Raw genomic sequence first — 288,358 nt, forward strand, 5'->3', positions numbered from 1 at the left:
CGACGGTATTCTCCGATTTCTCCCCCCGCGCGCGCGCAGCAGCGGCATCCCCGGCATCGTCCCCTTTCCCGCCCGGCGCGAGAACAAAAGGCCTCCGAGGTCCTCCTAGGATGCCGGCAATGCTGGCGCGGTAAACCGAGAGGTATCTTTGCGGCGCTGAGTTGTTCCTCTGCCGGGCCGGCCTCCCCAACCGAAGTCGATTTCTCTTCCCCGTCTTCTGCCACACATACATCACAGCAAGGAGGAAACGAAGCATTGTGCCGGCATTCGTCCCTTCAGATACAAGTTGTCCTCGATAAAATAGAGGAAATTGTAAAGTGGCTCTGTAAAAGATCACATTTCTAGCCTGTCCCGTAACAGGAGAAGCTGAACAGAGCATCAGAATGCATGGCTTTGTAGGCAGCTTACCAGCCATGTTCTACATGAAGCTGTGTGCTCTTCTCACTAAAGAAATAGGCATGGTCCAATCCTGCTGCTGTCGGCAGAGAATTGCTGCAGTGGCACCTCTTTAACAAGTGGCATAGGCAGGGGAAGCTGGCACATTAGGGCAAATGGGGCACTGCCCCACTGACTCAGCCAGCCCCCATCTGCCTGCCTTCATATATACTACATGTCCAGGGGGTGTTCTTGGCCATTCGCTTCCTTTTCCTTGGTCTCAGTTTTGCCCTCTTAGAACTCAGCAGGGAAGAGGATGGGGACAGAACTGTCTTTCATTGGCGCTGGCTCCCCCTCCCCCACTGTTGGTCTGCCTTCCTTCTGCCCTGCCAGCCCTTGGGTACCAGCCACCATTGCATAAAGCATCAAATTGCCAAGCAGCCTCCTCCATGAGAGGTCCGGAGGGTGGCAGCACGAGAATGGGCCTTTTCTGCAGTGGCTCCCCATTTGTGGAATGCTCTCCCCAGGGAGGTTCAGCTGAGGCCTTCATGATAGACCTTTAGGCACCAGGTGTAAACGTTCCTCTCCAACCCAGCCTCTAGATGATTGCCATCCAATGCTCTTCTAAGTGTATTGTGAGAGGGCGGAATTGTTGGTTTGTTGTTATTTTTACTAAGTATTTTGCTGTTTTTATATTGGAATTTTATGTTGTGAACTGCCCTGAGGGTGGTATACAAATATATCAAATAAATAATAATAATCTTGTGATCAGATTTTTCTTGTCTTACAGTTAAGTTGTGGGTAGACATAGCAGACGACGCAGCAATTTCTCCAAAGCAGCTCTTTATTTGTAAGCTGGAACAGAACTGAACAGCAAACAGTTCAGCCGGCCTGCTTTTATAGGCAGCCGGCTGTCAACATTGTAGCAACAACAACCCAGGGTTTCCCGCCTAAAGTAACTGACATGGACCTGAGTGAAAACTACATACACGATACTCCTTTTGGCCAGGGTGAGAACTTCAGTATATAACACGATTCAGCGGCAAGTAGATATTTGTGAGAAAGAGGCACGACAAAGTTGTTTCAGTATGTTAAGTTGCTGCTGAGTGACATTTGGTGTCCACACGTTCTCTGACTGGATTTGGCGGTTTACTTGCAGAGTTGCATCAGCAGAGGGAGGGCCCTGCCACTATGGATGCGATTGTACCTGTTCTAAAAGGGGCATCAAATGTGATAATAGCCAAAAACAACTGCTATCAGTCCCTGCTTTACAGAACACTGTGACATCAGAAACCTCTAAACCAATCCCTGCTGTCACCTCAAATCTATCAACATGCACAGCAACTGGTTCACTTCACATTATGGAAAAGGCCAAAGATTTCTAGATTTAACTACGGGGCGGCGGGGGCAGGGGTGGTCAAGAATGAATGTGTATATGCAGAGGAGAGCAACAAGAGATTCTCACCATTTAACTGGCATTTGAGCAAATAATTTTGTACACTTTCTTAAACAGTGACAGTATGTCAGCCGGTTCCGGATAGGTTGGAGGCCTGCCCTGGTTTGAAAACAAAATAGAAACAAGAAGAATAAATACATAACTGAATTTTAAAAAGGACAGGAACCCCTTAAAAAATGCCTGCAGGATTGCAGTTTAATGGGCTTGTGTACGGTGTGCTCTGCTGGAGCAAATGAGGATTAGATCATAAGAATACTTTGAAGGTGTGATGGCTCGCGATGAATAAGAACTTTGGAAGTCATTAAAACTCATGAGGATGCAGTGTCTCCTTTTCTCCCCCCTCCTTCCCTTCGCAAATTAGTTCTGGAGAATCACCAGAATCATTCCATGCACACTTTTCTCCCATGCATTAATACTTAAGAAGACACCAGGTGCAGTTTCTGCCACTTCCCCGCTCCCCAAGCCAGTGGAAGGACTGCTGAAAGGAGCAGCTGTAATCTCTGAACAAAACTGCCCTTCTTTCCCAGTAGCACTTTATGCAACACAAAATTAAGGTCACATAAAGGACAAGCACAGGAGTATCCCTCCTTGGCGAACATTAGATTAAAATGAAAAGCAGTTCTCTCCCCCCGCGCTAAATAAATAAACAACCCCCTTTGCTTTGAAATTCCAATTTATTTATTTTTTGGTGAGGTTTGCAAATAAGAACCAGGGACAAGAGATTTATTTTAAAGGCAGCTCCATCCAAAGTCTCAGCACACACAGTTCGGATCTTTTTGATTTTCTTTTCCAAACACATGATTGGAAAAATCTAGATTTACCTACAGACCAACCAGGCATGTATCTTGGACTTCAGATTCTTAGGGGGCTTTAAAATATCTGGAGGAAAAAGAATTGAATTCTGTGCCGCCGCCACCCCAACCTTAGCCCAGGAATTTTCCAAAATAAGCAGGAAAAACCCTTGCTGGTACTTTATAGCAGCACCGAAATAATCCAAGCAAAATCAGGAAGTGGATCGTCTTAGGCATCCAAGCAGATCCCAGACTTAATGCACGAGCAAATTCTTGTTGCTTTGTCTTTATTTACATAATAATCCCATATATGCCCACTCAATCACTTCAATCTATGGAACAGGCACGGCTTAAGGTGCCACACAAGTGCTCATTTTGCATTTGTAAGAAAAATGTCTTTTAATGCAACAGCAGGCACACTTTGGAACTCCCTGCTTAGTGACATCAAGGGGCACCTCCAATGTACTCTTCTTGGCACCTGCTACAAACATTTTTGTTTAGGAAGGAATTATGTAATGCCTTGTGCTCTATACATTAAAAGCAGTACCGTACCACTTTAAACAGCCATGCCTGCCCCCCCAAGGAATCCTGGGAATTGTAGTTTGTTAAGGGTGCTGGGAATTCTAGCTATGTGGGGGTGTCCTAATGATTCTCAGGACCTTTAACAAACTATAGTTCTGGGGTGTGTTTTTTCTAGGCAGGGAGCCCCGACAAAGTAAATGTTAAAATAGTGTGGATGTAAGCAAAGCGCGTCTAGGCTTTCGCTGTCAACTCCCTGCACCCAAGTCGCAGAAGGGCCCTGTGTAGAAGGGATCCTGGTTACTGATATTGTTTGTTGTTCTTGTAAACTGACTTGGAAGAGTTTGTTTCCTGAAAGGCAAAATAAAACTAATTAACTTCCTCCATTGATTAAGCCTTAACCCTCTCCACCATCTAACTGCTTCCACTAATGAGCCAGCATCCAGCTCTTATTGCAGTCCAGCACAGATTAGCCAGTCTGCTTAAATTTCGTTAAAGTCAATCGAATTTGCAGCACAAACCCTGCTCGGCTCTGAGGTATATATCCTTTTGAGCGGAATGGGTCTTACTCCCAGGTAAGTGTGTGTTGGATTGCAGCCTTCAGCAATCTGAGTGTTGGATCAGAGCCACTGACCTGGCTTTATTCGCTCCAGACAGCAAACTTTCATTTCTTTTATTACCTTTTAAAAATATTTATGATAATAATAGTGCGATTTTGTATAGTTATACCAATCAAACATACTTCAACCAAGTCTTTATAAATATAATTCACTTTGATCAATTTACTACAAATTATGTAAAACAGCAATTATGTAAGACAGCAGTGTCTTTTCACTGCCCTTTCCGTATCTGTTGTCTCCAGTCAAAGACAACCTAAGCAAACATAATACATTACCACAGTCCTCCCATGCACCTAGCACATATTTAGGCAATTTATAATTGATGACAGTAGTCCTATAAGATAGACATCCCTCTGAGTAACTAATTCTAGGAGAGTTGTGTCGTTTCTATCCATTGTTCTTAATCAGTTATATAAATTGAAATATGCTGAATTTACTTAAATTTGTGCTTTGAAGGTACCTTGTAAATATATATGCAGTGGTACCTCGGGTTAAGTACTTAATTTGTTCCGGAAATCCGTACTTAACCTGAAACTGTTCTTAACCTGAAGCACCTAGCGGAAGAGCAACCACAGGAGAAGCTAGAAATCCTTCATTTTTTGCTGAGTGAAAATGTATTTATTTGAATGAGCCCTGACACGCAGAAAATAGCTTCCACTCCAGAGGCTCTGTCTGCGAGCGATAATTTTTTAAACATGATCTGAGACTATAGAAACACTTTGAGGCATCCATAAATTATGAATATATAAATATGCAGAAAGTGAGGAGGAGGTATTTCTCAAATTAGACTGCCAGCTCAGTTTTATGGCATCCTATTTTTGCCTTGCTAGTAGCCAAATCTGAGACCCCAGCGGCATAAATAGTGCGAAGGAATCTGCAACCTACTTTTTCCTCTTGTCTCCCCGTGCCTCTCTATTATTACCTGGAGCAGAGATTCCCAAACTGTAGTTCATGGGCCACGAGTGGTCCATGAGCTTCAAGCTAGTGGTCTGTGGTTTGTCTTTGAAGAAGATGCTTTGCACTGTTTGTTGCTTCTCCCACGGCCAGCAAAGCAGCCAGCATTTCCCTTATCTCTTTCAAAGTCTTCTGCCCAGCCCTAGCCACAGAAGGGAGGGAGCCGGCATCCTCCTGGTGGCCCTTCCCACTCTTGTGCATGTGTGCCAAGGCCCAGAGCAAGCCAGACAAGTGAGAGCTTGGCAAACGCAATACAACTGAAGCACTAGGATACCACTTCAAACAGTCATGGCTCCCTCCCGAAGAATTATGGTAGTTTGTTGAGGGTGCTGAGAGTTGTTAAAGGTAAAGGGTAAAGGGACCCCTGACCATTAGGTCCAGTCACAGTGATCGACTGTGGGGTTGAGGCGCTCATCTCGCTTTATTGGCCGAGGGAGCCGGCGTACAGCTTCCGGGTCATGTGGCCAGCATGACTGAGCCGCTTCTGACGAACCAGAGCAGCGCACGGAAACACCGTTTACCTTCCCGCCAGAGCGGTACCTATTTATCTACTTGCACTTTGACATGTTTTTGAACTGCTAGGTTGGCAGGAGCAGGGACTGAACAACGGGAGCTGTGGTTTAGACCACAGAGTTGTTAGGCAACCCCTATTCCCCTCACAGAGCTGCAATTCTTAGGGTGTTTTAACAAACAATCCCTCTACCCAGGGAACTGTAGCTGGGGGGGGGGGGATAGGGGTCTCATAACAACTCTCAGCACCCTTAACAAGTGACAGCTCCCAGGATTCCTTGGAGGGGTGGAGGGAAAACCATGACTGTTTAAAGCAGGGGTCAGCAAACTTTTTCAGCAGGGGGCTGGTCCACTGTCCCTCAGACCTTGTGGGGGGGCCCGACTATGTTTTTGGGGAAAATATGAACAAATAACCCCACAAATAACCCAGAGATGCATTTTAAATCAAAGGACACATTCTACTCATGTAAAAACACACTGATTCCTGGACCGTCCGTGGGCTGGATTTAGAAGGCGATAGGGCCAGATCCGGCCCCTGGGCCTTAGTTTGCCTACCCATGGTTTAAAGTGACATCATAGTGCAGGCTTCCTCAAACTTGGCCAGATGTTTTGAGACTACAATTCCCATCATCCTTGACAACTGGTCCTGCTAGCTGGGGATCATGGGAGTTGTAGGCCAAAAACAGCTGGAGGGCCGAGTTTGAGGAAGCCTGTCATAGTGCTTTAAATGTATGTTGTGTGTGTGGACATCCCCTGCTTACACCCTCCTTCCCCCACTGTTTTCCAGTTTTTAATTCCCCTTGAAGCAGAAGTCTCCTTTCTTCTTCGACAGCCTTGGGCAGTGTCAATATTTGTGGTATTGCTGAGAGACACCAGGTAGCGAGGGGTAAAACAGCATCTAGCCCAGCGCATTACAATTGCCACAACAGGCGGGGGGAATCATTAAGTGTTCTGCCAAGACCCTCAGGGCTTTTCAAGTGGTCCATGGTGGTGGGGCAAGGAGTGAGTTTGGGAACCCCTGACCTAGAGATCCATGCTCACAGATGCATTTTTGACAGGTGGCATTTCATTGAACAGAAGCAGCGTATTCATAGCACGGCTGAACAGTCTGGGGTCGCTGCTGCTTTGGATTCCACTTTCCCCGGCTGTTTTCAGGCCCACAGAATGCCATGAATAGAAGGTCTTCAAGACTTCACACCAGGCAGAGTGGTCTTTCTTTGGAGCAGTCGAGAACTCGCCTTTTATCTCCCCTTTCAGACATTTTTGCTGGTGCTCACTTGCATTGTTGGCTGCTCCCAAAATTACTCTGAGAATGTGACCGGCGGAGGCCCTGGCCGCAGCAATTATTAAACACCAAGGTCAGACAGGAATACATGGGGCAGCTGTCGCAATGCTGCAGCAGCAGCATGCTGGTCTCGGGTTGCAGTCTGGGAATTCTGTTACATTGAATCTCTGGTTTCCTATGTGTTTATAGGAATGTGAGGCATCTTGTTTTGGGGAGAAGAATCCACCTTCCATTCTACAGCTAGGCTGGGGAACCTCAGGCTCAAGGGACAAGTGCAGCCCCTCCAGGCCTTTCTATCCAGCCTTCCTGAGTCTCCCCAGGGTCAGACTCCCTCCTTAGCCACACGCACCACCCCAGGCCATGCCACTCACTTGCCTGGATTTGCATCCTTCCTGAGTGTTTTTGCCCGACTGGAATGTGTCTTCAAACACTGATAAGGCTTCTTGCTTGGCTGGATGGAAGAGAGAGGAGAGTGTGTTAGTGTGTGCAGAACTAGTCTAATATTTACATTTGTTGCTCTACCTACCTCTGCCTCTGACCTTGTCTGTGGGGTCCCTGGAAGGCTCCCCAGAGGGAAATGCAACTCCTGGGTTTAGAAAACGTGTGTTTTTGAAAGCTGCTGTTTTGCAGTGACTAAAGTGTTGGTTTTCGGATCCAGGAAATCCACGTGAACGCTCTGCTTTGTAAAAATACAAAGATCAATAAATTATATAATTTTTTATATTATATATATATATATATATATATGCTTTCGTAGATTTTCACGGGTACAGGAATGCAGGTTTTGGTGTCCTCGGGTGTCTTCCCGTGTAAAAGTTGGGGTGTCTAGGCGACGTTTCCAGTTGGAAAACCAAGGGATCTATGAAATACCCTGCAAAGTCTGCCCAGCCACGTACATTGGACAAACAAACAGACGAATAAATGCACGTATCGCAGAACACAAGAATGCCGTCAAAAAAGAAGAAAAAACTTCCTCTCTTTTCCAACACATGAAAGAAACAGGACACGAAATTAATTTTGCAGATTCCAAATTGCTCTTTAACACGGAACATCACCACAAGAGAATAATCATGGAAGCCATCGAGATAGAGAAACACCCTCACAACATGAACAAGCGTGACGACACATCCCGCTTGCCAGACATCTGGAAATTAGCCCTCCCCACAAAAACTGACACCAGATCCAGAGGCACACAGAACGCCAACACCAATCAACCACACCAGACCCAAACCCAGACCCTCTCCACAGATGAATTACTGACACCATCCAGTAGCCAATCCATGGTGGCACCTCCGGATGCTGCACCCCCCTGCAATCCCTACACAGATCTGGCTGACACAAGCCACAAAACCACAGCTCGCCCCTATACACGAAGCCAAGCCAAAGCACAACTAAGTGCAATACAGCCATCTTCTCAGGAAAACTCTTCACAAAGTTCAAGAGGTCAAGACACAAAGACTTTAGCAACTAATCCACACCTAATGACCCACCTAAGTGGTACTCAGGATATCACTCAAGAAATCACTCAAGGTATCTCTCAAGTAATTAAGGAACAAAAGAAGAAAAGGCACACTAGCCTGGGAACTTCCTCTCTGCCCAGAACATTGGAGGCTAGACACCACACCCCCTCTACAGTATTTATAGGAACTCAAACATTGAGATCCCGCTCTGTTCCAGTAACAAGAAGCCGAAAGCACCAGCCTGAAGATGACGAGTGAGACCTCGTCGAAACGTCGCCTAGACACCCCAACTTTTACACGGGAAGACACCCGAGGACACCAAAACCTGCATTCCTGTACCCGTGAAAATCTACGAAAGCAAATATATATATATATATATATATTACACACACACACACACACACACACACATATATTTACACACCACTTTTCCTTGTAAAAGGGGAAAAAAGTGGTTTACAAAAGATAGACTGTAAAATCAAGAAAAATATCACAACCCTACTTTAAGAATACAGTTACTAATCTTTGCACCTATATATTTGGCTAGCTGTAAATGTTTTGCACTACATCTATATACTGTATATTCAGTAAACCTTGGGGAGTCTGTCTCTGTATTGGATTCATTGCTTTATATGCAATTCTTTTACTTACACACACACACACACACACACACACACCATTATTTATTATTTACACACACACAATTGTTTCTTTTTTTTATTCTACTGTGAAAACATGGTAAGCAGTTCATAAATGAAATACATTACCATTATATATAAATATAGATTTTTGTTTTAGCAGTAAACTATAGTGGCATAACATTTCTGTCCTATAACTTGCACCACTAGCAAATGCATATTGCATGAGTTGTGTTCAAAGCATAACATCATCATCTGATGCATTTTTTTCATCAAGGTGCCAATGGCTGAGCATTTCCGGGCATTGTATCATTGTAAGTATCTTCAGGAAGGAGGTACTAACCAGGGCTAGGATATGGAACTATTATTGGTGATTTTTGTCTCAATCATTGCTGATCTTGCTACTTCATCTGGACTGCTAACCAACAGCATGAGGATCAATGCTTGCCACTGGTGGCGTCAGGTAGCAGGCCAACTGTATTGTTTTCCAATGCATGTAAATGCAAACACACATACTGTACAATACAGTCAGCCAGCCAGTTTTATAGCACATAGCCAAAGGCTGCCGCAATGTACACAGAATCATTCAACGATTAAAAGAAAATATACTGGATTGATACAAAAAACTTAAAACATTTATATTATCAAGACATTACCTACTCTAAACAGAGCTATAAAAGTACCTTAATACAGTATACAAGTTAAGACATTAAACAATAAAATTTATAAGCTAAAATTATCACATGGCCACTAATATATATATATATAAATAATGTTAATGAATACTGTTCAATACATATGAATGTAAACAGCCCAGGACTGGCAAAGCTTCCTCCTGAATCCTGGGAGAGCAGCTGTCAATCACAGCAAATATGGGAACCCATAGTTTTAACATAAGGCTTCCTATGTCGTCCCCACCCCCCCTTCCTCAAGTATAGCTAAGTGCTGGGCCAAAATATTGAATGAAATCTATTATACTGCGGGTCAAAGGGAGCCAACAAACAGCCTTTATAAGGACTGGTTTGCATAACAAGGAGTGATGGATTAAATTGTGCAGAGTTGCCTCTAATCTAAGCACCAGGGAAAGCTCCCTAATCACAAGACACATTAGCCTCCTAAATGGCTCCCCAAGATAATGAGGCAAAAATCCATCACTTCTGTTACTGGATGTTAATGGATCACAAGGCTCAGCAGACACTGAGCTGCAAGAGCATGCTTTTCACTGGCATCATCATGAGCAAGATAACCTAGACGTGAAAGTCTTCATGGGCTCCCGCATACAGGCATGCAAAGTGCCACATAAACAGCCAGGGACCCTTGTTGCCCAGGATGGAGAGACCGAGGGAGCAGAAGTGAAAAGAGCAGCTAAACTGGCAAAGCAATCCACTCGCTTGACCCAGAAATATATATACTTCTTCATTCATCCCGTTGCTCAGAGTGGTTGCCTGGCAACAGCAGCAGCACCGCTATCCATGTGTGCATAGCTTATTTTGAGCATCTGCAGGCTGGCCTGCCCTGTAGAGAGGGCAGAGAGATCCATCTCTTCAAAATCAAATACAAAGTATGTGATCGCCCTCACATATAACAATCCCCCTGCCCATGCCCAAATATGTTGGTGAGAGGAGATGGATGTAATTATACGAAAAGGCCAAGGTAAATAGACTGAGCTATTTATTCCCTAACTCTTTGATTTCAGGTTACATTTTGTTTTATTTATTAAATTTGTATAATGCCCTCTACCCATACCTTTAATGGGATGCGGGGGGCGCTGTGGTCTAAACCACAGAGTCTAGAGCTTGCCGATCGGAAGGTCGGCGATTCGAATCCCCACGACAGGGTGAGCTCCCATTGTTTGGTCCCAGCTCCTGCCCACCTAGCAGTTTGAAAGTGCGTCAAAGTGCAAGTAGATAAATAGGTACCACTCTGGCAGAAAGGTAAATGGCATTTCCATGCACTGCTCTGGTTCGCCAGAAACGGCTTAGTCATGCTGGCCGCATGACCTGGAAGCTGTCTGCGGACAAACGCCAGCTCCTTTGGCCAGTACAGTGAGATGAGCACTGTAACCCCAGAGTCGTATGTGACTAGACCTAACGGTCAAGGGTACCTTTACCTTTACCCATAGATCTCAGGGCGGTCCAGACACTTTTTTCCCAAGTTTATATTCTTTTGCACATAATGGGAAATCTTATACAATGCTTCATATATGATTTGTGCCCTGAGAGCTTGACGCAATGTTTATTTTGTTAGATTTCTCACCATCCTCATTTCACCATAAGGTCTCAGAGTGGGTTGCCACAATAAAATATCCGATGATACAACAAATGCATGATTCCTGCACCGTAGGGGGTGGACTCGAAGATCCTTAGGGCCTCTTCCAACTCAAAAATGATTGTATAGAAAAGAGTAAAACAAAACAAAAAACAGTTCCCTATATAAAACAACTGCATGCATACACACCACACAGACATTTAAAAATGATTCCACTTAAAAGAATAGCTCCAATACAGATGCAGACTGGGATAATGATCTCCATTTAAGAGACCTGTTGAAAGGGGAAGGTTTTCAATAGGTTCTGAAAAGACGAGAGAAAGTTCTGCCTCATGTGGAACAGAGGCAAATTCTTCTATCAACCTGCCCATAGGATGAGATCAAGTTAGACTCTCCTTCAGGTAGCTCTGTCACCCTGGGAGGGTTGTAAGCTGAGGTGGGGGCAGAACCAATCCAGTTTAGGGGGCTGGGCATGTGTAGAATCACACTCGCCCATGGAAAATCCCTCCCTTGACCCAGAGCCATGGTGCATGTACTGCCCAGTTGCATTGCAGTGCAGGTTGCATTGAATAAAATATTTGGGGGGCCTGCATAATTGAATGCATTATGCAGTGCACACACGTCATTTGAAAGTTACTTCTCATCACCTTTTGGGGGGGACAGCATCCACAAACATTTTATTGGGGAGCTGGCTCCTATGTTGCAATGGTTCCATCGTATTTACTGGCTCACTAAAACAGTATTGGCAGGCTGCTGTTTGGACCTACCTGTTGGGTCCTACAAGGTTCCGTCTTGCTCCCCAAGGCATTCAACATCTATGTGAAACCACTGGGAGGCATCATCCTGGGATTAGGAGTGCAGTCCCACCAACAGGCAGGTGATACCCAGCTCTTGTTTCCCCATTCCATCTGAATCAGTGGAGGCTATACAAGTGCTGGAAAAGCATCTGGAATGAGCAATGGGCTGGATGAGAACCAATAAATGGACGCCGACTCCTTACAAAATGGAGGTACTATGGCTCAGCAGTTCCCCAAGTCTAGAAACTGTGGAAATTCCCAATCCTTATGGGGTAGCACTCATCCTGAAAGAGAAGGTCCATATCTTGAAGGTATTCCTTGATGCCGCTGGAGGGCTCATGTGGCTTCAGTGGTGAAGAATGCCTAGGCCCAGCTTTGGCTGGCTGCAGCTGAAATAGTTTGGCCTCTGTTACCCATGCACAGTTAGCCTCTAATACAGACTACTGCAATGCACTCTACATGGGGCTACCCTTGAGAATGGTTCAGACACTGCTGCCGATACAGAATGCCATTGCTCAGTTTTTGTGCCGAAGCAGGGAGAGGGGATCATGGCACCTCAGTCCTCAAAACACTGTACTAGCCGTCAGTGAGCTACTGGGGCCACTTCTGGAAAACTCTGTTTAGTTTAAACCAGGAGTGGGAAACTTGTGGGCCACGAGACGTTGCTGAATTACAAGCCCTATAATCCCTGTTGGCCTTCTTGAGAGATGCAGGCCAGTTAGTGTGGCCTGTGGTCAGGGATTATGGGAGTTGTAGTCCAACAATATTTGAAGGGTCACACGTTTCCCTCGCTTGATTTAAACCATGGTTTGTTCTAACGGGCCAGGATCAAATGGTAGTTTATGATCCTAGCATATCAATAAACTCAAATTTACAGCAACCTAATCCACACAGCAGATTATTCATGGTCCAGCTTTCCTCCTCTTCACTCGCAAACAGCTTTTAAAGCGTTCATAATTGTGTTCCTATCTTTTTCGTGTTTCAAAAAAACCCTCACCAGATTTCATTTATATTCCACATTTATACAACATTCCACATGAGGAGATGGAAGGGCGAAATTTGCATCCCATTATTGCCACAGCAGAAGACGTTACGATGAACAGGAGTGTGCATGAGTTTAAAAATAGATCGAAGCTTTAGTATGGTCTACCCATCACTTAAGGAAACAGATGATTAGCATCCTCTGCTGGATGGTGGAGGACAGTGCAGAATACTGAAGTGGAAATGTGCTTAACAAAGGGACATTGTGGTGTAGAATGTCAGAAACGCCAGTACTTCCATACCAACAAAATATGAACCTGGTGAATTTCTGCCTGTCACACAATGGTTAGATGTGATCAAGCACAATTCAGTTTCAAGATACAGGTTTTGCTGCCTTAAACTGAATTTAGCTTCACTTACTTAAGGCTTTCACACAAATGTCACAGAATTTAAAGGCATTTTAGACGTTTTGGCACTACAAGTACAAAGATAAATATGCAGAACACAAATTACGGCAAGAAAACTCACCTTAGAAATATATTGCAATTGAACTTTTAATAATCCAATTTGCGTTTAATAAAAAATAAAATAACAAAACCCCAGGCCACGTGGAACGTGTTCAGTAGTAGAGCCTATGTTTTGCATGCAGCAGCTCCCAGGCTCAAGGCCTTGTAGCTCCAGGCAGGGCTGGGAGAGAGCCCTGCCTTAAACCCTGAAGAGCTGCTGCCAGACCGTGTGGACACTACTGGGCTAGATGAACCAATGCCTCTGACTCTGTATAAGCAGCTTCCTGTGTTGCTTTCTATTGCAGAGCTTCAATGAGGGAGCTGGGTATGTTTCGCCTGGGCAAAAGAGGAGACCCAGAGGAGATAGGATAGCCATTTTCAAATATCCCAAGGGTTGTCACACAGAAGATGGAGCAAGCATGTGTTTTCCTGCTGCAGAGGCTAGGACCCAAACCAATGGATTCAAATTCCAAAAAAGGGTATTCCAACTAAACATCAAGAAGTACTTTCTGATGGCAACAGCTGTTTTGACAGTAGAATGAACTCCCTCAGAAGGTGCTGGACCCTCCTTCTCCGGAGGTTTTAAAGCTATCTGTCATGGATGCTTTAGCTGAGATTCCTGCATTGCAGTGGGTTGGATTAGATGACCCTCAGGGTCCCCTTCCAACTCAACAATTCTGTGATTCTTTGATTACACTCTTCCTGGAAACTGGGATCATATTTGCGGTCGGGGGATGGGGGCAGGGAGAAGAGCACCATGTGTTTCTTCCATGAGCCCCCAGGTCTGCTGCCATTCTCTTTATAAAGGCGGAAGACAGAGATTTGGGAAGCTGCCTCAGACACACAGGGAAAGAATGCCACACCAAAAGAGAGATAAGCTGGGGGCGAGGGGACTTGGGGGGGGGCAGGGGGCAGGAAAATAATGATAAAATATTGAAAAACCAAAGGTTTTAAGATTCAAAATGCCCACCATGTTTTGGTGCAATGCCATATTCAGGAGGACTAAAAGAGAGCTGTTCGACAGTGGAATTTGCTGCCAAGCAGGGTGGTGGAGTCTCCTTCTTTGGAGGTCTTTAAGCAGAGGCTTGACAACCATATGTCAGGAGTGCTCTGATGGTGTTTCCTGCTTGGCAGGGGGTTGGACTCGATAGCCCTTGTGGTCTTTTCCAACTCTATGATTCTATGATTTTATGAGATAAACGATACTTTCAAGATATTCACTATTAAAAGAAAAATACTCATTATACTGACCGATCTTAATAAACATGCAACATTAAGAACAGTCAAGTTTCTTTGCTTCCCCTGCAGAGGAGTCAGGATTGTAAAGGGCATATGACATTCTATTTCCCCCCTGGCCAAAGGAATATTGATTGTTGCTTGCTGCCTAATTGTTAATGTTCTTAATGAATTGGTTATAATGGCTGGCCGCTTTATTGCAATGGAACAGCTGACATTAAGAGGACAAGACAGATTCTAGTCTATGTGGTTCCTGCTAGCCTGCTAAAGGAGTCACCACACGTTCACCGGCTGATTATGTAGTACAGACATGGGAAACCTGCAGCCCCACAGATGAGGGATTTTAGTTTAGAGAAAAGGTGACTAAGGGGGAGACATGGTAAGGGTTGTGTAAAACTATTCATGGCCTCTAGGAAGCAAGCAGAGAGAGAGCAGAGAAAAATGGAAGCTGAATGTTGGAAGATTCGGGACAGACAGAAGAATATACTTCCTACAGTACAGCAGTGAAGCTGTGAAATTCACTTGATATGATGCAGTGATGGGCAACGACTTGGGCAGCTATAAAACAGCCATGGACCACTTCATGCAGAGTAAGTCTCTCAATGGCTACTAGCTAGGATGGCTATGTTCTGCCTCCACTGTCAAGAGTCAGTACGTATCTGAATCCTGTTTTTTGGAAACCACAAGTTGTGAGTGTGCTCTTGCACTCAGGTTACCCTCACAGGCTTCCTGTGGTCATCTGGCTGGGCTTTGTGAGAGGAAGATGCTGGGCTTGATAGGCTTTTGGTTTGATCTTATCTTCCCCAGGTAATATTGGCTACCACTTTACTGCCAGGGTCAAGCAAATGGAAGGTCAGTGAAAGGACTTTTTGTGTGTTTCAATTGGTTTTCCAATTGAGAGATGGGAAAAGCCTGAGCCTTATCACCCATGATCAGAGTTCAGAAGAGACAGCCTCCACCCACATATCCCTAATATTACTTGTATTAATTGTTGGTGCTTTGGGAGGCCCATTTTGACTATAAAAGGGAGAGGGGATAGAGTAAACTAAATATTAAAATTGAGAATCCCAGTGGATAAAGACAGACAGAATACATAAAAATCATTTATCATTCCTAACCAATCAATCACAACTGACTAGGACACCGAACAAATTAGGAAATGAGAAAACAAGGTATCACATATCAATTGCAACTTCTCTACGATCTCCAACATTTTCTGCTTCTCCTGCATCCTATCGGGCAGGACAGATATTACAAATGGTACCTAACACAGGCCCAAGCTTCATCACATGCTGTTTCCAAGACTTTTAGAGGAAACTAAAAGCAAGCCTAAGGCTGCAATCCTGTTCTCACTTACCTGGCCGTTAGTCCCATTAAACTCAATAAAACTTTCTCAGATGCGTATAGGATAGCGATCACACCCATGCCAGTTAAAAGACTAGCAGACGATGCAGTGACTTAAAACAGTTTAATGTAATTCCAAGACAAAGTGTGATTACATTTCTACACATATACAATATGCATATGTGAGTTTACAAATTCTGATTAATAACTCGTTTCACCTCAGAGACCGAAAAAATGATCAAAAAGAAACTGTGAATAACAAGCTATAACATAGTTCACCACAACAGGGGGCCCTTTCTCACCCTACAGTTAGTAATATTACAATTAAAATAACTATATTCTTCTATAATGCTTTTTTTCTGTTAAAATCATCTCATAAATTTACAATGCTATTATTAGTTTTCAAGTCTAATATAAATTCACTCCATTTTTCTACAACGAAAATGATTATTAATTAGAAGCACACAACGTCATGATGAGAAACACAAGCATTTTTTTTCTTTTTTTTAGTAGCAAGAACTTGATTGGTTAAGAATTAGTTTTCTTGTAAAACATTCTAAAGCCAAGTAAAATATCCATTCTTATAACATACCTATAATATGAGACTAAGGAATAGGTTACATATAGTTCTACAACACGTCAGTTTCTTTTCTGGTTTTTTTTTCCCCCAAAGACATTACCAGAAGAAAACAAAACAGAAAAATAACAAAAGTGGGAGGAAAGAAAGGAAACAAAGGGGACAATTCACAGAAAAGAAAAAGAAAAGAAAAGAAACAATACACAAGAAAATACGGTTGCACACAATAATTTTCACAAAGTTTTAACATGGATTAACACTCAATACAGAACCGTACAGTGAAAGAATACAACCAACCAGGGCTTTCATGGGTTTTTTGAACTGAGATGATACTGTATCTAGAAAAAAAGCAAAAGCCTTACATATATAAATCAGGTGGAAGGGTGGGGAGGTGTCTTTCTGCGTTGGAATATATTTCAATTATTTTGCCCCCCTCCTTAAAAAAAATTTTTTTCCATGTAGTATGTGTTTTTCATTCAATTCAAAGTAGACTGGGTTTACGCGAAATTAAGAGGCATAAAACATCCCTTCAACTATGGGTTAAAAGAGTCCATATATTCACAAATACCTTCCCCAATTTTTATTTTAACTACCACAAAAAGACTCTAACGGCCAATATATCCCCTTTCTTCCTCCCCTTTCTAATAAAGCTATTATTTCCCCCTCTTTTGAAAGAAAAAAGAAATACTGATTTTGGTATAGAATTTTCAGATTATACATTCCAATTCTGTCTGTGTAAAAATTTGGCACTGGGAAATGCCTAGCTTTATCTTTTTTTAACTTCGCTGGTAAAGCACAAGGGATGAGGAGGTGTTTTCTGCACCTCAGAGAGCCGTGCTGTGGAATAACCGAGGGAAATACCACCTCAGAAAGGGAAAAAAAATCCCAACATGTATAGAGGAATAGAGAGAAGCGCTGCCTGCAACCACCCCAAAGTGAAAGCAGGGAAGGCTGCATTTCCCTTTCTGAGGAGACGGCTATGTTAAAAACTCCTTTGTGCTTTACAGACTCCAAGCCCAGGGTTTGGAAAGACAATCTATAGCCCTTTCAGTGGGGTTATGGTGATATTTCCACGACTAGCGTTGATATAAAAGGGGAAATGAGTGGTTGCTAAGGGCGGTAAAAGAGTTATTTGTTGTTAACCGTGCCCAAGGGCTAGGGAATCCCAACCTCTTCCAGTTTTCTTGAGGCCTAAAATCCTAACAGGCTTCCCATTAGGCTTTCAAAATGGCGGCACAGCCCCATGCCAAGTTCACTTTGGTAATGTGAGCTATACTGTGGAAACCATGGCTTTAAATTGGCTGAAGGGGCCGGGGGGCTCCCCCTGAATCTAGTGGGAGCAGAGGTTTTAACAAGGACCTAAAAACAATCTGTTCCTCGCCTTTTCCTTGCAACTCCTTAATCTGCCAGTGCTGAACAAATGTTAGGAACTTTGCTGAGATTGTCAGCTCCACAATGAAGCCCAGCTGTTTGGATAAAGTCATTTTTGTGCCAGTTCCTGTAGATTTATTGTCTAAAAACACCTCTTTGCCCAGCAGAACGTTTCCATTCATTGGTTACTCGGACAGTAAGAGAAAGAAACCCTCACACGTCAAACAAACATAAGTACGACGAGAAAAATGAATGCAAAAGACCGTTTGCGTCCAAACACATAATTCGCGACAACTGGTAATATGAAAACAGAACAGCATCCGATAAACTGTCATTGGCTAATAGGCAAATTAAATTTACAAGGTACTGGTCAAGTTCTTCATATTTAGCTTAGGGGGTTCCAAGTGACAAATGAGATAGACTGCATGATTACAGAATTATACAGCACTGCCTGTCATTGTTTCTCAAAACAATCCAAGGATTTGTTCTCAGTACTTGAGGACTTAATCACAGGTTTCCCAGCTGTGAGACATGTGCATGGGTTGCTGGTAGCTAGTCCTGCATTTTAAGATTTCCATGGATACAGCTGCCAATTGATCAACCCTGGGGGCGTTGGGAGAGGCATACCAAGTGCAGGGCTTCCAAAAATTTTCAGGGACAGGTAAATGCCTAATGCACCTGTGATCCACGATTGCCATTTTTACAAGGTAATTCTAAGCAGACAGTTCTGCTTCCATGATTATGAAGCCGGCAAGCCTGCAGCATTACCCATCTGTGTGTTCACGAGCTCCAAGCCACTCGCTATACAATACGCCGCTTGCTTTGAATACTGGGTTCTCACAATGGTTATGTCTGTTCAGGTTAAGATTTCAGCGGTTTTAACCCCACGCTTTACTCAGAAGCAAGTCACAATGTGTTTGTTGGTAAGTGTGTTTAGGATGGAAGCCTAAAGGAAAGAGCTAGCTGGAAATTATTGTGCTTCCTGATTTGTCCCCAAGAGCTTCAATTATTATTTTCTTCCTTCTTAATTAAAAAAGAAATAGGTCATTTGTTGGGCTTTACTTGTTAATATGTACGGAGTGATTTGCTCCTCTTAACTTTGGAATTATCTGGTCTGACCTTCTACCTACTATGTTATATCTCAGAACAGAATGTACACATTGAAGACACAGTTCTACTTAAAAAAGAGAAAGAAAGCGCAAAAAATTAAAACGTTAAAGGGACAGCAGTGTTGAGATTCTGAAGGTATAATTAAAACAGAACATTTAGTTAGAAAGTACCAGTTTCAATGTAAACTATAAAACATCGTAACTATAAAATGCAACCAGAAAATGTTTAGTAGCCACAGTCGGTTGTTCAGTTCATATTGGTTTAAAATGTGTTTCATTACATATCTTCGAGAAGGTCGAAGCACTTTACAGTAGCAATGAACATATATAATTACATGTGCATTTCAATATCACAATTAATTAAAATACATAAAAGAGTAATTTAATCCTTGGTTTCATTGTTTTATTTTTAAAGAATCACTCAAAGCAACAATGACCAGGGTGGGCATTTTAATATATATATATATTTAATCCCAAATTCAAGCTGGCTACATGTTTGTTTTTATTTTTAAAGGCTAAAACCAAGATGAATGCCCACGTTTGAGGTAATTATTGCCATTAGGTCACAGTTTTTTTTGTAAGAGAAATATTTTAATCCTTCTTTATTTATAAAACAAAGTGTTGATCAAAATTCTGGAATCCTTGTTGAACCAACAGGGATCCAGAATCCTGATCAGGTGGGTTTGCTTCCAATGGAGTCAGTGAGCTCTAGAAAGTTAGAAACATCTAGAACACAGAGTCTACTCTAGAACCATAGCAAAGAAGCAAAAAGGAAAAATACAAAAGGTAGTGTTAAAAATAATAATAAAGATGGATGGCAAATGCATATATTTTCTAATAGAAATTCCAGACCAAAGTATTTCAAATTTCCTCAAAATGTACTGGCTTTTTAAAAAGTTCTGTTATTATTAGCTCTACCCCAGCACCTTTAGTTCTTAGCTTTGTCCTGAAAGTGAGACATTTCATTTGCTTTCAGCAGTGTTGCCCCACCTCTTTCATGACGGACGGACGGAAGGAAGGAAGGAAGGAAGGAAGGAAGGAAGGAAGGAAGGAGAGGCCTATGGGTACCATTCACAGAGATATTTGTGCGAACTGGCATGGAACTTCCCCTACAGCTGAAGAGTTAGACTAGAGATGCCACAATTTCTATCAGTGCAGTAAAAACATCACATTGGGGGGGGGGGATGCTTTTAGTATTGCCTTTCTTAGTTTAACTACATTAAGCAAAAGATTAATATACACCTTTTCTTTTCTTAATATGCACACAAAAGTCTGGTATAGCAGCACTGCTAAAACTGGAAGGACAATACTAACCCGTACATAAGAAACGAGAGTTTCACTCTTATTTGCTATATTCAGAAAAAACAACCTATCGGAGGCTCCTGACAACTTCTGCCCACTCAAAATGACACACTTGCTACATATATGTTTCCTTCTTTTTTCCGTTTTGTTTGTTTACATTCAGTGGTATTATTATTCTTCCGCTGGCCCAGCTTGGCAAATCCTGCAAAATACACAGGCACCTAACGCCCTGCAAATACATAAATATCCCTGTGTGGTTATTCCCCCACACCACTGAGTAAGAACAGGGGAAAGTATCTGCAGAAGCAAGCTAAATTCTTCAGCCGACTGATATGAATCCAACCCTTATGACGACAATGATTTAAAGAAAAGCTACAACACGACCCAGCCACCGAGTGCGAGGGTAGAACAGAGCAGCATACCCATAAGGGCCATTTCCCAATGATCTCTCACCGTGGCCCGGTACTAGAGCAGCAGAAATCAGCTTTGCCTGACGTGAAATATTGCATAAGTGACCTGGAACTCAACAACGCATTATATAATGTCACTATAGTACGGAGTTGGATGGGGGGGGTACCTTGCTCTATCTGATTGACACCTCTGGGTCAAGAAAGTCTTAGCTTATGCACCAGGTGTTTTATACAGTAAGGTAAGACAACAGTAAGACGATGAGAACTGGAAGTGTGGCTGAAGAGTGCCTAGTCCTCCCTTTCTCCCGCTGCAGGTGCAAAGACCAATAGTGTGTAGGAACCGAACAAAAACCAGACACAGGAAGGGGCAGAGAATGCCACCTGCCCCACGGCAGCATTTATGAACCTGGTGCCTTCGTGGTGACCCACAGCTCCTATCAGCCCCCAAATAGGGGGCATCTCTAGAGATGGATTATCTTTACCAGCACTGGCACAAAACTTCACCTAGTCACAGTAAGGTTTGCACAGCAGCAGCAAATAGGACCGAATTCTCCCAAGCAAACTTCTTCAAATGCAATATGTTAAAATGTTAAAAAGTGTGACAAACGTGGAAGAACAGAAAGAAAAAATGGCACTCCGTAGCATGTCTTGTCCGAAAAGTCACAACATGTGCCTGGGGAACTTTGAATGGGCAGAGACATACTCTAAGGTACATATTTATTCATTTTTTTCTTTGGTTAAAGAGAGGCATGGGTTTAAATTTTCCTTCAAGTTTGGTAAACCATAATTTATTTCAAGCCAAATTTTGAGGTATAGTCCCTTAAGAAAACAATGGATGGGAGACAGAAGCATTCCTTCACTGGCCTGTGAGCTAGTATGAAGGGGAGGGTGGGAAGATGAAACTATTAGTAATCATGTTAAGTACAGGGTCAAATTCACTGAAACTGGAAGAAGTTCAAAACAATGAGTAGACATGTACTGTATAGGATTGTGCTGTCAGCTGATAAAAGATTTAGGGAAGAAATTACCCAGGTCTCCAATGGCATTGCTTCCATTCATTAAGCAAGCAGTTCCTTCATTGCATACTGTCATTTGAAACAGTACAAACTGTTAAGAATTGCAAAATAAAAATAATCTGTGCCTCCTTCCTACGCGAGGAAACTGCTATGGGTAAAGGCTTATTATATCACTGTGTTAACATGAAAATGTACACTTTTAGAGGGCAGCAACCTACTCCATTTTACAGGCTGCTTCTTTCCAAAGTTCACACTACATTAAACCATTTCTTCTCTGAGGCGCTGCAATTTTACTATGCACTCCTATATACCCCTACACGGAAGAAAGCCCCATGGAGCTCAATGGGACTTTCTTCCACAGAAGTGTATCTAGGATTTCAGCCATGATTTCACCTAGATGCTAGTACTGTTACACCACTGTTATTAAACAGTCACTTCCTCTCATGGGTTTTAACCAGACGTCTTCATGGATCCACAACAAGCCTCCAAAGGACATGCCCCAAACAGCAATATTTCCTTCTCACTCCCTTCTTTCCAGTTGACTCCAGCAAACTAAATATAAAATAAAAATAAAAACACCAGCACCTTACTATGATTGTGTTTTGTTTTTTTAAAAAAAGGTTCAGAAAAACACTGTTTGCATCTCTGCCTGTAGAAGAAACTCACAGTTCTCCTTTAGTACTGCAAACGTCAATTTCATCTATGGATGCTTGATTTAGCTACTTTCTCGTTCACTCTGGCCTCTAAACTAATCCACCCTCTGACCAGGCTGAGATTTACAGTCAGTCCTTTTTCCAACCTAGCTTGAGAAAAACACACATCTGCACAGTCTATGAATTTGTCGCCGCTACATCCGAAGCACTTCAGTCTCCTGTTGTATAAAATCAGAACCATTTTATAGTGAAAAAGAGAGCTGCGTGCACAAATATCAAAAACAAAGCAAAATACACAACTAGAACATTTCAGTCTATGTAATTAAAACCAATCCTTTCTTGCCACAAACCAGTCAATCACTTGCATTCCTGATAAACCAATGGAGATGAATTAATCAAGTATGGCCTAATGGTGCTCTTGAAGAAGATGCTCTGCAAAAAACAACAACCCCATGTTGTAGAAGAGAATTAACATTCTCAGTTGAGTGTTAAAAAAGAGAATAGGATGGAGGTTCTTAAAAATATAAATACCATCTTTGTGTACAACTAGCAAAACTTTAAAACATCACAAGTATCAATAAGAATTAATTACGAACAGAAAGCATTAGGTCCTTAGGGAAGGAGGATATGCAGACTATTTTTGCCACACAATCAAGCTTTTAATCTTGAGCAATGATCAAGGACAGAACAGACAACCATACCTTAGACTCAGTTTCTGAGTTTTTCAGTTTTCAACACTCAACAGCTCCAGTCACCGAACCATGCACTTTCTTTAACTGGCACCATAAATATTATCACACTTGGGTGAAACTGCACAACCTCCTCACTGAATTTCTTAAAGTGGAAAACTTAACTACAAATACTCACACCTTCAGCTGATTACAGGACTGTAAAGCATTCTCTGAGTGGTGCAGCCAGAACAGGATTTTGGGGCAGAAGTCTAGGATCCCACTCACAGAATGTGCAGGAAGGCCCCCAAATGCAGCAAGCCGTATCACATTATGATCATACATTGGAAGTCGAACGGAATCTGTTCCAGAAGTCCGTTTGACTTCCAAAATGTTCAGAAACCAAAGCGTGGCTTCTGATTGGCTGCAGGAAGCTCCTACAGCCAATCGGAAGCCGCGCCGGATGTTTGGCTTCCAAAAATCGTTCAAAAACCAGAACACTCACTTCCAGGTTTCGATCGTTCAGGAGCCGATTTGTTTGGGAGCCAAGGCGTTTGAGATCCAAGGTATGACTGTATAAAATAAGCGACCTTAACACATGCTACCATCTCAAGACGAGGCCCCACAAGACCATTCAGAGCCAGCGCGTCTCATCACTTGAGGCAAAACAGGAACCGCTTGGGCTGCAGCTGTGCTGCCTGCCCTGCCTCTGGCAGAAGTAGTGGGCAGGCAAAGTGCCCACAGGGATGCCGCCTCAGGGGATTTTGCTGCCTGAGGCAGCTGCTTCACTCCACCTCATGGGTGGGTCGGGCTTGAGACCATTAAATCCAGAGTCTTAACATCCCCACCGCTTTCAACCTGGTAATAAAGCCTTGCTTATTAAGTTCTTTGATATCAGAGCAAAGCATCAGACATCAATTCCTATAAGGCAAGGTCAGTCTACATGATTCCAGTATCCTTCTTAAATCCAGTTCTGAAGCTAGAAGTAGATGTTTGGCTTGTGCCTAAAATAACACACTTCTGAAATAACATAAAGGTATCAGAAACTGCAATGGTATGCCATTGTTTAGCAGTCACAATATGGCACCGTTCAGACCTAATGGGGGGGGAAATGATTTCCTGCTATGTGAGTGAGGTGCAGCAAGCCTTGGGGTTACACACTCTCTCTCCTTCCCTTCTCCTCTCTCATGCACCAGAAAAGGAGATTTAGATACACGTTTCAGATTTTAACCTACCCACAGTTCCTTGCTGTGTTCAAACTCAGGGAACTGAAGCTTGCTTAAACTACAGTTAGTGAGAACAGGCCAAAATCAAACCATGATTTCAGATCCTGGCTTGTTCTCACTAACCAGAGTTTCAACAAACCACAGCTTCCAGAGTTCAGACATGATAGAGTTAGCTTAAAACAGGAATGCTTCTGAGCAACTCCTTGCTTGTGTGGAAAAAAACAGTGAGAAGGGGGAAACCTGAGAGCCCAGCACTTGCCACAGCTCATTCACTTAGCAGGAAACCATGGTTTCCTGTTACAACTCTATAATCCTGCTTCTTCCTTCATGTGATCTAGACTAGTTTCTCAACCAGTTTCCCTGTTCCTCCCTTTCCCTGCGAATCCTACATGTGTAACAAGCATTCTGATGCCACTGACACGGGGGGAAAAACCCTACTTAAATAACAACCAATCCCCTATTTAGAGAGAATAATAATAATAATAATAATAATAATAATAATAATAATAATACAAAGATGCGGGAATGCATGTGCAAGAGTAAAACAAGAGGAAAACATAATTATAACACATTAAAATTAATAACAATCATACAACAACAACATAAGAAAATTCTTCCTCTCAATGACACAAGCAGCATGAAGCTTCCACTCTAGATGTGATAGGCTAGGGAAGGAATGAAACGTGTTACACTGAGAAATTGGGGGAAATTATTTAATGGGATAGGAACTGGAAAGAGTTTTCTCCAGAATGTGAAAACGTAAGGTGCATGAACCAATGAAGGATCAGACTAGGATTTACATTATTACGTTTAGGGGGAGAAGGAAGAAAACAAGAAAACCAAATGGTGCTTGGTTTTAAAAGAGAAAAAAGAGGGTTGATTTGAGGGTTTTGCCGTAGGAAAACAACTGTGTCCAACCAAGTATTCATGGTGAGAGCTCTTCCTCACTCCCTCCAGGCAAAACACGAGTGCCCGCTTCAAGATATTACAACTGTGCTTGTCTTTCTTGCCAACTTACCTCTTGAGAAACCTTTTCGCCTTTACCACTTCTGGGATCCCTCCCTCTTCTCTCAGCTAACTGACCTGCCATATCCCAACATCTTACCATATTGCCTAAACACTCCTTTGTCTGAAGTCACAAATACAGCTGTAGCGGTACTGAGCAGCTATGCAGGCAGACAGGCCTCAGACCACCGATACAAGTACATCTCCACAGGGAACAAACGACGACGACAACAACAACAATAATAATACTAAGCACTGACACAGCAGAAGCACCCACTTGCATTGGTGTAGCGTTTTACGGTTTCCCTCTAACCTTCAAAACTTTGCTTCATGGTATGAAAGCTTCTCTTTGGAAATCTGTTTTGTTTTTGTTTGTTTTAAAAAAAGAGCGTTCAGATTATTTGGAGCTGAGGATACAGAGCCCAGATAGGAAACCTGAACAGTGATTAAAACAAAATATCCACTATACGAATGTGATTGGGGGGGGGGGGGAATGAAGAAAGCACCATGTGAGCCACGATGTGTTTCATCACTGTGTCTCCAAGTCAGGCTTAGCGCCAGCATTTCATGAGCAAAGGACCTTCGGAACACACTGCCTAGAAGTGACCAACCCCCTACGGCCGGGCATTGGGCTCAGGCCTTTTGCTAAAGTTGCGTAACCCAGTTCAAAGTAGCGCCATTGGCTTTGCCCAGCTGCCCAAGTGCCAGTGCAAGCACTTCTCCAGAAAAAGAGCAACTGCTGGAGCAAACCTGAGTCTGATGCTCTAGAAACAAGACCTCCCAATTCTCTTATTTCTTTTTCCCCCACTGAAAGCATTCAAGTGAATATATATATATATAGTCTGTCCCAGCTAATCACCTCCCCAGTCCAGACATAGGAATATAACATGAGGTACTACGTGTGTCTGATCCAAAGCAAGCCTGCTCTCACTCACCCACCCTCTTCTTCTTCTGTTTATGCTTTAGTAAGAATACTAAGCTGCAAAGAATTGCCCGGGTGGCAGAACTAAGCATCCTGACAGAAAGCTAAATCTGAAACTCCACCAACAAAACGGAACTACTTGGAAAGCTGCTTTCGGGCCTAAAAGCCAGTCTGGGTCCTTTCAAATTCCCATTTCCACTTTGCTCCAGTCAAATTCCACACCACCCCTCTCCCTCGACCTTTGCAACTTACCCAATAAAGATGAAAATAATAATAATAAGAAGAATAAAAAAAGTCTAGAAGAAGGAAAGCAACAATAAAGAACAGTCAAAAGAAGAAAAAAGAATTGAGATTAATTTCCAACCAGCCTCAGTCAGTTTCTAGGCGTACCAGTGGAAGTAAACCCTTAAAACTGCAACTGTAGTTTGGTAAGGCACTACAAGGGAATGATGTAAAACTAAGACTGTGACAGTTTGCAATGGCTGTGCTGAGGACCACACCACAAGAGAAGGCAGCATCAGTGCGCCCATGCGCACATTCACACATACACACACTCTCACACTCACACACACATATATACCTGGACAATCACATTTGTTACATGCCTATGTTATATCACTTTTTTGTGCAATCACATTGAGGAATAGTCTATTGGTATCATTGGAATTTAACACAAAGTAGAAAAAAGGGTGTTATGTGTCATATAGTGCTACATTCTACCAAGGTCAAGCTAGAACTACTCCTACACTAACAGCCCAATCCTAAACATTTGGGTTTGTGTTATATCTGCTCACAATACGGGACGGCAATGTCACGGCAACGTTAGCGTGGCACCATGCTATGTGGCGCTGTGATGGATTAGCTACCAAACACAGTCCCAACGTATGCATTTATCTGATGGAGCAGGGAACGTTAGGATTGGACTGCAAACGGTGAAGGGTTACCCAAAAGGAAAGAAAGAAAGAAAATATTCCAAAGTAAAGAAGATGAGATTCTATTGTACATTATTAAATACGCTTTTCTTTTAAGAACAACAATTCTCAGGGATTTATCCAGGGTGCTTAGAGTAAGAACAAATATCTCTGTTGCCCCTGATTTCACCCAATAGTGTTTTCTGCTTGGCATGTGTGTGTGGGTGGGTGTGTGGGTGGGTGTGTTTCTCTAACCTGCCCCTGCTGCCAAGCCTGAGAATGAGGGAGCTGGAACAGTCCAAGCACCCTTCATCCTATGCTCGCCCCCTCCCAACAGAAAACACATCACACTTTTCATTGTTCCTTTATTTTGGGTTACAGCAACCAGTGCAAATGACAAAAGTGATAACCCTTTTGAAATTCTGGATAAATCCCTAATTTGTATGCTTCTTGGTTTTAATTTAAAAAATATATATACCCAAACACCTATGAAACCTTGTATTAGGAGGTTCTGAACAGCAAATTCCTAAACGTAGTCAGATGAAAATAATCTGTAAAAGTTCTACTGGGGAAGTTATCCAAAAACGGGACCAGACAACGATGGCCCCTTCCACTTCTCCCACTACGTAGTTTGGTGCAGAATGTTTTATTTGTTTTTGTTTTTTGTTTTATCTTTTTTCTGTTCTTTTTCCTTTTTTAAATAAAAAGCGCAGGACTGGCATCGACTCAACTCTCCTTCCGCCTCCTCAAAGTCTCCTCTGTTCAAGTTCCGTTTGAGCCTCCCATTTCATTGTTTGCTCGCTTGCGGTGTCCTTCAGAACAAAAGCAGCCATGTTTCCCTCTCAGTGTGTGCCGCCGCCGTTTCCCCATTTGCCGCCCTCTCATTCCAGCGTTTTAGATGTAAGGGTACTGGTTGACCTTGGTTGGGCTCAAGGGGTATCCAGTGTAGACAGAGGCTGGAGACGCACTGATATAGGTCTGGTGGGCAAACTGAGCCTGATACTGACTTGGGTGGATGGTGGGCGATGGAAGGACGCGAGGGCCCATGCTGACGGGAACCTGGTGGACGATGCTGGCTGGGTATGTGGTGTGCTGGACAGCGTGGCGGGCCGACCCCTGGGAAGCCACCAAGTGGGCCACCGTCCCCGTCGAGCCCAGAGCCGCCGGCGCAGTGTATGTGTAGAGATGAGGCTGCGTGGGGAGGTGAGCAGCTGCAGCCGCGGCCAGGTGGGGGTGGACCGTACCGTGGCTGGGGCTGTTGTGTGGGAAGGAATAGGGTGCCTGAGCAATTGTCGGAGTGATGTAGGCTTGCTGCCGCCGGTGACTCCCTGTGCGATCCGTCGTGATGTGCTGCTGGGCCTGTTCAGAGAGGAGCGCCAACAAAACAAGGGTGAAGTTTTAATCGCCACTGTTCTCAAGCACAACAGCATCCTCTCGGGAGGCTTAAATCTCAACCTATTTTCTATCCCTTTCCATCATGCACAGTTTCTGGATTTCTGGCTTCTCTGATGGTTGCAATCTCTCTCTCCTCTGCCTGGCAAATTGCATTTCCTGCAATGCTGCAACCATCCACTGGTCCCACTCCTGCAAGGAATACCTGAAATACCTGTATGAGTGCTCAGTTCCTAGCTGGGATGCACGAGCACCCTGAAATTGTCTAAAGAGAGACCCCAGCATTCAAGATGGCAAGATGCTCTTCTTGCAAGGTGGACTGGCCACTGTCACTCTTGTCATTCTACCTGTGCCCCTTGCCAGCAGCCGGCAAGATTTCTGGGCCTCACCAATGGTTGCAGGCGCCCAAACTTGGCACTCACTTTCATGAACATCCTTTGAAAAGATATATTAGCTCTGTTCCCAACCTTACTTCCTAACTCTTGGGTAATCCAAAAGGCAGCAGCTTCAGGCTGAAGAACAAGAGAGGGGGAGAAGGAACACAAGGCTTTCCCACCTTGTCTGCTGAGAAACTCTCAAGTAGCAGTAGCAATTCTGTCGAGCTACCTGAACTGTTTCCCTCCCACCCAGTTGTTGTAATAGTCACTTTAATTACTAGTGGCTGGTTTCTTTCTTCCTCCACCCTCACCACCCTTTTTTCCCTTGCATGCCATGCCATGCCTTTTCAGAACGTAAGCCTGAGAGCAAGAAACATCTTCCTCCTGCTTTGTTGTTGTTTTTTTATGCCACTCTGGGAACACGTTCTTAGCTAAGGAACATGGTGAAAATGCTTCAATTTAATAAAGAATCCCTGCACTTGAAGCCAGATTAGTACAAAGAAATCTGCGAAAGCTGGTCTGAATGAAAATAGGCAGTCTCCTGTGGGTCGTGCCACTTCTTGGGCAGTCTTGGAAAGATTTTGCAGGAGCCTCCTGCCTGCCTGCCCTCTCTCCACTCTCCCTTTGCTTACCTGGCTGAGATTAAGAGGCTGCTGCTGCTGGAAGTGTGGTCCTGGCCGCTGCTGCCTATAGGCAATGGCTCCAGACGAGCTCCCTGAAGAGTGACCGCTGGTGGAGGTCACGATGCTGGAGGACTTCGACTTGTAGGAGGATGAGTGGTGACTGGTGGTGACTGCAGCAGGGGAAAGAGCGTGCATTTATGGTGTCATGCATGCCTAATAGTCATCAGAAGCCTTTAGCTTAAGGCCATTCAAGACCTGAAGAGCAACTCTCTCCCAAGGCCATGCGTGGTACCTGACACACTGAGCTGGTTCACACAACACACTAACCACGAGAGCATGCAAACTCCCGGAAAGGAGCCTGTAGCCCCTATGTTCCTCTCCAGGACTTTTTGCTGCTGCACGGTAGCAAGCTAAACCAAGGTTTGACTTACCACGCCGTGCCATCAGGAACTCATGGCTGAGACCTCTCCTCACTAAACATGAGCTGTAGCCAAGAACAAACGTTGGGTACAGCTTGTGGATTATACGGAGAGAACTTAAAACACTATGCATTGCTAAGCCAAACCACAGTTTAGCCTCTCGCATCTGCAAATAAGGAGAAGGGAGAAGCAAAGCGTTTGCGAGCTCCCTTCCGGGATGTCTGCGGTGGAGTCTGCTAGGCATGAAACAACTGATAGGGACTCACTCCCCCTCCACTCCCTCCACAAAGTCCCTTGGTCTGTGTAAAATGAATTATTTTTGTACCACGAAGATAGGAAACCTGTGGCCTCCCAGATGTTGTTGGACTCAAAGCCCAATCACCAATGACCATGGACCATGCCTGGGCTAATAAAAGTTGGAGTCAGTGCAAGACTGTTGGACATTGCTCTTGTTGGTTTTACAGACGGATTTAATGTACTGTTATTGTATCTTATTTTTACTTGTTTAGTATACCTCTGTGATATGTCTGAACGGAGAGTGATATATAAATTCTTTAAATTCTAAATAGTATTAGGAACATCAACAACATCTGAAGGACCGCAGGTTCCCTATCCCTGCTGTATGACATGAATGAAATGCAGCAAACCTGCTAATAATGGCCAAGCAGGGATTTGAAAGCATGGAAGACAGATCCTGAAGCAGAAGGGATTCTTCTCTAGGGTAATGGTTCACAACCGTTTTTCCCCCACTTGAAAACTGCTGAGGATCTTGGTGGAGCAATTAATGGTATTTCTGCCTGTTGCAACACTTCTAGTGTGCTGTGCTACATGCTGTATGATTTTAAATTGTATCATTCTTGCTTCTTTCATTGCAATGGAATTGAAATTGCAATGCAATAAAATATGACAGAAGGAATAAACGCAGCAATAAAAGGACACTTAAAAAGCAGTATGAATATTTAATCCAGTGGATTTACCATCTCCCGACTTCAACCGCAAATCCACAGACTCACTGTGGAACTGCTGAATGAAGTGGGAACTCCTATTCTAAGGCCTTTGCTTTACACTGAGAGATGTTGCCAACCTACCTGGTACCAAGTTATCACATTCAACTAACACCTCGCTGGCCTGCGTTTTCAGTGGCGGCACGATGATCGTCCGAGGATTGCCGTTGCAATGCGTTTCCGGCGCTCCCTTCGTGTCGTAGCTGTTTCCGTTGTTGTTCCCTCCTCGGTGCTGCACTGCATAGGGGCTGTTGTTGCCGGAGGAATCAGAGTAGGGGGAGTCATGCACAGTTACACAGCTGATGACATTTTTCCTTTGCTTAGACAGGGGGCTGCAAAACAAAACCAGGCCCTTCCCGCGTTAGGCTTCCGCTTGCGCCAGTGCATAAATGCAAACTCAGGCTGTCCTTTCAATGGCGGCACTTAGCATTTATTACATTCTCTTTATTTTGAAGACTTGTCTCTCTCTCTCTCACACACACACACACACACACACCAGCTTTTAACCTAAAGACTCTCAAAATGCAAATACATCTCAGAGCTGAGGTAATCAATGTGGTGCCCTCCAGATGCTGTTGGACTACAACTCCCATGATCCCACACTGACTGGGACTGATGGGAGTTGGAGGCCAACATCTGGAGGGCAGGACATTGGCTACCCCAAACTTAGACCAAATGTTGATTACAGGTAGGTGGCCGTGTTGGTCTGCTGTAGTCGAAACAAAATAAAAAAAATTCCTTCCAGAAGCACCTTAGAGACCAACTAAGTTTGTTATTGGTATGAGCTTTCGTGTGCATTTCAGTGTATCTGAAGAAGTGTGCATGCACACGAAAGCTCATACCAATAACAAACTTAGTTGGTCTCTAAGGTGCTTCTGGAACAAATGTTGATTGTTTAGTTGATTTAAATTGAGTGTGTCTGGATATGATGCATTATCCCCCATTTTCTGCTTCTACATTCACTGTCTTGCCCCTCTCCCTAGGTTAGTGTGAACTCAGAAAGGCTAAGCAGTTTTTCAAGCTAATCTGCCTGCAACGATGTGAAAGAAATTATGAGAAACTAGCATCAACCTTCCTTGTGTAGTGCTAGAAGTTTGTGACACAAAATGTATCGGCCTTTTTGGATTCACACTACTCTTTGTGCCAAATGACACTGAGAATTTCCCACAGAACACCTTCCACATTTCTACCTACTTTAGAGAGTAGGAAACTGCAGAAATTTGCTCAAACGGCTCATCTTCTGAAAGACACACACACACAAGCCCGACTACGGAAAACAGCAGCGATGTTTTGCCAATTGCATTACGTTGTTATAGCAACTGCAATTTTTGTAAAATGACGACAAGAAACAGATCGTGTATATAAAGAACTTGGCAATTAGGTATGTTGGCGGAAGCCATCTCACGGGGAGGCAAACACTGTAAAGAATCCAAATGGGGTTTTCCTGAAGCTTTTCAGTGCTAAATTTTCGTATTCCATCCATGCCTTTTGCTGCTGCTACTAAAAGGCTTAGTGTGATTATTTTTTTTAAAAAAAAGCTAGTTCAAGGGAAACAGCATTTTTGTCGAACTTTTTTTTAGTTGGTTGTTGCATTTATATTCTGCCTCTTTTTTTGCCAAGGCAGTTCACAATTAAAAATGTTAATGAGTAGCGCTAAATAACTTCAGGCTGACTTCAGGAGCTGATGGCAGCAATTCCGTAGCCTGGGCTTCCTGGCTTCTGCCTTCCCTCAGGGAACACAGGCCTTAAGTAGCCTCAGGGAAGGAGAGGGGGGTTTCTGCCTTCCCTCACGGCACCTAGGGCTTCCTTAATTAGCCCTAGGTAGCCCCAATAATTACCTCAGACCTTTGATGGTCCCTTCATGTGCTCCCCGGCCTGGGTTCCCTGGCACCTGTGTTTCCTCAGGACGCAGGGCTTGAGGAACCCCAAGGAAGGTGGGGTCACAGGGTAAATTGTAATTTTAAGTTGTTTAAAACTGTTTTTAACCATTGTGTTTTTATTGTTGTAACCTTTAGTGTTGGGACCTTAGGATGAAGGGTAGGGTAATAATAATAGTAACTGCAGTTCCCACATGGGTTGAGAGAATTGAGTACATTCAGGAATGTTAGAAGGATGTTGGAATGAAGTAATGTGGTATTAGCAGAAATGATACAAAAGATTAGGTAAAAATTGATTTTTTAACTGTTGAAAGATGAGAATGTAAAATTATACTATATTAGGATAAAAACCAAGCTGGAAAGGATTTGCTGGAATATTTAATTGAACTAGAATACAAAAAAGGGAGGTGTGAGGAGGTCAGGGAAATAAGTAAATGAAAGATAAGACATGGAAAGAGGGAAATGTTTTTAATTGCTTTTATTTTTCTGTATTTTATATTCTTTGTTTTTTCTTTTTTCTCATTTTTTCTTTCTCATTTTTGTAACTTTTTGAAACTTTAATAAATATTATTATTAAAAAAAAGAGAATTGAGTACAGAACCGCCACTCTCAGCGCTCCTGGGGTTCCACAGTAGAGGAACAGTAGTTAAAAATCAAAACATTGTCAACACCCTGGACACGTCCATCATCCCTAGCTACCAGAACCAGTGTTCAGAGATGATGGAAGTTGTTGTTCAAAAACAGCTCGAGACCCAAGTTGGGGAAAGCCTGTTCTAGAGGGAGCTGTTAGCTATTTGCAGCTGTCAGAAGTAACCCAAAGGCCCAAACCAACAGTCCACCCTGACAGAATAGATTTGCTTTCCCATGCCAGCCCCTTTCCTGAATTTGCAGAGATAAAACAACAGGACCTTTCTTGTGTTCCTTGTCTCTCATCCAACTTTGGGGAAGGAACCCTTGCAACCCTGCAAGGAACCTATTGAAGCTCTGTATATAAATGCCAAATTTATTCAAAGAGGTTTGGGCTCTGCGTTAGTGAGGCTGTAGTCTTGGGTGCTGTTGTTTTATAGGCTGTGTATATTGGTTAAAACTCTTAATTGAATTTTGTGGAATTCTAGATGGAATTCTATTTTTGCTTTAGTGTAATTTGATGCTTGTGTTCACTGCTTGGGGGGCGGGATCCTGGTTCGGGTTAATAAGCAGGGTAGAGATTTGTTATGTAAATAAACAAAAGTCAAGAATCGCCCTTCCACACATCTCCTGAAAGGGCAGGGAAGGCTCTATCCTTAACTGTGCTCACTCATCCATTCTAAGAGATAGTGAGAAAATTATCATTGAAGACCTTGCTATCCTTTTTATAAGACTGCTGTAATCCTCCACTTAACTTTTATATTTCGCTTTCTAAGTTAGGCTAAGCTTTCTCTTCTGAAGAAATAATATACAGTTTTCAAGCACAGCATACTGGTGAAAACCTCTGAACTGAAAGCCTAGTCACACATTAGGGATGTAGCGCTATGATAACATCACTTGAACAGCCAGCGCCTGTTGATTCCCGGGTCATTTATTTGGGCAAGAAATTGAACTATGCACTTGGCTATTTTTAAAAATTCATCTAATACAAATTCCACAGTATATATGATCATCAGTTTTACACACTTATCCATTGTCTCCACGAGGTGGCACTCTTTCATTACGTTACCCTCGAAGGCCCCTGGGTTTCTTATTGCATTCCTTGCTCTTGCTCATATCATGAGAATTGACAGCAAGTGTAAAACGCCTATTGATTTAAAAACTGTTACGCAAAATGCATGCATAAAAATAGCGGATCGAAATTCAACCTCTTCAGCACAATCCTATATGTTTAGTTTGGAGCAAGTTCCAATGTGTTCAATGGACCTATTCACAAGTAAGTGTACATATAAGCTGGCACACACTTAGCTGGGAATAAACTGTACTGGCTATAATGGGATTTACTTCAAATAAAGATGATTGGGTTGCACTGTTAACGAAGAAGTCTTAACCTTTTAAAAATGTTCCACGTATCTCATTCTTATGTCACAGTAAACCATGGTTTACCATGAACGTGCAGATAACTCTTGTTTTGCTCCTCCCTGAGTGCAAGTGGGAGCAACAAACCACCATCCCTCACTTACCATTTCATGCAAACTGGGGGTCATGGGTTAATTCACTTCAACAAAACCATGGCCCGAAGTCAAGGTTTGTTCTTGGCTTAACAACCATGGTTTGTCTGAGTGAAACAAACAATGACCTCCACTTCAGACATAACACTAAGCTAGGGATCACACTGGGGAGCAGCAAAGCAGGATCAATCTTCGCATTTACAGTAAAGCATTAAGTATGCTTTACCATAATTTGTGAACTGGGCTGTTTTCATTTACAGCTTGATTCTATGCCTGCTTGGATGGAAATGTGTCCCACTAAATTCAATGGGGCTTACTTCCTAATAAATAACACTTTAGGGTTGCCATCCAAGAAAACACTCTGCATTCAGAAAATCTTGGAATAGGACTAGATAATTGTTATTTCAATGTGAGAAATTCTTCCCATATTGCGTGGCATTTGTCTGCATCCTTATTTATAATAGATTGTTTTTGATATGGAACAAACGTAGCCATATGAGCACCATCATTATGAAACCCAAAATTAAGATTTTCCTGTCCCTGTAGCGATGTTTGGCATGCTTGACATTGTTGCAAGCCAGGGCCTAAAGGCCTGATCTGGATCCCATCTGGAGACTGAATTAATTTTCCAGGCACTCAAAGTATGCCTAGGATATTAATACAGTGACTTTGGGTTATTTCTGGAGCAAATTGGGGAGGGGGGTGGGGAGAGAAAGAACTAATCCCTAATTATCTCTGAATAGGTTTCACAGCCACCAAGCAGCACTGTGCATTGCCTCTATGCATACACAGCCTAACCTAAACTGTAGAGCCTTCAGAATGCTGACATAGCTAAATGTTTACTGAACATAAATAATTAGGGTTTCAGAGTGTTAGTTTTTCAGAATAATGAAACTTTCAGACTAATGGAACTTTCCATAACATGGCTGGCTGGTTGTTCATACATCATGATTCTGAGGCACCCCAAATGCATGAAACAGAGGACTATCTGTAACCAATTAGAGACACACACAAAAACCACAGCCTTATAAAATGCAATGCATCATTGCACTAATCCAGTGACTTGTGTGTGTTGTTATGAATATGAATTGGATGCATGAGAATTTCATCGAATCCAGGTCGGCCAATTGGTGTTAAAGAAGGATAGAACATTTTTTATGTATGCAACAACAGCAGCAAGAATACTTATTGCAAAGTATTGGAAGACTCAAGACCTACCCACTCTGGAAGAATGGCAGATGAAGGTAATAGACTATATGGGACTGGCAGAAATGACCGACAGAATCCGAGACCAGGGAAGAGAGACGGCGAAAGAAGATTGGAAGAAATTTAAGGACTATCTCAAGAAACATTGTAAAATTAATGAATGTTGAAACGATGTTGGTTTAGATACTAAGTGGTTACTAGCTGTAATGGGTATGAAAACGGAAAGAAAGGTAAAGATCTAAACAAGATTAAAGGAAAGGAAAGGATTTGCTGAACCTAGATTAGAAATTGGAATACAGAAAGGGAAGGTATTAGGAAGTCGGGGAAGTAAGGTTGTAGAAAATAAGGGAATGAATTTATGCTTGTTTTTTCGTATTGTTTATGTTCTCTATGTTGGTGTTTGTTGAGTTTGTTATGTTTTTATTGTTGATTTATTATATGTGTAACTTTAATAAAAAAATTTCAAAAAAAGAAGAAGAGAGAATTTCATCGAATCCAATTCCGCATTCGTTTGTTTATTAGTATTTCACATTTTATTTCATCCTTCCTCCATGAATCCCCCACCACGCTTACTCTCACAACAACCCTGTGAGGAAGGTTAGACTGAGAGACAGTCAGTTTTGAACTCAGGTCTTCTTGCTCCAAGTCCAAAATACATTAGCCACTACCCAACATTGACCGGAACACATAGAAAGAATAGATACTCAAGGTTGGCATGTTCCATTGAAATGAATGGGGAGGCAGTGTTGGATAGGGGAGCGCCTGTGTGCAGGGGAGTCCCAATGCCTGGAACAAGATCAAGACATTTAATCTCAACTCATTCTTTACAGACTTAATCTTGTCCACCAATTTCTACTGCATTTAGTGCCTTTTCCCATTTTGATATGAAAATGTGAATTTCTTCTCCCAGGAAGACCATCATGACAAGAGGGAAATTACCCTGGCCCCATCCAGCAGCCAGAGAAACTGCACCTCTTCCCACCTCACTGGGAAGTTATAAAGTCCTTGTAAACATGGGCATAGCCAAGGTGGGGCAGGGAAGGGCAGTTGGCCCCCTCAAAATCAATAAAAATCCATAGCTAACTGAGGTTCTGCCCCCTAACAAAAATCCTGACTAGGCCCATGCTTGTAAATGCCTGAGTTGGCTAAGAACTAGGTCTGACTTTCATTCTCCCCGTCTTCCCTCCTAATCCCTTTTCCTTTTGTGTCATGTCTTTTAGATGGTTAATCTGAGCATAGAGCCCATCTTATTGCTACTAACTGTAAGCAGATCTAGGAGCCTTTTTGGCTGAACAGTGGAGTGAAAAACCCCACACATTAAAGTAAAAAAAAAAATAGTTCTAGCATTTGACATGTTTCACTAGATGTATGGTTAACCTATGAAATGTGTTTTGTAAGGTATAGTAAAGAGCAGGAACATCATGGGCCTTTCACACCTAGCACACACCAGTAAATTTGTTCTGAGTCCAGCAGGAGCACTGTCTAACTATGAAAATTTCCACCTTTAAAACAATTTTAAGAGCTACAATTCTTAAAGAGTTCCCTGTGCAGAGTAACTGTTTGTTAAACCACTCTGCAAATTGTAGCTCTGGGGCTGCCTAAGAGCTCTCAGGACGCTCAAAGAACTACAGCTCCCAGAATTCTCTGGGAGAAGCCAGTTGAAAGCACTTTAAATGGCCATTTAAATTGATTCCAGTGTGTGATGTCAATGTAGCTATGGTCTGACGGACCAGAGTTCTAAACCTCTCGCTTCCTCTCTCTTGCACAGGCCCGCACATTCGGGTGCCCCCATGTGTGAGGACAATGTACCCACACTCCAGCAAACACGCCCTACGCCTCCTCACCTGGTGGGTGCGTGTTTCTGCTCCTCCTCCTCGTCCGTGTCACTGCTGATCGTGATAACGCTGACGGCGGGGCTGGGTGTGTCGGGGATGACAATCGTCTGCCGCTGCCGCTCCCGTGTGGTACTGGAAGCCCCATCACCCCACCCACAGGTGACAGAGGTGCTGCAGGCGGGGCTGTTGTGAACCATGGCGCAGCGAGGGGGGGTGTTCTCCTTTACTCGCTTAGACCGCTGTGGGGAGCTGATCGTCTGAGACGAGGACACCTCGAAGTTGGATATATTTCTGAAGAGAGACGAAGAGACATTTACATGCATACAGTTCTGCCGCTGCAACATCTTTTCTCCACTTCTAGGTTATGTACATTTCCTCACAGCACAGTTCCGTGCGTAAGAAACACAGAAATCTCTATATACAGAGTTAGGCCACTGGCTCACCCACCTCAGGTGAGGCAGTGGATGTGCTGGACTGTCATCTTGCCTGGATAATGGACTGGATGAGAGGCAGCAAACTGAAACTCAGTCCAGATAAGGCAGAGGCACTGTTCGTGGGTGGTTCCCTAAATCGGATGGATGGGAGGTCGCCTGCTCTTGATGGTGTTACACTCTCTCTGAAGGAGCGGGCAAGTAGCTTTGGACTTCTTCTGGATCCTTTGCTGTCACTTGAGGCTCAGGTGGCCTCAGTGGCATGAAGTCCCTTTCATCCACATCAGCTGGTGGCCCAGCTGTGCCTCTATCTGGACAGGGATAATCTAACTTTCTTCTGGGAACCTCTAGGTTACATTACTGCAATGCATTATATACATAGGGCTGCCTCTGAAGTTCGGAAGCTTCAGGTGGTGTAGAATTCAGCAGCCTGGTTGCTCACCAGGGCATGAGAGTTTGAGCATATTACGCCAACTCAAAGTGGTGGTTTTGACCAAAAAAATCCTAAAAGGGCTAAGGACTGCAATACCTCAAGGATCTCCTCTCTCGATATGAACCTACCGGCACCCCGAGATCATCCTCTGAGGCCCTTCTTCATGTGCCTCCTCCATGAGAGGTCTGGAAGATGGCAACAGGAGAACGGACCTCTTCTGCAGTGACTCCCCGCTTGTGGAATGCTCTCCCCAGGAAGTTTCAGCTGGCGCATTCCTTATACTTCTTTAGGTGCCAGGGGAAACATTTCTCTTAAACCAAGCATTTGGCTGATTAACATTCTACGGCTTTTTAAATGTGTTTGTGGGAGGGAAGTTACAGTGGTACCTCGGGTTACATACGCTTCAGGTTACAGACTCCACTAACCCAGAAATAGTACCTCGGGTTAAGAACTTTGCTTCAGGATGAGAACAGAGATCATGCGGCAGCGGCACAGCAGCAGCGGGAGGCCCCATTAGCTAAAGTGGTGCTTCAGGTTAAGAACAGTTTCAGGTTAAGAATGGACCTCCAGAACAAATTAAGCATGTAACCAGAGGTGCCACTGTATTGTTTTGTGTTTGTTTTATTATGTATTTTGTGTTCTCGTCTTGTATTTTTATGTTGCGAACCACCCTGTGATCTTCGGATGAAGGGGGGGTATATAAATTTAATAAATGATGATGATACTGGCAATTGCTCACAGTTGCATAGGCCAGAGATCCCAGGCATTACTGTTATTATTGTTGTTATTGGTCCCTCTAACAGCAAAACATTACAAGTGTTCAAAGCAAGTCAAGTTTTGGTTCCGGAGGAAACATTCTGCAGCCAGGCTTTGTTTGAATTTTCAGTTCGGTCTGAGAGTGAACAAAGGGAGTAGCTGGAATGTATCAAAGGGAGCGAATTATGGACATATCACACTGCACTGAGTCCTTTGCATAACAAATGACTGCACAGTAGCATTCATGGTGCTTGTTGAATACCAATGAGAAATATAGAGCATTCTTCTCTCAAAAGAAGCATATCACTCATTGGGTTACAATAATGCAAAGTGGAGGCCGCGGGAATCGCTCAGTCTGCAGGGGCCTGGTCTCCTCTCCCATTTCCCTGTGTAAACACTACAGATATGTAGGAAGGGGGGGTGTTTTGGTAGCCTGAAATGTGCTAGGAGAGCATGTTCCCCTTTTCATTAACTAACCAGGCCTTTGCAGCCTCTGCTCTCCATTTCACGTGGGCACAGAAGGCTGGAATGCACCCAAAGTAAACGAAGCAAGGGCAGCAGAGAAAGGAGAAGGATTTAAAGCAGCCGATTTGTACGGAGACAGGGACTGGCTGTAAATTCATGACAGGTCCTCTGGCCTTGGCCAGGGCAGAGAAGAAACGCACACTTCTGTGTTCTGCAAAGTGCAGATCCATTTCAACTCCTCTCTTTCCCATGCTATTAAGAGGGATTTTAGTGTTCATTAAAAGCAATGTTTTGACAGATACGTCGATTAAATTCCACCCACAAAAGAGGCACAGTGTAGTCATGCAAATGGTCCAAACATCTGCCATGACAATGTGCCTCAACACCCACTGGGGAGGAGTTTGATTCAGTCTTGGGAGTGGTTTTAATACGTGCCCAGACATTTCGCCCAGGCAGTTATATCTGCTGTGTCACAGGGCAGAACCTGGCTTGTGTTTTGCAGTGCAGAGAGCCAAACTAAGGGATCTGGCCAACTCTCTCATAATTTCTCCTTTTACGGATTTTGCATTTGTGGGAAATAACAACAGCCACCCTTCCAGTCTAAGGTATTACCCTTGCACCCAGCAGTCACTTGTTGCAAGCACAACCTAATGCATTAATTTAATGTTAAGTGTTTATAATCCACATTTCAACAAGGAGTTCCCAAAGCAATAAAATCATAAGCACTGTAAACAAGTACGTTAAAAGCACACAATCTATATAATAATCCAATAAATGCAACAGCAGAAATAAGATACAGGCTGCATTTGCACATAGCATTGATTATTAATAGTGGAGAATAATCACATCTCTGATGGTAACAAAACCTGAAGCAAGGTTCATTACTGGACCCCAGGGAACAGGCAGAGATATTTATTGATTGATTAAATATCCATTCCTACCCTTCCTCCCAAAGAAGCTATAGAACAAGGATGAGGAACCTGTGACTCTTCAGCTGTTGTTGGACAGCAACTCCCACCTTTTCCCTGGTCATTGGCCACGCTCGCTAGGAATGATGGGAATTACAGTTAGGCAACATCTGGAGGGCCAAAGGCTCCTCACACCTGGACTACAACCTCTATCATCCCTGGCCACTGGCTATGCTGGCTGGGAATACTAGAAGTTCCTCATCCCTGCTATAGACTGGGACAGAGGAAAAACTGACACCTTTCTCACTCATTCAGTCAAAAAACATAGGCCAACCATATAAAGATTCACATATACAATTCACTGGCAATCGTGATACAGTATTTCATCTATAATAGAAGTAGGCATAATTTTGAAGTTGAGGCAAGCCAGTCTTGATGCAGTGAGAGTGCAGTGCTTTCATATACTCATATTTTATTTTATCTTATTTTTTTAAAAATTAAGAGGTTCTCTCCAGCACAGGAGAGGGGGAGTGCACAGCAAAATGGTGTCATGCCACAAAGCAATCACAATAGGAATGGAATAGAAATGAACGATCTCATTTCCCCACATATAAGACTGAAGGTATCCAGGGGGTATTTCATAGTGTGGGTAATGGCTTCGGTTTGTTGGAATGTCACTAAAATCCCATCTTCTCAGAAGCCTATTCATAGTAGCAAGGTAAAGTAAAGGATCCCTGGATGGTTAAGTCCAGTCAAAGATGACTACAGGGTGCAGCGCTCATCTCGCTTTCAGGCTGAGGGAGCCGGCATTTGTCCACAGACAGCTTTCCGGGTCACGTGGCCAGCATGACTAAACCGTTTCTGGCACAAAGGGCCATTTACCTTCCTGCCGCAGTGGCATCTATTTATCTACTTGCACTGGCGTGCTTTCAAACTGCTAGGTTGGCAGAGGCTGGGACAGAGAACAGGATCCCATAGTGCGGATTCAAACTGCCAACCTTCCGATCAGCAAGTCCAAGAGTCTCAGTGGTTTAGACCACAGAGCCACCTGTGCTTCTAGTAGCATTTGAGTTTATATCCCCAGTTTAAACAAGGAGAGAAGGGAAAAGAAATAATTAGAGAGCATTAGCAGAATACCCTTGAAATTGCAAGATACTGGTAACTTCCAAGTGTCATTAATCTGCGGTAGTTTGTATAATCCATTGCCTCGTCTGCTTCTTATGAACGATACGATCATCTCAAACATAAGGCACAAGGCATCCTCTGCCATCACACTGTCTATATTTAACTTGATCTGCTCTCTGTGTGTCTATGTCTGTGTATATGTGTATATACACACATACGCACACTCATTCACTGAAGCAGAAATAACAGGCCTTTAAAAGTGGTTCAATATTCTCCTATTTTGCCAAGACATCACTTTAATGGGTTTAAACAGGTCCAATTGCATAGGCCTCTGTTGGAGTGGCTTTCAAACTTCCTCGTGGGAAACAGAGCAGAACCTTCTGCCGTGCATGTGGAGTATGCTAATACTTAATACTGAAGTCCCATCAGAGAAATTCTAAGCCAGAGGGAAGGAACTGCTGATGCACCATTTGCACTCTTGTCAGTCCCCTCTCCCTCTGTGGCCATTCCAAAAAAGGTGGCACATCAGAAACTGTAACTGGAGCAAGTGGGATCTGAAACAAAATACCTCAGGGCTCCTCTTTAGTGTTCTTCCCAGACACCACACCATCTTCCTCTGCACTCCATTCTCTTCTGCCTTGCCCCCATTTCCCTCTCCCCAACAACAGAGTCTAAGGATTCTGGGGCTACTGGCCATGCCTAGTCCATTGGGCTGCTTGGGTTTTGTTTTTTACACCCTGTTCAGCCCCCCCCCAATATTTTTCCTACATCTGCAAACCTTGAGGTCCTACTGGTTTTTAAAATTAAAAATATATATATTATTTTCTTGCAAATCCACAAATTTACTTTGCAGCCTTTGTCAATTCCCTCTCAGACCTACTGCTTCGTCCATAAATAAGAATTACAGCAGCCTAAAGGGTCATTCCAGGGCAGTGCCACCTCTTAATTTTATTTGTATACTGCCCTCCATCCACAGATTCCAGGTGCACAACATAAAAATGCAAGGTGAAAACACACACACACACACACACACACACACACACACACAAAAATACATAATGAAAACAAGAGCAAATCAGTAACGCCCACTCAACCCCGCTCCCACAGCACATTAATTTCCATGTTTTGATAAAGGCAGCCTGATGTGCAGCAGGGTGGTGTGTGGGGTGCCTTTACTGAGGTAAGAGGAAGCAGATGGATTTAGGAGGGTCAACAGCCCCATTCCTGATCTAGTCCAGGGAAAGGGAATATGTGTCCCTCCAGATGTTGCTGGACTCCAACCAATCCTGACCATTGATCATCCTGGCTGGAACTGATGGGAGTTAGGAGTCGCAGCAACATCTGGAGGGCCCCAGGTCTCCCACCCTGACCTAGTCTCTCACCTTAACCACAATACCTTCCTTGTCTCCCTCCTTTATATCATCCCCGCCCCCTTTCCGATGCATACCTTGCTGATGACTGGTGTTGTTTATTCTTCCGCGAGGAGGTGGTGCTGGTTGGCTGTTGCCTCATGACGTGAGCGACACCCACGTTTAAGGGCTGGGCTGCTGGAAGGGTGACGTGACTTGCTAAAAGTGCTGGCTGTTGCATGATGGGATTGTAGTGGCTTCCGTGAGCGTGTGTGCTCCTGCGAGAAAAGCGGAGAGAAAGGTGTTTTGTGCATTTTGAGAAGAATGCTCATGAATGAATGACAAACACAACAGCGCCCCAGAAAGCTCAATGTAGGGTATTTCAGTGCTGGCATCAGGTTTTTGTAGAAATACAGTCGTACCTTGGAAGTCGAATGGAATCTGTTCGGGAAGTCCATTTGACTTCCAAAACGTTAGGAAAGCAAAGCGCGGCTTGTGATTGGCTGCAGGAAGCTCTTGTAGCCAATCAGAAGATGTAGAAGCCCCGTCAGACATTCAGCTTCCAAAAATAGTTTGCAAACCAGAACATTCACTTCCGGGTTTGCGGCGTTCATGAGCCAAAACGCTCGACTTGCAAGGTGTTCAGGATCCAAGGTACAACTGTACTGACTTGACCAATGGCTCACATGAGGTTTAGCCACAGGCTAGTATTCTTTTCAGTAAGATGCACTGCTCAGTGCTGCAGGTAGGTAAGTTTAGATTTTAATCAGCCTTATGGGGAGCGAATTACGGGTTCTTTAGACGGCAACACGTTTTCTTTCACTTACTGCAACATGTGGCATGGCAGCCCTGCTGCATATGGGGCCCATCCTGCTCATTCTGCTGCGTGGGTCCCTGGACATCTCCCCCAAAGTTCTACCCCAGTAGCCCCACTGACACAGCCTCTTGCACTGCCATAGTTCCTTTGATGCGCATTCGCATTACAAGAGCAAGGACTATTTCTGACAATGGATAGAGCAGGGGGAAGACAGCAACGTGGGAGGGATATCGGGGAGGGGCGGAACTCCACCAGAATTCCATCTGCCTGCTGCAAGTTTCAAGCTTCCATTATTCGCCTCGGCACAAAGGCTTCAAAGAGGGCAATAAATAAGTATCAACTTCCATCCGCAATTCCATGGAAGCAGTTAGTGATCCAAGAACAAAACTGCAGAGAGCTTCTGCAGCGTGTGCCGACGTACAAAGGAGAGTCGTCCCTATACAGCTTTTAAGAAGCATTTAATGGGGGAAGCAAGCAAGAGGAAGCTCAAAGATCATAAAAGGGCTGCTGCCGGTTGCTCTTTCTGAGAAGTCATTTTGCTACAAGCACAGAGGCTGAGGAAGCACTCCTGGAGAAACGGTGGCTTTTATTAATGCCTTATTCTTAGCCTCTTGCAAAGATCAGTTGGGTGCCGGGTAGGAGAGGCAGTGCCAGCCATCTTAATGTTTTGTCTGCAAAACTATATTAAATGGTTTGTTTAATATAGTAATGCATCCCACAGTGTGTGACTTGTGAGAAATAACCTTTTCATTTCATTTCTTGTTCTTTTTTTAAGAGTTTATGTGCATGTTGACCCTAGCCCACGAGAGCTGATCATTTGCATCTAGTCCCATATTCAAGACTTGATCATTTGCATCTAGTCCCATATTCAAGGCTTGGCTTACAGCATCTTAAGGTAGCAGCAGGTTGAAGGCTGTTATGCACAAGCTTTTCAAGTAAGCACCACACACATTAGGTTGCTTACCTTCAGTGCTGCTGAAGCACTGCTTTTCTGCAGTTAGCTTGAAAGCGTAATTAAAATGGAAGTTCTGCTCAAGCTCTTAATATAGTACTATATTATCCAGTAGCTTCCTTGCCCATTACTAATATTCTCCTATTATGACTGTTCACAAGTTAAGTTCCACTCAGCAAAGATCCCCAGCAACATTAATTAAAAGCTTCCTCTTTGCAGGTCCTGCCTAACTTATGGCTACTTGCTGACTGCAGCTGGAGGATTTGTGATGAAGAACCTCTTGAACAGCCTAGCTTAACTGCCCCAGCGTCAGTTTCTGTACCCACATGAAGGATTACCAATTTCTTCTAATTGCTTTTTCTTTTTCTTAAACAATAAAATAGACTCATTCTCTTCACATTCCACCACTCCAACACTGTACTCTCCAATGAATTATGCCCAACATCTTAGCATTATTCCCAAAATATGGCAACACACTGGACATATGACTCTAGTTGTGGCATAGTCAATGTTGAGCAGAAGCGGGCAAGCAAAGCACTACTAAGTCTTTTAAGGCCTTGTGTGCCTTTAATTAAATGTTTTTGGTTTGTAGGTCTTGCCCAGGCAGGTTGGCGCCACACCTGTGTTATTGTTGCAAAAATATTTGTCAAAACTCTGGCCTAAAGAGATACAAGACACTCCTGAAAACTTTGCAATAAAACAAAACCAACAAGTTTGTCACTTGGTCGCTACATAAAAAGAGAGCAAACAATTTTTTGGGGAAAGGGCTAGTGTAGAATTAACTTTCATTCGGTTGCCTGGGACAAAAAGTAGGGAAGAAATCAGAAGAGTTCAAGGTAGTCATTCTTTTTGACCAGGGATGAGTTTTTCACACAAGGTTATGGTCTTCGGCCTAGAAGACCCTGGAGTGAATCTTGCAATTTTCAAAGCAGTTTTCTTTATGGGAAACAGCTTCTGCTGTTTATATTAAAAATGTTATACACACACAGTAGCAAAAGGTGGGGTGGTGGCACTTAGCCGACCTTCCTGCAGTGAAGTCAGTGTTGGTTATGAGGAGGGAGAGTGGTAGGGGAAAGTGGCAGGGAGGCTGACACTGTGCAAACACGCCAGCAAGAGCAACATACTGGCTCCTGCTGGTGTGTTTGCACAGTGCCAACGTCCCCACTGCATTGCCCCTCTCCCTCTCTGTAAGCAGCAGCGACTCCACTGTCAGGAAGTTGGATAAACCTCACCACATCCTGCCATTCACTACCGTGCATACGAAACAAGCACCCGGGAGTTATGTGCTTAGCTCATGGAGCCATTATGCAATGAAGATGGGATCACAGATACTGAGGCTCTCACAAAGCTGGTACCTTACAGACAGATACAAGTTTTCCTTCCTGTTTACCTCCAATCTGCCAGGGGCTGGGTCCCTGCCATGGTCTCCGGAATTACAGTTGCATGCTGGACTGAGGTGTGGGCGGCTACCCCAGTCAGCTGTTGCCAAGCTGGGGGGAGCAGGATCTGCTGAGTACCGCTAGGCCAGGCTTGCTGTAGAACAGAACGATCACAAAATTCAGTGCCAACCCGTACTTTTTAAAGAAGCATGTTACAAACTATACCGCACAGAACAGATTCAATATAAGTTGGCAGGGGGGAAAATCCCATGGAACTAATTCAAAGGCAACAAGCGTAGCTCAGTCAGTTTTGGACAAGGAAAAGAGCAGCATGCTATAAAGTCGAGAGGACGTCAACCCAACTTTAAACCAAGACAAAATTGCTGGTATTAAAAGCTTAAGTGCAAATGGACGTTTCTTATCTGTTGCAGTGGAAGCAGCATAATCCTAGGCAACAGGACTTACTCTCTTGTAGGGGCTGCAATGCTGAGCAGACTTACTTTGGAAGTAAGCTCTATTGAACCCAGTTAGCTTCTGAGTAACTATGCACAGCATCAGGCTGCAAGGGTGTTTCGGGCTGCGCTCTGACCTCAATGTCTGTGTTCAATGGAGCTTACATTTGGGAAAGTATATACTGGATTTCACATGCACACTTACTAGGGAATATGCTTCACTGAACCCAATAGGACTTACTCCCAGGTATGTGTGCACAAAATTGCAGCTATTCACCCTAGCAGGCTTGCACACTTTTACTCAGAAGTCCAAATGAGTTCAAAGGGAGCGAGATCAGCCCAATGGCCCATCTAGCCCAACACCCTGTTCACACAGTGGCACCGAGATGCCAGTGGGAAACCCTCAAGCACAATGGCACCCTCCCCTCCTGTGTTTTCCAGCAACTGGTATTCAGAAGTGTTTCTGCCTCTGACCGTGGATCACTCCTGAGTGGATCCTTCAAAGGATCAGACTCCCCCCCCCCCCACATCCTTTATTATTTTATTCACATAATATACATTCTTTACAACAAACAACTCCAAAATAAACAGACAACTCCAGAATAAAATCATATGTAACAAAACCATAAGTCTCATGTTTTCATTTACACTGATCTCCTCTCCGATACCTTTACTTGATATTTCTTGCTGCTTTCTGCTTTCCTTATAGAATCTTTATGAAAATTTAAATCTCTTAAATCCTATACCAATCTTTAAGAGTTTCAATTAATCCCTTCACCTCCCTCCCCCACAGCCCAGTACTTCCCTCCACTATTCACTTTATTTGTTATTCCATCCTTAATATATTATTGTCCTATCTCCTTGTGCCTTTTAAACTTTTGCATATTAATTTTTAAGCTCCAGCACCGACTTTTTTCATGTATTCCTTAACGCATTCCCACTCTTTATTAATTTTTTGATTAGAGTAGCCTCTAATTGGTGCTGTTAATTTTGCCATCTCTGTGAATTCAAGAAATTAGATTCTCCATTCTAATAATTCTGGTATTTTATCGGTTTTCCAATTTTTTGCCACAACGATTCTGGTTGCCACGGTTGCGTAAAGTAATACATTCCTTTTACATAGGATCAGACTCTTGAGTGGGATATTTGAGATGTTACTGTTTGACTTCACCCCCGGAAGGTGCACACTTCCATTTTCTCCCAAGCCGGATGAATGCCAACCAATCCCCATGTGCCATTTGACATCAGTGACTTTAAAAATGTCGTGGGGACTTTTGAAGTAATAGAGGCACTATATTATCAAGTAAGTGTTCGGATTGTGAAATGTTAGGTTCCACGAAGTCCTCTTTTCTTTTGGTATCTTCTAAAGTGGTGCTAGGCGGTGCCAAGGCCTGTTCTGTGTGAGCAGCCTCACTGCCATGTAAGCATAATTCTGCACAGACTGTCACCTAAGACATGCGCAAGTGTCATCTTGCTCAAATGACTCAATTTTGGAGTCATATTATATTTTACAAGTAGGTCACATTCAGATTCCCCCTGCATGACACGGCAGGGCAACTTAATCCCTTCTGAGAACAGATTTAAGAAATGCATGTGCTAAAAGATTTGCTTGCTCCTGGAAACCAAGGGTGGCAGCTTAATACCCACAGCTGTGAGCACTCAACACTCCGAAGGCCGAAATTCTGCACAAAAGCACTTTGGATTTTACTCTCAAAAATAATGAATAATTTGTTTCAGGCATTCAAGAATCGGGAGCAGGCTTTCTTCCTAGCCGTTTGCAAGGAAAAGGTTAACTGGGAGAATCCAGGCCACTGGTTTGACTGGGGCGCCATCCATTTCCATGGCTAAACACTCATTTTGTCCTCAGATAGCCAGATAAAGACTTGACCCTATGCATGCTTACTCGGGAATTAGCCCCACTGGGTTCGGCCTGATCCTACGCACACTGACCTGGGAGTCAGCTTCGCTTAAAGTCAGCAGGACTTGCTTCTGAGTGAATATGTAGAGCAGAGATTGGGAACATGTGCCCCTCTGGATGTTATTAGACTACAACTCCCATCAGCCCTGGCCCTTGAGTTTGCTGGCTTAGGCTGATGGGAGTGGGAGCTCAACAACATTTAGAGGGCCACACGGTCCTCACCCCTGGTGTATAGTCTGCATGGTTGCCTATGTGTTTCTATCCAACAGTCAGCCCTAACATTAGTACGGTGACCACCTCGGGTAGCTAACTCATGAAAGGGGAGAACATTGTTATTCATTTGTTTTTATTATTATGGTTTTACTGCCAGTGACTTTCTCTCTCAGGTACCAAAATAACGTGGCTGGTCTTGGGTACTAAGCACCCTCACAGGGAGGGGAGGCATTGCTTGCTCTGCCTCGGGCAGCAAAATGCCATTGTGGGCAGCATGGCAGGTGAGTCGCTGCTACTTACCAGAAGGGGTGAAGCAGCAGTGAGGTCTGCAACATTCAAACACACTGGCTGAATGAAGTCGGCACTGCTGCTGGTGTGTTTGCATTACTCTGCCCTCCCTACTACCTCATTCCTCCCCCACTTGTTAAGTAGCCATGATTCACCTGCTGGGAGGTCAGGTAAGTGCCTCTGCCTTACCATACCACCTGTGACTGGCAAAATGTATTGAGCTGGCATTAGTCTACATTCTCATGAAAAACCCTGATCTTGTGATCTGTGTGTGTGTGTGCGCGCGCGTGCGTGCGTGCGTGCATGCACACACACACACACTTCTCTTCCAATTGTTAAGGAAGAAATTCAGGTTCTCTAATGCAAAATCTGATTCCCCTCCCCACCAATAGGACAAGCCCTGACCAGGAATCATGGCGGTCCTACCTTAATAGGTCATATCTCTTTAAGAAACTGCAGCTATGCTTACAAAGAGTGCAACCAGAGCTGTCTCTCACCTGTACAGTCAGGCAAACTGATATAGTTGCCTCGTGTGGGTAAAAACAAATCCTAAAAGGTTGGATGTGATGACTGATTTTTCACCACCTGCTCCAGGAGTTGCATGCAGCACACTTCATCTGACTTGCATATCACATTTCCTGCAATCAACATCTCTGAAGATAATATACCAGCTTCAGCCCATCAGCCTTACCCTTCCAGTGATGTTGGACGTAAATATTTCACAGTATCGGGACCTTAAAGCAGGGTTGCTATTTCCCCCCTCCTGCCAAAAACTCAACAGGCACAGCTTTCTACCTACTGGGGACAGCTGCACCTTTTGAATTATTGTTTGTCATGAAGCTCTTAAATGCACAGCATCTCAAGCTAGGAAAGAAGGTGGCAACATAGAAATGTTCTTCAAAGAGGTCAGTTTCTAAATTGAGAGCTGTGAGGGCTTAAGCATCCATAGAAGTCACAGCCTGTGGGCCAGAAGCCCTTTTCCCAACTTGGTGCCCCTTCAGATATTTTGGGCAAAAATTCCCATCATTCCTGAACATTGGCCCATGCTGGCCAGGGCTGATGGAAGTTGAAGTCCAAAACACCTGGAAGGTACCAGGTTGAGGCTGGCTGTTACCTGATAGTTTCATGTGTTACGTGGAATTTATTCCTTTGACCCTCTATATTAATTGTTTATTGCCGTGATGTTTTGAAACTCTAGATCCTTGCTTGGGACTACCAGTTTCGTTTGAAAAGTTCAGCGTGGGGAACCTATGGCTCATCGGACGTTGCCGTACAACTACCCTTCTGTCACCTGTCACAATTAATCATGGGAGTGGCCCTTTATGAAAGTGCAGGATTAGTTTTTTAATTTTTTTGGGCTCCTGCAGAATGTAAAAATCCCAGGCTGTGCTCACACTTCAATCTGTAGCCACTGTTTAAGTGGTACAATGATTCTACGGACAGTCTCCACTGCTGCCTTAGCGTTCGGCTTAGCCCCGTGTTTTGAGTCTGTCTACTGGGATTGCCAGTTGTACTAAGGCCAACTGAGAAGTCTGGAATATGTTTGGGGTCTGAGTTTTGAAACTGTACACGCTCACAGCCAGACCATTTCACACGGTGCTTCGGTCCAAATATTTTACATATTTACGTTTGCAATATTCACTTACTTTCTTTTAGCTTGGGGAGGAACCAAACCCTCCTCCTTTTGAATTGCTCCCATTTATTTTATTTTTAAATGAGGTGGGTAGTTCTGTCTTTCCATCCTGCCGTCACCCCCCCTTCCCCTCGAGTGTACCACTTGGAAAAGGATGGCGCGCTTCTCATGGAGGTGGACTTCATTCATGTCAAAGAGGCAGCTGCTTAACAAAGACTCTTCATGGGAACAGGAGGCACCACTTAGTTAATGAAAAGGAAATCAGGCAAGCTTCAAGTTCTTTTCCATACTGCCTTTCCCAGATAAGCTGGGCTGGCAGCAGGCAAAAGGAAAAGGACTGAACTAACACTCGCTGGAATGCTATCCAGGCAAGGCAACGCTTTGGCAGGATTTTGGAGTCTGCTGATGCCTGAGAACGCTGGAATGCTCTGGCATAGACAACGACATTCGCTCTGACGCACTGATTCAAAGTGAATTAGTCTGGAATACAAGGGGGCTCATATAATGGGATGGTCAGAGCCCCCAAGGCTGCATATGCACGGCTACGTTTAAAGCACACGGCTTTCCCCAAAGAATCCTGGGAGCTATAGTTTGCTATGGCTGCTGGGAACTGTAGCTCTGTGAAAGGTAAACTATAATCCCTGGGATTCTTTAAATGTAAGGTGCGTATGCAGCCTAAGTGTCTGGCAGCACAGCCTAAGTGTTTGGCAGCTGTGGTCGAATGCCCTGCAGCCTGTATGGAGCTGCCTTATAAAGAGTCAGACCTTTGCTGCACCTGACCTAAAATGACCTCGGCTATATTCCTAGTGCACCATGTTCAGTGATGTCATTATTAATATTTAGACTTTATTTCCCTAACATAATGAAGAGAAGATGTAGAACAGATCGTTCATCCTCAATGTCTTTTTTTTTTTTTTGTCTTTGGGACAAGTGGATTTAAAAAAAACGGAGAGATAGCAAATTCTGTGAAACTGCATGGTGTTCTCAGGCGCCATTAGGCTGAGTTCATAGACCACTTAAAGAATATACAAATTTGTCAGCCCAAATTCATAGGAATCTAAATGAAACAAGGTCAAGAAATATCAATATATTATCAACATTTTAAAATCGGCAATCACCATGAGTAGGAATCATTAAATGTGAAAAAAAGGAATACCGTTGTGTTGTGGAATCATCTTATTAAATGCAGATGTTCCTCACTGTCAAGGAAGGGGCTCCCTGTATTTTCCTATGCCTTTTATTTTATGTCTCACACGCGTAAGTTTTTAATTAAAGTATTCACACTATACTTCGTAAACTTCTTCCCCACCCCTAGCCCTTTTTGGCCCTTTTCCAACCCCTGGGTTTTTATTCAACCTGATCCCAGGGGGTCAATAGTGACAGCTTTGGGGAATCTGCATTAGTGAGAGATTCTAGGGAATTAAAAGCTGGTGGGTAAAAAAACTGCAGCATCATGAACCCTTTAATAGTCAAAATCCAAATTAGCATCCACACACAAGCGGCACTCTCCTAATTAATAAACTGAAAAAATAGTTGCTCTCTGCATCCAATTCTTTGCATTATGACTGACAGCTTACAGTAAGAGCTGTTCGACAGTGGAATGGATTTCCTCGGAAGATGGTGGACTTTTCTTCCTTGGAGGTTTTTAAGCAGAGGTTGGGTGGTCATCTATCATGTACAATCTAGTTGAGATTCCTGCATTGCAGGAGGTCGGAACACATGACTCTCAGGGTCCCTTAAACAACTCTACGGTTCTATTCAAATTTACCTGTGCTAAAAGTCCTGGCTGGATCTGAAGGGGCTGAGCCCCAGGAGCCTGAGTGACGATTGGAACAGCGTTCTCCATCCGGACTGAATACCCAGCATGCTTTGAAGGGGACGTCTGTAACCCTGTGCAATGAAAAGATAAAAAGTGTTAGCCATCATCAGTTGCTTTTCTAGGAACAAGCACCTTAAACTCTCCTGCGCAACTCTCCTCTTTGGCCAGACGGACTTTCTGGTTGACAATCATGCCATTTTATCACATCAAAACCTGCCATTTGAACATGTCTCTTCTCACATTCCATGTGCTGGCCGAAGCGGATTACTCCTGGTTTAGGTGAATAAATTATCACTCAGAACCTTGGACCGGAACGATTCAATACAAGTAGAAATACAAAGCACATACAGAAGCACAGGTCAACGTAACGTGTTTCACTAAACACGCATACAATAAAAGAATTGGACTGTAAGGCTTCACCACCCGAACACAGGGCCCACAGACCCTCCACATAGATTAATATATGGGTGCTACAAATACAAGGGAGAAAAAGAATACCTCACTCACCCCACTAGGACTTTTTTTGAAGGCTGGCTCCGCTATTTCCAGCAGTACCTCAGGCAAATAATCATTAGAAAGGAAATTACTAGCTTTAGATTTCATAAAGCCTGAAACTGTAATTCTAGCATCATCACCACCACAGCTCAGATCTATCAATTTATTTCAGGAGAAATTTGATTTTCCACTAGCTAGCTTTTTCTTAGGCAGGAAGGAGTTTTTCCTTTGTATTATTCCACCTTATTGCTCTCCACAGAGTTCTCCGCAATGTCTGTACACGGTTATAATAATATGCCAACCTAGACTGGGCATTCAATTCCAGTTGTGGCCTAGCCAATGATAAGCAAAGCTGGACCCACTAGGCCAGTTTTTAGCATCTCTGAAAATCAGGCTCTACAATCCTGTGAATGCAGACTATACCTCAATCCAATAAAGGAGGCTCTTCAACCCAGATCCTTTTTTGTTTCCCTCACCATTTGAGGTGGGACAGACGGTTCCTGCTTGGTGGTGGCGCCGTTACTGTGGAATTCTCTCCCCAGGGAAACTTGCCTTGCGCCTGCCTTGACATCTTTTGGGAGTTCTTCTTTTCCTGGACTGCTTAAAATCCATTGTGAATTAATTTTATGCTGCTTTTACATCTGCAGACTCCTTTTATGCTACTTCTGCTGATTGTTTTAATGTTGCTGTTTTAATCTGCCTTCTTGTAATTTAATATATGCAGCAACACCTTTCATACACCGTACGCTCAAAAAAAAAAAAAAAAAAAAGAGTCATACCCAACCTTACAAAGGCTTAGTGGTTTTGACTTTTTGTAAGTCAGCCTGGGAAGCTGTTGGAGGGTGAGGTATAAATCCCTGTGAGAAATTAAATTAAATAAACAGAAATGAGGACCTGCCAACTCAGAGCAAATATGCTGCATTCGGAAGGCTGAAAAGAGCATACCGATAAGGATATAAGTGAGTCAAATGATATTGAAACACTTTGTGAGCATTCAAACTTTCTTGGTTGATCTTGAACCACCGGCAGTCGCTTTGCCCTTTCAAGTCAACACTGAAACCGCAATGACAGCAACAGAGGAAAGCCAGATGGTTGTGACGGTAACAGAGGAAAAGCCAAGTGATTCACTGAGCTTTCCATCACATACTGAAGAGGCCAGCTAGCTTCAGTGTAAATGTTAACACACAACCAGGCAGAACTACATGTTTTTTGGCTGGGGTGGAGAAGTGTGGTACCTAGTTGAACACCAGGGGCTGGGAACTTGTGGGCCAAGACTAACCCACGAAGGGGTCCAGTTTGACCTGCAAGGTCAGTTTACCCAAACCACAACCACCCGCAGACACCACTGTGTGCAGTTACCAAAAAGAGTGCTGCTGGAATCAGCAAGTCCACCTTTCTGTCTCCTCCCCAAAATCACCAAACACCCTTCTCCCTGCCCCAGTCTGGGACATATAACCCACACAGGGTTTTGCCACTTTTGAATGGACCCCTGGGAAGTGGGCATGGTGGCTTGACTTCAACAGAAACAAGCGGAAACAATTAAAACTTTAAAAAATCCAAAAACTGACAGGAAGAGAGTTTCAACCCCAAACAGCAACACCGGGACATAGAAGACGAAGGGCCTGGATATGAAAAAAACAACATCAAAACAAGGGAGAAGGAACAACAAAAAAGGAGGTGCGTTTCCATTCCCTTCTGAAAAAGAGAAGAAGTTCTGTGCCTGTGTTTTTTTATCTGCTTATGTTTTGTGTTGCTTTGAATGGTTGCTACTGTCCTTGAGCCATTGGGATGGGGTGGAGTAGAAATTAAGCGGAGTCAATACATCTATTTTTGTGCCACTTCCCAATAGCTTCCCAATACAGGCTGGCTGAATGCCACAGCTGAAAAAGAGACATCTCCGTCTCCGGAGGAAGCGCCGCCTGTTGCTACACACAAGGGGAGAAATTAAGACTCCAGCAGCCTGTCATCCTTTCTGCCGTCCTGCCTTTTGAGCTGAAGAAATAATTGAGGATAAAAATTTGCCCAAAATAGTCAAAATGCCCTTTGTAGCTTTTGTAAATAAGACTCAGGGGACTTTTCAGGATTTCACCCTCGAGCTCTTTTATGTTATTTTAACCCCGCATAAAAAGGATAAAACGTCTGCTGCACAGCAGTGCGCCGAGACATCAATATCTGCAAAGAACTTTAATATCTTTGGATAAAAATGAGACAGAGAGAGAGAGAGAGAGAGAGAGAGAGAGAGAGAGAGAGAGAGAGAGAAGGAGCCAGGTGGCAGCAGCGCAGGCTGCCAGAAGGCAGCAGAACCCAGATGTGTGCGAAGGCAGGGACAGCTCCTGGGTAGAAGAAATTGGTCTTTTCTTCAGTTTCCCTGTCCCAAATCCCACCAAGTAAACCCCCTCCCAAAAAACTGACCATGGCTGTAGTGCACTGCAACCCAACCCATGCACATCAACCTGCACCCTTGTTCAACACATGTGCCAAAGGTTAGGATCACATCACACAGCTGTGTATTGGGTGCAGCTATACTGATGGGTCAGGGGAATATTCCATCTTAGGCAAAGCTTTGATTTATTGAGTCGTGCTTTTCTAACCTGATGGCTTAGTCCTGGAACTTGCAGGGTTTCAACCCTGCCCAGATCTCATTCCTCAGGTGAGGGGCAAGAGGAGCAGTGTCCTCCAGAAGATCTCCACCCTGCCCATGTTCCGGAGGAGCCATCGAATCTGGACATCCCTTTTCCCAGGAGTAGCGGTCCCCTCACCGACTACCTAGGTCCCTGGACATTTCTCATCTGCACACCTATCCCACCCTTTCTCCCAGGAACACAGGAGCAGAAGATTCAGTGAGATAGGCACGGGCTTCAGAAGTGGCCAGTTAGCTGCCCATGAGGCTACTCAGCAGAGGAGGAAGCACATGAAAATACCTATTGGAATCAGGGCCTGACTGAAAGCCAGGAATAGTAGAGCTTCCAGCTCTTATGTAGGCCTCCAGTCTAAGCTCTCATCCAAGCTCCATCCTTCCTGACCCAAGGAAAGAGGCAGTTATTCTGCTTCTTTATGGGTCTGCCCAAAACACATGTGGTTTCCCCTAATGGGGGCAAATAATAGCTTAGCAGCAGCAGCAGCAGCACTATAAGCTTTTCTGAACCAATGCCCAGGCTGAATCTATGAAATTATCTGCAGGAGGATTATTTCTCAGTCGCGTTACTAGCCAGGAAAACGGAGTTAGTTAACACTCCAAGAGAGACTCATTTCAGACACCATACCTGTAAGGGCACCGAGCGGAACAGGTTGGCAATCAACCAAGCATTACTTTAACCCAAGCCTCATAGCACTCCAGCTACTAAACTACTGCAACATGCTCTGCGTGACTTTCACCAACGACATTTCGGAAGCTGCAAAGGGCCAAGGAAGTCTTGCTTTCTCATGCAGCTGCGTCACCAGGAACATATTTATGCTACCACTTCAGGAGATATGTTTTGTCTCCCACAGACTTCTTGAGTATTATTAAAATACAGTGGTACCTTGGTTCCTGAACGGCTTAGTTGTCAAACAAATCGGCTCCTGAATGCCACAAACCCGGAAGTGTTCTGGTTTGCGAACATTTTTCGGAAGCCAAACGTCTGCCGTGGCTTCCGCTTGAGTGCAGGAAGGTCCTGCAGCCAATCGGAAGCCAAGCCTTGGTTTTCGAACTGTTTCAGGAGTCGAACAGACTCCCAGGATGGATTAAGTTTGAGAACCAAGGTACCACTGTACTCAAATACTCCTCCGTGAAGCTCCAGTTCAGATTATACCAGGTCAGACTGGCTAATCTGTCTAGCCCAGGGGTCTGCAACCTTTAAGACAAAAAGAGCCACTTGGACCCATTTCCGAAGAAAAAAAACCTGGGAGCCACAAAACTGGGAAGGTGACGTCGGGACGGTGCGTGACTAACACACGCACCACCCCCATGCGACGTCACAGCCAGTACAGCACCCGCCACAATGCGCCTCCTCCCCTCGCTAGTATCCGCCCCGGAGCCGCGGCAAAGGTGTAAAACAGCCACATGCGGCTCCGGAGCCGCGGATTGCCGACCCCTGGCCTAGTCCAAGATCAACTACCCTGTTTGTCTGTGGCCCCTCAAGGTCTCAGGAAGAGCCTTTCCATCTTTTTACTGAAGCTCCTAAGGACTCAGCCTGGGCGGCCCTGAATGCAACACAGGTCCTCTTCTTCTGATTGGTGGCCCCTCTCTGGTTGATGCTGCCTCCACAGTCAGAGGCAGGGGTGCATCTGAACGCCACAGGAGAGGAGAGTGCTCTTGTCCGAGGGTTCTGCTTGTGGATTTCCCACGGGCATCTGGGTGGCTGGACTAGATGGGTCTTTGGTCTTGGCTAGCAGGTTCTTCTTAACTTCTACCTGGGTTTCGTTTCTCGTTTCTGCCTGCCAAGCATATCTCCTTTGTCAATGCTAGGAGCATCCCAGAGAAATGCACTGGCCCGATAAGCAGAAACGCTTCGAATGAGACAAGGGAATGGCAGGTTTGTAGCAGATAAGCAGCGTCTCTTACCTTGGAAGCCTGGAGGACACACGATGAGGGCTTGCTGGAAGGGGTCGGGGCGAGCACATATCTGCGCCGTCCCCGTCTGCAGGGGGACGCTCCTCTGGGCCACCGCGGCCATGGAGGCTGCCGAGGGCTGGTAGAGTGCAGATTGGTAGTTTAGTATGGAGACTTCAGGGTTGGCTAAGGAAATAGTGGCACTGGTGGTGGAGGTGGGAGCCAGGGTGGTGGCCTAAAGGAGTGGTGGGATTTAAAATGGAATAAAAACATAATATGAAGGAGATGGCAATGTTGGAAAAAAGATAATAATAATAATAATAATAATAATAATAATAATAATAATGGAAGGTAATATAAATAAGGCAAGACAACAAGTTGCAAAAAGGGAAGGCAAGCAACATAAAGAAGGGAAGCAGAAAGAGGGGAGGAGGGTATAAGTAAAAAGGTGGAAGCTAAGGATGAGTAAGGATGAAGACTTTTCTTTAGCCATTGCATGCACCACTGTTCTACTCATGATTGAGAAATGACCAGAATACAACAACAATGGCAACAACTGGGGAGCACTGAGCCTGCAGCCCCTCCCCCAAAAGCAGCCGGTAGCATCAAGGTCAGGAATGTGTCATTGCCAACATCCCCTGCAATGTGTGTGTGTATGTGTTTTGTGGGGGAAAGGAAGGATCTACCAGTCCAATTCAATATACGTCTACTCTGAAGAAAGTACCACTACGTTCATTAAGACTTCATCTCGCGTAATCGGGCAAAAGAATGCAGCCTGCATTTCTTGTGTGTCCGTATATGAGAAAGAATGCAGCAGGGTAAGTGCGCTGTTGTCATGCAGGCACAGAATGATGCATATACGTTTCTGCCTATGAAAAGGAAGACGGGGAAATATTTTTATGTGTTTAATTCCTTAATCCTATAATGTGTGTGAATGACTTGATCCGCAGTTGGTTGCTTGGCTCACTTTGATGAGTTACCTGCTCGGCACACCGGCTGTTTTCCGCTTTCTGAATGAGGCTTGTGGATTACATGACTCTGTAAGGGCCTTATATTAGGCGTGGGTGACAGCAGGATATTTGCAGGCATATGCAGTTACTAGATACTGGGAGAATTTTTGGTGTTTCTGCCCTCTGACACGTATGGCGCTGCCTGCGTATCAGATTTAAAAAAAAGATTTTTAAAATTATTTTTTCAAGAAAGACGTATTCTGTTCAAGAATTTGGATTCTTTAAAACCAAGAACGTCTGCTGAGGGTGAGTGGGAAGAAAACTATATATGCAAACCTATCTTGTCCCTCGAAAGGATATTTCCTTTTCCTCCACCTGTAGAGGTGGAATGACAAAGAAGGAAGTCTATCAGACTCTCCTCATGAAATTATGGACTGTTGAGGGCAGCTATGGAAGCTATGGAAGACTGAAATAATGGCCTTATAGTGAGTCAATTGATTGGTCTGTTTACTCTGACTGAGAGAAGCTCTCTTGGGCAGAGAGGGCTTTCTTTTAGGTAGAGCAGCCAGGAATTTATTGTGGGTCCCTTCGCTGACCTCTCGCCCATCCTATAAATTGCAAGTGCCTTTCTTTTGCACCAAATGCCAAAATCTTGTGATCACGCAGAGTGGGGAATATACAGATCCCTTTCCACTAATAAGAGTTAATGAAGAATCTGGTGAAGTCTTTGTGTGTGGAAAAGCTTCAAAGAGCACTGGCCAAGCCTGCATATACACACGCAAACACACACAGAGACTGCATTATGATGGTTCCCCTCACCTGGTTATGAACTGTATTGAGCTGGTTGTTGAAGGTCATGGTAAGGTTGGTTGATGTGCTTGGGGCCACGTGGGTGATGAATGGGGTCTTGCTCTGATTCACTGTGTCGTACATGTTCACCCGCCGCTTGCAAATCTCCATGTTCTGGAAACAGGACTTGACACTGTTTATGAGAAAGAAGGCATGAAGAAGCAAGAAAGCCAAAGGGATACTGCCCATTTCACCACCGATGTACATACACCAAACTTAAATTGTTTGGTAGACATGACTTCTTTCCAGGAAATAAGAGAACTGCTGGTCTGGCACAGGAGTGGCAAGAGGCAGCTAGTATTCTCAACCCTATCAAACTCGCCATGCTACAGTTCCTGGGATTGTTTGAGGGCAGCTATGGAAGCTACTGTTACAAAACAGAAACAAGGATGTAATGTTGGTATGTTCCAAGGCTCAAAAGCATCACCATGATCTGTACTATCAATGAAGCATCAGTTGCGAATCATAGCCTATTTTCTGTGCAGTTTACATTGTTGCTTGTTGTCCTTAATCCTTAAAACCACTCCAGCCCCGAAACCAAACCTCAGCAAGTTTAAATATTCTAGGAATGCCAGGAAGAGGAGAAGCCCCTGCACTGAAACACACTACAGAGAGCAGTTCCAAAGCTGAGTCCCTGCTACTAACGTGATCCCTGTATTAAGCAGACTCAATGGACACGCCTTACCATTTTCTGCCCCTTCATTTGTAAGGATCAAATAAAATAAAAAGGAATGCAACTTTACGACAGTTTGGATGTCCTGCATGAGCACATTCCCTTAGTCGTGCAAAGAAGCTCTACTACAAGAAATATATTCTCTGGGGTCAGTAAGTCCAGCTTCCTACTTTGTGGCAAAATTCCAGAGAGATCAATAACTCCTGACAAATGCTCGTTCAGACACCTCTTAGCGTGTAACTACAGGTTACTTGAAAACACCCAACTGCTGCTGAAAGCAAGAGTCCCGTGTCTTCTCGCCCTCCTGGCCTCTGTCATGCTTAATACAGCTTATCTTGTCTTGTGTTATAAAAATGGAACTCATAGCCAAATGACATGGGGCAAGGGCAAGCAAATGCAAAACATCATGACATCACAGCAGCAGGCAAGTTGCGCTTCACATTACAGAAGTGTGTTAATGAGGCTTGTGGCTGCCATTTTCAGAAGTGGTTTCCACCCTCAGGAAAGGAAGTGTTTCCATGACTTCCCTCAGCAACTTTGGCCACATTCACACCCTTCATTTAGAGTGCTATTAAACTACTTCAAACAGTCAACGGCTTCCCCGCAAAATATTCTGGGAAGTGCAATTTGTTAAGGGTGCTGAGAGTTGTTAGGAGATCCCTATATTTCCCTCAGAGAAGGACAATTCCCAGAGTTCCCTGTGAAGAGGGACTGATTGTTCAATAACTCTGAGAGTTGTAGCTCTTGGAAGGGGATAGGAGCCTCCTAACAACTATAAGCAGTCTTATAATGAACTACAACTCCCGGAATTATTTGGCGGAAGCCATGACTGTTAAAAAGGTTCACCTGGTGCATTAATTATACAACTTTAGGCACCAAGTGAAAACGTCCCTCTTCAACCAGGCCTTGGACTGATTAACATTGTACAGCCTTTTAAATGTGTCTGTAGGAAGGGGAGGTTTTTTGTGTGTTCTAACTATTAATTTGTGGTTTTATCCTGTATTTTCATGCTGTGAACCTCCCTGAGATCTTTGAATGAATTTATTAAGTTTATAAATTTAATACAAAATAATAATAAATAGATAAAATAAAAGTGGCACCATAGTGTTTTAAAAATGTATAGTGTGAATGTGGTCTTTCCTTTAAACAAAATTTAAAAATTAAATTAAATAATTTAATTTCTTGAATTACAAAAGTACATAGCGTATCTGTTTTTTTCCAGTAACAGAAACTTTTCTCTCACAGATTCTGGCAGTGAAACTTCTGATTTTGGAGTCCACTCACCTACCTTATCCTCCCGCAGAGTTATTGCATGAAAATTAATCCTACCACCTGCAAAAGGTAGGGAACAGGTGAACAAGCCACTAAAACATATTGCTCATTCCTGAATAATGTCTCACTGGCCCAGAGCTGCTAAAGCAACTCAGTTTAGGCCTTGTCAGGATCAGGAGATGGCAGCCACACTTATCAAAACATTCTTGCCATGATAATGGTTTTCCTGGCATCCGGGTTCTGTTGGTATTCACTCTGCTTGGCTGCGACTCAAATTCAAAGCACATTTGAGCAGACACTGCTCTGAGACTTGCAACCCAAAGTAGAGAGAAAGGAGCTTACTGGGTGCTATGGGGGAAGTCCAGCAAGTGCGTCATGGTGACAAATGGGTGGTTGAGGGTTTCGATTGGTGTTATCCTCTTATCCGCGTCTATCGTCAACATCTTCTTTAACAGATCTATGAACTCCCGCCGGTCTGCCTTTTCAACCAACATATCGCTGCCTTCCAAGTCTGTTGTCATATTCACCTGAAAGGAAAAAAACTGAATCAGTAGCAAAACTACATTTCTGGAAGTCCTGGGCCTAGAGAAATCACACCCAACCTGATGCCTACACATGTTTGGCAGGATCCGGCGAAGAGCCTACGAAAGATCAAAGATTCACAGAGTCCTCAACCGTGCAGGCAAAGCTAGCATGCAGACAGTCTCCCCTTGTGCAAGTTGCTTCACAGCAGGCATAGGCAAACTCGGCCCTCCTAATGTTTTGGGACTACGACTCCCATCATCCCTGACCACTGGTCCTGTTAGCTAGGGATGATGGGAGTTGTAATCCCAAAACATCTGGAGGGTTGATTTTGCCTATGCCTGCCCCAGAGGTTATGACAAATGCATGGAGGGCTCTTACATGTACTGCGATATACACACATAAGGCCCCTTCACATGGCACCAAAGGCATGGCCGAGGAATATGACCAGTGAGTGCAGCAGCAACAAATTGAGCAGACCCACAGGAGTGCCCCCCCCCATATTATTTAAGCATATAACACCAAAATTCTCCAATGGGAGTTTGCGCAAGAATGGAGAATACACTGTTATCCTGCGGTGGGTTATTTGGCTGGATATTACCCTGAATATTTCACCAGCATTCTTACCTGTGCCATATCATCCAAACAATTGAAAATATACTTTCTTGCTTCTTTTGACTTGATCCCCGTCTCTGCCTCATGATCATCCGGTGTCTGTTTAGAATCAAGAAAAAGTCAGTTACCTGCATCTGCTCTGAACTCTATTTAACCTTCATTGCTACTCCAGGTAGGCACCGCAAAACCTTCCACCCCTTTCGGCCGAGCTCCCAAGTAGCATTATTGGCTGTTTTACATATTGGACTGCATATTGGACTCACATGAAATTGCACAGGAATTGAAGTAAATCCATGAGTTTCGAGACCGCTGCTAAATTTTCATCAGATGTGAGCTGCAGACTCGGTAACACACGGTTGTAGAGGGAAATGGTGGCATCCTTCCCCTATTCAATGCTTGTGTAAAGCTTTTTTACATTTGTGGGGGGGCAGGGAACAATGTCATGCTACTAACAGAACGGATGCAAGGAATAGATGTTTGATCACTGTAGACTTGGCTTTGGTTTTTTGGGGGTTGCTCCCATACTCAACGGACGCGGGTGGCGCTGTGGGTTAAACCACAGAGCTAGGTCTTGCCAATCAGAAGGTCAGCGGTTCGAATCCCCGCGACGGGGTGAGCTCCCATTGCTCGGTCCCTGCTCCTGCCAACCTAGCAGTTCAAAAGCATGCCAGTGCAAGTAGATAAATAGGTACCGCTCCAGCAGGAAGGTAAACGGCGTTTCCGTGTGCTGCTCTGGTTCGCCAGAAGCAGCTTAGTCATGCTGGCCACATGACCCGGAAGCTGTATGCCGGCTCCCTCGGCAAATCAAGCAAGATGAGCGCCGCAACCCAGAGTCGGCCACGACTGGACCTAATGGTCAGCGGTCCCTTTACCTTTACCATACTCAACAAATGTCAACCACAGCCTTTCACCTCACTATATTTATATTTATTGTAAGAGCAATGTGGTGGTGTATAGAATTAGTTTCAGGATGTTTGGCCTGTGTTTGAAACAGGATGATGTATTAAAGGGGCTTTTGGTATGATCCGGCATGGATCTTCTGATGTTCTTATGCAAAGAGACAACATCCTCTCCCAAAACAATCCCAGCATGGAGATGAGGAGGAGTCCAGCCTACTTCACTGAGCCCTTTCTATGAATCTGCACACATTTGGAAGACCTGAGGCATTAATTTGCCAAGCCACCCAAAAGCCACATCACATTGTTGTAGCAACTGCCTATCAGTCCGCCTTAATGCCCACAGGCCTCAATAATGTTTCAGCATTATGAGATGCAGGCCCCAACGAAGGAAGCTGAGAAGCAACATCTTCACCTTTAGCCTCCACAGCGGATACGGCGAATCTGTATCTCTGTTGAAAAATCTTGTAGTCTTCGTCCCTGCGCTCAGTAAATACTCAGCTGGCAAGCCCTGCGTTTGCGAAATATATCGGATCTGTAAGAGAAGGATAAGAAAGAAGCCCAGATTTATCTTGCCGGGATCTGTAGTAGGTTGGGGGCTGGAATAGGGGAGGGGGGTCTTTAGGTATCTAAAGCAGCAGAAGAAATAATGGGAGGAAATGAGAGTGAGGGCATGGAAAGTTTGCCTCAAACCAAGGACTGAAAAGGAAGGCAAGAGCCCAAAAACTTTAACCATTAGTAATATTTATGATGTATTAAGAGGCTAAATAACTAGGTGCTATAAAATTATCTTTCCTTCTGCAGTTAAACTCCACCACACTCCTCCTTTAGCCTTTGAAGCCTGCGGACATACGTTGCTTTATCCATAAACTGCAAAGATAAAGGGAGAGCAGTGAAGGTATAAGAGTGTGTGTATGCCTTGCGGGCATGCTTTATTTGCCAAAGAGCCTTTTACAACTTTGGCTTTGATCCTCAAATGTTAATTTCAGGAGGACTTGTTTGAGCAAGATCCCATGAAGGCCGGGTTGCGTCCCCTCCGCCATCTTTTTCCGACTGAAAGAAGTTTAGGTCTGTATGTTCCATCCCACTAAACAGATCTCACCACGGACAACTGGTAGCCCCAGGGCACATCCTACATGAAGATGCACCCAACCACTTCAGTGGGGTTCAGATGAGAATCACAATGTGGATAGGAAGGCATAAGAATAATCGTCTACACTACTAGACAAAGAAGCTGAGGTCAAGTGCATCCTTTGGGTGCAGCGGGTCCCAGGAATAAATCCCTGGAGTCCCTGGTTTTAAGAAGAAGCAGACTGAGACTCTGGAGAGCTGCTGCCCGTCAAAGTGGACAGTACTGTGCTGGACCGATAATCCAACTTGGTACAAAGCACACCTTCCTAAGCACCCATTAGCTATATGAGCAGAAATCTGTTTCCATGGAAGGCTCTTCTTTGCTAGATTGGAGCATATTTGCTGAATTTGTGGTATGGCCATTAAAACTCTTCTGTCTGCTTGCCTCGTAATGGTTTTAAAACATGAACCTATTTTATACTGCGAATGTGTTCTATTTTCTTTTGACTGTTATTTGATTGGTTCTAATATTTTTAGAGCTGGTGCCAATTATCATAATACTGTCTACTGGTTTAAGCTGCCATTTTTGTTTTTTATATTATTATTTCATTATTGCCAAATGAACAAACAAACAAATTTCTTGAACAGAAGCAAGGAGGCGAACTGGGGCTTTGAACCAACCATCTTCCAAATGTCACCTCTAGAGAAAGTCTGAAAGACCGTGGCAGTGAAACTGGGAACTGGGAAAGGCAGCTCCAAATTTTGAAAAACTAGATTTTGCATCGACTTTTGTGCTGATTATAGTCGCAGATATTTGGCATTCAATGGATGGTTGAGTAAAAGGTAGGGTTGCCACCATTTTTTCTGGCCTTGCTCCTGTTTCTTTAAGCAGCAGCCCGATAAACAGAAAAATTAAGCAGGCAAAATGTTCTGCAGCATGGAGAGAAGCGATGTGCAAGGCTTTATCTGCTTAATGCCTTTGTGTCGTACCACTGCTAAAGGCACTGGAACAAAACAGGCGATAATGCCAGTAACAGGCTCACCAACTTTTTTTTCTGAGAAGCTCAACAGCTGCTTGACAATAAGCAAAGTTTGTGCAGGCAACGTTTTTCCCATCACTGTGCTACCTTCAGTGTTAAACCGAACGGTGGGCTCCTAGAAAACAACCTAGCCCAAGGATCTCCCTGCCCTTTGACTTAGGCCTCTGCTGCTGCCTCCCCTATGGCGATGATGCAAGAGGAGTGTTAACGTGAATGAGCGCTCACTTGCTTCTCAATCCTTAGTATGGGAATGGGGAACTTGCAGCCCTTCTGAGGTTCTTGGACTACAATTCCCATCATCCCTGACCGTACTGGTTGGGGTTGATGGAAGATGGAGTCAAGCCATGCCTGGAGGGCCACAGGTTCTCCACCTCTTAGAACATGTCTTCAGTGGCAACAAGAGGCAACTGATACTGCAATGTAGATAACAAATAAACCTGCATTGATACTTGCTGTTACAGTAGAGTAAGGATGCCTGCTTTGTTCACTGTTTGACCAGACACCCATCTACAGAGCTTCCTAGCCACTTGGAAGTAAGACTCTTGCTTGACAGATCACCTAGGCGGTCAGCCCTTAAAGGCACAGTACTACCAAAACACTACAGACGAACAATTAAAAAGTGGTCTCAGGAGTTAAAAGTACAGGTAAGGTCATTTCAAGATAGTAAGGAAGAGTGAAGAGGAAGGAGGGACATAAAGACACATGAAGATAGAAAAGGACTAGAGTCATACACAATCTTTGTCTTTATGGGAACTGCTGGTCCAAAACCGAGCTGGCTTTCCACTCTTAACTCCCAATGCAATAGATAAAGAGGTCTCACCACAGAGTTACAGAGGTCTCACCACAGGTACAGAGTGGCACTACTTGTTGAACTGGGGCCATGCGGCACCTTGGTGTTGCAGTGGGAGATAAGAGAATGTAGTCTGAAGTTACATGAAACCCCCACCTTGATGAAGGCAAGCTGGGCTGGGGCTGGTCAGTGACTGGGTGACCAGCAGGAAACCATATCTGGGCTGCCTTGGGTCCCACGATGGTGGAAAAGTGAGATATTATTGCCATAAAATACTGTAAACAGATCAAGCAATCCACACACCTTGTTCAACACACTCTGGCCAATGAAGAATCATGACCAATGGCAGCTCAGTTTCCCCCCTGAAACTCCAGATTGCGTGTCACTCTTGCCTCCCCCCCCCCAATTCCCTCCTCCCCTCAATCTCTATGGGAGGAAAGTACGCACCACTCTTGCCCAAGTAAATAAAAGAGGAAGCAATACCAACCTGGTCGTACTCTGAAGCTCCTGGATATAGCGGCCAGCCCAAGAAAAGCTCTGCAATTACACACCCCAGAGACCACATGTCAATTGCTTCACAGAAGGGTAAACCGAGGATGATTTCAGGGGCTCTGTGGAAGAACAACAGGAGAGAGAGAGCATTAGCTATTGCAAAACATAGCTGTTTCATTATGAGATGGACAGGGGTGAGGGACCTGTAACCTTCCAGACGTCGCTGGACTACAACTCCCATGATCCCTGACCATTGGTCATGCTGGTTGGGTCTGATGGGAGTTAAAGTCCAACCACATCGGACATCAAATACACTGTTTGTGTTCTACAGGCATCCTGCAATAGAAAAATAAGGCTTATATTGCAATCCTGCTAGTTACGCTTACTCAGAAGTAATCCCAACAGGACTGAATGACAAGTAAGTGCATGCAAGATTATGGCCTTAAAGCATTTATTGTGCAGATGACTATGGGTATAAGTAAAAGAAAATAAGGATGAAGAGTTCTCAAAGCGCCACCCTCCCCCCCTAAAAAAGTTTATTAGAATTGTTAATGCCTAGCAAGTTTCGGGAGGAAATTACTTCTTTGATGCAATTTTTAATGTTGCATCACTACACAAAAAAAGATAAAACTGAGACTTCTTCATTGGCCAAAAGGCACAGAGAACTTGTCCATAAAAAGGTGTTAACTTCTGATGCTAGAAACAGGACTATTATTATTACCTATTTCATTTCTATGCCACTTTATACTTTTAAGTTAAAAAATCTCAATGTGGTTTACAACCTACATTAAAACATCCAATAATACAACGATCCTGAATAAAACATTACTGAAAAAAAGTTAAATATAAAGTATACATTCAAAGCAACATAATTAACAGGAAATAAAAATACCGGTAGTATCTTAAAGGTTTCAAAAGGAAACATTACAAAGGAGGTCAAGTACAGAATGCACATTTAACACAGCAAAGTTCTAAAAAAAACCACCTCAAAACATTTCAAAAGAAAACATTCCTAAATTAAGTCAAAAATAAAATGTACATTTGAAACAGCATAATAAGCAAGAGCGTAGCCCTGAGCTGAAGCAACAACCCCTTTTAGAAACTGATAAATTACTGCACTTTTTGCCTTTGTCTGGCCTTTAAGATTTTCTCATAGAGGTGTTCTTTTAGTTTTGTTTTAGTGGCTGATATACAACTATTTATAATATTTGTTTCTGATTTGTATTATTGGAGATTACGTGTAAATGTTTTCTCTCCCTTGCTGCTGCCATTATTATTATTATTATTATTATTATTATTATTATTAGGGGAGGCTATTCTTCCTTTCCACTATATATGCAGCACTCAAGTTCGTTATTGTAAGCTGCTTTTAATACATTTTGGAAAAGCAGTGTAACTTTAGATTAATGACTACAGGCCAGTTCAGATATTTTCTTCCATCGTAAGAGCAGTCCCATTTTGTTTAACAGTGTAGGGTGAGATCTCCCAGATCTCAGCTGCAGCAGGATCCACAATCTGTAAATACTGGGGAGAGGTATGCATTTGCTCAATTTTCACTGCAGTATGCATAGTTAAATTCTTTATCTTTCAAACCCAGGAAGTCAGATTTCTTAAAAAACACACACACACACAACCCTGCAATCAGTAAGTTGACAAGAAGCTAGACCTTAGGAAAATCCCATGGGGGGGGGGGAAAGGTCAGCTCAGCTAGTCTCCAAGCCCATTCAAGCCTTTGACAGACAGCCAAGTGTTTCTATCCCCCCTCCGCCCCCATCCTGTCTAGAGTCCCTTTTACATTCCTTTGCGATGAATATTTAACCCGTTTTCACCAAAAAGGGAAAGTCTTGCTTGAAATTATTGAGACCCAGGTTCACATACATAGCAGCTTAACTGCTCTTCAGATTGTAACCATGTGCATGCAAAATATTTCAGAGATTCTGTATCTTTAATATTTGTGCAATAGACGGCATTTTGGCCGAAGCATGCAGGAGTGAGGAAAGCTGCACCTACCAAAATTATATCGCTAATATGTAAGCCCTGTCCTCCTTTACATCTGGTTGCTCTTAGCAAAAGCAATATGAATGCATTGGGATAGCTCAGCTGGTAGAGCATAAGACCTTTAATCTCAGGGTTGTGAGTTTGAGCCCTATGTTGGGTAAAAGATTCCTGCATTGCAGAAGTTGGACTGGATGAGCCTCAGGGGTCCCTTCCAACGTTACAATTCTATGATTTCATGACCTGCGACACGGTCAGCTACTGAGCCTAGGAACTATGGCTGTACTCAGGTGATCCTCCAAATTACTCTTTGAAAGATCCTGAAAAAGCACTGCTCATATTCTCCTCTCCTCCTCCTTTTCGGCACGGGGCTTAATTCATTGCATTCAGTTTTAATCAAACCACAGTTTGCTATCATCATGCCCCCAACAGGAAACTGTGGTTTGCCTGATTTTTCCATACCAGGATTTCAAACCACAATTTGATCTCGGTTTGCAATCTTAGTCTGGAGCGATCACTTGAACCACAGTTTGTTGGTTTGGTTGTATAACAAACTATGGTTTGAATTAAACAGGATGCAATGAATTCAGCCCTAGGCATGAGAGGAGAAGAGAAGGAGAAATGTGCAAACAAATCAAGTTTGGAGGATTTGCTGAAAGCAGTTCAAGGGATATTCTTTTTAGACACTAGTTAAGAGGAAAAAAGGGACGCGGGTGGCGCTGTGGGTTAAACCACAGAGCCTAGGACTTGTCAATCAGAAGGTCGGTGATTCGAATCCCTGTGATGGGGTGAGTTCCCGTTGCTCGGTCCCTGCTCCTGCCAACCTAGCAGTTCGAAAGCATGTCAAAGTGCAAGTAGATAAATAGGTACTGCTCTGGTGGGAAGGTAAACGGCATTTCCGTGCACTGCTCTGGTTCGCCAGAAGTGGCTTAGTCATGCTGGCCACATGACCCGGAAGCTGTACGCCAGCTCCCTCCGCCAATAAAGCGAGATGAGCGCCGCAACCACAGAGTCGGCCACGACTGGACCTAATGGTCAGGGGTCCCTTTACCTTTACCTTAAGAGGAATAAAAAAGAGCAGCTTTTCCTCACACCCTTGTAGGGAAATTTCATCATGGAAATGGACACTGTCTGCAGCCATGGGGCTGATGGTGAAAGGAAAAGGACAAGAGCAATTGGGTATATACAGAGTGAGTCTTTTAAAAGAGGCCCTGTGGAACATGTGTACTCTGTATCCATAGGGCCTCTTTTAAAGGACTCACCCTGTATATGCTCCATAGGGCTCCGTCCAGATGGGTTAATAAGGGCTTGGGTTGAGTTCCTCTTCTCTCTCCTGACCATCACCAAAAAAATCTGGTGCTGGACCTGCCTAAAGGCACCATTACTCTAGATCTTATACTGTATGTTTCTACCTGGAAGAACAGTTTTTCAGCTTTCCACTTTGGGTGGTTTGATGTATATACACAACCCCAACGGATAGGAGCGAGACCCTCTGTGAACTGCCTGGAAAACACATCCTTCTGATGTAAAATAATCAATACGAACATCCTGTAACTATCCACTTGATCACTGTTTGTATCTCAGAAGGGAATAGAGCAGCTTTCATGAACACAGCACAGCGTTCGCTTCAAAAGGATTCGCTCGCAATTTTTCCCAGCCCCTTTTCTGTGTGTGTGAAATTGCAGCTTGGCGCGCTTCTCAGCGCAAAGGAGGAGACTTTTCCCCACCCACTTACTGCTGAGTTATCAAGCTCATCTGACAGCTTATTTGACCGCACATGCTCAAGTGGTCTAAGCTAGTAACCAAATCTCTGCAACCAGCCTCTGGGAACACAGCTTGGGAGAAACTTGTTCTCCTGTCATATCAATGCAATTATGCAAAGCAAATTCCACAGTCTGGTATTCTACTGCATTTGGGAAAATACCCAGGCTCCCTATAAGCCTGGTCCTCTGGGTTGGAGCACTCCAAATCTGCACCATTTTTTAATGTTAGGATCAGTGCATTAGGCTTACACCAAGGGAAATGAGGCTTTGCTGTGATACCTATCTATGCTGTGCATGCCTTCTTCCACCCTAAACCTCTTGTCCTGAAAGGTGGGAGATCTTGTGCAGTGTCAACTCCTCCTTCGCTTTCTCCCTACACACACACACACACTACAGCAGGCAAGAATCATAGATCAGCATGTGTGAAAGCCAAGCTGTACAATCAGCAAACTTGTATGATCGTCCTTGATGTGCTAGTTTTATACATGCAGGGCAGCCGTTCCCAGCATGTATAAAATATGGGGAACCATTCAAACATTTGATCCACCAACTGAGGCCTGAAGTTCTGCAGTATGCTAACAGATATATGTTATGTCTCTGCTGATCATGCAACTCAGATCAAGCACGCAGATAGCGGGGATGCAAAAAGCTTCATTGCCATGCTTTTCAGAAGAAGGCTATTAGAAGAAGAGGAGGAGGAGGAGGAGTTTGGATTTGATATCCCGCTTTATGACTACCCAAAGGAGTCTCAAAGCGGCTAACATTCTCCTTTCCCTCCCCCCCCCCCCAACAAACACTCTGTGAGGTGAGTGGGGCTGAGAGACTTCAAAGAAGTGTGACTGGCCCAAGGTCACCCAGCAGTTGCATGTGGAGGAGCGGAGACGCAAATCCGGTTCACCAGATTACAAGTCCACCGCTCTTAACCACTACACCACACTACAAAACAGCTGATTATTTCTGGAACTCTCCTGTAATGTTGACCATTACTTACCACATTCCATGGCAATGAGTTCCAAACAGCAGGGTTGTGGTATATGGGAAATAAATGTTTCCTTTTGTTCATTATTGCCTTGCCGTATGCTGATTGCATTGCATGCTTTGTTCAGATCAAGTTATTATGTAAAACACTAAGGAGGTTTCCACTCTTGACACTAAAAGTGCTTTTTTTGTATTTTGCAGATCTGTAATGTGAATATTAAAACCTACACAGCTAGAATGTAGAATCAATTTCAAATGGTCCTCTTTCTTTTTATATCCCACGTTAGCAACATGCATATAAATAGCAGAAGAGAGGGTCAAAGGTGCTTTTAGTGTCATATGTGAAAATGCCATGCACAATATATGTGTAACATTTATGTATTTAAAAATGTTAAAGGTATTACATACTTGCCCCCCGCCAAAGTATGCTGACAGTTTAAAATGTCTTGTTTATCCATTTGCAAGTTAGTCTGCTGTCTTAGCACTTTCTAGTAGTGAGGGTCAGCTCTGCAATTTGCAGCAACCAGGAATGAGAAAGCAGGCTTTTATTTTCTTACCAAGAGACAAAATGATACCAAATTTTGGGTAGTGCAGGGACAGAGAGCACTGCTGAAGAGTAAAGTTTTCTGAGAGCACAAAAGAGTAAAAAGTTTGAATACCATGTTTTGCGCTGGAATTTTATTTAAACAGCTTCATCTAGGCCTGCAATAAATACACAGAATAGATACAGTGATACCTCGGATTGAAGTAGCTTCAAGTTAAATATTTTCGGGTTGCGCTCCGCGGCGACCCAGAAGTAACCGAGTGCGTTACTTCCGAGTTTTGCTGCTCACGCATGCACAGACGCTCAAAATGACGTCACGCGCATGCGTGGAAGCAGCAAAACGCGACCCGCGCAGACGCGTGTTACGTTTACTTCAGGATGCGAACGGGGCTCCGGAACAGATCCCGTTCGTATCCAGAGGTACCACTGTACCTGCATATTCATTTTGGTCAAGTGCTCTGACAACTATGTTCTGAAACTAGCTTTTACCCCCTTAAGTGTCATCTCATTGTCTCAATGTATTGTTTTTATTTATGGGACACAAAGGCTGGCATGAGTAAAATGGGAGAGAGGGAGGAAGCTAAAGCTATCTTCAGATGCCTTAAAAGGTAAAGGGACCCCTGACCATTAGGTCCAGTCGTGACCGACTCTGGGGTTGCAGCGCTCATCTCGCTTTATTGGCCGAGGGAGCCGGCGTACAGCTTCCAGGTCATGTGGCCAGCATGACTAAGTCACTTCTGGCAAACCAGAGCAGCGCACGGAAACGCCATTTAGCTTTCTGCTGGAGCGGTACCTATTTATCTACTTGCACTTTGACGCGCTTTCGAACTGCTAGGTTGGCAGCAGCAGGGACCGAGCAACGGAAGCTCACCCCGTCACGGGGATTCGAACCACTGACCTTCCGATTGGCAAGTCCTAGTCTCTGTGGTTTAACCCACAGTGCAGCTAAAACCTATGGGCAGCTAAAATCAGCTGCCCACTTCCTCAGTTCCCACCCCTTCTACCCTGTATTCAAATCTAATTCCTGCACCAAGCAATCGGGGAAGATTTGGATCAAAGTGCCTGTCACGCTGCTGGGGTTTGGGCCCCCCGCTCCTTCCAGCCCCGTCTTCCCCTTGGAACTGAATAACAGCAGGACTTGCATCTTTGCAACAGCTGTTTCGTTTTGGTTTGGGACCTGCCATCCTCAGCCTCTCAAGTTGCGAAACCAGCACACCGGGGCCCTGAGCTCTCTTCCTCGCTCTGCTCACAATTCCCTGGCGGAAGAAGCCTCGCCTCGCCATTGGTCGGCCCTCGCCATGTGACTCTCTGCCAACGTTCCACCTGCCTCCAGCAGAATATTTACTTTAGTGACCCTGCTCTGCGGCAGGGTAATTTCATTGTCTGGTGTTTCTGTCAGAGAAATTAATTACTGCTCCTACTCACCAGCTCCCTTGCCCACACGTCACAGAAACATTAAAAGCAACTGCCAGGGACTTTCAGCTTCCACAGCTTGGGCTGTTTAGGAGCTAGATCCTCTCTGAATGCCAAACTCTTCTGGCTTATACAGAATACCATATAACACCTGCAGGAACTTAGCCAGCACAGGAAGGGATTTTATTACCTGTTCCTAGCTGGACAAGCATACGCATATTGAAAAATGGGGAGGGGAGGAATAAATCCGCACGCAACCCCCCACTATCTTGGCCATCCACTTAGAGAACACCTGGTTCTCAAACTTAATCTGTTCTGGAAGTCCGTTCCAAAACCAAAGTGTTCCAAAACCAAGGTGTGCTTTCCCATAGAAAGTAATGCACAACGGATTAATCCGTCCCGGACTTTTAAAAACAACCCCTAAAACAGCAATTTAACATGAATTTTACTATCTAACATTGATCCATAAAATGAAAGCAATAAACAATCTACTGCAGTCACACAATCAATCAATCAGTAGCTGCATTGGGTTCCACACAGTCACAAAACAAAACCAAAAAAAGCCACAAAAACGCAAAATAAATAGCAAAAACAGACAGACCTCAGCGTAATATTCAAAATGGAAGTGTGGCACTCAAATCGTCAGCGTTAACACTCAAATTGTTAGCATAACACTCAAATCGGAAGCATAAACACTCAAAACAGAGCACGTTCGGCTTTCAAAAAAAGTTCGCAAACGGGAACAATTGCTTCTGGGTTTGCAGAGTTTGGGTTCCAAGTTGTCTGAGGACCAAGGTACCACTGTATTACAAATAAATAAAGCATCCAGGGCCTCTTCACAACTGCAGTAAATGTCCGACGCAGAAAAGCATTTCTGTGTAAGGAATGGCGCACAACTTAAGTGCAGATCACCTGCAGTAAAAGACCAAACTGAAGGGGGATGTAGTTCAGATGTAATGGCAAACCACAGTTTGTCATTAGGAGAACGGGCCTACATGAGACTCAACACTCCCTCTGCCTCTCTGTTTTGTGCACGCGAGGCGACCTCCGCATTTTCTTTTGAACTAACCACGCAGTTCTACATTTCAATTGAACTTTGGGGCGTAACCTAAGCACAGCTAGCAGCCACCCACTGAAGAAAGAGCTCTCAAGTCCGATGGTGCAGTTGCATCCTGCATGGTTGATCTTGTGACATGGCCTCCAATATCCCTTCCAACACGAGGATTCCATAATATGCTGAAGTACAGCATAGATTCCAGTAATGTCTTTTGGTACATTGATGTCACTCCTGGAAAAGAACTTTGAGCCACTCTGTTGAGCAGACATGTCCCCTTGCAAGCTCCAGGACACTTGAATATGGCCCAAGACTTCTTATTGGAAACCCATAAACCCCAACTTTTTCCTTGTACCCTCACCCATCCCTAGGAAGCTCTTAGCTCAGCTTGCACCACCCTGGTGCCCTCTAGATGTTTTGGACTACAACTCCCATTAGCCCCAGTTGGCACAAGCTCTCTGGGGCTGATGGGAGATGTAGTCTAAAACCGTTGGAAGGTACCAAATTGGTGAAGGCTGTCTCAGCTCTTCTGGCTTATACTGTATGTATCTGAAAACATAACAGCTAAAAATGTTTAATAAAAATGATAAGCAAAGAAATAAATAAGAAGCTTAAATTTAGTATGCTTTGCAACACTCCATATTACTTGCAGAAGTCTGGATGAATTATTTTTTTCATGTCTGAGGGTAACCAAGTTCAAAATACTGCACTGCAAATGCAACATGCTCATCAATTGAAAATTTAACATCTGGCATCTTTAGGAAAGTGATATACCAATCATGCTAATTGCATGTAATGAAAATATGCAAATAAGCTGAGGACCTCTGGTTCAAGACATGTTCCTGATGGGACCTTATGTGCTTTGCAAGTTTCTCATCTCTGCCCTGTAATCCATTCACAGGCTGCATGCCGTGGCATCTTGGTTTTTTATCTCTCCTTTGAAAATGGTATTTGTTTTGACACCTTCCCAGCCTTCCAGTTCAGCTTTTTAACCTGTTTTCCAGAGACTTGGGATTTCATAGGTCACACAGAGTTGAATTGCAGCTGCTGAGCCTGAAGAGTGAAATATTTAATAAGAAGAAACACTCTCCTGCTTCTGCTTTTGTACTCTCATACTGTCCATGAAACAGTGTGACTCCACTTTGCAGAGCTGGCGCAGTTGCTGTGAAAAGCAGTGTACTGTTGCGCCTAGAGCAGCCTTCCTGGCAAGCTGGTGCTCTTCAGACATTGTTGGACTACAACTCTCATCAGACTGGCCAATGGTCAGGGATGATGGGAGTTGCAGTTCAGCAACATTTGGAGGGCAACAAGTTGAGAAAGGCTGGGCTAGAGGAGGGTTTCCCAAACTTGGGACTCCGGCTGTTTTTGGACTACAACTCCCATCATCCCTAGTAGTCAGGGATGATGGGAATTGTATTCCAAATACAGCCAGAGACCCAAGTCTGGGAAACCCTGGGCTGGAGCATTGGATTTGAGGACAGGTAAACTCATGGCCAGCTTATGAAGCCTGACGGCGCCTTTGACAGCACATTGATCAGTAGGAATGGGCATGTGATCCTGATTCACTGTGCTGTGAAAAGCTTCACCTGCCGATTTCTGCATATCAAACTCCTGCTAATGGAACAGGGTTAGGCCAAGCTGTTAAGACAGGCTGGCTGCCTTCGGCTCAAGGGCTATTCTCAGCTGTAAAGGTCAAACAGCACCTCAACTCTGAGCCCAATGTTTTTCAAAGTGCATTCAAAGAACTCGAGGGTTCCTGCAAAACTTTACATGGGTTCTTCCAAAAGAAGACCACTAACGGTGTGCAAATACTCCTGGAATGCAGATAGACCACTGCAAGCTTCTGCAATCACACCTTGCAATGCACACCATACTGGAATGGGTGTGTTTCCAGGGCACATCCCAGGATTCTCGATTCCCCTTCTATGAATATTCCAACACACGGAGGGGAAGTGGGACTGTGCCCCCCTATAGGTTACAGGGGTTCTGATCACACGGAGAGCCTTACACATATGGATGTAGACTCCCCCATTCACAAGCGGATAGCTCAGTTGGTTAGAACATGGTGCTGATAACACCATGGTCACAGGTTTGATCCCCTGCATGGGACAGCTGCATATTCCTGCATTGCAGGGGCTTGGACTACGATTCTAAGTTGAACTGAACACTCAGACACTGGAGAGCATGTTCAGGAGGCACACAGACATCAGGGATGGGAGAAGCAGCCCTTACATATATCGTGTCCTCCCCACACTAGATATATGGAGGGAAATGTAAACATCCCCTTTCAGAGTCCCAGTGAGGCCTGCCCCCTTTGAAGTGAGGATATAACTCATACTCCTCTTTAAGCAAAAAAAGGAGAAGTCTGTCTCAAAAATACTGGGAAGGATGAGTGTTGAGCATATTAAATTAGCCCAATACGTTTTGGCTCAAGTGTCTTATTCAGGGGTTTATTTCTTTCTTTTCAGACTGCTAAAAAAACCCATCAACTTCAAAGGTCTTGTGGGGCAAAAGCTTGGGAGAATTTAGTAATAAATATTCATCGTTTCCAGCATCTTTTTTTAAAAAAAAATATTTCTACTGAAACTTTTCAGCATCAAATACAATAAAAACAGGTTAATCTAAATAAAAATGAAAACAGGAAATAACACAACAGAAAAGAAAAAGGGAAAGAAGAAAATACAAAGCCCTCTATCTGAGGTAGATCTTAAACTGTGTCTCACACAAAAGTGCGTAGACCCTCCCAGCTCTCACCTGGGAGCTTCCCTTTTTTCTGCCAGCATCTTTGAGATACATTTCTTCTTTCTGTTTATATCATTGGATGCTTCCCAGTTTTGTGTATATAATCCTCTGTAAAGCAGACTCGCAGCAGTTCTTTAGCAGACAAGGGTCCTCAGGTGGCGAAATTCCTTGAATGTGTAAAAAGGGCTTGTATGACATAAAGCTTTTTATGGGATAGGACCACTGGTCCATTTATCTTGCTAATGTCAACAATGGCAGCATCTCTCCAGGACTTCAGCCAGGAGTCCTTTCAGCCCTACCTGGAGATGCCAAGGATTGAATCTGGGACCTTTTGCACACAAAGCATACACTCTGCCATTAAACTACAGACGTTATTCCATGGTGGGCTTTTGAAAACTACCGCCTTAACCTCTTTGACAACAGAGCTGCTGTGGGCGATGGGATGCAAATATAATAAATAAGTTGTTCATCTCATATCCACCTCGAGAGCAGGAAGCCATAGACTTAACAGTTCCACACTAAGCAGACTTATTTGGAAAGAAATTTTCCAAAATAGAATCACAGAGTTGGAAGGACTGTACACTTGATGAGTGGCAGCTGAATATGTGAACTGACTCCACTGGAAAAAGAAAACTGCATGTGAGGTGATACACATGGTTCCTTTGCAGCGTTGTGCAGTTGTGTCGTACCATTTATTGACAGAACCAAGATGCTGCATGCATGTGTGAACCAGGCCTTGTTTTTAAGCAGACAAACCATATCCAGGATTGCAGGCCCAACACATAATTATAGACACCCTGATAAGCATTCCAGGCTTCCTCAAACAGCAGTGCTGGGTCAGGAATTACAGCTAAAGCCTGACCGCAGGTCAATTTACTGTTCTCTCCTTTTTCTTTCATTTAGAGGCTATGGGTTAAGACCTCAGAGGACTTCAATAAGCTGGAAGGAATGAAGTCAGACAACATTCAGGGGTAGGTTTGGGTTACATAGCCTAAGTATAAAGTGCAGCAACTATATATTCATCACTGACATGGTAACTGCTAGCCCTTGGTTTCCATAACTAAAATGTTAGGTAATTGAGGGTGTCATAGAGAGGTGAGGGGCAGATTTAACCATGCCTTCCCCCCACTCCTCACGTATGTGCACTGTTATTTGTGTCTTCTTAAAACAGAGGGCAGGTTACAGAGCAGTTACTTTTGGCCTTGATAAGTATAATTTTACCAAGTGGTTTCTGGAGCCTGTAATTACCACAGAGTATTTAATAGCAAATAGGCTATAGAGCCTATGACTGAAAATTCCACCTTGGCCCATTTTGCTTCTGACACCTGCTATTAAGACTTTAGTAGTAGCCAGAGTCAAAAAAAGACTTCCCTTCATACAGTGCTGCTTCTTAATATTCGTTTGTTTGTTTACAATGTTTTAATTGACCTTCATAAAAAAAAAGGATGCCAGGGGAGTTTACACATCTCTCCAGTTAAAATAACAAAATACATAATAAAACGGTAAAATAAAAAATCAAGTGAGAAGCTATTAAAGAATCCAAATCATGAAAGAAAACTGAAGCAGGGATCCTAATAAAACAAACGAACAGCATTGCTCTGCCTTAAAGAGGTGTGTTTTCAGGCCATGCCTTAAACTCAGTAAGGAAGGAGCCAATTGCACCCCTAGGGGGCAACAGCTCCTTGGAAGGGGTAAGGTCTTCTTTTGGGGAGCCGAATCTGGACTTCTCTCTGTTCAGGTCCTACATAACATCGACTCTCATTGACACCTGCCAATTGTCTGTGATATGGCACAGAGGGTACCACAAGACGCAGCTTCTAACCTAACTGACCACATGTTTCCACTTGCGCGAAACCACCCCTATTAATTTTGGCACGCTCTCTGAGGGAAGTACAGCAGTATAAACTCCCATTTTATTCAGTGCGGCATGACCAAATAAATAGGCATGTTTCTATTAGCAGGCTGTAAGCAGTATGATGGCAGCAGCGTATACATCCAAACAGATATACCTTATAAAGTAGGCAAGAGTATGGAAGGGAAACACCTGTTCAATTTAAGAGCAGCTAGAGGAAAGCACACAAACACAGCTCACAAAAGACTGAAGCCTTGAGCTGGAGGACACAGCACAGCTGTTCTCAGAAACAAGACAAAAGCTTTAGTTATGGTTGTTCCCGTCCGACACACCCTTTCCCCTCTTCATGTTGTTTACTGAAAGGAAGGGTTGAAATTTCACAGACGGAACTACTGATAGTAGCTTGTGCATCTCGGGGGATGCAGTACACAGCAAAATACTTTTCTTTAAAAAAAACCAACAACCCTAGGAAATATAGATCACAACTGCCCTTCTTAATCTATCAATAAACCTATCAGAAAAGTATGTGGTATGCAACCATTTGCAGCCATCATTCAGCAGCTGCTCCCCTTTCTTTCCATACCCTATGGAGAAACAATTCAAATGGTCCCCGATTCAGCAATATTCTTAAATCAGATTTCCATTTCAAAGAGGAGCTGAGCCTAATTGAAGTGCTCAGCCGAACCAGCACCAGTAAGTGAGCCAAAAGGGTACAGTGGTTAGACTGTTGAACTAGAATGAGGGAAGCCCAGGTAGCAATCCCCACTCAGGGTAATGAGAATTGTTAAGAGACCCCTATTCCCCACACAGAACCACAATTCTGAGAGTGGTTTAACAATCAATCCTTCTCCACAGGGACCTCTGGGAAGGGGATGGGGGTCTCCTAAAAACTCTCAGCATCCTTAACAATCTACGGTACCCAGGATTATTTGGGGAAAGCCAGGATACTGCCTTAAATGTATGGTGTAGATGGGGCTTCTGTTGTTCTCAGGATAACCTACTGTACCTCCCAGGGTTGTTTTGAGGACAAGGATGAGTAAGGAGAACAATGTCCATCATCTGAAGATCCTTGGAGGAAGGGTGGAATCAAAATAAATAATGTGTCTCAGGATTTACAGCACACAGAAAGAAGTGTGATCATGTAAGAGAAAGGGAAAAAAAGAACAGAGCTGTTGATTGGCTTGAATAGCATACCTACCAATTCTAACTAAATAACAGTGGGTTTATGTGCCTGTCGGGTGTTGATTCCCAGCATCGCTTGGGTTTAGAGATAAAGGCCTTAACCACTTGGCTAGCTTTCAAGGCCTTGCAAGTACCAAACTTGATACACCCTCCTCTGTCGTTTTTCAAGTCACCCCGATTTCCCAAGGTCTGATTGGCTTCCTGTCTTCTGACAGCAAGAAAACAGAGAAGTTCTGAAAATCCAACCATGAACCCACCTAAGCTATTTGTTCATCTCTGAACCGATGCACATGCATAGAATTATACTGGTCTGACAATGGGCTAATATTCTTCCATCAATGTAGAATGAGGTGGTGCTGCTGAGGCAATGGGAATAAGAGGGGAGGGTGATGTGATGGACAAAAGAGTCTATTCAAAGAGCCTCTTCTTCCCGCCCCTGAAGTGTGGGGAGCTGCATAATGTGGAAGGGAGGGAGGGGGGGTGAAATAATACTGTGCAAACAAAAGCCCTTCCTATGCAAAATCCTGAAAAGATGACTCACAATAGATTGGGTGCTGCATACTCCATCTTTCCAAGGAGGCATCTGACCACCAGGGGAAGAATGACTATTATGGGGTTCCATTCATGCCAATGCAATGAAAGCTAATTCTCCCCTGGACTGTGCAGTTCATGCAAACTGATCTTCCTAGCCCCCAAGAAAAATATCCAACAGTGCTAAACTTTTGTCTCAAAACATTTTTTGTTGTTGTATATGTTCCAGTTAATGTTCAAAATGTAAACAGTTGGAGGGAGTGATCTAATGAATGAGCAAAGGGAGCGGTGAATGAGGGTGAATTCATTATCAACAGAAAACACCATCATTTCAAGTGCAATTTGGGATCGGCAGTATACAGCTTTTGATCATTCAGTGACATATTATAGATATATCACAGTTACAATAATCAGTTCAAATACGGGACTCTGCTTTTCCCACATCTTCTCTTATCTGTCCTCCAGTTCTGCCTGACACACTTTCACCTCTATCTTTGGCTTATGGGTAATATGTAGAACACAGCTGACAATTCAAGTACGGAAAGCTGGCTTAGGACGTTTTAACGGAAGCAGGCTTGTCTGGTGAAATATCTGGAGAACTGCAATTTCCTTAGTGTCCCTTTGTTTTTCTCCCTGAACTGAGGGAAAACAAAAACAGCTGCTGAAACAGTCAAGATTTCCAGGCCCAAGACAGGCAAAAAAAACCAAACTGAACAGAATTCTGTGGGTGACAAACTTATTTTCTTATTCTGTGAACCACCCTGAGAACCTGTGATGAAGGGCAGTATAGTAGTAGTAGTAGTAGTAGTAGTAGTAGTAGTAGTAGTAGTAATCATATTTCAGGTCCTCAAAAGGATTTATCTGGACCCACATTCAATAAGTGCAGGGGGGGACTACCGTTCAGTTACCCTATCCTTGAGTATTAAGTCATAGTTAAAATACATTAAGATGACGAGTAACTAATCTAAGTGAACTTGAGTATGTGTCCTTAGGCTATGTTTAAATATCTCTCTAAGCAGCGAAGGGTAGAATTTGGAAAGATTCCAGTTTGATTTGTTTCAAATTTGTCTTCCGTTTTCCCTGCAGTAAATGCCATTTCTTAATGGGACTGCTTAACAAATGGCTGATGTATTCCACAAAAATGGTCAAGAAACTGCTTTTTAATAGGAATTCTTCTGGCTGAAGGGAATTCAATTGTCACTCCACAGAAATGCAAACGACCCAGTCCAAAGTCACAAGCACAAAGAGCTATGCTTCTCATTCAGCAGGCACCCGGTTTTGTATGCATTTTTACTAACATGCGCAGTGAACACAACTGCGTGTTATAAAAGGTTGTTGGCACCAGTTTCTAACCCAGTGCCTCCCCCATCATTTTGTTTAGCAAAACTCCTCCATGGCAATAAACAGAATCAAACTCATCCTCTGCCTCTCCCTGTATGTGTGTTTTGTAAAAAAGTGCCAGCTGGGGAGGAACAGGGAATGCATGTGACTGCTACAGAGTTCTTAAACCTCATCTGCAGGCATCACAAGAAATGTTGCTCGGGAGAAGCAATTCAAAACTGTTGAAGCACACACAGAGAATGTGACAATCCAAATTCAAAAGGTCAAGCCGAGTCAAGTTCAAACAGCAGGTGATTCGACCGGAGAGTTATTTCTCCATGGCGACCTTTTTGTGTTTGGGGAGCACACCATATATTCTGGAAAAAGGCTCCTTTTGTTTCTTAATGTGTAGAATGTCTACACTTTTCCCAACCCCCTTTTGGCATTTAGTATTTCCACTGTCAAATGAACTGACCAGTTTGATTCAGAATCCCCACCCACTTCTCTGATCAAAATACAGAATATTGTGTATTAATCTAACCAAGGGCTCATCCTCACTTCCTCTTGTCCTGTGCCTAGAAAACACAGGTCCTGAATGTTTTTCGCTTGTCTCATGATTCCTAGGCATGGGTCAGGTCAGATTTTTGGTGGTCCCACTCCTTTTCCCAAGGAAACCCACAGCTTACTGCTGCATCAGAACAAGTGTCCATCTGCAGAAAAACCAATTGACATAGTGGGTTTTCCCAGGGAAAAGTAGCAGGACAAAGCAAAAGTCTAGACGAGCCCTAATAGGTGCATCCTGGTTTCTCCTGTTTTTCAGCACAGAGGTTTCTGCATCCTGTCTACCCCATCCAATCCCGTAAGAAGCTACTTTCAACTTTGGGGGGGAGGGAGAGGACTGGAAGCGCTAATCACGAATGCCGCCCTAACCAAGATTTTTTTCTCCCAGAAGACGAAAGGACAGACAGCTTAAATTGCTACTGAAAGATAAATGCTATTGAAAGATAACTGCAGAAACAAATTAATTAACAAGAAAGTTAATACAAAAGTGCAATCTAGGAGAATCATAACACTGCACAATGCCTACTGGAAAACACAGTGTGGAAACACAATAATTATTGATAAACTTGAAAGATGTGAGGTTTATTGTGCAAGTTTTACTGGTGCTACTGCTTCTGACCCAGTTTTTAACATTCCTTTTACACTGCAGTACCTGTTGCCTTGTGGAATTGTGGCTTTTTGATTGATATATTGCCATGCTGCCATATATTTTAAATGATGGAAAAGAACCCTATTCTTTCCTGCATGAGTGGCAGGGGCATAATCATGAAAACCATGGGGAAATTAGTAAAAATCTCCCAAAATTTTCTGTGTAATGATGGTTGCAAATAGGTTTTTCCTTAAACAATTCACATGCAAATGAGTGCTAAACTTTCCCTTGATTTCCATAATTTACTTTTACATCATCTGAAAGATCACATAAAACATGAAAATGAACAAATAATAAAGTATTAGGAAGATGGAACGGGTACCAACTGAACACAGTCTTATTTTTTCCTGTGCTATCATCTCTGGTGAAACAGACTTTGAGGGGCACTCTCCTTTGCAAATACCAAAAATGTTTTCTTCTATATCACCTAATTGTTGGCGAGGTTGCAACAAACTTGGTACATGTTATCATTTATGGTTGGGCTGTCGGTTCAAGATTGTTTTGGAATTAATTTTGACAGAAATGATAAATATTGCTAAGGAAACTTGTTTGTTGTCCAAAATTAATGTTACTGAATATTTGTTATGACACCAATGTAAATATATTGTCAAAAGAATTGGTATTGTATTTGATCTTGGTAACACACATAGTAGTAACAACTCCATGGAAAACAGCCCCGAATCTTACACTGGACTGGATGTTTGGTAACACTCACTCTGGAATATAGCTGTAATGGAGAAAAGCACACCTAGAGATTTCAGCAAGAACTAGAAACTCCAGACACTTTTTATGTGTTTTGACATTCCTTTGAGACATTTGCAGCAGAACCACCATTTTGAAGATGACCCTCAGAGCAAGCCTAGCCAATCTGGAATTATACCTGATGATCTGATAAAGCTGACAGTCCTTACTCCGACTTTGTTATAGTTTTGTTTTCCATCTTTTAATTTTTGCCAGTTGTTATCAATGCTCTTTCCATTTTATATACATTATAAAATGAAGCTTTGAGGAGTTCAGAAGCACAGAAGAAGAAACATGTTTGTAAGAATGGGGTGAATGTATTTGTGCCAATGATACTGCACGACCTTCAGCTCTCTCAAAAAGATATCCTCTGCCTCTAGTTTGATATTACCATTATGAAGTTAACTGTCACTAATGGCAATGCATAGATGAATAAGCAATCTGGAACTGTTTCCATAACTTGGGAGTATGCGAGGAATGGGACTTTTCTTTAAAGAATGCCAAAAGAAACTCTATATCACTTGTACATAACAGACCAGTTTTCATATTCCACCAATCCAAGCCAGCAAATGCAGACATAAGAACACTCTCTGAAACCCAAGAGTTTCTCCACCTTAGTCTGAGAAAAGGGGAAACGGAAATGTCCATTTCGCATGGTTACTCTGGATTAAATGAGATAGTGATCCTTGGCATCTCTAGGGTACAGAAGGATGAGATTCCCTCCCTGAAATCCTGGAGATCTACTGCCAGTTGGTGCAGGCCAATCAGAGCTGATCTGATTCAGCGTAAGACTGCTTCTTATACTTACTCCACAAACAAATGCCACACAATTGTTAACAAAATGTCATTCAGTGAGAAATGAATATAATCGGGATTTTCCAACTTTTTTTAAAGGCAGATAAAATGTAAGAAGCCCCCACCTAAACCCATTACTGAAAACAACACGCTGGTAAGGAATAATTATATTTCCTTTATCGTTCTAAGGGGAGGCTTATGATAAGGTCAAAGTGAAAATGATGCAGGCTATTGATCACAAGTCATCTATCCCAGAAAGGTTACTATGCTCAGATGTCATTTTTAGAGCTGTAACGACCTCGCTGTCTCCACCCTGCATCAGAGCTGTATCTCTTTACTCACAGCTGAATATAAACTACCACAAACTTGCTAATTAAGCCAGGCTGGGATTTTTTAACCACTTGCAGCACCCCATACTGACAAAGCAGCGGGTAGATTGTGCACCGTAGCTCTTGTTAATCTGGAAGGGTGGAAAAAATAATGAAAATGGATCTGGTGAACGGGTTACTACTTTTGGCACACATTTCAGGCTGAAACCAAAACCAGGTGCTTCTTATGTCTCATAAGACTTATACGCGCAGACATATTTTAACAGAAACTACCCAATACTGGTGATTTCAATATTTTAACCTTTTTAGCCCTTGCTAAAGTATATCTGAAGGAGCGTCTCCACCCGCATCGTTCAACCCGGACACTGAGGTCCAGCTCTGAGGGCCTTCTGGCGGTTCCCTCAATACGAGAAGCGAAGTTACAGGGAACCAGGTGGAGGGCCTTCTCAGTAGTGGCACCCCCTCGTGGAATGCCCTCCTATCAGATGTCAAGGAAATAAACAACTATCTGACGTTTAGAAGACATCTGAAGGCAGCCCTGTTTAGGGAAGTTTATGATGACTGAAGTTTTAATGTATTTTTAATCTTTGGTTGGAAGCCGCCCAGAGTGGCTGGGGAAAGAAAGATTAGGCTGTGCGATAGACTAAGGTGTAAGGCACCCTCTGCCATCCTGGAACCCTTTAGATATTTCAGATTTATAACTGTCTTAAACCTTAGCTAGAAGAAGGAGGAGGAGGAGGAGGAGGAGAGGAGGAGGAGTTTGGATTTGATATCCCGCTTTATCACTCCCCTTCAGGAGTCTCAAAGCGGCTAACATTCTCCTTTCCCTTCCTCCCCCACAACAAACACTCTGTGAGGTGAGTGGGGCTGAGAGACTTCAAAGAAGTGTGACTAGCCCAAGGTCACCCAGCAGCTGCATGTGGAGGAGTGGAGACGCGAACCCGGTTCACCAGATTACAAATCTACCACTCTTAACCACTACACCACACTGGCTCACACTAGCTAGCAAGTTAGCAAAAGCTGGTCGGTCACCCAGTGGACAAAATAAACTCCCACCCCCACTGACATTGTATGTCAGGCTTATCCTATTATGCATGTGCACATCATTGTCAGGGCTTCCACAGACATGGATCAAAGGGAATGTGTGACTGACTACAAAAGCTTACAATATAATAAAAGGGCTAAGTGTAGAAAGTGATACAAGGCTCGCTGTTTCTGACAGAGATGAACCACATCCAACTCCTTTACTATTATTATTATCTTATGTATTTGTAGCAGTGCTTGGAATGAACCAGCTCAGCTCAGTGAAGTTCACCGAACTTGTTCAAAAATCTTTGAACTACGCCTGAAAGTAGTTCTTGGTATTAAGTTCATTATGGGGTAGAACATTGAACAATTTCTAGTTCATCTTCATAATCATCCCCCCACCTCACTCCCCGAAGCAGAGGGCCCAGAATCTTAGCTTAAATTTTTTAAAAAGTCAATTACAGAAGTTAGACGGCAAAAAGTGGAGGCAACCGTTCTAAGGTTTGTTAAACAAATATGGAGGCACTGCTGTTGCTGAAGTTGCTTCGTCACTTAATCACTGTTGCTAATCAATCAGAAGGGAGAGGTGGGAAGCATTTTCTGCATCTTCCCTGTGGAAGAGATGTCCTCTCTTCCAACAGGAGTAGCTTGCAGTGAAAGTATAGGTACAGGAGCAAAGCAAACGATGCCTGTGTGGCAGGCAGAAATTAAACAGGGTAAGCCTGTATGGAAATGCAATTATGGGGAAAGCTTCATCTGTTAAAATTCTGTCTGTCAAACATCTTATTCATTGCGTGTGACCCCTAATTTGCTTTTGGAACCTATAGCAGCCTATAACATTCTTAGCCTGCTGCCAAATGTTTTGTAGTCAGTTCCAGACATGTCTTCTTGAGTAGGACATTCCAGAGGCAGGGAACTACAGTGTACCAGGACTCCGCTGAGGAGTATGGCTTTAATACAGGGCTGAACCCTGTATTGCAGGGAGTTGGACTAGATGACCCTCAGGTACCCTTCCAACTTTACAATTCCATGATTCTAACCCAGAGTCCCAAGAAGACATCAAACAGTTAGCAGTATCCTCTAAACACAGGAACAATGGACATACAATAAGTTTCATGATGCAGCCGTATTTTTAATGTAGATAGGTAAAGGTAAAGGGACCCCTGACCGATAGGTCCAGTCACGGACGACTCTGGGGTTGCGGCGCCCATCTCACTTTATAGGGTGAGGGAGCCGGCATACAGCTTCCGAGTCTTGTGGCCAGCATGACTAAGCCGCTTCTGGCGAACCAGAACAGAGCACGGAAATGGCGTTTACCTTCCTGCCGGAGCGGTACCTATTTATCTACTTGGACTTTGACTTGCTTTCAAACTGCTAGGTTGGCAGGAGCAGGGACCGAGCAACGGGAGCTCACACCGTTGCGGGGATTCGAACCGCCAACCTTCTGATCGGCAAGTCCTAGGCTCTGTGGTTTAACCCACAGCACTATCCGCGTCTCTTAACGTAGATACATCCGTGTAAAAAAGGACAAATTGTCAGGCTTGCTTCCACCTTCTTGCTTAGCTAGCCCTGATGTAAAGAAATCTGCAGCGCTAGTTACCACCTTTGTCCAAAGAAGCACACTAAAAGCAACGGCTTGAACAACCCTGAAGCTGAAGCTGACAAATCCATGGTAACAACATATTCTCAGAAGCCAGGAGAAATATGACAGGCAACATCAGAAACAAAAAGCAGCCTTTAGTTCTCTCTTCACTTCAGTGTCTGCCTTGTGTTGATTTAAGCTGGGCAAGACGAGATATCAAGAGCAATGGCAAATGAAGGCCCCCTGAATTTCCTTGTCTTCCCAGATGGACAGTGAATGCAGCGGAAGTTTGGAGAAGTTTTGTTCCCCCCCCCCTCAACTTCTCTGAACAAAATAGACAGAACTGCAGTGAAAGAAGAATGAATCAAATTATTTTTTACCATTTCTAATTTCCTCTCTTACGATTTATGTGTGGGTTGTTTTTTGTTTCATTTTCTGTTTATACAAAAGAATAAAAGAGCCAAAAAAACGAGCAAAAGATACTGTCTGAATGCATGAAAAGAAAAATTGATTTTAAATCTATCTCTTTCCCCCCTGTTCTTTCTTGAAGCGGGGAACTGGATGAGAGGATTCATTATTAAATGCTTGGAAGTACTTCTGAGGATTAAGGAGCTGAGTTTTATCTTCATTTCCAAGCCCCTCCCCCCTTTTTTCAAAAGAAATGAAGACCCAAGTGCCTTCTAAGCATAGCTGACAAAGTCTCTTCAATAGACATATAGCTTTATATTTATATGAAGGGGTTGCTTATTCTGCTGATAAAGTGCAGTACAGATGTTATTTCACCTGACAACTGCCATTTTATATTGACGTTATCCAGCTTTTATTTACAGTGCCTCTTTTCGTCTCCTAAACGATGAAATGCAGAAGGTGTGTAACTCACTGACGGAGCACACAGAATCATAGAACTGTTTGCATACAAAAGGTTCCAGATTCAAGCTCTGGCACCTCTAGCTCCAAGGCTCTCATATAGCAAGACTGGGAAAAACCCTGCAGTGATGCTGGCGTTCAGAGTAGGCAATACTGGCCTAGAAGGGCCAAAGGTATGTCACAAAATTGCCAGATCTAGATAAGAATTCCATCACAAGACAACTCCCTGGTCCAGATCCCATGGCTAAGGTGTGGTCCGCCACTTTAGGAATGTGCTAAAGGTGTCTGCCCTCCCAGTTCCTTCCACTAGTTTACAATAACCAGGTTGCCATGGCATCTGAACTGGACCTATATCCTGCTCCCAGGAACAAGAGAATATATTCCACAAGCGTGCTCATATCTTAAGACCTTCTACAGAAGCTCTTTCCCAAGTACCTTGTTTAACAGAGGTACCCTGTATAATTAGAAGATCAAACCTATCCATTCTTAAGAAAATCAGCCCTGAGTGCTCACTGGAAGGACAGATCCTGAAGCTGAGATTCCAATACTTTGGCCCCCTCATGAGAAGAGAAGACTCCCTGGAAAAGACCCTGATGTTGGGGAAGATGGAGGGCACAAGGAGAAGGGGACGACAGAGGACGAGATGGTTGGACAGTGTTCTCGAAGCTACCAGCAAGGGGTTTGACCAAACTGCGGGAGGCAGTGGAAGACAGGAGTGCCTGGCATGCTCTGGTCCATGGGGTCACGAAGAGTCGGACACGACTAAACGACTAAACAACAACAACAACCCTGTATAACTGAACAGGAGAGGGCCTTTTCAGTGATTTTTCCATGACTTGGAATGCCTTCCTCATTAAGACATCTCTGGTATTGACTACAAAACACTAGGCACCAGGTTAAGACCTTTCTATTTGCTCAGGCATTTTAGATATTTTACTTAGAATTGCCATCTCTGTTCCTTAGTTTCATGTTTTCGGCATGCCTTTGGTCTTGTTTGTTGTTGTTTCTAAATATTGTATCCCTATGTTGTGTGGGTACTTTTATTGACATGTTTGTCTGCCACCACAGAATCTTCCAATTGAAGGGCAGTTAAATATTGCAAATAAATTTAGGGGTGTTGCTCAGGCTACAAATGCAGAAGTCATGAGATCACCATATGACCATGTGCCAATTTATTTAAAGGGGGGGTGCTTGCAAGCTCTCCATTTCCTGTAAAGTGTGGTTCGACGCATCTATGCAAAGGTGTGCAATAACTGCAGGGAGCATTCATTTACACAGCACTGGGGGGGGGGAGGTGTTTTCAATTGGTGGTTTTATTATCTAGTCAGGTGGAAATGAAAACAAAGAAGTGAACCTATTAAAGCTGAGGGCCAGACTTGATGCCATGCCAGAAAATGCACATCAATCTCCTAATGGCTTATTCTTTTCACTGACATGCAGCCGCAGGGGTCTGCATGTGAGAAAGAATCTCATCAATATATGTGGATCTCATCAAGTAATAGCAGATAAAGAGAGTGGATGCTTAACCCCTTTCCCTTGTAACTTTTGTCCTGGAAAGGAAACCAACTGGGGAGAGTTTGATTTAATCCGTGGGGTACAGGAAAAAGACCTGAGGGGAAAGGGTGACGCATCTCCTTTCTCAGAACAGCTCCAATCGCATTCCTATCTTACTTCCCCATGTCAGTTTTTAAAGAAGGCATTAGAAGACAGACAGGCGACATCTATACTGTATTGGTTTTTTGGCACCTACTGAAGACCTCTTTCAACAAGTACAGGCCTTTATCCCAGTCTCCTTGGAACTGAAATCTGCTTTTACACGTGAAACAGCTTTTAATTGCTTTTACATACGGACTTGCTTTTATTGCTGATGTTTTTACTGTGAAATATTTCAGATAGATTATGGGAAATGATGCATAAACGGAATCAAATAATAATAAATAAAATTATGCACCCCTGACATCTTGTTATTTTGAGCCTGGGAGAAAGAGACGGCCTTCTTTGCAACTTGATTTATTAAATGTCCATTTTTGCACTCCTCGGTAAACAGAGTCATTATAAGCTGGATTTAATGAAATAACCTGTTGTCCTTTCATCGGGTTTAATGGGATATCAAGCAGCCGTGGTAGCAAAGCGCTCATGTCCGCCAGGTAGCCCACACTTGACAGCACTTTGCAACTGCATGTACAGATCGACATTACATTTCTCGGGCCGAATGCAGGAGCGGCTCCGGTTTTATCTTTAAGAGCAAAAGCAATCTTTTTTCCAGAGGTCATGATAATAAGCTCCCTCTGCAGTAGCCATTTACCATTCCAGCTCCTGGGGTCTTGTAATCAGATTACTGTCACTAATGGCTAACTACATGCAAGATGGCGAGCCTCTCGCGGCAAGGTTCCCTGGCCTCTCCTCCCTCTCCCTCCAACACCATCATTTCTGCCTGCCTACTTCATGCTGTTCAGTTAATACACTGTCCAGGGATCTATCTATCATCCCTCCCAATCTCAACCTGTCCTCGTCTCTGAAATATATTAGATAAGCCCCCAGATAGCTGACTACAAAGTAATATGAAAATAACATTAGCTTGATTAGCATATGCCACTACCCAGTTCTGCCTGTAACACCAAACAGATGTACAGGCTGGGACAATACAAGAATATGAGGAAGGATCTGAATTTTGATTGCTTCCCAGGCTGGCACACCTTAGGGAGGCTATTTCTCACTTGGCGTTTTGGGTATGTAAGTGTTCTTCCAGGCAAAAATAGTCCACGCTGACAGATGTTGCATGCGCATAAAGCTTCAGTAGTTGTCATTGGGCTTCCTCCCTACACCCTTTTCTCCCCTATAGTAGTGGTTCCCACCCCACAATTCTTCTCCTTCGATTAATTAAATTTATTCCTTTAAAAGAAATCAAGCCTAATAATGATAATTGTTACAGATAATGGGGCTTCACCCAATGCCAGCCATACTTAAGAGTTTAGTAGCATTAAACACAATACAGTCATATCTCGGGTTACAGACACTTCAGGTTGTGCATTTTCGGGTTGCGCACCGCGGAAGTACCGGAACGGGTTACTTCCACGTTTTGGCGCTCGCGCATGCGCAGAAGCACCGAATCGCGACCCGTGCATGCGCAGACGCGGCACTGTGGGTTGCGAACCTGCCTCCCTCACATCCGCAACCCAAGCGTCCACTGTACACCATTTGCAACAATTTCTCTTTGGAAATGTTTGTTTCTTTTTTCTTTCTTTTTGTCACTGCATTTAAACCTAGAATTGGCTTTCCCTACTGTCTGTCTGACTGTATCTGCATTTACTTCTCTCCGATCCCTTCTTAGTTTCTCCGTTTCCCCCTCTGTCCTCCTAAAGTCCTTTCTCTCTCAGTTTCTTTGTTTTCTTCCCAATGCTGTGACAGCAATCTGGGCCCTCTCTTCAATGTGGCCACAGCCTGTCCATTACGTAGCTGTGGTGCGCATCCAGAGTAACCCCCCCCCCCACACACACCCTGTCATTTCACTTCCGGTCTTCCCAGTTCCCTATCCAGTCAGACTGAGAGATGAGAAACACCAAGACCTGCATCTAACTAAAATATTTGACTGGCTGGATCAATACAATAACAACAAAATTTAATAGCAAGAAGTCATTTTTATTTTTAGCTGCTGGAAATCACCTGTTTTTTTTTTTTTTAAATGACTTCCATCTTTCCTACCCCAACTCTCATCATCTCCTCTTAAAAGTAGTTGTACTTAAACGTTTTATTTCTACATACCACTTGAAAAGTGATGGGCGTGTCAGCTGAGCACTTAGTAAAATTTTCACCGTTGTACTCCAAAGCAAAACACATACATAACTTATATTTCAATACCCACGGTCCTGCCTTTCCAATGTGATGGGTATGCTTGTGTTTGTGAGCAGAGTCCTGCAAAGTCAGGTGTTATGCTTTTCAGCTTTAGCCACAGGTGAGGTCCAAGTGATGGAAATCTTGCCTTGCATATACATATGTGGCCCTGGACAAAATGGTATCCATCTCAATCATCAGGAAAAACAAAAATAGAAGCGAAGTGCAGGGTGAGCTGCAAATATTCTCAGTTGTTACACAGTCTTTCTGAGAATCACCAGAAGGGAGCTTGTGGGCCACCAGTGGCCTGCAGATCAGGTTGAGACCCTCTGCTAGAGGGCAGTCCTACATGGGCACCTATTGTACTTTCAATGATGCTCTCATATGCCAGTTTAGTGCAGCGTCCATACAATGTCACCCTGTATGCTTCTGAGTACCACTTGTTGGAAGCCACTGGAAGAGAGGCCGCTCTTGCTCTCAGGTCCTACGTAAGGGTTACCCATAGGCCACTGTAAGGATGCTGGACTAGACGGGCCGTTTGCCTGATCCAGCAGTGCCCTTTGTATGTTCTGTATGTGTAAGAAGGCAGGATATATCCCAGAATTAACAGCAGGGGAAATATAAGATGCCGTCCAGTATTATTTTTCCATTTAATTCAGATTCGGTTTCCAGCCAAGCGGAAATGGTACAATGGGGAAAATGAAATGGGTCAAAGAAGGGGTTGGCATATTTTGATGAGAATGGTATCATGAAAAACCTTCATGCATGAGGATGCTGTGAAAAACTTGCATGCATGAGCAGCACCAAGTCTACTGTTGTGTGGAAGTGCCCCAGAGAGGAGACTGTTTGGCTCAATTAGCTCTGTTTTATATTCGGTTGAGTAGTTCCATGTACTGTATTATGAAATGCATTTGGATACTGCTTTTCTTACATTGCTGGTTAACTTTGCTGATTGACAGCATCTAATCTTTACATAGGCAGAGACTTTTTTATTTTTTTGGCATGTTCTTAATCCAATAATAGGCCCTTGTTTTCCCGGAACAATTACAAGCTGAACATGTACTATATCTCTTTTGTGTCTAGTTTCCAAACTCACACACACTCAATAGTTGGTCTGAGCTTCCCATGACAGGCTCTTAGCTTAACTTCCTCATTCCCTAAATACAATTGTATAATCCTACCAAACTGTAAATTAGTCCTGACATTTAGGCTTCAGTCCTAAACTCATTTACCAAGAAGAAAATCCCACTGAATCACTGGAATTTGCTTCCAAGTTAACACATTTATGACTACCTAGCTTCAAAAATGCCACCAGTGGTGTCATCAGTCGTCAAAACGTCCCGAGCAGAACATCTAGGACCACACTCAGCGTAAATGAGGAGGAGGAGGGGATCCAAAGGCAGCAGACTTCCCACATTTTGAAGTGACTTGTGGCATTCTGAAGTGAAGAACTACACATGATCATCTAAAGCGGGTATAGGTTGTAAGACCATTAAGCTCAGGGTCTAAAATTACCTAACTGTACCAATGAGTCCATTACAATTAGTCCATTAGTTCCTAGAGAAGTAATCCCAATGCAGTGATGTATTTTCTTCTTGCATCACGGCAATGAATTTTTTTCTTTACTGTGACAGCCATGCACATTCTTGGGGAAGCTCAGACCCAGAGGATGCATTTGGCCCTCCTGGCCTCTCTACCAGGCCCTCAAGACTCTCCCCAGCTACAGCCTTCATTAGCCCAGCTTTGCATCCTCCAAAAGTGTTTTTGCCTGGCTAGAATGTGCCTCATACTTTCCTGGCTTGGAGATACTGGGTGCGGTGGGTTGGGCTTATCCACACTTTTGCCACGTGCTTTGCAAACACTTTAACTCTCGATTTATGAGCACTGTTTTTCCCCACCCCAGAGCTTTCCCCACGAAAACCCTCTCTTGAAAGCTAAAGTGCAACGAACAGCAAATTGGATTTTCCACAAATTTGTGTGTGCTGGGTTCTCCCAAGAACCCTTTCCCACCCTGCCTTCTCACAGCATCTAGATGCGTTTACTTTGGGGTTTCTTGCTTGAAGGAAAGTGGCCCAGATATGAACACAGGAAGCTGCCTCATTCTGAGTCTGATCTTGGGTCCATTTAACTCAGTACTGCCTGCACTGACAGTGGCTCTCCAGGGTTGAACCTGGGACCTTCTGCCTGCAAGACAGATGCTTCACCGCTGAGCTACAGCCCTTTCCCGGAAGGTTTGCTAGAGCCCATAAATATGCCAGAGCACCTGCTAGAGCCAATAAATACTCTGCTGCAGGCGACTGTCTTTTGGACCAAAGAGCCAGATAGGAATGTGGGGGGGAAATAATGGCACATGTGGTGATCATACTGAACTTATTTCCCCAGCATTCAGGATTTGTTTCTCATAGCCATTCACTCTGCACGATATTAATCATGCAAGAAAGCTACCGGTGTTTCCGCTTTTCAAAACATTTTCTGATGCCTCTGCTCTGCCTCGCTCAACAGTCACAGATGAGACTGGCATAAAAAGGCTTCTTTTAAAGTAACAGCAGATCTCCTCAGGCTTTCAGTGGGAGGCAATTCCAGACTTTTCAACATTTGACAGAGAGGGGGGAGAGGCAAACAGGTTTACACTACGAAGAAAGGAACTTAAGAGAAGGGTCAATGGACAGACCAGATGACCGAGCCCCAGGTCAGGAGGCCTGGCACGTTTTGAAACATAAACCTCAAATTTTACTATTTCACATACTGTAACCAGGAGGTCACAAACGTCAAATTCTGTATTACCAGCGCTTCACTTCCAAAATGCAACCATTTCAGACTTTGTGAGAGAATGACCCAGTTCTCAGGTCACTGTAAACCATACCTGCAGTCTTCCCCAACCTGGTGCCCTCCAGATGTTTTGGAGTACAGCTTCAGACAGCATAGCCATACTGGCTAGAGGGCACCATGTTGTGAGGAGGCTGCTTTACCTCAGAGAGGCCTGAGAGTCTCCTCCCTTCCTCCCTCATCCTGGAAGGAAACATGTCTTAGCTTAGCATTATGTCCATACCAGAGGTTGTACTTTACTTTGCTTTGCTTATTGTGATGTGTGAACAGAACCAGTGTCGGGTAGGGTTTATAGGCCCGCCATGGAGAACATCCTTTGCTTCGACAAGGTCCCCAGGTTAAAGCCTTAGCCAATGAAAGGATCTCAAGCAGGAGAGCAATGGAAGACATCCATCTAAGACAGGTGTAGGTAACTTTTCGCCCTCCAGATGTGGCTGAGCTACACCTTTCTATCATCACTGGCCATTGGCCACACTTTGCTGCATGAAGTGCAGCAGAAAATGGGATTCCCTGCTTCCAAGGCTAAGGTGCATAGCACTCAAGGAAAGTCATGCTATTTTGGAATTGAGACAGAAGAACTTTCCATCTTCATCCTCCGTACCACTAAAATTTGATAACAATATGCTGCCCTTTCACCATGACACCCAGTATCAGCTGCCTGAGGCAGCTGCCTCTTTTGTTCTAATGTTAGAACCGGCCTTGGCAATAAACAAAAGTACCCACCTGGCTTTTTACCAACGTTAACTACTCTTAGAAGGTTTTTATCTGTTTTCATAATAGCATTTCACTTGTTTTGATGTCGTTTCTATGTTTTTATGACGCAGTTTTATATGTTGTGTTTTTGCTTACAGCTTAGAGATTTTAGAATATTAGGCAGTTTAGAAAGACTTTAAAAGAAAAGGAAATTATCAGAAAACTTAGTTTTTTGATGAAACGAGCATTAATTTAATCTTGAACGCTAGATATTTGCACTATATGTAACAAGTGATATATATAGAAAGAGAGAGAGAGAATAGTGTAAGTGACATGGTGAGCAGGTAGATGACATTATGGAAAAAGGGAAATGTAGAAATTATTAGCCTCACTGGGATTGTAAACATGGGAGGGAAGGACTCTAAAATAATTAAAAGCATATTTAGAGCTGAGGTCCTTACCAATCGTTTCCAGTTAGGGGTTTGCGGGGGGGGGGTACATGAAGAAATAATTAATAACTGAGGCTTGTCAAATCAATTTGCTTTTCTGCACAGAAGTATTTTTCAAAACCTATTTTGGAGCTAAAACTTCTTCTAATGTGACCAAATGATCAATATGGTTCTCTTAACATCCCTGGGAAGAAAAGTAGCACCCAACATTAGCCCCAAACTTAATGTTTTCTTTAGCCAATACTCATTGGAACCACCGCCACTTTCTTACAGGAATGATTATCACTGTTATTTTTGCTACTAGATGCCGCATGTTGTTATATTTATAGGATTGGAATGTGGCATTATATTTGCTTCTGTAGCGTTTGTTTGTTTGTTTGAAATGCAATGTTGTTTGTTGGTTGTAAGGCACTTTGAGCATAATTTCTTTTGTGGAAAAGCGGCATGCAAATAAAAAGAAAGAAAGATTATAATGCGCGCACACACACACACACACACACACATATAGGGTAAGAAATGACATTATCACTTTGAGAGTGTTGGAGGCAAGTTACACTGCTCGGTAAACAAACCTGCTCTGAGGTGTTCTTTTATTAATAACTAGTAAAGCAGATTTTGTACACAGTGGTACCTGAATGGGATCAATCTGTTTGTGAGTAGTGCCAAATGGCTGGAGCTTGTGCATCAAAAACTCATATTACCACCCCAGTCATTAGAGCTGTTTTCAGTTTTGACGTAGGTCAATGTGTATCAATGAATCATTTCTTTATAAGGAAGAAGGGGAAAATTACAAAAAGGGGGAAGCCCACCTTGAACATGAAAGGTGGGGCAGCTTTATTACTTGAAGCAGTGTTCAGTTTATTGGTAAACTGTCATTCAAGTTCTGAAGCCAGGAAGACACAATCCTCACACTACATGTGATGAGGATGCTAATTTCTTCCATGGAGCTCTAAGTGGGAAATATGATCCTCTCTCTCTTGTTTAATTTTTACTTACAAAAAGTTTATAGACTGTTTAATCAGCATTGGTCACTTGGTCAGCTTCCACGCCGCTAAGGTGAGATTTCATTCAAAATTATGATAATTATTTCTAAATCTATCTTTCAACCAGACGTGGACTGGACAGCCCTTCAAATAACCAACACCTTCAAATGTCCTTTGACCACCCTTCAAGCAGATGGGCTGTCTTCTGCAAAATCTACCACACTAAATCAAAGGTACGTACGGCATGACTGCAGTCAAATATCAGCTTAAATCCAGATAACTTTGGTTTAACTAGTTTCTCAAAATCAGTCAGTGCCTCACAGCTCCAATTTCAGCTATGATAGATTGTCATCTTTCCTTCACAGCACCACCTCTGAAGGAACACGCTTGACAGAAGCAAGGGGTGATGGATGTGATGCTGATTATCAGAGGGTGCACATCCTTTCCCTACTTTCCCATCGCTCCTGTCTCCTACCTCAACCACTCTCCTCTCTTTCTCCCTCTTTCTGCCTTCCCCTCCCCAGTTCAAAGTCACTTGAGACCTTGGTTCTTATCATGAAGTGTTCTGCCAAATCAAATGTAAACAAATGACATGCACGGTTGACATGGCAACACAGCAGCACCGCACGCAAGGGTGGCAGCGGCAGAAGCTGTTAAGGCTCCAGAGCCGGGCAGGGCTCTCCTTCAAAAAGCCAGAAATAATCAGTGAACTGAGAGTGAATCAAACAGGAGCACTTTTACTTAAGGACTGAGTGATGGAAAGAAATAGGGCAATCCAGTGCCCTGCTATTTTGTTGGTTCCACAAAACGAGAGGGCACTGAATAATCTTTTAAATAGCCGGATGCTTTCTCCAACTATTTAATTGGAGCAGTTTTCTAACAATGTGTTTATATACCAGGTATTGCTGGGGACAACAGTTGTGTGAAATGGTATATAAACAGCCCTGGACACATACACCTTAAGCGAATACAGTGGTACCTCGTGTTACATACACTTCAGGTTACATATGCTTCAGGTTACAGACTCTGCTAACCCAGAAATATTACCTCGGATTAAGAACTTTGCTTCAGGATGAGTACAGAAATCGTTCTCCAGCGCTCTGCGGCAGCAGGAGGCCCCATTAGCTAAAGTGGTGCTTCAGGTTAAGAACAGTTTCAGGTTCTAAACGGACCTCTGGATCGAATTAAGGACTTAACCCGAAGTACCACTGTAGATCAGTACGGGTAGCTACCATGATAAAATTTAGCTCTGATTTTTTATGATAATTCTATGTTTCGGAATTCTGAGACACTGAAAAACAAACAGCTTTGTATTATATGAAAATAGAAAGTACATGTTTTCTGGGAGACTGGGAAAATGTACATTTCAAAGTTAGAATTTTTTTCTAGTTAGCCCACTCTGCTTGTTTTTCCCCCCAGATACATGTGAGCATACCTGCAAAGCTGATCAACCTGTTGGAGATTCGAAACTCTTTTTGCTGCCATCAACATAACATACTTTCAGTTAAACTAAATTACTTTTATGGACCAACAGAACACCTTTAACCAATCTCTAAATTATTTCATAGATGGCAGAAGTAAAGCATTCAATAAACTACGACCCCCTGCCATCCCGCAAACCAATAAACCACTGTAAAACAAACAATTTGGTTGATGCCGGGCTTGTGAACATCTCGTATGTTTAGAACAAAGTGTGTCACAGAGACATTTAGCTGTTATTTTCCATGGTTTGGATCGCCAACTTGGCAACTTGGCTGTTCAGCTCTCATGAAGGGTTGTGAGTAAATGTGTCAGTTGGCCCTATCTGAAAGATTATTTTTCCATCAGGAAAAGTCACAGAAGCTGTACTGCACACACGCAAAATCTGGTCCTCTTCTTGTTTAAACATAAATTTGACATAGTAGTCATCCATTCTGATTGTTCGTTTAAGTAACCTGTGGTTGCCTTATAAAACAGCACTGTTTCTCTCCTACAGCAGCATGCACCTGAAAGTAATTTGTGAATAAAGTTGTCTGCTGGATATCAGTTTATGAGGCATTGCTATGTGAATGTCTCCTGATACATTACAAAGGGAAACCAAGAAAAATGAAGCAAAATGTAACAAAAAGTAATTCCTGTACAGTACGTGGGTGCATATTATTTACTTTTATTATTTTATTATTTTAAATTTGGATAGTGCGCTTGGTATCAGGGTGGTTCGCAGAATAAAAATACAGGATAAAAACAAAAAAATACATAATAAAAGCAAAAAAAAAAAAAACCCGAACCAATAACCTTCACTTCCCAACACTTCCTCCCCCAAACACATTTTAAAGGAGAGCAGAAGGTAAATTATGCTCTATACTAATTTGCTTAAAGCTGAGGACCTCTTACTAAACTGCACTAAACTTTTTAAAAAATTAGTTTGCTATTTTTTGAAGTAACTGTATAACATAGCTGTAAACTAATCTACCCAGGATGGTAAACCATTCGATAGTTAACAATGCTCACTAAAAGAATGAAAATCTGAGCAGTTTCTTGCCTGCTCTTGTGACCAATCAACACTTCTTATTGTTCCAGTCACCAATTATTAAAAGTTTAAAACGGTTCAAAATACCCTGTAGCTACATGGGTAATGAGTCTCGTCTCCAAACAACAAATGCAAAATAATTTTGAAGTGCAAATAGTTTTCAAAAAAAACAAAACAAAAAAACACAACTGAACTTTTCTTTTTTTTTTACATCTCTACATGGCTGGGGCAAATGTCTTGATTTCCTTCTAAAAATCATATCTCAGTCAACAGGCCAAAAACAAAATAGTTCCTGGGACTTACAGAGTCCATTAAAATATTATCCCGATAATTCACTTCTTTTTCTTTACCAGTGTACTTGTTTTAAGAGGTGATCAATGAAATCAACAAAGCAGAAACCCGTGGCCTTCACTAGAAAAGACCATAACTCAGCAAAAAAGTTTAACTCTGCAACAGAGCTGGCACACGCTGCAGTATTTATGAAAATACTGCGCACAGCCTTTTCCACATAAAGTACACGTGAAAAGTTTAAAGCAACCCCCCCCCCCCCGAGAATTCTGGAAACTGTGGACTGTCTAGGGTGCTGGGAATTCTAGCCTTGTGGAGGGTATACTACAGTTCCCAAGATTCTTTGAGGGAAGTCACAGGCGCTAAATGTAAGGTGTGTATGTACTATACAGTGCTAGGTGCTTTTTTTTTACCTAGGTGCTTTTTTTGACCTAGCTACTACTGGCTTTTCCTGGAGCTCCTGAGTCACACCTGCCCTCGGTCCAGCCACTCCATCACCACCTTCTGAGGTGGTCACGGGGATACTGCCTCCTCTGTGATGGTGCCACGTGTGCCGAAACTCCCAAACCACATCTGTTCCAAGGTGCTTACTTCCATGGGTTTCAGGGACGAGCTGCAGCCTCAGCAGCCTGAACCTTGCCATCCCACGATGAGGCAGCAATGCCAACGTTGGAAGCTTGTGATTGCATGGGTGACTGAAATCGCCACACGCACTTCCCCTCTTTGCCCCTTCCTCCGTTTCCCTGTATAAAAATCCCAAATGCAGTTTCCACAGGTTGAGGGTGTTTCCCTTATGCTCGGTAAAGGGATGTGCGCGCAAACTATTACAAAACGTTGCCTACATTTCTGTATGGTAGGGATAGGGCTACAACCTGTGCCACTGCAGATCACAGAACACCCGCGCGATCCCCCGGCACCCGGCAGCCAAGAGCAAGTGCAATTTTGTAAGGCTGACTGACGTATAGAATAATGGAGAAGTTCATTAAGGAGGCAAATGAATGCAGCCTATATCCCTTATATACACAGATCTGAGGAAGCCTGTACCTACTGATTTGAGCAAAGAGAAGACTGAAGCTGGCATTGCAATTATAAAAGGTAATGGAGTCTGATTTACATTTCAGAATTTATTAGCTCATTTTTAATTGGGAAGTCATTTGAATTGCAAGTGAAATGATTAGATTAGAAAGCCACTCAGCAGCTTAGTACAGTGGACTGCAAAAAAACCAAGAGGCTTCGCTGAGTAGGTTGCATATTTTGCAAACTGATTTCTCCCGCTCGGGTGTTCCCCTCCCCTCCATTTCCCACTTCCCCCATGCCCTATTTCGCTAATGAGTTGTCGCTGGAGGTAAAGCTGCATCTTTGTTAATGAATGCGTCTTGGCAAATTCTTTGGGGGGAGATCTTTCGCAAGGAGCTTTCTGACGATTCATAAGAAAGAAAGCCTGCGTGCCTGTGAAAGCAGTAACTCTTCTCCCATGCAAAATTTCTACCAAGCTGCAGCAATACTCAGAAAGCAGCATCCTATGTGAGGTTCTTTCACTATGTGGAACAAGTCCCCTCCCCCCAAAAAAATACTCAACTTTCTTTATGTTCTGATCCTATTCACAATTAAATTTGCTTGCAAGTAAGTCCTGTTGCTTTCACTGGAACTTAAGTTATTATAAGTATGCTTAGAGTCACAGAGTACAGAAATGACAAAGAGCTTTGTCACCCCTTTACTAAGAAAATTAATTTCATTTCATCAGATGCATTGAGTTGTTATCCTGTGTTGGAGCACAAAAGAAAAGAAAAAGAAGGTTATTTATACAAAGCACTGAATGCTTTAGCTTCTGCTGAACCTTGTTTGTGCCTCAGCCTCCCTGCTCCAGTCCAGACACCAGCTCAGCTGATAAAACTGCTACAGCCATAGTGAAACAGATTCATCTTAGCACATCAATGCCTTAGATCAATTTGCATCATGGTCGAAACATTACAGATTATTGACACTGTGCTGGAGTAGTTATTGCACCCAGGCATCCTAAAAGTGGGTTTATTGGTGCATCGGGTTAACAGCTGCAAGTCAGTTTTAAATGTTTATGTCCATGTATGCAGTTCTGGATTCGGAAGGGAGATTTCAAGAGTGAAAGTAAAGTAATTAAAATGGTTCCCATTGTCCTCAGATGAGCAGAACTTGCAACAAGAACCAACCCAACATGCCACTCAAAAACTGCTTTGAACCTCTACCGAATTTCAACACCATTCATGGAGCACCCAATAGGACCCCTATTGAAGCCCAGAATCATGTTGGGGGTACAATCCAATGTGCAGATCTCTGAACTGTGGTCATGGAGTATCCTCAAGAGTAGCTGGCGGTAGAACATACTGTTAGGGGAATGCAAACACTACACATAAGTCACCATCTGACTGTTCCTTGGAGGGGAGTATCAACACAAGATATTCTTTATTACGGTATTCACCAGAAAAGGGATAAGTTGTCCATTGACACTGCCTCCAGCCTTTTCCCTCCATGGAAGTGAATGTGGACCATTGTTCATGTGCAGACATCAAGCTCAGCGCTCTGGACCAGCATCTTGTAAGGATCTGGACTTGCATACAGCCATTCAGTTTTATCTCCTTAACCCACACAGTTTGCACAAATAAGGATATCCAAGTGTGCATGATCAGAGTCAATCTGTCAAATTAATTACAAGTCTACCTTTAATATTTATCATGTATATGATTTATATTCATTTCATGCATTTTAATTATGTACACATGCCTCAAGGTCTGTGAGTACTGTGCACATTTTTTTAAAAAAAAAACTCCTAATGATGATAATTTTGTCAGTCATGCCAGCATTGAATACAGTCTTCTTTGAAAAATAATTCCTTAAAGTCCTTCTGATTTATTAACCACTAAGGAAGGTTTTATGAATGCAGTTATAGCTAAGTATTTACTGGTTTCAGAAACTATATATGTATAACCCATTACATATTACAAAGATCTTATTAGGGAATTCATCTAGAAAGCAATCTGTTACTGATTTGATTACTTGCATCTTCCTTATTGAGCTAATTACTGTTGATTACTTACTTCAGCACTGACACAAAGGAACTGAACTGTAAGCCTGAGACCATTTTCAGCATCATAATCTCCTTGCCTTTGCTAAGTGGCAGAGATACCGAAAAGAGGAACTGAAGGTCAAACCTCCCAGCTAGAGCCCAGATGGCAGTGTGAAAAATAGTAATTTTGGTAATCCATTCAACCCATTCTTGCCTGTATCTCAGAAGACAACAGATAAAGCAATTGATTTATCTACACTTGAACCAGTAGATGTACGAACTGACTCTATGAAAGCATTGCATATGGGATTGTATCTTCAAGGGCCTATTCACACATGGAAATGGCCACATGGTGTTGCAATTCTTGTGTGGTAAAAATCATGCACAAACTTGCAATCCTAAACACTACCTTGGCAACTTAGTTCTATCCCTATTTATTTTGAATTAAACCCCACAGATTTCAAGGCACACTTAAGGCTGCAGCCTTGGTGTTACTTTAGAATGTGATTCACAATCTACCCAGTTCTCCATAGGTAAAAGGTAAAGGTAAAAGGACCCCTGACCATTAGGTCCAGTCGTGGACAACTCTGGGGTTGTAGCGCTCATCTCGCTTTACTGACCGAGGGAGCCAGCGTACAGCTTCCGGGTCATGTGGCCAGCATGATTAAGCTGATTCTGGTGAACCAAAGCAGCGCACCCTTTTACCTTCCTGCCGGAGCGGTACCTATTTATCTACTTGCACTTTGACGTGCTTTTGATCTGCTAGGTTGGCAGGAGCAGGGACCAAGCAACGGGAGCTCACCCGGTCGCAGGGATTTGAACCACCTTCTGATCGGCAAGCCCTAGGCTCTGTGGTTTAGACCACAGCGCCACCCGCGTCCCCATAGTTATCTGTCCCCAACTCTTGAGCAATGCTTTGATCCCATCTATATGCTCACTTGCATCTATATGCTCACAAAGGTGAATCATGGGCATTGTTTGTTGGTGTGCTTAACATTTGCAAGGCATGTGTTAGTGACACATTAATGTCCTTGATGTGTGGGCAGGGGGCACCTGCATAAAAACATTAAGAATTGTGAAGAGAAGCATATCCTTTGGGAGAAGCAGATGGAACCATAGACTGGTCCACAAATGAATTGCACACACACATGCACACAGCAAAATCCTGATTTTGCTGGATATGCAAGGTATATGTACCTTCTCTTCAAGATAGACGTTATGCAAAATATATGCAAGATTGCTTAATGTGCATAGCGCAAACAAAATGGAAATCATTTTTTCTTGGTGGAGAATTTTTAGCACAGAATATACATAGCTACATATATTAACTTCTGATTAACAACAGCTGTGCATTAGGACATAGAATCAAAGAACTGAAGAGTTGGAAGAGACCTGAAGGCTCATCTAGTCCAATTCCCGGCAATACAGGAATCTCAACTAAAGCATCCATGACAGATGAACATCCAATTTCTGCTTAAAAGCCTCCTAGGAAGGAAAGTACACAACCTCTGAGGGAGTCAGTTTCACTGTCGAACAGCTCTTACTGTCATAAAGTTATTTCTGACGTTTAGTCGGAATTTCCTTTCTTGTAACTTGAATCCACTGGCTTGGGTCCTGCCCTCCTGAGCAAGAGAAAACAAGCTGGCTCCATCTTCCCTGTGACAGCCCTTTGGATATTTGAAGATGGCTATTACATCATCCATCTCTCAGTCAACTCTTTTCCAGGGTAAAAATATACCTAACTCCCTCAACCATTCCAAGGTTTGGCTTCCAGGTCCTTTATCATATTGGTCACCTTCATATTGGTGCATGTTCCAGCTTGTCAATATCCTTCCTAAACTGTGGCACAGTTATCCAGGTATGGTCTGACCAAGGCAGATGCACTAAATTTGCTGACTTAAGTGGACCATTACTGAACGGGTGCCCATAGGATATTATGGAGCCCAGTTTCCCCACCCCTTTTATTGGGTGTGCACATAGACATTGTGCTAGGCTGTTACAGTACAGTCTATGGAGTGGACGCTCTAAACTCATGTTCCTTAACAGAGGGAAGGCTAGGCAGAAATACGGGAGTGCCCAGAAACCTCCCATTCCTCATACAGGCATGATGAGTTGGGTACCTATATTCACCAGCAACAAGGGAGTACAGTGGTACCTCGGGTTAAGAACTTAATTCGTTCTGGAGGTCTGTTCTTAACCTGAAACTGTTCTTAACCTGAAGCACCACTTTAGCTAATGGGGCCTCCTGCTGCCGTTGTGCCCCCGCTGCACGATTTCTGTTCTCATCCTGAAGCAAAGTTTTTAACCCGAGGTACTATTTCTGGGTTAGCGGAGTCTGTAACCTGAAGTGTATGTAACCTGAGGTACCACTGTAGTGGAAACTTTGCCCTATGGGTGGTGCACTTGGGGTGGACTGAATTCTGCCCTATAGGTATACACAAGCCACTCATCGCATCGCGCATCCAGCTTGCAGCCCAAGGTACAGAATGCAGGATGTGAACGTGCTGGGGAAATACTGAGCAGTGAGAGTTATTCTTCAAGTCTTTCCAGAGCACAGATCACTCTACTCTGCTCCCCACCGCCCTCCTTTCCCCCCCGAAGCGCTCCTTCTGCTCGAGTGGCTGCCGGGTAGCTCAATTTCCTGGAAAGCGCACGTTTTTTGCTTAATAGGAAATCTTCTTGGGGAAGTTTAGTTCGTGTTTGCCCTTCTCCTTCCCACAACCTGACCTCCACCTCAGTTCAGGAAATTCACCTTCCTGTGGCACGTCTCCTCACACAGCTGCCAGTGTCTAGTCTCAGAATTAGGTTCCTGTTTTCCTTCTCTTGCTTAAAACAAGAAACAAAAACCATTATTTCTTGAATCATTGTCATTTTACGGTGAGTTAAGGCAGGAACAGAAAAGTCCCCTCAGAATACCAGAGAGTTCGCAGCCACACACACACCACCACCACCACATACATATGCACACACTTGGCAGGTTTGTGTACAGTGGTTGCAATCACACGTCATTTATGCAAACCTATTGAAGGAGAGTCTGATAATGCTCTCTCTGCCTGCCTGTCTGTCAGCCTCCCTCTCTTCTCCACCGAGTTGCTGTCAGGCCACGTTTGTTTCATTTGATAAGCACTGCCTTCCGGAGCCACTTGAAGGAAGTTATTAGGCCTGCTTTGGTAAGGGGGAAATCTCATTACCGTCATAAAAGGAGAATTCTGAGGTGCTCCTGCCTAATTTCCTTATAATTCTCTCTCTTTTACAGTAAACAATACACAGTGCTGCCTTTCGGGTTTCATGGCATCGCCAATTTTGTAAAAAGCCATTTATCCCTTTAACCTGGAAAATTATGGACAGTCCAACCATACTGGGTATCAAGGGAATTATTATCCCACCAGTGGAATCATGGATCTTTGCCCACTGCTTTTAAGGCTGTGTAATGATTAACCATGGAGCTGAAAAACAGATCAGTATGTCTGGTCATTGTAATCTCTTCCTAGTTTACTTGGCAACTTTGTTTTTCTGTCAATGTCAAAATAACATGATTCATTATAGCTCTACAAAACAAGGCATGTTTTTAAATTTTCTGGCTATTTCTAGAAAACAAGTAGCGTTGTTTTCTTTTCTTCTTTTTTGAAATATTATTTACTGTAACTTTGTGTTCCTTCTGGGAACTTGCCCTCTTTCCAAAATTATGCTTTTCTGAAACCGAAGACAGCTCATTTTAATGTTTGCATATTCTACCTTCACACAAACAAAGCAGGCAATTCTGCAGCACAAAATGTTTTTCTCCTCCTCTCTTTTAACGGACAGAGTTCTTGAAATAGTCAGCGTCCTATAAAAATTATGAACGGATGGCAACCCTACCCTTGATGAACCCTAGCTCTTAGCAAACCCAGTCAGATTATGTGCTTCTCCCAAAACAAACAGATTCCAGCCATTTCTCATCATTGCCTTGCACCATGGGGAATCCCTGCTTACTTCATCCTTTTGTGTTTTATTTTGTTACTGCTTCTGTCACAGTAATAATGAGCTGGTATTTCCCACATCCTGCTCTTGCTATGCATTCTGCTTCTCTTACGGTAATCACAGCTTGCAATCTTTTTATTTAACAAGTCTGCTTTCCAGTACGTACTTTAGAAGCACGTCAGGCCCTGTGTTTCCATATAATGGTACATAGCACTTGATTTTACCCTTTCCCTATTTCTTTTAAAGGTTACAAGCTTGTCCGTTTTCCTTGCCCTGCACTGGCAAGTTGAGAAATCATCACGCATGTATCCCAGGCATCTCCTGTGTCATGTTTAGATTATAAAAAGGGAGTGCTTAGAAGCAATTGGCTCTAGGGACTGCTAATGGAACACAGAACCATTCCCCCCCACATCACTGGTCAGCAGCAAACAAAGCACCATTGTCATCTGATGCCTGCCTGCCTGCCAGCTACAGGGCTTCTAACTAGCCTGGTTTTGCTTAGTCTCATGATACGAGATTGGTGGTTTTGCCTCCCTCTTGAAGTTCCAGCTCCCAGAATCTTGTGACTATAATATGAGGTTTAAAAATAAAGTTTTCACCCACAAAAGTGGGGCGGTGGGGGGGGGAAGAGCTATGTTTGTGTGTAAAGCTCACAGGGGGGAAATAAAGAATGATACCCCAAAACATCAGTTGTCACCACCCACATCCACATCTGCCTTGTTGACATTCTGGCTTTCATCACACAAAACTCAGCACTTATGAATCTTCAAATGGTGGAAATCTTATTGGTCGGCTGCAAAGAAGAAGGGACTCATTAGGAGAAATCATTCAAGAGTAGTCCGGACCTAAACTCTTGTGCCACATGCCCCTGAACTAAGTAGTCTGTCCTCACACAAAAACATCTAAAAACATTCTAACAAGGCTAGGCTTTTTTCCAGGGACAGCTACATGCCAGGAAATGGGATCTGTCTCTTATAGACTGCATGCGTGTAGGGGCACACACACAATCTGAATCCTAAATTTGCTCAAGTCAGAGGTTCAGAATCAGCTTGGACTTGACTCCTGACAAGCGCTGAAAAGTGAGCACATCGTTTTGTGCTGCTCTCCATACTCCTTCTACTCCATTTTGTTGTTCTAGAACATGTTCCTCCACATGCCATCAAGCCATTTTGTTCTTCTCCTTGGAATTCTCAAATTGGCAACTTCATTTCTGGATGGTAACAAAAGTTACCTGCTGCTACTAATTAACTCCCCCCCCCCCAAACCCCACCACCACCTTTAGCTTTGCTGCTGGGTAGAAAGCATGTCCATTTGGTGTTCAGAACAGCTAACACACTGCTTTCCTGAACCAAACTGGTATGCATTGCTGTTTGTTTTTTTCTGGGACTTTATCCAATGTCCTCAATATTATAGTGGTCATCTGGGGCTGCCCATGAAGCCTAGGGACATAGTGGAGAATTGACCCACATCTCTGATGTACGGGTAATTTGCAAATGCTACTCATCCAGCACAAAAACCTGCTCCCCTCTCTTGAGTGTGTATCATAAGTGAATGACCATTTCATTGCACATGAAATAAAATCTGCTCCTTCCCCTCCCTACCAACATATGCACACAGCTGATTACTAGAGCACTCTCAAAGAACAATTCTTGCAATATAATTTCCCATGATGGCTCTGCAGCAGTAAGCTTCCTCCTCTGCATAAGAACAGCACAGGTTGGTAGGTTCATCAGCTTGATGGTTTGCATACAACCTTCAAGTTTTAGGAGTGCCAAAACCCCTTGCTACTGCTTTGCACCACTATAGATCTTGACAAGAGAGTATCCAGCAACAGCTTGTAAAGCTTGGGGAAGAGCCTTTGTCATGCACAGAATCCAGTCGTATGGCAATACATTTGTAAGTTGAACCCTGATTCTTCAAGGTTCCTGATTGCACAAACAAATCCTTACATGCGCAGAACTGGGCAAACATAAATTCTGTCCTGACCTTCAGTTGAACACATAGTGTGGGTCAAGACCATGCAATTTGCGACTCCCATCGTCCTATATGTTCACTCAATGCTGCATTTCATCTGAAAAAGGCTACTGTGAAGCACACTTATGTATACTGTATACAGAATTTTTTTATAACTTATCTAGTGAAGCTCTATAAACCTTATATAAAAAAGCAAAAGGTTTGTGCGTCAGCCAATGAAATCAAACAACACATGCAATCGTACTAATAAGATTTATGACCCTTCCTCTTCTCCCAAGACAACAAACTCTGCTGGGTTTGTACAGTTCTTATAGCTGTATGGATTCCTGATAAAACTACCAGTATTCTGCTTGCAGAGACAAAGGATAACAGAGCAAAATAAGAGCGAAGAATAACAGAGCAAAATAATTTGTTTAATACAATAGTACCTGAACTTCACACACAGAGAGAGGGGCGGCGGTTATCATAAACTGAAAGCATCATATGGTTGTACTGCCTTGATATTTGCCTTGATATTTGTTATTGCAAAACATTAAAACATAGCCTATTTTCCCAAATAACTATCTGGCTGATTAACCTGTATTCTCTTATAGTACATCAATTTAATCATTACCAGTAGGGACCACGTTTTTTCAATCCACTAAATGGAAGATGGCACAGTACTTTTCCCCCAATTTACAGCTACAGTTATTTTTGCAGCTGTTAATATATAAATTGCCACCTTCAAATTTCTGAAAGTATGCCTTTAAATATCTAAGCAAAGCAATCTTAGGTCCTTGAGATATATAATAATATAACATTTCTGTAAGGGCATTACACACTGTATTCCAAAAAGAGACAGTCCCGAATTATATGCATAAAAGCTACTCTGCTTTCCCCCCCATCAACACTTATCTTGTCCTATTTTATATTTCAGATTCAGCTTATATGGTGTAAGATACAACTGACATTAAAAAATAAAATTTTCCTTTAGGTCAGCTGAAATCAGCCAGGATGCAATGTGGTCCCCTAGCCAAATCCAATAATCATTATTAGTTTCTTGCCCAATGCCTCTCCCAATTTCTTACAAAAGAACTAGCCCTTTGTTCTTTCATTGAAATTATATGTTCTAATTTGCTTATAATTCCTTTATCTTTATTAAACGTAAATACCATTTTGCATTCATTTTATTTTTTAAATATTTTATTCTTTCTCATGAGAGAAGCAACTGTGTCCCTAATTTGACAAAGAAAGCACTGAAACAGAAGAGGCCTTGTTCCCCCATAAACCCTGTAGCTTCTTCAAAGGTATAATTGATTTTTTATATTGTCTAATCATGCATTTTTCGATTCTATGAAATCTCTGGTTATGCCCAACCCATTATTTAAACATTCATTAGAAAACAGTGAAGTTAAAGGTGATAAATCTGGACATACTTTATTAATAGAAACTCATTTTGATAACTAACATTCCCCCTATCTGTGATATATAAACAACCATCTTTCCAAATCCAACTTCCTTATATATTTTCTCATTATTAATTGTTACTATTTCAGTTAAATTATTCATTATCCAGACCCCTAAGTATCTCACAGTGCTTTTGTTTTGTTTGTGGAATCTTTGTTATGTATACAAGTTATTTCATTACATTATTATTATTATTATTATTATTATTATTATTATTATTATTATTAGAATTTACATAGCACTCTATACCTGGGGGTCTCAGGGAGGTTCACAGAATATCAAGGCGGTTCACAGAAGATATCACTTGTGAAGTTGTTCCCTATCCATTCAGATTTATTTATATCCCGAAATATGCCCATATTCAGTCATTTTATTTATATATATTTATATATATAGGAGAGAGATCAATACTATATCATTACTATACAATAGCATTTTCATATGCAATATCCATACCGTGTTCTTTGAATATTAACCTTTCCTTTCCTCTTACAGGTCTAGCTACAGATTCTATAGTATGGCCAACAAAAGAAGTGCTAAGAGGGCCATCCCTGTCTAGTCCTGCTAGAGAAACAGAACCTATCTTCTAACTGTCTGCTTGCCAATATGTGCACGGTAGGCAATGAATATAGAAGCTTGATCCAGCTTTTACCTCCATATTAAAATATTCTGTTTTAAATAGATGTAGCTATTCAACCCAGTCAAATGCTTTTGGGATATGTCAGTCAATAAGAGCACAGACTCTTATTCCCAGGGTTGGGGGTTTGAGCCCCACATTGGGCAAAAAAGATTCCTAAAATCCAGGGGGTTGAACTAGTGGTCCTTTCCAATTCTACAATTCTATGGTGCTACGATCCAGAAATAATAATGCACGTAGTTGCTTACTTTCACTGAATTCATGTTTTATATCAATTAAACTCTTTGTATTTTTCTCTCCTTTATAAATCTCGTTTAATCTATATCCATATATTCCCCAGTGATACTGTTTGGTCTTTTAGCGATTATCTAAGTCACTGGAATAATTTCTTTAAACAGATAGCATCATGAACAGTACAAAATAGTAGTTGTTCTATTTCATTAAGAAATACCTTATAAAGTTATCCAAGAAGTCCATCTGTTCCTGGTGGTTTCCCATCTTTTGAATTCCTAATTGTTATTCTTAACTCATCAAGCATTATTGGTACTTTTAATTTCACCAAATCTGATTTACTAAATTTGGGAATATTCAAGTTATTTAGAAATCCGTTTATCAGAGTCAGAGCAATTTTTAAAAAGTCAAAATGATTTCTTAAATATAAATCAGTTATACTGGATGTTTTGAAAGAGTGCCTGATCCTGTATTTTCCAGACTTCTAAAGAAAGAAAAAGTGACTGGCATGCAGCTGATTTGCTTGAAAATGTGTTGTTAGCTTCTTTTCTAAATGCAACATTAAAATTGTTAAGTCAATGCCAGATGTTCCCGATTTATTTATTTCAATTTTGCTTCCCTGGGACTGTATTTTGTACTAAAGGCATGGGATATAAATAATATAAAGAAAGAAATAATCATCCATTGTCATATGGAAACCAGAGCTTTGTTGCCCAGATACCCACAGCTTTCTCCAGTGCTTGAGTTACCCTTTACCTACTGTTGAAAGGCATGGGGAGAGTGAATGATTTGGCTAAATTCAGCCAGAGTCAGAGGGTGACATAATTTGAGTAGCAATGTCACTGCAATTCTAGGCACTTCCATGGAATCCAAACTTTGCCCCAGATCCGCAGTGATTTGTATTTCCCAGAAATGTTTGTCTCTCAATCCTAGCCAAGATATGTAGATCAGAGATGCAGAACTGAATATACCCACCCTACTCAAGCATTTGACTCTCATTCAATGTAAACACGCACACAAATGTGCATGCACACAGAAACACAGTATGACATGGACATAATACAGGAAGAAAAAGAGGCTTGTGAACAGAAGCCCTATCTGTTTTGCCATTCTGCAAACTAAACAAATATATAGACAATATATAAGCGGTCAGGGACTTTCCTTCTGCTATTGCAAAGGCAGCTGCATAACAAATTATATAAAAGTAAGAGTACTATTACTCTTTGGTGACTTCTCTTTTGGACATATTGTATTGATCTATAGACAGAAGGTTTTGAAAAGTGATGTGGAGGGCAGCTACCTGAATTTCTGGTTTGACGCAAGGCTGCTAACGAATAAGAAGCATGCAGTGTGTACCCTGAAGCTGGAAGTGAGGGGAAGCCAAGTGATTTTTGGTGGGCAAAGTCTTGCAGCACAGCTTATGCCGGTTCCATAATCGTTGCCACCCATTATGTTTAAAGCAAAGAAGCCCAAGCAAATATTCACAACAACAAATATTTATAACAAGCAAATATTTATTGTTCCGTGAACCGCCCTGAGACCTCTGGGTATAGGGTGGTATATAAATTCAGTTCAGTTCAGTTCAATTCAATAAATAATAACCCAGCCAGTGAAACTTGGCAATATATATCTCGAAATGTCTGTTAGAAAAGTGAAATCAGAAAACAAAATGCAGTCATATTAGTAAGATGTATGACCCTTCCCTTTCTCCTGAGATAACATACCCTGCTGATATGTGTGGACTGCGGGAGTAGCGATATGCATCCTCCTAGGCTGAGAATGTCATGTTAGACGTAATGTGTGAATGGTGATGCAAGTATCTATTTTGGGGTACAGCACAATCATCATAAAGCCAATGTGTGCAGTCTTCACGATCAGTGCATTAGAGGAAAACATAACAAACAACAGCAACAGTTCCAGTTCCTTAATAAGCACCAGGCGAGGCCATGATGTGTTAACACATGAATGCTCATCGATTTGATGTCTGCAGCGTCAAGTGATGATTTGTATATGTGAGTATATATGAATGGATCAAATACTACAGGCTGAGCTTTCGTACCACCATGTCACCTCAAACACAGTGGGATGGACCAGGATGACACTGCTCTTCAATCAGATTCATACACATGGAAGGGAGTGAGTACAGGCTTGTTTCTCCCTGCCCACCTGCTGCTGCTTCTGCCCCATTCCTAATGTCTTTGCAGGGCGGCGATGCTTGTAAAATCCAAGGTATGTAGGCTGGGATCATGGAGTTAATTACTGGATGTTATCTGGGAAATCAACTGTGCAAAATTGGCCTGTGCACATTCAATTTTATGTAAAAAGGTAAAGGGACGCTGACCGTTAGGTCCAGGCGTGGCCGACTCTGGGGTTGCGGCGCTCATCTCACTTCACTGGCCGAGGAAGCTGGTGTACAGCTTCCGGGTCATGTGGCCAGCATGACTAAGCCGCTTCTGGCGAACCAGAGCAGTACACGGAAACACTGTTTACCTTCCCGCCAGAGCGGTACCTATTTATCTACTTGCACTTTGACATGCTTTCAAACTGCTAGGTTGGCAGGAGCAGGGACTGAGCAACGGGAGCTCACCCCGTCGTGGGGATTCGAATCGCCGACCTTCTGATCGGCAAGTCCTAGGCTCTGTGGTTTAACCCACAGCACCACCCGCGTCCCTCAATTTTATGTACATAGGCCTTATTTGAAGATGTCCCCATGAGGACATCTGGGGAAATGGGAGAAAGGTTAGGTTGTAACGAGTTTATTCATCTTCCACTTTTCCAACATGGCTTGTGCCCAAACGGTTCCCAATATGCATCAAATAAATATCAAAATATAGGTAAAGGTAAAGGGCCCCTGTCTGGTTAAGTCCAGTCAAAGGTGACTATGGGGTGCGGTGCTCACCTCGTTTCAGGCTGAGGGTGCCGGCTTTTGTCCACAGAAAGCTTTCCGGGTCATGTGGCCAGCATGACTAAACTGCTTCTGGCGCAAAGGGACACCATGATGGAAGCCAGAGCGCACGGAAACGCCATTTACCTTCCCACCGCAACGGTACCTATTTATCTGCTTGCACTGATGTGCTTTTGAATTGCTAGATTAGCAGAAGCTGGGACACAGCAACAGGAGCAGACCCCGTCGAGCAGATTTGAAGCACCGAACTTCTGATTGGAAAGCCCAAGAGGCTCAGTGGTTTAGACCACAGCGCCACCCTGTTCCCTTAGCATCAAAATACAACAACATATTTGAGCATAGTTACAAAAACGTCAACAAATTAAAACGAAACAAAATCAGCAATTCAAGAAGTACATTGTGACACAAATCCAATATTACAATGAAATCTAATCCACTAACCAAATCACACTTAATTAATATCTAACAATCTAACACAAAAAGATTTAGTGCTAGTAAAAATGCTAATTCTGATAATGAATCAGGGGAAGTTCTGAGGAGAAAAAAGAGAAGAAGGTGGGGTAAAGGTCAGGCAAAGAAAATTAAGATTAGAAAAAGGGCAAAGAAACTGAAAATGCATGCTGGGTGGAGAGTGGAGGCATACTTTTATTCTGGCTCAGCACTTTTAATCTGAAGCCATCAAGAAGTGAGCAATCTAGTGATAAAATATACTTTTGGGACTCATGCCTATGGCACCTGATTGCTGAGAAATCATCATGCACCTATACCCTTTTTTAAATGTTTCTACCTCTTTTTATTTCCATAGTGCTTTCCTATGACCACAAAACTGAAATCAATTCTGCACAGGTTAACACAACAGATCCAGCTGGGAGCCAGATGTCATGACTTAAAAAAAAACCTTAAAGTCTGTTCTGTGCAAAGTGCTATGAGTATGGATACACTACATAAACAGCCAATGATAATTCTAAATAATGCCACATTAATATTACTAATGAAAAAGAAAATTTGTATAAGAGTAAAATCTAGTACTAGCAGTGAATTTCTCCCCTGCCCACCCCAACTGGACATTATTTATTCCTAAGCAGGATGGTTAAATAAATATTCAGGAATACTTTGCTAGGTGGTAACATCATTCTGAATAGTATACATTTAGCCTGACAGAAAAGATAACCAGTGTTCTGTTGGAAATAATAAACTGTACATTTTAGCGACTAGGAGAAAACATCTCTTAGGATTAAAAGTAAATAAATATAGAGGCTCAGTGTCATCAACATGTTCCTTTGTTGAAATAATGCTGTGCTTCATCACTCACTTCTGAGTTTTGTATAATGTGGGACTGTGTCAGTTTACCTTTCCATTTTTATTTGTCTCTGTTAATTTCACAGGGAAACACAGTGGAACATGACATTTTCCTCTTGGCTCAATCTTCTTAATCCCCCAGAAGTAATGAACTAACAGAACGGGGTGATCAAGAGGAATGGTGGGAGAGAGGGCTGTGTTGTGTTTGTGTTTGCTTAAAGACCCATTTTCCCTCAAAAAAACCCAAGATGCAAATGCATAGGAGAGAAGTAAGACTTAAAAGTCTGGGGTATTGATGACTACTGACTACTGCATATCTGAACATATTTACCCTCTGTGTATACGTTTATTATCTACTATTTACACTATTCTCACATCTGCACCTCCAACCATGCCAGGTCCTCCCCACCCAGCTGGGCACCCTAGTTAGCTTCACCCCCAAATTCACAGTTGATCTGCAATTTCCTGTCATCTTTTGGTTCCCAGTAGGGATGGGCAAATCTTACAATTTTCGGCTTTTCTTGGTTTCTCACTTTCCAATCTTAAGTACACTTTATACCAATTTGCTTTTTTTTTAAAAAAAGTCCTCATGAAAATTCATCCTCATTTTGTGTGAATTTCTCCTAACGTATGTATGTTTCTATGCATTTTTGCCTAATATACACATTTCTGGAAAGCACTGTTCCCTAACAGAGTGTTAGAAACTGAGATATGAAAGCTAGAAACTATATGGCACCTTAAGCCTAGGTTATGGGTGCAACAATGGAATGTCTAGGCACACTTTTTTATAACAAGAATACAAAGCTGAAAATGAATGAACAGCAGTCAAAATATTATGCTCATTTTTCACTTGGTCTAGTCCTTCCCCTGCATACACCCTCTTCTCCAGTCTTCAGAGAGTAGCTGGAAGTGGGGAGGCAGAAAAAGGTCCTCCTTTCCTTCCACTCTGCAGTCTTAATCTGAAATCTTAGGCACAGTACTGTGCCCAGAGCTCAGAAACTGCTCTCGCTAATGAAATTCCGCCTAATGAAATGCGCCTAGAACAATGGAAGTTTTGAACGCTGCTAACAGAATGCATTTTTATATGCTGTTTTCAATAATATATGCATTTTCTGCACATTTTATGCTAGCATTTGCATTTTTGTACATATGACTTGGACAGGGTGAGCTCCCGTTGCTCGGTCCCTGCTCCTGCCAACCTAGCAGTTCAAAAGCATGTCAAAGTGCAAGTAGATAAATAGGTACCGCTCCAGCGGGAAGGTAAATGGCGTTTCCGTGCGCTGCTCTGGTTCGCCAGAAGTGGCTTAGTCATGCTGGCCACATGACCTGGAAGCTGTACGCTGGCTCCCTCGGCCAGTAAAGCAAGATGAGTGCTGCAACCCCAGAGTCTTCCACGACTGGACCTAACGGTCAGGGGTCCCTTTACCTTTACCTATGACTTGACTGGAAAACTGCATTGCAAAATTCAGAGAAGTGCAGGTTTCAAAGAACTGCTGTGGTTTGGTTCGTTTATTGTTTCAGAAAGTGTGAATTAGGTAAGCTTTCCTTTAAACGTGAACTGAGTGGATTTTCTTCCCCCACCACTAGTTCCTAGTTGCACTGAAATGTTTATGGCTCACAGCACATCTCTATATATGTCTGCTCAGACACAAATCCCACTTAGCTAAGTGGGTATACAACCACTGCCTTAATTAATGTCATCACCTCAGGACAGGCCTACTATAGCAACATGCAATTCAGTACATACTATATAGTTTCAGAGATTAGTTATCCTTAAACTCTGTGGTGGAGACGTTCTTTTTGAGTGTTTTACTTGCCGAAGATTTAGCCGCCGATCTCTTTCCTGACGGGGAAAGAAAAGATAAAAAGTGCAGGGGCACCTTAGAAACTAATTGGTTCACAGAGCCAGGCACTCTAAGAGGCACAGCCTGCTTCTCCTGAAGCTCTTGTAACGTTTCATTTCATACATCAGGTCATACACAATCATGTGTTTCTTTTCCCTTCACACTCTCAGCTTGTCATGTCAAGGCTCTTATTGATAGCTCCAGGAGAAGGCAGGCTGAGAGCGATTGGAAAGATTCTCCACATATCTGTATGTTATCTGGCTTTGTGAAAAAGGGCAGGTCAAGTGAGTAAGCTAAAAATGTAATAAAGCAAGGGAAGAACGCAAAGAAAGACTACTGGGTTGCCTTCAATAATTTATGTTCTGCTTGCTTCTCTACAAACTGTTCAAACCACCGCGCCTCACCACCAAAGGCAACCGGCTTCCAAGTGGCTGGGCATGCCTAGCTAGACTAGAATTATCGCAAGAGTTAAAGGGAAATGTGTTCTAAGCCACACTGCTCTGGTATGTTAAAATCGGAAACCTGAAAGAAAATGTGTGTAAAGAAAAAGATGGTTAAAACGTTTGATTGAGCCTTTTGACATTTACAGTTGCACCTTGGTTTTCGAACAGCTTAGTTCTCGAATGTTTTGGCTTCTGAACGCCGCAAACTCCGAAGTAACTGTTCCAGTTTGCAAACTATTTTTGGAAGCCGACGGGGCTTCCGCAGCTTCCAATTGGCTGCAGGAGCTCCCTGCAGCCAATCAAAAGCCACGGTTTGGTTTCTGAACGTTTTGAAAGTCGAATGGATTGTTACGACTATATTAGGGGTTTGTTTTTCTTGTTTGGGCCATGTTCTTTTTTTCCAGTTGAAGAATGGGGCCTGTTCTCACAGCCCCTAACGCTGCCATGCCCTGAGGTTGACTCTGCCAATGGATTTGCATCTTAAAGAGTAAACAGAAACAGTGGGTCCAAATCCCTACACATTAACTAATTTCTTATTTGCCACACCAACATCACAGGTGGTTGGTGAAAGGAACTGCAAATCCTGTAATACAGCCAAAAGCCACATCTAGCAACTGAGCTCTGCTCTAAAAATCCCTCAGCCCCTTGGCGTTTGACAAAACTGCTAATTTCTCCTCCTAGACAAGTGGGGAGCATTTAAAGGCGAGCATGTAAAGACAAGTGGATAGAGTCTGGATTCATCAAACACCACTGCAGAGCTGACACAGGAGGCAATGTAATCTGCATTTTAAAAAGCATCTAGAACTGAAGCAATGGAAAGGGGTGGTACTCGAGTGTACTTCCTTGCTAAAAACTAATTATGAGCTGACACATTTTTCAAAAAGTCCTCAAGCATTCTTGCAGTAAGCTCCCTAAATAAATTAAGAATTAAACCTTTCCCAGTGAAAGGTTGCTTATCTTCTGTAATACAATTCATGTAGAGTCCAGAATTTGGACTACTAAAAATACAGTCTCTTTGAAAACAAGTTTCCAGGTATCATTGGTGTGAACATACATGCAGACAAAAGGCATTTATTTGCCTGAACACGTGAATGTATATCCATTTGGCGGGGGGAGCACGTGCACACACACGAGGTCTGCTCCCACCATCCCAGTGCATATCCCCCTGCCCACTACACAGACGGGTCTAAGGTCTCCAATTTTTGCGGCTATGTAGGGTTTTAAAGCTGGGTATCCATGCTCCAAGTCCAACGCTCTAACCACGACACCACACTGCCCCCTGGGCAATCTCCTATCATGGCAGCGCTTAAGCTGAGCACCCTCCATTCATTTCTAGGGGACTTTGAGCTGCCCCACTGCAGTGAATGGGAGTGGTTGAGTCTGAAACCCCAGGGTCTTGTGGGTGGCACTCGGTACCTGTCAGCTTCTCCTTGCCAGTTGGCTTCCATTAAGCCTCTGCCAGTCCATCTGTGGTTAATTTGGAACACTGCAGGTGCAGTGAGAGCAGGAAATGTGGCAGAAACTTACAGGTGCTGAATCATGGGCTGAACAGTTCCCGAAACCTGAACCTTTCTATTTTTTTAAGTATTAATGAAGCTCTTGTTCAAGCCATTTACCTGCACTTGTTCAGAATCCTCCATTTACAACCCAGCTCCACTCATTTGGCAAGGTGCAGTGCCATGAAGTTCCAAGCCCACAAATACACTACAGATTTTCTACCACAGCAGAATACTCTGTAGCCTCTTGGCCTCCAAATATAGAGAAAATGCCTATTTACATACAGTGAAGGGTGTTGTTAAGGAATGGCCCAGAGGCTCCAAACCCCTAGCATCCTATCCCATCCCCTCTTTAAAATACAGTGCTATCTCGGGTTAAGAACTTAATTCATTCTGGAGGTCCATCCTTAACCTGAGGTACCACTTTTGCTAATGGGGCCTCCCGCTGCTGCCATGCCGCCAGAGCACGATTTCTGTTCTCATCCTGAAGCAAAGTTCTTAACCCGAGGTACCATTTCTGGGTTAGCGGAGTCTGTAACCTGAAGCATATGTAACCCGAGGTACCACTGTAATAACAATACAGTGGTACCTCGGGTTAAGAACTTAATTTGTTCTGAAGGTCTGTTCTTAACCTGTTCTTAACCTGAAGCACCACTTAGCTAATGGGGCCTCCCGCTGCCACCATGCCACCGCTGCGCGATTTCTGTTCTCATCCTGAAGCAAAGTTCTTAACCCGAGGTATTATTTCTGGGTTAGCGGAGTCTGTAACCCGAAGCGTCTGTAACCCGAGGTACCACTGTAATAATGTGTTTTTACTTTACTTATTGGGTGACCTAGAACACTGCACAGTTTGAGACTCCACCCTCGAGCCCTAGTCCCCCCTAAGAATTAAACATAGGTCTGAAAAGAGAATTGAAAGTACAGATTGGCAGTATACTAGCTATGTAGGCTATGCACTACAGTGGAAAGGAGAACGGAAGCATCACCTCCTTCCCACAATCAGAGATGGCTTTCCTCTGTAGCATCTTGAAATAGTCACTGCAGGAAGCTGATTGCAGAACACATACATTTTTGTTTCTTGCTCCTTTTTGGCTCCAGACCCCGTTTTTTTTAAAAACAGCAGCAACTGAACTTTCTAATGCTTTAAGTGAGAGGAGGAAAAATGTCTAAGGCCAGCCCTGCTCCCATTTTACATACTGAGACTAAAATAAATTAAGGTGTGTGCTTTGAGGATCACATGGCAAGAGAGATGAATGGATTGAAGTGGGAAAGGAAGGAGCCAGAGTTCCCAGTTTCAGCAGGAACATTCTTGAATATGCATTTGCTCTGAAGCTTGAAAGGTAACGCACCTGCTTCACTGGAAAATCACCAAGAAACATAAAGAGCTGATGACGCTTTCAGGAAGACATTATTGATGCCTAGAAAAAAAAGGGCATGCACCCTGCTTGCTTTCTTCCTTTTTCATTTGTTGAGGCATAAGAAAGAAAGAAAGAAAGAAAGAAAGAAAGAAAGAAAGAAAGAAAGAAAGAAAGACTCTTTTTCTAGAAGTTCATTATCTCCTGCTGCTTATTTTCTCACCTGAACTTATAATTCTTTAATTCTGTGGGTTTTAATATATAGTATATCTGTTAACTGTCTAAAGGACATTGCTGTTGGCACAGAACAGAGATCGTGCAAATAAATAAATAGTCACAGTTCGGCCACATTGGAAATTCTAATATATTCCACATGAACCGATGGCATGCCACTAAGTGGAATGGCCGTGACTTCAGGTGTGGAAGATAAGCAGCTGGAAATTATGAACTGTAAGAAACTGACAGCCCTTTAAAAATGCAAATAACTTGAGCACCAAAGAACAAAGAGAAAAATGTAGAGTTACTGGTAGCAGCTGGGCTAAAAAATGGCAACGGCAAGGCCCTAGGATGTGTCTGGAGCTCTGTTTGCTTTGGGAGCCAGAAATCCATTTCTCCCCATCTCTGCCTGGCAGAATGTTGACAATCGTTTCCCTACCATGACACAAGACTAGGAGATGGGGAGAAAGTTCAGTTTAGTTCATCTTTTGATACAAGCCTACCTAATTTGCACTACTTTAAACAATATGTAAAGTGAAATGCAGTTATCCTTCAAAATTCTCCAAACATTGCGATGCATTTCTCCAAGCGAACGAAATAAGTGTACGGAAATGTGTCTAATAGGAGAAGGTGTGAATTAAAATCTATACTATTGAGAAGCATTGCTTGCAAAAAATGTGTCTATTGTATTGGGACAAATGGGTTCTGAAACATTAATTTTCATGAGGACTAGACAACAAAAACAAACAAAGCTGATGGAGAAGCGGGGCAAACTGAATTCAAGACTAGAAAAGCAAGAAACCGAGAGAGTGACAGGTTCGTCCATCCATACAGGTGAAGCAATCTTTGTGTTTCACTGAATTAATACAATATGCTCATTAGGAAGCGGCTTCTCTGCCTGTCCCCAAGGGCTTTTGGCTGAAAATAACAATATGCTGTGGTCAAACTGTTTGGACTGAGACACACAAAAGAACCCAGGCCATTTGAGGCATGCTTACATTCTGCAACCAAGAACACATCTGCAAAGTCTGTATACCCATCTGGTTGCAATAAGATGCTGGTTTTATAAAAGGGATTATGGAAATGCTTTCCATGGAAGAACTCTACATGACCTTGACTTCATATTCGTAAGTTCAATAACAAAATCAGGGAAGCAGACAGGCTTTTTCTAAAATAAACCGCTTGAGCAAACTAAGCAGCACAAGGTCACACGAGGAACACATGGAGTTGCCTTATACCAGGTCAGTCTATCTATCTATCTAGCCCTGGGATGCTAGACTGGCAACAGAGCCTCAGGATGGAGGTCTTTCCTATCTCACCTCCTACTGATCTTTTTAAAGGATGCCAGGGATGGAACCCAATGTCTTCTGCATGCAAATGTTGTACTCAGTCTTCTAAGGCATGGTCCTTCCACAGCATTATGCTTCAATCCCAGTCCCTGTTGTGTAAATGGCTCCACTAGCCCATGTAACGTAACTGAGGACTGCAGAAAATACCATCCATCTATCTGAGGTTTTAGGGAGAAGTATTTCTGTCAGAAGGTACCGTGGCTTGGGAAACCACAGATGTATATCCTGCTACCCTACAGGGCGAGTCACGAACTGCAAGCTGAGGATGTTCCCTGGGTTGTGAAGTGTTCCTACAGTCAGTGGTGGACCTTGCGGTATCAGATTTTAGTGGTGCCTTGTGCTACACCAAATTTTGGCACCCTTGCCTCTTGCCTTCCGTTGTACATAACAGTTGCAGCGCTCCCAAGGCTCCGTGCCCAAGTGCAACTGAATTGGTCATGCTCCCCTACATCTGCGTCTGCTACAGTCCAGAATAACCTGCCCCACCCTGCCTAGTCACTGGTTCCCCCTGTCCTGCGAGTACTGTAAAGGTTTCTAGATCAAGCATATCCACTGTGGCACCTGAGCACAGACTCTTGGTTCCAAGCTTTCAACCCACAACTGCCTTGTTTATCACTGACATTTCCCCAATCCCTGCTACCAAAGATAATTTAACTCAGGGGTAGGGAACCCAAGAGAGATCCTTAGGCTGTGTACACATTCCCTTTTATTCTGCATTCGGTACACTTGCACTGCTGGTTTGGGAAGTATACATAAGATGTTGATCACAATCCATATCCTATATCTATCCTGTTGTTTCTTGAGAAACACTGCATTTTGATGCATTCTCCCCCCAAAAAGCTTTGATCCAAACTCAGAAAAAGAACCACCTCGCTGCACATTAAGCTGGCAATGCGTAGACATCCTTAGTCTGTCACAAACGCGGCACAAAAATGTGAATGGCTAATTTTAAGCAAGTCCTGGTGCAGTCCCTTACAGGCAAGCTACATCTGAGTACAGTAACTTGAGAGGGCAAAAAGTTCACGTTCATAACATGCCACGTAGTACAGGGACATTTGAGTCGTGACCCTTTCCCTTGGCAGTGGCCAACAGTGACAGAGGAGGTGGCGGGGAAAGCTTGTTCCTACACCACCAGATGATTGCCCTGCCTTGTCCTCCCTGCTCTAATTACACCATCTTGACGGCCAGAATGGGCTAGCAACGAGGCATCAAGCATTCATGCCACAGTGGAGCGCCTGTTAATTAAAATACTTAGGGTGAATGCTAAGGCTCATTGAATGCCAGCCAGCCTCTCTATTGGTGGGAACAAACTTCAAGTGATGCAAAGAGTCTGTCTGTGATGGTTAAAATTCAATGGTTCTTCCTCACCACCAAGCAAACTACATGCGGTATTGATATCGAAGCTGCAGAGACAAATCCATCCTTGCAAGTTCATGCCTTTTGCCACTTCAAAATCAAGATTACCATTTTCTCCAAGATTCTGTCAAGCAGGGATTTAAGTATCTCAAGCTACATTCATATATATATGAATGACCATTTTCTCATCTAACAGGATTGGTTGTTGGGAAGTTTCATTTTTTTAATCACAGTCATTTGCAGTTTATGTTTTCCTAATACTACCCCATCCATCTTCCTAATGGCCTGGCAACAAAAACCAGTGTAAAACAAATTATTTTGTTTTCAATTTTTTTCAGCGTTGCAAATTGCCTCTCGCCTAAAGGTATCTATCTCCGCCAAAGAATGGAGCGTTGTTTCACCAGATCCCCCTTACACTCCCCTCCACTGCCACCCTCAGAGGCAGCAATATTAATTTTCCTCATGACTTTGTCAGAAACCCCCTACTGTGGCAACAAACCCCAGCTCCTTTTCTTCTTCCCCATAAAGAGAGAAGGATTAGTTAAACTGAGTCTGATGATCTGAAAACTGGCTGCCTTCACACATCATTTCAAAATCCAAGACACAGTAACCATTATGCATTTCCCAGACACATTACAAAACACTCCCTTCCTCTCAGAAAACCAAACACTTCCACCCTTTTCATTTCTGTTGCCTATGGATGCCCATCCCAGGTCTACATGGGCTGGCTCTGCACCATCATAGGTAATGCAGTAGGAAAATGCTCCAATTATCATGGATTCCCTCTCTCCCCCCCATCCCATCCCATCCAGCCAGCAAATTAAAAGCCTTAAAGCTTTCGTGTATTTGCAGCAAAAACATGTCTGCCTTAAAGGATAGGACTGTTGAATGTTTTATTTAATAAACCTTTTCTAAGAAAAGAAAGCAGCATTGTTGTTTTCTCCTTCTCAGAACAAAAGGACATACAGATAAAAATCAGCTGCTGCAATGCTACACTGTCAAACTTCCACATTCTGGAAATTAACTCTTCTCCAGCCCTGATTAGGTTCCCCCCTCTAGTGTCTGAAATCTGCATTTTAAGAGACAAGGAGAAGCAGCGCTGCTGATCCTCTGTGCATCCTGTAAAAGAGTCTTTCATAAGTGCCAAATGTTACCTGCAATTTTAAAGGCAAAACATCTGTTGCATTTAACATACGAGCCACACTGGTAACTCGCACAGCGTATTTTGATCAAATCCATCAGCATAAGGAATCACGTCAATCAAGAATTATGTCGCTGATTACCTCCAATAGCGTAACCATGTAAAGTCTACTGCAGCAAAAATAACAGAAAGCCCTTGACATGCAAAATATTATCGCAGTAGGAGCCTGCAAAACATCACGTGACAAGAAACATCTTGGCATAAGGCAACAGGAAGGGGACTTGCAGTGGGATCCAACCTTCTTATTATCTGCATTATCATAGGAGAACATGCTAGACAATGGAACTAATGGCCAGCTCTGACACGCTATAGTGCCACCATGGCAGGTGGCAAGAAAGTGGTATTGCATCTATCAAGTCAGTGGTATCAGGTGACTCAAAGGGCCAATAGGATTCCTCCTGATCTCGGGTTGATTTCAGTACTTTCTATAGTATCACAGCAAATGCCTTTATGGAATAGAATCACAGCCATACAATTGCAGAGTTTGAAGGGATCCCAAGGACCATCTAGTCCAACCCCCTGCAATGCAGAAATCCTGCACACAGCCATCCCTGGCTGGGCTCAAACCACCAACCTTCTGGTTAAGAGCCAAACACACTGACCCATTGCGCCACAGGCTCCACTTATCCTGATGTTTTTATTTGACTCAGGTCACTTACCTGTAGTATCTGGACTGAAGGTAAGTCGAGCACACAGCCTTTGACACATGACTCGCAGAACCAAAGTCGATGACCTTGACCCTGTATGGCTGCCGAGATGGATCCACCAGCATGATGTTCTCTGGCTTGAGGTCTGCATGAATCAAGCCCAGGCTTTTCAATTTCATTAGGGCCGTGGCTACCTGCTGCAGAATTGGTCGAATGTATTTAAGGGGCAATGGGCTGAACTTGTTTTGCTTTAAGAAATCATAAAGGTTCTGTTCCAACATTTCAAAGACCAGGCAGGTGTGGTTCTTGTGCTGGAAACATTCATAGGCTCGGACAAAGTTGTAATCATCTGCGCTTTCCGTGCTTAACCGGGCCAGGATGCTCACTTCAATTTGACCTTGCCGGGCATAAGATGGATGGTTTTTAAGGATCTTGATGGCCACAATTTCATTGGTGCCACGTTTCCAGCATTTGACCACTTGCCCAAAGGTTCCACGGCCCAAAAATTCCAACACTTCGTACGTGTTGGTCATGGAACAAAGCACTTCATGTTGTACCAGCTGGTAATCCCCTTCACTGTTGGAGCCACTGTTTTTGGATGTGGCCGTGGATGTGGTTGTGGTGGCTACCGTAGCCCCACTGGCATTGTTCTGAATCATTGGTGGGTGCTCTTCGATAATCTGCACGCTGCTTGTGTTCTCAATTTCCTCACTCTTGCGCTTAAGTCCACATTTTTGGTAGGTGTCCAAAAGGCTCACAGTGCTTCGACGCATCAGGTTGTGTGGTCCACCTAACGCTTGCCCAGATACTGCAACCACACCGGAGGTGCTGTTGGCGGATGTCACCACAATGTGCCCCGTGCTGGCTGGGAAGATGATGGTCTGTTCGTAAGGGATGCTGGGGTTGGGGATCTGGAGAGAGGCGTTGATGGCGGCGGCGGCTTGAGAGGACTGCACGTTCTTGCTTTGACTGTAGACTTTGCTATGTGTGCCGTACCCAGTCATATCCCAGTTAGAACTTGGTTCCACTTTCAGTTTCTTCACGCTACAGAAGGCACTTGATTGAAGGGTGTGAGGGGAGAAAACTTGCACATGTGAGGCCATACCTGCACCGCAACACAAGAAGAAAGCAAAAGTGTTAAAACAGTTAGCCGTAACAATACTTATAGGTCCCTCTTACACCCACGGCATTCAAGAAAACATACAAGAGTTTTAAAACATCAAAAATTCAGTTTTTAAAAACCTTTTTAAAAAGACCAGTCTTTTGAATGCAAAAAACAACACAATGTTTAGCAAAAGTCCACAAATACATAAGCTTTTTAATGGTGAGAGTCATTTAAGATTATTTATTTATTTCACAGAAAATTATACCCTGCTTGATTGCAAAAAAAAATCTCAAAGCGGTTTACAAAAGTTTCTTAAGACGAGTGTTCCAGAAAGTGGGTGACACAACTGAAAAGACCCCGTGGCATGTTATATTTGTTTTCAACTGAGAACAGGGTGAAACTAAAGCTTTTCTACTACCTAGTAGTGTAAGCAAATGCTTCTCATAAGACAGCCTATCTGCACTGAAAGCTACAAAATGTAAATCTGTGCAGAAGGACAACAACTGTGAAATTAAGGATTCCTGTAAAGATGTCTCTGTACACAAACAGGAAGAATGAACAAGAATAATGATTTGATTAAGTGTAAGGACCAAGCTAGATGAGACATCAGAGAATCATGACTGTATCATTTCTCTTGTATTATTATTATTATTATTATTATTATTATTATTATTATTATTAATTTGATTCCATACCCACCCTTCACTGTAATGCCCCAGGATGGGTTACAGCCATTTAAAAAGACAATATTAAATTTAAAACATATTAAAGCCCAGAGAAAAAGGTGGGTCCTAAAATATATACCGTATTTTTCCGTGTATAAGACTATATTTCCCCCCAATTTTTTAAAATTTAAAATTGGGGGTCGTCTTATACACGGGGATGTCTTATAGACGGAAAAATACGGTATATATCAAATCTGCAGCAATGTGAAGAGAGGGGTTTAACTCTTTCTTCTTTGGGGCATTTCCTGGACATAAATCCCTCCCTTCCCCTGAAAACAGCCACTTGCCCCATTAGGGAAAACATGGGTTAGAAGGCATAGGTCATGCAGCTGGTCTCATCATCCCAATTACATGAGAATTCAGGAGTCATACAACTGATGTAACTTGGTTTTGGTTGACTTCACTCAAAGCTGTCTGAGCAGAATTGTCAATACTAGCAGTCAGTAATTTGAAAAGATGGGTAAAGAGGAATATTAGTTACATAAAACAGTGCTACGTAAATTGCTAGGCCTGGGTACTGCTGGGAAAATTCAACACAAATTTCTGACAGAAAGCATCTTCCATATCAGATATGAAGCTAGCAGATGCTTCCACTGGCGTGTCTTTACATTCTTACTGTTCAAGAAAAACGGGGAGAGGGGCAGTCTCACTCCTATATATGATTATTTCTCCAGAGTGCTGCTCTATTTGCGGCCAGCTTCCTGAGCAATAAATTGGCGCTGTATTCAAAAGTTCAACAGCACTACGTACTGTGTATGTATGCCAGCCTCCACCACACAGAGCCCAACAGACATTTTGGACTACAGTTCCCATCAGCCCCAGCTAGCACACTCATGCTCGCTGGGGCTTATGGGAATTGTAGTCCAAAATGTCTGGAGAACAGCAGGTTGTGGAAGGCTTCCCTCTGCTTTTAAATAAAGAGGTGAATGACCTCTTTTGAGAATTCACTTGTGAGGCATAAAAATATAACTATGACAAATGTTCTTAAAACACACTGCTTTGCTACAAGTTATCTATAAACGTACTGAAAATTGGACAATTTTGACCTTTATGAATGCACACACAAACACACACAAAATGTTTTGCCATTCCCTGAATGAAAATTGAAATCACTCCTGATGGTTGGCCTATGCCCAACGTTGAAAATGTGTTCAACAAAGAAAGTCACACTGAAAATACACAATAAGCTAGACTTCCTCCAAATTTGCATAGTTCACTGGCATGTAAATAATGTAATCTGCATATCATTGTTATTTATCGGACAGATGCCACACAACATTCATTCTACACTCTTATTCTGAGGACTGTCAGAATTCCTTAAACAGGGAAATATTCTTTCAGCTATTGAAAAATCTTGATTGGGTGCTTAGAGGTGGTGAGTTCACATGCACAAGTATGTTCCTCACCTATCAAGTGATTTGCTTGCACGTGTGAATCAACCATTCCCTACTCAAAACACCACAGAGAAATTTTTGTAATCATCTGACATCACCCCAAACAAAATACGTTGAATCCAATACCCTGCCTCCCTAGGAACTACATTAAATTTTTTATCAAAACAGAACTAACAGTCATTTACTAGTGGTCTCCAACCTTTTATGGGCCTGAAAGCATATTTGAGAATCTAGGGAACCTTTATGGGAACCATAAAATGCACATTTCACAGATGAAAAATGGGACTGCAAATTTCCTTCCCAAAACAACAGGCAGAACACCTACACCCTAAAAAAAGTCAACCCTCACAAACAACAAAAACTCAGTGTAGCATTCCAAAACCTTGCAAACCTCTCCCAAACAACTGAAAAAGGAAACTTCTAAAAACCACCCCCAAATCCCTTCTAATTAAACAAAAAACAAAAAACTGGAAGGGGCAGGGAGTTGTGGGTGTACTAAGGGTATTGTGATGCCATTGGAGGTCCCAGCAATAGCCCAATCCTTTCTGTTTTGCTTTTCCCTATTTGCATGTTTAAAATTGCCAAGCTTGGTATAGTGAAAATCAGGAGTATGGAGGCTGATAAAATTCAAACTGAAATTGAGAGGAAACCCAATTTAAATTCTTTATAGATGGTAGATGATACCACAGGAATTGAATAATCTTTTAAAACGAAATCCTGCTGTGATTGATGCTAATAATTTACAATGAAGAGTGGGGTTGCCGAATAATTTTTATAAATACTGGGATACGGTTACTGAAAGCAATTCATGAAATAACAGATCATAGGTTTGGAAAATGGTGGAAAGTGATTCAAAATGTCAACAGGATTTAAGATGTCAACACCAATAAATATTTTCTGTTACGCAACTAAAAGCTAAAAACGTGTGAATGTCCGACATCGGAAGTTTAACCAGAGTGCCACTGCAGAGAGAGCATCTGTAGTTAAAAATCTGGCAAATAGGGGAAAAACAAATCATAGTCACTCAGAAAAGAGACAATATATGATTTAACAGTGCTTACAGAAATGTGCTGCAAGATTGCAACTTAACTAGAATAATAATTAAGGAACAATTAAATTCATTCATTTAAGTACAGACAAGCACATGGATATGGTTACATTCCAGAGGTGGCGTGTAAAGCCAAATTTGTGTATAGTAAAACACAGGTGGGATTGCCAAAGGCCCCCGCCCCAAGGCCTGCCTCCTTTCATAGTATCATAGAATCATAGAGTTGGAAGAGACCACAAGGGCCATCGAGTCCAACCCCCTGCCAAGCAGGAAACTTTCCGCCCCCTTTTAATTATTATTTTTAATTGCCAAGCACATAAAGCTGAATGTGCACAAGTTAAATGTGCGCAAGTTGTAAGTTACCTGTACATACTGTATTATGTGAAGAACTGCTTTTTCAGCCCTGAACCTGCTATCAATCAACTTCATTGGCATCCCATATTTCCAGAGCACAAAAAAGAGAGAGAGAAATCTCCCTTCTCTCCACCCAGCCCCATTCACTTCTTCTACCACATTGCAGACCATGCTTGCTGTACAACATGATGCCTTTAAACATCCACAGATCATACAAAGGTACAGCTTTGGAGAACGTATGAAGCAAATGACACAAGTTAAATTAATGTTAAAGTGCACTCAGAATAGCCTTGTCAGGCAGATTTGTTGCAATGCAGAAATGCCTTCGGGCAACTGAGAAGTAGTAACGATACTGTGCTCATATTTTATCTCCGATGTCTCAACTTCAAAACCCTAGCAGAGGTCACATGCAATTCCCATTTTCTCTCCATAGGAGTCCCTGGATGAGGTCAGCTAGGGGTGTCAGATCCAAATTAAGGTGCATTTGCAAAGCAAGGTAGTCAACTCAAGACAAAAATAGCTGGTGATGCCATACGTGCTGGAAATGAAAACCTTTGCCCGCTCTTCATGTGGCTATCTTACACAAAGCTTGACACTAACTCTGCATTCCCCTTGACTAGTTCTTCTGCTTTGCAAATGACTTCAGGTCCATTTTTAGGTACTTAAGAGGATTCGGAGCCCAGGCCCGCAACACAAATTTGCATAAATATTTAGAGTGCCTCTGGGCAACTTAAGATGGCGAGTGCCTGGGGAGACTCACTGGCAGCGTACTTGGCAAGTCACCCACATACCCTGGAAGCAAAATGCCACCCCCAAGTCTTTTACTAAAAGCAGGGAGAAAGGGTAGGAAATATTGTGGGACAATGCAAAAGACTCAGGTTTTGGGTCTCCTGGCCACCAGCAGGTCAGGCTCTCATTACCTAAACTGCTTTCTAGTCAATACCAAGTTTTCAGTTTTTAAAAGAGGACAAGGAAAGAAACAACACACCATTCTACAGTATAGTGAAATCTGGTCCTATTACTGCAAATTCTGCAATGGCAAAGGGAGGAATTCAACATCTCACTAAGGTGGCTGTCCAGACAGGGCAAATATTTTGGCTTGGCAGATGAAATCCCCCCCGTCCCCAATTTCCCCCCTTGTTCTGCTCCAAGCACTCTTAACCAACTTCAGTTCCCAGGGGAATCATTTTCTGGTTTGCCTCCGGCAACAAAATGTCTTGAGTTGGCCCTGCCCCCAAGCCTTCCTTTTAGTAGGGGAAATCTTTTCAGCAGTTGCTCTTATTAGACAATTGTGAGCCAGAAACTTCTGCTTATCTACTTCAAATTTTCCAGAGATCTGGCAGTCATCCTGATTGACCTTCTACTCAACTCTGTTCTAGAACACTATGGCCTGAGGAACCCTGCTGTTCTTCAGAAGCTTCTAAGGAGCTCTCAATGAAAAGATCAATAATGGCAGAACAACTTCCCTGAAAGACAGTTTGCCCATCATCGCCAAACACTCACAGTTTATCTTGGTCAGCACTGACGGAAGCAGCCCTGAGTGAATTTACAATGCATCTTCGGCCACATTCACACAATACATTTAAAGGGCAATGATACCACTTTAAAACAAAACTGACTCCCCGCAAAGAATTCTGGGAGCTGTAGTTGGGTTACTGGTGCTAAGAGTTGTTAGGAGCTACAATTTCCCTTACAGAGCTACAATTTCCAGAGTTCCCTGTGAAATGGGATTGGTTGTTAAACCACTCTGGAAACTGTCGCTCTGTGAGGGGAATGGGGTCTCCTAACAACTCTCAGCACCCAATTCCAATTCCCAGATTTTTTTGGTGGGGGGAGCCATGACTGTTTCAAGTTGTTTCATAGCATGTTCAATGTATGGTATGATTGCAGCTTTAGAATGCACCCGCCTGGATCTGCTGCAAATCTGTTGGGTTTCCTTGGCAGATAAATCTGTGTGGAAAGGGTTTCCTGAGGGGCCAAGGTTTAATTTGCAATGCCATGGTTAACCCCTTAGTCAATGAAACAGAATCCCAGGACTCATTAATTCATGAGGCGAGAGTAGCTAGCCAAATTGCCTCCATGTCTAATTGCCCCTTGTACCTTCAGTCACTAGGGGAAAAGAGGTTAAATCACCCTAAGTCTTGCTCCCTTCTCTGCAGGTTTTCTCCCCTGCTATTTCCCCCTAGCCCACTGCCTGGCTAGCTTATGAACGGACTTGACTGTTGTCCTACCCGTAATGGCATCCTTTTACACATCCAAGTTTCCTAGCAGCGGAGGAAGGGTACTCATCACCATGACAACAGAGCCTTTCCTCCTGGTCCTCTTGTTGTCTCTCCTGGTTACCCTTGTCTGCGGCTCTACTGATGGGGGAACCAAGACACTATCAATGGCTGTTGTGGGCAAGGACGCAACCTTCATGCCTCAGCTGGCATGAAGAGACCATAGCAGAAAGATCCCCAGTCCTGTCCAAATATAGCCCTGTATATGAGAGAAAAGGTATCTCTAGGCGGGAATTTCCTCATACACTCAACAGACAATGGTGAAGAGCAGGCCAGAGACCATACAGGAAATAAACAGAAGGCCTCCAATGATAAGATCCTATTCCTCCCCACAACTCTATACTTACCTTTTAACAATCCTCTTTGCCAACTTCATAATGCTTTTTGAACTCAGGGTTGTTGTTGTTTTTAAAAAAGTAGTTTGGTAGCTTAAAGATGGAAGAAATGTCTGGAATGCTAAATGCAGGGTGAGAAACTGGAACATGCATGGGAAAAGGGAAATACATGAAGCAACTCACAATGTATGAAGGAGAAAATATTGTTAAATAAAGATAAGAATGTCACCATGCATGTTAGATTTCTGTCAATTAAATATTTTATAGCAATTAACCTGGTTTATAAATAAGTAACATCTCTTCCTTCTCTCACCACCCCGGGGATAAAAAGGACAATGTGCTGAGCTGGCAGCCTCTCGGAAATTTTAAGAGCAAGCATAACCTTGACTTGTTTCCAACATTCAAAAGAAAGGGGGAAACAATGACCAAGGCTAGATAAATACTTCAGGAGCGAAACACAGAAACAACAAGAAGGCATTCACAGAACAGCTGAAGTAGCCTCCAAGCTAGAGTGTGTTTGTGTCCCATATGCCCACTTCCATTCCTCCACAACAACACACAATCCTGGTACCAAAGAAGGCCATCGAGAGAATGCATGCCACCTTCTAACAAGCCTTTAGATCCCTATGTCCTGCACCGTTTCGGAACTGTTAACAGAAATAAAAGACTCAATTAAGCAAATACACACCTTTCAGTTAATTCATAACTGCTGGGACCAAGGAAAGGCCCTTCAGAATAAGGATTCTGGGTTGCTGATGTGTAAACTGCCAACCCACTAAGTGTGCCGATTTATCCCAGAGTTCCCAAATTCAAACTCACCTAGTTTGCAGCTAGGGCCAATCCCTTCTTAGGGAGAATGGGAGGAAAAAGAACCCTCTGTATGCTTTTAACCTGCTATGCAAAAACCTTTGTGTATTCCAGTACAAAGGACAGTGCGACTTCTGAAGTTCCAGTGACTCAGATACCAGTTTCCCCTCGCTTCCCCCCTGCTTCTCCCCTGACTTTCCACAGGGTGATGATGTTGCAGTAATGGATTTTATCATGAGGCATATGGTGAGCTCAGAGAACTGCAGCAATATTACTCAACTTGTCATCCAGGACACAAACATATCTGGCTAAGGCTGCAATCATGATTTCTCTTCCCACTGGAAGAGAGTCATAGTTCCCTTTCTGGCATTAACCTTTCTGAGCTTGATGTACATTCCCAACCACCCCCGTTCCGACAGCCCCTCAGTATTTCTCCAATAATAAATAAAAAAGGACTCCTGGTGCTACGCAGACACAACAGAGGAACAATTTTGCCCATCAGGTGGCCACTTTGGTTCCAGGCTTTCCTAGACGTCACCAATACAATTTTATTTTATTTTTAAAGCACACTTATGGTCATGATCCAGATTGCACACACAGTGGGGGAAGAGTGCAAATGATGGTATGCTTCAATCCCATCATATTCAATATATTCAGAACAAAAGGCTAAATTGATAGTCAACAATGTGGTTACAGAAGAGTTTAAAATCGAAAAAGGAACACGACAAGGCTGCCCTATTTCCCCTTTGTTATTTGTTTCGGTTCTGGAGGTGCTCCTGAATATGATTAGAGGGGACCGGTTGGTGGAAGGAATTCAGGTCGGAGCGAAACAATATAAACTTAAAGCTTTTGCAGATGACCTAGTTTTGACCCTGCAGGAGCCAGAATCTAGTACGAAAAGAGTATTACAATTGATTCAAGATTTTGGTCAGGTGGTGGGATTTAAATTAAACAAACAGAAAACTAAGGTATTGGGAAAAAAATTGACAAATACAGAGTCAGAACGGTTTCAGAGAGAGACAGAATTAAATGTGGTTAAAAAAGTAAAGTACCTAGGGGTAAATATAACAGCAAAAAATCTGAGTCTATTTAAGGACAATTATGAAAAATGTTGGTCAGAAATTAAGAGAGACTTAGATAGTTGGACAAAACTGAAACTTTCTTTGCTAGGCCGAATTGCTGCTATCAAGATGAATGTATTGCCAAAAATGTTTTTGTTCCAAACATTACAGATTGTGGACAAGACGGAGTGCTTCCGGAAGTGGCAGAGAGACATCTCTAAGTTTGTCTGGCAGGGCAAAAAGCCCAGAATTAAGTTTAAGATATTAACTGATGCGAAAGAAAGAGGGGGCTTTGCCCTGCCAGACCTAAAGCTGAACTATGAGGCCGCAGCTTTCTGCTGGCTAAAAGACTGGCTACTTCTTGAGGACACTGACGTTCTGGATCTGGAAGGTTTTAACAATGCTTTTGGTTGGCATGCATACTTATGGTATGACAAGGTTAAGATCAATAAGGCCTTTAAGAACCATATTGTCAGAAAAGCAGTGTTTAATGTCTGGACAAAATATAAAGACTTATTGGAAAATAAAACTCCAAGGTGGCTTTCACCGCTGGAAGCTAAGGCCCGAAAAAGACCCAATATGGAGGCCAAATGGCCAAAATATTGGGAAATATTAGAAAAAGATGGAGACAATTGGAAATTGCAGAGTTTGGAGAAAATGAAGGATAAAGTGTGAGACTGGTTACATTACGCTCAGATTAAAGAAGTTTTTAAAAATGACAAAAAGTTAGGGTTCCAGGTGGAGAAATCGAAATTGGAAACAGAACTGTTAGAACCTAAGACTAAGGTACTTTCAAGAATGTATAACTTGCTGTTAAAATGGAATACACAAGATGAAATGGTTAAATCGGCTATGATAAAGTGGGCACAGGACATTGGGCATAATATCATGTTTGAGGACTGGGAAAGGTTGTGGACCAACGGGCTGAACTTCACTGCATGTAATGCTTTGAAGGAAAATGTAATGAAAATGATATATAGATGGTATATGACCCCAGTTAAACTTGCCAAAATATACCATTTGTCTGATAACAAATGTTGGAAATGTAAAGAAAATTATGGAACATTCTTTCACCTCTGGTGGACCTGCCCTAGAGTGAAGGCCTTCTGGGAAATGATATATAATGAGCTGAAAAAGGTATTTAGGTATACCTTTACTAAGAAACCAGAGGCCTTCCTTTTGGGTATTGTCGGCCAGAAGGTGTTAAAGAAGGACCGAACATTTTTTATGTATGCAACAACGGCAGCAAGGATACTCATCGCTAAGCACTGGAAAACTCAAGATCTACCCACACTGGAAGAGTGGCAGATGCAACTGATAGACTATATGGAATTAGCTGAGATGACCGGCAGAATTCGAGACCTGGGAGAAGAGAAGGTTGAAGAAGATTGGAAGAAATTTAAGATTTATTTAAAAAAGCATTGTAATTTGGTTGAATGTTAAGATGGAGGCTAGATCATAAATAATTGACTACCACTAAATTAGATGCAACTAGGATGCTAAGTGAGATTGAGGAAAAATCATAAACCTTTGGGAGAAATATTAGATTATATTTTAAATGAATGGGACATAAGAATGTAAACAAGATGGTAAATTGCGGGCAAGAACTGACAATGATGCAAGTGGGAGCGGGAGATGTGAGGAAGTCTAAAGAAGTGAAGAAAATATGTTATGATATATGTTATATTGTTCATTATATTTGCATTTATGTTTAAAAATCTTAATAAAAATATATTTTAAAAAAACAACAAATGATGGTATGCTATCTGTTAAACCTTGACTCTTGGATTTAGACTCCACAGAACAGGTAACGGAACAGGTTTATTATGCAGGGTCAGACAGAGCTCCTTGGCAGAGCTACAAACACAGGCCTGCAGCAGAGTTTATGCTGGGCTAGGGGAAGGGTCTCGCTTTGGAGCTTCTCATAGGCATCTGGTTGGCCACTGTGAGAATAGGATGCTGGACTAAGATGGACCACTTGCCTGATCAAGCAGAGTTCTTCTTATGAAGAAAGGGGAGGGGAAATCTGAGGCTGTGTTGCACTTAGGGAACAGGGCAGTTAATTGCTGTGCCTGAATACAGTACAACATATGACAGAAGTTAGGAGAGTGGGTGAGGAACAAGGATGGAAAGGAAAGGCAATTCAAGAAAATCCTCCTCCATGAGCTTTGCTGTGTGGATCAGTAGCAAAGGGGACTTGAATTCTGAGGCTAAATGAAGCAGAGAGATGAGGATTTCCTATGCTGGAAATACTTTTCCTTTCCAGATTCTCCCACTACCTTCTCTAGGCATGGAGTGAAGTTCTGGATTGTGTTATCCATTTTTTTAATACTCACTTATTTTATTTAAAGTAAAGAAGGGGTTAGGTGAAAAAGAAAGGATTTAAGAACCCCAAAGAGGGAGGCAGGGGTGTATAAAGATCCCATGGTCTCCTCTTGATAATGTAGACCATGTTTAAGAGATATCAGTCTTGTATTTGTGTCAGCCTTAAAGTGGCCCTAAGCAAACTACAGTGTCTTATCCTCCGTCTCTGCAACACGAGCAACAATAATATTGCAGAGGAAGTAGGGCGATTTCATTTCAAATCATGCAAAGCTCAACTGCCTGTGGTCCATTCACCATCTTTATAATCACACAAACTCTTTACATCTGTAGGGCTAGTTGTATCTTCTAGGCTTACTCAGACCAGAGCTGATTATGAAGCTGGGAGAAGACAGCAAGCAAGTGGCCAGTTCTTGGACAGACAGTTCCCTCTCCCGTCAAGGCTTAAGTCCATCATGCTTTTCCCCCTAGCTCCACAAACAGCTCTGTTCTGAGACAAGTAGCTTTTCCCAATACTGGCGTACCTTTCCTCCATGCAGTACCCTGGGATGAGGTAGGATGGTTTTAACTCTACTGGGATTCCACCCACTTTGAGCATGACTCACCAGCGTATGTAAATCAGATATAGCATATACAGTATATCAGTAGTGGGGAACCCGTAGCCCTCCAGTTGTTGCTAGACTCCAGCTCTCATCATCCCTGACAATTGGTCATGCTGGCTGGAGGTTGTTGGGAGTTGGAACTCCTGAAACATCTGTCATGAGCCTGGTAGAGATGCCATGGAAGGGGTAGGAGATCAGGGAGCAGGAGCAGGGAGGCAAAATTAGGACCTCAGTAAATGTTGGAGCTGGCAGAGGGAAGCGGGGATCAGAAAAACCAGGGAGTGGATTGTGGGGAAGGTAGAAGTGGGTTGTCAAGAGAAATGTCCTTCCCCTGTGACATCAGACACCTACAACCAGCCATCTTGTAATGGGCTTCTGCTGGCTCCTCCTGTCATTTCTGTCAGTAAGGGTCCTGCTCTGAGGGGCGCCTGATAGTAATTCTGATACTCAGCCAGCACCTCTGTCGCCAAAGACATGGAAACACAAATGTTGACCAACATGAGCAAACCTCACAGGCCCAGCCCAGTCGCAAAAGTGCCCGTTGGCTTGCCCAGAGAGGAAACGGCTGCCATGCACCATTCTAAAGCTTGTGGGGCAAAGAGATAGGAATCTCGCACCAACGGCACCTGACCTTTTCCTTAATGTAGTTTGCAATATTATACTATCCTTCAATTTGATTTAGCAGGTTGTGTTTTAGCTAAGGCCCTTGTCTAGAGTTAGCGAAAGAAGGGCTCGTTTTGATTAAAGTTCATACATTGACAAATGTCACTAAAGAAGGGAGAAAATTGGATCTCTGAGTCGGAAACATTTGAAAGAGACTGACACAAAGCAGATAGCGTTTTCCAAAGGGAATGAAAAAGTGTGTGTAGATGATAAGGTCAATAACAAAGGCCCTGAGTGCACCGGGTTATATTTTTCCAACGCATAGATAATATGAGGAATGATTCAAGACTTCACTAAATGCCCCTTCCAGGTTTACTCATGTGGATGGTAAGCTGAAAGTATCATGAAATGAAGGTACAATGTCAGGGGCAGTAACACAAAACTCTGCACAGATAGTAGGTGCCTGATGTGTCTCAAAAGGAATGCTATTCCACACCAAGTTACTGTGGAGCAGGCTTTTGATATTTATGGAGCATATAGGAGAAACTGTCCTATGAACCTCAGTGATCTACTGGGCATATAAGAGATAACATTTCTAGCGAAGTTTTCATTTTTTTAAACAGCTCCATGATAGGCTGCATGATTCAAGTGGTAAAGGTTGTGACGAAATGTTGTCCCCGTTGAATCTCTGCCAGAGAAAAGGAGGGGACATTAAATTGTCTGCCCTTTCAGTGAGTTAGCTTCAAAGGGTTTTTTATTTTATTTAGTACCTTCTTTTGCAGGCTTCTCTCATCCCAACCCTGACCAAATATTAATTGTGCAGGCACTAATTCCTGTATGAGGACTGCTTTTCATCATGCAAACGCGCTTTGCAGTTACACACCTGCATTGACGTCGTCCACATAAAATTCAGAAGAGCACAGAAAGGGCTTTATAGTCACTGCCTCACAGAATGGAAAAGAAAAAGGAATTGCAGCTGGTAGCTAAATACAGAACCTGAAAGTCACTGCAGTGCTTCCTCTTCATTTGTACCACTGACTTGTGATTTATAAACTGGGCCTAACGGGTGGCAGGAGAGCGAGGCTACGCTCTACATTAACCAAGCAATGAAACCTCGCACAGTAACTCACAGAAACCCCTGACTAGGAGAATGACACAGGCTGCTAGAAAAATATTGTGGACAGCATGAGGCTAGTTGTTCAGCATCCCAATGATGCACAGAAGCCACTTGAAATAAATGCCTTCAAGTTTACCTTGAGGGAGGAATCTGTTGTTGTTGTTGTTTTAAAACCTGTCTGCTCCTGAAAGTTAAAGAGACAGAGAGAGAGAGAGAGAGAGAGAGAGAGAGAGAGAGAGAGAGAGAGAGAAATTCCAATTGCCTCTCTCCCCACCAGATAAATATATCTGCAAACAAAACTCAGTCCTCTTCTACATATTCCCAGTTATACAGAGAGCACACACACACACACACACACACACACACACACACACGAGTAGCATTAGCGATTAGGAATGCTCTAGAAAAACAATTCCTGCTGAGGTTGCCTGAGGATCTCGTCACGGCACTGAACATTTAAGTTGAATTCATGGAGGGCTTCATAATTCCAAACTGCTTCAGCACCATTTTTAGTCTAATTAGTGCCCATGTCACAAGCCGCTGGGATTGTCTTTTTTTAAAAAAAGAAGATTCAGAATGTTTCCCTCTCCCTCTCTGCCTGCTTTTTAGTAGCGGTAATTTTCTGCTAAATATTTTTTTGGTAGCTTGGACAGATATAGGAAAGCTGCAGGATAAAAGTTAGGAACCATTCATCAATCACTTTGCGATTAAGGAGTCTCTTGGGTAATGGGGATGGGAGCAGAAGTGAAGCAAACCTTAGAAGACCACAGCAAGGTCAGAAGGGACAGTTTTGCAATAAAGCGGCTCAGTGTGGCTCAGAGCTGTGAGAGTCAGGTCTCAAAAGTCAGGTCACCCCAAAACTCACTAGAAAAGTAGTCACTGCCCTTCATCCTTCCACCTGCAGCTGGAATAGCCAATGTGGTGCCTTTAAAGTTACTGGACTACAGGTGCCATCATCCCATGCTGGCAGAGTTTAACAGGAGTTGCAGTCCAAGAACTGGAAAGCACCACCTACAGCAAGGAGAATAGTAATGTACATTTCAGAGCTGACGGGACTACTGAAATAATGTGCTTAGCCTTTAAAACACTTGAAAACAGCTCTGTGCAAAAATTAAGGGTGAAACAAAAGCTAAGGTTATGGAGAACAGCAGCCGAATGACAGGCAACAAAACATTCAGGAAGTTCTGAGGTTCAGCTTTATCTGAAAAGTTTATTATCTGTCTCCCAGGGCGATCAGGGTGGGGGCTGGGGCTGAGCGGGTAGGACAGCCTGTAAAACGATAGGGAAATGTGTGCCGAGTACTGTACTTGCTATGTGTTGCAAACTAGCTAACTGGCGGAGATCCCTGGTTCTGGTTCCATGAAAGCGAACACCCAACAGCTTCTGCAGGAGTTGCTTCCTAAGCGAGTGTAAGATGTTCGTCTACTTTTCACAAATGCAATCAGCAGCAGAAGAAAACTGGGAGGGAGGGAAAGGAGAAATGGGGGGGGGGGTTGGAGTGCTGAGGAATGGAACAGATCAATAGACAGATTAAATAAAAGTAGAAGAAAGGAGAACAGTTTGCAATACTGTGTAAATAAACTATATAAGCAGAGGTGTTTTAATGCGAGGGCAGGTAGACAGAGTAGTGAGATGGGGGACAGGAAATGCAATTATCTCACAGTCCCTGTTATTACACTTCCCCATAAAATCCTAGATGCAGCCCTTCACTCTTCCCACATAGTGAGGTGGCTGCATATGCTGTCACCACATAACAAACACTTGTATCTCCTTTGAGATTTGGATATGGAAGGGACATGAGAGACCCCCTTTGGCCATTTGGGAGAGAAAGAAAGGTAACTTGAAGCATGTCACTTGCACTTCCTGTTTCTCCAAAACCATCATCAATACACGATTCAACCAAATCACACAATTAAAATGAAATTGTTTGAGCCATATGTGGTTCGAGCACTGCAAAACTGAAGTTCAATTATGAATGAGTTTGTGGCTTTCCCTCCACACACACTTATTTGAGTATGGGTTTTGACACCGTTGTGATTCGTTTATTTCTGCACTGAAGCAAAGTTATTATTTTCTTTGATTTTGCTGGCCACCAGATCTTACAAGTCTGTGATGTATTTCATGAACATCTTCCCACTCTACTTCCTCGTTTTCAAAGCCAGCCATAAATTGAGAATAAACTTGCTGTGTGAATCACCTCCCTTTTGATACTAACCACCAGACAAGTACAGAAACAACTCAATGCCTCTTTTTTGGGACTGTGGTTATAAAACAGGGATGAAGCAGTTTCTGGAAATCATGTTAAGTTCAAATGTAGTTACTTATTTACCACAATCATATCACTTTCACCACTTCTCTGTTAACCCCAAGCAAGGAGTCGCTTTTGCATTTAATGAAAATGGTGCTACACAAACAAGAGGGGTGAATTCTTTACTTTCAAAGAGCCTCACCGCCATATTAAATAGAAAGGCGAATATATTGAATTTTACGCTTTCTATTGAATTCTTATCTTTCAAAAAAGAATGAGGCAGGTCCCAAGTAACTTAGTCACAATCTGCTGATCGTGCCTCAAAACAGCAGGCTATCCAGAACATTGGTCTCTAGCCTGAGCCTCAGTTTGCATTGATTTTGTATGTGACTTCATCCCATTGCTCAACTTTTATGAGTACGTTTTCCAGCTTCAGAAGAAGAAGAAAAATGGATTCTTATAATAGCTCTTTGTCACACAAGGGTGTTTGGAGAATTAATTAGTACATGGGACAGATTTGTACGAACTGCACCAGCTGATGCCCATACGCCCCACTGGGAATTCATCCCGAGGGAAAGTAAGTTCTATTTTCCATAAGAGATGTGTCAGCAGAGGCTTTGAGGAGCAGATACACTCTACTGCTAGCTCCCCCTGTGTCTTCTCACATTGCAAATTCTTGCCACAGAACCCCAAACCTTTCTTACAATTGCTTTAATCGTCAGCCCCACCACACCAGTGGGCTTGGGGCAATCCCAACAGGTTGTACCACACAGAAGACTTCAGGTTGTAAACACAACAGCAGGCAGATGTTGGGGCCAGAGGAGCAGAGGTGCTAAAGGACTCTTACGTGTGCCAGGAAGGTGTGTCCACTGCTGCTCTCAGGTGCAGGGGAAAATGGGTGTTAGTGCTGAAGTGAAATTCAGCTGCTAGTTGAACAGGGGAAACGAAACATTTTGTCCTTTGCTTCAGGCAGCAAAATATATTGGGCCGGCCTTGAAGAGGAACAGACAAAGATACCCTGTTTCCATAATCTTGGACTGCAAAGGCCCTTTCCATGATGAAATGGAAAATCTTCTTTATCTCTAAATAGCTTAGTTTAAACCCTTGGCCTTGATCTCGTATATACTCTTCATACATTTTACCATGAGCTTCCAGGTCAAAGGGGGAGTGTCTTATTGATTACAGCAGAAGTGAGCACAAAGCAGATTGGGCTCTGCCAGCAGAATGAAGTAAATTCTCAGTGGATTCTGTAGCAATAGCAATAACACAAAAGCTTTCTCCTCTCCAAAATTAGGCTGTTAGGATTTCTGATCTGGGGTAACCGAGATGTAGGTGTGTACAGTGGTACCTCGGGTTACATACGCTTACATATGCTTCGGGTTACAGACTCCGCTAACCCAGACATAGTGCTTCAGGTTAAGAACTTTGCTTCAGGATGAGAACAGAAATTGTGCTCCAGCGGCGTGGCAGCAGCAGAGGGCCCCATTAGCTAAAGTGGTGCTTCAGGTTAAGAACAGTTTCAGGTTAAGTACGGACCTCTGGAATGAATTAAGTACTTAACCCGAGGTACCACTGTACTTGCGTATGAAGGGTTTCCTAGCGCACCGTTCACAGGTGAAAACAGGCCATTGTCTCTGCCCCCTGCACTACCATTTTTTGCCAGACTCTGCCCCATAGCCATTATTTTACATCTGGCTCTGGTTTGTGGTCCTCAAGGATTAAGTAAAAATAATCTTGCAAGACTGAAAGCTGTTCATGAAAGGTTTACAAAGGAGGTTTACTTGGTGACTGCCCTATAACAAGCATTTCATCTTCTTGAGGGTGCACTAAAGGTGGAACTTAATCATATTATGGATGAGCTAGCTTTTAAGTTACATTTGGTGTTGTCTTAATTCAGAAACAGAGTACCAGTAAGGAGTACCAGCAGCCCCCATGGCAGTCATTTTGTGCTGTCACCCACAGCATTTTTATCAACATATGAATGCCAGTGCCTCACCCCTTCCACCACAAAAAAGTACAGGTTAGAAGCGTTTTCAGAATGGGTCAGGCAGGAAATCAAAACAAATGTATAAGTAACTGTCTGATCCTCACACATTTATTCTCAAGCACTTTTGCCAGGACAAAGGTGTAGGAACAAATTTATATAATTCCATGACTGAGTCTCTGAGTCAGTTAACATTCATAGCGTTTTTATAAGTGTTTTGTTTATAGCAAGGCTGTTGCGTGACATTCAGCACTTTATTTTGTAGGTGTCACTGGAAACTCGTATCAGCAGCAGGCTGGGCTGAAAAGGTCAGCTTTCCTGTCAGTGAGCTCTTTCCTTCATTTTGCTGGGACCAAGTTAGCATGGCTTCCTAGCTAGAGTGTTGAACTAGCACTGGGAAGCCCCTAGGTCCCAACCCTACCATTAGGCAGCGTGAAGCAGGTGCCTGAGGCAAGCTGCCTTTTAGTGTCATGAAAAGGTAGCAAATCAATTGCTATTTTTTTATTACTGCATTTTAGCTACATTTCAGGAAGAAGCCAGAGGGGAAACTTAGGCATTAACCCCTCCCCCCACAAAAAAAAGAGAGAAAAGAAGACACCAGATTTGCACAAAATTTCCAAATGCCAATTTATATGTATAGGTGCCTATTTAGAAACAGTTAAAATAACAGAAGTTATATAATCATTGTGGGAAAGACAGTGGCATGTGTGCCTGCCCAGTGTTTCAATGTCCCTCCTACCCTCCCTAGGGTTATTTACCTCTAAACCAGACTTGAACCACACAGTCCTTCAAACAGAAGCCCATTTCAAATAATCAATTGGATTGCTTCCGATTGCCCTTCAGATAGATTGTGGTCTGTAAAGTAAGAAACACGGCCACCCTTGGAGAGGCAATTGTGAGGTTTTCTGCATTGGGTGCCCTAATAATTTGGATACTATGCACCTCTGATTCGGAGAGGGAGACTCCTTATTACGACTTCTCTTTTGGTGGGAAAAATTATTGGGCTGGCCCTAGAAGTCTCATATTCAAATCCTCGCTCAGCCATGAAGCTGGGCGACCCTGAGTAAAGTTTCTCTCTCTCTTTCAGCCTAACCAACTTCATAAGTGTTGTTGTGAGGATACAATGAGCTGGGAGATAACAACATACAACCCGTTCTAAGCTCCCTGGAGGAAGGGCTGGATAAAAACATAACCAGTAAATAAGCAGGTGAGCCTCCAAGTTTCTGGTAAACAGAAGATCGTAAACAAGATGCTGACCATACAAATATACAGGTTTCCCTCAGAGCAAAAATAAAGTAAACCAAACAAAAGAAGGACAGAACTCTCGCCGGTTCCATTATGGGTGCAAAAGATGCTTTACGTTGTCTATACAAACAAATAAATAAATCTGTGTGGCATGCAGAAGGGGGGGGGGATGTCACACCCTATGCTTCAAAAATCCAACCACAATTGCTTGGATCCCGACTAAGTGAGTTGAACTTGCTTCCCATTGAAACCAATGGAGCTAAGTCATGATTAATTTGTTGCAAGTGGGATGCAATAATATCAGCCCTAGCGTGAGGTAGGCGGCAAAATCAGGGCTTGAAAACATGCTGGAGCTGGCAGGGGACACCAGTGACCAAGAGCGCCAGAGGCTGTATCCTGGGGAATGTTCAAGTGGGTTTGTCCCACCTCTAAGAATTCAAACATCTCTAGTCAGACATCTCTAGACAGCCCCACGCCTGTCATGCCTTTCAGTAAGGAGGCTCCCCTGAGGGAAGCTTCTAAGTCAGATACTGAGCAGGTACCTCCATCACAGAGGACCCAGAGATGCCAGCACTGACACGAAAAATCCTCACAGGCCCCACCCACTCACAAAAGGACCTACTGGCTTGCCTAGAGCAGGAACACCTCCCATTTGCTATGTTAAGAGTTGTGCCCATCCCACAAGGCAGGGGCCATGTAGGTTGTTGGATTAATGTCTCAGTTTGCCCTTCAGCATGCAACCTGCTATGCCTACAAGTTGCTCAGATCTATACATTAAAGTGTTTGGAAGAAACAGAAACCTGAGGTTGAGTTCCTTCACCAAGCAGCAAAGCCCAGGACACAGGCTTTCCATGTCCCGTGGTGGGGTGTAGATCAATACTCTGTCATGCCCTCTGGTCATCCTTACATACGTAGACCCTGCACCCAACACTGGAAAGGATGGTGCCCCAATAATGTAGCCTGGTTGTGCTTACCAACATGGCTGTACATATGCCAGCATAGTTACAGAGTCGTGAAACTTGCCTAGATGAAAGTCCCTATTTATCTAGTTATTAGAGTGAAATTAAAGGATCTTGCACCATGTTATACATTTCATTCTAATTATTCCACTGACACACCTCTTGCTGTTTCTGTTTTAAGCACACCCAGTCTTTAACATTAGTGCCACTGCTGAATATCAAAATCTGAGTTTTGATTTCCTGGGGTGCACAGCCTCTTCTAATCAAAACAGTAAGTGCTCTTCAATGGAAAATCCTCTGTACTGTGACGATACATAGAGGGGAGTTGGACAGCAGTGGCAAGTCCTCCATCTCCACAAATTCACTAGGCCCATTTATACGATTCCTACATGTACAATTTGTACATGTATATGGACCAAACAGATGGTATATGCCAGGGTTTCCAACTGCAATCTCACCCCTTCATGCACACCCCATCTGCATACCTTGTACACACTATGTTCTTCTTAAGAACTGGGACGTGAAATCAGGAACGTGCAAAATAGTTCCACATGAATTCAACAATGCCAACAACTGTGACCTCATCCAAGAAACCCATAAATTCAAACACTGATTTCTGCATTGTCTTTGAAAATGCCCTTACAATCTACATTGCACTCTTCCTTAAAAATTGACCCTATAACAAATAGTACAAGCAGGCAATTGGCGTCACAGCTCGCTATCTGTTCCAAGGTTTTTATCTTGGCCACGTTTGGGTGGCACAAACTTTAAGAGCTAACAAAAACTCCCACCTAGTCTGCATCTAACAGAAGGCAATGTCCACCCCCTCTGCCCATTGAGAACTGGCCTTCCTTTCCAAATGCTAGTTCCTTGTAACCTCCTGGCATATCAAACATAACACCGATTAACTCAGCTGCTTTGAAGAAGCATTCTAATCTGTACGAAACACAGCACTGCGTCTCTGCGTACAGAGCAGGTGACTTTTGCATGAATGTGGGCCTGTACTTTGTATTTGAGGCCTATTGTTTTCAGAACAAAGGGAACAGGAATGTTTCATATTTGTGCCCAGGAGATGAATATGTCTACCGACCTCTTAAATACTAGAAAGGATGTTTTGGACATGGATTCAACACTGATGACTTTAGCAATAGGTTATTTGTGCAAGATCTTCCGTCTCCCACCTACAACTTCCTCAGGAGTGTATTCCTGTCTGTCCTGAGCGAACCAAAGGAATCTAATCTATTATGTCTCTCATGAAGAGAGCAAATTGTACGACACTTCTGTGATCTAGGGAGCAGTGCCCGGACTGACTCAGTGGCCTTGGACCACTTGCCTAGTTTTCACAAACAGCAGATGATGGATAAATCTGTTTATGGACTGTACCACTTGAGAATGTAAGTGGAATAGGCTCACCTGATAGAAGCTGCCCATGCACACACAAAAACGGCATGTGAACTCGAGTCCACGGCTTAATGAATCCACGTAATCAGAGCATTTCAAAATCCATTCAAATATTCCTATTTCCATGGAAGTCTCCATCAGTATTCCACACACAACAAAGAGAAGCAGCTTAAACTCAATGCCACTGCTCTCGCATTAGACATTTGTAAGAATTACAGCTTTTCACACAGTGAAGCTCTAAAAGTCACAAGCTCTCCTTTTCTGCATTTTGGCAAGCTTGTTCTTCTGGGTGAAAAAAGGTGGTTTGGAAATACACAGCAAGCATAGTAAGAGATGTAGAAAGTGTGTTGGAGGATTCAGGGTAGACAAAAGAAAGACAAAGTATGGAATTCACTCCCACAGGAGGCCTTGATGACCACCGACTTGGAGGGCTTTAAAAGAAGATTAGACAAATTCATGGGGGATAGGGCTATCAGTGGAGGCACTCTTGAATACCTGTTGCTGGAAAGCACAAGAGAAGAGAATGCTCTTGGACTCTGGTCTTGCTTGCAGGCTTCTCATAGGCATGGGTTCAGCTATCATCAGGAATAGGATGATGGACTACATGGGCCATCTTCTTCTGCTGGTGTGTGTGTGTGTGTGTGTGTGTGTATTAATGGACTGGAACTATTCATTTCAAAGAGAAGGAAACAGAAGGAGCCTTTAATAAAATGCACTAAAATAAATAGTAAGTGAGAGGGGTGAGATGATTGCTCCTTCTTCACCATTCAAATCAACTTGAACAGATAGATGTGAAAAGAAATGTTATGATCATTCCAGTTAATAACAATGAAGGAACACTTTGCATCCTATTTAAGCTTATTGCTCCTAACACAGCATTTTCCTACTGTTTACAGACTTCTAAAATAAGTACAACTAGATGGGTGGTAAGAAATATAACTTCCTTCTGTTTTTCAGTTTGCTTAATTTCAGTTTGAAAACATTTTACAGTCTTAACCTAGGAGATGGCCTAAGTCCATGATTTGCATGTGTATAAGACTCCAGGTTCAGTAACTCTCCATTAAAAGGCTAGAAGTAGCTCAAGCCCAGAGACCCTGGGTATTCACTGCCAGTAAAAAAACAAACAAAGCTTGGCAAGAAATTGGAGCAAGCCAGTATTGTTTATTTTTTCCAAAGTATAAAGCCAGTAAGAATATATAAACACCTGTATTAGATCATCCCTATGTAACAGCTGGCGAGAGGCTGAAAATGTGTGTTGTTCACAACTGATTTGGTGCTGCTTTGGAAGTTCTCCAGAAGCAGCAAGAAATGAGGTGTGAGTGACTTGCATGTCATAGCTGAATGGGGATATCACGATGGGAAGATATGTATTCTGTTGTCCCCATCGTCTGTGGAACAAGCATCTCTCCATTTTAGAAGTGAGACGGATAGCTTAACATTTTAGAGCAGTGGTTTTCAGAATGTTCTAGAAAGCCCTGGGTTTCTCTGGAAGGTTTCCAGAGAAGGGTTCTCCAACAAGAAGGTCAGTAATGTCAGGCAAGCATGCTTGGCTGCTGCTCCCAATCTCCCTCTGCAATGTGCAGCACCAGATCTGAGAGAGCCATTGACAAAGTGCGCAGTGGGTTGGGGCACCCTCTACTTTAATGGGCCCCACTAGGGTTACAGGAAGGCAGCAGTGCTGCAACCAGGGCCTGACAGCTTGCGTTGCCATTTTAATTGCCCACAGTGCTCCATAGCAAGGCTTTCTTAGGGACACAGAAAAAGTGAAATGGTACCTTCCAGATGCCAAACATTAGCACAGTGTTTCGGGGTACCAGGCCCCAGTAAGTACCCAATGGGTCTACCAGCTATAGAGCGATGGCATGACCTAATAGGCTAGATTTGTGCTTCAGATGAGGCCTGGTGACATTTATCAGTGTAAAAGTCAGTGCTAAAAGGGTACCCTGAAGACAGAAAGTTCTGTAAACGACTAGTTTGCAGAAACAAAGACACTATTTCAAAACTGGCAGCCCTCTTGGTAAAAACATTTGTTGTTTTTAAAGGAAGTGACATGCAGAGTTGCAGAAACTGTGGACTAAAACAGCATTTGCTCTGATAAGAATGGTTTGTGAATTCCTATATTATTTTTATCCTCCTTAGAGGAGGAATGCTAAACTGTCTCTGTCAGGCTAGAGAATCCACCTCTGATGCCTTTTCAAAAGCAGTATTAAGAGACTTTGGTATTTTGTCAGCTTCCTAGAATGAGAAAGCATTGTTGCTGAGCAAAAGACACAGCCTTTCTGAAAATCACATACAGTACATTTCCAAGGGCTTCATAAATCCAAAGGCAAGTCTGCCTGAATACCTACAACACGTTTTTCACTTATCGATGTACAGATAAAATAAATAATAATCCACACACTCCCAAATCCCATATGTATGCTGAAAGTTTCAATTAAAATAAACATCGGTTAGGAGAGACAGGCTTTCAAATAAGACAGGACAGGATGAAAAGCAGATCCACTTCTATATGTACATTGGATAAAACTCTTGACCAAACCCCAAGTTTGGCTGCAGCAACTGGGATACGAGTGGAGTGTTCATAAAAATGTTCCAGGGAGGCAGTCATGGAATAGTATCTCCCACACATGGTCATATTCTGCAACTAGGGTTTCATAAAACTGTTTTAGGGGGTAAAGATCATGAAATAGAATCTTCCACACCGACTCGTATTCCACATATTAAGCCATTTTACACATAGCACTAGGTCAGTTTCTTCCTCAGTCCCATGATAAGGCTCGCCAGTTGGCTGGTTTTGGAGCAAACCCAAATGGTTTTCTTTCACTTTGAACTCAGCCTATATGCTAGTGCCAGTCAGTGGCTAATGTCAAATTTGTGTACGCTTAAAATACCCGTAAGAGCAAAGTCTGTTCTCTGTGTGAGCGGTAGCAACTGTAGGTGCATCAGATACTTTTTTCGAAAGCACATATTAAAAATAAATCACAGAAAACAGATGCAGATAACAAGTTATTAACGGAACAGGTACATCATATATTGATCGCAACCATGCATTCTCTGTGAGGGGAGAGCAAAGCATTGAGTAATTGTCTGAAATCCTGGAGAACCCTGTGGACAATACCACATAAGGCCCCTTCCAATGCGATGACAGAGACTACATGATTGTCACAAGTCTCTGGAATAACCTCCCTTTCCCCCATTACACTACTACCTTCTCAGCCCAACACTGTTGGACAAGCAACCACAGGATGAGGAAAGAAGGTTACACTAAGAAGCTACAGCAGCCATTTTACCCCATTTCAAGGGGCCCCCATAGGAAGGTGCTTTATACTAGTGGTCTTCAAGCAGTCCAGACCTGAAACCCTCCTCTGACTCCAAACTGCAACCTGGGAGACCCACCTTCACTTTTGATTTATACTTAATAGTGCTAAAAATGCACATTTTTATTCTAAAATGGCAATTCACAGAGCTATATATAGCATTACCTCAGTGTTACTGCTAAATGAAAACTAGTCTTGCAACATGACAGGAGAAAGACAAGAGCATGTAGCTGATCAGAAATATGATCTTATTTTTAAAAAATAGCCTGTGCCTTTGTCCTACTACTAGGGCCGGCCCACCCATGAGGCAAGGTAGGGTGTCCACCTCAGGCAGCCGGATCCAAACGCAATTATTATCAGGTGGGAGAGATGGTTTGTCACTGGTGGTATGTGAGGGGGGGAAACTGCTTTCAACATGTATGACTAACATGGCTTGGTTACACTTGCAAGCAAACCAAGAGGGAATTAAATGACTAAAGATGAAGCAACGGACTTAAGAAAGACATTAGGAAATGTGAACTGACAGGGGAGCAAGAAGAGACAGAAAATAATGGCCAATGAGGAATGGAGCAGAGCCTGAATCAATTCAAAGAATAGGGGAATTATGGATGGGAAGGAAGGAAAATAAAAAGCAGGCACGCAAATCAGCTGCATACCATGCAGACAGAAATAGCTCAGAGCCTCCCAAAGCCTGACTTTATAATACTAAAATTAATATCAGCCATGGATGGCCAAGAGTGATAGCATTCTCTCTGTGCAACTGTGGTGAAAGCTATATGCCTTGCACTAGCAATTAAGAGTGGTAATCAATTCAGTTCAATACCCCCCAAAAACAAAAAAGACTGTGGGGGGACGACTGTAATCCCCACACCCCTTGGTGAACAGATCCTAGCGTTAACAGGAAGCAGAACTCAAAACCTTGCAGCCCCAAAGCACAGTTGCCAAGTAAGTCAGTCAATGCAATGCAACTACAGTTGTACCTTGGTTCTCAAACAGAATCTGTTCCGGAAATCCGTTTGACTTCCGAAAACGTTCGAAAACCAAGGTGCGGCTTCCGATTGGCTGCAGGAGCTTCCTGCACTCAATCAGAAGCTGCGGAAGCCACGTCGGACGTTTGGCTTCCAAAAAACATTTGCAAACCGGAACACAAGGCATTCGAGAACCAAGGTACGACTGTACAGGTGATGGGATTAACTCCTGGATTAGCAGCCACACCAGAAAGAGGACACTGGTCTTAATATGTCCGCTTGTCTCACTGTCAGAGCCAGACCTACCATTAGGCAGGGTTCTATGACTGGTGGCAGATGCTGGGATGTAGCTGTTCCTTCTGAGTCTGGTGGCTGTTGGAGGACAGAGCTGTGTGTGCCATGTGGCTTGTCCCACACCCCTACAAAAAGGCTGCCGCCCTGAGGGAGAGAGCACTATGCCATTGCCAGTACCATAATAAAATGCAGCCCCCAGTCTAGTTGGCTTCTGCATGTGGGAATAGGGCAAGGATGTGTCTTGTCCTTCGCCTCTGGCAGCAAAATGTCTTGGACTCACAGGAGACAACTAAATTTTAACCCAGCAAGAGCTGATCTGATTATTTTGTCATATCGCCTCTTTTTTCACTCTCATAAATTTTATGTGCTGCCAATGGACATGTTATTTCCCCCAGCGCTTATATCTTTTTTCGTTTTGTTTTTAAAGGTGTATATTTTAAGTGGCAAGGTTCAATAATTTCTTAAACGAGTTAGAAGCAAAGGAAGACACAGAATCCAATCAGAACCAGTCCATAGGTCTGAATCTGTCGGGATGAGCCAAGGTGTCTGGTCTTCAGGCTAGTCCCCTTATGGGAAAACATTCGAGGGTACAAAATAAAATGCAATCTTCGTAAAGGGGAAAGGGGCAGCATTATCCACTTCAGGTTCTAGTGCAGCCAAACCTCAGATAGTCCATTGGTTCTGTCTGGCCTGGCTTGGCTATAAATACTTATGAATCAGGTGGTCTCTAGGTGGTCTCATTTTACATCCAAGCTGATAGGTAATCAGTCACCTGAGATTGAGCACGCAAACACAAATTAATAAATACATATACATACATCGACCATGAGAACTGGCTGCTTATAAAAGAGAATAGCTAATGTCGAAATAGGAAATTTGTTTTGTCCAGATATTCTGGGGTTATTCAAAGTCCAGTGTCTGTGGGCAGGGGCAGTATTCTAAACTTCCTGAATAAAAAGTAAACACAAATTTCAATTCTTTAATACAGCCAAAATTCTAATATCCCTGTCGAACAAAATGGTAAAATATAGTGACTTGGAATAGTACATTCTAATGCTGGATTATGATTATGATTTTTAGTAAGCCAGGACAACTAAGATAGTGTCTCATAAGAAATCCATTAGCAATAGTCATCCTTCATTTTTCCTATGTCTTGAGAAGCAGCTATTTTATATTCTTAATCTCTCCATAGAGAGCTTTGCCAAGAAAATGTTGCTAAACTGACCGAAGGATCAAGGCCCCCAGACAGTCTTCTGCTCCATAAACAGCACTTGTATATATTTTTGTGCCTATTGATTTGTGCTATCATACCAACATCATCATTATTGTGGTGGTGGTTGCTGTTGTTGTTGTTACTCCATTTCTACCATGGACTATGTGTTATCCAGCTATAAGAAGAAATCTCTATTGCCAGATGCTACCCAGACACAATGAAATGCAGCTTAGATGCAAAGAGCAGATAAAGCTCTCTTTTTATTTCCTGGATCCATTCAGGTAATCGGGATTCATTTATTCCTTAATCTTAATGCACAATAACAGCATCTTGTTACTCAATTCTGAACAGCAGCTCCTGCTTTGCAGAATTAACTCTGTCCAGCCTCGTGTTTGCAGAGACAAAGGAACTCAAAACAAATGGGCAGTAGACAGCATGCTGGTGAGCTAGAAAGGGAGAGAAAAGCTTTGCCTTTGAAAAGGAACCAAAGGAACTACAGAAGTAACACAGGCATGAATAGCAGATTTCATTAGGGTGTACCCCCTCCCCGGATTTATTTATTTTTTTACTTCAACCAAGGAGGCAGGGAGGAGGGAAACAACAAGACAAACAAACAAATAAGGACGAGGAAGAGGCAAAAAGCTAACGAAACAGCTGCAAGAATAGTCAAGAAGCCAAAACAGGAATTTTTTCTTGCATGGAAAAAAAAGACCCATCACAGGGTGGATCTGTAGGGCCAAGGGCGGGATGGCTCCTCGTGCCCCCGGCCACACAGATCTCTCCCTGCAAAAGGTAGCGAGCAGAGCTCAGATAGATTAAGAACCACGAGACGGATGCAGGCAGAAGAAAAAGGCTGGAATGGATGTGCCGCTTCTGCCTGCATCTGTCTCTGGAAGCAACGGCAGGGATGCTTGTGAAGTTGGGTTTCCCTTGTGTACATACGCAAGCCCTGTCCATGAGGTCAATGAACGATGACCCTCGTCTTTATTAGTTTCAGGGTGCTTTTAGTTTTCAAGTGTTGTTCTGATTACGGGGTGCAGTAACAATTTCACACAAATTTAGGAATACATGGTTGCTTCCAACCTATAGTAGTGTAATGCATTTACAGTGGAACAGTGGCAACAACTGAACTATATTGGACATTGTCCAGGGCAAAACAACACATTTTTTCAGTGTACTGCAAGGATGACTCCAAACCACAAATGACTCACTGCGATGTGGCAGCCCCTTGTGTAAGTTTATCATATGGGACTTGCAACTATCAAGGTAACAAAGTGAGGCAGTCATTACAGTGACCCGTGATGTCACATTTCCAGGTGGAAATTTCTGTATGGGGCACAGCACTGGTCATCTGGTCAAACACTGCAGCAGACGGACTCCTGACTCATTGCTGATAGTTGCAAATGTCCTGGGACTTGTTTACTTAATGGCAGCATGGTGCTTCTGCTAGAGTGGAAGTAGACAAACAGAACTGAATGGCTACACATAAAAGTTGGGCAAAGTTCATGGATCACCTTTGTCCTGACCTGTCCTGTGATCTAGGGGTGAAAGTGCTGGGCCCAGTTTAACCATACCATCTCTGGAACAAGCTACTATATCTATGTCCATTTCCCACAGGACTGCTGATAATCTGCTTCTCAAGCAGGACAAGTAAAATACTTTGCAACAATGTGAAACAAGGGATTACAGTAGTACCTCGGGTTAAGTACTTAATTCGTTCCAGAGGTCCGTTCCTAACCTGAAACTGTTCTTAACCTGAAGCACCACTTTAGCTAATGGGGCCTCCTGCTGCCGCCGCGCCGCAGGAGCACGATTTCTGTTCTCACCCTGAAGCAAAGTTCTTAACCTGAAGCACTATTTCTGGGTTAGTGGAGTCTGTAACCTGAAGCGTATGTAACCTGAAGCGTATGTAACCCGAGGTACCACTGTAGTAATAGTGGTCAGGGCCAAAGAAAGTGATAAAGCCAGAAGCAGTGATGGATGGCATAAAACTTGCCACAAGACACAAAAATTTCCCTCCCCCCTATTTTTTTTTATTTTCAGAATTTTCGGGAAACTTGCAACACTGTTCAGAAGAAAGAGAGCCACCTCTGCAGCCAGAAACACCAAGGGATGTTTTCCCTCTCTGCAGCTGTTATCCTTACTGTCAAAGAGACAAGCCCATTTTTAATTTCTACAGTGGCTTGTCTTATTGGCAAAAGATGCTTTTTCAATGAAACCACTACTCTGGATCTTGTGTAAGATGGGAGATGCATCAGGGTTGTTTCATCTGTGGACGGTTAAAAGGTGTTGTGGTTTGATCCTGTTCCTAGTGATAAAACTCAGCAATGCGGCGTTCAGACCCCAGGAGTGATTAACAGCACTGCAGATCCATTTTTGTAGAGACCACAGGCACCAAGAGTGACTGCGAAATTAAACAAAGAGGAGTGGATTTATCCTGGTAAAAACATCAAACATGGCCCTGACAGGCTTGTTAAGAAGAATGCTCATTGTTTAACATGAAGGGGGAATCCAGCTAAGATCAACTACCAGAAGAAAAAAAGGGTGGATGGGAAGAAATAATGTCTCTCTTGCCAGTCTTGCTCAGAACACATTGCCACCAGCTTTTATTTACTTTTCAATTAAAATGTTTATATCCTACCTTTTTATTTATAGCCACAAAGGAAATCCAATGGGGCTAACAATAAGTGATTATATTTTTTAAAAAAATCAAAAATGAAAACGACAAAATTATGTCTCCAACATTTTACCCGGCTATGAAGCCAACCACCTTGGAATAAACACGGTTATCAGCGCAACATTGCCATCTGCCTCTCTGAGAAAAGCATCTTTCCTGGCTCCATTCGCATTAATATACATATTATTTTGGAATTATGTGGCTTTTCAGGCCACGGCATAAGCACACCCCTTTATCTCCACATTCTGGTTACCCATTACGCGCATGCATAAAGTTAGATGCTGGCATTACTCATCCAGAAAAACGTTGCTCTAGAAATAGTAGCAGACCTCACAGCTAGAGTATGAGCTGAATGTGTCATTAGTCAACGAACAGGAAGATATTTACCCTCCTCCCTTTTCCCCTATTTTAGAAAACATATTTTAGTAGGATGTGAAGAGTTCCCTACTGCCTCTGCACCAACATTCTGCTTAACTCATCACGACCCATTTAATGGGCGCCACTAAGACATCCAGCACACCAATGCAGCTGACCTTGGAGAAGGTTGCGGGAGTGCTGGGGTATACTCTCTTTACTTGATGAAAGGAATGGTTGTCCTGGAAGGAGCTTGCTCCAAGGGAAGGGGCCACAATTTGGGCAGGGTTCACCAAACTTGGATCTCCAGCTGTTGTTTTTTTTTATACTACAGTTCCCATCATCCCTGACCACTGGTCCTGCTAGCTAGGGATGACAGGAGTTGTAGTCCAAAAACAGCTGGAGGTCCAAGTTTGGGAAACCCTTCTCTAGCCCAGCCTTTCTCAACCTGTTGCCCTCCAACTCTGGGAAACATAAATTTAAAAAGAGCCCTGCTATATCACAAAAAGGGCAATCTAGTTCTTACGGTGGCTAACCTGGTGCCCACCAAGGAGTATGAAAGCACCCTCTTGCTCACGTTGCCAGGAGAGAATTGTGTCCCCCCCCCCCCCACTGTGGGCCAGAAGCTGTTAAAACATAAGATGCTGCCATATATCAAGACAGGCCATTGATCCATTTTGCCCTGAATTGTCTGCTCTGATTGGCAGAGGTGCCCAGGATTTCAGGCAGAGCTGTTCCCCACCACCTCTTACCTGATACTTTGATGGGGAGGTCTGAAATCTAATGTGGGCAAACCACGTGCTCCTTAACACGGAACTATGCCATGCACTGGGGTTGCGCAATCCCACTGACATTAAGAGAAGTCTCAACCTCTTTCAGGAGCAACGACATTAATCCTCTTTTTGGGTTGGCTTTTGCAAACGAGGGAGAGCTTGCACGAGAACCTACTTTTTATATGTGCAAAAAAGAAAGAAAGCAGTTTTATGTGTTTTAACATCGCAATTGCCCACCCTAAGCCTCTGGAACTGGGGAGTGAGCGGACTGAAAATTGGATGAATAAATATAAATGCACAGGAAAACACAGCTTCTGGTGGCACTGGCCCTTATAGGAGAGCCTTTCACGACATTATTGGGAAGGGAATGAAATGAAGCCACCCATTACCCAGCCACACTCCCTCCTGGCATATTCAGTTCTCTTCCCTTAATTGTCTGTGAGTGCTTGGTTCTTTTATAATCCCCCATTGAGCATTTCATTAACTCTTTACTTTGCTAAACCCTTCCTCCCTCCTGCTTGCAAATGAAAAGGGCACAGATAGAAGCAAACAAAGAGAAGGGGGGGAAGAGAATAGAGAGAGAACCCTGCATCTCAAATGAACAACAGGGATTAATTGAAAGTGCTGCATTATTTTATTTTATTTTTTTAATGTACAAATAATTTGCTTGTTGCTCCCACCCGCTCCTAGCTTCCTCCTAATCTGTCCTTTGGTAAATTATTCTGTGGCCATTTGCATACAGTAGCAGCTTACTTCTCTGCCCAGCTAATCTTTCCTCGCTTATTCATGCCATGAGGTCATTTGCCTTTGCTGGCAACGTGGAACTGAATCACCCTTTTGAGGTCTGAATTAAAGCCTCGGTTTTTTAGATCCATGAGTGGAAAGAAACTGGATGGATCCTGCCCTTCGCCGTGGGGTACTCTGTGCTCAAAAGGTGTCCACAAACTAAAACCTCCTGGAAGATGAACAAACAAGGCTTCATTTCAGTAATTCACATTGCTTCATCCTATATATACACATTGACCTGTTACAAACGTTATGCTAAGCCAGGGGTGGGGGGCGTTTTTCAGCCTGGCGGCCAGAAGTAGAACTAACCCATCCCTCCACAGGCCATTTTTACAGGTGAGTGGTTCACCCACCCGCCAATGACCTCGTAAAACTATGATATCAGGTGACAGCACACAAACGGACTATTTTGGTTGAGATTTTCCTGCATTGCAGGGGGCTAGACTGGATGACTCTTGATGTCCCTTCCAATTCTACAAATCTATGGTTCCATGATTCTATGAACTTCAAAGGGGTTCACTGACAGCTAATCGGCACTGACAGCAAGCCTGTTTAAGCTCCCGACTTTTCTTCCACAGCTGCATCTTCATAGGCCAACATCATATGCAAAATCTGAAGTGAGACAGGTGGGCATGGTTTGAGGAAACATCCTTACAGGCCACAGTAAGGCACCTGCTGGGCCTAATAAGGACAACAGGCCAGAGGATCCCCATGTCTCTGCCAAGCAAAAGTATGGCTTAGCACAGGCATCCTCAAACTCGGCCCTCCAGATGTTTTTGGACTACAACTCCCATCATCCCTAGCTAACAGGACCAGTGGTCAGGGATGATGGGAACTGTAATCCCAAAACATCTGGAGGGCAAAGTTTGGGGATGCCTGCCTTAGTGCAAGTCTATGGGATGCCGGAGAGGAGATAGCGGCCACTTTGCTCCTCGTCCGCACTTGTTACCACTGTCCTTCTGTGAGCTAAGCCATGGTTTGGCTTAGTGCGCCATGCAAACCTGGGTTCATGGTTTGTCTCACTTGAGAAAAACTTCAAGCAGCAGCCAAGTTTTATTCCATGGCTCATGGTTTGTCGGGAGAAGGCAAACCACAACACACTAAGCCGAACTAAGCCAAACCATGGCTTAGCTTAGTGGTTTCAACTACACTCTCCTGTCCATCTCAACCAAAATGCTTTCTCAAATAGAGGCAAGGAGAAGGAAGGCTCTCAGGTTTTAGGGTAATAGCAGCAGCACGACCGGCAGGAAGTGAGGCAAGTGAGTAGGGAGTCCGGAGGGCACCAATTTGCCACTCCCCTGTGCCTGCCACCCGAGACAATTGTCTCATAATAGCTCTGCCTGACAACAGTGTACAGCATTTCACATATCGTTCACATATCACATACCCCCTTCTAAATTTCACGAGCCAAATCATGGTTCCATGGAGAATAGGGGTAACCGAGAACCTGCAAAGGGGTTCTCTCTGGCAGTAAATTACGTGGGCAGATGAGCAGAGAATTGCTTGTCTATCAAAAGTCAGGGCAGAGCTGGCCAAAGACATTTTGCCACCTGAGGTGAATCCCTGGCCAGGGAAGAAAGGGTGAGTGAAGATCTACATTGGGAATGAGCGGGGAATAAAGATCTAGATCGGGAACAAGTGTGGGAAGAGACCAGCAGCACCTTCTATTTGCCAAGAGGCCACTGCAGAAGCAGCATGGAGAGAGCTGCCAAAGAGGCAGCGGATCCAGCCTCCAAGGAACATGGAGCATCTGCCACTGCAGCCGCCGCAACAACAGCAGGCGATGCATTCCTTGGAGGCGGGATCTGCTGCCTCTGTGGGTCCTGCTGCCTGAGGCCATTGCCTCACCTTCCCTCATGGGTGGGCCGGGTCTGAATCAGGTGTTCTAAGTTAAAATTCAGAACGTCTGCCCACCTACAATGGATGATTGCCTGCATATATGTGTCAGAATCTGTAAGAGCCAAAGAGAGAGTACTTGGTGTTCAAAGAATGATTACAAGGTCACATCACATGCAGATGATGCGAATTTCTTTTTAAGGAAACCTTAGTTCATCTCTGATAAGATTAATGGACATACTAGGAGAATTTGGAAGTGTGTCAGGGCATAAGCTCAATCAAACTAAATCAGAGCTTTTAGGAATTAACATGGAGTTGTATAACAAAGATGAAATACGGCAAGTGAACAAATTAAGTGGAAGGTTAAAAACATCAAATACATCAGAGGAAAATTATCCAGGGATGTTCAAAGATCTGTTCAAAGTTAACACTGACCCCTTAATGATTGCAAAAAATCAAAAGATGCACCCGAGATGTAGTGGTTAAAATGACACCTTTTGCCAATATTTCTACTATGCTTCTTGAGCAAACACAGTGTCACAAATCACCACAGAAAGAGCTCAACTTGGTTAAATGTAGTATAAACCAATATATTCAGGATTACAAAGCTCTGGGAATAAAAGTGGGAACGTTGAAAGAGAAGGCCAAGGAAAGCTGTGGAGGGCAGGGGTGTGGCAATTCAATATACTTCCATTCAAACTATTAGGATTGCAAAATCTTGAGTGCTTTGTGCCACTGGCTGGAGCCAAGTGAATTTAATAAACGCAAGAGCATTGGGAATGAGCCATGCTAGGGAATAAAGACAGTTTGAAGGTGAATGTAAGTAAAGCTTGATGTGAAACACAGTTATACATGTCTTGGGCAAAGTTTAAGAGTGATCTGACCCAATCCCCATCTCTCATAGTCTTGGTGATTTAACACAAATACTGCACAGAAGCTAGGAGAATTAGCAGCTTCTCTAATTACATAGTAGGTAGCATACCTGTCTTAATTCTATGATGAGCCTACAGGTAACAGATTCACTGCATGTAAACCTTTGACTTTTCATCTGCTGTGACCCATCTCTTATCTGCATTCTTATCTTTTCCATGTTTTTATGAGTGCTACTACAGGTATATTTAGATTTTGTTGGTTGTGAAAAAGTTGCCAGTCACCTTGGACATCTTTTTTAAATGAAAAGGAATGCAATGGATATTTTAAATAAATAATGGAATGGAATTAAAAACGAAATGCACCATCAACCATCTACCCTCACACACATGTATTTTTAAGTCTTTCAAGTCTTGAGGACTGAGAGAGAAAACGTGAATAACAGGAAAAACCTAACTTCATTTTTGACATAATTTGCTTACACTGAACAACACAGCAAAGGGCAGCTCACCCACAAAATTATAATGCTTTGATAAATTTGTTGCCATAACAGGACAAATTCTGTTGAGAGACCAGCTGCCTTGACTTTCCTTCTCCCTCATCCATCACCTAGAAGAATTGCTCCATCCTAGCTGGTTGTTAAAAGGACTGTAACTTTAAGAAATTGTGCTGGAGTTTTTTTTGCTCTCCCCCTTTCTTTTTTTTCTTGTTGTGTCTTTTAGACTGTGAATCAAAGGAGAAGAACGATAGAAGATGAAATGGAAAAAGACAAGCAACAGCACAGTAGAGATATATCTGCAAGATGATTACCATTTTAAGCACTAATGGATTCCCCCCTCCAAAGAAACCTGGGAACTGTAGTTTAAGGGTGCTGAGAGTTGTTAGGAGACCCGCGTACTCCGTACAGTGGTACCCCGCAAGACAAACGCCTCGGAAGACGAAAAACTCGCTAGACGAAGGAGTTTTTCGTTTTCTTAGCCACTTTGCAAGACGCATTTCCCTATGGGCTTGCTTTGCAAAACGAAGCTTGCCCCGCAAGCTCCGGGGATAGCGGCGCGCGCCTTCCCCTCTGTCCCCAGAGATTGCGGGGCAGGCAACGGGGAGAAGCAATCTCCTCCCCGCCGCCCCTTGCTTTAAAACAGGTCTGGGGACAGAGGGGAAGGCGCACGGCGCTTCCCCTGTCCCCGGATGGTCTCCATAGGAACGCATTGATTGATTGATTGATTGATTGATTTTCAATGCATTCCTATGGGAAACCGTGCTTCGCAAGACGAAAAACTCGCAAGAAGAAAAAACTTGCGGAACGAATTAATTTCGTCTTGCGAGGCACCACTGTATTCTTCCCAGAGTTCCCTGGGAACAGGGACAGAATGTTAAAACTCCTTTTGTGACCAGCTCTTATGGAAGATTCGTAACCAGCTGAGCTGAGATTCCCGCCCCCCTTGCACGCAATCCCTGGCTTTGTGAGTAACTCTCTCAGTGTTTCTATTTTCCATTCTTTTCTGTTTCATTGTAGTGTGTATGTATATATGTTGGTGTTCTTTACCACTTCATCACGTTGAGTTGTCAAAATGGCATAGGGGAAATAAGAAACTGGATGCTAAGGAAACTAAACAGATGTAGACTTTAATATATTGTGCTCCACGCATACACACAGAGAGAGAAAGAGGAGAGAGAGAGAGAACTCTACTCTAAAGGCCCTGTCAGTCTACTACAAATGCCGAGAGTAGCCTGTAATTAACTCAGAACGTTCTTGAAAACTGGCTTGGATGGCACATTCACAAACGCAACCTGCCCTATAGCAGCAGCTTGGTAATATTAAAAGGGAAGGCCACTGTTCCCTGCATGCTGACACCTGGAATTCTCACCTTGGCAGCACCTCCTTCCTTACCCTGTAGTCTGCTGGCAGGTGTCCCTTACTGAGCCTGGTCCACTGAGAATGACACTGTGCCATCACGTAGGCTACTTTCAATGTTGCTGTATTGCTGCGGCTTAAGTGGTTCAGTGACTCTTCATCTCAGGGTCATGGCTTTGAGCCCCACATTGGGCAAAGGAGTCCTGCAGGGCAGGGGGTTGGGAGAAGATGCCCCTTGCAGTCCCTTCAAACTCTGCAAATTCTACGATTCTGAACTTCTCCACCCACCTGGAGCAATGGCAAAGCTCCTCCCTGCCTCCCAGCGCCAACAGGATTGTAGCCCTCTGCTTCCATGTGCAGTATCGATCACGGTAAGCCAGTCTCCTGAAAAACGCAGGGCTAAATGCATTTATCCCCCCACCTTCACCCCTGTCCTTTCCAGCAAAATCTCTGAAAATGCCCCCCACAGGTTCGTCAGACAAATGGCTCTGCAAAATGGAGGGGGCCGTTTTCACACCCAACACTAGTACTCAACGCGTCCATGTGCGAGCAGCCCAGTGAGAAGTAATTTGAGATCTTTTGCTCATCACTCAGTCATTTATAACAAATGTTCCCATCAGTGCCATGTACTGCTACAGCCCTGCTAAGAAGTAATTTACTTGGTATGTGCAGAGATGACATAGGTATCCTAGGAATTTGACTATTAGCATTGTCAGGCATTAACGAGATGATATGAAAACAAATGGCAAGCTACTGAGGCTTTTTTTTTTATGATTAACTCCAGGCACTTCATTTGTCTTTTACCTCCTCGCAAAGCCAGAGGAGGAAACGCTTACATTTGTATCCATTCTCCCTCTCCTTCCTTCGTTCCCTCTCGCATCCTACAGCTTTGTTAATCAATTCCTTTATGCAACTGAAGGCCCGTCAACATGAAGAATTAAAGGATATCCACATTTTGTCAGACAAGCAGAGGACGTGGAAATAACTTGATTCATGCTTCGGTTGCACTGTGGCGGTTGCATCCCACTGCCTCCCAGGAAGAACATCACAGCAGAAGGGAAACCAACCTGCTCCATCCATCGGCCAGAGATGGAGCAGTTTCTCCCTCCCTTCCAACTGCCTGTTGTCCCAGGACTGTGTAGCTAAAGGGAAGCACACTCCGCCCCCATCCATCAGCCAATGGCTGCTGGGCTGTATGGGCTTGGGGCATGTTTGTGTGCAGTAATGGCGGGTCCCCAATGGGACTGGCAGGCAGTAGGTCAGCCTTTCTCAACCTGTGTGTCCCCAGATGTTGCTGAACTACAACTCCCATCACCCCTAGCTAGCAAGACCAGAGCTCAGGGATGATGGGAGTTGTAGTCCAACAACATCTGGGGACCCACAGGTTGAGAACTGCTGCAGTAGGTGGAGCCAGAGTCACTGACTGGCAGAGAAACTCATTCAAGTCTTGTTCCCACAAGGATGTGCACACACACACACACGTTTGCAAGAAACTGGAAGCTGGTTTCAGGATTGTTAAATCCAAACGCAGGGTATAAATCTTCTGCAGTTAAATAATCCAATTCTAAATAAGTAAATTAAAACAGCCAGTGCAGAAACTAAATTTTGGGAGACACTTGCTGAGGTTTCTTGGGGGGAAACAAACTGATCAATACAACACACATATATGGACAATATGGAGCTAGATGGACCAATAGCCGGATTTGGTATAAGATGGCTTCATATTGTGATCTCAGAATATTCAGCTTTCAATGTTGTTAAAAAGAACAAAAAATCAGCACCAGATCAGCCCCAACAAATCTACAACATCTGCAGTTTTAGGTTTGCAAACAGAAATCAGGATCAGATGTCTGTCACTGGCTATGAATTGGGTTTTGCTCTGGCCAGTTGCCTTCATTCAAAGGTAGGGTTGCCATACGTCCGAGAAATCCCAGACATGTCCATCTGGGTGGATTTTTACATTTTAAAGGAAACGTCCTGGTTTCTCAGCCTCGGGCTGCTCTGCACACTAGGGCTGCTGCCAGCCCAAGCCTCTTTCCCTGGCTCAGGTTGGCAGTGGCTCAGGCTGCCCTCTTTTTTGCTCTTCAAGGTATGGCAACCCTATTCAAAGGCTAATTGTCTCTTAGGAAAACAGCAGCAATATTATAAGACCATTTATTTTATTATTATTGTGAGTAAAATGTTCTGTTGAGAAATATTGTCTTTACAAATCCATTTATGTATTTTAAGACATTTCTATAAGCCATTCACCAAAAAAAGGTGACAGGGTGGCTTACCAAAAAAAGGGCAATACATAATAAACAACTTTTTTTAATCATAAATAGCATAATTAACAACCCCATAAAACGACTTAAGCCATCAGCCACTAAAAGCCTGGCAAAAAGGTGAGTTTTTACCTGGTGTCTGAAAGAATACAGAGCTGTAGAGAAACACACCAGTGAAAAAACCATTCCACAGACATGACTTTCACAGGCCCTTGCACTGTATACAGTGGTACCTCTGGTTAAGAACTTAATTTGTTCCGGAGGTCCGTTCTTAACCTGAAACTGTTCTTAACCGTACAATTTCTGTTCTCATCCTGAGGTATAGTTCTTAACCCGAGGTACTACTTCTGGGTTAGCGGAGTCTGTAACCCGAGGTACCACTGTACTTCCATTTATTCATAGTCAACTCCCTCCCTCTTTTGCCAAACTAAACATGACACTAAACATATTTTACATTTAAGGCGCACTTTATAAAAATGGAAAAGGCTGTGGTGGAGGAACCCACCAATATAAATGCTGTGACAAAAGGCTAAGGAGAAGCTTAAACTTTCATCTCCGCGACGGTCTCTACTATAATTGTTCCCTCCCCTCCATCACTACGAAAATGGGAGGGAAAACTCGCATTACCACCAATGTCTCTTAAAGCAAGGTAGTAAGTAAACCTGTTCAAAACTGCTTCCAAATGTTGGCTGGCTAAAACAGACAATTACTTCTTGCTCCTCCTTTGCTTCTATACATTGAGAAATCCCTAACTGCTTAGGACTTCTAAGGAGTCACTCAACACTAGGCCAGTTCACACCTGCACTTGGAAAAAACTCAATGGGCACAATGCAAAGAAAGTTAAGTGTGCCAAAGAAACAATTTATGGCAACCAGCTAGCATTAGGGTAGCATGAAGGTTCTGGGTCGAGTCCTATAGACCCTTGTGCTGTGATATCTGGGCCAGGTGGTACTGCCAGCCTTGGGCTCAATGGTCTCCTTTTCACCAGCATTAGGCTCAGAGTCAGGAACCTGGTTTGGTTCCTTAGCTGGCAACGCTATAGACCTCAACTCAAGTCACTGCTGGACTCTGGTGTCATGACACTCCAGTATTTCCCAGCCATACCTGTAGATGGCAAGGGTTGAAACTAGAGCCTGTTTTTCATGCAAAACACATCCTCAACCACTAAGCTGCAGCCCTTACCTGCCTTTCTTCCAACTGTGACTGACACACAGAACAAGTTCTATGTGCATGTTTTCACCCTCCCTCTTCAGTAAGATCATTTCTATTCCACAATGTTTGTACTGCCAACAAGAGAAATTAATCTACTGCAGTTTTTCTTTGCTATCCTTCCACCCCAATGCTTAAGTAAGGTTAAAAAGGTAAACGACCTCTGACAGGTAAGTCCAGTCGTGAATGACTCTGGGGTTGCGGCGCTCATCTCGCTTTACTGGCCGAGGGAGCCAACGTTTGTCCACAGACAGTTTCTCTGGGTCATGTGGCCAGCATGACTAAGCCGTTTCTGGCGAAACCAGAGCAGCGCATGGAAGCACACTGTCTTATTTTACTAGCCCAATCAGATTAATATTATCAGGGGCTCAGCTGACTTGATAAAGGGTTTCCTAATTTGTTTTTTAGTATTGACCCCTATCAGTAGGCACTGTGACTCATTCCCTGAACAATTCCTAAAGGAAACAACATCGTATCGCTGCTGTACCTGCTAAAGGTAAAGGGACCCCTGACCATTAGGTCCAGTTATGACCAACTCTGGGGTTGCAGCACTCATCTCGCTTTATTGGCCAAGGGAGCCTGCATATAGCTTCCGGGTCATGTGGCCAGCATGACTAAGCCGCTTCTGGAAAACCAGAGCAGCGCACGGAAACGCTGTACCTACTAGCAATGACTTTATGGGCCATTTTGCACCTTTTGCAAAGGTAAATCCAGATTTGCCACAGAACATGTACTGTATGTTCTATAAGGAGCTGCAGCCAATCACAGCTCCCCATCTTCCTGTCCTTATGTTCACTGAATCCACACTTTATATTTTCAAGTGTAAATCTGAAATGTTTTCTGTGTAGGTTAAAAAAAAAAAGACCATGTGAAACAACCCCAAAGTCAAACAACTGCCAGGCAAGTTTATACCTCAGAGAGCAGTTTGTCCAGTTGTAGTTCTGGCAATAAATTAAGTAAATGTTAGTGAAGCTCCTGGGTTGTTTCGTGAATAACAAAGTCCTGAGACTTAATTTGAGGTTCCTGTGAATTACTAACTATCCAGAGAAGTAGCATATAATACCTTTGGAGTTGCAATTGAGTTAAATTACATATGGCAAGAGAAGATATCAACAGTAAATGTATGGTCTTGTTGCTTCTTCTTTTCTAACAGAAAAGTGAAATAGAAAGGGAATCTGTCTGACCGGCCCAGGAATAAATTAGGATACAGGGTTATTATCATGCACTGTCACACACAAATACTGTAACCTATTCCCTCCTCCCATTTGACATTATCCTTTGTTCCAGTATCATAATCTGTTGCTACGGAAACAACTGTGATGTCAGGCAGCGAGGATTACGGATGCCTTGAACAGATAGGAAAGGTAAATTGGGGAGGTGGGGGACTATACCTACAAACAGCTGTCAGAGAATAGTACTTTCCAAAACCCCAAGTGTTAAGAGGGAAACAAAGCAAAGGCTTTGCATAACCAAGAGTAGAACTCTGTACAAGAAAAGCACTTTTGTGCCATGAACTTTAATTGTGTTTCAAACATTCGCCTCGGTCAGAAGTGCTTTGCAATTTCCCAGAAACCAGTTATTTCCTTAGCCTTATTACTCCCGTGTGCACAAATGCTTTGTGCACCTTTCTGTTCCATGGCTAAGTACTGTGTCACATTTGTATGGGAACTCTTTTCACCCACCAGCACTTAGGAGAGACAAAGCACATATGGAAAATTCAGACCCGGTACAGTATCTGTTTCTGCCAATGAGAGGTTTGGGAGCTTCTGCTGCAAAGTAACACTACTGGAGCGGATTCAGAATCATGAAAACTTTTCTTCCTTCCTTCCCTATGTGATTCATGGCTCTGCTGACAGGTGTGTTTTCGGACCTCATGTAATGGGAGAAAAATCCATATAGGATCCACACTTACCTTTAACCTCGCTCTTTCCAGGAAGGGGGTCTACATTTTAACGCTCCGTGTCTGAGTGTGTTGTTATTATTATTTTGCCCTGAGCTTTGCCTCTGCAAAAATACACTCTTTAAAGCTGAATGAAGCAAATAAAATTTGGTTTGCTCTGATTGAGATTTAAAGAGCAGGTTTTCGCGGGAAAAGCTCAGAAGCAAAAAATGAAATAAAATACGGGCATTCAGACACAGAGCTTAATATTGCGGGCGGTGCCTGGAAAGAATGGGAAAAAGGGAAGTTTGGCTAAGCCCTCAGTCTCAAATTAGTCTTGCCAGCATGGAGGTTTGTATGGATGCAATGAAATCCACGATAGGAATTCAATTTTTTGTTTTACTTAAAATATTTCTATCCATCATACAAGATGGTCCCAAAGTGGGTTACAATTGCAACCAAAAATTCATAACCAGCAATAAAACACAGCACATAAAAAAATCATATATAGCAAAAAAAAAGAAGCCGCTCTAGTGCAAAACAATTGAAGCACCACACAAATATTCCTCCTTGTGTTCATCTTAGCCTTTAGTAAAAGATATTTTTCTATATTTTCTATATTTTTTAGGAGGGTGGGAAGAGGTTGTTATATTCTTTAATGTGTGTTTAAGCTGACTGCAATCTTACACACAAACCATCCCCATTTAACTAAATGGGGCTTACTTCTGAGGAGGCATGCATAGAGGTGCACTTATGGTAAGTGTATTATAAATAGATACCACTATTCTAAAAAATCTATCCTTTAGCTGCCTTTTCACCTGCTAGGAGAGCTTCCCATACCAGATTTCCAAATACCACAATTTAATTATTGGTGCTTCTACCCGATTTCATTTTAACCAGTGGTTGAGAGGAGTTGCAAGTTGTTGTTGTGAGAAGAGACAGGGTGAAACTGGATGCAAACTTTTTTAAAAATAGAAAGAAATACATGCCTTTGCGTCAGATACTTACTTACGTGACTATGGAGAAAGACAGACTAGACAGGCTGACACTCAAAGTAGGAACCATAAACTTCAGAAAACGGGCTGCGGGAAATTTCCACAGCCAATTACTCTTTTCAGAGTATCTCTCCCATAGGGCTAATAAGAATTGATTCCCAGTTGGCATGTCTTAATATGGAGACATAACGTATGGAGCAATTCATAGGACAAAGGTTTCATAGTACAGATTCAGTTCAAGGAAACATCTTCCCTATATTCTGAAGCCTGCCCTATGCTTGTTTACTCAAAAGTAATTCCCTGTGAGTTAAATGGGGATTATTCCCAAATAAATGTGTATTGTACTAAGGCCTTTACTGTCACACAGAGTGACTGCCTGCCTGTTTACTCAGAATAAGTCGCACTGTGTTGGGCGGAGCTCAGGTAAGTATGGACAGCTTTGTTGAGTTTTACAGTGCAGAGTCAGAAACAGCTTCGTCTCTCCATTCCGTCTCCTTTCCTCATTAACTGTTCTTTAAATGTGTTCAGTTTCTTATCCTTTCCGTGTGTTCTTTCCTCTCACTAAATTACAGCATCAGGCTCCTAATTATAGTTCTAAATCTTTTAAATGAGAATCTTCTGTATGTAAATTTCATGAGTAATACCTAGAAGGGATTCACCTGTTGTCTGGGTAGCAACTACATTACATGTTTTGGTGTTAGAGTTGAGTGAACTGAGAGCCAGTGTAGTGTAGTGGTTAAGAGCGATAGACTCGTAATCTGGGGAACCGGGTTCGCATCTCCACTCCTCCACATGCAGCTGCAGGGTGACCTTGGGCTAGTCACACTTCTTTGAAGTCTCTCAGCCCCACTCACCTCACAGAGTGTTGTGGGGGAGGAAGGAAAAAGGAGTTTGTTAGCCACTTTGAGACTCCTTCGGGTAGTGATAAAGCGGGATATCAAATCCAAACTCTTCTTCTATTATTCTATTTCTAGGAACACGGGAAACTGACTTATACTGAATTAGACCATTGGTCCATCTAGCTCAGTAGTGTCTCTATGGATGGAGATCTCTCACAGCCCTTTCTGCACATTCTGGGGATTGGACTTGGGGCGTTGTGCGTGCAAAGCAGATGCTCTACCCCTGAGCTACAGCCCTTTCTTTGGAGCAGAAAGTGGCTTCCTATTGTCGTCTATCATGTTTTGCAATGCAGGGACTTCCCGGCAGACAACAGAAACATTTCCTCATGTTTTCTCTATCTGAGGTTTATGAATGTGGCAAGCCAGAAGGTCAATGCAACAGCAGCAGCACCCGAGTTTTTGGTACAGTGCTTATTTAAACTATGACACTGCAAATCTAAAATCAGTTAAATCTCTTTCCTATTGTATATTCTAGTATCCAGCTGGCTCTCTGTCCCACACCCCATGACTAGGTAAGGTAGGAATAAAGGCAGAAGCAGGAATAAGGTTGCATCTGTACAATATAATGGCTAGCTGTAAACCTGGTCTCTTACTATGATGCTCCTCTTTGCTGGGTCTGGTCTTCATCTTTTCTAGCCTCTATTAATGTTGACCTTGCTTTACTTTGTTAAGTGGACATCTTCAACTGATAGTGTCCACATTTGGATGATCCTATCTTGGCTTAATAGCCTGCTGGCCACACACGGAGTCCATTTGTTTCCCTGTTTGTATGCCTGTGCAAGTGAATAAACTGGGGAGCCTTTCATAAACTATAGTTATCCATTTTGTCCAAACCAGGTAACTATGGCTTCAGATGAAGCCAGGATTTTAAGCCATGGTTTTAAGTTGGCTTCATATCCTGGTTTGTTTCAAAGTCATTAACCATAGTTTCCCAGTTCTGAAAAAATATGAGAAACTATAATAAGTGGAAGACTTATTGGTTTGCTTGCTGGTTTGTGTAAAGGGGTTGTGTGCGTGCCTAAAAGGTTCTTTTTTGTCTTGGTTTATTATGTCCAAAATACATCTGAATGCAGACAGTGATTTAACTAGGACCTCATGTTAGTGTACAGCCAAAGGTAGGAACTTGAATCTACTTTTCCAGCTCTAAGTCTGGCTTCTTACACACTGGCTATCTTTCCTGAAAGTGACCTTCATTTTGACCTTATGTAAATATTTGACTAGGGAGCCCATACTTCCAACCTGGGCCTTGGCAGGTTCAGAGACTGTGCCTCACACAACCCTACAATACTCAGTAGTCAAACCATGTATTGGAAGTGGGGCATTCCTATCTCTCATCTTGCCAATGTCAGGCACTTTGCACAATTTACAGAAATTACAGGTATTAATTCCACAAGCCGCCCACATACGAGCCTACTGACTACTGTTGCTAAAAATATGCTGCAAATCGCAATAAAAGTTGTCAAGGAGAAGCAGTAAGCAAAGGAGAGAGAGAGAGAGATGCCAAAACTAAAACGTAATATAATAATCTGTCTCTAATACAAAGATTAAAGCACACAGACATCCCCTGACACACCCACAGGGCCCGGAAGGCTGCTGAATCCAAGCTGTGGTTGGTGGAATAGATTACCAAAGAACAGCTGAAACTCACCCCAAGACAAAAGGCAACCAGGAACTTGTAAGGCAACTCAAGTCCTTCTGAAACCTCTTTATACAATGAATGAGACTAAAGCAGAACACAACTCTTTGCTCTTAGGTGGCCATAAAGTCGTATTCATAGATTTTCTTCACCAAACTTCCGTCTGGATTCAAAAGAGTTTACCTGTCTGGAATACCTCCAGACTCACAGTAATGTTAGTGGAACACGTTTTATGTGCCAGAATCCCAAAATAAGCAAAAAAGCTGCAACTTCTGCTGAACACACCTGCATACTCTAGCAATGAAAGTGTTTCTCATCACAATATGGGTGTGTGAGAAAGAAAACAGGGAAGCATAATGCATTGTGATTGACAAGCAATCTTGACTTAAAATACATTTTGGATGCTATTAGGTTGATGCAAACATACCACTTACCCAGGGTTAGTACTACTCCTGGTTTGTTGCCCTAACCCTGGTTCAGTGAAACCATCATTTAGATTGCTGAAACAGGCCCTTACCCTCCTTCCCAGTTGTGTGTGTGTGTGTGTGTGTGTGTCAGAAGACCCCAGAAGAGAACAAATCGTTGTAAGTTATTATGGCCACAGGGGGCCTATGTAAATATGGAAAAACAAAGCAAGCAAACCTATATGTGCAAAACTAGAGTGCTTCCTTCCTGTTCTTGAGAACAAAATTCCTCACTTCCATAAAACAAGTCCCTCTTCCCGTTCCTTGTAGCAACATTTTCCTATACTAATGGAAACTTCCTCTATCTATGAACACAAGGTACAGAGCCAGTAAGTGAAGCGTATTGCAAGAGGCCCTCCCTTCTCAGGTTATGTGCAAAGGGTCACTTTGTCCTACTTGATGTAAATCAAAATGGTTTTACTGAAAACTGGCCTATTGATTTTGAAAGGGCCATTGTGATCATCTAGTATAAGCCTATTGGATTTTGCACCACACTTGCTGCATCATGCCAATATATTTTCAGCTCTTGATTAAGAATAAGGCAGCTAAAAATCCAAAGCATGCCCCATTAGCTTCAGTTTGCCTTTCCGGTTTATTTTTTGCTGCATCTGTTTTATACCCTTCTGTTTATCTTCTTTGGAAAAAAAGAGCATTTATCAGAAATGCCCGATTATCTGAATCCATTGCATATCCACCACGCAGCCCTGTAACAACATCCTGCTCTGTAAAGAGAGCTCCTGTTTACCTAAACATCCGGCTCATGGCTGCTTTAAATGGGCTCCAGGCAACCAGAACACCATTTGGTAGGCAGGCAGATTTAACAAACAGACAAATATACAAAGCATATTTCAAATGTGCAAAGGGCTTCACATACATATGCAATGTTGCTCCTATTCTGAGTATAACCACTGAAGAGACCTGATTAACCAGGTCCATTGATTTCAATGGCCCTATGAACCATACAGTCCTGCCAACCTAGCAGTTCGAAAGCACGTCAAAGTGCAAGTAGATAAATAGGTACCGCTCTGGCAGGAAGATAAACGGCGTTTCCGTGCGCTGCTCTGGTTCACCAGAAGCGGCTCAGTCATGCTGGCCACATGACCCGGAAGCTGTACGTCAGCTCCCTCGGCCAGTAAAGCAAGATGAGCGCCGCAACCCCAGAGTCGGCCACAACTGGACCTAATGGCCAGGGATCCCTTTACCTTTACCTATGAACCATACAACGTGGTTAGACACAGCTTACAGCTTTTACAGCAGCCCTTTAATGAAAGGCAGGATTATTATCCCCACACATTGTTGAAACTGATGGGGATTTATTATTTATTTATTCTGTTATCATTTATTCTGTTATCACCAGGTTGGGCATCGCTTTCCTTTTCGGTGAAGACAGAGGCAAAGTAGGTGTTGAGTAGTTTCACTTTTCCTCTGTCACCCAATAGTATTTCTCTGTTTTTCCCACACAGAGGACCTACCACTTGCTTGTTCTTCCTCTTACATCGGACATAGCTGAAGAAACATTTTTTTTATTATTAATTTTAACCTCTCTTGCAAACCTGAACTTTTTCTGAGCTTTAGCCAGCCTGTTTTTCCTTCTGCAACTGTTGGCTACTGCAAGGTGTGTACGCAAAGAAATTCAGCGCGGGGATCAATAACAAATCCCATTACAATAACAATTGATTTAAGCTTTCATTGTTGCAAACGCAGTAACAACGGCAACATACAATTTCCATAAACAAAGAAAAAAACCCCTAAACTATAAAATTATAACTGTATAATCTAATAATACCGAATTATTCGATTATAAAATCAGGCCACACATCAGCTGAAGACATTTTGGCGGCAAGTCTTCCTTAGCAGCTGAAAAGTTCAATTATGGAGCAAACTTAGGAATCCTCCTTTGTTTCCAAAAGCTGCAGTATAGATCTTCCTCTCTTAAAATAGCCTCATTTCCCTCATTCATTCATATTTCCACAGTTCAAATGTATAGCCACCTATATCCATAGACAGTTGCCAATTCCTGTCCAAAACTGGAGAAAAATGAAATTGCGTTCAATTGCACCAAAGTGACTGCATCTCACCCAGAAGGCTGCAAGGCTAAGCTTTTATCAAGACTGGCTCGCCACCTAAACAGCAGTTTCTCGCTTTGCACAGGAGACTTTAGTGGTAGAGCACTTCCTTTGCATGATAAAGACGCAAGTTCAACCACAGGAACCTCCAGCAAGGGTTGGGTTGGGCAAACATTGAATCTGAGGAGTTGCTACCAGCTCCTAAAGATGGGACAATACTGAGCTGGAGGGACCAACTGTGTGACTCAGTATATTGTACTAGTTTCCTCTGTTTAGGTGCTGTGTGAGAGCTCTGTCCAAGACCTTGGAGAGCTACAGAGTCAAGTCTGCATTCCCCAACCTGCTTGCTCTCCAGATGTTCCCATCAGCATCAGCCAGCATAGCCAAAGGACAGAGGTGATGGGAAGCAATTATCTGGGATTTCAAGGCCTTTCTTGCACAGTCAGTTTAGAAAATTTAGAACAAGAGAACCTTAACAAATTAAAGAGGGAAATTAAGGAAAAGCTGGAGGGGTATAAGAAAATTAAGCTTTCGTGGTTTGGAAAAATACAGTGGTACCTCGGGTTAAGTACTTAATTCGTTCCGGAGGTCTATTCTTAACCTGAAACTGTTCTTAACCTGAAGCACCACTTTAGCTAATGGGGCCTCCTGCTGCCGCCATGCCGCCGGAGCATCATCCTGAAGCAAAGTTCTTAACCTGAGGTACTATTTCTGGGTTAGCGGAGTCTGTAACCTGAAGCGTACGTAACCTGAAGCGTATGTAACCCAAGGTACCACTGTAGCGATAATTAAAATGAAAATTTTGTCTAGAATAATTTTCTTATTTAGAGTGTTACCAATTAAGATAAACATAAGATAAAGGGTTGGCAAGGTATGATTTGTAATGGGAATAAGAAATATAGAATTAATAAAAGAAGATGGTATAAACCCCAGAAAACAGGTGGACTGGATCTCCCCAACATAAAGTTATATTATATAGAAAATCAGTTAAGATATATCATAGATGGGATAACAGAAGAAGAGTTAGAATGGTTAGAGAGTGATACATAAGAAATGAAGGAGAAGTTAGTGAATATATTTTTTATCAAACCAAATAGGCAATGGTGGCAGAATATTGAAAATCCCTTATTAAGAAACATCATTGAGATATGGGCGAAATATAAAGGAACACTGATACCAGTAAATTCCCCACTAACTCTGGTGGTGATGATAGAAGACTTCCCAGTAAATTTAAAAAAGGAAATTGAAAAAGAAGCAAAAGAGAAGAAAATACATAGAATAAATGAATGGGTGGAGAAAATGAGAAGCCAAGAACAAATTAGAAAAGCTCAAACAAGAAGTAAAATAACTTGGTTTAACTTTATACAACTGGAACAATGGACAAAGAAGTGGTTAAGGGGAAACAAGAACTGCAAAGAACAAGAACTGCAAAGAACATGCAAAATTGGGGGGGGGAGATTATTAAAAGGGGAGATAAAGAAGAAAAGATAGGTATAAAAGGGGAAACCAGTGAAATTTATAAAACAGTAGAAATGGAGGATCAACAAGATCAATTAAAAGAGTTGTGGGAAAAGAAGACAACAGGGCAAATAATCAAAGCTGGGGGAAATATGGGAGAAACACACTTTGAAAATGTTGTCTATAAGGATAAAAGAAAATTAGTATAAGTTAGCATGGAGATGGTCTTTAACACGAGTAAGATTAAATCAAATAAACAAGGAATATTCAGTGTAATGTTGGAGGGGAGGCCAGGAAACAGGTACTTATGTTCACATGTGGTGGGGGTGTAAATAAGTCCAGAGGTAGCATTGTTATCAATTTACGATGGGGTGGAAGGTTCTCAGGCTATGAAGGACTTGCTCACAGATTTATTGATAGCTGGGATGTAAAAGGGGCAAGGTGAATATAAAATAGAAGAATGGTATAAAGAGGTGTGGGATATAGCCATTAATGATAAATTAACATGTGCTAATAAGGTAAGATGGGGACTATTCAGGAAAAATGATTTTGAGGAGATATGGAAGGTATTTGTATAATTTGTACTGTTAAAACGGACAGGAGTTAAACCATCGCAAGAGGTATTGAAATTTTGGGAGGTTGGGTAGTTATAACGTAATGGTCTCAGGGGCAGGGGACACCTTTTTATTTTTATTTGTTTATTATTATTACTTTGTTTTTAAAAAAGTAAAAAAAAAAAGATTGGCATAATGGGCCCATAAAATAACAGCGACTCAGTCCCTTTTGTGTGTAAATGGAAGATTGCTGGGAAAAGGTGGCTTCTCCCAGATTACATCCACCTTTTATCGATAGCATTGTCATTAACACGTCCAATTAACAGCATTGGCATCCTGCAGTGACGATACCAGCCTTCTAGGAGTTCTGCTATGTACAGAAGCTGAGAATAGCATTGATCCAACACATCAGTAACCTAGCAGCATCTGATTCTTGGAGGAGCTAGAACTGAAAAAACTTTTGTTATTGAAAGTAAGCTGAGAAGCAATGAGTCTCACTGTAATTAGAACATCGTCTGTAATGAGAAAATACAGCTCTTCCTGCTCCAGCTCCAAAGAATGTGATCTGCAATACAGGGAGGAGGAGATGATGGAAATAAATCCTTCACTGCGATCGAAGTCCAGTTGACCAGCCTCTTTAATGCAAGGCAGATTAAGATCCTTAATATTTTGCATTGATTTTAGCGCTCTGGACAAAGATGCTCCCCCAAGAGGTTGTAATGGCCAACAACTTCCATGGCTTTAAAAAAGGTTTAGACAAATTCATGCTAGATAAAGCTATAAATGGCAACTAGCCATCTATGTTCTGCCTCCTCTGTTTGAGGCCAGTTCCTGGGAATCACAACTTGCACTCAGGTCCTGCTCGCAGGCCATAGGCATCCAGTTGGCCAATGTAAGAACAGGATGAGGAGCTGGGGGCCCTTTGGCCTGAACCTTCAGGGCCATACTAATTCCTAAAGGTATTAGTATGTGTACAGGTAGAATCTGGGCAATATTTCTACTGCTTCGTTCTCAGTGTAGGGAACAATGGGAACATGAACACGTTATCACATCAACCTGAGAAACTGGCATGTGCCACCCTAGGAGTCCTGCCTTTTCAAGTAAGCATGTTTCTTCACTGGTAGGCTATGGATGTATCTGATCAGGCTTAAGCAAAAGGGTTGTTTGGCAGAGTCTCAAGCACAGTGGTTAACAGGAGTGAGCTGAAAATGCCCCATTCGAAGCTCAGTTCAACCATGAACACATTGGGCACCCTTAGGTCACAATCTGTCACTCTCAGTCCTCACATCTCAAACATATGGATTATAATTCCAGCCTACCTTACAATGCTGCTGTAAGAATGGCCAAAGCACATAGTACATGCATTTTTAGCTAATCTGCACAGTGAGAAGAAATGGTTCATTTACCAGCAGGTGATCACCATTAAAAATATTGGAATGCTTCATAAGTATCCAAAGACTCCTATGTGCTCCTATGCTCAGGGAAACTAAGCACTGCAGTGCTGAGGGTTTTGTACTTCTTATAGCCTCAGGTTATATACGCTTCAGGTTACAGACTCTGCTAACCCAGATATATTACCTTGGGTTAAGAACTTTGCTTCAGGATGAGAACAGAAATCGTGCTCCGGTGGGGCGGCGGCAGTGGGAGGCCCCATTAGCTAAAGTGGTGCTTCAAGTTGAGAACAGTTTCAGGTTAAGAACGGACCACCGGAACGAATTAAGTACCTAACCCGAGGTGCCACTGTACTAATTGTTGGGTACAATCTACCTGTAGGGTTTCTCTTCCAAGCCCTTTTCCTAATGTTAAGACTGTTTATATTGTGGCCCCAAACAGAAGGTTTTGTTCTCAATGATAGGTATGATTTGGAGCACTTCAGATGAAGACCTACTACTGCAAGCTCTAAAGGCATAACAGCCTATGCCAGGGATAGGGAACCTCTAGATTTTGTTGACTCTAATCAGCCTCAGCCTCAGCCCGCAACAGCATTAGTCAAGGACGATGGGAACTGTATTTCAACAACATGCAGAGGGCCACAGGTTGCCTGTTCCAGGTTTACACTGTGATTCCCAAGGGCCTCTTCACACATAACATTTTTTAGTATAAACTGAAAGGCATATACCAAGAAAATGTAATGTGTGAATGTGCCAAATGTACTTTTTGGAAACAAATGTATTAAAAGAGGAAAACCATCAAGAACATGGTTAGCTGTAGGTGTATATTTGGTAGCACGCCCACGTTTGCTACTACGTTAACATGTGGAATATTCACAAATTAAGACTAAAAACCAAAGAGCAAGCCTGGGTCTAGTATTTCCCATTAGTCATGTGATTTCCTGAAAAGAATATTCAGATGAGAGGCATATTCCTGAGCAGCATTTAAGAACCACACTGAAGGTTAAACTCTTGTTCATGGTGCAGAAAGCAGCCTTAATTTACATGCCTAATTTCTGGAGATTTTCCGTTCCTAAATTTAAATTGCAGCCCACTTTTGCTGAGGACATGGCCTGGCTGATTCATCCCAGCGGACTTGTTTCTGTGTGCTTTCTGTAGAAGAAGTGAACTGATCCAGCATCAATTGTCAGCCTCTCTTTTTAGCAGTCCTAGCACAAGCACACCATCAGCATTGTGGAGGGAACATAAGCAGCAAGGAAATGGCAGAGCAGTACTTGGATAAAAGAGCCCACATCCAGTGACAAATATGTACAGGGGCCTTGGCTCAGTGGTAAGCACATGATTTGCGGATGCAAAGTGACAGCTTCCATGGGATTAGTTAGCAGGTCGATGGGAAGACCTCTGCCCAAGGCCCTGGAGAACCTGCTGTCTACTAGAGTTCTAAGGCTTCCAGTGTCTCATGAATGAAACTCATTGAAATCAATGAAACAAGCTTGGCTAATCTTAATTAACTTGCCTTCCCTTCAATTTCATCATAACTCAAGAGTGACCAAGGGCTGGTTCATATATACATGGGCATCCGGGTTTTTCTCTCTGCACTTGTTGGGCCCAATTCACACATGCATGTACATCATCAAGTGATGGCTTGCATGTCAGAATGGACCATGGGAGAGACCGATTCTGTATCTCCTTGCATCATCTAAAACACAGGCGCTTTTTCCTGGCATCACCCATGCACTCTTCCAGGGTAGGAAACGCAAGTGATCTGTGTGCGTCGAGGAACCAGACCTGAATGAGCGGCGGCAGGAAGTGTCAAGTGACTGTGCTGTTGTCGGGGAGGAGATAAGGAATCTTCTGTCTGTGGTAATGCCCAATTCACACATGCAAGAACCCACTGTCACAGCACATGTGATCTGGGCTCAACTTTCTCTGGATTGGGGTCAAAGTCAGGGCCCACCCAAGACATTTTGCAACCTAAGGAGAGGGATAACATGAAGTCCTCCTCAATTCCACTTACAGAAGCCTCCTGGACTGGGCACTGACTCTTGCTTTAACATGGGTGATGAGGAGATAACTTCATGATACCTTACGATACTGTAATATAGCTTAGGGGCCCCAGGGAAGGAGGTCCCTAACACCTCAACATTTTGCCGCCACATGCAGCTCACCAGCATCTGCATTATAAGGCAACTACCTCATGCTGTTCAATGGTAGGGCCGGCCATGCCACATCCAGTGCATAATGCTGGAATTCTTGGTGTGAGAAGGGTAGGGAGAGACAGAATGTTTCTCTCTCTCTCTCTCTCTCTCTCTCTCTCTCTCTCTCTCACACACACACACACACACACACACACACACACACAAAAGCCCCTCTCCCAAATTCAGCCAAATCATGTCCTTCTCTATAGCTTTCTCAAAATAATGGCTATGAAGCTGACAGAAAGGGGAAGGCGCTGTAATTCAAACCGAGAGCCACCACCAAGGGTATCCAAAAGCCAGTGTGGCATAAAAGTTAAGAGAGTCAGACTAGGACAGGGGAGACCTGGGTTCAAATCGCCTCTCAGCCATAAAGCTCACTGAGTGACCTTGGGCCACTTTCGATCTCTCTCTCTCTCTCTCTCACTCTCTCTCTCTTGTTCTATCGCAGCCTAACCTTACTTTGCAAAATGGGAGGAAATGGGGAGAGGGAGATTAAAGTGTGTCAGTGTGAGCTGTTGGGATAAGGGAGGAGTGAAAGCGAAATACGCAGTAATTTTAAAAACGCAGATCTAAAATAACCTGCTCCCATCCCTGCCCATTCAATACAGCCTTGCAGTATTTTCCATTCACGTGCAACTTTCTTTCCTAGAGTAGACCGCTGCCACCAAATGGTCCAGCAGAGGGCGCTTTAGGGAGGTATTTAAAGAGAAACCTTTCTCTCTTTTTTTTTAACACGCCAGGCTGTTCTAGTTGCTGCAGACTATGCCCCCCCGCGCCGCCCCCCAATACAGTTTTTAATCATATAAATGCCACTCTCGACTGGCAGACTTTTCCAGCAACAGCATCTCTCCCCCCCCGCCTCCCCTTTAATGGAGACAAGCGAGCTTTATACTTTATTAATTATTTTTCTCTGCTTTCTTTTTCTTTCCCCCCAGTGGTTACCTTTTGACCTGAAAGGTTCGCCATCTGGAATTTGGGTGTGTGTGTGCAATCATACAGTTTTTTTTTTTTGCTTTCCGCAGAAATCTATCCATGTGCGCATAAATATATATATATATATATCCCGCGAACGCAACAATAAATACATTAATTCATTAGCAGCAACCCAAAACGCACGGAGACGTCGCACTATTCCAGACTCCCACCCTTTTATTTATTTTTTTTGCCACCTCGGATGCCATCAAGCCTTCAAGATCGGCAACTTCGCAACATCGAGGAAACCGGCTGTTAGGGGTGCGGAGGAAACCCGGCTCTCCCAACTTACGCTGGTTTCCCGTAAGTTTTATCGCCCTCTTTCCGCGTACGAATAAATAAAAATAAAAAGTACTGCTTCACGCACAAAACAGAGAGAGACCGGGGAGGCTCTCCGGGGTTTTGCAGCGAAACCCAGCTCTTTGCTAATTAACAGGATCGGGCCAGGCCATTATTGAATATAGATACAGTAATAGTGATATTAATATAAGGAAACTGGATCCCTTTTGGCCCCCCATTTATGTGACGCTTTTTAATCAATGCCAACCCCCAAGGCGAAGGGAAAGGGCTGAATTATGAAAGCGCAAGGTGATTCAGATTAAGCCGGACTGATTTATTTATTACACTTTTTGGTGGGGGGGGGCAAAATAAAAACCCAAACAGGAAAAAAAACCTTCGTCTGTTTCGATTCCAATGAAAGCGCCTGGCAAGCCAACTTCATGCACTTCTCGGTAACCTCAGTCCCACCCATTCACCCCGGCTTGTTTTAGCTTGAAACTGAAAGAACTACCCAGCCGTCTTTGGGGGAAGAAAATAGGTTGTGGTTGTTGTTTTTTAAAAAAAGCCTCTCTCGACACACGGGCAAATCCACCGATACGTAATTTCGATAATATACCTGTCTGGATCCTTTTCCCGTTTCGTTCTGCTTTTGGAAAAACTATGCAAGCACTAGCAAAGCCTTGCACAACAGCAGAAAAGCACACACAGAAACCCATACACACCGCGGCACCTTTAGAGTATTATTATTATATATATATATATATATATATATATATATTTATATTTATTTATTTATTTATTTATAAAAAGACTTCAAGATGAAGAGTTCGGAAATCAAAATACATTTCTTCTTTGAGGGTGGGCACGCATTACATTATACTATATATATATATATATATATAAATTCTACACACCACCGGCGACTTCACGGCAAAGCCTTGTCAGTTGCATTGTTCCAAGCCGGCACTGAAATAAGACTTTTTTTTTTGCAAAGCACGACCGGCTGGGGAAAGGGGGCATTTTGCATTTGCAGTCCCCTCGGCCATCGGAGGAAGAGAAATACCGAAGAGACCATCGCAAAAGGGGGCGGGGAGAAGGGACAGCAAGCAGCGCTTTAAAAACCCCAGGCAATTCGGTCTTAATAGTAATATGCGTACATACAGATAGAGATATATACAGTATATACTTCACGCGCACCACACAAAGGGGAGCTATTTGACATCTCTCCTTTCCAAGCAATTGCACTCCTATATAATAATTATTGGTGCCAAATCGGTGGTCATCATTTTTTTCCCCTCTCCCCCCTTCTTTTAGCTTGATTTCCCTTTTTCTTTTTTCTTTCAACAACCCCCCACCTAGGAGCCTGGGTCTGAGAGAGAGATGTCTAAGCAGGAAGAGGAATAAAAAGACCCCAGAAGTCTGCCCTTACCTTCGTACATCGGGGCCATCGGTGCAAGGATGTCTGTTATTCATGGCAACGAAAGATAAATGAAGCAGGATTTCAGCCCCCCCCCCTTTTAAACTCAATAGAAATCTGCCATCTTGAGCCTGTGTCTCTCCGAGCAGCCGAAGCGGCCAGCAGCCTCCTGCATATCTGCCGCTTCCAATCCGTCGAGGGGGGCGGAAGACCCACCGAGCCCCCCCATAAAAAAACCACCAGGAAAACAGAAACGCCGCACCGGCAGCAAGCCGAAAAGAGAAGATGTGGGGTTAGGTGGGGGGTGTGGGGGGGTTGGAAGGGGAAGGGAAGGGAGAAATGGGGGTGGGGTGGGGGGCTCGATGCACAGTGAACAGGTCAAGGGAGGGGGAGGGGGCGGCTGGAGGTTTCCCCCCCTGGACTTGGGGATTTTTTTTTCAGGGGGGTGGGGAGGGGGGACTCGAGGGATCCCCCTAAGCTCTCAGCTCAACATGTCTGTCCGCCTGCCGGTGGTGGGGCGTGTGTGAGGAAGGGGGGGTTTCTGCAAAAGTTGCATTAGAGAGGAGAGGGAGAGGGAGACTGAGAGAGCCGGAGACAGAGAGGGAGGGAGGGAGGGAGGGAGGGAAGGGGGAGGAGAGGCGAGCGAGCAACAGCACAGGGAGTTTGCACAATAATCAAGTGCCGATGGCACGGATCGCAGTTTCCCAGAAGGAGGGAGAGAGAGAGAGAGAGAGAGGCATGGAGGGGGGGGGGGAGAGGAAAAAACACACACCCTCTGCTGAGATTATGTGGGATCTTGTTTAACAACACATTTCAATCAGGAGGAGGAGGAGTGGCGAGGGGGGAGCGGGAGGGAGAGAGGGGAAAAGAGAATACATTGCAAGTTGGAGAAGCGGGCTCTCGCCTTTCCTTAAGTTCAGGATGCCTGGCAGAGATGCAAAGGCAGGTGTGACGTTTTCCAGTCGGAAGGCAAGCTGCCCGGGGCAGAGACCTCCTTGTGCGCATTTTGCAAAGCGCCAGGCACACCGTAGGATTTCAACGTGGTTCTCATGGGCTGTGGATCTGGCAGCAGCAGCAGCATTTATTTATTCATTTGAAATATTTATATGGCGCCTGGCCGCCTCTTGTGTTTCAGGGCGGTTTACAAGGCGTGGAGACAATACAATGGGTTGCTGTGGTGGTGGTGTTGTTTGCAACACAGGGTGATTGTGTTTGCCCCTGCCTCTTTCGTTTCCAAATAAGTGTCTTTTTGCATTTTACAGCCTTGTTTTACTGACAAAACGAGTTAGGTTGTTGTCCCCTTGCTATTTCAAAAATGTGGTTTGCTGTAAACAATATCTTTATGGGATGCATTTTTGAGATAAACATACACTGTTGCTTCCGTGGCTCTTTTTCCTTCCCCCTTTGAAAGGAGCCGCATCAAAAGAGTGTCTATGTATTGAAAATGACAGGCAGGGAGCCCCCTCCTGTGTTCGTTTTAAGTGATCCATCCTTTTCGCTCCGTTTCTGCCCTGGCACTGCCAACTCTCTTCTTGTAAGTTGTCTTCAGGACATTCTCCTGGGGCTGTTGGCAAAAGGCCTTCTGTTCCTCTTGCTCTCTGAAGAACTTTGATATTATAGAGGTCTCCCAAGTACAGTGCGACTACTTTTTTCTCATAAACCGGCCCCAGATTGACCTCAGGCAAGGCTTTGTTGGGTGATCTTACAAGCATAAAATCACTCTATCAAATCAGACCCTATTTGCATAGCAATATGCCACTGACTGATATATATATATATATATATATTCATTGTGTACCCTTTTACGTGAGTAAATCAAGGAAGCTATCTATTAACTCCACCTGACACATACTGCTCCTGCTCCTGCTGCTGCTGTTGTTATGAAATACAATTAAATAAGATTTAATCAGTTAATCATATGAATTTTGGTCAATTTATCCGTCAATTAAATTTGGGTAAAAACAATATTTCAGAAGCAAGAAGCTTCAATAGTGTTTAGAAGATGCATGCTTTTCCTATAGTTGTGGGAGAACTGAGTATTCATCTAAGATGGTAACTGCCGCCTGAGAGGGTTTTTTTATAAGCATGTGCATTAAAAATAAAATAAAAAATCTACTGCCTGATTAATTGGAGGCAACATTTTGAGGGAAAGGTGTTTTAAAATTTATTTTTCCCATTCCATGTGAACACAGCACTGCTCCAGGACCATGCAGTAGTGGGTTTTACCCAGTCAGGTGGGGGGGGGGCATATAAATTTTATTATTTACTTACTTGTTTATTTATTTATTTGACACCCATCTGACTGGGTTGCCCCAGCCACTCTGGGAGGCTTCGAACAAATTAAAACATCAAACGCAGTACAACATCCAACATTAAAAACGTCCCTATACAGGGCTACTTTCAGATGTGTTTTTATGTTGTAAACCTCCCTGAGATCTTTGGATGAAGGTAGGGATGCTGTATTTCAAAAAAGTGAAAATCGGGACACAAAAGTTGTGTTTTGGGGGCCAAAGTTGTTGAGCTTTTGCCAAATCTAAAGAAAAAGAAGTTTTTGAGCTATTTTTAAAGGAATTCGCCAAAATCTACACTTCCAACGTGGTTTACCATATATCCAGACTATGGGAAATTCTGGACATATGGCAGCCCTAGATGATGGGTGCTATATAAATTTAATTAATAATAATAATAATAAAATTCTCCTCATCATTGACATCACAAGAGCCACTCAGAAGATGTCCGTGATACCAAAGCAACATTTGGGATAACTGTCCAAACTGCATTGGACCTAACCTGCTGTGGAAATAAATCGCATTTCCCCCAACACAGTATTGCCGTAAGAGAGTCGAGGAAATCCAGCATCCCTGAATAGGGAAGCACTTTCTAGAGAAAACATGTTCTGCAATGCTGATATGTTGCTGATCATCATCTGGAGCAGGGGCCCATTAACACTTTGCATTTTCTCAGGCCTCTGGAACATGGTATTTGCCATGCCCCTTCTCTTCAAAGGAATACTTACTGCAGAAGGTCGGGCTGCTGCTCTGTTCAGCGGGCTGAATTCAACCTGCCTAATACAAGACGATAAAGGGGGAGCTGGAACCCTGAGGCCTTTATAGCCTTTTTCTTAACAATTTATTAATTGACAACCTACCTGCTCCGTCCCTCAAGAGGCACTTGGAGTGATGTGCAACAATATTTTTAAAACAGCCAAAATGCAATATAAAAAAAAACCAAAGAAAGCAATTATAAAACATATTGAAATACTGGCCAAGGGCAGTGGGGGAGAAGAATTATTGTTTCATGCACGAGTCCTAAATGGAAGCTGCATGTCTCTCTGATCACCATGACCTGCTCTATGACTACATACTGAGATCATGATGATTTCCTGACTTCCACTTCCAAGCATTTTATTAATCCCATAACTCTCTGCTTCGCTAATAACGGGCAGTCAATTGTTCACCCAGGTAGCCAATATTTTATATTTAGCTCTTACTTCAGACACCTGGTTCTTACAACCTGTCTAGAGCAACATCAATTCATTTTTTTATATAAAAAATTATATACCGTCCTTCGTCAAAAGACCACAGGGCGGTTTACAACACTGAACATAATACACCTATGTATCAATGATCTGTATAACATGAAAAATTAAAAGCAGTTGTATAAAAAACAATTTATAATAATAAGCAATACAGTGGTACCTTGGGTTAATAACTTAATTCGTTCCAAAGGCCCGTTCTTAACCTGAAACTGTTCTTAACCTGAGGTACCACTTTAGCTAATGGGGCCTCCCGCTGCCACCGCACTGCAGTTGAGCAATTTCTGTTCTCATCCTGAGGTAAAGTTCTTAACCCGAGGTACTGTTTCCGGGTTAGCGGAGTCTGTAACCTGAAGCATCTGTAACCTGAAGCATCTGTAACCCAAGGTACCACTGTACAGGGTGATAGATAATACATAGCAGTGCATAATACATGAACACAATCAATGCTAAGCAGCAGTGATACAGCATCTAGTTCAACCCTGGCATCTCCAGATAATAGGGCTGGGAGAGACTCCATGTCTGAAATCATGGAGAACTGCTGCCAGTCAGTGTAGACAACACTGAGCGAGATGGAGCAGTAGTCTTAAGGCAGCTTCCTGTGTTCCTGAATAATACAGTGGTACCTCAGGTTAAGTACTTAATTCGTTCCGGAGGTCCGTTCTTAACCTGAAACTGTTCTTAACCTGAAGCACCACTTTAGCTAATGGGGCCTCCCGCTGCTGCTGTGCCACCAGAGCAATTTCTGTTCTCATCCTGAAGCAAAGTTCTTAACCTGAAGCACTATTTCTTGGTTAGCGGAGTCTGTAACCTGAAGCGTATTTAACCTGAAGCATATGTAACCTGAGGTACCACTGTATTTAACATCTGGAAAAAGAAGGGAGAAGCTATCCATACTATCACAATGAGAATTAATGTGTCCTGGAATGTCGTTGGGAACAGTTAAGAACCAAACGGAAGCTCTCTCCGGTTTGCTATTTCTGTGGCGTGATATCAGCGAGTGTCTCCTTATTACTCTTGTAGTACTAGTTCTGGTACAGCCCATAAGGGTTTTAAGTCAATGAAAAGGTGACACTAAAAATAATCACTTCACCAAGTGGTATAGTAGAAGGGGGATGGAACTGGGAGAACAGCTCTGTAAGGTGTGTTTTTTCCAGATCGGGATGGTATCATCTGCCAAAATACCAGGATAATTGACCAACTCTCCTTTCTCTGACCTATGAATAAAGTTATAACAAGGCTTTCAGTTTTCACCATTGTCTGTGGCACATAAGCCAGAGTATATGGAAGGTTATTGAGCAGAGTCTGGATACTTCTCTCCTTTTCTTAGATGGGGTCTTAGCTTCATGCTAGCAGCTTAAATTGTGACATTTCTTCCAAGATCGTTTGCATTTCCAAAAGGAATCCAGGTCTCACTAGCCAAAGTTCAGTACAGTCGTACCTTGGATCCCAAATGCCCTGGAAATTGTACGTTTTGGATCCTGAACACCACAAACCCGGAAGTGATTGTTCCAGTTTGCAAATGTTCTTTTGGAACCCAAAAGTCTGACGGGGCTTCTGATTGGCTGCTTCCTGCAGCCAATCAGTAGCCACAATTTGGTTTTCGAACATTTTGGAAGTCAAACGGACTTCCAGAACAGATTCTATTCGACTTCCAAGGTACGACTGTATACACTACTAACAACTACACCACCCCTTGCCAGTGAATTGTAATAAATGCTATACTATATTATGCTCTGCAGCTCTTTGTGGGAGTATGCATGTGTGTGCTGTGTGTGTATACAGTGAGGAGGGAAAGTATTTGATCCCCTGCTAAATTTGCCCGTTTGCCCTCTGACAAAGAAATGACCAGTCCATAATGTTAATTAATGGTAGGTTTATTGTAGCTGTGAGAGACAGAATAACACCAGGAAAAACCCCAGAAACCCAGAAGACAAATGTCAGAGATTGATGTGCATATACAGTGGTACCTCGGATTAAGTATTTAATTCGTTCCAGAGGTCCATTCTTAACCTGACACTGTTCTTAACCTGAAGCACCACATTAGCTAGTGGGGCCTCCTGCTGCTGCCACACCGCCGGAGCATGATTTCTGTTCTCATCCTGAAGCAAAGTACTGTACTTAACCCGAGGTACTATTTCTGGGTTAGCGGAGTCTGTAACCTGAAGCGTATGTAACCTGAAGCGTATGTAACCCGAGGTACCACTGTATAGCGTATATTGCTGTTATTATTTCTGGGAAGCCTACTTGGGCCAGGATTCCTCATCCTGTGTAGTTAGCTGGTTAAAGATTCATCTGCACGTGGGACACAGGGTGCTGCCTTATAATGAGTCAGGCCATTGGCCTATCTAGCTCAGTATTGCCTACACTGACTGGCAGCATTCCTCCAGGGTTTCAGGCAGGGGACAACCCCCCTTCCTACCTGGAAATGTGGGGGACTGAACCTAGGACCTTCTGCATGCAAAGCAGATGTTCTAACACTGAGCTGCAGTCCTTCCTCCATGTGTGACGTGCGCACTTCACATTCTCGACTGAAAAAGAGAGGAGATAGGTGTGCCTCTAGTTCCGTACTTGATATGCTTGCTGGAAACACCAGTGCTTAATGCCAGTCTTTTCCAGCAGCAACTGCAGCTTGTGGAGATGCCCTCAGGTAGGCACAAGAAAGAAAGCGAACAAAGGAAATGCAGCAAGGAAATAAAGAAAAAGGAACACAGTATTAAGGAATTAACTGGGGCAGGAGGGTGTCAGTGTGGACACGGCGCAAGATGGAACAATTTGTCCTCTGCTTCATTAAGATGAGCATAAAGTGGCCATTGTGTAAACACACACACACACACACACCACACTTTAAATCCCAAGCAATAAAAACCTCTAAAACCTGTTTGCAAACACATGAGATCTTTCCTATTAAATATACACAATCTTTTTATTTAAATAATCCCTGCAGTTAGAGTCTGGATCATTTAATGAAATTGGAGTTATTACACAAGTGTCAAGGGAGCCTATTTTATTTGCATCAGAGAGTCTCATATTTTAAACAATGATTCATCTGCCATTTCAGTTTCTGTCTTCATAACGCAATCGGCACACAAAATAGTTACTGTTGTACTGAATGCATTGATTGTGATTTTCCCAGGCAGAGAGGGACGACTGCTGTGCATTTGGCTTGCAAATGCCAGCATAGCCAGCTGTTGTGGACTGATAGCCAGCACAAACCCTCTACAAATGGGATAAATAAATAGCAAGAAACAAGGGGACTGGTTACTGCAGCCTAAATGCCTTCCATGGAGTACAGAAACAGCCCAGGGCATCCACCCGAGTTCAGATATGGATTTGGAAGGAAGGAAGGAAGGAAGGAAGGAAGGAAGGAGACGACTGGTTGGCAGAACTGGCTGGGTTTATCCATCTCAACCAGATCAGTTTGGCTATGTTGGAAACGCAATAGCAAGGACCATTCAGTTAATATCCTAATGGTTAATGTTGTTAACGGTTAGTCAGCCAACCAAGGATGGCGTCATCTGGTCAGACTGACATGAACCTTGCTGAGGTAACACAAGTTCTGGTTGGCTTTGTATTTCTGAGGGAGTCTTTCCCTGTGAGTAGTTGTTGAATATCTAACTGCTCTGAACAAGGCCTATTAAGTAAGAGAAAACCTCTCTTTTTATTTCTCCTCATATCATGTACTGTTTCTGTTCAGTTTATCAAGTTAAATATTATCAGTTTCTTTTCTCTCTGGACTCCATCTGCATTATTCAAGTCACTCTGCTAATAAGCTGATCCCTCTCACCAGGAGGGGGAAAAATGGGATCGCCATTGCTTAGGCATCCACAGGGCAGGGAAAGGGAGAAATGAAGTATAATTCCCAGATTCCTAGCTCCATTTTAAAATACAAAGAGAAAGTTTTTTTCTAGTATTTGTAGAAGAACCCAGTATACGAGGCAAAAAAAGAAAAAAAGTGCAGGCACTATTATCCTTTGCTTTGTAAGAAGCTAGCCTTCTCCCACCCGTCAGTGTTTTTAGCCAATGAGTGAAGCCATGGCAGTGATTGGCGTTTAAGAAAGCAGATCTAGTAGTCAATAAGGTACAGAAAGCTAGGGTGAAACACCCATGATCTAGCTTAAGGGTTTGCTTTTAAGCTTTTTCTGCCAGACTTTTCTGGTGGAGAAGTGATCGCTGCCTCATAGGAAACAGTTCAGATATCAAGGTGTTCTCTGATGCTAGTTAAGAATGCTTGTTTATTTTTTGGAAGTATTTACGTAGCTCTGGGAAAATTCCTGCTGCTGCCCACACACCATAGGTCTTCCTGCACCTTTGAAGGTGATTTTCTGTAATACTCAAATACTCTCTTTTTTATTTTAAAGAAAAACACTTAGCTGAGTGGAAAAGCTTTAACAAATGTGTCTGATGAGCAGCATGGAAATTGTGATAGTGGTCTACTAGAATACACAATCCTCGTAGACAGCCACAACCTGAATATTGTATCATCCACCCCTCCTCGGTCCTGCTCTCTGTCCATTTTATTTATTTTTCTATTTAACCCTGCCTATCTGACTGGGTTGCCCCAGCCACTCTGGGCAGCTTCCAGCATAATATAAAAACACAACTGAACTTCAAGCATTAAAAATTTTGTGCTTATATAAATCCTATAAGCGCTCCAGGTAAACAAGCATGGATACTGCAAAGATGCATATATCTGAAGACACAAGAATATTGACCATTTTCTCCCCCGAGCTTCGACATCTGCAGCTGACAATATGCATTAAAAATGAAAGAACTGTGACCTAACATATTATAATCCAGATGACATAAGTGGTTATAGGTACCAGGTATGGGCGATTCTTCTTGAGTGTATTGTATTGAGTGTGACATATTATATTTCTATTTAAATTACAGTAATTATTTAAAAATTTGCATCTATACATAGCAACTTGCATATGAACATTTTATGCAAATGTGTATTCTCTGTTGTTTTCTTGGTGATGCATTTCCGATTTTTAGGTGATGCAAGTAAGTGCATCTACTTGCATCTAATCTACTTTTCCCCTTCATGGTAATGCTTCACAGCTGTAGATTTAACACTACCACTAGTGTCCCATGAGCCCAAGAATATTCCTGCGGGTTTATTTTTTCTGCTTGATTTAATGCTGTACTTTGCCAGCAAATGGGAACTCTGAAGTGATCTTATCCTGCTAAATTGGCATAATTTGTGGATAGGATTGTTCTATTAGGACAAACTTTTATATACACTTACTAGGGAATAAGCCCTATAGAACTCAGTGGGACAAAATAAACAAGCACAGTATTATGGACTGTTGTTCCTTAACAACAGCAACTACTACTACTACTAATTATAATAATAATAAGGAGGAGGTCTTTCAGAGAAGGCTAAAGTAATTTAGCAGTTACTTCATTTAACAGTATTGAGGTTTTGAGTTCTTCACACACATGCACTTTCTAGTAGAAGCAAACTTTGAAATGTGAAAAAAGAGAAAGCTTATCAGATTATGGAATTCAAACTGTGGTCAAATCATTCAAACATTAAGGGCCAAAATTTAATTGAAAGTAATTATAGACTTGTCTGAAGTATAATTATAGAGTATTTTTTTCCCTTGACATTTCCACTGAGGAAATGAAAAAATAAAATGATGTCAGAACTGTGCAATTTTAATCGTGCGATTCCAATCTGCCTTCAAACAATAACAGGGGCCAAGTGTCAGAGGAGGAAGAAAGTATGGGGAATTCTTTGAAGATAATTTCATAAGAGAAGATGGTATAAAGGAGTTTGTTCTATATCCAAGAACAAAGGGAGTGATTTACATTTTTCAGAGCTTAGCAAAAAGGTCCTCGTAAATAAAACAGGACGAAAGGGTGGGCTAACTCTTACAGCCTTTCTGATCAGTCCGTTTTTGCACAAGGATGTACAGTACATTTGTTACTGATTTGCACTCACATGGCCCAATGCATTTGCTTGTTCATTTAAAGCCATAGCCATTCCACTTGTGAGCAAATGCATACCCTCCAATATTTCTCCGCTGAAAATAGGGACAGCCTATTCAATAACAGAGGAACGCGGGTGGCACTGTGGGTAAAACCTCAGCGCCTAGGACTTGTCGATCGCATGGTTGGCGGTTCGAATCCCCGCGGCGGGGTGCGCTCCCGTCGTTCGGTCCCAGCGCCTGCCAACCTAGCAGTTCGAAAGCACCCCTGGGTGCGAGTAGATAAATAGGGACCGCTTACCAGCGGGAAGGTAAACGGCGTTCCGTGTGCTGCGCTGGCTCGCCAGATGCAGCTTGTGACGCTGGCCATGTGACCCGGAAGTGTCTGCGGACAGCGCTGGCTCCCGGCCTCTAGAGTGAGATGAGCGCACAACCCTAGAGTCTGACAAGACTGGCCCGTACGGGCAGGGGTACCTTTACCTTTATTCAATAATAATAATAATAGCCCACTCATCTGATTGGGTTGCCCCAGCCACTTTGGGCTGTTTCCAACATAAATAAAAACATAATTAAACATTAAAAAACTTCCCTATGCAGGGCTACCTTAAGATGTCTTCTAAAGTTTGTATAGTTACTTATCTCCTTGACTTGGAGGTCGCATAACTCCATAACCCTCCAGCATTTCTTAGATGAAAATAAGGACAAACTACCATACCCTCCAAATTTTCATTTAGATGAAAATAGGGATGTCCTAAGGAAAAACGGGACATTCCGGGATCAAATCAGAAATGCGGGTGGCTTCTGTCAATCTGGGCCTGTCCATGGAAAATAGGGATACTTTGAGCATCTGCAAATGACTCCACAGTCTACTTCTTCAGTATCTTAAAGGTGTCCAGCGGAGAGATGGAGCTTGCTTTTCACAGACTGTTCTTTAAAGTCGTTCTCAATAAAAACACAACAAAAAGGCATCAGCATTACCGATCATTGGCACGGCTGCTTAAAACAGGACTGACAAACACATCGTTCAAAGGCTTTGCCAATAAGAGAGAAATGACCTCGGCATATGGCAGAAGTTCATAATAAAGGGGTCAAGGTAGGGCTGTCTCGAAAAAGAGACCCGGCACATCACTGGGGCTACGAAAAAAGCCCTCTCCCAAGTCCCAGCTGAACAGACCATTGGGATCAATATAAAAGGAACACCAACAATATTTTTTTTTAAAAAATAGGCAGGTTCATATGGTGGAAGTTAATATTTCAATTATATCACTTTTCCATACCATGAAGGCCTTTAATGGTCATTATCAGCTCTTTGAATTAAGAACCTAAGAAGACCTTTGTTGGGTGGGACCAAAGGCCCTCCTAGTCAGCATTCTGTTCTCACAGTGGCCAAGGCCTTGTCATGAACTGGCAGGACAACAGGGAGGAGGAAGAGAAAGAAGAGAAGCCTGGTTAGGGGTGTAGCCGGGACTGGGACACACTGGGGCAAGCAGGGGATGGGGAAGGGATGGAGGTCAGTGCACAGGAATAAGAGCAGCAGGACCAGAGCCAGAGGGGCCCCTGTCCCCACAAACACAGTGGACTATGAGGCATAGGGAGCAGCATGAGGGACGCTCTAGGAGGCTGAGGCAGGCATGGGCCCACAGCCCAGTTTCCTAGCTGGCCAGGTGGGGCTCCCACCTCTAGGAGGAGGTGTGTGATTCCTCAGCTGGAGTAGGCTCAGAACAGGTGAGGGTCACATGTGTCATCAAGCCCAGATGCTTCAATCAGCATGCAAAGTACAAAAGGGGAGCAGAGCGGAGGTGCTATGTCTGCTCAACTGCCCATGTTGAAGGACCTTAACTTGGATGCTCCTGGGCCTCTACAGGACTGTGCTTTGGGTTTGACTCTGGACTGTATCCTAACTGCTGGACTTTCAGACCTGACTACTTAGATTGACCCTGGACTGCGTTTCCTGACCTTTGGACTTTGCTTGTTTAGTTTGACCCCTGGACTTTGGACTTGACATACTGACTTGCTGCCAGGTAGGCTTGAGATTGCAAGCGACTGGTATTCAGAGGCATGCCACCTCTGTTACTGGAGGTAAAATATAGCAGTCTTGGCTAGCCATAGATAGTCTTACCCTCCATGATTTTTTTTCTAATCCTCTTTTGTGGCCACCACTATATCTTGCGGTGGCAAATTCAGTGTCTGCCATGGAACTATGGCTGCAAGCAATGGTAAACAAAAGAGGTTTGCCCTGTGTGAATATTGCCTGAAAGAATACGACCTCAATGTACCTGGCTAGAATTTACCCTCAAGAATCTGAAAGCTGCTGCTGCTCTTTGCATGGAGCGGAGGCACCAAGGTGGGTAGCACTACCTGCCCACACTGCCTGTCGGCTTCCCACCTGCTCAATCTGTGCAGTTTATTACAAAAAGCACGCTAGCTGCTCCCCAGTACTTTCTCCTCCTGATCGAATTTTTCCTTGTCAAGCTGCCTCTGGAACGTCCTATGGCTAGAGAAGTGGGGAGCATGAAACACAACCATCCCTGACGGAGGCTGATTAAGATTCCATGATGAGAGTATCACATTGTGCTCCACTTTTCCTTCGTAGAAGCCACCGGAGTGATTTCGTGGAGGCTGTTATTGAAGGCAAAGAAAGAAGAAAGAAAGGGAGCTGCACTAGCTCAAGGTAATTTGCCTCATTTTGGCAGCAGATCTGCATGGCTGCCTATCAGAATGCATCCCACATTTAACTGCCTTTTCCAATAAGGAGCAGCATTATTTACAGTAATGAGACTATCGGGAGGGGCGCAGAGAGAGGAAAAGGTTATATGGTTGTGTCCATTTGTTTTATGTCTCTCTGCAAGGCAACAGGCCCTTACTTCAAACAGTGCTTTGTTGTCAAAGGTGGGCATGCAAATTCTGCTCTCCCTTGTCCTATGGAAAGGCCTTATGTATGTTTGTGTCAAAGCAAAGCAAGCTGTAATGACTCAAGTTCATGCATTGTGGCCTAATTAAGTCAGCTCAGATCTATAAAGCTTTTAGCTGACCAGAAACTAGCTGTACTATGCGTTTTGAGTCCAGGCACGCAACATACATTAAATGGGAAAGCTTCACAATCTGCCGGGTCTAACTTTTAACCATTGGCCAAATGACGGTAAATGCAGCTTTAGGGAACACACTGCCATGTGCGCCAACAGGATGGAAAAGAGATTGTCAGCAGGGTGTGAAGAAGAAACTTTCCTGTGTGATAGGCAGGGTGGTCAGCATGAGTCCTACATTACAGTGGGGCTGTCCAGTCCAAATCTGGACACTCTTGAAGGATTGTTTAGTCCAAGACTCATGAAAAGGTAAAAAAAAACCCACAAGAAGGGACAGCAGGGCCATTGAAGGTGTGTACATCAGCAGCAGAGAAGACAGAGCAGGCAGGTACACAAGTGACCTGCTAACAGTCTTTCCTCCCATATGGTAAGATGCGTTCGTATTGAATAGTAGCAATTAGTTCTAAATCTGCATCTATACATATTAATTAGCGCGCACATATTATGCCAATCTATGCTGTCTTTTGCCCTCTTTTTTTAGTGATGTGCAAGTGACTAGTTTGTTGAGTTGCCAATTTGTTGAGTTGCCACCAACCTCTGCCTGCTTTCCTACTGATCACCAGCATTGTTCTTGCATAACTTAGCAGTGCTCATTGTTGAATCCGGCTCCACCTACTGATGGCCTCTTTACCTTCTACCCTACCAGCCACTGCAGAGTAGGAAGCGGCCTGCATACTGATAGCACTGTATAAGTAAACACTACACTTCTTCTTCTTCTTTGGCAATCACTCATATTGGAGCAAGATTGTCTTCCACAAACATGGTCTTAATGGTGTGTCCATAAGTGACTGTGGAGGTCAATTCTGGATCCACACGTCGTTCCACAGTGGGGACATAGGTTACCAGGCAGGAGTTGATCAAGGTGAGGGTTTGCCAAATGTGCCTTCCTCTTGGCTCATTTTTCCATTTGTCCTGAGTTCGTTTCTTCAAAGGCTATTCTCCAATTAAAGCACTCACAGGCCAGTGTTTCCCAGTTTTCCATGCTTATACTGCATTTTTTAATACAGTGGTACCTCAGGTTACATATGCTTCAGGTTACATGCGCTTCAGGTTACAGACTCCGTTAACCCAGAAATAGTGCTTCAGGTTAAGAACTTTGCTTCAGGATAAGAACAGAAATCGTGCTCCGGCAGCGTGGCAGCAGCAGGAGGCCCCATTAGCTAAAGTGGTGCTTCAGGTTAAGAACAGTTTCAGGTTAAGAATGGACCTCCGGAACAAATTAAGTACTTAACCTGAGGTACCACTGTATTTGCCTTGAGACAGTCTTTAAACCTCTTTTGTTGTCCACCAGCATTTCAGTTTCCATTCTTCAGTTAGGAATAGAGTAGTTGCTTTGGAAGATGATAATCAGGCATCCAAACCACATAGCCAATCCAACAAAATTGATGTTGAAGAATCATTATGACTCTGTCTTCCCTGGTGCCAGGCTTTTTTGCGGCTTTGTTGTTGTTGTTGTTTAGTCGTGTCCGACTCTTCGTGACCCCATGGACCAGAGAACGCCAGGCACCTCTGTCCTCCACTGCCTCCCGCAGTTTGGTCAAACTCATGCTGGTAACCTCGAAAACACTATCCAACCATCTCGTCCTCTGTCACCCCCTTCTCCTTGTGCCCTCCATCTTTCCCAACATCAGGGTCTTTTCTGTTATTCTAAAGCAGCAATGCAGCAGCAAGCAAAGGCTCTAGCAGCTCAGTCAGCTGCTTGTGGCTGGAAAGCCAAACAGGAAGTATGTGACTGTTGCCATGGAAACAAAGGGGCAGTCCATTCTCCTTATTGAGCACAGGATGTGAGCTCAGTGTATGTCATATGACCTGTACAGGATGTCCATGGGTGGAGTTTGGAGTTTCTCTCTGTTTGTTGAAGAGAGCAGACATCTTTTACTGTATGGCTGCTAAAGACAGGAATAAAAGCATGTAGTTACATTTCTGTCTGAGTCTGATTCCCCTCCCTGGGGATAAGCAGGGAGGAGGAGAAGCAGTTGGTGTGTTTTTCTCACAGCCTGAGGGAAATCGCCGGAACGGACCTCGTGTGTTTTTTCCTGCCGGGAGTCGCCGGAGGGAGGTCAAAGGAATTCAGCCGGTGCCTAGAAAGATAGGCACATACCTCTGACCAGGATAGAATTCCAACATTTTCCAGGGAGTCTTCTCTTCTCATGAGGTGGCCAAAGTACTGGAGCTTCAGCTTCACGATCTGTCTTTCCAGTGAGCACTCAGGGCTGGTTTCCTTCAGTATGGAGAGGTTTGATCTTCTTGCAGTCCATGGGACTCTCAAGAGTCTCCTCCAGCACCATAATTCAAAAGCATCAATTCTTCGGCGATCAGCCTTCTTTATGGTCCAGCTCTCACTTTTCCATGGGAAAACCATAGCTTTAACTATACGGACCTTTGTTGGCAAGGTGATGTCTCTACTTCTCAAGATGCTGTCTAGGCCTGTCATTGCCCTTCTCCCAAGAAGCAGGCGTCTTTTAATTTCGTGGCTGCTGTCACCATCTGAAGTGATCATGGAGCCCAAGAAAGTAAAATCTCTCACTGCCTCCATTTCTTCCCCTTCTATTTGCCAGGAGGTGATGGGACCAGTAGCCATGATCTTCGTTTTTTTAATGTTGAGCTTCAGACCATATTTTGCGCTCTCCTCTTTCACCCTCATTAAAAGGTTCTTTAATTCCTCCTCACTTTCTGCCATCAAGGTTGTGTCATCTGCATATCTGAGGTTGTTGATATTTTGCGGCTTAGGCAAGCCTAACTACTTGCACCCCCGAATACACACCCCAAAATTGCTAACTTCAATTTTCAAAAAAAGATGTAGGAAAAAAATGAAAAGCACAAAACTTTAAACTGCTAAAGTTACTTTAAATTGCAAGAATAAGCAATACAACAATTTTTGATACCTTTCTCAAATACAAAAGAAAATGTTCTAGCACACAAATAATTTTGAATATTGTGCTGTTAACATTTAAGTCTCTTAAAAGTTTCAATTTCAGGTGCACCAAATCGCAATTTGTGTGCCTTTTCCTTTGCAAATTTTGTCACCGATTCCTTCAGGTCAAGTGCTGATGTTTGGGCATGTTCAATTGAAATACTTGCCAAGCCAACTAGTGTCTTTTCCAACATTGTTGAGCATATGTAAGTTTTACAAGTCTGAGCTTTGAGAAACTGCATTCACCATTTGTCACTGACAAAGTGTAAGAAGGATCCAGAGCAACAGAAACATTAGGCACATTATCCAGGAGTTTTTGTTGTAGTATGAAGAGAAGTACTCCTTGTGGCAGCATAGACTTTGGAAGTCTTCGAGCTATTGTTATAAGTTTACAGCACAGATCTTCAGCATCAATGGCTGTGTTTACATTGTGCATCAGTGATTCCCTCCCCCCCCCCCCCCAAAAAATTATCAGGTCTATTTTCAATAGACTTTTTGTTAATACTGTACTGTATATATCCAGAAGGGAATTATATCGTTGTAGCTGTTGGAATCTTTCTCCAATAGATTGCATGGCCATGTGTAAGACAGCATAGAAGAAACCTCATTTGAATTTCTGCTTTGGATCTTGTGGTGCAAGGTAATTCTTGATGACTTGTGATTGATTTGTAGCTGAATTTAAATCAGCTTCCTTATTTTTTAGTGGCTTGCTGGAGAATTTGACTCCAAAAAGGATATTGTACCATGATGTAACAAGGGATACTACAAACTTGAACCAATAAATTATATCAGCAAACACCTTAGTTTCATTTCTGAAAGCATGTCCAGATAAACCTTTTAGGCTTGCGTCTTCAAAGATCTATATTAAAGCATCATATATACTACCACGATGGTATATCGGTGCTTTCAAAGCATCAGTCTGACACTGCCATCTTGTTTCACTCAATGGCTTAACAGTTATGCCTAAGTCTGATATATGGCTTGTTAGAATTTCCAATGCTGAGTCATTGCAGATAAATAATTATAGATCTGTTGAACCAAACTGAAGAAACTAGTGGCTTCCAGACAACGCTTAGCAGCATCATTGACTACAAAGTTTAGAGTGCATTGCAGGGCACAAAAAGTGTGTGGGTTTATGTCGTTTTCTTTGCCTTTGATGCTACTTTCATTATCATAACTTTGACCATTTGGTCAAGCTGTCCAATAAGAGATTCTGTCATAAAGACACCTGTAGACATCCTTTAGTGGAACAAATCCCAAGAAATGTTCTCTTATGATGGCTCATTACCTGATTATTTGATTACATCAACATTTGTCATTTGTTCAATATGACTAGCATCAGGTGTGCATTACAGAATAACTGAGTCGTATTTGGCTGAGTTTGAATGTGCTAAAATTTTCAGAGTTTAGAGAAATTAAAAGATAAAGTGCGAGATTGGTTACATTATGCTCAGATCAAAGAAGTTTTTAAGTTGGATAAAAAGATAGGATTCCAGGTGGAAAAATCAAAGTTAGAAACGGAATTGTTAGAACCTAAGACTAAGGTACTTTCAAGAATGTATAATTTGCTGCTAAAATGGAATACACAAGATGAAACGGTCAAATCGGCTATGATAAAATGGGCACAGGACATAGGGTATAATATTATGTTTGCTGACTGGGAAAGGTTATGGACCACCAGTTTGAAATTCACGGCATGTAATGCCTTGAAATAAAATATTATGAAAACGATATATAGGTGGTACATGACCCCAGTCAAGCTTGCAAAAATATACCATCTGTCTGATAATAAATGTTGGAAATGTAAAGAAACTGAAGGAACGTTCTTTCACCTCTGGTGGACCTGCCCTAGAGTTAAGGCTTTCTGGGAAATGATATATAATGAGTTGAAAAAGGTATTTAAGTATACCTTCCCTAAGAAACCAGAGGCCTTTCTTTTGGGCATCGTCGGCCAGAGGGTGTTAAAGAAGGACCGAACATTTTTTATGTATGCAACAACAGCAGCAAGGATACTTGTCGCTAAATACTGGAAAACCCAAGATTTGCCCACACTGGAAGAATGGCAGATGCAACTGATAGACTATATGGAGCTTGCAGAAATGACTGGCAGAATCCGAGACCTGGGAGAAGAAGTTGTGGAGGAGGACTGGAAGAAATTCAAGGGCTATTTACAAAAATATTGTAAATTGTATGAATGTTAAGAAAGATGTAAGATTATCAACAATATGGCACCAATAGGTTAGTTAAAAGGAATATGAAGATAAATGAAAATATAAGAAAAGATAAATTTTGGATAAATATTATGTTAAAATTAAGCTTTTAAGGTTTGGGTTAAATTATCTAAAATTAGGGATACAATATCAGAAAATTATAATATAAGAATTGAAACAAGGTGATAAATTGCTGGGTAAAGTTCGAAAATTTGGAACGCAGGAACGAGAGATGCGAGGAAGTCCAAAGAAGTGATGAAAATGTGGATATTGGAAAAATTATATGTTATTTTGTTTGTTCTTTCTATTGTTCTAAGAAAATCTTTAATAAATATTTATATTAAAAAAATGAATGTGCTAAAATTTTATGCTTTGTAGCACATGCTAGAAGCTATATGAGCTCATTTTGGATATCTTTCCCTAGGTAGTAAAACATTGTTTCTTGAGCTCTAACTCAAATGTTCATTCATGATAGGATCAAAAAGGACTAGATACTCTATAAACTTAAAAAATAAAAAATAAAAGAATCCATTGCTAGCACTGTACAACTTTTCAGTTGTACCACAGAATGTCAAGTTTTGCATGCCAAGAACTTGCTGCCAGTATTGTCATCCTTGCCTAATTTTCTGCTGGTTATTATCAATTCTCTTCAGATCTGATAGGTTTCTAAATGGTCAGTATTCCTTTCATGTGAAGACAGAATTGCTCCAATGTTTTCCCAGTCTTTTGAACCTGTTTCTTGTAGGGTTGATGCGCCAACAAACACTGCCCACACACATCTTTTCAGGTTGAATATATGAACCATTGACCGCACAATTTTTCACCATTTTCTAGTCTTTTCTTGTAGTGCATAGGAGGAAATCTTCTGTGTTTTGAGTCTTTGGGAAAATAATATGATACAACCCATTGTGGTCTATGTTGCATGATAAGCTGTCACAAATTATCATGGCAATAGTTGAGCGAGTTAGCAAGGTCGCAGTAATTCAAGGCAGGTACAATACCATCATCTTTGGCAGTTTTCAGTACTGTCTTTTCTTGACATCCTTTTCCTCCCCTCTATATGTTTTCCATAAATATCTCCAATTTGTGAAATTTCTGTCTTTGAGTTTATATAATATTTAGTAGGACCACCACTATGGTTTTCCCAGTAGTGATGTATGGAAGTGAAAGCTGGACCATAAAGAAGGCTGCTCGCCGAAGAATTGATGCTTTTGAATTATGGTGCTGGTGGAGACTCTTGAGAGTCCCATGGACTGCAAGAAGATCAAACCTCTCCATTCTTAAGGAAATCAGCCCTGAGTGCTCACTGGAAGGACAGATCGTGAAGCTGAGGCTCCAATACTTTGGCCACCTCATGAGAAGAGAAGACTCCCTGGAAAAGACCCTGATGTTGGGAAAGATGGAGGGCACAAGGAGAAGGGGACGACAGTGGACGAGATGGCTGGATAGTGTTCTCGAAGCTACCAGCATGAGTTTGACCAAACTGCGGGAGGCAGTGGAAGACAGAAGTGCCTGGCATGCTCTGGTCCATGGGGTCACGAAGAGTCGGACACGACTAAACGACTAAACAACAACAACAAGGACCACCACATTCATAGTTTTGGAAGAGACTCCATGGATCATCTAATCTAACCTCCAGCAATGCAGGAATATGCACTCATACAGGGGATCAAACCTGTGACCTTGGCATTACCACGCACAAGCTGAGCTAACCGGCAAGGCTGCCTCAGTGCTAGTTTCAACAATAGTACAGTCATATTCTTGTTCTTTAGTTGCTTTAGGAAGAACCCCTCTTGCTTTGCTTTCTCCTTAGTTTTTTTATGCATTGCTGGAGTGTGCAAAGTGTGTCCTGCCCCATTCCGCTCCACTCCATCCTGCCCCCCATTCCACCCTCTTCTGGGTCCAAAAGGACCCACGCATTGGTGATCAATGGGACACGCTTAAAATGGTCGTTGCATGGTTATTTCTTACCAGCCACAGCTCACTAGAAAATGTATTCATTTTCCTACTTCATATTAACACTTGACTATAAGATTTAGAATTAAGTGCATTTTCACTTTGTGTGTGTATGTGTGTGTTTAGGCAGAAAGAGGAACTTTGATAAATGAGACTTGGTTCCGAGTAAACCTATTGTAGGATGCTGATGGGGGGGTGGATGTTGCTGAATTTTTGCGGAGAATATACTGCTTTGTGGAACCACAGTATTAATCCCACTACTAGGGGATTGCAGAAGTACATGTCAGCAGAAAATAAGTCTCTATAGTGCAGAAGCAACATTTGAAATAGAAACATATCTAACTGCACTCACTCTTCGGGGCGGGGAGGAGCCTTCTGGTCCAAAAACAAAACCAGAGCTCCTTGAACTTGCTAGGGTTTTAAAAGTGAAGCATTTTGATGTAATGTTTTAAATACAAAACATTTAAGCACACGTGGCCAAAACCAACTTTTAATTGTTTGAAACGTTCTAGATTTACAGAGTTTGCATGTGCAAAAAGAGATGGAGTGAGGCAAGAATCGCAATCTCTTTTTAGCTCAGTTATGGTGAGAGGAAGAATTCCTTTCTTTCTCTGGCAGCTCGTAATCTCTTGATTTGCACTTATGGATAGAAACTGATTATAGGCCTGCAAAGAAAATATAAATACAATCACAGTAGGCAGGAACTAAAAATACAAGTGAGAAAGTGCCCTGTAAACTCTGGGTGAGCTCCTTGCTTATCTTTTAAAGCAGTTCCATCAGCCAGAAACTGTCAAACAAAGAGTCGTCAAAACATTTCACTAAAAACTAATACTTGATGGTTATGTAAGGCCATTCAATTAAGCACATTATCAGAGCAATCCCATACTCAAATTACATCAGCTGAGGAACTATTGCAGAGACAGGAAACCCTTTTTGGCCAGAGGGCAGCATTCCCTGGTACATAACCTGACCCCGCCCATGTAAATGGTGGGTGGGGTCAGAGGCAAAAGTGGGTGAAGCAATGGGTGCTACTTTTAGCTTTGATGTGGACTGCATTTCAGCCATGCGAAAGCTGGGCATCTATACCCTGCACGTGCAGACACATGCCAATCTCCATTCAGGCAAGCTACAAGATAATGCTTGCATTGTCTAACACCTTTTCACAGTAACAACCAGGCAAAAGCACCCAAGGAAGGGGCGAAGCAAAGGGAGTGTGGTCTAGTGAGAGGGGTGTGTGACTACAGTATTTGCTGGACGTCCCACTATGTCACCAGTATGTGACACATGGTGCTCCCTTGATAGATGCTTCAGCCGAACAGCTAAAAGAGGTGAGTCATGGAAGGAAAGGATAATAAAAAATGATGCTATGTCAAGTCTGAGTGTTATTCCACAGGACTTCATTGGTGTGCCTTAACAAGATAAGCCCACTGAGTCCAATAACGTCTTTGCTAAAAGGAGTATTCTATATGCAAACAACCGGTGCTAGCATTAAGCCTTTCCAGAACAAAGTCACTCACCAATGATACCATTGGCTTCTATAATTTCCAGCATCTGCCTTCTCAGGGTAGAAGTGGAAAATGGTCTGTAGCTATTTGGATAAACAGCAAGAAAAACTATATTATTCCCTTAACACCTGTGTTATTTGGCCATGCATGAGCCATCAAAGCATGACTCAAGATAGCCGTCCCCTTCTGGAAATGGACACATGAAAGAATTACTGAAATTAATAGTTAATGGGTTAAAACGCACATAGCATTTCTGCTAGGTGCTGCTGTTTGCTGTTGTTCAGTATTTATGTGCTGTAAACCAATTCAGGTATTTTGTTGTTGTTGCTGCTGCTGCTGCGGAAAAGTGGTATATAAATTAAACAATAGTGATGATGCAGGTGTTCTTTTTTTGTGAATGGTCTGATGTTATTAGGGCTTTGACTGCAGTAGCAGAAGCACTTGCTTGTACCACCACAGCTGAAGAGGTTTTGGGTGCAGGACAGAGGTCCTCAGCTGCTTCCAAAATGCTCTTAAAACTTGATTTTCACTGATGCAACCCCAAGTAGGGATTTCAGGCTGCCAACAGCAAGGCTGCAAGTAGGTAATGAGAAAAGGATGCTTTTTTCACTTCTGTAAACTGTCAGATGCTGTCAAATTTTATTGGTGGCCATTTTCAGGTATGGGCTATTCATACTGGTCCTGTGACAGCTTTAAGAACCAGCAGAAACACCTGGAATCCCCAGGCTAAGGACTGCGGATGGAGGAGAGATTTGATTCAGTTTGCAAATTCACACTGTTGGAGACAATATGGAAACTGGAACACAACCTTTGAAATTTGAACTGCTCCAACTGCTGCAGTGCGGTTCTCCAGCTAAGGAATGTGCACAAAAATGCATACATTAGTGTAAAGTGTGCGTGAAAATGCATATATTAGTGAACATTAAAGGTAAAGGTAAAGGTACCCCTGCCCGTACGGGCCAGTCTTGCCAGACTCTGGGGTTGTGCGCCCATCTCACTTAAGAGGCCAGGGGCCAGCGCTGTCCAGAGACACTTCCGGGTCACGTGGCCAGCGTGACATCGCTGCTCTGGCGAGCCAGAGCCGCACACGGAAACGCCGTTTACCTTCCCGCTGGTAAGCGGTCCCTATTTATCTACTTGCACCCGGAGGTGCTTTCGAACTGCTAGGTTGGCAGGCGCTGGGACCGAGCATTAGTGAACATTACATACGATAAAAGGGACATACAAAAACGCATTACATTAGGCAAATTGTTTTGCAAAGTTTCGTATATCGGGCACTACAACACTGACAAAATTTCATGAGGATTTTCTTATTAAATGGAAAGTGATGAGGAAATGTGGAGAACTGAATTCAAGACGGGAAGAATGAGAATCTGAAAGAAATTGAAATTGATGCATTCCCCCCCCCCCCCCGGCCACCTTTTCTGCTGCATGGTTCTGCTAGAGCAGGCATGGGGAACTTGTGGCCCTTGGATGTTGTTGAACTACAACTCCCACAATCCATGGCCATGGGCTGTGGTGGCTGAGGCTGATGGAAGTTTGAGTCCAACAACATCTGGAGGGCTACAGCTTCTCCCCCCACCCCTATGCTTGAGAATGGGCCGAGAGAGCAACCATGAGCAAGGCTTAGATCTGTGGCCCAAGGAGGAGAAATTATATCCCTTTAATGGCCACCTGCTGACAGGTTTCCTGGGTGTGGCACTGTGTGGGATTGAGTAGGATACCAGATGAGAGCCAGCAGCCATGCTTGGAGGAGCCTTCAGTGGACGGGAGCTGCTTTAGAGACCTGTGTGGGTGGAATGGTAAATATAATTATCATGAAAAACAAACTCATATGTAATAACTTTGGTGTAGGTATAGACAGGAACAACTAACAGGAAAGCAGTGTAGCCTGGAAGCAATTGATGTGAGATAATACCACCAAGGCAACTATCTGTAAACAAACAATAAACACCTATAAAAATGGCAAAAGTAGTTTCTTTCCCAAATAGGTTTTATCTTAAAGAATTGCAACTGCAATAAATAAAGAGTCCACTTGTGATATACCAGTGGTTCAGTGCTCACACGTTGTTCCGGTAATCAGACTTTTTGTCGCTAAAGAGCTTAGTCATCAAGCTGTCAAAAATCAATTGTAACAGAATTGCATTGAATTAACAAGTAGAATAGAGGAAATTAAAATTAAAAATACATTGAGAATGCATAATTAAGACATACCTTTGTAGTAAATTATATACAAGAGAAGACAGTATGTAAACGACTTAAAGCAGCGGTATATCTACAAGAATAAAGGTGAGACAATAACTAGTCTATTCGCACATACGTAGTTAATGTCCCCAGTCTCACTGATAAAAAATCTCTATAGAAACTTAGCTGTCCCCATCTGCATGTTTCCATCTGGAGGGGCATAGAAAGAGGACAATGTCCTTCAGTTTGTTAAACCTCCTTAGGAAACATGGGTAGGGCTCAAAAATTTAAAGACATAGTGGCAGAAAAGTCCACAAGCACACCTGCATGTAATTACATGAATCCTTCGAACTCTAATGTTGAATTTAAAATCCATGTGGAACTAGTGTATTGAGCTTATAAATATACTTGGACTCCATCTGGGAAAGTAATCTGGACACATTAACACCATTGAAGTGAGTTGAATATATGTTCTTTACAACAAAAAAGCGAAAGTCATCACAAGTGTGGTTTTGTTCAATTAAGTGTTCAACCAGTGGAGCCTCTCTGATTTTGCCTCTAATGCGGGATCCGTGTTCTAAAATACGAATCTTAACAGGGTGGGTCGTGGCACCATTGTATATGAACTGGCAAGTGCATTCAGTTAAATAAATCATATTTCTGGTGGCACAGTTAGTGAACCCATTCGATTTCAGAATCGTGGATCTGTTAGGGACATGATAAGAGGCAGTTTCAATAGCTTGGTTGCAGGCTAAACAGCCTCCACACTTAAAGTGTCCAACTGGTAAATGAGAAATTTTCTGTGGTCTTTTAAAATCACTGTGAACTGGAAAATCTTTTAAATTGCGGGTTCTACGGAACCCTATCAAGGGAGGGAGATCACAACCTGCAATGTGAGATAGAATGCCCCAGTATCTGTTTATGATTTGTCTTACCTCCATCATCTGTGGGATAAACTCAAAAGAACAGGTAATACATTTTTGTGGTATTTTATTTGTGGGTACAAGAAGGTCCACCTGACACATGCATCTGCTTTCACCTGGGCTTTATGAATCATATGCCAGGGATATCCTCTTTTTACCAGGGCAATCTCTAGCTCACCTGCTGCTTGTTGGCATGTGTCCAAAGTAGAGGAATTCATTTTCCTAAACAAAAATGGGCCCAAAGGTAGGTTATGTTTAAGATTGTACGGGTGATGCGATTTAAAATGTAGCAAAGTGTTACAGTTGGTATCCTTTTTATATAGGGGAACAGATAAAAAAATTACCAATGGTCCGTGTAAATAAAGTATCCAAAAATGGTACTGATGAATGACTAGTATTGGCAGAAAACACCAACAAGGGGGATAGTTGATTAATCCAAAATAAAAAGTCAGGAAATCTCTTGGCATTTTTAAAAATCAGAAAGATATCATCAATGAACCTTTATAGAAAACCAGATCTGAAGCAAAAGGATTATTAGGATCGTACACAAAGTGCTGCTCAAAATCAGCCATAAATAAATTGGCTATGGAAGGAGCCATGGGACTACCCTTTCACTTGACAATAGAAGGTACCTCTAGATCTAAAGAAATTGTTCTCTAAAGCTATGTCTAATAGGTCCATAAGAAAATGTTCTGGAGAATTTGAAAAGGCATGTCATCCTAGAGAGTCAGATACACAGGTGCAGGCTTCCTCATGAGGTACAGACGTATATACAGATTTAACTTCCAGGGTCACGAGAGAATCAGAAGAAATTACCACCGATTCAATTTGTTGAACAAAATCCATGGAGTTCCTAATGTATGATGGAATCTTAGGTATGTGTGGTGACAGAAACAAATCTAAAAATTTAGCCAAATGTTCCAGAATGGAATTGCTACCGGAGACAAAAGGTCTTCCAGGTGGGGGAAATTCTGCCTTATGAATCTTAGGTAAAATGTAGAAACAAGGTATTCTAAGAGATTGGTTAATCAAAAAGCCATCCTCTGTGGATGTAATGTAATTCAAAGCCAAACCTTCCTGCACAATCTGTTTAATAAGTCTGGTGATCCTGTTAGTAGGGTCACATGTAATGGGAGTAATATGTATAATATGTGGTATCAGAAACTTGTCGTTGTATTTCAAAATTGTAGTCGGTGGTAATTAAAATTACAACAGCTCCTCCTTTATTGGCTGGTTTGATAACAATTGACTCATCCTGTGACAGATTTATTAAGGCTGTTCTCTGCGCCCTTGACATATTGTTGAAGATTCTGACTGATTGGTCCTCTACTCAAGAAATCTCCCACATCCCTGTGTTTTGGAAAGTCTGAATGGCAGGATCCAGTTAAGGTGGTATAAAATGTGACTTGGGTCGAAAATGACTCACAATATGGGGAGACTCGTTGCCAAAATAAGCTTTAAGTTTTATTAAGTGTATAAGTTTATGCAGATCAATCCGTGTCTGAAAGCAGTCTAGTCTGAAAGCAGAGACAGCCTATGGCTCCTCTCAGCGGCAGGTTACCCAGTCTGAGGGATATAAAGCAAACTGTTGTAGCCTAAAGGTTATCCTGTATCATGTTCTGCATCAGGAAAGTTCTGATTGGTGGCATGTAGTATGAAATTCTGGCCTGAAATCCCTGTTGTTCCCTTCTCTGACTGTATCCTACTAATGTGTATTAGTTAACTACAATCTAAAGCTGGGACTCTCCTGACTATACTGCAACCTACTGAAGTTAAGTTCCTTGCTGTTCAAAGGTAAAGGTAAAGGGACCCCTGACCATTAGGTCCAGTCATGACTGATTCTGGGGTTGCGGCGCTCATCTCACTTTATTGGCCGAGGGAGCTGGCGTACAGCTTCCGGGTCATGTGGCCAGCATGACTTTGGCGAACCAGAGCAGCGCACGGAAATGCCGTTTACCTTCCCACCGTTTACCTCCCCACCTATTTATCTACTTGCACTTTGACATGCTTTTGAACTGCTAGGTTGGCAGGAGCAGGGACAGGGCAACGGGAACTCACCCCGTCGCGGGGATTTGAACCGCCGACCTTCTGATCAGCAAGTCCTCGGCTCTGTGGTTTAACCCACAGCGCCACCAACGTCCCTCATTGCTGTTCAAAGGAGGACCCTTTTTTGGCACCCGTTTTATGGAGTCGGCTCGTTGTGAAGATCCGGCAAGCACAGGCCATGAGGTGCTCTCTCAGACAATTATAAATACCTTTCCATCCCAAAGCCAGGTGAGATTACCTGGCTTTGAGAAGATGCCCTCTTTGGCTGTGTGCCTCTGCCTCAGGCTGAAAAAGGTTCCCACTCCTAGAGTCATCACTTGACCTCTACTGTTCCCAATCTGATTCCTCCATCACCTGAAGTCTGCACCTGAACCTATTATGCAGCCATTATCCTGCACTGACTGCGAGGTTTCCTAAAGAGACAGAAGGCAGGGGAAAATGGCACTTTAAAAAGAAAGCAGTACCACGGTGTTCTTTCAGTGAAGGTCCTTTTGGAAAATTACAGAAGACAAGGGCAAACTTGATGGCAAGGGTTGGCAAGTCGTCCCCCTTGTTGAGATTCCACTCCTCTTGTGGTCTGGTTACGCCAAACACACTTGTTCTTTTCACTGCAGGGCCCCATTCCATTCCTGTCTTCCCAGTGCCAGCCTGGGCTCTCAGGCTCAAAAGCGTTATTTATTGGGAAAGTGGGGAGGGGGGCAACTCACAGACCCCCAAGCCTCCTCCTCCCATCTAAAACCCCAGGCACCGTTGGAGGATCGTAAACACATGCTAAAGTTAGCTCAATCTGATAGCCACAAAGAGGAAAAGCATTTTCCTACTCCACCCACTGCTGCAGTTAACTACTTGTGCCCTTCACCCCGCTCCTTCCCATCAGGGAAGAGCCTGGGAAAAGTGACAAGGCAGTGCTGGAATTCTGCTGAAGCAACTAATAAATGCTGCCACTGGGAGAGGAGGGGAGGTTTCGTAGGCTCCTCAGTGTAGTGGCTTTAAAAAACAAAAACACTCTTCTTGAAGCAGCTAAGCCCTTGATGTCTTTATTGGGGTTGCAAACTCTCTGGAGAAATTATTTCCAGAGGGATAAAAAGAACAATGAGTCCTTTAGCACCTCGAAAAGCAACACATCTACTGTGGCATAAGGTTTTGTGGGCTGGAGTCCATTTCATCAAATGTATAGGTAACACTAGTCTATTAAAAGCTTACATCATACAAAATTTGCTACTCTTTTGGGAGGCCACAAGACTCCTCCCCCCCCCCCCCTGAGCAATTCATTGTTCTTCTTATTGTCCTGATCATAAGTCAGGGATGTGGAACTTCAGGCCCAGCTGCTGAATGCAGCCCTCCAGGCCTTTCTCTCTGCCCCCCCCCCAGGCCTCTGCCTAGGACATACCCATTTTCAGGATATGTCCTTCACTGACCCTGCTGAACATCCTTCCAGCTTTTGCATGTACTCTAACCATTATAATGCCTCTTGCTTGCCTGGAGATGCCTGTGTAGAAACCTCTGTGGCTGGAATGTAGCCAACTGTACCAAGGTTGGAGTCCTGTCCATTTCTCTGCTCATCTTTGCCTCTGGCTCCACCAGCACCACTAGCAGGTGGGCCCTAGAAGGATGCTCATAAGGGAATGCATACCTTAAGCCCAAAGACATCCCCAGTCCTGCCTTAAGCAATAAATTTCTGCTCCTTATTTCCATCCCAATTCATAGATATTTATGTATTTACTGCATTTAAATCCCACTCTACTGCTAAGAAGTTCAAGGTGGCATACATGGTCCCCACAGCAACGTTGTCAGGTAGTTTCCAGAGCAGTAGCTGTGTTAGTTTGTTGCAGCAAAACCAACAAAAGAATTGCTGCCTTAAATTCTGACAGATTTACTATAGCATAAGCTGCCAGATAGATAATGCTGATGGACAGTGAATGTTCCAAGTCACTTACAGTGCAGCCCTATATATGGCTTCTTATACAGAAGACCCAGTAAATGGGGCTTACTCCTAGGTGAGCATTTAAAGGATTGCAGCCTCCATGACTGGAGACTTAAATAAAGGTCTCCCCATTACTGTATCAAGGGGCATAGTTTCCACAGGTCACTGTATATCTCAAACCAATAAAGAACCTACTGTTTTGCTACCCTCGGGTTTCAATGTGTGGGATAACCAGCCCTATATAACCAACACACATAAGTCTAATTAATGCATGAAGGGGTTAATACCATAGAGTAAGCTGCCCTGCAAGGCTTAGCTATGTGCACTTCCCCTCACCTTGGGAGGCAATCAAGTCTTTGTTCTCCTCCAGTCTACCTGAGAAGCTCAGCATGTGAAGAGGCTTGAGCTGGTTGGGCCAGCTCAACTGCAGTCCACTCATGAGTTCCTATACCAATAATTTAGGAGCTTTCACCAATTTGTAAGTAAGCTACGTTTTACTGCCTGTGTAAACTTTTCTGAATCACATGAATCTGACATTTGAAGAGTTTGTAAGTAATCCATTTTTAACTTACCAAACGTGTGGTCTTTTCCAATGCTGGGTGAAGAGGGAAACATTGGAAAGAAACCTTTTTAAGGGGACATTTTGAAATTCACTTTAAAGGGCACATTTTAAGGTTTTACAGCCTATATTTCCACACTTTACTTTGGTGCATATTTTCTGGTTAAAAATCTCTGCTGGGGTTCTTTCACACCAAAGTGTACTTGCCCCAGATTTGGATCTTGGCATCCAAGAATTCTTCTGTTTATATATTTGTTTGCACCAACATTATGCATCTTCCAAAAATGTAGCTATAGTCCTGTTAAAGATATTCCTTTCTAACCTCCTCCAGATCAATTTCTGATGGCTTCCTGCACATGAAGTTCAGAGACGGAAAATCCAATAACCAATTTATTAGCAGCAGATTAAATGTGTTTCATTTATTCTGGCGTAGAAATTAACTTGATCACACAGATAGGGACACATTTCAGCTCACAATAACAAGCAGTGACCAACTGTCAAGAGATCGGGGCCTCTGGATCTAATACAAAGATCCTTGCAGGGCTTTGTGGGTAGTCTGAGAGCGAAAGACAGCGAGCAGACCCCATAGCAGCATCTGGGTCAGTGTAGGGCAGGTGCCAGTTGCTGCAACATACGGTACTTTCTCCCTACTTTTCCTTTTAAAATTGTTAGTTAGGTCATGGATGGCCAGCCACATATATGGTTAAAGAGGCTTGCTTTATTATTTTTACTTTTTAGAATATTTTTCTTCTATGAAATGCTGCCTATTCTAAATATAATGTGGGTTCTGCTGCCTGATGCTAAACAGAACATCTTTTAGCAACACAGTCCCAATGGCGCTATGATAGAATCAGAGAATTGTATAGTTGGAAGGGACCCTGAGGATCATCCTGTCCCTTTTGGAGTCTATGGTGTGTTAGGGGATGGCAGTTTGAAAGCACGTCAAAGTGCAAGTAGATAAATAGGTACCACTCCGGCGGGAAGGTAAACGGCATTTCCGTGCACTGCTCTGGTTTGCCAGAAGCGGCTTAGTCATGCTGGCCTGGAAGCTGTACACCGGCTCCCTCGGCCAATAAAGTGAGATGAGCACCCCAACCCCAGAGTTGTCTGCTACTGGACCTAATGGTCCCTTTACCTTTACTCTCTGGTGAGGGTACACATCATGCTCTTTCTGGGGGAGTTTCTCCACCTATGGTCCCCACTCTGCTCTCAGTTCTCACCTGTGGCTCCTAGAAACTCTCAGCGTGTGACAGCAGCCACACCCTGGGGAAACGGCTTTCACTGGTTGGCTAAACCAGGTGAGGGTGGTCGATGGGTTTCAAACCTTCAGTGAGTTAGGGACTTCCCCTGCATGCGAAGACAGACTCTGGCAGATTGAGCGGAGAAGAACAAAAAGTTTCTCTAAAAAGTTGTTGTCATTTTAGTGCACATTTCTCTGCATCTGCATGTTTGTTTGTGCGATTTTGCTTAATAGACATTTAGCTGCAATTAATTTCCCCTCATACAATGCATTTTTTCCATGTTATTTTCACAGGTATTTGAATTTTTGTGTATACTGCCCCCTAATATATGCCTAATTTGTGTACATTCTTTGGTTGGAGAAGTTCATTTCAAAATGTGGAGGTGTGATTTTTGAAGGCGTTCACATTCTAATGCCAATCAAACAATTTCTTTCCCATACACCCTACAAAACCGGCTTCTTATTCCTCCTGCAATATGGGCACACATAGCCCTCCCCCAAAATGTAGATAAGGCCAGTCATTCTTAATTTGCTGGGAAGATTCACAAAAAAAGCCTTATTTGAGTAGCTCTCCTATTAATATTTCCCCTCTACAGCCCTGTTCTTTGGTTAGGGTTAAATAACATCTGCTGTCTGCACATAATCAAGATGAAAAGCTTTCATCACAATGTAAAAATATAAACCAATTCCAGTGTGTTATTTCAACCAGTCACTTGGAATTTGCACACTCTCCCAACTCTCAGCCTTTGCATTTAAAGGCTTATTAAATACCTTATTAGTATTACTGCAAAACCTATTAACATTCTTCATTGGAAAATAAAGATCAGCGAGATCTTATGTTGCACTACACACACACACCCCCACACACACACACCCCCACACACACACCCCCACGCAGACACTTGTTGTTGCTAATCTTTGCTAACGTTTCAGTTTCTCCATAAATCTGTGCAGGCAGACATTCAGTCCAGGCATGTCAAAGAAATTGTTCAACAAATAGTCACAAGGATAGTTTAATATATACAGTGCTTTTTCTGGGGGGGGGGGGCGCAGGGAGTGCATACCCCTAAACATTTTGTGAATCTTTGTACTTTTGTCTATTTACTGTATTTATTTCCCCCGATTTGAACCATAAAATGGTGATTTTCTTGAGTCAAAATGAGAGTCCCCCTAAACATTTTTTAAGGGAAAAAAGCACTGAATATATATAATCACTCCCTGCACTGAGTTGTTTATAAAACGGTATCCTTTTCCTTTCACCAGAAGGGCATGCGTAAGCTGCAGTTCATGAGGTATCGGGTGGGTGGTTCTCTTTCCTCGCCCCCCCCCATCCTCCGTCCCGCTAGGATGTTAGAGTACAACATAATTTACATTTGAGAAATAAATATTTAAATAGGAATACAACAGAAATTGAAACAAAGAATCTCTCTTCCACACGCTCATGAATCAATTAGTCTTCTATGCATGCAGATGTCGCCTCAGTTCAAACCCTTTAATATTTTACTCCATTCCATGAGAAAACCTGCCGACGCTAGTTTTTTAATACCCCATAAAAAAAAACCCTATAAACAATGCCATCACTTATTGTCTACTCAGCAGCTGGGGTTGGGAGCAATGTCAGGATCTGCAGAGTGTGGGGTGAGTTACTGGCTTTTTCTTAGCTGTTATTCCAGTAATCTGCTAAAACTGTTCGTACATTCCTTTTGCAGGCACTTCCTGTTGGTTGTTTCATAGATCTTATGTTTAAGGTTCCCCGCCTCGCCACCCGCATGAACCAATATGATATCCGATTTTCCAAATAAAAATGAATAGAAGGACACCCGAGGAACAGCTAAATCAATATGCAAGGATGGTTAGCTGCGTTTTGTCCTCAGACGCATGGACTATTATGAAGCAAATGAGAGACACTAGTGCAATTTTCCATTTCCATTTCAAAAGCCCTCATTCACCTTAACCAGGCCATAACATAGGGCAAGACCTTAATTGAAAATGGTTGCGATCAGAATGGGTAAAACACAAAACAGCTGCTTTTATTTATTCATTTAATTTTAAAGTGGGGAGAGGGGAGGGAAGAGAAAAGCACTATAATTCCCATCGCTGAGTTCATCATGGTACAATACACATTTATGGGACAGGAAACAAGCTGCAGCGGATCCAGTTGTTTGTATAAAGGGGTTGCCACCCAAAAGTCATGGGGACAAAGTATGAATATCAAAATAATCATTAATGTGTGCTCCTGTATGATGAGCAGCAGGCAGCCAGGTTGGGGAGCCATGTTAATTTCACACTGGGACAATGTGGAAATTAAAATAGTGTAGAATCTTAAAAGGCGAACAAACTGATTATGCCGCAAGCTTTTTTTTTTTTTTTTGGACTCGAAGTCACTTCCTCAGATGCACAAAGTGAGATCTTAGTTAGCAGCTGTATAAATGAGAAAATAGTGAGGTGGGAGTTGAATGGCAATGAGATGTGAGCATTAGTCAGTGATAACTGGAGCTTAAATATATGTGTAATAATGCACTCTGTGTGAGGCTGTCTTTGAAGGTGACTTGGAAACTACAACTAATACAGAATGCGGCAGCTAGACTGGAGCAGCCACTGAGACCACATAACCAGTCCTTAAAGGCTCCCAGTATGTTTCTGAGCACAATTCAAAGTGCTGGTGCTGACCTTAAAAGCCCTAAATGGCCTCAACCCAGCATACCTGAAGGAGCGTCTCCATGAAGGAACATTCTTCCACCTCTGGTGGACTTGTCCCAGGGTGAAGGTCTTCTGGGAAATGATATATAATGAGCTGAAAAAGGTATTTAAGTATACCTTCCTTAAGAAACCAGAGGCCTTCCTCCTGGGCATTGTCGGCCAGATGGTGCCAAAGAAGGACCGAACATTCTTTTTGTACGCAACAGCAGCAGCAAGGATACTTATCGCCAAGAAGTGGAAAACTCAAGACCTACCCACTCTGGAAGAATGGCAGATGCAGCTGATGGACTATATGCAACTGGCTGAGATGACTGGCAGAATTCGAGACCTGGGAGAAGAGAGGGTTGAAGAAGATTGGAGGAAATTTAAGACTTATTTACAAAAATATTGTGATTTGGTGGAAAGTTAAGTAGGATGTTTGATCATAAATAATTGGCCACCACAAAATCGGATCGAAATGGGATGTAAAGTGAGATTAAGAGAAATTAATTTACAGAGGATTATATTTAAATAAGTGGTTATAAAATTTGCAAATTAGATGATAAATTGCTGGGAAAAATTTATGATGATGAAAATGGCAGCGGGAGATGTGAGGAAGTCCAAAGAAGTCATGAAACTCTGTTGAGATAAAAGAAAGGTTGTTTATCTTTGTACTTTATTTTGTAAAAACCCCTAATAAAAATTTATTAAAAAAAAAAAAAAAATGAAGGAGCGTCTCCACCCCCATCGTTCACTGAGGTCCAGCACCGAGGGCCTTCTGGTGGTTCTCTCACTGCGAGAAGTGAGGTTACAGGGAACTAGGCAGAGGGCCTTCTTGGTAGTGGCACCCTCCCTGTGGAACACCCTCCCATCAGATGTCAAGGAGATGAGTATAACCTTTAGGAGGCATCTGAAGGCAGCCCTGTATAGGGAAGCTTTTTAAGGTTTAACTTTAATGTTTTACTATGTTTTTATATTATGCTGTAAGCTGCTCAGAGTGGCTGGAGCAACCCAGTCAGATGGGTGGGGTAAAAATAATAAATTATAAGCACCCCTTTCATCTTTTACAGCAGTAAATCAGGGATCACTGACCATAGCAGTCAACCGTCCCTTATTTGGCGGGAAAGTCCCTTATCCCAGTGCTGTGTCCCGCTGCTGTCCCTTATTGATGATGTCCTTTAAATTTCCCGGTTTTCGAAGGAAGCAGCTTCTCTCCCTCCCTCCCTCCCTGCCGGCCAGGGAGGAGAGAGGCTCCAACTGTGTTGCTTGGCTGCGTTGCTCACCCAATAAGGAGCCTAAGAACAACTGGGGGTGGAGCTTGCATGCCTTGTGGCAATCAAATTGGCCGCGTTGCCTGGGGACTCGCCTTTGCTCAGCGCTTCCCAGCTGAGAGGTGACAGTGGTTTTCCTTGCTGCATCCCCTTTGCCGGGTTGCTGCACTGTGGGAACCACCGCTTGAGGCTTCGTTTGCCTGCTGGCTGGGCTTTCTGCCTTTGGCTTGGAGGGGCTCAGAGGTTGAACATACCTGTGCTTGGAAAATCCCTTATTTTGGCTGCTGATCCCTTATTTTCAAATCTGTAAGTTGACAGCTATGTCACTGACTGTAGTAACACCATTGTTGGGGGCAGGGGACCTTTAAATACAATCACAGGTAGCACTGACATCCTGGCATCGATAAGCTGGTTAGCACAAACAACAAAGGCCCTGCCTTTGGGCTTACAATCTCTAAAGACAGGAGACACACACACACATACAGAAAATGGATGGGGAGGGAGGAGAAAACAAGCAAACTTAGGTATATATTAACATAAAACATTTTTTTAACTTATGCCAACCAACGTTTATGGGAAGCCTGACAGCCAAGCCAATATTAGTAAAAACACTGGAACAATGCATGTGCGAAGAGGCTCAAATCCCGCTTAATCAATACATTGTGCAGCAGCAACCTTTTTCACGGGGCTTGTGATTCTGGAGGTCCATTCAGAGTGTTATTCTTATTGATGCTACTTCGGGAGAAATTTAACATTGTGGCTGCAGATCCAGCTTTCCAGCACATTCTGGGAACTGCCTGAGGTTGCCATGTGCTGCTGCTGGACCTGGCTTTGCTAAATATCTGGTAGGCCTTGAGAACAGCTTTGTGCAGTAACTCATTATTCTCCAGAGTACATATAAAGGAGCAATATATTAATCACAAAAATCAGATTAAAGAGAGAGGGAGGGGCATTAACCACCAGTATCAAATAACTGGAAGATGAAGTATCTAATTATGCAGTTATGTCTAAATTGACTGATTATACTAGCACAGAAGACGGGAGACAAAACCAAACTACATTCCTATTTGGATGGAAACCTTACCTTGAGTATTGGCAGAATAAGGTGCCAAGCTCTAATGACAAACAGAGCAATCCTATGTTGGATGGAGGGGGGGAGTGATGTGGCACAGCCTTGCGTTGGCCAGGCAGGAAGCGAGGGGACAACATCTGGCATGAGGGAGGAAGGCACAGTATACAGAGTTGGATCATTGATCCACCAAGCTCTGTATTGCTTACACTGACTGGCAGCATCACTCATTGTTTTTTGGGGGGGCAGGGTCTTTCAGGGTCTCTCATCTACTGGGGATGGAGCCTGGGACCTTTTGCAGGAAAAGCGTGGGCTCTGCCACTGAGCTACAGTTCTTGTCTTTCTCCGTTTTCTAAAAAGCCTGTCCTTGCTGGGAATTAAACAGCTAGGTCCAAGATAGTGTAGTTGAGAGGTCTGGTCCTGGGGCATCCTGCAAGAGCAGAGGGGCTTGGGATACAAGGGATCCTAGGGCACCTTTAAGGGACGTGGGTGGCATTGTGGGTTAAACCACAGAGCCTAGGGCTTGCCTATTAGAAGGTCGGCGGTTTGAATCCCCGCGGCGGGGTGAGCTCTCGTTGCTCAGTCCCTGCTCCTGCCAACCTAGCAGTTCGAAAGCATGTCAAAGTGCAAGTAGATAAATAGGTACTGCTCTGGCGGGAAGATAAACGGTGTTTCCGTGCGCTGCTCTGGTTTGGCAGAAGCGGCTTAGTCATGCTGGCCACATGACCTGGAAGCTGTACGCCGGCTCCCTCGGCCAATAAAGCGAGATGAGCGCCGCAACCCGAGAGTCGGTCACAACTGGACCTAATGGTCAGGGGTCCCTTTACCTTTTAGGGCACCTTTGCCCCATTTCAGCATCCCCCCTTCTTTGCCCCATTTCAGGATCCAGTACAAGCTACGGCTGGTTCAGATGCTGCCCATGGTAGATCCATGCCTGCAAATTCTTCAACAGGCACTGTCAGGGATTTTGTGGTGGACATATCCCCCTACTCCAAATCAAGTTCCTTTCCACTAGTGGAGGGGAACCTGTGCCCCACCCTAACCCCTTCCAGATAGCAGATCTGGGGGGTGAGGATGCACTTCCAACTTGTTTTCATTCTTATATTAGAAACGCATTTCTTTCTTTTCTGATTTAAGACCTCCGGGAGACCAAGGTTCAAATCCCCCCACTCAGCTACAAAGTTCACTGGGTGACTGTGGGCCAGCCACTGTTTCTCAACCTAGCCTACATCACAGGGTTGTTGTGCGGGTTAAATAAGGGAAGTAGAGAAGTATCTCAGCCGCCTTGAGCTCCTTGGAGGAAATTATATAAATGGGTAAACTAAAATAGTTAAAATTATTTTCATAACAATAAAACACAAATTAAAAATAAATTTATCTTTTTAGAAATGTAGAAAGGTCCTGAAAGTGAATTGCGCCACGGCCAAAGCAGAGTATTGCAAAGATAAGCCAGTCTTTATAAAACGCCCAAACAATGGGGATATCTTTTCTTACTGTAAAAGAACACGTGAAACAGACCGACAATCTCCCTTATTCATGCAAGGATGGATTTTTGCATTTACATTTCGCCTCACCCACCCGCCTAGCAAAAATCCTCTAGGCACAGCGTGCAAAATAGAACTACAGCTCCCACAATCCATTGTGCCCTGTGGTGGCGGAAGAACAGAATGCTGGGAATAGTAGTTCTAGTGTTTCCTTGCTCCTGGCTTCTTCAAGTTAGGATTTCGAAACACCTGTACCTCATCTGAGGAAGTCCACCCCCCAAAAAATAAATACCAGCCCATAGCCTTCGCCCCGCCTTCAAAGCATGCAGCTAATGCATTTCCTACTTGAGAGTCAGCCAGCCAGAAGAAACTTGTGGGCAAAGCATGTTCCAACTGTAAAGGTAAGGAGCTTTTAGTGTTTCGGTTGAATGAATCTTGCATTGGAGAGAGAGGCTGCTGACTTAGAACCTGAGCTCATTCAATTGGTAATAAAGTTAATGATATTTTAAGGGAGCGGGGTGGTTGAATGCCTGTTTCCTTATATAAACACGTGGAAGAGGTTCTCTAGAGATTCAGCATTCCTAGGAACTGGGGGAGTATCTGTGTTCTCCCCGCAATTTCTAAATGAATCAAGAAACCTCATTTGCGATTGCAGCCTTTTGACCCCGAGAATGAATGAAGCTGACTTCTGGCTGCAGCTGCACGGTATAGTTTTTGTTATGCCTCTAAAATTGCTTTTGCTCCCCTTGCGGTTGATTTGCTGGGCTTCCAAATGAGGAAACGGACGACACGTGTGTGGTACCTGTGTTCCTTCCTAGCTGGCTGTTGTATTAGTGTCGTTTTAAGAGCAGCATAATGGGAGGTATTTGGAAAAGGGGCTGAAAAAGGTGCTGTTCTGATCCACGGGGTTTAATGTGACCTTGTGCACACACACCCTGGTGTGTGTGTGTGGGGGGGTGGGGCTTCTTAAGTTAATTATGGGGGCAGTGAGGAGCAGTGAGAAATCTTTTCCAGTCCACCTTCTGAGGGTGGGGTGGGGGCAAATGCCAGTGGTGAGCAGGGTTAAAGGCAAAAGTAGCTAGGGTAATAAATTTTAATTTTTGTCTTTGTACTGTAGGCTAGTTTCTACATGTTTGCACATATCTCTCTGTCCTGCATCCAGGTAAACAAAAAGCGCTATTAGTTTGTGGCAACATTCCAGCCAGGCAAAAATACTTGAGCTGGGCTTGTGAGGGGTGTGGTCTGGGGGGGAGGCTGTGGGCCTGAAAGAGCAGCTTGAGGGGCAGCCTTTGAGGGATGAACTAGGACCTCAATACCTGGGTCCAAGTCTTCACTCATCCATGCATCTTAGGAAGGACAACCTTGGGAGAAGGGCAGCCTCGGGTCATTTGCTGTCTCTCAGACAAGATGACAGCGCAATTTTTATGGAATTGCGTCAGGCAAAAATATCTATTTTTTAATTAATGCTCTTGTTTTCTGGAGGAGTGGTGTTGGCACAAGGATGGGCTCCTGCCAAGCAGCGCTCGACTTTTCTCAGGCCATTTTTGGCACTGTGGTGGCTTCCATGCCAGGGTGATAACAAGAGAAGAGAAGCTCACAGGGGTGAGCTGGTGGTCATGAGGTTAAAGCTCTGCTTGCAGGGAAGATGAAACCGGAAGTTCAGAAGGTCTGCTTCTGGCCTTTAGTTCCTCCTCTGCTTGCATCTCAAGTTGCCTTTCAGCGGAAAGCAGTTCCTTGTCCCCCCTAGATGACTGTAAATGTGGCCAGGCCAGCCTCCGCTTGCCGGAATGGAAGAGTCTTTGCTCACTTGTAGAGGTTGTACTTTGCATCTCCAGGCAGAGCTAGGAAAGATCCCTATCTGAAACCTTGGAGACCCATGGCCAATCAGTGTAAACAATACTGAGCTTAGATGAACTACCAAGGCAGCTCTCTGTTACCTGCATGGGCTGATGGAGGATCAGGTAGGCTATGACGTGTCATGGATCCCAACTCTTAAGCACTTCCTCCAGGATCAAAAAAATTAGCTGCCTGCACAGGCCTGTCTGAGACCAGCTGATCGTTTAGGTTTGTGTCACAGGTATGTTTCCAAACCAAACACACAAATGAAAGGAAGCCAAGAAGCTGCCTTAGTCCAAACGGAGCCATTTGTCAGTTCAGTATTGCCTCGGTTTGACTGGCAGCTTCTTTTCAGGATTTTTGGCAGGAGCATTTGTTAGCAAATTCACTTCAATGGTGCACTGAATTCACATTGCTTTAGAGCAGGGTTCCTCAAGCTTAGAGGGTCTGCAGCTGGTTTTGGACCACAACTCCCATCCTCCCTAGCTAGCATGACCAGTGGTCAGGGATGATGAGAACTGTAGTCCAAAACCAGATGGAGATCCAAGTTGGGGAACCCTGCTTTAGAACATCTTTCCTAGCATAATGCCCTCCACATGTTTTGGACTAGGACTCCATCAGTCTCAAGCAACATGGCTGTGCCAGCTGGGGCTGATGGGAGTTGAAGTTCTAAACATCTGGAGGGTGCTAGGTTGGGGAAGGCTGTTTTGCAGTAAGGCTGACTCTGGCCAGTTGACCTACAGGACACAAGTGCTGAGTTTAATACATAAATGAGGAAAAGTACCAGCTGCAGCAACATAGCAAGCATTGTCTTGAGGTCAGAGAGCGAGACACGTTTTTAACTGATGACAGAGAATAATGTGGGGTCACTTTTGCTTGTTTGGCAGAAAGCAATCTATGAGATCTGAAACCAAAGCAGCAATGCTTAAAAGAATTGGTGTGGTGCTTATGTTAAAAAATGTGTCTACTAGATTTGACTGCTCTGATAACTGAATTGTTTTTGGTATTAAAACACCAGAGGGCTATTAAATAATATTTGTGTGAGAAGTTGGCAAAACCAGCCTAAAGTGCCTCAGATATCCTAAAGTATTAGTGCTAAGGTGGCAGCAGCAGTAGCATAATAAAAGTAAAAATAAAAATAGTAGAATCACAGAACTGTAGAGTTGGGAGGGGAAACCAAGGGTCATCTAGTTGGAACCCCCCCCCCCCACAATGTAGGAATTACAGTTATACCTCGGGTTACAGCCGCTTCAGACCGGGTTACTTCTGGGTTTCTGCGGTCACACATGTGTAGAAGTGCTGAATCTCAACCCGCGTGTGTGCAGACACGGGTTGCAAACATGCATCCCACATGGATCACATTCGCAATCCACGGTACAGCTAAATAATATGTGAAACATTTGCATTTTCAAACATAAACATATGCTAGTTTGATCCATGTGAAAAAGAAAGAACGAACAGAAAAGAAAAAGACATACATTGGATGCTAGGCCGTTTCTTTGCTGAAATACCCCCATTTATACACACAACCTACCTGTGCACCCAGCGTGTTTTCCTTGCTTAGCAGGATCTGACAAGGAAGCAGGAGGGCTCTGGCATGCTCAGGGGGTTCCTGACTTTGCATGATTTTGCCTTTGCATGCAGACCCCCGGAAGTGAACTTTCACCTAAGTGACGGACCCAGCTGTAATGGCAAAAAGAGGACCAAGTGAAGTCCAAGTGCACTTTGGTGCTTGAAGAGAACTCTGGCATGCTGCATAATGATTAAGGTGCCGTGCCATAGTGCTCCCCTGGTTCCATGTGGAAATCTTCTTGTTAAAAGTTATTCTACATATACCAGAACAGGGTTTCACCAGGCTTTTTGGAGTTATTTGCGTCATAACTCTCCTTCTAGGAGGGCTAGAGACTCACTGCTTTTTTAACGAAAGCTTAGAGGCTGGTACACCATTGAAGGCCTTCATGGATCACCGGTACCAGCAGTTAGAATTCTGGACACTATCAGTTCAGGTGCAGGCGAAGAGGGTTGATATTTTCTGAATGCATTTCCTGCATGTGATAAAACTAGCCCTTCAGGGAGACTGGCACGATAAACCTCTCTTCTAGAGTACCAAGACAGAAATATATATGAGAAAATTAAAGAATAGGACCCAAACTATGGTGGTTAGAATTGGAGGGGAGGAAAGCCCAAATTCAGATCCCTACATGGCCATGATGATTTCTGGGCGCCCTTGGGCTGATCACTTGCTCTTAGCCTAAACTACCTCAAAGGGTTGTTGTAAGGATAAAATGGGATGGGATGAATCCTGCATGATGCCTCGAGAAAAGAGGGGATATAAACACAATAATTACATTCTAGACACCATGTGTCAAGTGTAGTTTTCTGAGTCTACAGAGGTCACCATTTCCATGATACCTCGATGTGTTCAGACTTGGTGCTCCAAGTTTTATTGAGGTAGTAAAGCTGCTGATTCACTTTGTCCTTAAATGGACAAAGGCGAACCTACCCTAAATTCTGTGCGTCAGATGCTCAACCCAGTGGCATTATTTTCCAAGTGGAGTTTGCAGGGTTTTTGGATGCAACTGGGGACAGTGACATTTACCGTATACCTGTGAAATAAATGCAGGGTTTCTTCTTTTAAGTCAGTACCCTGGATAATATCTCCTGCACCTGGTGACCGGGTAATGTATTTGTCATTTCTCCCTGCAGCTTCATTCATGTATGGAACACCCTCCCTGCACCTTGAAAGGGAATATATGGGGGACAAAACCATATTGCCAGCCAGAGTTTGTCCACACTTGCTCTTTTGTTGACTGCAGGGGATTCTCATTGTATACACTTGTAGCAGCTCTGTGGCCCTGATCATACCCCTCGAGGTGTGATGGAAACAGTAAATGTTTTATTAGCGAAGAACTCCATTGCAATTTAATATTTGAAACATAAAGAGTGCAGCAGCTAGAGTGATGGGGCCTAACTACTTGTTACATTAATTGTGTGGCCTGCGGGAGTTAAATGTTTTAATCTGAGGTGTATGGGGGTGGATTTTCACCGTGACTGCAGTGAAGGGAGATTTGACTCCTCCTTTTCTAGGGAGGGAACATGTGGAGCCGGGAAGGTCTGGGTACCCTCTCTTTTGTCTTTCTCCTGCCCGTTCCCCAAATTGTGCCTGGAGCCAGGGGGCTGAAACCTCTTCCCCCCACAACCCTCACGCAGAACTCAGACAACCCAGCTTCAGTCTGATTTATTTATTCGAGGCAACCCCAAAATGGCACCTTGAATTCCCCCAGCCACCGCCAATTACAGCAGCTAAGGCTGGGAGGGGAGGCTCCGGCTTGTCTCCATGTCACATGTATGATGTCATGTGTGTAAACCCCCCATGGCACAAGGTGGCGCCCAGCTCAGTTAACGTCCTGTATTGGAGTCTGGCTGAAGAGAAACCTCTTCCTATTTTATGTCATTCATTGCTGGTGTACAATTAACTGGGGCGGTCTATATTTTGTTGAATGAAAAAAAAAAAAACAATTTTCAAGCAGCAATTTTGAATAACAAAAAGTTGGTGGGCAAACATGCTTTTTAATTTTGTCTTGTTGAAGCCTTTGTTGTCAAGATCCGCTTTGACTGACCGTTTGGGGTGTATGCCGGAGAGTTGGCTTTTGCAACCCTGCCTTGAACTTTAGGGCATTTTACTGTAAAATGAATAGTTTAAAGTAAACATTTGTCCATGGATCCATGCTGGTAGCATGGGAAGAAGACTAACACAGAACGTCTGGCTTTCGGTTGATTGTATAGAAATAGATCATTATAATGCAAACTGTTTTGACATTTACTAGAGCACTGCTGTCTATTTGCCAAGATTGTTATTTCCAGCAACACAAAAACAAGATCTTACTTCTCCCTCTGCCCCGCTCTTTCTCTTTTGAGCCCTTTCCTTCCGCCTTTGAAACAGGCTGATAAGACTACATTCCTCTGGTGGAAAGGAAAATGTAAGACCTCTGTATGTTGGAAGTGTAGAAGCTGATATATGTCGTTCATGTATTGTAAATGCTGGGAAAGTGAAGCGGAGTTTATGGCAACATATTTTCTCCCAGGGCTGCTATAGTTAAAGGTGTGTTGGTGTGTTAGCTCCATTATAAACCTGTGTTCTCCAAGGTTTACAATCCTCTTTAAGCGTTGGCGTGCTAGTCTTGATTTGTAATATGTTATGGGGGTTGGGTGGGCAATTCACATGCAGGCTTATTCCAATTGATGTTGAGGCAAAGGAGGCGAGTTGGTGCCAGTGTTGCTTTAATAGCGCGGCAGCCAGCGATGTAATCTCAGCGCACACCTATTTTTCCAACAGATTTAATTGGAGTTATGGAGCTTATCTAGGGGAGCACATTGATGCAGCCATTCCTTTTTACCTTCAGTCTCCTTGTTCAAACTCTTTGGAGCCCAGCACATGGAGGTGGGTGCTGAATGGCTGTGTTTGGTGGGAAGCTTGTTTGCTTGAAATAAGTAAACAACTTTATTATTTTCTTGCATGCAAACAGATCCCCTTGTGGATATGGGGGGTACAGTCTCAGTATGAGGATTTTGCATCCCCAGAAATATGTCGACCAACATTGGCGTACGGTGACATTTTTCACAGGGGAACAGTTAAGGCCAGAGGTGCCAGCTTGTGAAGCTGATTAGGGAGGGAGGCATGATGCTCATGTGCGGGACATCGTGCGCATCAGCATCACATCACCCTCCCTAAACTGGGCAGAAGCTTCGCAAGCTTTGGGAAGGAGGTGCCAGGGAAACATTTAAGGTATACTAGTCTAGTCCCCCTAGTCCACTGACTGTTTACTACTGTCTGCCAACCAGGCTTTAGTCATGGCTACCCATGAATGAAGGATTATTTCTTAATAATAATTTTATTATTGATACCTCTCCCATCTGGCTGGGTTTCCCCAGCCACACATCCATATCTTACTGCCTTTCCTCCAAGGCATGCATTGAGCTGCCTTAGGGCCAAACTAGAAAAACCCCTGGCTCTTTTGGCACTGGAAGAAAATCCTACATTGGCTCCACTGAGCTCACCTCCAAACCATACATTTAAAGCACTATTATACCACTTTTAACGGTCATGGCTTCCCCCAAAGAATCCTGGGATCTGTAGTTTCCCCATCACAAAGCTACAGTTCCCAGGATTCTTTGCAAGAAGCCATGCACTTTAAAGGTGCTTAAACAGTGACCTAAGTGATTCCCCACATCCCAACAAGTACTGGTTTGAGAACTCACATTCATATGTCTGTTCTGTCCTGCTTATGCATTAATCTGTTTATCCACAAGGATAAAAGCATGGTTTTTGAAGACCACCCCCCACAAAATACACATTGTACCCTGAGCTATTTGAATGCCTTCTGTTATTTGAATGCCTTCTGTCATTTTTTAAATGAAGATTTGTATTATTATTATTATTATTTTATTTTATATACAGCTTAATGCTGAAATAGGTTTCTAAGTGGCTTACAAAATATAAAAACCTCTTACTCAAAATAAAATTATTTTTATGTGAACACATAAAAATATAAATATTTATAATTTTAAACAACCAAAGGTAGTGTTAACATGAATGGCTCTGGATCATAAAATAACTACTTCTACATACTAAAAAAAAAGAGGGTTTACAAATTTGCATACACTTTTCACGTGCTAATTTATATGTATAGAATATGTCTATGTAATTTATATGTATAGGTATAGAAGCAAATTTAGAAATACTTCATAGAATCATAGAGTTGGAAGGGACCATGAGGATCATCTAGTCCAACCCCCTGCAATGCAGGAATATGAGGCTGCTCCATACAGGGATCGAACCCTCAACCTTGGCATTATCAGCACCACACTCTAACTAACTGAGTTATCCATCTTATTCTTACTAAAACACTCCATCTCACCATTGTGAAGAAGACTGTGACCTGGTGGCCTATGTGCTTGCTCAGCCTGGGGCCCAGATGCTGACTGTTAAGAGCTCACGGCTCCTGCTCACCTTTCTTAGCAACCGTACATTGCTATGCAAGATCATAGGATGCTGCCATTGGTCCATCTGGCTCAGTGAATGTAAAGACTGAAGGAAAACTCCCTCCTTGCTGAGAGGGATAGTCTGCTGTAATTTCCCTGTCTTCGAGTTTAATGCAGTTGCTTTCTGGACAGCGGTAAAGTGGCAGAGCATGTATTGATCCAGAGTGACTAACATCTGGAAGCCGCTGGCATTATTAATACAATAAAGTAAGGGTGTCTCTGTGAACTACTCTGCAGTGCTGGGGAACTGGATAACACTTTTAGTAGTCTCTAGAGAACGCTGGGGTGGCATTCATTTTGTTACACAGCTCAGGGAGCATAACATGATTTGGTAATAGCAGGGCCAAGTCACCTTAGAATTAAACTTTGTTAGCAATTTTATTTTTACAATAAGAGTAGAAAATGCCAGATATTAGAGAAGCCACAAATGTTAAATCAAAGCTGTTCCCTTGGGAGAAACTATATATTCTGTTCTTTTATAGTTCTGGGAATTCAGGCAGTTGAGTGCCCATTTCTCAGAGCTGCTCAAGGAAAACACAGACATCTGATTCTCAAGAAATATGGCCAAACTGCAAAAAAACTTTGTGTTTGTGTGTTTAATTCTTTTTAAAAAGCCATCATCACTAGACTTGGGCTTGTTCCAGAAGCTGGATATCTAGTTTTACGTTCTAGCTTTTAAGCAACCAGTGACAACTAGTAGGATTTTGTTGAAACAATGTGCTATGTTAGAAGAAGGTTATTGGTGAATTTGAATGGTGACTAGATGTCTCTCCTCAAATTTGGGTTGCAGGTATTACTGCAACTAGTTTGTCTTGGTGCATGGCTGCTGAAGTCTACATGCATGAGCAGTGGCCTGTCAGGGGAGGGAGAAACTGGAAAAGTCATCTGCTATAGGCTCCCTCTATGGATAAAATGCCTTAGGGTGCTTCTAGAGACTGTCTGTTTTTTTGGTGCGATTCAGTCACAAGCAGGCAAATAGAAGTGGCACAGGGAAAGCTGATTTGGTGCTGTTGCACAACAAACCCACTTCTCCCCTTGTCTCATCAGATTTCTTGCCAGAAGCAAAGTGATGGGGAAATTCAGTGGAAAGTGGGATAATATATACTTGAATGCCACTGTGGATGTGGGGTAAGCAGAATGGAGGCTGTAGAATGTGGTGGTGGTGGGAGGGGGGGTTGCTCAGCCCTGGGGAAAAATCATATTCCCACTCCCCATAGGTGCCGCTTTTCCCTGAGAGAGAATCTTCTGTTGGCACTTAGGGAAGCTTTCCTGTCAAGACAGGTAGCAGTTTGGAGAAGGTGGGAGTGAATTTTATCATGACTGTAGCAGCGGAGGGGAAAGGGTTAAGCCTCTTTCCCATGTGCCACAGTCCTGATTCTGCTCACCTATGCAGCTGCTATTTACATTTCAAAATGGAAATTAAGTTGCTTTCCGACAACGAACAACACTTATAGATTGCCCCTTGTATTGATTTTAAACAGAGTTTAAATAATGTTTATCTGCATTCCTTCATTTTTAAGATAGATAGATAGATAGATAGATAGATAGATAGATAGATAGATAGATACTCTGTCTATCTGTCTTAGGGTGAAGTGCTGGAAAACATCAGAACAAAAATCCATCAAACCCCCAAATTTACAGTGCATTACAAAAATAAGGACGCCTCAAACTCAAACAGCCATCCACAATACAGCACCATAAACAAGTCAGTAAAAACCATCACTCAGAATAGCTGAGTAATAAAAGATAAGCAAATGGTTTTGGTGAACAGGTAGGTCTTTCAAAGGAATCGGGAAGGTGTTGCAATGAAGAGGGAATTTCAGCTGGATGTTACTTTCATTCACCCTGGTTGTAAGATAACTTGGTTCTCCTCCTGCCTGAGGGGGGATAGAGATCAAAGGTGGCCACAGTTGCAGACCTAACTAGAACATTTGGGAAAGTTTTATGGAGTTGGGAATCAGGTGTGGCTCACTACCAGTCCTGATCTGTCTCTCTCACACTCACACATTCCTTCATACATTCAGGCTGGGTTTGATGGGAGCTATAGTCCAAAACATCCCAAGGGTTGGGGAAAGTCTGGTCTTCACCATCTGTGATTGAAAACTCAATGATTGGAGGGAGTGTTGCTTGGTGATAGAGCACAAACTTTGCAGGCCAAAAGTCCTAGGTCTAGTTTCCAGTGAAAAAAGTCTTGGGGAGGGCATTGGGGGGCAGGACTTGGGGGAGGGCCTTGCTGGCAGAGACCTTCTGCCAGTCAAAGTTGGCAGCACTGACTTTGATGGATCAAGTCTTATATTTATAAGAAGAACCTGCTGGATGAGGCCTAGTCTGGTCCAGCATCCTGTTCTCACAGTGGCCAACCAAATGCCTATAGGACTTAATGTAAGGCCCCCTCATATCTTCACTGGGCTCCCGATCGAATGCTAAGGATTACATTGCCATGGAGACTGATTCTTCCTTTCCTTCCAGAGATGAACCTTGCTAACACATATTAGCAGTTCTGCGAAGAAGGAAACTTGCCCTCCCACTGCCTGACGGAGTCTTAATCTTTGAGTAGCACATTTCTAGAGCTGTCTGTCGAACATCGTTCCTATTAATCAGCAGAGCCATTCCCAAATCTTCATATTGTCTAGGATATTTTCTATTAAAAAGTGATAAAGAAGTTCCTTCGATTTCTCACCTACTGCCTTCCAGGCTTTTAAATCTATAGGTCACGAGAGCGAGCTGGTTCTTATCTTTTATTCATCCCTTGTAGCAAAACCTGTGGGCTAGCTCTGATATCTCAGGCAGCAACTATGTAAATATTTATTGATGCTGCAGTCATTAAAGGGGGTGGGGGAGAAGGAGTTGCTTGGGCCCACTGATGCCGGAAACTCTCAATTCTGCATCTGTTAGGCAGCAAGAAGAGGAAAAGTTGGCATTTTTGGTTTGGAGTTAGACTGCGTCAAACTGACGTTCTTGGTTCCTCTTTCATTGCAGATTACCATCTGTATAAGAGTTGGACGGCTCTTACCACCTAAACTGAGACTTCCCTTCTTTTTCCTGCTCTACCGGTCTACAGCTGCTGTTGATGAAAATGGGACTAATGGCTGTCTCTGGTCTCGGCTTTGTGGAAATGAATGGTACAGCACTGACGGTGACCTTACTGGCAATTCTCTTGATCCTCTTGGGCTGGTAAGTGGTTACGTTAAATGTTCAGTTTGGTATGAATACATTTTTAGGCAGCGTGAGTTCAGTATTCAATGAGTTCTGGGTTAAAATTGCAGCCCTGAAGACCAGTTTGAACGGTCTTCAGTGGGACTTAGCACATGCATAAGTGAGCCAGACCGCAGCCAGAATTTTCCTTTCTTTGAAGATAGCAATTCCTGCAGTAACTGTATTGTTGCAAGAATTAATTGACAAAATTGATTGATTCCTTGTTTTAAAAATTTACTCTTGCATTTTAACTGGGCTCCCCTTCTGTAATCCCCTGGTGTTGTACACCATCTGTATATCTGTTGAGTAAAGTTTCACTAAGAGCATTTCCATAAGGTGTTATGTGTGAGAAACTGTTAGTGTAATTAAATACCTTGATGTGCTGTAATATTGACATCAATTAATAGATGGATAACAAGAAGGCTGATCGATTTAAATGTTCAGCTGGCTGACAACTCTAAAAAATGTATTGGAAACACACACTGTAGCTAACAGAGAACAAAGCTCCAAGTATTTGTTTAAATTGGGTAATTAAAACACATTTTAATTAAAGGCTATAGATCGGTTCTTCTTCCCCTAAAGAATTTCCATAGAAGTTTATTATATTTTGTTTTTTTCCTGGATAACATTGTAATGAGGCTCTTATAGGTAATCAGCTCTTTAGTATGGATGTGTTTCAGGACTAGAATCCCCTTGGCAGTAAAAAGTTACCCAGGACAAACTTCCATAAGGTTGTATGGAAATAATATGCTGAAACAAAGGCAGACTCTTTGTAGATATAGCCATGGGGGAGAAATTTGATTTGAGTTTGCATTTAAAGGTGAAATTGCCTAATTCATACTTTCTGAAATAATACCAGAGCTGAAACACAGCAGTCCTTTGAAATTTGCTCTTCTCCAAATATAGCAATGCAGTTTTCCGGCCAAGTAACATGTATAAAAACGCATATGCTGGAGTAAAGTGTTCATAAAAATGCACGCATTGCTGAATATAGCTTACAGAAATGCTTTACTTTAGGGGAAATTGCTTTGCAAAAATGTTGTGTGTGTGTGTGTAGTCAAAATTGTATACATTTGGAGAAACACACCTTGAAATGCTGGTGAATTTTCTGAAGGGTTTTAAAATAAAATAAAATCTCAAACTGATGTGGAAATGTGCAGAACTGAATTTAAGATTAAGAAAAACAAGAAACTGAAATTGACCGTTTTGCCCATTCCTATATATGGGTGTGATCATGGTGCTGCTATGTGCACTGTGTCAGACGCAGTAATCCTTGGTTTATCCTACACAATGTAGTTTCCTTTAATGAGTATATTCTAGTATGAGATGGTTCACCCTATGGAAGTGTTTATCCAAGGCCCGGTTGCAAATTCAGGATCTGTGATCTGAATCATCCCATGGACGAAATTGGATTGTGCCCATAGTAGTAAATTAAAAAATCACACACACCCCAGCTATTATTTATCCTGTGGGCAAAAACATGCAGGTACCATAAGAATGTAAGGAGGAGAAACCTGCTTGGTCAGAGCAGCAGGCCTATTTTTTCCCACCATTTTGTTTTCCACCATGGCCAACCAGAAGACCACAAGCAAAACATGAACATAGATTCTATACGGCCAGAATTGACTTCGCCAATGGCTGCTATGATTAGGCACTACTTCCAGTATCAAAGGATACTGTTTGCTAGGGTTCATGAATGGAAGAGTGCTTTTGCATTCATATCTTGCTTCTGGACATCTGATTGGCCGCTGTGAGAATGGAATGCTGGACTAGATGGGCTTTTGGTCTGATTCATCAGGGCTCTTCTTATGTCTAGTAACCATTGATAGCCTTATTCTCTATGAATTTATCCAATCCCTGTCTAGGTTGGTGGCTAACTCAAATCGGTACCTGTGAATAACCACTGTGGAGCAAGTATCTTTGGTGGAGGGTATATGTAGCAAGGTTAATTTGGGCAGGGGAGAAATAGTATGAAGGAAGGAATTAACCATGTTGGCTGTAAACATGGATTTTGAGGACTTCTTACATATTATTTGTGGTTCCAAAATCAAAGCGGAATGCAGGAAGCTCCCTTATACTAAGTCAGACCCCTCTAGTTTTACATTGTCTACCGTGACTGGCAATGGCTCTCCGTGGTTTTCAGGTCTTTTCTTAGCCCTACCTGGAAATGCCAGAAATTGAACCTGAGACATCCTGCATGCAGAAGAGATCTTCTTCTACTGGGCTGCAGCCCTTCACCTATTGCTGTTTGTAGAGTGTTGCAAAGAAAGAGTTGTATACCCCTGCATAAAGGAAAGATTGAACAAAATAGGTCTGCACATCACTACCATATGTCAAAAAGAAGGAGGGGGAAAATAATGCAATGGAATAAAGGACTATGCTTATTGCTAGGGCACAAAGAAAATCCAAAGGACTGGAATGGCTGCTTCAGGTGGCTATCAGGAGAAAACCTGAGGCATTCTAAAATTATTATTCTTGCAATTAAACAATGAACATCATCATGTGTGGGTGTTTTGATATCATAATGTTTGTTGGTTACAAACAATAGAAAATTGACTGAGTATCAATATTGCCACATTTAAGCAAATGTTCCTGAGGACATTTGTATGCTGGGTTTTAAGAAAGGGCAATAAAATTGGTCCTTTGCATTCCTGGGTGATCTCCTCACCTTTATTTTGCATTTAGTTTGTTTCGTAACAGATTGGTGTCAGCTGAAGTTACAACCCAGTCATGGCTCTTCTTGGTTTTTAGATATACATCTGCAAAAACTCTGTCCAAGCTCTGGTCATCTCTTGTTTAGACTGCCTCAGTGTTCTCTCAGCTGACTGACTGGTTCAAATTATAAGAAGAAGAGTTTGGATTTTGGAGTTGATATCCCGCTTTATCACTACCCTAAGGAGTCTCAAAGTGGCTAACATTCTCCTTTCCCTTCCTCCCCCACAACAAACACTCTGTGAAGTGAGTGGGGCTGAGAGACTTCAGAGAAGTGTTGGCCCAAGGTCACCCAGCAGCTGCATGTGGAGGAGCGGGGAAGCGAACCCGGTTCACCAGATTACGAGTCTACCGCTCTTAACCACTACACCACACTGGCCCATCCTTCACGTGTAGACCTAGTAAAATCAAATTAAAACAGCAATAATATAAAAAACTCTAAATAACCCATCATTTAAACAAGAGTTCTAGCAATAATATACAAAACAACTCCTCATAAGTTGGACTTCAGTAAGGAGGTTGGACCAGATGGCTCTGTGGGTTGCTTCCAACTCTAGAACTCTATGATTCTATAATTAAAACTGAAGCAGGGTAACTAACCTGTTATGTAACTAGCATATCCTTAACAGAGGTCTTCTGGTCTCAATCTTGGTTCTTTCATGGCTGTCTACCAGTCTGCTGCCAAAGTCATTCACCTCACTACTCCTTAAGTCCCTCTTTCCTGTTCACTCCTGGATCCAGCACAAGCTCCTAGGACTGGAATTCAGGGCAAATCTCTACTTGGCCATCAAAGTCAGTGGCTGACCTTGGGCCAGTCACCTTGTCTCTCGGCTTGATTTACAGGGTTCTTATGAGGCTTGAACTGGTGCCTGGGTGAGAACAATGTGTGCCACTCTGAGCTCATTGGAGGAAGGATGAGATAATTAATAATTATTAATTTATTCAATACATAATTATAGTTCTCCAGAGGTACGTTTTTAGAACTCGTCGTAATGTTGCAAAGGGTTCTGGAGCATCTTCTCAGCTAAAGTGCACCCGCCTCCAGCATGGAAGGAAACTGGTCCATCACCTTCTCTGATGTTGCAGAGGATTCTGGGATGCATCTCCAGGCTTACACTTAATTTTGCCACTAGAGAAATATGATGCCCCGCAGATGGGGGTTCACTTCAGGATTATGGTCACCCAGATGTTGATGTTGCTCAGCAAGCTTTTAATATCTGTTCTTGGATATTATTCAAGGTTAACTGCAAAAGAAAACTCCAATATTTTTTAAAGAGCTTGTTGATTACTTTTTATTCCTCATAATGATTTATAGTCATGAAATCCCACATGGTTTCAGTTATGGAGTCAGAGGTGGGGGTTCAAGACCCTTCCTAAATGGTACTTTTGGTCACAGAACTGCTTGGGAGGTTTTGACTCTGATCTGGGAGTTGCGTAAGAATTTTATTTTATGAGGTATGAGTAGGGATCCTACAACAGTATTTGAAGATGCATACCTCGCCTTCTGAACCCAAGCAGTGATTGATCAGACAAGTTAAAGTGATTTTAAAGATTTATTAAGTTATAGCTATAACACGACAGACCAGATCCTTCTTGCTTCTTTCCTGCACTTAGTTAGACCTTGAATGGAGGGACTAACTTACCTGTCTTTCTCTGCTTGTCTGTTTGACCATAGCCTTTAATCCCCTTTCCCCCTCTCCATCCAACTTGGGGTGTCTTTTTCTGATTGGCTCCAAAGATCTTTGTCTGCTCCTCTGCGATAACATCTCGCCCACTTCCTTATCTTGCAGTTCCAGCCGATCAGCAAATTTTGTCTTCTTGCACCATCTCCCGTCCTTCGATTCCTTATTTAGATATTTGTCACACTGCCCTTACCAAAAAACCTTGTGTTCATCAACTTTATCTCTTGCTCAAGCATACTCCATGCGCCTTGCTTTGCTTCTAAGTTCCGATCTGCTTTTAGCTATGATAAGTTGCTAGTCTCATAATTCCATGTCCTCATACTGCTGAAGCTTCATACCTGTATGAAATATGTGCATGCTACTTTAGCCCTACTATTATACCCAGCACTAGCGGACGTGCCTACTGCAGTGTGCTTGGACAGATGCTTTTCGTCGTTGGTTCCCTTTTGCTAAATTCAGATCATGTTGAGTCTTTTTCGAGAAACCTGCCTGCTTGGTGAATTATGGAGAGACACAAATTGTCTGACCTTGTTGTGGTTTTAGAGACATGTGGAGCACCAATTAATACATCTCTACCCATCAAGCACAAATGCTTCCAAGTTTCTCAAATTTATACCAGAGTTGATTTCACTTTTACCCCCCAAAGGGTAAGCTAATTGGAGGTGGTTTGGTGACCTATCTTCCAACTGGAATACAGGGATAATGGTTGCATCCAGTGAGACGGTTTGCAGCTTTCATGAGGCTTTAAAGAGAGAGTAAGTGTGGGGTTTGCAAAACTTAGTATCTTTGGATGGCAGATGCTGTGGTTCATCATGCAAAGTATTATTATAATAAATATTTTTTTTATCTCTAGTTGCATATTGAGTTGAGTCTTCCATGCCTGGCTATGCATGTGCATATTCCTTTTGTGGCTTTCCTTTTTGCTGTCTGTGAAAGTGTTGATAAAACGAATGTAGGAACTTAACCATCTTTTAGAAGTTTAATGTACCCAGAAGCCTGGCATTATGAAGAAGCTGTCAAGCTTTCAGACATCTTTGTTCAAAGTGGATCTTCACTGCCTTGTCTAAACAAACCTGAGTGTTGGAAATGTGGAAATGGAGGGGTAGGTGTCTGTATATAAATGTGGGGGACACACTTCAAACAGTGTCGTTTCAGAATTCTGAAACAGGCACTTAGATGCTTGGCAGGAGTTGTTATCTCACAGTCATCTTCGGGGTATAGCTACCCTCATCATTTTCGACCCTTCTTTTAAATCCACATACTGACTCTGGCCTCATAATTCATGGCAAAGGTAGGATCAGACTCCATTCTCTTCTCTGATCTTTTCTCTCCCCCCCCCCCTTTATTTGGAGATAATAAGTCCGGAATGTAGACATCACACAGGGCACTTGACCTAAACTCGCTGCTGCTTCTTCCTAGTTGAAAAATAAACAATGGGCAATGGTGAGATGTCTCTCCAGACTTGTCTTTTTGGGGGGATTAGCACAAATAGAGGGGGGCTTTCAATGGTTCCTTTGTTGGGGAAGGACGCCGCTCCCTTGATGTGCCAAGGACTCGCAAAAACAACAACAACAAAGTTTACTAGCTTGGCTAATGCAGGTAACAAAACATTTTGCACCACTGCATAGATAACATTCCTCCCTGCACTGTGCTATCATGTCTGAGCTGTTTGCTTACAGAACAGAGGTACACCTCCTCCCCAACCTCTCCTTTTTATAAAAAGGAAGTTTATAGTCCTCCTCCTGCATAGGAAGATAGAATATGTGCAGTCAATTGCCAGTTTTCATAGGAGCACAGGGCTGGAAGAGAGGGCTGGGGAAAAAACAAAAGGGGCTTTTGTCTGTTTTTGCAAAAAGCAATAAACAACACCCGCCTTATCACCAGGCTTCTCACAACATTGAATGACTGGAGGGAAAGACCATAGATCAGGGGTAGAGCAAATGTTTTGCAAACAGAATGCCCCAGGTGCAGCCCCTGGAGTTAAAAGGATCAAAAATCAGAATGTGGGAAACACCTTTGCCTAAGACTCTGGGTTAGATTAGACAAGGGCTGCCCAACCAGGAGTACGTTTATAAATCTGAGGTCAGTTGATCACCAGCAGTGGCGGAGTAAGCTGCATGTACGCCAGGAGCGGCGGCCATGCAGTGCAGTGGGGGGGGGGGCGATCTGTTGCGCAGGGACGGGACGATCCTCAACGCACCTGGCATGATCCTCCGCCCACGGCTGCGGTGGTGCGATCCTCTGCATGCAGCGACACAATGGTGGCGGCTTGCGCTGCCGTGCCAGGGGGTGGCGGGCCAGCCCCCCAAGGGGTGCCTTTTTGTCACCCCCCCCTCAGAGATGGCACCCAGGGCAGACCACCCCGCCCCCTTCCTCCGCCAGTGATCACCCGGCCTTTCAAAGCCCCACGCTCAGTGCTTCACAAGACTCAACTAACAGCGGATTTTTGATGCTTTGCAGATTGTGCCTTTCCCCACCCGTGGCTTCAAACCATGCCAGCGAGAGAAAAAAGTTGCCTGGTTCCAATTGAGTGACAGGTGGGTAGCCCTACCCACTTGTCAAACTTGGCCCATGATGGATATGGAAGATAATGATCTTACCTACTGGCCAGATCCACTTCACCACCTCTGGCTCTGTTGTATTGTGAGCCCTGGTCAAAACAATGGCTAACCTAGTCCAAGGCTTTACAGATTCTGTGGTTTGGATTCCAATCAACAGTTAGTGCTTGCTATGTAGGGGCAAGCAGCTACTTCAAGCTAGGAATAACCTGTTTCATGTACTGCTCTCTTTTGCTTGCAGCAAAGCTGTGGATCGGAAGCTGTTACAGAACTACTGGCACTGAAAGAAACTGGACTCCTCCTTTTCAATGCTTGTTAATAGGTTGCTTTCTTTATAACAGGGGTAGGCAACCTGTTTGCCCTTGACACGGCATTGGGTGGGCATTCAGGGGCTGCCTAGCTGGTGCTGGGCACAGTGAGGAACACACATTCAGTACAAAGATATATTTGTTCAAACAAACACACACGCATTTGGGCTACATCTGGATTGCTCTCTCTCTCTCTCTGTGCCTTAGGCTTCCCTCCCAGCAAATCCCAAGCAGCCAAAGATTGCTGCCCCTTTGCTGCTATCAGCGGAGACAGTGATCTGGGATGTATCATTACTGCAGGTTGGGGGATGCTTTAATACCAGTGGCAGAAAGAGTTATCTTCTGCCCGCTGCCCAGCTGGTGACTGAACTGACCAGTTGGGGAGGTGGACAGAGCTCCCCAGGCCACGGTGGGCTCCACAGGGAATGAATGGGGACCACATGCAGCCTAGACCATGCCTTGCCCTCCTGCAATTTATAAAGACCCCTGTTTTCCTAAATCCCACTTGGCCTATCTTTTCACTTTGTGTGTGTCCATGTGCACAAAATAGTCGCCTTCCCTTTACGCCTTTCTCCTGTCTACCGACTGCTCCTCAGCCTCAATATCCGTAAGCAGAGAGCCCTGTGCCATGGCAACATTTTAATACTTGGAATAGAGGTATCTTTTTTGTGATTTAAAAAAAAAATCTTATTCCATCTACAAACCAATCAACAAGCAAGACCCTTGAGAGCTATTTCTCTGTAGCCATATTCCTCCAGCTGCTTTCTCTTCTATGCTGCTTGTACCGCAAGTGTGTTTATATATAAAAAATATAGGCCAGTCTACCTGCTTGGGTGCATGGAGCATTTATTTCCCCGAGACAGCAGCGCTGTCATAAACACTGTGGTTTTTACAATGTGGGTAATAATAAGATTACTAATAGCACTGAGATGTTTGCTTATTTAATAGACTATCATTTAGCCAGCAGAAAACGTCTTGCTGTTGCAGCTGCTGACACTTTACTGGGAATAATCTCTGCTATATTTTTTTTTGGGGGGGGGAGTGGGAGGAACACAGGGGGCATGTATTTTAAGGAATAATTTTCATAATGCAAAGGCTGGGAGGGAAAGAAAAAAGGACCTCTTTGCCCAAAGCCGGGGGTGGGGATGGGGATGGCTGGAACCAAGCTCAGCTCGGTTAATGGCGCAATGATGTCAGATGTCTAACCTTGTGGGCCAAAAAGTGTGCCAAGCCTCAACACCCAGCCTTGGACACAGCCCAGTATACCTGAAGGAGCATCTCCACCCCCATCATTCTGCCCGGACGCTGAGGGCCCAGTGCTGAGGGCCTTCTGGCGGTCCCCTCACTGCGAGAAGCAAAGCTACAGGGAACAAGGCAGAGGGCCTTCTCGGTAGTGGCACCTGCCCTGTGGAAAGCCCTCCAATCAGATGTCAAAGAGATAAACAACTACCTGGCATTTAGAAAACATCTGAAGGCATCCCTGTTCAGGGAAGTTGTTAATGCATGACATTTTGATGTATTTTTAATCTTTGTTGGAAGCCTCCCAGAGTGGCTGGGGAAACCCAGCCAGATGGGTGGGGTACAAATAATAATAATAATAATAATAATAAATAAATAAATAAATAATTAATAATAAATTCCTTGAAGGCCAAAGCAAACCAAATTCATTTCTTGCAACTTTTTCTTGTCCGTACGCAAGAGAGAGTATTATTTTAATGTAGGTTTTGTCTTTATTTGCTGCTTTTTTAAAAAAGTAATCTGTCCTGCTTTGTTGTCTCTGATGGGTGAAATGTTTTCCATGAAAGAATTTGAAGCACTTGCTGTGTTAAAGCAAGAGAACAAAAGATGAGCATAACATATTGCTTTGTTGTTGTTAAAGATATGTCTAATAATAATAATAATAGTAAAAATAAATAAATTATACCCCCCCTCCCTGGCTGAGACTTCTAATTGTGAAGAGGCCTGAGCACATGGCAACAAGAAGGGAGAGAAATAGGATATAAGCTCAGCCGAGGCGGATTTAGGGGGAGCAGAACCAGTTTAGTCGTACTACATGCGGAGCCTCCCTCTTCAGTGTACCCCCATGACAGGGAAGGCTGCACCTGTTGGATCTCTGCCCAGGGCACTATATAAATAAATACAATAGAAATAAAGGTTACCTTTATTTTCTGCTATTTAAAATAAACAAAGAACACGGTTAATTATCCATTAAACACCAGAGTTTTAAATCCATTCTCCTTCCAATATTTAAAATACAGGCCGTCAGCTGTCTGAAATAATAAAAATGTCTTCACTGTGATGCCAGTGGGTGCCAGTAGGGTCTCTGTTTGAGAGAACATTCCATAATTATGGCACCCTAGTTGAGAAAATACTCTTGTATGTTTTGATTTAAAAAATTACTTTATATTCCATCCCAGAGTAGTTTACTGATAATCTCAAGTGGGGAAGAGTCATGCAACTCAGGATCTGCTTGCTGGCTATTGTGGATGCTGGACCAGATGAGTTTTTGGTCTGACCCACAAGAATCTGATGGTGTTTCCTGCTTGGCAGGGGGTTGGACTCGATGGCCCTTGTGGTCTCTTCCAACTCGATGATTCTATGATCTTCATATATTTGTAAGCCAGCAAATGTACAAGTCTTTGCTGGATCTGGTTGTTTCTCTAGTATCACTTGGGATGCTGTGGGCGACCAGTGTGTAGAATGGCCTCTTCCTACCAGCAGTTTTGGTAATGCAGGGATTAGTGACACAGCTACACCTTGCTTGGCCACTTGCTCTATAATTCTCCAGTTCTCTCCTGGAGGAACATCATTTCAGAAGAAAGCAGCTTGTGTTTCTATTACAAAAAAGTAACCCTGGTAGGATCTGGATTTGGGTTTCTTTTAAATGGCAGCCTAGTGATAGGAAGAATTAGCAAGCAGGAATAAAGCAAAGCAAGATAAAATGTTTCTTATTTATAAAAGGGCTCTGTGTGTATTTTGGGTGTTTGAGGCCTTTCCATATCTGGCCTCAGGCATGCAAAATATTTTAAAACCTGACATTCAGAGAGATTTGTCATTGAGGCTTTGCTGGTGTCGGGTGACATATCCACAGGATGGAATAAAACAAGTCCGGCTCTGGTTTAGCTCTCTAAAAGTCATCAGTGGCCAGGTGTTATTTTGGATCAGTGTGTTTAGATGAGAAGTAAGACAAGGGCTGCTTTATGTCTGGGGAGTTTTGAATTTTGTACTGACCCTATTTTTTTTTTTTTTAATGTCAAACAATCCCTCCCCCGCATCCTCCACTTAAAAATGTTGCTAACCATAACGTGTTACTATGATATGAGGCAAATTAAGAAGATTTCCTTCTGGGGGGGGGGGGGAGGAAAGAAAACAGTTCCTTGGAAGCTATTTGCAACAGTTCTATAAAAATCAGGGTCTGCTAACATCCTTTAACAGATGCGGATAGTTGTAGTATCAACATTCCCCCACATACAATGGCTGAGGTTTGGCTTGTATCCTGCTTTCCAAAGACTGGTTAAAATAACATAAATAGGATCTAGAACTTACTGATGTAGTTCACCTTTTGATTCTGTATACATGGTATTTTTAAGGTCTTTTTTTTCCAACAGGGAAAGGAATTTCCAACATGAGTTGATGAAGAAGGGTTCTATATTTTGTTTTTACTGAATTCAGCTGTCCTTGTTTCTTATTCCCACATTTCAAGTCAAATAGTACTGATTGTGAAATAAAGTATGTAGCACAGCAGGGTATATGTAGTGCTTTACAGAGTAACTCAAGGGGAAAATGTGGATCCCTGTCCCGAACAGCTTCCAGTCTAAATGTTTACCGCATGTTTGGTTGCCAGGTCAGAACCATCCTAGGCTCTGAGATTTCAGGGCCCAGACCTGAGACCCACAGGTAGACCCTGGTGAAGTCACAGGGGTGGGGGCCTGGTAAAGTCATTTTGCATTAACCACAGTTGCTGAGAACATGCCATTTTTTAAAAGTATACTAAACAAGTAAATATGTTATTGGTAGGAAATTAAGATAGAAGCTGTCACTAAAGGGGGTGTTCTCTGGTCCAGCAGAGGTGAGGCGATCGTTCCTTTTTCACCTGGATGGAACATTTGGAGAGAAATCTTTGAGGACTGGAAGATGGCAGGAAGCCTTGTTGGCTCTCATTGATCCATTTCTTAACCCTCAAGTCTTGAAGCTAAATAATGTCTGGTAGCTTCCAACGGAAGTCACCGAAGGGTTTGGAAACACCTGTAACGTGCCCATTAAAATACAGGTGTTGTGTCCTTCTGTCCATATTATTGGGAAAATGGATGCATTTATGTTGCATAGCTTTCTAAATTATGATGGCAACCATCTGGAGGGGAAGGAACTACCTATAAATGCAATACTGCGCTAAATTAAACACTGGCCGACTTGTGAAGAACAGGCTGAGTTATTTGTGTCATTTCTCTGAGAATGACCAAAAAACGACAAGAACTTCTACTAAAAGGGTAATGGATTGGAATTTTATCTTTCTCCCATGTTGTGTGTGTTTAACAGCACACATATTTTTAAAATGCTATTCTTAAGACAATTGTGAGCAAAAAATAAAATTATAAGACTTCCTTCCTTGGCAGCAAAAAGCTGTTTCTTGTGTGAAAAGTATAAACAGTGAAAAAGACTATATCTAGTTGCAGAGGCGATCCAAAGGCAACAAAGAACTGAAGGTCAAACAATAATAAAACGAAGGAGGTGAAATTATAGCCTTTCTTCTTTTTTCTGTTTTGTGATGTGCTCCTTGGCAGCTGTGAAGGTTCTGCGCTTAAAAGAATTTGACACATGACTATTTGTGATTTGTACTTTAAGGAAAGCGAGGAAGCACAAAAGACATGTATGGTGGTGGCAGCTGACAGAGGCATCTTTGCAGGGGTCTTGGGCTCCTGTACCTTTAAGACATAGCCAAATATTGATAATAATTTATCAATTATTTTAATAAATTATTACCTTAAGGTATTATTAAGGTATAATACCTGGAGGAGCATCTCCACCCCCATCATTCAGCCTGGACAATGAGGTCCAGCTCTGAGGGCCTTCTGGTAGTGGCACCCTCTCCCGCCAGATGTCAAGGAAATAAGCAACTATCTTCCTTTTAGAAGACATCTGAAGGCAGCCCTGTTTAGAGAAGTTTTTAATGTTTGATCTTTTATTGTGTTTTTAATATTCTGTTGGGAGCTGCCCAGAGTGGCTGGGGAAGCCTAACCAGATGGGCGAGGTATAAATAAATTGTTGTTGTTGTTGTTGGTATAAATAAATTGTTGTTGTTGTTGTTGTTGTTGTTGTTGTTGTTGTTACTATTATTATTATTATTAAATGTGTGTATGCATGGAGAATACCAGATGTATTTTTATCACTCCTTCTATTGCTGATGTTCAGGTTGTGCACGCAGCTAAAACAGTACCACCCATGCACAAGAGGGACGTACAATTTTTGGAGTTGAAGCAGACCCACAACAGCTTAACTAAGCGTGCTAAGGGGCCAGTGAATCCTGCATTGTAGGGGGTTGGACTAGGTGACACCTAGGCTCCTGACGTCGGTTCCTGTCCCTGCATGCAGTGGGAAAGGGAGGAGGAGGGAGGGGGAAGGATGGAAATGTATGTAGACTTGTTAGACAGTGGCGGGTTCTGCCATTGCCGGGCGGGATCTGGCCCGCGGGCCATAGTTTCAGGACCGCCTGTATTGAAACCTTCTCTACACCATACATAATGTTATGCATTTCTACTATGTTCTCACTTGCTCACCTTTTCTCCCAACTAAAAAGCTCCACATTTTGTAAACTTTCCTCAAAGTGTAGTTGCTCCATCCCCTGGATTGTTTTGACTATAGAGCTGGTGGGAGTTTAGAAAAAAAGAGCAAAGAGCAGTCTGCGCTGCAGCATTTTGTTGCAGGCCTACCTTACTGCTCCAGGGCCTTCTCTGCAATGGCTCCCCGCCTATGGAACGCTCTCCCCAGGGAAGTTCACCTGGCACCTTAATTATACACCTTTAGGCACCAGGCAAAAACATTCCTTTTAAACTAGGCCTTTGGTTGATCTTATTGACATTCAACACCCTTTTAGAATGTGGGCGAGGGGGTTTATCGGGTTACTGCTTTTGGTTTGATTTTATATGTTGTATATAACAAGAAGCAAGTTTACATGTCTGGAATGTCAGCTTTCAGCTGGATGATACTGTTGTTGATTGGCAGATGCTGCTAATAACGCCCAGGCTGTCATTCCAAGCAGAATTTCACCATGTAATAACTGGTAAAAGTAAAAATTAGACAGCATTCTCTTTCTCAGCAAAATAAAAACAGCCTCTCTTCCCGACTACCACCACCCTGCAACAAAACACCATTTCACTTAATGTCCTATTTCTTTCTGCCCAAAATTGCATATGCACAGTTAAATTACAGACCTGCCTTCAAAGGGTGTTGCCAGTTTATGGCTGTGCAAAATTTAAAAACATGAGCATTGCGATGTTCAGTTCAGGGATCAGCCTGTGTCTATCTAGGCACCTTATCTATCATCTATCTCTCTATCTGTCTGTCTGTCTGTCTGTCTGTCTATCTATCTACCTCTAACTTAAACCAGCTTGACATTTGTTTTGCAAACAAAGTTGTATTGTTTGAAAATCTGGTTAACCACAGATTACTTCTGCATTGTACTGCAGCTAAAGCCTAGCAGCCTAAGTCACGCAACTGGATGAAATGACAGGGTACATTCCCTCAACTGGGTGGTGGTTGTTTTCTCTCTCTCCCAGCTATCACTGTATTTATTGAAATATTTCTGTCCCAGAAATTTCATAGAAATGTAACAAGGCAGTGTATCACTATAGTATAGTGTATTTTATAGTATAGTATAGTATAGTATAGTATAGTATAGTATAGTATAGTATAGTATAGTATAGTGTATTTTAAAATGGGGTTTCAGAGTTTTTAGGGGGTTTTGAATGTTTTATGTAGTTTTTCAATTTCATTGTTCTATATGGGACAATGACAATAAAGATATCTATCTATCATCTATCTATCTATCATCTATCTATCTATCTATCTATCTATCTATCTATCTATGAATGACATAGGCAGTCCCACACACCAGAACCACCCATCCACAAAATTTCCCTCTTTCCAGGAGTCAAGCTCACTTGACAATACCCCCCCAAGGAACCATAAGCAAATATACTTTCTGATAATATACTTTCAAACGGAGGACTAATCTGAATGCAAGCCAGTGGCTTTTTAAGGCTTGTTGAAGTTGCTGGTTTCCTTTTAATTTGTTTTTAATGAACTTTTATTATGGAGATTGGAGAGAACTGTTTCAGGATTCTGTAGTGCCTAAGAGAACCCAAAGGGGAATCATACTACTTTTGTACAGTGCAGTGACACTGTCATGAGAAATGACTGGATTCAAAACATCCTGTTTTCTCCCCCTACAAATGTGTTCAATGATAATAAGGGTGGGGGCAGGCGAGTTGGAAGGAACATTCCATACCAATTATGGCATGTCAGTCAAAGTGGCTTATTTTACACAGTCTTCCTGTAAATGCTGATATATGCATGGGTATGCATGTTTACTCGGAAGAAAGCCCCTCTAAATTCAGGGGCACTTATTCTCCAGTAAACATTCATAGGACTGTACCCAGAAGGAAACGGTAGTAGGATGAGAGATTCATCTCCACAATTTCGCCTTGCAATTAATGGGAACATAAAGACTGGAGACCGTTTTATGGCTTCCCTTTTATTGCAGAAATTTAAAAATGAAGCAAAAAACTACACACAAGTTCCCGCCAATATTGAGATACTGCTGCAGAGGAAAGAGGAGAGTACAAAGGCCTTTAAAGAGTGGCAGCCTCCCCCCTTTTTCTTCTTTTTGTTTTTGTGGTAGTGGTATAAAATTGGTGGGGGTGTGATTTGTTCAAAATTAATAAAGATGTTTTTTTAAAAAAGAAAAAAGAGCAACAATGAAACCACCAAGCTTGGCCTGGGAATTATCCACCTGAGATTTTGATCTGAGATGGAGAATAATTTGGAGCCTTATATAGCTCATGTCTTCTTAGTGCTTGGAAACTTTTACTGGCGTGTCTACTTGCAAATGCCGGGTGTGTTGCAGATGTCATGGGCTTCTATTTAGGGTGGCCTAACGGCCTTCTTTTGGGACGCAGGTGGCGCTGTGGGTTAAAGCCTCAGCGCCTAGGACTTGCCGATCGAAAGGTCGGCGGTTCGAATCCCTGCGGCGGGGTGCGCTCCCGCTGCTCGGTCCCAGCGCCTGCCAACCTAGCAGTTCGAAAGCACCTCCGGGTGCAAGTAGATAAATAGGGACCGCTTACCAGCGGGAAGGTAAATGGCGTTTCCGTGTGCGGCTCTGGCTCGCCAGATGCAGCTTTGTCACGCTGGCCACGTGACCCGGAAGTGTCTCCGGACAGCGCTGGCCCCTGGCCTCTTAAGTGAGATGGGCGCACAACCCCAGAGTCTGTCAGGACTGGCCCGTATGGGCAGGGGTACCTTTACCTTTACCTTTAATGGCCTTCTTTACAGAGGCCAGTGCTTTATTTGAAGGTGCCCTCTATTTGAATGAAGGGCTGTCTGGTCCAAATTCAGTCTAAAGGGAAAGAAACATCAAGAAAGGTGAGCAGAGGCCTTGAAGTTGCCCCTCAAACCTTTGTACCTGGGCGGCAGACTGAAGAGCCCCCTAATAGCAGTCCTCCTCACTCTGGTAATATAAGAGATGCTCTGAGATGGCACAACTTTCCTGAAGTCGCTGTCCCAAGTAAATTTCAGAGAATGCCTTCCCCCTTCAACAACTGATAGCCGCCTGTGAGCCCCGGCTGAGAATTCCATCTGCAGGTTAGATTAGCTTCCCCAAGAAGCAGGGCCTTTTTGGTTGTAGCCCTAGAACTCAATGATGTTCTGTCCCAGAACACCCATGATGCCTTTTATTTATTAACCTCTTGCTGGCAGGCCAGGACATTCAGTTTTCTGTTGTGCATTCATCATATGATGCTGAGTTGCTTTTTTCATTGCTCTTGCTTAGATTCCATTAATTGTCACTTTTATATATTGTTATAATTTGTAAATCATTTGAGGATTTACAAAAGGAGGAAAAGAGAGGCTGTATAAAATTATTTTAATTCAATCTTTGGGCTCCAAGATTGACTTTTTACTGATTTTTTTTTTTAAAGGACTGAAAAATCTTGTATGTTCACTCACAGGAAATCTGCCCCAAATTTGCCACTCGTTACACCCCGCCCCTCGCCCCCCAAGTCTACTATCTGAAATGAGGACTTAATTGTAAGCCCAGCTTGATACTTTTTCCATTTGGTTTCTTTGCTGGCTATAGAATTTCCCACTGTTCTGTTGTTCTACTGATGCTCGATCAAGGCTGGCTGGGGATAGATTGTGCTGGGAATGAACTTCATTTGTTCAAATGTAATGTGGAACAGGCCTACACACTTGGCACAAATCAAGGGTGAGCAGAAAGCAGAATGGGATCTATTGGTAAATCTTTAGCTGATTTGCAGTAAGTGGACAAGGGTTTCTGATTTCCATTGGTTTTAGGAATGGCAACAATAAACCCACTTCCCTCAACTAAATTTGATTTCTGTAGTGAAGGAGGAGAAGAAAAAAAGCTAACCAAGGGTGAAATTCTGAGTGCAAACTCAGTTTAGTTTTGGTACTAGAAACAAATTCCCAGGCTCAGAATGTGCTCAGAGGTGCCATGGCCTTTAATTATACAAATTTTATGTACAGTGGTAACTTGCTTGTCAAACATAATCCGTTCTAGGAATCCATTCGACTCCCGGAATGGTTCAAAAAGCAAGGCGTGGCCTCCAATTGGCTGTAGGAGCTTCCTGCACTCAATTGGAAGCCACGTCGGACATTTGGCTTCCAAAAAAGTTCTCAAACTGGAACACTCACTTCCAGGTTTGCGGCGGTCGGGAGCCAAAACATCCGAGTACCAAGGCATTTGACAACCAAGGTACGACTGTGCAATGATCTTGGGAGTTTTAATTAAAAAGAAAAGAAAAGATAAAGCAGAACTGAAGTCTGTCCACCTCTGGGATAAATAAAAGAAAATCTTAGAAGGACCATAGTTTGAATTTTTGTCCTGGAGTGCAATAGCCTCCTCATCAAAATAAGTGCACTGGTGTATTCCACTGATTCTATCACCTTTTGTGAAACATGTTTACATGCCCCAAACAATAGAGCAATCAATGTTTTGTTACTTGGGCATGCTGCAATGTGGGGCTTTTTTTTTTTGCCAGGCAGGAATAAGCAATGGCTTACCTAGTGGATTATAGAATATTACACATGCTTCTCTCTGTCACCTCCTGCTCTGAGTTCTCCTTTGCAAACAACTTTATTCTGGTAAAGTAGCATTGGTAAAACTACCCTTGCTTGGCTGTGGGTGGCCTCTACTGGATCACCAAAAAGGAGTCCGCTGACATCTCATATGTATCATGGAAGATTGTCACCAGGTGACCTAGGGGTATCTTCAGTCTGCTCTCCAGATACAAATTGCTTGCTTGTCTTAGGGTTCTTTATCTTTAAAACAGACTGAACAGGCCTGTCCTGTGAATAAAAAAGGGATACATGGCCATCCTAATTTGCCACGGTCTGTAGGATGAGTGGGTGTGTAAGGAACATGCATTTTCAAATAGTAGTTTGTCATATGCATACTTTAAATTTTAGGAGATTACGCATTTTAGGTGTGCACACTTTAAAATCTGTGTTGCGTTTTATGTTTATGGTCTTCTATATCTTACACTTCCTTTACTTTAAATGCTGTGTTTTTCTGATTCATCTATCTGATTTTAATCTTCATTTTTTTTTATGGTCATGCATTCATCTTGAGATGAGATGTGCTATAAATGGCACATCAGTATGGATAAATCTTAAAAGAAAAATTTAAATTACCAAAGACTTGCATTCTTCCACTTCCCCACCTAATTATTATTTTCTAAACTTTTTTTTCAATTTTGCTTTTGCTTTTTTGGGGAAATAGTTAAAACCTGTCATATCAACCAGAATAGCTATTTGGAACCTGCCCTGAATCTATGTGTGCTGTTTGCAGCAGTAGCTGGATGGGAAGGGATGCTACAGACCACTGGAAGATGTCTTTCAATGATGGCCCATTCCCTTGATGCCTCTGCCCCGCCGCCCCTCACCTCTGCACCCTCTGCAGATGGTAGTATTGAGGCCACTTTTTCCTCCTTAACTGCTTATTTACAGGATCAGATTCCAAGAAGCAAAATACTGGCCAAATGTCCTGTTCTTCTTCATTCTTTTTTTCTTAAAAAATGTTCATTTGCACATTCCTTTACAGCCTAGGAGTTGTTGGGCAAATGCCGTACATTGCAGCATAGCCCAGACTGCTGGATATGAGACCTGCTCTTTTCACTCAACAAACTATTTGTCTCTGAGCATCCGGAGGTAGACCCAAACACTGGCATAAGCTGATAGGGTTGTATGTTGGGAAAAGTCAGAAAAGAAAATGAAATGTTCCAGAGATTTACAAATACATGTTGGAAGGGTGGAGAATGAGAACCAGATGAGCGCTTTCTGAAATTTTCCTTTAAAAGAATTGCATCAAAGGGTGCATCTTCTTCCCTTCCATGGCACGGTGACAGAAGGAACGGCACCTGGTGGAAAGTCTCACTTTGACACAACAAATAAGCTTAGCTTTGGCTTTAAAGCCTCCTGTTCTGGAAATTAGCCAGACCCAGGATTACGGAATTTTGGTTGTGTTGGCAACATTACCAGCTTCTTATAACCACCTGGAAAAACTGAGGTTTGGCTTATTGCCTTGGTAGAGCATGCAATCCCCATCTGCTACTATTCCAGATGCTTTTAAGCAGCCACTAAGCCGTATGTTGACAGCAGTTTCTATCCTTTATCTCAAGTACCTGTTTGCGAGAATATGCCGCAAACTGGGAATTCCCAAGCTGCGTGCCGTATATGACCTGAGCGTAAGAAAAGCCCAGCTGGTTCAGAGCATTGGTTCATCTGGTCCAACATCATGTTTACCTCCATTGCCAAACAAACACTTTCAGTAAGCCGATAAGCAGGGTTGGAAAAGCAATAGCCTGCTCCTGCTGTGGCTTCTCAGTACTAGGTATTCTGTGATACAGCTGCCTCTGGACACTGATATTTCATGTTGCCATCACAACTAGTTAGCCAGTAGCGAGATCCATCATTATGTCCACGTGGAGCTTCCCATTCAGAGGCAGCATGCCCCTGAATGCTAGTTCCTGGTGGGGCAGCTTGCTTAGCCATAGAAGGAAACAGCATGCTGGACTTGTTGAAATCTCCTGTGGCACGCAGTTTGTGGATTACAGTCTTAAAGCCACTGGCTATTGCATACAGTGGTACCTCGGGTTACATACGCTTCAGGTTACAGACTCAGCTAACCCAGAAATAGTACCTCGGGTTAAGAACTTTGCTTCAGGATGAGAACAGAAATCGTGATCCAGCGGCACGGCGGCAGCAGGAGGCCCCATTAGCTAAAGTGGTGCTTCAGGTTAAGAACAGTTTCAGGTTAAGAACGGATCTCCGGAACAAATTAAGTACTTAACCCGAGGTACCACTGTACTGTGGCAATGACTGAATTGCATGCTGCTATTTGGGTCTGTCCTAAAATGGCTGCCAATCAGCTTCACTGGGTGTGCCATGTGGGAGAAAACAACAGCAAATGAACAGAAAGGCCCTGTGAGCCCAGAGTGTCATCTATGAAGGGGGCTGCTTGCTGCCTCTGTGTATGATTAACTGTTCTGGGCATGACTCCATTCCACAAGACACGAGCAGTTCTTTTGTGTTTCTGTATTGGGGAGGGCTAAATGCTCAAATCTATCCCATCAGAAGAGAGTTACTGTTTGGCCAAAAACTAAAAGCATGGCCTCTTCCTGTGTCTTTTTTTTTTTTGTTTTTGTATTTTTATTAAAGATTTTCTTAGGAGGAATCCTCTCATGAAGCATTTCACAGCATTCCGAGCTGGTATGCTAGGCTGCTGTTAAAGGTCCAGGGAATAAATTGATAATAAAGCAAACCTACCTCCAGCAGAAACTGCTTGTTGCATTTCTGAATGAGTTTGTGTTCTTGGCTTGCCTCATTTCAGTCAGGAGCCGTATCCAGCGACTCCTTCAGAAAGGTAGGGTGTGTGCATATTGCTCTGAGGGTCAGCAATTCTTGCTCTTGCACAAGCTACAAGGAAACCTTTTGGGATAAAAGGCTGGAGTATGACTTAAATATTATTAATATGGGGCAGGATTGGGAACACTGTCTAACTGCCCATAGTGAAAAGTTTCAGAAGGATAGCGAGTTTTCCTGTTACATCAAACAAAGAATTGTGTAGCATCCTTAAAGTCTAATAATTGCCCTGCTTTTTTGGCATAACCTTTCACGGGTTGGAGTCTAGCACCTTGGCCAGCATCCTGTTTTCACAGTGGCCAACCAGATGCCTGTGCGAAGGTCACAAACAGAACCTGAGCACAACATCACAAACACTTATGCCGTAATAATTTTTTTAAGGTACTACAAGATTATTTGTTTAAACTGTCACAAGTACATGGAATTAAAGATAAATCAATGGGCTTCATAGCAAGTGTGTAGGGAACCCCTAGGTTTGATCCAGCAGGGAGCTCTTCCTATCTTCTTCCCAACTGCTCTTTTGAACAGGCTTTAAAATATGTTTTGAACTACAAATGTTTGGCCTCCCCTCCTCTTTTCTCTCCATCCCTGTTTTGTCACTTGCAGTAGCTTGCAAAATGTCTGTTTGTGCAACAGGTCTTGCCTCTGCAGTCAAAGTTTAGCTCTGCAAACTTTGTGCTGAAAACATCCAGAAATATTTTGAGATAACACTATCTGCTTTTGTTCTCTGTGTGTTGTGTGTTGTATTTTGAATTGTTCGTTTTAAAGCTGCGATTTTACTTTTTTATCTTCGGCAAATATGTGTTTTTTTTATTTCAAGCTAAAACTCATTAGTTATGTTAGCGTTCATGGTTTTAAAAATAGCCTCTTTGGACTTTTCCTGGTGGTCACTTTTCAAGACGGATTGGCTGTGCCTGGAGTGCTGGATCTGTGCCATATTTATTACACATGTACTGTTATACACAGCGGCACCTGTGAGTTACATAAAAGGCCTCATTCATATGGAAGTCTTGTGTTTGTGCTCCTCGTGGAGGCCAAGAACAAGTTCAAACTGTGTAAAGGAGAAAAATATTGAACCAGCAGTAAGGAAGAGAGTGATTTCTGAACACCAGCAAGTTTCTGTCTCCCTCAAGTACAAAGTTGTTGCTTTCCTTCTGATACTCGGTGCATGAAAAGTTTAGCTGTGTGTTCATTCTTCCTTTTGATTCCTTACTTAGAACCATCAGCACCATACTTTAAAGCACCACTTTGAATAGTCATGGCTTCCCCCAAAGAATCCTGGGTACTTAAGGGTGCCGAATTCTTAGGAGACCCCTATTTCCCTCACAGAGCTAAATTTCCCAAAGTTCCCTGGAAGAAATAACCGATTGATAGCACTCTAGAGGATAACTTCATTTCGTTGATTGCTTGCATCTTGTTTTTCCTTCCCGAAAAAAGCCCAAAGATGGTAACTGAAAGCCGAAAGCAATTAATTGAGCGCAAAATATCCAAATACTATAGAAAAAGTGTAGCATATATCAGAATTATAGTGACTGGAGCTGCCTCCCTGTGGAAAGAGCTCATAGCACTAGGGAGTACATTTGAACATTCCCCTAAAGTCTATACCCTCCTGCATTACTCTTGCAGCATTTTGCTGAAAAGAGAGGGGGAATGTATCATCAAAAAGGGCGAAAAGAGGACAGTGATCTGCAAATTTATGTTTTGATGCAAACTGAGAAATACAGTACAGCTCACCGTAGCATTGAAAGACAATAACCAATGACTTGTGTGCCTGTTTTGTGGTTTCATGGCCCGTTCTTTATCTTTAAACCAGGCTTGGACTGGACAGCCCTTCAGACAGAGGACGCTTTCAAAAGATGACTATCTATAAAATAGGATACACAGCCACCCTATATTTAGTTGTTATAGTTGTTTGTACAATGAATTTATCAATTGCCTTCTAAGCTACAATCTCATTGTGATTTGCACATGAGCTAATTAAAAACAATTCAAAAACACAAAAAGTACATTTAAAGCGAGACTAAAACTAGTCTTGCTTAAATGGGGACACCCCTGGTAAAGACCCATTTTGCCCTTTGTTATGCAGACCTTGAATCCTGACCCCTGTTTATAGACCCCCAAACTGTTATGAGCTCTGGGAAGTTTTTAAGGAAGCCTGAAAGTTGGCTCTCTGTATACCTACTTTTCAGAAAAAGGAGCATTTGATTAATTACATAACGGCGAAGGACCCCAACTGACCACAGCATCCACCTCTATTAATCTGACCACAGAACTGAACACTGAGGAATTTATGTTTATTATTCAAGATCGCAAGGAGTGTTATAAAAAGAAAACTGAACAAAGGGCGCTGGGACAGCTTTGAAGTAATTTAAATGTACGTGGCATTTAAACTTGAAGAATGGACATTGTTCTAGCGGCACAAGAATGTAAAAGGAGAGTGAAGAAAGAAGTAACACTGGTTACCCACTGAGATTCCCTTCCATGCACCTGTAATTCTCACCTGAAAAACCTGGAGCTTCTCAAATGTCGGGAGGGGCTACTTTTAATCCGAGCATGAAAGCATCAAGTCAGCACTACATAACCAGGTGCTTGTTTAAGCTGTCCTGTGGATCTGAAAGATTTAAGAGGTAGTAGCTAAACGGTGTTCCGTGTGCTGCGCTGGCTCGCCAGATGCAGCTTGTGACGCTGGCCACGTGACCCGGAAGTGTCTGCGGACAGCGCTGGCTCCCGGCCTATAGAGTGAGATGAGCGCACAACCCTGGAGTCTGGCAAGACTGGCCCGTACAGGCAGGGGTACCTTTACCTTTACCTTTTTAGCTGTACTGCTGACTTGTTAGCCTGAAGGGCTTTGTTCTTAACCCTGGATAAATATAGACCGTGCAAATCTTCTCTGAAGATTAGCTGCAACTGCTTCATCTACAGGGTGAAGCTTCTGCACTGTTTTATATGTTAAGCAGCCTGTTGCGTTATATGTTGTGACCGTTCTTCAGATTCATGGAGCTTGAGCATAGCCTGCAAAGTTACTACTCCACAACCCGCAAGCATAGGTTGGCTCTAAAGAATATGGATTCCAGGTCATCTATGGTGTCCCTGGTTTTATAAATTAACCAGTGGTCTTTTGCTGGGTGGCACTCATGCCGCCCTGAGCACTAGTTACTTATTCATATTTTGGTTGGTCAGAGCAGATTTATTTATATGGTCATAAACCCACTGTAAGATATAACTGGAGTAACAGACCTCAGACAGCAGGGAATGTTTACATATCGCATGAAATGTAATGCAGCATGATTGTGTCTTACGCACATTTAACTAGCACAATTTCAGCCATAAGCAATTGAAGACAAGCTGATTCAAATGCATGAGATAAATCTAGGCAAGTTGGAGAGCTTAAAAGCTCTTTTTGCAGCAGGTCCGCTTGGGATATAAAGTATGTAAATATAAGTAAATTAAATAATATCCTGGCTGCAGCTAGGGGGTACCACTTTGGATATTCCTGGTGGGCTAGTTTTGTGCCTGCAGGGAGTCTTATATAGGGTCATCTGTAATTGATGCATACCTGGGCAGGACACCCCCTCTTCGTCCCCTAAGGGAGGGACAAGTTATAAATATAATCAACAGTGGCTGTTAAGAGTAGGAAATCTTGACATTGCAACTGCCCATTATCCTTTGCCAGTTCAGTGGCCTGCCAGAATATATTTTATCTCCCAACACTGGTAATCTAACAGAGCTATAGCCAATTACCCTTTTGTCCTGGTTTATCATCGCCAGCTGCAGCCTGCTAAGAAAACAATGAGAACAACAGCAACTTCAGATGACGAATGTGTGTGTTTCATAAGTGCTACTGAGTCATCTCTCCTGTTTGTTGTTCTCTTTCATAAACCAGGTGTGCATAAGTGAGAGATGGCTCAGCCTTGCACTTGCCAATATGCCAGCAGCCACAACTGAAAACGAAAAACCTCTTTTTATCAGCCCTTTAGGAGGAAAGCGCTTCAGTGAACACTATCTTGGATGTTTCCCTCCTCAGTGAAAATTCCTGTTTTCCATTATGAGGAAAGGTTTGGGATAGTGGGGAAAGGGTAACATTCTGATGTGTGTCTTCATTTTTCCTGCTTGGTATCATTAAAAATAAAAATCAATGTCTCTCTCCCCATACATGAAGCTATAGTGAAGTCATTCACTCTGATAGGGCTTCAGATGCTGTTTCAAATCCTTTACTTAAATTAAATAGACCCTTAAATTAAATTAAATTCGTATGAATTGCAAAGAACAGAATTGGTTTACAACTGGTCAAAGCAACTTCTCAAATCATGTTTCAATAAACACCATTTTATTTATAGCCTCCAGTGTACAACCCCCCCGCCAAATAATTATAACCGCAAAAACCATTAACAATTTCCTGTTTAGCTATTTATGAAGTGCATCCTGTCCTATATTATCCAAAATTGCTCTTCCCTCTGGCATGCAGACCCAGATAATGGTACTATTATGAAACATAGTAAGTCAAAAGTGGAATCTTATACTGTGAAACAGGAGTTTAAAATCTAAAATCTCTACACTTTCTCAATATAGCAGAAGAAATATTGGACAACATTTTAATCTAGTGGTTTGACCCTGTGCACATATACACAGAATTAAGTTCTGTGGTGTTCTGTGCATAGAAAAGTGTGCATAGGATTGTAACTAATCAATAATTTTTTCTTACAGTTATGCCGCTATCAAAAGCTCTTTGGATAATATAGTTCAGCCTGTTATCATAACTTTTATCTAGGAGGCTTAGCTAATGTCTCAGAAGACAGAATCAGGATTCAAAATGACCGTAACAGATTGGAGGACTGGGCCCAAGCTAACAAAATGAATTTCAGTAGGGACAAAAGCTGCACAAATATAAGACAGGGGACAACTGGCTTGCCGGTAGCATATGTGAAAAAGATCTAGGGGTCTTAGTAAACCATAAGCTTAATTCGAGTCAAGAGTGTGATGCAGCAGCAAAAAAAAGCTAATGCTATTCTAGGCTGCATCAACAGAAGTATAGTGTCCAGATCAAGGGAAGTCATAGTGCCTCTATATTCTCTCTTGGCCAGATCATGCTTGTAGTACAATTCTGGGCACCACAATTCAAGACGAGAATGGTTACTGTTTCGTTTAAAGGTGTTTTAGAAATAAGTGCTTTCCCCCTCGACCCTGCCGCTCCCCCAACATTGTGCCCCTGTCGGCATTGAAAGGGTCAGCAATATCTAATGTGACAGATGTTGGGGACAGGACTGCACCATGTGGTGGAATCAGGAGGCACAGCTTTGCTCCATCCTCCTTGCATTACCACCACACCTGGAGGAGGCGTGTTGTGCCTTTTTGTTTGTGCACATGCACGTCTGTACACTAGAGTCCAGAAGCAGCTGCCCATTGCTTAGATGTTGAACTTCTAGAGACTCGGGGGCAGTCATGGCAAGAATGGCAGTGCCAGTGTGCACTGCACACACTACCAACGGTTTTTTAAAAATCCCAAATACAGTAGTACCTCGGGTTACATACACTTCAGGTTACATATGCTTCAGGTTACAGACTCCGCTAACCCAGAAATAGTACCTCGGGTTAAGAACTTTGCTTCAGGATGAGAACAGAAATTGTGCTCTGGCTGTGCGGCAGCAGGAGGCCCCATTAGCTAAAGGAACGAATTAAGTACTTAACCTGAGGTACCACTGTATAGAGACAGTTGAAGCATGTGGAGGGGTCAGATTGGAAGGTTTTTAAATCCCAGCAGATTCTCTGATCTTCAGGCCCTGGTGTCCTTCCTGGAAATGCACCACATCTTTCAAAAGCAGCGTGGAAAACAGATTAATGGCGAAAGTGATGGAGGACTAGGCTATCAGCATTCTTTCACTGTCAGTTTGATGTAAAGCATACTGAGCTCTGTGCTCCAAAAATGAGGAAACTGAAAGCAATAGACATTCTCCATCATGTTTTAGATAAGGGGTTCACATGCCTTGTTCTATCAGTTGTTTAGTATGAGAGGGAACAGGGCTGGAGCCGTTTCATTCAAAGTAATGCTTTTCCAAGAAGAGGAGAATCTTGCTTGGGGGGTACTATGCTGATAGGTGAGAGGATACGGAGTAAGGCTAATCCAGTAACTATTGGGAAAATGGAGGTCCGCTACCGCGATGTTGCAAACATAGAGAACACTGGTTTTTCAAAAAGCTTTAAGGTATTTTAAATGAGTCGTTCCTGTGCAAGAGGGGAATAGCGTGAACAGATGTGTAGGGAAGTTTATGCTGGTGTTATATGTATCAATACAATCTGGTTCATCAGGGTGAAGGAGGCATTGCTCTATTAACATAGCCTGCACGCAGCCAGTCCTTGCCAGCTTGCCTTTCTGCTTGCCATCAGTTCAACCGGAGGCAATGCCTGTCAGCTCCCTCTTCCTCAATTTCAGTGTTGCCCTTGTAGAACTCAGTGGGCAGGAGGGTGGGGAAGAAACTAGAATTAGGCTTGAATTTTTGTAAAGGCCTTTGGCTGTGAGCAATGAAAGGAGCCTTCAGTGCAGGAAAGGAGGCTGATAAAGTTTTTAAAGGAGTTAAAGAAGCATAGTATACTTGTGTATGGTATATATAAAAGCACGGTTGCGCGCACATAATATCTTAATATGGCTCCTTGAGCAGTTTAATATTTGCTGTTGGGAATGCACTGAGATCACAACCTGTTCCTTATCCAGGTGTGTTGAAGTGGGATATGCCTTTGGATATGCCAAGTGATGCCACTGCCGTGTGTAAGGGGTGGAAGAGTGCAGCCCGCTCTAATCATTATGATGTAAATAATACTAATACTACTATGGGACAGGTGCTTCCTTCCATTTATATGTGTATCTTTATATATTCAGTTCAGAATGTATTCATCCTATTGACATCTAGGAAAATGGCTGAAGATCTGTCTATCTGCATTTGCAAAGGGGATTGCAATGTGCGCATATGAACTTGCATAATAATTAGGATGTCTAATTAAGCTGAAACATCATGTCCTTTTAATTATGCAATTAAGATGTCAAATTACATAATTAAGGCATGTAATTACATGATGAAAAAATGTTATGAAATTTTATACTGCTTGGTGAAATTGCATTTTAAGCTTAAAAAAAGTAAAAAATAATCGCACCACCTCTCTCAATACATAACAACTTTCATCTGTTCCTTACTAAAGCAAAGGCATGGGTAGCAAAACAAATAACACACCCAAAAATTATAAGGGTGGAAAATGAACATTTAAACGTTTTAGCTATTAAACTGGGATTCTGGGAGGTAGAGGCTATCTGGCTGGTTATGCCATAGATTCCTAGTCAGTCACATAAACTTTATATTTGCGTAGCCTACAATGGCTGTGCAAGAGCTGTACTGTGGCCTTAACTCATTGGTGTTACTTCATCTCTCTTTCCCTACTTCTTCCTCATTATGTCCGGTTTAAACAAATAGCACATGTGACAAAAAGCAAAGGCAACATCACCCTGCATGTGCTTCATCTCACTGAGTGTCAGCCACAGGGCAAGACAATGTATGGCACAACGGCGTCATGTCGCCAGTGGAGGCACAGTGACCTACGGTAAATGTTACGCGGAAGAAGGGGCTGAGAGACACATTACCGCAGCGTCTCTCTATCTCTCATAACATCTGCTTAAGCTCTTTCTGTACTGGTTATGAGCGGGTATCAGATTTGGCCATATTCACACCGTACCTTTAAAGTACTGTGATGCCCACTTTGAACATTCTTGGCTTCCCCCAAAGAATCCTGGGAGCTGTAGTTTATTAAGGGTGATGAAAGTTGTTAGGAGAGCCCTATTTTTCTCAGCTACAGTTCTCAGAGTGGTTTAACAGTCGATACTTCTTCCCAGGTACATAACTCCAGGAATTGTATCTCTACAAAAGGAATAAAGGGTCTCCTAACAGCACCCTTAATAAACTGCAGCTCCCAGAATTATTTGGGGGAAGCCACCATTATTGTTTAAAGTGGGATCATGGTGCTTTAAATGTATGACATGAATGCACCAGCATCCATTGTGTTTCGGCATCTGTTAAATACTTACACATTTAACCAAGCATTTGCTGATCTTAATAACGAGCTTTTAGTGAAATGATAACTTCTTCTACTGTCGCTTTGCTTGCATTTGTTGTTTTTGATATATTGTTGTTTTATTATGTTCTGTAAACTGCTCTGGAATACGATAATGAAAGGGCAGTTTTAAAATAAATAAGAAATTGTACTGATTTGCCTGGCACAAGACTGTATAATACTTGAGAACAGAAGCCTCCGACTTTTCTAATGCACACAACATTTTTAACATTCCCAAAGTTCCTTTAAATATTTGAAGAATAAGATCTGTTTCAGTAAAAATAAGCAGAAGTTTAGGAGTCTTTAACTTCAGATGTGGTTTCTACATTGTGCAAGTAAGGTGTAGTTAGATGTTAAAGGTAAAGGTAAAGGTACCCCTGCCCGTACGGGCCAGTCTTGACAGACTCTGGGGTTGTGTGCCCATCTCACTTAAGAGGCCAGGGGCCAGCGCTGTCCGGAGACACTTCCGGGTCACGTGGCCAGCGTGACATCGCTGCTCTGGCAAGCCAGAACCGCACACGGAAACGCCGTTTACCTTCCCGCTGGTAAGCGGTCCCTATTTATCTACTTGCACCCGGAGGTGCTTTCGAACTGCTAGGTTGACAGGCACTGGGACCAAGCAGCGGGAGCGCACCCCGCCGCAGGGATTCGAACCTCCGACCTTTCGATCGGCAAGTCCTAGGCGCAGTCTGCAAATTCCTGGGTTGGGGGTTCTCACCAGCTCCTTTTACTTTGCTCACCCACCACACTGCTTATTGCTTCACTGTTTCACTTAATATAGACAGCAAGTGTACTGTACCTGTTTTCCTCTGTCAAAGACTGGAAGATGTGCGAAAATCTATTTTTATTTATTATTTAGCACCTAGTACATTTCTGCCGCAATATAAAATGAATAAATAATACCTACATTTTTAACATCCCCTGTCACAAGGGCTCCAGTAGTTGACAATACATTAATTAAAACGCACACAAAATAGGTTAGTTTAGAAGAAGGAAGACTTCGTGAATGTTGACCTCCTTATCTCTGACCTCCTGAAAAGAAGTAATGGTATCTGTAGTGTGTACGTGTGAGATCTAGCCTACGAATTGCCAAATCATCATTGCTGTCTCGTGGCTATTGGTTTTCTTGAGACAAAAAAATATGGTTTCAGTTTAGGTGTCCACTAGGCTTATAAATCTGAAATAATTGTGGCTAATGCAAAGGTAAACTTTCAGCTAATTGGAAACTATGAGGGAGGAAAGGGGATATTCTTGTTGTAAAATAGGAGAATATTTTCTAACTAGTTTGATTTTCTGAACTCATGGTGTCTAAGTATAATCAATAAAATGATGGTTCTGGATTCCGTGCCTATAGGAGACAAGACAGGAGCCCATCATTGCCTCCTGATATCTCCCTGCTAGCAATAGGCTGACCCTTTGCAGAGCAGTTCTCTTAATAATTACCAGATCCTGCAGTTAAGTTGCAGAAGGCTCATGAACACAATCAAAGGCAATGGAATGATATTATAGAATCAATAATCCTGTCCTCCCCTCCCAATTGATCACTGTGTGTAAATCATTAATCAAAGCCACAAACAGGGTCTGAGTGGTCTCTAAGATTGCTAGAGGCGTGGGAATCTGATTTTATCAGGTGTATCTGCAACCTGAGTGCCTTGCCTGTATTTGGTCACCAGCTGCCTTTTCTTGATATTCCATGACTGGGAATCAGAATCCAGTAATGTCCCTGAGGGGTGTCTGTCCAGTCTCATACTGCAAACATCCAAGGGAAGGAGATTTTATGCTCCGGCTATGCTCCTTAGATTCTAGGGCTCTCTTCCTTTTAGTCATGAGACTTTCCATCCATTAAATCTTAAAGCAAGGCTTGGTGCAAACCTCATTACTTTCCTTGTTTTACAGGTATTCCACCTCTGGCTTCTCCAGGCTGGAGAAAGTGGGCATCCGCCACCCTCCACCTTTGCCTTTCATCGGAAACCTTTTGTACTTTCGAGAGGTAAGACACACTCTCTGGATCCGGTGCCTCTTTCTGGATTTCTCTTTCTAGCGGCTTCCTGCCATTTTTCCTTTTGCATTTCACAGTTGAATGCAACGTAAATCCATGAGAGGGAGGGGTTCCATGTTTTTAAGTTCACAGTGATCTTGTTTGTTGAAGCAAAATCTGGTGGAAACCATAAAAATCCCAGAAATCAGTTTATTTTGGAGAGTCCAATTATTCTCCACTACAGTTGCACAAAGATGGGAGAGTTTGCAAGCTGTATGTTCCCAGTGTTGCGAACCAAATTGGTTCCCTCTGGACAGGGCTTTCAGAGGTAAGAAGCCCAATTTCTACAATCCCACACAGGTCATCAATACTCCTTGTGGATCTTAGCCTCAAGTAATGTGTAAAAGGTAAAGGTAAAGGACCTCTGACATTTAAGTCCAGTCGCAGACGACTCTGGGGTTGTGGCGCTCATCTTGCTTTACAGGCCGAGGGAGCTGGCGTTTGTCCGCAGACAGTTTTTCCAGGTTGTGGCCAGCATGGCTAAGCCACTTCTGGCACAATGGAACACCAAAACCAGAGCAGTGCACCGAAACACCATTTACCTTCATGCCGGAGCAGTACCTATTTATCTACTTGCACTTTTTTGGCGTGCTTTCGAACTGCTGGGTTGGTAGGAGCTGGGACCAAGCAATGGGAGCTCAGCCTGTCGCTGGGATTTGAACCGCCAACTTTCTGATCGGCAAGCCCAAGAGGTTCAGTGGTTTAGACCACAGCGCTACCTGCGTCCTAAGTAATGTGTACACGTTACTAATTATTCCACCTCCAGTGCACTTCCATCACTGGTGCTTGAAGGTGAGCGTACATGGCATTAGCAGCAATCTGTATGCATCCATTGTATAAGTCTCCTGTGTTCTCTGTAGCTGAGCGGATGAGATGTTGGCTTTAAACTGGGGAGGCTTAGGTTCCGTCTTCCATCTGTCTTGAAGCTCACGGGGTAAGCAGTTCAACCTACCTCACAAGGCTGTTGTGTTCTTTGGAGCAGGAAAGGCATGTGTATCATCCTTAGTAGTAGTAGTAATAACAATAACAATAACAATAATAAATAAATTAAATTAAATATTATTTAATTAGTTTTCCCAGCCACTCTGGGTGGCTTACAGCAGATCTAAAAACATACCGGTAATTAAAAACATCAAACATAGAAATTCTCCTGATACAGGGCTGCCTTCAGATGTCTTCTAAAAGTTTTGTAATTCTTTCTCTCCTTGACATCTGAAGGGAGGGCTTTCCATAGGGAGGGTGCCACCACCAAGAAGGCCCTTCTGAGCTCCTTAGAGGAGGAAGGGGAAATACAAACCTTAATGACAATTGTTTGGATTTGCCCTTTGTTCCTTTTCACTTAAGGAGGAAAACCTTAAAACTGCGAAGTGCCTGGCTTTTGTGGCTGCACCTGCACCTTGCCCTATGTTTTCCTTCATTCTCCAATGCAAACTTTCCCCCTCCCCCTCGCCTTTTTATTTCATTTTATTAGCTAGGCTGCTGACAGGCTGCGTGCTGCTTCCCTGCATTGAATTTTAATGGAGACATCACTCCTTCTTCAGCCTCTCTTGGAGTGGACAGGATATTCTTTGTTTGCGCTGTTTATTCTTGTCTGGCCTACTTGTAGCTCCTGGGCTGCTGCCTCCGAGTGGCCCACTTCTGCTGAATGGAAAATGGGGGCTGCGTTGGAGGGAGGGGTGGAAGACCAGGGAGCTTTGTCTCAATTTAGATTTCGGTCTGGCCGGGTTGAGCTGTTTTATGGCTGTCGGGAGGGTGGAGGCGGCAAAGTGGCAGTGGGTGGGTGAGACACAGAAAAGGCGACTCATTCCTCACCCCGCATCTGCCAACCCCCCACCCCTCACCCTTTGATAAGCAAGTAAAGGAAAACAAACTGCTAAGTGCATGGAGTGGCTTGAAATCAACCCTGGTGTAATTTTGGAACTAGAACTCTGATTCTCCCAGGTTTGAGAGAGACAGGAGCTGTAGAAACTGGAAACCATAAACTGAATAGGTCTGTGAAGAGACAAATGATGAGTTGAAGGTATATTGTCTGCGGCCCTCGTTTTAATTACGGCTTGCAGAGATAGTAAAAGGCTTGCGTTGTGGTGTTGTGTTGCTTTTGGAGAGACAAACAGAATGGAAATTGAGGGGAGAGCACTTAACATGGCCCTTGTCTGGTATTTACACAGGCTGAAAAAAAAGGAAGCCGTGGCTGAGTTAAAAACAACAAATCCATTGGTTCCCCCATTTGGACAAGGGCCTGTACAAAAGGCTCATACTGAAACCTTTGCAAAATTGTGTGAACCGTCAGCTGCACTAGGCAAGCCATTCTCGCTTCTTTGTCATATATATTCATAATATAAAAAATACTGTTTCTAATTGATACATAGGGTATGAGAATGTATCTCAGTTCTAACAATATTCTTGGCTGGCTTGGTTGGAAAACGAGTGTGGAAACTGTGTTTCAAGAGTTAATCTGCTATCTCTACATTTTAGCAATACTGTATGTAGAGAAATCTGAATGCCCCACCATTGGTTTCACAGTGGAGATCCATTTGTGAAAACAAATACAACCAGGGGATACAACCCTGCAAAAGACCATTTCTAATTGTCTTGAAAATGAGGGTGCTTCACACTTTCAAACCCCAAATTCTTTGCAAGGAGGGGGGTGGAATTATGAGAATGGGAAAACAGGCAACAGTATATCCAGGCAGTATAATTTCATAAAGTAAAGTGCAAATACCCATACTTATTATGTTTATTCCCAACTGACTTGTGAGGCTGATACTTTCACATGCAAATCCATTTTCTTATACAGTAGAGACACATATTTCAAAAAAGCTCTCTCTCTCTCTGTATATGTATATGTATATATATATGTATATGTGTGTATGTATGTATATATATATAGAGAGAGAGAGAGTCATATATAGTTATATATAACTAACATTTGTTGACAAGGTCCTTTGGGCAATTCACACAGAGTATACAGTGGTACCTTGGGTTAAGTACTTAATTCGTTCCGGAGGTCCATTCTTAACCTGAAACTGTTCTTAACTTGAAGCACCACTTTAGCTAATGGGGCCTCCTGCTGCTGCTGTGCCGCCGCCGTGCAATTTCTGTTCTTATCCTGAAACAAACTTCTTAACCTAAAGCACTGTTTCTGGGATAGCAGAGTCTGTAACCTGAAGGGTATGTAACCTCAAGCGTATGTAACCTGAGGTACCACTGTATATGCAATTAAAGCATTAGCATATTGATTTAATAATTGAAACATCAACATTATGCATTCTCAAGCTAAGATCATGAAATTGTGTTAGAACCATAGCATCATAGAATTGGAAAGGACCATGAGGATCATCTAGTCCGTCCAACCATCTGCAATGCAGGAATCTTTCTGCCCGATGTGGGGCTCTCACCCACGACCCTAAGAGTAAGAGTCTCATGCTCTACCAACTGAGCTATCTTGTTCTCAGCCCATACTTTGAGAGTAATCTTTCTCAAAGCCCTCTTCATGCGTTACTCAGTCAAAGAGGGAAGTTGAGGCGGGTTGGGGGGCAGTGGCAGCAGTCCCCACGGCTTCCCCCCAGCCCTACCATATGCTGGTGGGGCTGCCCGAGATGGGGAAGCCTCCATGCATTTACACATTTACCTCTGTGCAGAGGCTTCCCCAGTTCTGAAGCCCTGGTTGTGCAAATTTCCAGAATCAGAGAAGCCTCTTGGACGTACAAAGCGCACAAAGGTTTCTCCAACATCTCCGATGGCCTATGTGGCGTTTGCCTCCAAGGTGGGTCATAAGGAAAGGGTTAAATGCGTGTGATGTGATTGGCCAGAGAGAAACTGATAGGAGGAGTTAGAGTGAGAGTTGAGCTGTGTGGAAGTCAGTTGAGAGTTGGGAGTTGGAGAAGAGGGAGAATAGTCTGTGTAGTGAGGGAGTGAGAGGAATTGTTAGGTGGAGTCAGATAGATAGTTGGAATAATCAGTTTGAAGTTGTTAGGAACGCATAGGACAGTTAAGGAACTACGATTAAGAAACCACCAAGAAAAATTAACTGAAACCATAAGCTTGTTCATGCCATAAATAAACTTGATTATTAGTTAATGTTAACAACTGTCTGGACTTCGTGTGTACCCGAGGGAAATGGGTTGGTGGCAGCGAAGAAAGCAATTACGGTGGTTCCACAGGGTCAGTAGACCGTCAAACGTCCGGGGACCCTGTGTGATCGCCACAGCCGTGTTAACACACTAAGGCATGAACAGTGGGAACAGGGTTGGGGTGGAAAGCTGTGTGCCAGGTGGGTGGTGCCCAAAGCGTGGCTCCTGAGCCCCTCTACTCACTTCCTCTCTTTTTGTGCATAATGCACAGAGGGCTCTGTACTGTCAGTTTTCATTCATTTTTTTTTGTGATGGCCAAACCTCAAACAACAGCAGCGCTTGTCATCAGGAGGTTAATGAAGCGTGCACCGTAAATGCATTTCCAAAGGATGACTAAACACCTGCACCAAATTGCCCTGACTGTACTTGTGAAACTTGCTAGGTAGGTCGGGAACACATTTTTTAAAAATTGGATACTTTTTTTAAAAAAGAAAGCACGCTGCTGTGGAGTTAAAATTACTGTCAGCTCTGGTTTGCTGTAGAGAACAGTCTTTATCCGGAAGCCAACAAATTTAGCTGAGACTTAACTTTGTTAGTGATGTCTAAACGCATTAACCATATGCTCCACGGCATATGGGTAAATACGTATCAATTTATTTTCATTAGGATTTTATTGCAAGAAGTGCTGCTAAGCTGGGTGCTCCCAGTTTTACTGAAGTTGCTGCCACTAGCTTTGAGGGACAGGAGACTGAGCACCACTTCCTACTAGAATTAGAAGAGTGCTATGTTGGAACTGCCTCTGTGTGCTGCGGCAAAACATTTGGTGCATACTAGCTAACTGTATGCGCACCATTGTCTGTTCTGGCTGGCAGTGGCTTTCTGGGGTCTCTCTCTTTCCCATCAGCTGCAACCTTCTCCCTTAAAACGTGCTCAACTTGCAAAACGTAAGCGGAATAGTAAAAGCTACAATAATGCGATACATGCAACTTCCCATTTACTTAGGGGTTACATTCTGAGGCGCTGCGCGTTCAAGTGAAATTGCGTCAGGAATGCCGACTTGAATAAAGTGGGCGGTGGCAGTAGCAGGTAAGCCCCGCCAAGTGTAATTGATCACAAGACGTGGTGCATGGAGACCATTTGAATGGCAATGCTCATCAATCTTGGGAGGGGGCTCAAATATTTTATTCTGGGGGCTGAAAGGACCTGGGCCCCTAGGAGATGGCTCCTATGAATCGCATATATCGGGAACACTATTGAAAAAGCCTGCAAACATCCTCTAAACCTCTGGGAACCCTTGAAAACCCCTTTAAAAAACCCAGCAGCACTTACCAGATCTGCCAAACTCCACCACCATTGCTCCCTCCAAAGCTCCTTGCTCAAGCTCCCAACTCTCCACAGGACTCAATGGTTGGTGCAAAGGCTCTTGGGATTGCACTTGCAAAGGCTTGTGGGATTGCTAGGCACTGTTTTCATGCCATTTTGCTGCATTTGTGCCACTTGCGGGTTTGTGGTGATATGCGTGTGTGTGTGGTCGCACATGCCTTGAATGTGCACAAATGGAGAGTTGCGTGCAGGGTCAAGTCTGATCTTCCATAGTTGTGGTGGAATATCTGCAACCCTCCACATGTTGCGGGACACCAGCTCCCGGCATCCATGACTCTGGCCACACTGGCTTTGGTTGATGGGAGATGGAGTCTAGACAACATATAGGATGACACTGTTTCCCCATCCTGTTTTATATAATTCCAAGACCTGTAGCCCACAAATGCATACACTTTTTTGACGTATAAATACCAGACTTGCTTTCCTTGGTGTTATACCAATACCAGTCTATTACCGTATTTTTACATGTATAAGACGCCCCCATGTATAAGATGACCCCTATTTTTTTAAACCCAAAATTAAGAAATTAAGTTGTTTCGCTTTTTGGGGCATGGGGGAGGTCACTTCTGCCAATCGCTCATCCGCCTGCTTGCCGCTGCTGATAGCTTGCCACAGCCACTGCCGATCGCACACCTCGCTGCAGCCACCAATTGTCTGCCCGCTCGCCGCCACCAATAGCCCACCCTCCCACTTGCTGCAGCCGCCAGTCGCCTGCCTGCCTCGACACAGCCGCCAATCGCCTGCCTATTGCCGCAGCTACAGCCAACTGCCAGCAGGCCTTGCCATAGTCACCAATCACCCGCCCAATCGTCGCTGTCAATCTCTTGCTTGCTGCTGCCATTAATCGTACGTTCACCTCTGCATTCACTATCCGTGTATAAGACAACACCTAATTTTTGCCTAATTTCTTTTAGCAAAAAGCATCATTTTATACACGGAAAAATATGGTAATTGTTTCTCAAATATAGCCGGCACACTAGAGCAGGATGTGTGGCAGCAGGCAAGGGGAGAGCTGTGCAGGAAGAATATCTATGTAGCAAAGGAGACAGGAGGGTACTTCATAATGGAGGAACTACAGGTGCCGTGACCTTTCTGCTGGAGGCCACCCCTTTAATAAAGAGCTCATGGTCAGAGTAAATTAAGGCATAGCTAGATTCTCATATTTGGATTTATTTACATTTTTCATCACTCCTCCTTATGCTCCTTGTTTGCACCTTCCTGACCTCCATAAATACGGAGCCTTGCTTTTATGACACTTCATTTCTGGAAGAAGGTATAAAAAGAGGGAGAGACCAGAATGCCCAATTACACTGACCCTATGAATGGCGGTGGGAAAATTGGCTTTGCCACAGAGCCACAATCTGGAAAGTGCATGCGCTGCTGCAGAGTTAGTGCCTGCTAGCCTAATTAAGAATGCAATGCACTTTGGTCCCAATTATTCGATTAGTGCATGTTTTCTATTTCCACTTCGTTTCTCTTCATGCCCCATTTGAATGCATATCCCTGTCAACCAAGGCCCTAATGTGTCTTCTTGCTGAAGTCTCTAAATGCAGGTCTAATATGTGTGGAGCCACGTTGCCTGTCAAAGGCTGCCCAGAGCTTGTCATGTAGATGCATGCTTAGGGGGAAGGACCATAGCTCAGTGGTAGAGCAAACACTTTGCATGCCAGAGGTCCCTGGTTCAATTCTTGGCGTTTCCAGATGGGACTAGAAATGTCTGAAACCCCAAAGAGCCACTGTCAGTCTGAGCTAAACGAACCATTGTTTTCTGACTCAGCCTAAAGCATCTTCCTGTGTTCCTTTCAGGCATCGCAAAATCAGCTGAGATCATCTTGAGTAGTTCATGTGACTGAATTTGTGGTATCTTTTTTTAAAAAAATGTGGGGTGGGGAAATGAGGTAGCTGTTCTAAATACTGGTGAGCCTAGCAGGTCTGTAACAGTGTTCAAAACGCCTCATTAACATCTGCGCAGGATCTGTGCCAGATGAAGAAGAGGGAGGAGAGATGCTAGGAGCAGCTCTATGTTGGCAAGTGTGCAACTTCCATGACAGAGGAAAGAGTGTTATGCCTTAGGCTGAGCTGATTGCATGGAGCAGAACAGGTCAAGGGGCACTCGCCATTTCAGAAGACCGTTTGCTGGTCCAGGCTCTGCTGCTGATTCTGGTATAAACCGGCTACTCATGTGAACCGAGTATGCTCCCAAAATCCTTTGTGGGCAAGGGGGATCATGGGGCAGTTATTTAATTAACCTGATGCACCTGGAGGTGAAACATTTTTGATGCTACAAAAAGGGCATTTGGGACTTCCATTTAAATTTTTTTTTAATATGCCTACTCTGTTTATAGCTCAAATAGAGCCCTCTTGAAGGGAAATATTACCACAACGTTTAGAACACACATAATTCTCACATGCTAATAATAATAAAACCTTGGTTTTTTAAATTAAAAAATCATTTATTTGCTTGGTTTTATTTACATTCTCACAACTGGCGTTCTCAAACCATGAGTTCCTGAATGTTTTGCTAGGGAAGGTATAAGCTCCTCTTGAACTCATCATCCTCAGGCCAGCTCTTGTGTGTCACCACTGTTCCACAAGAAAATACGGCAAGCCTCCTCTTCTCTGAACCATCTCTGGGCCAAATGCTAAACACACAGCCTTTTGGCACGATAGCAATGAATTGACCCTCCCAATAGAGCTCTGTCAGAGAGAAGGCTGGAACCTTCACTTGACATGAGTATTGATAAGAAGAGCAGCTGATCTCTCCCATTAATGAGAACAGTATGAAATTAGGCTCATTAGAGGAGGCAACTAACCATTGCTTTGGACAGCAGGTTGAAAAAGCTGACTCTCGCAAGTCTGTAATCAAAATGGATGTGGGAGGTGCAGCAACAGCAGCGATGACAGCTCCATGAAATCCTTCATGGTGAAGCTGCCACATGTAGCTGTCTGAAAGATAATGATAAATCCATTTCAGTGTTTGAAATGCCAGCTCCTTGGAGTCACCCCTTCCCCTCACCAAAGCAGGCGTGTTCCTATTTGTTTGAAGAAAGACAGTCCCTAATTTCTGGAAAAATTACAGACCCTGGTTTATCTCCATTTTTGCATTGTTAAAATTGTTAATGGCAGCTGCTAGACTTCCCATTCTTTCGGGCTCAGTTTCTCTCCTACCACCACCCGCCTCAGGTCTCTGGAAAGTAAAAGCATCCTTTGTGCTTGGTAATGTAGTGGATGTCTTGAGTCAAAGAACAAGATGGCCTTGCCCAGAAGCTGACTGGACAGGCAGTTCAATCTTAACTTTCCACACTGGTGGTGAGGGCAGCAGGTAAGCTTAAGGGCAGGGCAGGACACACGCAACACATAGCCTGGTCCTCACTGCTGCCCCTCAGCATCTTCTGTCTGAGGGAGCTATCTCACCCTGCCAAATGGTAGGACTGGCTCTGTGCACCGCATTTCACCTCTGATTCTTTTCCTGTGATATACACAAGGTAGCATTTGATGTCATGTCTGGACTATTTGTTATTTTGGGGACAGTCCTCCTCTCCCAACTTCTCCTCCTGCTTTAAATCACCGGTACAACACGGGTGGCACTGTGGGTTAAACCACAGAGCCTAGGGCTTGCCGATCAGAAGGTCAGTGGTTTGAATCCCCACGACGGGGTGAGCTCCTGCCAACCTAGCAGTTCAAAAGCACGTCAAAGTGCAAGTAGATAAATAGGCACCGCTCCGGCGGGAAGGTAAACGTCGTTTCTGTGCGCTGCTCTGGTTTGCCAGAAGCAGCTTAGTCATGCTGGCCACATGACCCGGAAGCTGTAGGCCGGCTCCTTCAGCCAGTAAAGCGAGATGAGCAACCCCAGAGTCGGTCATGACTGGACCTAATGGTCAGGGGTCCCTTTACCTTTACCTTTACCTTTAGAACTGAATTTGAGGTCATTACGTCACATCAAACTTGCAGGTTTTAATGCCTTTTCAGTTCCGGCAACCAAAAAGCCACAAGAAAGGTAGGCCTTCGGGTGGATTGTTAAACCTGGTGGCTCCCCATATAAAAAGTGAACACACCCTGTTGACAAATGCTAGCTGTAAATTACTAGTAACAAAGATAGAGCTGGTGTGCCAGGAAATGTTAGTGATCAATTTGAGGTGTTGTTGCATGATGAAAGAGTCTAGGTATGTTAATTTTTTTGTTTCCCTTTTTTAAAAAACAGCAATACTATTTAAATTTTAAAGATTTCAAATTACAAGAAAGGAGATTCTGACTAAAAATTGGGAAGAACTTTCTGACAGTTAAGAGCTGTTTGGCAGCGAAACAGACACCCATGAGAAGGTGGCAGACTCTCCTTCCATGGAGTATTTTAAAGCAGAGGTTGGATGTCATATATGACCTAGTTGAGATTTCTGCATTGCAGGGGGCTGGACTAGATGACCATTGGCATTCCTCCCAATTCTACAATTCAGTGAAAAGAGATAGAAACAAAACAAAGTATTTGACATGATCCCCAAATAACCTGCTAAATTGCCAAAAGACCATTGGCCCTTTAAAGTTATCCTAAAATAGCCTGCTAAATTGTTTTATTGAGAGCGCAATTATCCATAAAGACATGTGCACGTGGTGTTTTTTTGATAATTAAAGTCAAGGAAGCAACATTATTGTATTACAGGTTGTGGAAAGACCACAGTGTTGAAATTATTCCAAAAGGTTTCCCGCAAAGCATAGCTATTTATGCAAACATTATTCCAGTATTCATTGTTACTCTGGAAATGATAGTATCAGTGCATAGTTGCCAAATTGATGCTGGGGGGGGGGGGGAAACGACCCATATCTCTTAACAGTATCCAATATAGAGCAAGATTAATCAAAGGCATTAAGAGGTTTTTAGTTGATGTATGGCAAAATCTTGAGGCATTAGATTACAACCCATTCTGTCTCTTTTCATTTCATCGTGACCCGACACATTAAAATATTTGCTGCGAAATCAACTTTTAATTGAAGCAAATAATTTAAAATGCCCCGTATTGGGGCGGGGGGGGGAGGAATTCTTTTACATAATTGTTTGAGCTTGTATGCACTTCCTTAACTTTGGACGTAAGAGAGATGGTGTGTAGTCAGACAGAAATCCATTGTCAGTAGATGAACTAACCTCACTCTAGTTCCTTTTGTGTGTGAATCACAGGAAGGGCAACAGCACCTGGAATGTGGCTGGTTTTGCCCCTGATACCTATGTGTTAGTTATGGATGTCTATAAGGAAGAAGCCTACATGCATAGAAGGTGGGACCATAAGAGCAGCCTTCTGTATGAATGATTCCTCTTCATGTATGGTAGCATCTGAGAAAGGGTTGTTCAGGCTTCTACCCTTGGACCTGTTTTCATTGTAGGAAATTGGACCTTTCCATGTGGCAGAACCTACACTTTGACTCTCCGTGCCTATTGACATCAGGCAGGTACCTTCACTGTACCCAGCTTAAAACATTTTGGTTTACGCAAGCCTATCCAGACACAGACAAGGGACGCGGGTGGCACTGTGGGTTAAACCACAGAGCCTAGGACTTGCCGAGCAGAAGGTTGGCGGTTCGAATCCCCGCGACGGGGTGAGCTCCCGTTGCTCGGTCCCAGCTCCTGCCAACCTAGCAGTTCAAAAGCACGTCAAAGTGCAAATAGATAAATAGGTACTGCTCTGGTGGGAAGGTAAACGGCGTTTCCGTGCGCTGTTCTGGTTTGCCAGAAGCGGCTTAGTCATGTTGGCCACATGTACGCCGGCTCCCTCGGCCAATAAAGCGAGATGAGCGCCGCAACCCCAGAGTCGGCCACGACTGGACCTAGTGGTCAGGGGTCCCTTTTTATCCAGACACTTGGTGTGTTATTCTTTTTAGCTGCTGTTGCTTTTAATAGTCTTCTGAATATTTTTAAAAACCTACATGTCTTTAAATCGATAATTCTGATGTTTCGTTTTGTATTTTTGCAAACTACCTTGAGGTTTTCTTGCAAAGAAGTGGTATTTTATTTATTTTCTTAAATAAATAAAATGACATCATGCCCCAGACTAAGCTGTGGACAAGAGTGGGCCGAACAATTAGCCTGACATTAGGTGGTGCCTTCTGTTCTTTCTGCATTATTTTATGCCATGGCTGTTCTTTTTATGAAATTAACTACTGTAGGCAACAGCTTCTCTTGCCAGATGTAATCAGACCGCATGTGTGATCTTGCAGTAAGAGGATGCATTAATAACTCTCTATTTAACTACGTTTTGCCTCGTAAAATATCACACACATTGATGGTTGAATTCCCATCAAAGGGAAGCCCTCAGGATTTGTTTCTGTGAGTAATATTTCTGACCAGTGTTCTCAAACCAAAGCTTAAAGCTGGCGGTTTCCTACTCTCCCCCGGTGCAGCAACAAAGCAGAAGGCAGCAGATATCTATTGAGTTACTGATAGATCTCTGAAAAAGAGGAAATTCCATAATTCCAGGGGAGGCACTGAAAATGCTTCATGCTCTTTTCCTTGGCTACAATCCTGTGCCGCTTAATTGGGGGAAGGCTCGTTGCAATCAGTGGGACTTAGTTCTGAGTAGACATGGGTTTATGATGTTTAGTTATATAATTGATGCACTGTTATAAGGTAAAGGTACCCCTGCCCGTACAGGCCAGTCTTGACAGACTCTAGGGTTGTGCGCTCATCTCACTCTAGAGGCCGGGAGCCAGCGCTGTCCGCAGACACTTCCGGGTCACGTGGCCAGCGTGACGAAGCTGCTCTGGCGAACCAGCACCAGAGCAGCACACAGAAACGCCGTTTACCTTCCCGCTATAAAGCGGTACCTATTTATCTACTTGCACTTAAGGGTGCTTTCGAACTGCTAGGTGGGCAGGAGCTGGGGCCGAAGACGGGAGCCCACCCCGCCGTGGGGATTAGAACCGCCGACCATACGATCGGCAAGTCCTAGGCGCTGAGGTTTTACCCACAGCGCCACCCGCGTCCCTGATACACTGTTATATCCATGGCTAATTAACTGGACAAAATCTCCCATCACATCTCAGCTAGAAGCAGTTGTGGGCGTAAGAACCATGGTGTTGGTGAAGTGAATCTGACCTCTTCTTTTCACTGATTCTTCAATGCAGAGTCTCCCCCATCTCCCTGCTTTTTTAACCTTTGGGGAATACATGTTTGTAACTAATGGGACAAATAGCAGCTGGAGGGGGGCTGGTTTGCTGCGGGAGCATGGCAAAGAGGAATGAGTTAAACCCAAGACAATTTCTCTCCATACACAGCTGCTTTTAAAAGAAATGTGAAGGGGGCAAAACTCCAATCAATGGGTGAATATTGTAGGGAAGTGGATCTTGACTAAGCTTCAGAAGAAACTTCTTAAGAAGAACTGTTTTAGAGTGAAGCAGATGGCCTTGGGAGATAGTAGGGACGGGAGAGAGAATTGTTTCAGTTTGCATTTACAGTGGTACCTCAGGTTAAGTACTTAATTTGTTCCGGAGGTCCGTTCTTAAACTTAAACTGTTCTTAACCTGAAGCACCACTTTAGCTAATAGGGCCCCCTGCTGCTGCTGCGCCGCCGGAGCCCGATTTCTGTTCTTATCCTGAAGTAAAGTTTTTAACCTGAAGCACTATTTCTGGGTTAGCGGAGTCTGTAACCTGAAGCGTATGTAACCTGAAGTGTATGTAACCCGAGGTACCACTGTAAAGGCAAAATTATGTACCGGTAATTTGCTATTCCCAAAGCAATATGCATAAAATTCAACCGTCCCCTCGAAATTGACTGTGTTCCAAATTTTGCAATGCCATTCTTCAGGGATGTGTATAGCAGTATATTAATGAAGACAACCTACAAAAAGTTCTTACATTAGGAGAAATGGCTTGCAAAAGTACATATATTGGGAGAATTTTGCATTAAGATGCTGATGATTTTTTATGAAGTTTTTTTTTAAAATAATAATTACACAGTGATGTGGAAATCTGACGGATTCACCTATCCCTACATGGCTTTCCTTCTCTGGAAAGGCCACCTCTCAGGGATGGCTGCTGTTGTATTCTGCATTGCAAATCCTTCATTGGGTAGGGCATGGCCTCCCAGCTCCCCATCACATTCTGTAGGATAGACATCTAATCACAGGTCTCCAGGGTCTCTTCAGGGCAGGGTATATAACATTACGAAAATATTCCTGGATTTTGGCAATAGGGCTGCAGAAATGTTCAGTCATACAGATGCGTACAGTACTCCTGGAGAGTAATGAGATGCAACAGTCAGAGATATAAAGCAACTGTTAGTGGCAGGAGATGGGGTCGGATACAGGTGGATACCTGTATTTAAATACCGGGTATTTAAAAGGCTACTCAATTTTGATGTGATCTACTAGGCTACTCTGTTTGATTTTTGGAAGAAATAATAAGCAACCAACCCTAAGATTTTCCAGCCCTTGGGAGTTCCACAGGAGGAAAGATAAAAAATGTGAAGAGCCTCTATTCAGCAACGTAATTTGCATTCACCCTCCGGACTGTTGAGACAGCACTTCTGCCAGGCTCCTCATATATCAACCTGCTCCTAGCAGCTCCTTCTCAAACTGCTGCTGAACTGCTTTGGCTGATTTTCATTCGCTACCCATGAATCCTCCATTGTTAGGATAGCAGCCTGCATTCATTTCTTCAGAAATCTCTCTCAGCAGTGAGGAACCAATCTGTGCCATATGATGTTGCTGGAGAATTTGTTATTTCTTCATTTAGTAATTGTATTCCCTTCTTTCTCTTTCCATTCCTATTCCTTTCTCTCTCCTGTTTTCCCTTTTCCCAAAGTTATAAGCATTCCGTTCCACTTCTTACAAGGGGACACTCGCCAAGGGAATTAACGAAACCTAGATACTCAGCTCCCCTAATTTGTTTGCAGAGCATTTAGTCCTAGTTTGTGCAAAGGGTCATCAAAAAACCACTGCTGGATCAGACTAAGGGCCCATCTTGTTCAGGACCCTGTTTTTAATATTGGCAAGGCAGACGCTTATCTGGGGGCTTCCCAGAAGCAACAGCCCTCCTCTGTGGTTTGCTGCACCCTTCCTCAACAATTGGTACTGTATTCTGGTGGCTTCTACCTGTCCTTTGTCGTAATTCTGTTTTTATGTATAGCAGGGAGAGGAACCTCAAGCCTGGGGACCAAATGCAGTCCTCTCGGCCTCTCAGACTGACCCTCTTCCCAGGCCATACTCCCCTCTCCCCAAACCACACTCTTCACTGACCATGTTCCATACCCTCATCCATTTACTTTGCCTGCTTGTAAATTGTCATTCCGCTGTTAATAATGCCTCTTGCTTGCCTGGCTGGAAAAAAATATATGCAGAGAAACCTCTCACATCTGTGTAACTGGACAACAGTCTACTGTATAACAGTTGCCCCACCCACCACTGGCATGCGGCCCCCAGAAGGTTCACTCATGGGGGATTGTGGCCCTTGGGCTGAGAAAGGTTCCTCACTTGTAGATTTATAGCACTTGTATGCCATGTTTCAAAGCCCCTCCAAGGCGACTCACAAAAGATAATTGATGGAATTAATGTGAAAGTTTGTTGCAATGATGGAATTTTAAGAATGTAAGAAGAAGCTGAAGGCCCAGCATCCTGTTCCCACAGTGGCCAACCAGGTGCAAGAGCACTGGTGGTCAATGGGTGAAGGTGTGATGTTGTGTAAAAACTGTGAGCACATACTACATGGTTTGTTGAGCTGAGAATAATGAAGTATCTAGGTAAGCCTTCCCCAGCTTGATGTATTAGATTACAAAACTTGCTGGCCGGGGCTGATAGGAACTGGACTGTAAAACATCTGGAGGATTCTAGATTTGTGAATGCTGGTCCTAGACCAGGCAGTGTAGCCCAGATGTTGTTGGACTACAACTTCCATCATCCATGTCCATTGGCCATGCTGGCTGCAGCTGATGGGAGTCGCTGGAGTCCAGCAACATTTGGAGGATCACAGGTTCCTCATCTCTGTCCTAGACTGTTGATTGTTGAGGAATGACTAAAATTTGAAACGTGACCAAGATGCTAAAAAGTTATTTGGATGTTACTGCATCTGTCCTGGGATTACTACCTGTACAGTTTGAAGAAATTCTGACTGGTTTTTGGTGGTGATTGTTGTTTAGTGTTAGCCTAAAACATGCATACATTTCCAATGCAGTTCTATATGCGCCTGCTCAAAGGTAAGTCCCATTGAATTTAATGGAGCTTACTCCCTGGTAAGTGGGTATATGTTTTGTAGCCTTGGAGGAATTAATATAGGCAAAAGCCATATTTGCAGTGTTGGTTCATGAGATGAGACAAATGGCTGATCAAATGTATAAACACAACATTGCATCGAAATATTCCCCTTTTCTTTTTCTCCCAATAAGTCTTTAAAAGCTACAAAATAATTTACAGTTTGCTGAATTTTAGTCAGGGTAATTTTTTAAAATTGTCTAATGAGGACACATTGTGCTAATTGTCATATGCAGATTCAATTAGCATTTAGTTAATTAGCCTTTACAAATGAGGATTAACTTAATTACATAACACTAACCTCTCAATAACTCTAAAGGGTAGGAAGGCTGCTTTCATTAAATTCAGAAGGCGTGTGTGTGTGTGTGTGTGTGTGTGTGTGTGTGTTAAAATCTGAAATGGCACACACATAAATTAAAGAATATTACCCACAGAGGACAACTATTAGAGATGATGATCAAAGGAAACAAGTTGTGTACATGACTTGGTGGGTGTTTTTTTTAAGGCTTGGATAAAAATTCTGCTGGCTTCTAGAGCAATTTCAGCCTTGTGATAGGTTTACTGAATTGACTGCATGTGTGCACATGTGTACAGTGTGAAGACAGCATGTACTATTTACCGTGTCTGGTACATATTGTTGAGATGCCACATATTTAGAGATGACAGGCCTACAACTGGTCTACTCAACAACATGTTGCATTGTGGAGTCTTCCTGTCCCGTGTTCCAGCCAACCAATAGACAGGAGGGATAGCTCGGTTGGTAGAGCATGAGACTATTCATCTCAACATTGTGGGTCCGAGGCCCACATTGGCCAAAAGATTCCTGCATTGCAGTAGGTTGGACAAGATGACCCTCTTGGTTGCTTCCAACTCTGATTCTATGCCCTACTCTAGGGCACGCCATTACGTCCCCCACACCCTGAGTTGGATTCTGAGACATGCTTTGGCTACATAGCCACCATAAGTCAGCATCTGAATAGATTTAATATAATAAAATTCTAATAGCCATTGCACGTGCAGAGACAACAGCTTCCTTGAATAGGAGTTCACGGGCTGGGCTGCAGTCCTAGGGAACCAAATGAGTTGATGTTCATCAGGTCATGTGCCCACACCGCTTTCTGATTCCCAAATGCTACACTGCATTTTAAGCATTTTAATACAGTGGTATCTCGGGTTACATACGCTTCAGGTTACAGACTCCGTTAACCCAGACATATTACCTCAGGTTAAGAACTTTGCTTCAGGATGAGAACAGAAATCGTGCTCCAGCGGCGTGGCAGCAGCAGGAGGCCCCATAAGCTAAAGTGGTGCTTCAGGTTAAGAACAGTTTCAGGTTAAGAACGGACCTCCGGAACAAATTAAGTACTTAACCTGAGGTACCACTGTATGTAGCCTTGCATTCCTTTGCTGTCGCTTATTTAGACTCTTCCATTTGCTAGATCCAACTGTTTTGTGTCGCACCCCGTAGATGTGCGGCTAGGGAGACTTGTTCTGCTGAGTCACTTCCACTGTGACTGCCAGGCAGAGAAGAAGGCTTGATGCGTACTTCGCCCATAATGCTGATAACAAGCAACTACTTTTATTGCTAAGAATTTTATGGCCATGATCGCTAAGCTGGTTTCCCTGTACGTGTGTCTTAAAGATGTCAGCGCAGAGGCAGATGAAAAATGGCTGAATATGCAAAGCCTTTGCACTTCTCAAAGATGGTGCTTAGATATCTTTTGCGCTCCTCTCACACATTATTTATGTGAACGTGTGATCCACCTTGTAGGAGAATGTAAAACAGAACAGAAGCGCTTGTAACCCAGTTGTACATTTTGACCAGTGTAAGTTTCAGGTCAGCCATTTCTGACATTGTGAAAACTCCTGTCCCTTAGGTATTATTCCCCTAGTTCTGAAGTTGCATCTTTAAGGGTGGCATTTCTTTTTGAGTATAGAAACATTTAGGTATAGATACATTTCCCCATGAAATGGAGAAACTCTATTGCATTAGGCTACTAGTGGCCCAAGCCTTCCTTTTTAGTATATTATTGCAACTTACTATATTACATTTCCAAAATAAAAAAAACAAAAAACAAATAAAATAAAACCTACATACAGCAACAGTGTTTTGTGTTGTGTATGGATCCATAAATTACCATATAGTATATATTCGACACAAAAAAAGTGACAATTTGTTGTTGACAAAGGACGGCTGGACATATAAAGGGCCCCACTACCTTCAGTAGCTTAGGGCCTAATCAAACCTAAATCCAGCCCTGGCCCAAACTATTCTCCATTAATTAAGAAGAAAAGATAAGACTATTCTTGTTGTTTGCAACTACTTGTCCATTTCAGTGTATTGTTAGAAAATATTTAGACATTTTGTTTATCCTGCTTTTCTCAAAGAAGCCCAAATGGCTTACAATGAATAATGCACCACACCGCAAGTAAAGCATTCATTTGATTAAAAAAGAAAGTAGAAGAAATGCTTTGAAATCCCTCACTCAGTGAATCTTCCTAGTGCATTATTTTTCCTCATGAAACGCTGCTGCCAGCTTTATTAGCTGCTGTTTCAGTGTCTCCAGAGATTCAAATTCCAGCCTTGATAATTTGATCTGAATTTCTTGTGTCTTATTGGAAATCACAAATACCACAAGAAACTTCATTGTTTTCAGTATGTGGTTTGGGGGGTGGGGCAAGGCAGTAAATGAATGAAATACATTGGTGGTACTAAAGCTTTGTCATAATAAAGGACTCTGCTTGCTCTTTTAGCCATTGCAGTTTCTTACCTCATGAAAGTTGTTTGGGGGGGATACTTGAAAGGCCTCATCCTTGACTGTTCCCCGCTCTTCAGCCTGCTTCTTTCCCTTTGGCTCTATTCATCATCGTTCTACTCTTTGACAGTTCCAACACTTCCTTTGTTGAAGGGTCAAGTGACTTTCCAGTTTAGGCTACAACCCTAACCCCATTTACTTGGGCGTAAGTCCCATTGATTTAATCTCTGAGTAGATATGGTTACGACTGTGCTACAAATTCTTAAAATTTATGCAGAAAAGTGGCTTGCCTCTTTGGAGTCAAAATGCTTCAACATTCTCCGACATTACTTTGATTATCATATATAGGGCTGAAACTCAGAAACTGGCCCAAAATGCATCAGCCAGATTTCTGGCTGCATTCTCTTTAGAGACCATATGCCCCCTGTTTTAAAACAGCTGAATTGGTTGCCAGTTCATTTTCGGGCCCAATTCAAGGTGCTCATGTTAGTAGATAAAGGCTTAAACAGCCCAGGCTCCAAATATCTAAAAAGATTCCTTCCTTACAGATCCTCTCGGTTGTTAAAACCATCAGAGGGGATCCTATTTCTTGTTCCCCTGCCCCCCAGAAGAAAAATGTATTGTGGGTGGTTTCACTGAATTATTAAGATTAAGCCTTTCAAGGTTTTGGCCCTCTCATTAGGGCTGACTCCAGAAAAGGTGGTTCAGGACTTAACGGAGAGTTTAAAAGAACACAGGATCCGAAGAGAGGTTATTCTGACATTGCAACTTAAGTCATGACAAGCTCATCCAAGAAACTGGCACAAAAGACTGTAATTCAAACACCAATAAATATGATTCTGAAACAGATCATATCTCTTCACCGTAAAAGAAGCCAGATCTTAAAAACCAGCCAAGTTAAAGTAAAACTCTATAAAATTCACTCACTGTAAGAATATAGTATAAAAAGAAAAAATAGCTTCGCCTCCAAGCGAAGTGTTTAACTCTTCTTAATTTAACTTTTATCTATGCATTCTCCGCCCCTTCAAAATGGATAGATAGCCCATAACCATTTCGGCATACGCTTATCCATTTATGGCATCCTGACATCTGATATATTTGAAGCTGGGTTTTCTAACAATGCAAGAGCATAGCAGGACAAGGCTATGGGTCAACACAGCCCTCCTTACGGAGCAGCTACTGACTGCTTCCATTCTTGCTTGCTAGAGTACACAGAGAAGGTATTTCCCAGTCCACTCTGGATTGAAGAAGATGGATGCCTGCAGATTGTGGTATCATCAATGGACAAACTGTCAGGAGCTCCTCCTACACTCGAGTAGGACCTGCAGTGTCTGATGTTAGATAGTGTGTGTGTTCAGCAGGAATTTCATCTGCAACGCACTGGGACATTCCAAGATGGCAACAGGCTATCTAGATGCCAGAGAAGTTCAGAGGGCTGGACTTTGCTGTCTCCGATGCTCACATGCAGTGGGAGGCAATGGCTCAGCAGACTGCCAGAAATCACACCCCGGGGGAAAGCTGATAAAGTATCCCAGGTGATCGTGCAGAGCTCTGGAGGCATCATGGATGAGAAACGGGCTATCTAGGACCGTCATGTGAAAGACAACAATCCCATGACTGCAATCACGGAGCAGGAATTCTAACACAAACAAGCCTTAAAAACTGCTTGGGACATCTGTATTCTTGGGAGCACAAATAAAGGAGTGTGCTGTCTGTGAGGTGCACCCCACAGTAAGCTTTGTAGTGTCTCTGGGGTATAATTGTTAGCAGATCATGCAGTGCATTTCTTTTTGGGTGGTGTGGTGTCTTAAGGTGAGAGTTGCCTGCAGAGGCCACACAAGGAAGTATATATGAGAGAGAGATATGGCTGTAGGAAGATTCCCTTCTTTCTGCTCAGAGCAAACTTTATGGAACTATGCATGGCATGGAGAAAGCAGATTGCGAAATGTTTTTCTCCCTTTCTCATAATGGATGTCCAGTGAAGTGGGAATATTCAGGATTTGGGTGGCTTTGAAAGAAGGTTAGACAGAGGATAAAGCTATCTATGGCTGCGAACCATGATGGGTATGTTTTACCACCATAGTTGGAGGCAGTAATTCTTCTGAATCCCAGAGGAGAGGAGAAGAGGGCTCTTGTGCTTGGGTCCTGCTTGAAGTTTTCCACAGGCATCTGGCCCCTGAGAGAGTAGGATGCTTGGCTAGAGGGGCCATTGACTCTTGCGTTCTCAGATTCGATTTCCAGATGAAGGTTGGTGAAGTGGCAGGAAGTTCTGAAAGAGTGGTGCAAAGAATTAGTTATAACACTTCGATATTTCTTTATGTCCACACAGGGCTTTTGGGAAGAACACAGGAAACTGATAAATGAATATGGACCTGCTTGTGGGTAAGGAGCTCTTGATTTAATTTGCATTTGCTGTTGTTGTTTTGCCATTTCCCAGCATATTCCTACCCAAGTCTATTCAGAGGTTAAGTCCTATTGAATTCCATGGGGTTTGCTTCCAGATAAGTAGGGCTAGGATTGCAACCTTTGAGTTGGTTTAGCTGTCAGTTCTGCCATGTTCTAAGCTTTTCAGCAAGATAGAATAACATAAGAACCAGGGATTATTACCAAATGTTGCCCAAAAGTAAGCGGATCTTCCCGGCCCTGGTTCAACACTTGGACCACTACAGCAACTAGACTTGACCTTCTGGTGGGCTTTCATTCTTCTTTTACTTAAAAAAAAGCACTGTAGGAATGTCTCTCTGTTTGTCCACCTAGTTGTTATCTTTTTAAAAATGATGTTTTTTACTAGCTCTTAGTACCTGTGCTTCATACTTACATTTCAAAGGTGATGGGGGTTGTGTGACATTTTTTATAAAACTGAGGAAAAAGCAAATGCAAGAATAATAGGTGCAAATTGAAAACCAGAGGTGGTGGGGGAGAGCATATTATTGTCAGCCCCAATATGGTTGGGAAGCAAAGTTGGGTGCTCTTGACTGCACTCATAATGAACAGTTTACTCATGCCTACATTTTGTTTTATTTTCTGATGTCCTCTATTGCATGGACAGGCGGAGTCCCCCTAACCCCAGGCGACCCCTGAGTGGAATAATGACTCAAGACTATGGGATTAAAATTGGCCACAACTTTATTAAGGTTCAGGTGTAGGGAGGCCTTGGCTCAGGCATTGGGCGTTTATCCTTCCTAGTCTCCAGCCAGGGATCTGGGAGACTTCAGGGTTATCCAGAATGTATGGGGATTGGGCTGGCTCTGGAGAACTTATGTTCAAGCAGAGAGCCCGTCCCCCGTTTCATTGCCATTGGAGGGGAGAGCAATGACAACCTCTCGGCATATGGCCAATGCCTCCCCTCAAGACCCCTTTAACGGGGAACCCTGGTATCACCGCCACAAGGGGGAGCGTGGGCAAGATTCACCTTCTGTTGTGTGGGCAGGATGGTCCTTTCCCTTACCTGGCCAATCCCCTGGCAACGCCTCCCCAGGCGGGATTGGGCGATTGGCTGAGGTAGGCAGAGACCTCCAGGTATCCAGCTTAGGGAGGGTGAAGCCAGCCCGAACTACCAGGAGTCGCACTGAGATCCGGGGGGCTGCGCGCGGCCACGCAAAAGGCGCCCTCATTTGATGTGGGAGCGGTCATTCTGGGTTAGGAAGGGTATGCACAGGAAGGTGATGGCTGGCTGGTGAAGAACCCTGTGTGAGAAGCAGGGAAGGGAAGATTCCCCAGGGTGGGAGGCTGGGAGAAGAAAGGGAAGCTCCCAGGTGAGAGCTGGGAGGGTCTATCCCCTTTTGCGTGAGATCTACCTCTGATAAGAGGGCTTTGCATTTTTCTTTCTTTCTTACCTCTTCTTTCTCTGTTTTGTTTTCTATATTATTTTTATTTAGATGAGTTTTTTATTGTATTGTATGTTGAAAAGTGTCAGTAATAATAATATTTTTTTTAAAAAGAGCAGCCACAAGGTGAGGATGGGGAAAGTGGACTGCAGGGCAAGTCAGTGATCAAGGATTGAAATTTGCACTTTTTGCTCTGATTCTCATGGGCATTGAATTTGCATATGGATTTCGGAAAATCCCAGCATATTTTAATTTTGAAGATAATATTTCAATTCCGAATAACTTTTCAATTTTGAGGGTGCTCGATGACCTTGTGCATGCCAGTGGTAGGTGCAGCTTGCGTTTTTAAGACAGTTTTTTATGAAAATAAAAAATTCAAATGTCATATTTCTGTGATGTTAAATACCAAACATTCCCAAGAGGTATATGTGTAATCATTTTAAGCCCTTTCTGATGAAGAAGAGAGACATGTTAATTATTTTAAGTGCTGTTTTCTTGGTACTGCAATATTTTAATTAGCACTGAAATGTTGGGAAGGAAATTCTTATTCAGTTTAATAGGCTGCCTTTCTGTTATCACAGAATATTATAACATTATGATATGGTAAGGATTTCATAGAAATGTAATAAAAACTATTAACTATTACATTTGTTCAAAATTTAGGAACTTGCCATTCACTTCAGTGTTTTACAAATGTTCACGTGATTTTTGCAGAACTTTTAAAGAAAAGTTCCTGTTGCTGAAATCCTAAAGATCATTCACCTTCTCTGTTCTCAATCCTTACCTTCTTTCTTTTTCTGTTAGAACTTGGATTGTTAGCTCTCATGTGGCTTTTAAATACTGCAGCGGACCATTCCCTCTGTTTTTGAAGTATGGTAGCCAAAATGGGCAAGATAGAAATGCTAGTGGGATTTGAGGAATCCCCAAGTTTGAAGAAGGGCAGGCACTCTTCAGAGGGAGCCTTCGAAACAACCCAGTGAGGACTGAACATGCTCAGGAGCCACACAATGCTGACTGACTGTTGCAGGGGGAATGAAAAATGGGGGAGAATGCAGTGGAGTATGTTGAAAAGTTTCAGTAATAATAATAATAATAATAATGGGTGATATGTTTGGCTGACTGGAATAGTGAGCAAGAGCATGTTTTACAACTGCAACATTCTACTGCAAGTCGCACTCGTAACTGAAGGTTTTCATATTTTTTTATTTTATATTGATAACAGTATAAATTCAACAATAACAGGTACAAAGCAGGTGTTAAGCCTTCCATGTAGCTCTGGCAAACGTAGAGAAACAATACAGTCATGCCTCATGTTACGTCTGCTTCATGTTACATTCTTTCAGGTTACGTCCTGCGGTAACCCGGAAGTACCGGAAAAGGTTACTTCCGGGTTTCGCCGCTTGCGTAGAAGCGCAAAATGATGTCACATGCAGAAGCGGCGAATTGCAACCCGCCTTACGCAGACGCGCTACTGCGGGTTGCTTTATTTTCATGTTGCGAATGGGCCTCCGGAACGGATCCCGTTCGCAACTGTACGTTAATAAGATCAGTCAAAATATTAGATAAAGGGGGAAGAGGTGACAATAGAGATGAGAGTGTGATGGAAGAAAAGCACTGATCAAGGAGCAAACAATATAAATCCCAAAGTTCCTCCAAATAAAATCATATTTAGATGGGTCACCCAATTCGTAAATGTCACAAAAGGCCACCCATCTGCAGCAAAGTCCTCTGGGACAGGAGCACCTCTTGTCACTACTGGTTTGTGACTCAGCCTTCTCTAAAACAACAATATACAAAGCTCCCACATAGATTATTTTCAACACATTAATGTCACGGCTCTCATTCCGTGAATATTTCCAACATTTGGCTGTGCTTACACAGAAAAGATTCAGAAACTCTTCGCACACTCCGTTTTCAGCTTCTTTTAATTTAAATATGTAAAGTTGGAATAAGAAAAGAGGAAGGAAGAGGAACCTGTCTTATATTTGTCAATCTAGTTTACCTGTTGTCTACTCTGACTGGCAGCACCTCTCCAGAGTCTCAGGAAAAGGTCTTGCACCTTGTTTGATCTCCTCTGTTGCCTTTTTACATTATTCACAAAATTGAGTTTGAAAATTTAATATTTCTCAGCAATACAGAAATGTGCTCTTTGGTAAAAAGTTCATGCTCCTTTCCAGTACAGTTTCTGTTGGCAGATATTGTCCCTAAAGAAATAATCTCTCTTTACTGTCACTCTTCATTCGCTAGAACACTGAACTTGGATGAGACTGGGAGAGCGCTTTCTTTATATTGTTGCTTTAGTCCACTGAAAACCACAACACACCAAGTTGCTTTTAAGGTTTGGTCGTTGTTCAGCACGAAACAATGGAACGAGTCTCAAAATGTCATTTAACAAAACAATGAAAGAATTATAAACATGAATTAGGGGACTGTATATAGTAAGGACAAAAACAGTGGTTAGAGAACGTTGCTGTCGCCTGGCCTTGCTGAAATATGTACCCCATTCTGTTGTGGTTGCAGCATTAGACTTGTAATTAGAGCTGTACCGTGATTGAAGAAATTTTAATCAAAGCAGTGCAATCTCATTCATGTCTAGCTACTCAGAAGCATATGCCATTGACTTCAGTACGTCTTACTCCCGTGTCAGTGGATGTAGGATTGCAGCATAAATGTGCATATCATAAAACTATACTTCTGCAGAAAGGAAAATAATGTTTTCCTGTGTAAATGCCACAGCAGGTGCCATGTTAAAGTTGTTGTTTCCTGGGTGAATTTTGTATTCAGTTTTTGTAAGTATTTTATCTTAAATACATGTTTAAATAGCATGTACTTCCTGATTGCTCAGGATGCCTTTTTTGTTAATTTTATAAACTTCAATCAAATATTCTAAATGATTAGTTGATTAAATTTTGCAGTCTTGTAATGATTTTGGATAGTAATCCAAGTGGCACCAGGTTTGATAACCATGCTTACTCAAAGGTTTCCCCTATCCCTATGACAGAGTTCATGCTTTGCTTGCAACAAACTTCTATGTTCAATCCCAGCATCTCCATATAAGTCTGGAAAAGACTCCTGGAGAACAGCTACCTGGGCAGCTTCGAATGCTGGATATACCTGTCCGATTTACTTTAAAGCAGCATCCAATGTTCCTATCCGATTTTTCTCTCCTGTTGTGCAAATGAGGCAGCTACTTGGTGAAGTGCCACTCAGAAAACATTAAAGAACTGCAAACCTTTAAATGTGCAGCTTTCCAAATTGCACTCTGCAGCGGGAAATGGGACCATACCTCTCCTAAAAGGTATGGTTTGCTTGATGGATCTCATTTTCAGAAGTATCAGGGTATCAACCCCACAGGGAACAATAATCTGTCCTGTATATAGGGCAGTTATTTGTGTGAAATATGTGGCCAGTGGCCTTTTACTTTAAGGTGCTGAGTCCATTAAATATCTTGGTCTGATGATCACTAGCAATACAGTGGTACCTCAGGTTACATATGCTTCAGGTTACAGACTCCACTAACCCAGAAATAGTGCTTCAGGTTAAGAACTTTGCTTCAGGATAAGAACAGAAATCGTGCTCCGGCGGCGCGGCGGCAGCAGGAGGCCCTATTAACTAAAGTGGTGCTTCAGGTTAAGAACAGTTTCAGGTTAAGAACTGACCTCTGGAACGAATTAAATACTTAACCCGAGGTACCACTGTATCTGCAAATTAGTCCAAGCAAGTATGGCAGGTATTCTAGAGAAGTGCTGCTGTCAAAATGTAGACAGATGGGCAAGCTCCCATGATGAATATTTGGTGAGGGAAAATTAGTACTTTTAATACGAATGCTGTGCGACATATAGTATGAATCATAAAACTGCTACCTGTGCATGTTCCTCGAAACCATTACTAAAGTTGGCTTTTTTATTTTATAAATGCATTTGCAAAACTATCCTGTGGTCTGGCAAATGCAAAACAGCTTATAAAATCTCCAGCTGTCAATAAGAGTGTAGCAAGGTGTTGCCCTTCTTAGCCCGTATCAAAAGCCTTCCTCCCTTCCAGGGTTAAGTATTGCCTTCTGGAAGCTGCCCAGGAAATGCCCAAATGGTTCCTTTTGGAAATGGATCAGTGAGGGTATGCTTGGATAGGCCTTGGATTCTATCCATTTTTAAATACCCGATCGTTCACAGCCCTTTGAACATGTGTCTGGCTTGGCAAACTCCTGCAGCCCAGCCTTTGATCCATATGCTCACATGGTCCTGACGCCATGGCAAAATCCAGAGGTCAAGACAAAGAGCAGAGGCACTTTCTGGAAGCATTGGATTGAGAATAATCTGTTGTTCTTGTCCCAGTTGATTGAGGAGGATAACAGCTTCAAACAAACTGAGTTTAACCTTCTGGTCACGGCAAGCTGGCAATATATTCAGTTTGAAATGTTGCTTATTAGCTAAGTTTGGCCTAGAGGCTTCTAAGGCGTCTGAGGCTTCCCCTCTTTTTTTCTTTGAAAAACTTCTGAGGCTTTCGTAATTTACACTTTAAAAAAAGAAAAAAAGAATCAAACCTAATTTAGATAACATTTGCCGCTGCTTGAATTAACCACTCTAATTTTAAAACTTCATTGTGACATGTTAGGCCCACATCTTAATAAAAAGGCATTTTCAGTGCCAGGTTAAAGATTCCTCTTTTCCTGGATTTTGGAGTGGGTTATCATGTCCTATAGAAGGGACGCGGGTGGCGCTGTGGGTTAAACCACAGAGCCTAGGGCTTGCCGATCAGAAGGTCGGCAGTTCGAATCCCTGCGACGGGGTGAGCTCCCGTTGCTCGGTTCCTGCTCCTGCCCACCTAGCAGTTCAGAAGCACGTCAAAGTGCAAGTAGATAAATAGGTAACACTCCGGCGGGAAGGTAAACGGCGTTTCCGTGCGCTGCTCTGGTTCGCCAGAAGCAGCTTAGTCATGCTGGCCACTTGACCCGGAAGCTGTACGCCGGCTCCCTTGGCCAATAATGTGAGATGAGCGCCGCAACCCCAGAGTCAGCCATGACTGGACCTAATGGTCAGGGGTCCCTTTACCTTTACCTTATCATGCCCTATATACTGCTGATGTTTTGACATTGTTGTTGATGTGATTCTTCCAGTTGTTGCTTTGTTAATGTATTAATGTTTTAAACTCTGTAGTTTTTATTCTGTTTTGTAAGTAGTGTAGAGACTTGCCAGCAACAATAGTCATATGAGTCCATTGGCACCCCACTGCCTTTATCCATCCTGAAATTAGTAAATGTGCCAACTGTTGGTGTTGTTATGATTCCAGTGTTTAATTTTTACATATATTGTGGGAATACTCCCAGGTGTGGCACAATTTCGGCATGACAAATAAGTTAGGATTAACCTTGCTTTGCCTGCTTCCTCGAAATGTTCAATTGGCATTTTAAACCTAGGCCATACACCTTCTTTCATTGCACTATTTGAGCATCACGTGTTCAGGATCCACAGAACTGTACTGAAAACTAAAAGGATCACTACAGCAGAGATGATTGCAATTAAGTGGTACATAAATTGTCAAAATCACTAAATATTAATAATACAGTTGGACGGAGCAAACTCACTATGAGAGTACAAATCCCTGCAATAGGTACATCATATATTTCGAAAAGCAGCAAAAATGTCCGGGATGTATGGCAGCCCGTATCAGAAGAGTTGAGATTTTGCCAAACAATTTTTGTGTCTGGATTTTTACTTCTTGCAATATGGCAACCCTAACATATATACCAGCTCTATACTGAAATCCTGAGCAGCTGAACATTCAATATAACCTAATGACATGTAAACAAAAGCATTTAAATTTTAAATTTTATTGTTGGACTACTGGTGGTGCTGTTTTTGCAGAGTGCACACACATCTATACAGTGTTATGCCTGAAAAACGACTGAGCATCATCCGCCATCCTCTCCT

At 43.1% G+C, this 288,358-nt stretch overlaps 2 protein-coding genes across 12 annotated transcripts in view; one reads left to right on the forward strand and one right to left on the reverse strand.

Annotated features, from left to right (window-relative positions):
* Positions 1-15,849: 15,849 nt before the first annotated feature.
* Positions 15,850-182,832, reverse strand: HIPK2 (homeodomain interacting protein kinase 2). Of its 7 annotated transcripts, none has more exons than XM_083699995.1 (15): positions 182,043-182,832; positions 125,830-126,922; positions 66,911-67,034; positions 63,938-64,057; positions 62,639-62,725; positions 61,832-62,016; positions 59,515-59,677; positions 57,758-57,980; positions 52,669-52,790; positions 46,408-46,550; positions 43,347-43,526; positions 37,791-38,072; positions 30,810-31,057; positions 29,312-29,472; positions 15,850-28,269 (listed from the first exon to the last, which is right to left on the reverse strand). In XM_083699995.1, the coding sequence occupies exons 1-15, from the start codon at positions 182,059-182,061 to the stop codon at positions 27,805-27,807; spliced, it is 3,615 nt and encodes a 1,204-aa protein (XP_083556121.1). In that variant the 5' UTR covers positions 182,062-182,832; the 3' UTR covers positions 15,850-27,804. The 7 variants fall into 7 exon arrangements, with proteins under 7 accessions (XP_083556121.1, XP_083556124.1, XP_083556125.1 ...); XM_083699998.1 differs by having other exon boundaries at positions 57,758-57,884; positions 182,043-182,690; XM_083699999.1 differs by having other exon boundaries at positions 15,850-29,039; positions 29,101-29,472; positions 57,758-57,884; positions 182,043-182,632.
* A 35,936-nt stretch (positions 182,833-218,768) lies between these two features.
* Positions 218,769-288,358, forward strand: part of TBXAS1 (thromboxane A synthase 1) — a 297,489-nt gene continuing 227,899 nt past the window's right edge. For 2 of the 5 annotated variants that reach the window (XR_014555605.1, XM_083700529.1), the window contains exons 1-4: positions 218,789-218,949; positions 229,406-229,600; positions 260,024-260,117; positions 280,934-280,986. Coding sequence is in view for 4 of the 5 variants with exons in the window: in XM_083700529.1 (XP_083556655.1) it covers positions 229,497-229,600; positions 260,024-260,117; positions 280,934-280,986 (251 nt within the window). In the remaining variant the exon portion in view is untranslated. Of the gene's footprint in view, positions 218,950-224,462; positions 224,487-228,574; positions 228,594-229,405; positions 229,601-260,023; positions 260,118-280,933; positions 280,987-288,358 lie in introns of those variants that run through there. The other 3 variants (XM_083700528.1, XM_083700526.1, XM_083700527.1) reach the window with 3 other exon arrangements.

This window comes from Podarcis gaigeae, assembly GCF_964106915.1.
Source record: "Podarcis gaigeae genome assembly, chromosome: 10".
Taxonomy (NCBI): Eukaryota; Metazoa; Chordata; class Lepidosauria; order Squamata; family Lacertidae; genus Podarcis; species Podarcis gaigeae.

Bases quoted from the DNA above. Each gene is read 5' to 3' on its own strand.
- HIPK2 (XM_083700000.1), bottom strand. From the start codon at position 181,633: ATGCCCCCTTTCCCCAGCCGGTCGTGCTTTGCAAAAAAAAAAGTCTTA. The intron at 46,551-52,668 runs GTAAATTTGAAT...TCTGTTCTACAG, and splicing joins AGCCAGGACTTTTAGCACAG to CAAGCCTGGCCTAGCGGTAC. The intron at 43,527-46,407 runs GTAAACAGGAAG...CTTTTCTCGCAG, and splicing joins CAGCCCCTGGCAGATTGGAG to GAGCACACACGCTCACGGAA.